A 288,358-nucleotide genomic window follows, 5' to 3' on the forward strand; every position below is an offset into this window, starting at 1 on the left:
TATGTTTTGTACAAAGTATGCCTTGTGAGATATTTGAAAAGTCATTCGGTTGCGGATTAATATCCTGTTGAAAGGTATGTATAGCTTCATTGCAGATGAAGCTATGAGATTTTTGCTACATGCTTTGAGAGTCTGGCGATGGGCCACAGCCTAGTTCCTCAGAGATAACAAAAGAGTGACCAACCCCCAGCCAGGGGACTAAAGGCCGCCGACCGCAATTCCGGGCCCAGCGGCTAATCTGGCACTGCGGATTGCAGCCCGGGGCATGACCCAGGGGTGGGCTGCTGTTTCCAGCAGGGCAGGGTGTATTTCCCATCGGTGGCTCCCGAGGCCCGGGCTCGAACACGCCGGGCCGTGCAGGGACTGAGGGCTCAGGCTGATGGCTGGGTCCTTCGCGCGTTCACCAGCGCAGCTGCGCTGAGGGACAGGGACCGCTGGCGCCCGAGCACACAAACCTCAGCCCGGAGCTCCAGGCTTTTCATCCCGCGCCTCTCAAGCCCGGAGGGGCGTGGCTATGGGAGGAGGGAGAGACACACAGGGCGGGAGGAGCCTGACTGGGCCGGGCACACACCCCGGCGCGCGTCCCCGCCCCTCGAGCGCACGCGCAGCAGAGCCGGCGGGTGCGCGCACAGGGACGCTGCAAGACTTGGGGGAAAAGGGGCGGCGGCCGCAGAGGTGAGCGGGCGGCGAGTGCGCGCCTGGGGAGGGGGCGAGGGGCTCCTGGTCCTTCACTGCCGGGGGCTGCGGCCCGCCCCCCTAGGCCGAGAGCAGCGGGCGCTCGGCGGCCCGGCGCGTCCGGGCTTGTTTACGGGAAACCTAGGCAACGGGCGGGGCAAGGCGCGCCCTCGTGCGCGCGGCGCTGCCCCTTCAGGACGCCCCGGAGGCCCAATTGCGGGGTTCCTTGTCCCCGGGCTGCGGGCATCGCCGGGAGAGACACTCCGCTGCCGAGCCCAGCGGCTGCCGGCGGGCCCGGGCTTAGCCAGGACAGTCCTCACCCCCCCCTTTCCCTGCCCCAGAACTCGGGAGTGGAACAAAAAACGGGTTCTTGTTGTTTTCCCTCTGGTTTCTGAGCCGGTAGGGTGCTCTTGCTTCAGGTGTCCAAGCGTTTCTCTGCAGCCCCAGGGGTTAGAAACGTATAAAACAAGACACAAAATGGAGCTGCTCATGTAATTGCTTGGCTGCAGGAGCTTTAAGAAAAACACCAAACCCTGAGATTTATGATGAAACCACACTAGCTGGCAGTCCTGTGAACAGTATGGATCACTGGCTAGGGCTGTCCCATGAAGTCCACAGCCAGAGAGCTTCAATATCCCTTTTGCACCTGTTCCAGAGAGATCAAAACTAACGGTGAGAGGATCTCGGTCCCTAACCCTATTTATCTTGTTACCTTTTGTTTGAGACTACTAACAAGACCGACAAAGTGGGCAAGGTAATATCTTTTATTGGACCTGCTTCTGTTGGTGAGGGAGACAAGCTTTGGAGCCACACCAGAGCTTTTCTTCAGGTCTGGGAAAGGTACCCTGAGCATCAAATGCAAGGTGGATCAGATTATTTAGCATAAGTAGTTAGCACATATTCTAAGGGACCACTAATGGACCACTCTTCCTTGAATGGTCCCTTAGAATATGTGCTAACTACTTATGCTAAACAATCTGTTCTACCTTGTGGTGGTATTTCTGTGATGTGGACACTTGTCCACAAGGAAGTGGAGATGGTTAACTTGTGAGCTTTCTACTTCCCAAGGTTTTTTTCCTACTGTAAAAGTTTATCTTTTATGTCTTTTCTGTGTGGTGGTTAAATCGTTGTAAACACATAGTATTTTTATATTGAATCAAAATATTTAATACTATTTTAAAAATCTGATTACATTAATTTGTGAATCCTAATAATGAATATGCACTAGTTTTTCCCTGTTATGATTATGAAAATCTCGTTACATTTTAAATGAAATGTTTGAGGTTCTGTGAAGATAGATGCATTTTCACTTTAAATAACAAATAGGCCCATCACCTCTGCTGGGGAGCAGAGCATGCTTGAAACTAACATCTGTTGAGTAACTGAATATAGGGACAACTTTTACTCCTGCATAATTTAGAACATACACCATGGGGCGTCGGGTTTCTGGGAATCTTGAAGTTGGGAGGTAGCCTGCCTGTAGGTGCAGAACTGTCCAGGATAGGGGAGGAAACTTCACAGAGGGGATGGTGTGTGGCATGAAGGGAGGGTTTGGAGCTATTGGGGTTACCGTAGCTGGGACCCAGAAGGATTCTTAGGGTATGGCAAAAGTTCTGGTCTGGCTAAAAATATGTAGGATGTAAGTCAGGAATGGGGAGAGTTGACACATCTAGTACAAATTGCAAATGCTAGAGTTAAGAGGGGACTAGGGGAAGCCTGAAGTGAAAAGAAAATCAGTGTTTCCAGGGAGTGAAGTTTGAAGCTAAGACAGAAGCTTAGAACTGCTTCCAGCAAAAGATAACCCTGGCAAGGGAAGACTGAAGTCAGGAGTTACTGTGGAGATGGGCATCCAGTGCAACATTGCCATAGGTCATTGATAGGGCCCTACCAAATTCATGGTCCATTTTGATCAATTTCATGACCAGAGGGTTTTTAAATTGGTCAATTTAACCTTTTCCAATGTTTACATCTGAGATTTCATGGTGTTGTGACCGTGGGGATCCCAACCCAAAAGGTACGTGGAGGTGAGTCTGATCCACACACCCCCCGTCTCCCCAGGAGCTGTGCTGGTGAAGAGGAAGTTCTGAGTGCTGTCCCTTCCCAGCCCTGTGGGGAGGGATAGCTCGGTGGTTTGAGCATTGGCCTGCTAAACCCAGGGTTTTGAGTTCAGTCCTCGAGGGGGCCATTTAGGGATCTGGGACAAAAATTGGGGATTGGTCCTGCTGTGAGCAGGGGGTTGGAATAGATGACCTCCTGAGGTCCCTTCCAACCCTGATATTCTATGATTTAGGGCCCTACCTAAATTTCACGGCCATGAAAAACATGTCACGGATTGTGAAATAAGCCCTTCCCTCACGAAATCTGATCTCCCTCATGCTAATGGGAATGCCCCAGCAAGGGGCTCATAGCTGCAAGTCCCAGCCGGGCTGGGGAGGGACAGAACTTGTTCTTCCCCTGCACAGCCACTGTTGGGGCTGCAGGAAGCTCTGGAGCTGGGCAGCAACCCTGGAGGTTCCTGCAGCTGGAGGAGGCTTGTGGAGGTGGGTCCGATCTCCCCCTTGCTGCTGGGAGCGCCCAGTCAGGGGCTTCTAGCTGCCAATTCCACAGGGCTGGGAAGGGACAGCACTCAGAACTTCCTCTTCACCAGCACAGCTCCTGGGGAGACGGAGGTGTGTGTGGCTCAGACTCACCTCCAGGTATCTTTTGGGTTGGGATCCCCACAGTCACAAATCATTGAATAAAAACTCCCAAATTGGGAGTTTTAGGTACGTACTCTGTAATTTAATTATTTTCTATATAATTACTATTATAAATAAAAATATATGGTTTTCATATAGTCTTTTTTATTTATAGTTTATTGTGAAGTCCATTGTCAAATTTGCATGGATTTGGAGGTTAAAGGAGTTGCTGCATCTCCTAGAGGGCAAGCTGAGCTGTCATCAAGGGGGAAGAAACTTAGTCAGGTATGTTTAATGGAAAGATTAATGTTTCTATTTTGATTTACAAATGTGTTTTTTATTTCACAGACCATCTTATGTTCAGGATTTTAAAATAGTGTAGTTTATGAAACCCTATTAAGATTACTGCAATATAAAAGAAAACAAGTTGAACTTGCAGGGTAATTATTGAAAGTAAATAAATTATTGTTTTGGTGAGTATGAATACAGTCTTGGATAATGGTAACCTTTAGTTTGACTGCGTCTGACCTGAACATTAATACTTTCTGAAGTATGGACTGTAGATATTTCCTTTTTTGTTTCATAAGTATTGTGCCCTTTAGGTTTATAGATTAAAAATAGTTAACTGATTATTGATTAGCATTTGCTTTTCTTCAGGCCCACATACTTCCATTTAACTTCCTTCTTGTTGCTAGGTGACCACATTAGGGGGTCCAGGACTTAGACCTATCAACTATGGCAGACTGCCTTTCTCCTACCTGACAAGATGTCTTTCTGTATTCCACTATCAGATGTGTTCTGTAATAGCATCCTCCAGCCAGTGAGAATGCTGTTTTATACCCCAATCATTCAGTAGGGGCCTCTGTGGTGTGTTGCAGAAAGGAGCATTCCTATTCTTTCCTGATCTCCCCCAGAGTTCAGAATGTAACTATTATGGTAATACTTCTGCCTTCTGTAACAGAAAACAGTAGTCATAAAACAAGATTCAAATTCTGTTCTCCAAGTTTATGTCTACAGTGCAGTTAAACACCTGTGGCTGGCCCATGTCAGCTGACTTGGGCTGTACAATTGCAGTGCAGATATTCAGGCTCTCTGGGAATTTGTGAGGGAGGAATATCCCAGAGCTCAGGCTCCAGCCCCAGACCAAACGTCTATACCAGAATTTTACAACCCTCAAAAGACAGAACTGTGTCTTTAAATAATGATTTAATTATTATACTGACATTTTTTGTAGGGATGGAAACCAAATATACAAGCAACTCATGGCCTTCGTCCAGCTGAGTAAGTCTATTCTTCCTACTTATGAACTGTCTGTTTCATTCTGCATTAAGTAACTTTGGTAAATTTCCTTATTTTATTGTCTTTATGTTGATATATAAATCAAGGAGTTAGGTGAAATTTATCACCATAGACTTGTTGGCTATGCTTTATACTTGAAGAGGAATTTAACTGTTTTCTTTAAAATGATACTTTTAAAAGTCACACTTATTTTTATAAATTTTACTTTAGTAAAGTAGGTTTTTTTGAAATGTACATTGACATAAATTGGAATCTGGTGGCGTTATTAGTGATTACTCATTAATATTTTTGCTTTCTTTCAAATATTTAAAAGTTGGATGGTTGAGTTTTACTTTTTTAGTTTCTGTCTAAGCTCATGGCAGTTATTTCTAATTGTAAACAAGCTATCTTTTATACTTTTTACCATTATGAAAGGGGATAGGAGAGAAGAATTGCTGTTCCTTACAGATATTTCATTATAAATACAAAGAAATTGTCATGAGAGAGAGTTTTAAAAAGTGATTTGAAATCTGTTTTGTATAGTACTTCCAAAATTGGGGATTCTGAGGCCTGGGAATAGTTATATTAACGTCATCTATTATCAATGCCATATTTGAGACTGAACTGCCTTATTTTAAATAATCTTTATGGTCATTTTAGCTCTCCATACCATTCTACCAGTATGTATCAAACATGACCTTGGAATGTCTGTGGCTGGATAAAGGGATAGTTCGATCTCTGTGTGTATTCAGTCATTCTCCACTGCCTGAATGGGCCTGGAGAGTCAGCATGTCTTCCGGTTCTAGAAGGGACTGTAAGAACAGAGTTTTGAAAAATGGTGGTAGCAAAGTGAGAGAAAGTATGTACTACTGATGCTCAGACTATACTTGTGTGGTTGTTGTTCGAAGGTTTACAGTGCTTGAAACTGAAATCTGGCATCTTTCACCAGTACTGTTTTTAAGTAGGTTTCAGAGTAACAGCCGTGTTAGTCTGTATTCGCAAAAAGAAAAGGAGTACTTGTGGCTCCTTAGAGACTAATGCTCAAATAAATTGGTTAGTCTCTAAGGTGCCACAAGTACTCCTTTTGTTTTTAAGTACACATTCCAAGTCTTAGTGTGACTGGTAGTTTTGTAATGTATTGATTTTAATAAAGGCTTGATTAAATTGTCTATCTTTAGCCAACACTCCTCTGTTTTGCTAAAATAGAGTTAAATACCAGCAGCCATACACAGTGGAATTTAGGGTACGTCTAAGCTGCACACCCTTTAGGGTGACCTGTAGGGTACATACATTAGCATGGGTGTAAATAGCAGTGTAAGTGGTGAGGTACTGCTTAGTTGAGTAAAGATACCCGTGAACCCTTGGAATATGTACTCTACACAGCTCAGAACATGACCCTCCCCCTCCCACTGTTTTTGACAGTGTAGTGTCTTGCTACCTCCCTACTGCCAGTCTTTCCCTGCTGCAGGGACCTGTGGGGAAAGGCTCTGGCAGGATGTGACAGCAGGAGCCTTTCCCCACTGATGCATGTGGCTATGCACCACAGTGTGAATGCAGCTCACTTTTTTCTGTGGCATTTAACTGTCCATACTCTGTATGCCACCATAAGTGGTGTGCAATATAGACATAGCCTTACTATCTGATCCAGCTCCCACTGAAAGTTAGCGGGCATTGGATTGAACCTAAAGGGCACAATCCAGAAAGATGCTGAATGCATCTTCGATAGTGCTGGGTATCTTCAACTCCAGTTTATTTTAGAGGGTGATAAGGACACTCATTATCTAGTGGGATTAGGGCTAAAATGAAGTAAAAATACAGAATTGCTTAATGTATTTCAATTGACTTTTTAATTTCTTTAAGCTGAATGAGGAGTCACTATTGGTATTTAATTGCAGTATAGTTGGGTTCCACTGTGCTAATTCCCTTCCAATTAGTTTTGAAGGGCTGCATTCAAAAAGGATTACTTTTTACTTTCCCATTGCCTCTCTTCTGGCTGATTATGGAGAAGAGAGAATTTGCCACAATACTATTGTGGCAGAGGCGTAATGAGAAATCCCTGGCTTCTGATCTTGCTGCAGCTGCTCCTAGTGAGGAGTGAAGAGGAGCCAGGATGGTCTTGATAGAACTATCTGAGGCTGGAAGTGAAGATAGGGTCTTCCAGGGGCCCTTCACAGCTGCCAGTGTCCTCTGCAACTGGCGATGAAGAAAGGCTCTGTTACCACTTCTGAGGTGAAGCGAAGGGGGTTGGTAGGGACTTTTGCCAGGTAGGCCCTCTCCAATTATAGTGAAACTGTTGACAGCGAAGATATTTTTGTGAATGGGAAAAGCACTTCATTATCAGAGAGTTCCCTTGTACTGCAATTGAAAACATGTATTGAGAATGTATTGAAGCATTACTAAGGCCATTTTTTAACTTCCTGCAGGGTGCCATGCCTTGATTTGGGCAAGTTGGGGTCTTCAGATGAAGAGGTTAGTGTTATCTGAAAAGTTTGCAGAAGTTGGTCAAAACATTTCTTTTGACTATGAAATAAGTACAAATAATATTGTTCTCTTTGTATTTTAGGATGGAGATTCTTACGTACCATACAGTAAGAGGTTTCCTCGCATTGGCCCTCCAGATTCATCTTCAACTGTTAGTTGGGGTACACCATTACAGACTCCTTATGCACAGCATCATCAGATACAACAGGTCAGTTTGCCACTACTGATATCTTAAAAATTCTGTCTTTCATGAGAATTGAAGCAAATAAAGCATGTCTAATTTTATTACACAATTTAGTTCTTTCCATTTGTGTGACTAAATTAAAAGATAGGAGAGTATTATTGGTTGAAGTGCTTTCTAATAAGAGTTTCTTTTTTTTTCTTGGAAGCTTTTCAGAAATTTCAAACTCCATTTCTTCATCACAGTAACCGTTTATTGTAGACTGTTGATTTATACTCTAATTCTTTTAATTTTGCCTACTAACAGTTTGTACACTAGTGGTCGCTATGGTTAGTAACAATTTGTGAAAGCATCTGAAAATTGTGAATTGAGGTAGCATATAACTTTGATTTCTACTTCTAAACAAATCTTAAGAAAATTGTTGTAAATCAGAAAATAATTAACCAAAATAAGAAATAGTTCTTAAACATAAGATATGAAAAATAACTTTTTGTTTACAAATAGAAGATATTTATTTTGTGGAAGAATCTGAGTTGATTTTGGCCACTCATAGACTGTCGTAGCGGAGTGCAATAACTTCATTATTAGTGTTTTTCTTCCTTTCAAAGAGAATTTCAGAGTAATATCTAGTTTGGTTGACAACATAATAGTATATATTTTTAAATAAATAGAACATCAGTATTTATTTATTCTCTTTCTGTGCTGAGTAAGAATGTAAAATTCTAAAAAAGACCAGCTAAACCTAGTTGTCATAGAGGGAAAATCAGTTATTCAGTTTTACCATACTGCTTTCTGGAAAATTACAGAGCTGTCCAAATTACTGAAATTAAGAATACGTTTGATAATGACTCTGCTGAATGTTTTTTTCAGTCAGTCATTGTTACTTGAGAGTGAGAAGAGGTGTCCTTTGAATTTTTCTGTTTTGTTTAACTTTGGAAAAATGTATTTGACAAATTTTCTTATGATTCATGCAGAATGGTTGGTGATAATTACTATTTAAAATAACATTTATTTTTCCTTTCTATTAAACAGCTGGCTAGAAAACATTGTCAGAAGAAAATGGAGGTAAAATAGCTGGAAAAATACATCCTGACAAAATAATATTATCAATTGAATAGCAGAGGATTATGATGTGTGATCTGAAAATTAAACACGTTTTAATTTCTTTGGTATGATAAGGAAATGGCTTAGTTGAGAGACTTTTAATCTCCTATTATTTTATATAGTTAGCTTTTGCATTTTGAAACTGTATCAGCTGTGATAGTTTTTTGTCATTAGAAGAAGGAAAAGGTTCAGGGGTTGCAAAGGTTAATCGTCTGAGATTCATATGTGGTCAAGAAGCGGTTTCCCAAACTTCAAACCAGTTCAGGACTTGTACAAATCTACAGGATTATTTTCTGTGGTAAGGGTGAGAGGTATATGCCAAATTTTAGTAAATTGCATTATATTTCTGTAGTTAAAGAATGGAAGGCATCCTAACCTCCCTATGTGTGTATGTCCTGCTGGAAAATTTGAAAACATCCTTTGGTAGTTCTTTTAAAAAATTAATTTTCTTTAAACCCAAAAACAATTTAATACAAAAAGTGAGTCCATAACAGCAGTCATACCATGTGAGGGCCTGAACATGAGAATATCTATGCACCTATGCAGTCCTTAAGCAAATAATCCCTTGAAGTCAAATGGGACACTTGCATGAGTAGTGGTTTGGAGGACTGGGTCCTTAGAAAGTAGCACTGTGCTGCCAGTGTAGGTTGGAACATTGTTTGGAACAATGTAAAACCTTTTTATCACCTTTCAGCAATTGTTAATAATACAGCAACTCACACTGATTAACTTAGAGCATGGTCATTCTCTGTATGAAATGACCACCTATTAGGTCACTTTTTCCCCAATTAGGACACTGCAAACCACATTCTCTCTCCGTGTGTGTATGTGTGTGTGTATGTCTCTGTGTGTGTGTGTGTCTTTCTCGGCTTGTCTAGGCTACACGTTTTTTGCCTGCATAGTTATGTTAGCAGAGCCTCCTGGTGCAGATACAGCAGGCGCCAACAGAATAAGTTCCGCGAGCATAGCTAAATCACTTCCCTGTTCGACATTGGCTAAGCTGACAGAAGCACTCTTCCTTTGCAATAGTGGCATTTACAACAGGTTTTGCTGTCATAGCTATGTCAGTTAGAGGGTGTGATATTTCCCCTCCCTTCCCACCCCCCACTCCAAATCCTGTCCAACATAGCTATACCAACAAAACTTTGTAGTGTGGACTAAGCCTGTATAGGTGTGTGTCTTTGTCTCTCTCTGGTCCTCTCTGACTAACTTAAGACAATATGCATGTTATTAATGTGAGTTGCTATGTTCTTATTAGCTGAATATTGAGATATAAATATAATCTCTTTTGCTAGAAGGCATTTTTCAGATTGATAATCAGTGAACATAAATCTGTTTTACTACTGTAAAGTTGAAATGGCTTTGACTACCTCCCAGTTTCTTCTTTTCCTCTCTTTCATTTTCTTTTACCTTCCCTCTCCCTCTTTATCCCCTTCATTATTTCCCAGATACCACAGGGATGGATGTGATATAAGAACCTAAATAGAATATATCTCCTGCTCATTCTCCCTCTTTGTTTCTATTCCATCTGAATCTACCTTGAGGAGAAAAGATAGTCAAGTGCCACTGATATATTTTAACATATTTTTCTGTGTGGCCATGATTTCTGCATTGTTTGCTTCAGATGCCTGATTGTAGCAATACTTCCACATGAAATAAAAAAAAACCTCATGCTTCCTCTGTAGGAAACTTCATAGGTGAATCTTCCCTAAGAGACTAGGTGGTAAAATAATTTAAATGTAGATTTTTTTTTTCAATTTATTTCTTGGTCATTCCCACTCAGTTCTACTGTTACTCCATGGCCTGGTCTACAATGAGATTGACCTAGCTACGTCACTGAGAGCTGTGAAAAATGTCGTGCTCCTGAGTGCCATAGTTAGGTTGACCTAGTTCCCAATGTAGATGTGGCTAGGTCAGTGGGAGAAGTCTTTCATCAACCTAGCTATCGCATCCCAGAGTTATGGATTTAACTACAGTGACAGAAAAACCTGTTTTGTTGATCTAGGAAGCAGTGCTATAGTGACTGTAGGGTAGGCATGCTCCAAGTCCTGTTTGTAGAACACTTATAAAATCATCAAGCAAAACAAGAAGAGTTTCATGAGAGCAACCTAATGTTGTTATACAACAGTATTTATGTTCTTCTAAATGTTAAGTGTGGTGTCAAGGAACATCAGTCCTTTAACTGCACAAATGTACTGGAGGAGTATAATAATCCTGCTGTTGACATTGTGTATCACAGTAGGAGGCTGTTATTTCTGATTATTTTTTGCTTTTTAGCTTTCTTTGGAGCAAAAGACAATACCAGAAAATCTGCCATCCCCAACAGACAAATACAAACTAAAATACCAGCAGTATGAAGCAGAAATGAAAGAGGGATATAAACAGTATTCTCAGAGAACTACAGAAAAGAAAAAAACCAATGCCCAGTCTCAGGAATCTTCAAGAAAAACAGCACATAAAAAGGTAACCTATTTTAAACTTGTAGATGTATTTTGGAACTCATCCTCATTAGTATCTGAACATCTCTAATGTTGAATAGGCATTAAAATAGAGGAAACCTATTTGAACCCTTTCCTCTTATGAACACTAGAAGCATAAGTCTCCAGTGGGAGAGCAAGTATATGCTTTGGGAAGGCACTTCTCCTAGCCAGATGAGCAAGATTTGCATGGGCTACGGATAATATTTCTTATTTCTTATTATTATTATATATTATTATTTATTATTTCTTTTTATTAGAAGGAAAATGCATAATTGGTGACTCCAAAAGAGGAGGGATGATTGTAAAAATGTTACATTAGAATGGTGAAGTGCTTTCAGTCCTTATTGAAATATGTATATAGAGCCATAACTTTGCATAGTTTACAAAGAACAGAAAAAAATATATTCCCACTGCCCTATAGAACTTACAGATAAATAGAAAATGAAAATTAGCAGAAAAAAGATGTTGTGGGGAAAAGGGTTAAAATAAATAAAGATAATGTGAACTATATAGATTGTAAGTCCTTTGGGGGCAGGGATAGCTTATTCCATGTGTGTATGGTGCCCAGTACAAGAGAATCCCAAACCCTGATTGGGACTTCTTGGTGCTACCACAATACAAATAATAAATAATAATTGTATTATATTACTAATGAGCAGAATTTATAAGATTATCTTTTAAAATAAGACTGGTGTAAAAGTTGAGGAGTAGACAGCAGAGGAGTGGAGATCAACAATGGAAAAACAAAATAAAAAAAGTTACCTTTCATTTTCTTTTGAAGAAGAGGGAGAGGGTGAGGATGCTCAGCACACCGGAAGAGTTAGCATTCCAGGTGTGAGGAGAAGCATGAAACAGACATGAAGGTGGGAGCAGGAGGTGAGCAAGAGGTGTGAGAAGGGGGATGGCCATTGAAGAGAGAAACTGGATGAAGCCTTGATCAAAGATGATGATGAGTTTGAATACTATGGAAAGAAAGAGGAAGCCAATGAATCACTAAAAAGCAGTGAAATGACAATGGTGAAGGATAATTTTAGCTGCTGAATATTAACAGAATGGAAAGGAAAAAGTTATGGAGGAGGGAGATTAGTGTCCCAGGCAGAGATGGCTACTGTGTATATTGCTTGATTGTCTTAAAAGGACACTGACCACTTGAAATTAAATTTGCAAATGTACTTAGCTGTGTTCGAAGTAAAACCTAAGAGAACCTATAACTGAAAGAATTGAGACAGGAAAAATATCCTTTTTTTTCTAATTGTGTTTATTTTGTTCATGTTGTAGCACCTTGTTAGTGACAGTGTTTTGTTGATGGTGAGTTTCATTTCCTCTCTCCTGCACAAGCATAACGCCACAATGTCCTGCATCTGGCTAAGAGTAACTCACTTGCAAGCTCTACTTCACCAGGCTCTGCAAGAGAGCATTTATGGGAGTAGCACAACTGAAAGGACACCAGATGGATGTTTTCGAAGAGGAGGGCAGAATAGAATAATTGGAGTCAAGTGTGTTTGGTGGAGTTGCTTTTGGGCCCACTCAAAAGATATTTCTAAACATCAGACGAGTAAAAATCCTTTTTTTTTTTTTTTTTAAAAAAAAGTAAAATAAAAAATCAGGCTATAATATTTTTAATACCTTGATTTTATCCTCAAGTGTTTAATTACTTTTTTCTTCAGTCTTCACTTAAAAAAGTTAATTGTATTTCAGATGTTCAACACAGTGAATAATAACAAGGGAGAAGGATCTCTTGTCAGAATAGCAAAAGAACAGGTTAAAGAAATACTAAAATAAGCTAGATATATTTAAGTTGGCAAAGTCTGATGAAATTCACTGTAGAATACTTGAGCTATCAAAGCAATTTCTGAACGATTAATAATTATGGAGAACAGCTGAGGTCCCAGAGGTCTGGTGATGGACAAACTTAGTACCTATCTTCAAAAAGGGGAAAAAGGAGGTTTTAGGGAATTACGAGCTGTCAACCTAGAAAGTTAATGGAACAAATGATTAAACAATCAATTTGTTGAAACCTGAGGGATAATAAGGTGAGAAGTAATAGCCAACATGGATTTGTCAAGAACAAATCGTGTCAAACCACTCTAATTTCCTTCTTTGACAGGGTTACTAGCTTAGTGGAGGGAGGAAGCAGTACATGTGGTATCTCTGGACTTTAGTAAGGTTTTTGACACTCTCCCACATAACGTTCTCATAAGTAAATTAGGGAAATATGGTCTAGATGAAATTACTATAAGGTGGTTGTATAGCTGATAACTAGTCTTTGAGTACAGTCTGTTAGTGATTCACTGTGAAACTGAGAGGGCTGCATTTGGTACTATTCACAATTTTAATTAACAACAGATAATGGAGAGTATGTTCATAAAATTTGTGGATGACATCAACCTGGGAGGGGTTGCAAGCACTTTGGAAGACAGGATTAGAATTCAGAATGATCTCAATATATTGGAGATTTGATCTGAAATCAATCAGATGAAATTCAAGAAAGACCAGTGCAAAGTACTACACTTAAGAAGGAAAAATCAAATGCACAAATGCAAAATGGATCATATTTGGTTCTGCGGTAGTGCTGTAGACACCAATCTTGTAGTTGCAGTTGATCACAAATTGAATATGAGCCAATGAGATGCAGTTGCAAAAAAAGGCTAATATTCTGCAGTGTATTAATAGGATTATTGTATGTAAGATATGGGAAGTAATTGTTCAGCTCTACCAGTCTCTGGTGAGGCCTCAGGTGGAGTACTGTTTCCAGTCCTGGGTGCCACACATTAAGAAAGATGTGGACAAATTGGAGAGGGGGTAGTGCAAAGCAACAAACATGATACAAGGTTTAGAAAACCTGACCGATAGGGAAAGGTTAAAAACAGGGCATATTTAGTCTTGAGAAAAGAATACTGAAGAGGTAACTTATTTTAGGGTTGTTATCGGATAAGAGTTCTTATACAGGACAGTGATCATTTGTTCTCCATGTCCAATGAAGGTAGGACAAGCAGTAATTGTCTTATTCTGCAGCAAGTGAGATTTAGGTTGGATATTAAGAAGATTTTTCTCACTAAAAGGAAAGGTAAACTCTGGAATAGTCTTCCAAGGGAGATTGTGAAATCCCATCTTTGGAGGTTTTTAAGAACAAGATGGACAAACACCTCTCAGGAATGGTAGGTATACTTGATCCTGCCTCAGCACAGTGGGATGGACTGTATGACCTCTCTGAATCCCTTCCAGCCCTACATTTCTATGATTCAGTGAAATACCATATGTAAAATAGCTGGTGAGTCAGTATTACTCAGAAAAGGATTTAAGGGTTATAGTGGATCATAAACTGAATATGAGTCAGTGTAATACTATGGCAAAAACGGCAAATGTTGTGGGATATATTAACAAGAGGGTCTTATATAAGATATGGAAGGTAATTGTTCCTCTCTACTCTGCACTGGTAAAGCCTCAGCTGGAGTACTGTGTGCAGTTTTGGGCACCACATGTCAAGAAAGATGTGAACAAACTGGAGAGAGTCCAGAAGAGAGCAACAAAACTGATGAGAGGTTTGGAAAACATAATATATGAGGAAAGGTTGAAAGAATTGGATGTTTTTAGTCCAAAGAAAAGAAGGCTGAGGAGGAGCATAACAACAGTTGTCAAATATGTAAAGAGGACAGTGATTGATTGATCTCCACGTCCAACAAGGGTGGGACAAGAAGTAATTGGCTTAGTTTGTAGCAAGTGAGATTAAGGTTAGATATTAGAAAAAACCTTTCTAACTGTAAGGATAATTGAGCACTAGATTTGGTTGTGGAATCCGCATTGTTGGAGGTTTTAAGAACAAGTTAGTCAACACCTGTCAGGGATGGTGTAAGCATACTTGGTCCTGTCTCAGTGTAGGGGGATGGACTAGATGACCTCTTGAGGTCCCTCCCAACCTTACATTTCTATTATTTTATGTATAGAATTTATAAAATACACAATTAGATTTTTTTAATGAGTCCCTGAGAACATAAATAATTGTTTTATGAAAACATGATCTTTGCATTCGGCATAATTAATTAAAAAAAACAACTCTGCTTCCAGTGAATTTTTCTGAAAAGTGTCTGTATTTCTTCCCGTTCATTTATAAATATATTACATTTACCCTGTCCATCCATCTCCTCTTAAGAGGATTGTTAACTTCTGTAAAACTGCAGGAGATCTCTGTTACAAGAGAAGTCTAAACCAGCAGTTCTCAAACTGTGGGTCAGCACCCCAGAGTGGGTCATGACATCATTTTAATGGGGTTGCCAGGGCTGGCATTAGACTGGCTGGGTCTGAAGCCAAAGCCTGAGCCCCACCGCATGGGGTCAAAGCCTGAGCCACCACTGCCCAGGGCTGAAGCCAAAGCCTGAGGGCTTCAGCACTGGGGGTGAGGCTCAGGTTACAGGCCTCCCACTTGGGGCTTAAGCCCTTGGGCTTTGGCTTTGGTCACCCTGCCCGGGTAGTGGGACTTGGGCTTTGGCAGAGCTTGGGTGGGCTCAGGCTTTGGTCCCCCCTCCTGGGGTCATGTAGTAATTTTTGCTGTTAGAAGGAGATTGTGGTGCAATGAAGTTTGAGAACCCCTGGTCTAAACCGAAGAAAAATAGTTTTGTTTGCTGCAACTGATTGTCCATGATGTTGTAAGTAGAATTCAGTGTATTTCTTTGTAGGATCCACAGCTTGAAGACAGGACTGATCATGATCTTACAGCTCTTGATGAGAAAGCCCTCTTGCAGCAATGCTATACAAGCAAGCCTTACACAATGCAGCACAGTATAAGGAAGTTAGAAGCTGTAAGTTTCCTGGATGGTATTAAATTGTTACATAAATATCCCTGTATATCAAGTCTTGTAGGTATAAATTTTGATATGCTGTAGAAATATAGAATGGGGTTTTCAAAAGCAGTCAGTGCACAACTTCTTCAATTGAAGTAAAAAGAAATGTAACCATTGTTTTCAATGGGAACAGAGTTAGGCTAAGTGCTGAGCACTTCTGAAAATCTCACTGATAGCAGTTTGTATATATGTGTATTTTTACATAACATTTATATTGATTAAATCATACATGGTCTAGCATTGACAAGGAAATTAACTGCGTGACCTAATAGAGTTCTCCTATTTCTTCTGTGATGTTTTGTCAGAACTGTGCAGAAAAAGCACAAGAACTCTAAACACTGAGTTTACGATTATTTTATAATGAAATTGAACTTTGGTGAGATCTTGTTTTGTGTGCTTTACTACTGAACATGAATGGTGTTTTTTTTCCTATTTGTTTTTTTGTGGACACAACTGTCTATTGAAATGGGTTAGCATAGTGACATTCTCACAAAATATGTTAAGCCATTCAAATTTTTGTGAGACTGTAAATGCAAGTAGAATAAATGGAAAGTACTATTTGCCCATCTGTTTGAATTGAAGTTTGCATCATAAACACTTAAATTATTGTAATTCCCATTGAAGTGAATGTAGATGGGGCACTACTGATAGCAGTAGTTCCTTGCATGACAGGAAAACTCTCATATCTGTTACTATCATCAGATACTTTATCTGTTTGCTTCTTTAATTAAAAAAAACAAAACAACCACCCTTAATATTAAGGGCTCAGTGCTGCAGGGATGAGGATTGTGCTAGGGCAGTTCAGAGCCACCATTTAAAATTGCTGAATGTCACCTTTTGTTAGTCACAGTCAGCTAAGGTGCAGAAAATGGAGAGGAGTGGGTGCTACTGGCTGATTGGGCTGTCAAGAACACTGTAACCAACATACTTTGAGTCATTAAGTAGCTGTTTGAAAGATGTCAAGGGAACCTTAAGAAGCATTTCTGTCAGTCTTCGGCACTCATACATATGCCCTCTCTCTTTCTAAGTGTCTCTTAAGCACAACTTCTGGTTGACTGTAGGAGTAATTGTTAGCGACTACATGTGCCATTTACATTCACTGGATTGCATTTAAGCACGTATGCATTGGCCATGCTCAGTACCCACCCATTCCCTTACCAAGACTGTAATTTCTCCACAGTATGAAAGGCTCTGCACAGTTGCTGAGCAAATGCTGAATGTTAAGAGGTAGTGCTTTGGCTCTCAGCACTACTTTCAGCAATGCTCAGCAGCCTCTAGGACTTGTCTTTTTGCTGGACTACACCAATAAAACAAAACAAAAAGGCTTGATTTATGGATCATCTGATGTATTGAACTCACTGTGTTGTGATTAAGGACAGTAGCACATAGAATATTCTATCAGAAGGTCTTGAAATAGTTGTTGAACTTGGATATCTCATATACAAAAGTACATGGCTGCTTTCACTCGTTGTGCCCAAGGCATCCTTAACTTAGAATTTCAATTTTGAGTTGATTTATGTCATATCCTTAGTGCTTTGAGAGAGATTTAATATGTTATATATAATTTGAGTTCTCATCCATACGTTTTTTCTTTTCTGAAAATATAAGCCCTATTGTCAGTTGTGCATAGTTACTTTTAAAAAGCCTTAAAGATGGTCTTAAATATCATATATGTTAACATTTCCTTTGAGTGTAACTGTTATTAATACATTTAATGTGTAGTTTTTCTGTAATTTCCTTCTGTTCATTGTTTTGCAGTATCAAAAATAGTTTAGAAGTAAGCCGTTATATTTTGTATTTATATTGAAGAGTATTTTGAGGAGATAGCAACCATGATGCAGACTTCTTTGATTGAAGGTTTGCATCCACAGCTGGTCAGTTCAGTCTGTAGTCTAGGAGTACTCTTGGATTCCTCGCTGATGCTGAGCTCTCACATCACAATGGCTGTGAGATTCTGTCCCATCCTGGCAGGTGAAGACCTGGCCTCAGTTATTCATGCATCCATTACCTTTTGGCTCGACCTACAGCAATGCAATATGCCTGGGCATGAAACTGTCAGCACTTAGGAAATGCCAACAAATACAAAACATTGTAGCATGTCTCCTCAGCAACACAGGCTACTTTGAGCACATTGCACCTGCCCTATGCTCTCTACACTGACTTCCCATAGAATTTTGAATCAAGGTCAATGTCTTGGTCCTTATCTTCAAAGCTCTCCATGGCCGGGGCCCAGGATACCTAAAAGACTGCTTAAAGCTCCTGGTTTAAAACAACTTTGCTCCTCTGACACAATAGAACCCTCAACAGTAAGAGTAAAGCTCATCTGTGTGGGAGACAGGACCTTCTCTGGGGGTTGTCACGGACTCTGGAAATAACTCCCCCAGTAACTAAGGACTATCACAAACCTCACCAGCTTCCACTCCAAGTGCAATGTGCATTTCTTTGACCTTGCCTTCTCTAACATAAAGACACATAGCAACAGGTATGTCTAAGAAAACAATAACATCCTACAAAACCAGGGCACACCATTCCCCACGCTTCTTCCTCTGGGAAGTGAATGAGAGAGCAAACAATACATAACAGATGTATGGTCACCTGGCTTAACACACTGCTGGAAGGCACTTGGATACTATGGTGACGAGTGCAATATGAAGGCTTGTATATATTTACTATGCAGAATATCTAAATGATCTATAAGAATGAGTGAAATGAGAATTCTCCTGTTTAAGGAAGACTGTGGTGACATCCTGGAGCAAATCACACAAACTGTACCAAATATTGTTAGAATTTTGCAGAAGAAGCTGTATTCCTTTTAAATAAAAAGGCTATTTTGTTCACAGTAGAGTTTCTTCTTTTTGTCCTATGACCTCTATTGAAATCAAATACTTGTCTCAATAGCTTTGTAACAGCCCTACCATGAATTTCTCTAACAGCTGAATGAAGGATGCACTTTAAAAAAAAAAAAAAAAAAAAAAAAAAGTCTTCTGGCATTGAATTGAAATTCAGATGTTGAAGTTTCACTCTCTAAAATGGGATTCTCCCTTCTCAACATGCACTGCTTGAGTCTTAGTGTGGAAATCTATGGGCATTTAGGAAATGCTCCATAGTCTACAGCTTACAGTTATCACTTTGTCCTCTAGTATATAATTACTTTTTAACCTATCCCTTGGATCAAGTAATGGGAAAAGATGTATATGTTCAATAACTTAATATAATGCACTGATGATTGTGACACCTGACTGCATCACAGATAAAAACCAAACATTAGTAATTCAGAAAGGAAAAAAGCCTGCTCAGAATAAACAGTTTGTGATGAATTTGAGTTAGCTATTCTGGCAAGTGGTAATTCATACTTACTGGATAGTGTTGGCATCCTTTCGTCTGCGAGAGATAGTGGGAATTGCAGTCTATGATGCAGATGGTTTGCAATGTCTCAGGTGACTGAATAATCCAGTCTGAGATTTACACGATCTTTGCCAGTGATTGGAAATGTATGTATCTTGGTTGGGAGCTGCTTGCTTCCTACGGGCTCTTTTATCTTCCAGCTGTAGGAGCCAGCTTCTGTCATAGACTTTGATACTCTGGTGGAGATGATGGAGCCTCTTGTTATGATCACTTGCCAAGATTTCCCATTGGTCAGGATCAATTCCAAATTCCTTCATATCTCACTTGCATGTGTCTTTATAGTGAAGCTTGGGACATCCTGCTGTTCTTGTTTCCTCTGATAGCTCCCCGTATAGCATGTCCTTGGGTATCTGTCCATCTTCCAACCTACTCAGATGGACCAGCCAGCGCGGTCGTCTCTGCTTGAGCAGGGCTGTCACAATTGTTAAATTTGCCCTTTGAATAACCTCTGCGTTGGTGACTGTATCTTGCAATTTGGTGTTGAGTATGCGGTGTAAACAATGTAGGTGGAAACTGTTTAATCTTTTCTCCTGATAAGCATATGTTGTCCATGTTTCCCCACCATACATGAGAGTGCTGAGGACACAAGCTTGGTACACTAGCATTTTGGTCTCGATGGTAAGCTTTGAGTTATTCCATGCTCTTTTAGTTAATCTGCTAAATGTGGTGGTAGCCTTTCCAATGCAAACATTTTAGTTCTTCATCCAGTGAGAAGTTGGTGGTAACTGTAAAACCTACATAGCTGATCTTTTGGATTACTTCTAGATGGTTTGCATTTAAGGTAATTGAAGGATCTTGTGGAACCCTCTGTCCTAACACAACTGTTATCTTGATGGTGAGAGCAAATGCCTGACAAGCACTTGAAAGGCGGTTCATGATTTCTTGTAGTAGATTTCCATTATGGGCTGTGAGAGCAGCATCATCAGCCAATAGAAGTTCCTTGTTTAGCACCTTTTTAATTTTGGTCTTTGGCTTAAGTCGGGAGAGGTTGAAGAGTTTCCAATCTGATGTTGTGTGGAGATACACTTCATCTTTCATGTCCTTAAACACACAATTCAAGAAGATTCGAAAGAGTGTAGGGGCAAGAACACATCCTTGCTTCACTCTGCTTTTCATCTCAAAGCTGTCCGAAGTGGACTCGCCAAACTGGACAGTTGTTGTGGAATGAATGTATAAGATTTAACAGGGTTGATGGGCATCCTATCTTTCCTAGTATTGCAAATAGACTGGCTCTGCTGACTGTGTCAAATGCTTTGATTAGGCCCACAAAGGTGATGTACAATGCTTTCTCTATGCAGAGAGCAAAACTGACTTATTGGGAGACTTGTGCATTATACCCTTTACAACTTAACCCTATAACAACTTTGGTAAAGTTAGTGATTATCCTTTAAAGTTTATCTGGTGTTTGATTGGCAACCAGTTTTTCATCCTCTTCAACTATAGTAGGACTTGGTCTGTATAGAATTTGGCTTGCACATGTAAAAATGCCTACCCAGGAAAGCTTCTCTCAGGCACAGATTGTCTCTGTATTTAGCACATTAGTGAAATAGAGTTGCACTAAGATAGAGGGAGCGACAGCAAAGATAGAGGTAGATAACTAATCACAGGTATACAGATTGGGTTGGGAGCTTACATTAAAAAAAAACACTGTACAATGTCTTCCCAAGAAAACAAACTATGTAAATGTAATGGAAATAAGGGAAAACCTAAATTCAGTAGAGAAGTTCAGAAATCTGATATATTTTAAATGATAGGGTTTTGCCAGAGAGTAAAACCCACTACTAGCAAGGAAGAATAGTTGGGATAATCTGTCCAATGAATAGGGTGAATCCTGTAAGACTCTTCCAGTTGTCATATATCCCAGGAGGAGAATATTCCAGCACATAGCTGACCTGCTTTCAAATACATAATTGAGTGGACAATCATAGAAGAATCTTTCACAACACAAAATCAAATTGGTAGAGGTAAATCTTCATTTGCTTGAAATCATAATTTTTATCTGCACTGATTCCTGTGATACATTGGATAGGGAGGGAAGTTTCTCTTATGCTTTGTCCCACTTTAAATAATACACTGAAAGTAATGTGGGAGCAAATATAAAGAAATCTGGCCCTCCGCATAAATGTTAGAGTTCTCCTTTAGGTGTAGACAATAAAATTACACAGAGCTAGTGCATATGTAAACAGTTTAACTGTATCAGAATGCATTATGTGGCTCTAATTTAACTGAACTTCATTCACCGTATAATTTTCTTGATTTTAAAAAAAAGATAAGGTAAGAGAGTGAAATGACACATTTGAAAATTCCATATTGCTTAACCGCACCCTCTGGAAATCATCTTATTTTCTGAAGTGTTTATTGTATCTCATAGGCTCTTAATGGGTTTTTCATTTCAGGAGGATGTAGCTGCAGAGAGGAGAAAGCAAACTGTAGTAGAGCAAGTGATGGTGGATCAGTTATCTAGGTAAGAGAATATACAAAGTATAATTACAAGTTAACACTGTAGAAGAATCAACTATCTGAAAGTGTGCCCTACCTTGTGAAGGAAGTATTGTTTTGTTAAAATTTGTGAACATTCTTTAAATTTAATTTTTTTGTAATACTTATGGGACGAAAATGATCAGCCTTCTAATTTTAAATGCTATAAGTATGATGTAAGTATCTCTCAGAATTAAAATTTATTAACACTTGCACCCTAATTTTAAGTAAAAACAACAAGGAGTCCTTGTGGCACCTCAGAGACTAACAGATTTATTTGGGCATAAGCTTTTGTGGGCTAGAACCCATTTCATTGGATGCATGGAGTGAAATACAGGAGCAGGTATAAATACATGAAAGGTTGGAGGGTTGCTTTACCAAGTGTGAGGTCAGTCTAATGAGTTAAATCAATTACCAGCAGGAGACCAAGGGAGGAAAAATAACGTTTGAAGTGGTAAGAGTGTGGCCCATTACAGATAGTTGACAAGAAGTTGTGACAGGTTTCAGAGTAGCAGCCGTGTTAGTCTGCTATCCACAAAAAGAACAGGAGTACTTGTGGCACTTTAGAGACTAACAAATTTATTAGACCATAAGCTTTCGTGGGCTACAGCCCATTTCATCAGATGCATGTGAAGGTGTGAGTAACAGTAGGGAGAAATTACAATTGGGGAAATTAAGTTTAGGTTTTGTAATGACCCAACCACTCCCAGTCTCTGTTCAGGCCTAATCTGATGGTATCCAGTTTGCAAATTTATTCCAGTTCTGCAGCTTCATGTTGGAGTCAGTTTGTTTTTGAAGTTTTTTTGTTGAAGAATTGCCACTTTTAGGTCTGTTATTGAGTGACCAGAGAGATTGAAGTGTTCTCCTACTAGTTTTTGAATATTATGATTCCTGTCCGATTTGTGTCCATTTTATTCTTTTGCGTAGAGACTGTGCGGTTTGGCCAATGTACATGGCAAAGGGGCATTGCTGGCACATGATGGCATATATCACATTGGTAGATGTGGCTTGGTAGATCCAATGTCATATATGCCATCATGTGCTAGCAGTGCTCCTTTGCCATGTACATTGGCCAAACCGGACAGTCTCTACTCTGAAACCTAATTTTAAGTATTTTACAGCACACTCTTGAGAGCTAATTGCATGCTTTTCTGCAAAATATATTGGTGCCTTTTGTAATACATTATACTTCTTTACTGTTTTAAAAATTTGAGATTCTCAGAAGAAAGGCACTAACGAATTAATCAGCACAACACTCCTTTGAAGTAAGACAATATTGTTCCAGTTTTACAGAGTTGGCTCTGAGAGATTGAGTTGGCCAATGTCCCACAACTAGGCAGTTAACACCCATGAGTTGGCAGGTCTTTGGAGCACTTTAGACATCATTTCAGTGCCTTGAAGGAGGAAGGGTCTTGTGCTTTTGTTTGGTGACCCTCACCCAGCAGTATAAGTAACAGCACTGACTGTCTCTGGAAAGAACCAGAGGAAAGTAATAGAGCCTTTGCAGGGACAGAGGGAATGAAAATAACTTTGTGCTGCTCCAGATTGCAAAATACATTCTAATTTTTTTTTCTTATTTAAAAGTATATGTGATGAAACACAATAAGATGTGCACTAATGGACCATTCTTGCATTTCTTTGTGCTTGAAGTAACTGATTATTAGGCTTATTTTCCTTAATATATCTTAGGTATGCACAAATAATGCCAGCCTGTGAAGTATGATTATATTACCCTAGCATTTACAAGAGTTAGAACAAAAGTGATCTACAAATTTATAAAAAGAAAGGGAGGACCTGTGGCACCTTAGAGACTAACAAATTTATTTGAGCATAAGCTTTCGTGAGCTACAGCTCACTTCATCGGATGCATTCAGTGGAAAATACAGTGGGGAGATTTATATACACAGAGAACATGAAACAATGGGTGTTACCATACACACTGTAAGGAGAGTGATCAGGTAAGGTGAGTTATACCAGCGGGGGGTGGGGGGTGGAACCTCTTGTAGTGATAATCAAGGTGGGCCATTTCCAACAGTTGACAAGAACATCTGAGGAACAGCGGCGGGGGGGGAGGAATAAACAGAGGGAAATAGTTTTACTTTGTGTAATGACCCATCCACCCCCAGTCTTTATTCAAGCGTAAGTTAATTGTATCCAGTTTGCAAATTAATTCCAATTCAGCAGTCTCTCGTTGGAGTCTGTTTTTGAAGTTTTTTTGTTGAAGAATTGCCACTTTCAGGTCTGTAATCAAGTGACCAAAGAGATTGAAGTGTTCTCCAACTGGTTTTTGAATGTTATAATTCTTGATATCTGATTTGTATCCATTTATTCTTTTACGTACAGACTGTCCAGTTTGACCATATATCACATTGGTAGATGTGCAGGTGAACGAGTCTCTAATAGTGTGGCTGATGTGATTAGACCCTATGATGGTATCCCCTGAATAGATATGTGGGCACAGTTGGCAACGGACTTTGTTGCAAGGATAGGTTCCTGGGTTAGGCCATGATCACTTTAGATAAGCTATTACCAGCAGGACAGTGGGGTGGGAGGAGGTATTTTTTCATATTCTCTGTGTATAAATAAAGTCTGCTGCAGTTTCCACGGCATGCATCCGATGAAGTGAGCTGTAGCTCACGAAAGCTCATGCTCAAATAAATTGGTTAGTCTCTAAGGTGCCACAAGTACTCCTTTTCTTTTTGGTTCTGTTGTGTGGTTGCTGGTGAATATTTGCTTCAGGTTGGGGGGCTATCTGTAGGCAAGGACTGGCATGTCTCCCAAGATCTGTGAGAGTGATGAGTCGTCCTTCAGGATAGGTTGTAGATCCTTGATGACCTACAAGTGGCAATTCTTCAACAAAAAAACTTCAAAACAGACTCCAACAAGACACTGCTGAATTGGAATTAATTTGCAAACTGGATACTATTAACTTAGGCTTGAATAAAGACTGGGAGTGGATGGGCCATTACACAAAGTAAAACTATTTCCCCATGTTTATCCCCCCTCTGTTCCTCAGATGTTCTTGTCAACTGTTGGAAATGGCCCATCTTGATTATCACTACAAAAGGTGTCCCCCCGCCCCTCCCGCTCTCCTTCTGGTAATAGCTCGCCTTAACTGATCACTCTCCTTACAGTGTGTATGGTAACACCCATTGTTTCATATTCTCTTTATATAAATCTCCCCACTGTATTTTCCACTGAATGCATCCGATGAAGTGAGCTGTAGCTCACGAAAGCTTGTGCTCAAATAAATTCGTTAGTCTCTAAGGTGCCACAAGTACTCCTTTTCTTTTTGCGGATACAGACTAACACGGCTGCTACTCTGAAACCTACAAATTTATATTTACCATAGAGCAATGGTTCTCAAACTTATTTGATTGTGCCCCACTTCTTTGTGTCTGTAGTAGTTTACAGCCCCCTCCCCCGCCCAAACACATACACCGATAAAAAATAATCAACATGCAACTCTCACTAAACATTTGGAAACAGTAAGGTATTTAGTCAAACAGAGCCAGTGATCCATTGTAATAAGAGCAAAAGCAAAACTGTGATTGTGGTCGATGCTTACAATTAAATGTGCACACCATGTTGTAGCAAACAGATTAATGTACAGATGGCAATGATTTTGTATAATACTATGCAAATTTAACAGAAATCTGTCAAAATGCACAGAACCATCTAGAGTAAAATGCACAGCACCACCTGAGGACCTGATAAGTCTGGAGGAAATTAGCTTTGCTAACTATTAATTACTGTGGGTAAAATGTGCTCAGTAGCTCCTCCCCCCCCAAGCTTCTCATGCCCCCCAGAGTACATTCTGCGTACACACACCCGGGAGAGGTGCCCCTGAGTTTGAGAACCTCTGCCATAGAGTAATGTTTTTTGTTTCCTTTTTTCGGTGAGGGCTGTAATAAGTGACCCAGAGCAAAGTACAAATATCGGTACTTACCAGAGAGATCGGACCTTTGCAGATCTTGGGACAGCACCATTGCGCTTTAGAAAAAGAACATTACATGAAACAAAGTAAGGGTTTTTTTGTTTTTTTGTGGTGGTGGTTTGGGATTTTTTTGAGCTACAGGCTTATAGCCCTAATTTCAACCAGTCGTAACTTTAGCAAAACCTGTTCCTTTCAGGCTGAAACTTTTCGTGCTTGGTCTGTCTTGTTTTCTTTCTCTTTTTTTCTTTTGCAGAGTGTAGTAAAGTTTGTTCCATCCAGTTTTAGAGGTGCAAAAACAAGATCAGTGAGTTCTTTGAGTACTGCCTGTATGATCTTCATTATGGGTACTTTGTATGCCTGGGATAAAAAAGGTTGGAACTTTCTAGATAGCAGTGTCTATTTCACACACATCTTACATGTGTCCTCGTGCTCAAAAGGGTGCACAGCTCCAACTTTTCATTTACTTCTGACTGCTGTAGGAAGTGAGCAGGAGCTCAATGCTAGCCCCATCAGCCCCACTTCATGGAAAGGTTGGGATTTTTACTTATATATGTAGTCTTGGAGGTATGATATTTAGTATTAGTTATTGCTACACTTTGACAGGTTTTTTTCTTTTTGAGTCTCTTTAGTTGGTTTTGGTTTTAGGCCTCCATTAAGCCTTCCTCATGCCATTTTATGTATTTTATCCATTACTATGGCTGAATCCAACAGCTTCAAGCCATGCCTTCCTGCAGTGGCACTGTGACTGTCACAGATAAATGTGCTTTTTCTGCCTCAGGGAATGTTGTTTTCCTGATGATTCTTTGAGTGTAAAGATTTACCAAAAGCACATGTAGAATGTGGAAGAACCATCTTAAACTTATGTGGGTATTGTCCCACAGTACAGATCTTCTAGAGCAGAGTTTCCAAAGCTTTTAAAAGCTTTTAAAAGCTGGACATCTGCCCTCTCGTCCTCCCAGACAACTGTGCAGGCTTTTAACAATCCATGGCACCTCTTAATTTACACATCTTTGTGTCTCTCCTCTCCCCTACACCCAACACACTTCAGCACTTCAGGAAGTGCTGATGTACATAGTTCCTCTCTATCCTTACATGTTTTGATGACCAGTGAAATAGCTGACATTTAAAATATTGTCACTGCTATCTGAGTTAACACCAATTGAAATGGATGGGGCAGTCCACGTTGCAGAGCTATTGTTTTAGGCTCTCTGCAAATGTAGGCAGATATTTCTGCATCAGTTGCATTCAAGTACTCAATATAATTGTAAGAGACTTACTTTCTTTTAAAAAAAAAAATGAAAGCTGTGATTTGGGGAGCAATTTTAAAGTTTTGCTCCAGCCCCCCTCGGAAAGTCTCTGTGCTCCCCACAGGGTATGCCTCTACTTGAGTAAAATTGATCTAGAGAAATTGAAACTGATGTTGACTGGACATTCTGCTACTATGGTGATGAGAACAAATAAGTTCCTAACTATATAGAGAGGTTCTGGAGTTGTTCTAAGTCAGGAATCAGCAGCCAAATGATTTCCATGCTGAAGAGCAGTTCAATAGTAAGGACTGATTTAAGTCACCCTTTCTGGTTCAGAGGCTGAGTGTTAAGCCATTCCCCAGGGGCTCTTCAATCTTAAACTTGCATATCCTGAAATCCAGCATTGTAAATCCACATTCAGCTCCAGTATTGAATGCCACTTCAGTGTTGAGATAAAGTAGAAGGTTTGTTAAGTTCTTAAGGAACTATTTTTCTGAGTATTGCTTTTCCAGCATTGGTTTTCCTCAAGAGAGAACCAAGGAAAATGAAGAAAAAGAGTCAACAGGTTTGTAACTCTTCTTAGCACATCTAAATAACTGTGATGGGATGTCCACCCCATGTAGGTCTGACGGGGTTAAGGTGGCCAGTTAACTGCCCAGGCTGCATCTGGAGGAAGAGTCAGGGTGCATAGAACTAAGTAATTGCAAGCAGGCCCACCTGTGCAGGAACAGGTGGGGCCTGTAAAGCCAGGTAGGGGGCTACAGATGACAGCTGCTGAGAAAGGGCAGTCACTCCCTGGGAAGAAGGAGGAATGTTTGGGAGCTGCTGGGCAAGGCTTCAGGAAGACAGGCAGCAGTCACTTTCTGGGAAGAAGGAGGAAGCTTTTGAGCTGGTACACCCAGAGAAAGAAGGGGAACCAGGGTGTAGGAAGCAGTCCAGGAGCAGTGAGGCCAGCGAGAGGGAGCCCAGAACTGCTGAGCTGACAGTCCCTGGACTGAAACCCGGAGAAGAGGGCAGACCCAGGTTCCCCTACCAGCTGCTGAGTGCGTGACATAGAACTGAGGCAGTGAATGAGAAGACTGCTTAAGACTGCTAATGGACTGTATCCTGGAATAGGGAATGCTGAGTGATCTAGCTGGAGGGCTAAGTCACAAAGGAGGTGCTGTGGGTCCTGGAGCGAGAGGAGCTGCAGACCAGAGTCAGAGTCACAGCATGCAAACTGTGGGCTGTGGCTTTGTCCTCCAGAGCTAATCACCAGAGTGACCAGGAGGAGGCACCAGATCTGCATTGAGTAGAGCACCCCGTGACAGTAACATTGACCCCAAAGATATCCAAACTTGCTCTCCCTGAATTCCAGCTTTTTCATCTGCTTTATGACTCAACTGGGAAGGGTAACCTGGATCAACTCATAACTAGGTTACCACAATCCAGGTTTATTGGTAGTTCTAGAAATGGTTGATATTTAATGCAAAATTTTACATTTTTGGAATATATCTGTTGATAAATGTCTTGAATTCTTTTAACAGAATAAGGACCAGATCAGCATTAACTGAAAATGTGCTTTCTAATAAGTTACGCTTTGATGGCAGAATTCTATCAAGGTAATCATAAATGTCATAGAACTCCTTTTTAAATCTGTGAGTAATGAATTATTTTCTTTTGCATATTGGAATAATTGCAATACATTACACATCTGTTGAGAAGTATGTGCTTATAATAGGTACATCAGAGTCCTGCATGGATCTAGTATAGAGACTTGCAGCGAGACTGGGATCTCGCAGGTCCCACAGAACCCGCTGCCATAATAGCAGGAGTGGGTGGGAGCGAGATTAAAAATAGTCCCATGCAGGGCTCTATTGTACATTACACAGATATGTGTAATTTTAATTTTCTTAAGGGGCTGTTATATGCTGACATAGTTTAGAACAGCCCTGAGGCTCATTTGACCCAAGAATCAGGGTTATATAAAGGACTCCTTTCAGATGTCTTTTGCTGCAGCCAGTGCTTTCAGGATGCAGCTGAGCATTCAGCCATTTGTTTCAGAGATCATGATGAACATAGCTGGTCCTAATACATGTAATCTGTTGGTTGAGTTGTGAAAACGCTGTCTGCATGTGCTGCACACCTGATTATGGAAGGCATTTTAGACAAATAGCCTAAAATTGAACTTAGATACTGGAACCACATGCTAGATTGAACAATATTTCAAATTAAGCTAAAGCAATCAAAACCAGTAATATTCTTAAAATAATGATTATAATAATATTGTAGGGCATTTGCCATTGAACTGCTGCTGAAGATGTATATTTCAAAATAGTGATATAGTCATCCCATTTCAGTTTGAAATAAATTACATTAAACACAAAACTCTAATGCTGCTTTTCAATTACCATTGTAGGAACGGGCGTGATGCTTGCAGAGAGCTGATTGGATTCTTTTTTATGTATGACACATCTCTTACTGTATATGAATATCGACAATTTGGAAAAAACAGGTAGGTTAAATAAATGTTAAAAATTCTCAAGAAAAAATTCTCCAGAATATATCCAGAGGAATTTACTTTCAAGTTTAATTATTTAAACTTATTTTAAATCATCTCACAGAACAAATGCCCTACCTTTCATTCAGAAAGGAGTTTATAGTCATCAGCATGGACAAAGAAAAGGACAACAATATGATCTTAGTGACTTTTATGTTGTAAGTATTTTTCTGTTGAAAATATATCAACTCTGCTGATGATTTGGAAATGCCACTTAGGTTGTTTGAATTCTGGCCTGAAGCAGGGACTCTAATCTAGCATTCAAGAGACTGATCCAAAGTATGCTGCAATCAGTGGAAGTCTTTCCACTAACTTCAGCTTGCTTTGGTTGAGGCCCTAAGTCTTAAGGAGTCTGCACTAGAGGTGGTCAGGAATTTTCGACTAACTTATTTTTTGTTGGAAAATGCCAATTTGACACAACCAAAACTTTTTGTGGAAACATGTCAATTTCAATGAAAGTTTATTTGCATCTGATTGCTCCGGTTAGGATGGAATGTTCAGAGAGATCGACCCCCAGAATAGCCAATAGCTCAGTGGTCAGGGCACTCAGCTGTGCTGTGGGAGACTCGGGTTTAGGTCTCTGCTCCAAATCAGGCAGAGCGGGGCTTGAACCGGGGTTTCGCATATCCCAGATGAGAGCTCTAACCAATGGGCTACTATTCTGCGATGGATGCTCTTCTTTTTTTCTTTTGCCCAAAATTGTGAAAGCTTTTTGTATTTCGTATTGTGAAACAGCAGATGCATTGAAATCTTAGATTTTTAGAGGATGGGAAAACCCTTTCCTGCCCAGTCCTAGTGTGAACCATTGTTCTATATAAAAGCACCCACTCTCTGCCAAATACTAGAGATGTCAGTGGTAGTCTCAAAACAGGCTGCGTGTTCTACTTTTTTCCACCAGCGGGCACAAAGCCGCAGCTGGGAAGGGGTTTGTAAACATATTGTTGTTACAAAAGTGCATAACGGTGGAAGGGGAGAGAGCCCTGATGGCCAAGTAGAATAAAGTTGTGAGTTAGATCACTAGGTATGTGGCAGATATGCAGATTCTGATGGGAATTCATGTTCATTCCATATAAGTACAGCTGCTAGCATAGAATCTGACTTACTGATTCTCTAACTTTTAAAATCTCATGTTTTGTGTTTTCAGTACTGAACTAGAAATGTGCCATATTCTAATTGTGTCCTAAAATAGCATTTTTTCCCGTTAAAATTTTAAAAATTCTAGTTCTTCATGAATGTCCGGTATAGTATGTTTTATAGAATATACAACTTGCTTATATATCATTCATTTATTATCACATACAGGGTGCTAACCTGACTTTTCTGAGTTGCAATCTTAGCCTTCCAGAAAGTATTAAACAGAACCCAATACTTACCCTTCGTGTCACAAATATTGATGAAGCTGCAATGGACATTCTAAAGTAAGTGCAAAAGACTAGCTTTTCTGATTAGTTTTCCTTTTTTGCAAATATCTTCCCAAATGAAGAATTTATATACAAGCTTTAAACAAATACAATTTATTGACTCTTCTAAAAGTTTCTGCATTTAGGCTCTGATTAGGAAGAACTAGACATCTGAATGAATGGTTTTGAAGTAATGTACAAAGGAGCCTTTTACTGTTGTAAAATAAAAGATTTACATTCCTTAAAGGTCTTATTCTCTGCATTTTGGTGCTGAACTTGAACTTAAAGACAAACTATCTAGATAGAAATCATATTAAAACCTTTCTGATGGTAACATCTTAGATTACTTAATTTGAAAGAATAAACCTTCTGCTTGGAGCACATCCCTCGGCCCACACCGCTTCCTGCAGCTCCCATTGGCCTGGAGTGGCGAACTGGGACCAGTGGGAGCTGCAATCGGCCGAACCTGCAGATGCGGCAGGTAAACAAACCAGCCCAGCCCGCCAGGGGGCTTATCTTGGTGGGCCACGTGCCAAAGGTAGCCGATCCCTGGAATAAGTTGTAACTGGTGCACTTCCCTAACGATAAGACACCTTTTACAGTGCCAAGTTGAGAAACCTGAAAGCCAGAGAATGTAATCTCTCTCTAGTCCTTGCATCTGACGAAGTGGTTATACACTCACGAAAGCTTATGCTTCAATACATCTGTTAATCTATAAGGTGCTACAGGACTCTTCGCCGCTTTTACAGATCCAGACAAACACGGCTACCCCTCTGATAATCTCTAGTCCCTGTCATCTTAGTCAATGCAGACTAATAAAGGTTTGACTATCTTGGCTAGATTTGGCCCTTCGCTGACTTCACCAGCATGGCTGAATGTGGCAAAGAATGACTAAGAATATCACTTAGAGGATTTTATTTTTTTTGCCACTGAGTCACTGATTTTGGAGTGTACCTAATGAGCGAGTGACTTTTCTGGTTTAGAAGATAACTTGAATAAACATCTGTAACTTTTTCATAATGAAATGTGAGTAGTCTTAATGCATTTCACTAAGAACGTAGGGCCTGATTGTGTCCCTAAGAGAAACTTTGTACATGGATCTTTCCCCTTAGCCACAGAAAGGAGATTCAGCCGCCTGGGCAACAGCATTTCCTCATCCCGAGGAGGTGCTGCTGCAGGAGGGTGGGCTGTGGATGTGTGGTAGGACTCCTCCTTTCTCTATTTGTTTCCTCTCTTCCCTATGCCCAGTGAAATCCAGGACGGAAATGTGATATAGTATATTTCTACAGTGGAAAACCTCTCTTGAAGGGGAATTCCTACATTTATTCTTTCAAAATAGGCTTTGATAAATTCACTTGTTTCATGCATTAAAATAAGGGAACTTTTAAAAAACTTATGTCACCTTTGTAACAGCTAGATGAATGGGTAATCATTGAATGTACATTATTTTTGTAAATCAGACTCTCAGCTGAATCTCTCTGCAAAAGTAAACTGTCATGTACATTTAATTCCTTCCTTTGGGTTTCTGGATTTCATTGTCAATACAGTAGTTCTTGCTACAAATAATTTTGTTTGAAGATTGATTCCATTACTGTGTGGTCTGAACCATTCTAATTCTATTAAGTGATTTTAAGATGTACTTTCATGGAATTTGTTGACTCAAATTATGGTGAGGAGTCAATGTTAGCCTATAATATATATTTAAAGATTTAAATCATCCTGTCCTATAAAAACAATAATGATGCCACGATTAAGACAGTCATTGGGTATCTAAAGACTTTATTAGAACAACTTAATTGACTATTGCTACAAATTTCATGTTGTCTATCGAAATGCCTAGCTATATAAAACCTGTTTTCAATTATAGTAATACACACTTTATGGCCCCATTGCACTGCCATGGTGTAAAGGGGCCATGCCATAAATGAGAAGCAGGCCCCTAAAATTTATAACTTATCTGCATATTGTAGTGTCCAGTAATATATATCAATATGATATTTACAGCTATTTTTCCCTTCTAATTATGGCAAGGTTTTCACAAAATGGAGGACAAGAGTTTAACTGTTAATAATACATGTAAGGCATTTTGCCTCTCATGAATATATTCGTTTTGCTGCACAGCTTCTCTCCTCATTCATCACTAATAGTAATACTTCCCACCTTCGGAATTCAGAAATGGTCTATGTTGTCCTGAAGACTTCAGGACTGAGTCTTGCCCTTCAGCTCAGGCCACTGAATTTTCTGCCTCAAGTGGCAAAGCAAGTTGGTGGTTCAGTTTCTCTCAACCATTTTGTTTTATAACTTTAAATTTTATATGATTTTTGTGCAGTAGTTACTTCATTTCAGTTTCTTTTTTTTCCCTTTTCTGAGGTGAGGAATTACTGGAGTATTGAGGCTTTAACCCCCCCCTAGCTTCTCTGGTACAACACCTCTTAAATGGCTTCCCTGTCTCTCCCACTGTGGCAGCAGAGTGCAAACATTAAGCCAAGACCAAGAGGCGCTATAGACAGTTTTTTAGGGGAGATATACCCCGCTGCCATAAGTCACTGACCCTCATACTGCCAGGGCATGGGGGCTTTTTTGTTGGATAAGTATGTAGGGCCTTGACTTCTACCCAAAACGGTGAGGCCTTGTCTACACTACCATGTTTTGTCACCAAAAGTGCCGTTTGTCAACCCAAACAGTGAGTGAGTACACACTGCGAGGCAACTTTTGCTGGGGAGAATGCCTGGTTTTTGGTGACAAAATACAGCCACCCCCACAAGAGATTTACATCTTTCTGTCCACATTTTTGTCGAGAAAGTACAAGTGTAGACACCACGCTTCATTTCATCGCTTTAATTGGCCTCCAGGAGATGTCCCACAATGCCCATCCTGACCGCTCTTGTCAGCAATTTGAACTCCACTGCCCTGCAGCCAGATAAATAACCGTCCTCCCTCCCCCTTAAAAGCCCCAGGAATTTTTGAAATTCCATTTCCTGTTTGCTCGGCGTGGAGAGGTCTCATCACACATTCCCAGGTGACCATGGCGGGTTATCGCAGCAAATGCTCTCCCGCTTGGACCACTGCAGAGCTGTTGGATCTGATCAGTATATGGGGAGAGTCCCAGCTGTGCCTGAGCTGCAGGAATTGGGATATCTACGGGCAGATTTCTCAAGGATTGTGTGAAAACGGCTATGATGGGGACATGCTGCAGTGCAGAGTGAAGATAAAGGAGCTGAGGCAGGCATACCATAAGGCGAGGGAGGCAAACCATTGCTCAGGTGTGTCACCTAAGATCTGGTGGTTCTATAAGGAGCTGAATGCTATCCTCAGTGGCGACCCCACCTCCATTGCCAAGAGCCCCATGGATACTTCGGAGGGCACGGAGGCGGCAGAAAGAGGACCAAACCCGGAGGATGAAGTTATTGATGGAGAGGCAGCATTAGATGAGGATGTGCAGCTCCCGGCAGGGTCGCCCAGTGGGGCAGGCAGCCAGGAACTGTTCTCCACTCCCAAGGTGTCTAGCCTGTCTCAGCAGTCACTCTCCGGTTAGCAAGAAGCAGGAGATGAGACTCCTGGTAAGTGTCTGGGACTTGTGTAGTGTGGAGGTGGGTTCAGGGCATAGAAATGTGTGAGGCTGGCTGTGTTTCTATGAGCTGGACATTTCCCTGTGTAGCTAATCAGTGTGGCAGAACTGGGTGTTGATGCATGCCGAGATCTCACAGGAATCCTCTAGAGCGATCTCCAGGAAAGTTTCCTGGAGGTACTCGGCAATCCTCTGCCGAAGGTTCCATGGCAGAGCAGCTTTTTTCCTTCCCCCATTGAAGGAAACTTTCCCATGCCATTCAGCAATCGCTTGTGCGGGGACCAAAGCAGCACATAGGCGAGCAGCATAGGGAGCAGGGCGGAAGCCACAAGCATGGAGTAGATGTACCCTCGTTTTCCTGCTTACCCTTAACAGTGAGATGTCTGCTAGAATTACCCCTGCCTGTGAAAAAGTGTGGGAGAATTTTAGAATTTGTTCCCTAGACCCTTGCAAAGTGTGTGCTCTTTTCCCCAGGTTGAGCACCCTCCACCCCCGCCCACCAAAACTCACCAAGCTTTGGGTGTTCGCAGAGATGTGTGTCTGGCTAGGGTCAGTGAGAAAGCGATGGCAGTGTTGCAAAAGGTGTATTTAACTGAAATGTTTCAATGCTTAATTTAACAGTACCGCTTCTGTTCTTCACCAGATGTGGCCTTCAGAAATACCCCACACACACCAGCTGAGCATGTCTTCCAGATAAGAAAACATCCAAGACGCAGCAAAGAAGACATGTTCTGGGAGGTCCTGCGGTGCTCCAACAGCTATATCCTAAGCACCATCAGAGCGGGTTATGCCATCCAGCTGCTCTCCACCCCCCCTCTCCGTCCCTCTTCAATGACCCCTCTCATGTGATACTGCTCCTCAAGCAGGTCTGCTCTGTGCTGGCAGTGGATGAGGGTCCACCAGAATTCCTGGTACTTCCCAATACCCAAATCCAAGGGAGGAGTAAGATCCATCCTCAGCCTTAGTGGACTCAACAAATATATCCAGTACATGAGGTTCTGAATGGTCATTCCATCAATTATCCTCCCTGCGTTGTCTCAGAATGACTTGTTTGCTGCTCTGACCCTTCAGGACACCTACTTTCACCTGGCGATTTTACCAAGCCACAGAAAGTTCCTTTGGTTCGTCATGGCGGAATGCCACTTTTAGTACACAGTGCTTCTGTGACAAATAGTGTGTGTGTGTGGAGGGGGATAGTTCCCTTTGATGGATGCCCAGCCAGCCAGTTAGCTGTAAAATCCCTCTTGGTAGCTGTTCTTTACTTGCCTTACCTGTAAAGGGTTAAAAAGTCCCCCAGAAAAAGAAAAGAAAAAAAAAAAGTGGACACCTGACCAAAAGAGCCAATGGGAAGGTAGAATTTTTTAGAATTTGGAAAGAAACTTTCCCATTGTCTGTTGTTCTCTGGGCTGGAGGGACAGAGCAGCCATGCTATAAGCAACTTAAGCCAGGTATGATCATAAATCATCCGATCATGCTTAGAACTATTTATCTGAACTCCAAATGTGTAAGTAGATCAGAATGTTTGGCTAGATGCGATTAGGGTTATTTCTTTTATTTCTTATTGACTTGTGGACTCCTCTATGCTAATCCCAGATGCTTTTGTTTGCTTGTAACCTTTAAGCTAACCCCCAAGAAAGCTATTTTGGGTGCTTGATTTTTGGAATTGCTATTTTAAAATCTAACAAGCGTAAGTTCCAGATGTATTTTCTTCCCTTTTGTTTTTAATAAAATTTACCTTTTTTAAGAACAGGATTGGATTTTTGGTGTCCTAAGAGATTTGTGCATGTTGTTTGATTAGCTGGTAGCCACAGTTAATTTCCTTTGTTTTCTTTCTCAGCTCTTCCCCAGAGGGGTGGTGGTGAAAGGACTTGAGAGTACCCCACAGGGAGGAATTCTCAAGTGCTCCTTCCTGGTTTTAAAGGTGTTTTTTTGCATTTGGGTGGTGGCAGCGTTTACCAAGCCAAGGTCAGATAAAAGCTGTAAGAAAAACTTGGGAGTTTAATACAAGCCTGGAGTGGCACATATTAATTTTTAAAATCCTTGCGGGTCCCACTTCTGCACTCGGAGTGACAGAGTTGGGATTCAGCCTTGAGAGCTTCCATTCGGCCCCTCTTCTTCCCCCTGTGGTTTTACCAAATGCATGGTCATTGGTACAAGGTATCTCAGGAAGGGGCTTTACATTTTCCTGTATCTGGCTGACTGGATACTGAGGGGCAGATCCAGAGAGCAAGTTCTTGCTCAAATTAGCACCACACTGCACTTACTCGACTGTCTGGGTCTCATCTAAACACCGGAAAGTCAATCTTGGCTTCCACTCAAAAAATAGAGTTCACTGGGACTCTGTTAGATTCCATGCTGTCAAGAACATTCCTGCTGACTGACCATTTTCAGACAATTAGCCATCTTTGCCTCAGTCTGCAATCTCAGCCTTCCATGACAGTTTGAATGTGTCTGCAACTCTTGGGCCACATACAGGTGGTCCAGTTTGCAAAGTTGTGCCTTCACCCCCTTCCATTGCACCTGCAGAAAACACAGGTTTCTTGAAGCAAGGACTTCTCCTTCATATGGATCTGGACAATCTACATTAACAGCTTGGGCATCAGAAAAGATGTGTAGTTCAGTGGGATTTCTCGCATTAGTCTCATCAGTACTTTTTGGTATCCAGACAGAACTCAACGAGGAAATTTCATTAATTGATCTGGTCAAATTATGTTTCTGGTGTGAGGGGAAACAGAAAACTCTTTGCGGCAGGGACTGGCTCTTTATTTGTACAATGCCCAACACAATGGGGCCCTGGTGTCCATATACTACCATAATACAAGTTATAATGATAACCACAAAATTCTGGTGATCTCAGCCACACTGGAGTTTCTCCAGGATGGTTGATTAGAGTCCTTCAACCATAGAAAAGTAGGTAATAGTTCTAGCATAGTTCTTCAGGTGGGCTCCCCATTTGAGTATCATCAGGTGTTTAATCATAGAATACCAGGGTTGGAAGGGACCTCAGGAGGTCATCTAGTCCAACCCCCTGCTCAAAGCAGGACCAATCCCCAATTAAATCATCCCAGCCAGGGCTTTGTCAAGCCTGACCTTAAAAACTTCTAAGGAAGGAGATTCCACCACCTCCCTAGGTAACGCATTCCAGTGTTTCACCACCCTTTTTTTAGTGAAAAAGTTTTTCCTAATATCCAACCTAAACCTCCCCCACTGCAACTTGAGACCATTACTCCTTGTCCTGTCCTCTTCTACCACTGAGAATAGTCTAGAACCATCCTCTCTGGAACCACCTCTCAGGTAGTTGAAAGCAGCTATCAAATCCCCCCTCATTCTTCTCTTCTGCAGACTAAACAATCCCAGTTCCCTCAGCCTCTCCTCATAAGTCATGTGTTCCAGACCCCTAATCATTTTTGTTGCCCTTCGCTGGATTCTCTCCAATTTATCCACATCCTTCTTGTAGTGTGGGGCCCAAAACTGGACACAGTACTCCAGATGAGGCCTCACCAATGTCGAATAGAGGGGAACGATCACGTCCCTCGATCTGCTCGCTATGCCCCTACTTATACATCCCAAAATGCCATTGGCCTTCTTGGCAACAAGGGCACACTGCTGACTCATATCCAGCTTCTCGTCCACTGTCACCCCTAGGTCCTTTTCCGCAGAACTGCTGCCTAGCCATTCGGTCCCTAGTCTGTAGCTGTGCATTGGGTTCTTCCGTCCTAAGTGCAGGGCCCTGCACTTATTCTTACTGAACCTCATCAGATTTCTTTTGGCCCAATCCTCCAATTTGTCTAGGTCCCTCTGTATCCTATCCCTGCCCTCCAGCATATCTACCACTCCTCCCAGTTTAGTATCATCCGCAAATTTGCTGAGAGTGCAATCCACACCATCCTCCAGATCATTTATGAAGATATTGAACAAAACCGGCCCCAGGACCGACCCCTGGTGCACTCCACTTGACACCGGCTGCCAACTAGACATGGAGCCATTGATCACTACCCGTTGAGCCCGTCAATCTAGCCAACTTTCTACCCACCTTATAGTGCATTCATCCAGCCCATACTTTAACTTGCTGACAAGAATACTGTGGGAGACATTGTCAAAAGCTTTGCTAAAGTCAAGAAACAATACATCCACTGCTTTCCCTTCATCCACAGAACCAGTAATCTCATCATAGAAGGCGATTAGATTAGTCAGGCATGACCTTCCCTTGGTGAATCCATGCTGACTATTCCTGATCACTTTCCTCTCACGTAAGTGCTTCAGGATTGATTCTTTGAGGACCTGCTCCATGATTTTTCCGGGGACTGAGGTGAGGCTGACTGGCCTGTAGTTCCCAGGATCCTCCTTCTTCCCTTTTTTAAAGATTGGCACTACATTAGCCTTTTTCCAGTCATCTGGGACTTCCCCCGTTCGCCACGAGTTTTCAAAGATAATGGCCAGTGGCTCTGCAATCACAGCCGCCAATTCCTTTAGCACTTTCGGGTGCAACTCCTCCGGCCCCATGGGCTTGTGCACGGCCAGCTTTTCTAAATAGTCCCTAACCACCTCTTTCTCCACAGAGGGCTGGCCATCTATTCCCCATGTTGTTATGCCCAGTGCAGCAGTCTGGGAGCTGACCTTGTTAGTGAAGACAGAGGCAAAAAAAGCATTGAGCACATTAGCTTTTTCCACATCCTCTGTCACTAGGTTGCCTCCCTCATTCAGTAAGGGGCCCACACTTTCCTTGGCTTTCTTCTTGTTGCCAACATACCTGAAGAAACCCTTCTTGTTATTCTTGACATCTCTGGCTAGCTGCAGCTCCAGGTGCGATTTGGCCCTCCTGATTTCATTCCTACATGCCTGAGCAATATTTTTATACTCTTCCCTGGTCATATGTCCAACCTTCCACTTCTTGTGAGCTTCTTTTTTATGTTTAAGATTCCCTAGGATTTCACCGTTAAGCCAAGCTGGTCGCCTGCCATATTTACTATTCTTTCGACACATCGGGATGGTTTGTCCCTGTAACCTCAGCAGGAATTCCTTGAAATACAGCCAGCTCTCCTGGACTCTTTCCCCCTTCATGTTAGTCGCCCAGGGGATCCTACCCATCCGTTCCCTGCGGGAGTCGAAGTCTGCTTTCCTGAAGTCCAGGGTCCGTATCCTGCTGCTTACCTTTCTTCCCTGTGTCAGGATCCTGAACTCAACCAACTCATGGTCACTGCCTCCCAGATTCCCATCCACTTTTGCTTCCCCTACTAATTCTTCCTGGTTTGTGAGCAGGAGGTCAAGAAAAGCTCCCCCCCCCAGTTGGCTCCTCTAGCACTTGCACCAGGAAATTGTCCCCTACGCTTTCCAAAAACTTCCTGGATTGTCTATGCACCGCTGTATTGCTCTCCCAGCAGATATCAGGAAAATTAAAGTCACCCATGAGAACCAGGGCGTGCGATCTAGTAGCTTCTGCGAGCTGCCGGAAGAAAGCCTCATCCACCTCATCCCCCTGGTCCGGTGGTCTATAGCAGACTCCCACCACTACATCACTCTTGCTGCTCACACTTCTAAACTTAATCCAGAGACACTCAGGTTTTTCTGCAGTTTCGTACCGGAGTTCTGAGCAGTCATACTGCTCCCTTACATACAGTGCTACTCCCCCACCTTTTCTGCCCTGCCTGTCCTTCCTGAACAGTTTATAACCATCCAACCATCTGTCATTCTGACTAATCTTGACAGGTCTGTGGCAGGACTTTCTAGTTGCCATTAGGTCCAAAAGATTGAGTTTGGAATTAGTTCCTCTGTCCATTCAAGAACAACTCAACTGTTGTTGTAGGAAAAGTTTGTTCTTTTAGCTCCGGAAGCCTTTCTGTTCTGAGTGAATTCTTCTTTCCACAATTTCTGTGAAATGATTCCTCCATCATTTTGTTGCAGTGTTTAGCACCTCTGAATGTTGAAGCATAAATGGGCATTAGGGTTACAGGGCTAACTGCACTTCTGGTCCCTTGATTTGTCTTTGTGAGCTCACCCTCTAGAGCCTTTACCCACTCCAGGGTGGAATTTTGCAATTCTCCTACTTTTAGTCAGGTTTGGGCTATGGCACCCTGTGTATCAACTGTTGTTACCCTACAACTCCAAGTGAGTTCGGGAGACTGCAGCCAGAAGTAAATAGTGACCACACAGACTTCTTAAAATAAATGTATTGTTTATTTAGCAGTAGAAACAAAGCACTGAAGGAAAAAAGGTTTTAAAGCAGCATACACATATCAATCTTGCCATCTGCTGATAGTAACCAAGGGAGACATAACTTCAGACACCCATGGCTGGTTCCTGTGTCTGCTAGATTCCCCTGAACAGCTGCCAGCTTTTTCTTGAGAGGCTGCTCCTTTAAATCCTGCCAGAGTTTTTTGTTCTGTGTTAGATGGGTCCTTGGTTGTTCCTAGTCAGAACCAAGGTTCTGTAGGTTCGCTGGAGACAGTCAATTCTAATATAATCAAAGCGAACAGTTCTGGCATTGGCCCTTAACGACTCTAACCTGTCAGTTGATGGGTGGATTGCTGTCAGGAGCCATCTCCTCCTTCTAGACTGACCCCCCCAAGTGCATTAAACCAATATAGTCATACAGAAAACATATTGCAGTAACCAGGCCTACATATAGTATCAAATTATTACAGGGCACCTCCAAATCAGTCAGATTACAGATCCCAGTTGTTCCTTGTTCATTTCATTTTATCCAAGATAGAGGCCAAGGGCCTCAAAGTTGTTGCAGGCAAGATGTTAAAATCCTGCACCTGGGGGAAACTATGTAGGGGAGTCAGGACTCCCTCAACAAGGTCTATTGTGGCATTATGGAGAAAAGTGTATGAGAGTTGTCAGAGGAAGATTTGCAAAGTAGGGTTCCATTCCACTGCAGAATGGTAGGAAGATGTTGCTGGGTTTATTCCAAAATAATTCCTTAAATGACAAAACTCTTGCTCTGTTTGGAGGGTCTTCTATTTCTGCTAATTATTTGACTCTGATAATAATTAAAATTCTGCTTATCCTGTGCCTCCTATTTCTGTGATTCATTGCTCACTGCTTCCCATTAGTGGTGAATGAGGAGAGAAGCTGTTCAGCAGAGTGAGAAATTTCTTGCCAGATAATTTTCTTTCTGTTAGCAGCTTCTCTTCTTATTCAGTCCGCCCTACCAGTCTGGTAAATGACTGTAACACAATTTGTTGTAACAAATTGAAAATTTTCTCTAAATGGAGACCTAGATGTATAATTACCTTAAGGTAATTTATATAGTCTATAAGTTTGTCATCTTAATGCTAATAATTGGTTGCTGGAGTATTTCTACAGCTTTGGGAAAACTCATCTGGTGGCCTAAACTAAAGAGAGGGGCTTAGTACTGGAGCCTCCAGCAACACCATGGCTGCTGAATTCCACAGGTGAGAAGTGTTTCTTATTAGTGATGAATGAGAGAAACTGCTAACAGAAGATTATCAGATAAGAAATTTCTCATTCCTACTGCTATCGCACAAGAACATTTTGTATGCAAGTATATATTAAAGTTCAGGCACTCAATGTGCTGATGAGTGATATAAGAAAAATGGTATTTTTTTCTGTTCAGAATATTTTTGGTCGCAATCTTTTTGTTTTGGTAATATAGTTAACTTTATCATTATGAACTGATTAATTTTAGAACTACTTCTGTGGGAATCAAGCAAGACATTACCCAGCAAGAGACTGATGAGAGCAGAGTTTTCAAGGTTGTTCAAGGTTTGTATACTTAACACAACTATGTTTAATTTTTTGTTAGTGTCTTTGCTACTCATCTAAAAGAGCTCTAACAAAGTTTTAAATAATTTCTTTTTTAAAGAAATAGACACATGCAAGATATTTGTTAGTACAATAATTACTACTACTGGCAACAGAGAAAAGGAATATATGTCTTTCACTTTCTGTTTTAGTGTATGTGTGTTCTTTGAGAATTTTCATTTTTTTTGACAAAGGAAAAGCCCAGCACAAGCTCATGTGTAGATTAGTTACAAATGTAATGTGTAAAATGTTGCTTTCAGTCATGACATCACATACAAAATAAATGTTAAGAACCCCATTCATGTGACATTGAATTTTAATATATTTTGCCCATTTGTCTCTGATACAGCATTGAGAAAATAGCTTTATGTTGGATAGCTCTTTTGGTATATTCTTAATACACTGGATGTGTTCTAGATTTCCATACATATTAAATATTTTGCTTACAAATAAAGATGTCAGTGCACATTTATTTGTGTTCACTGGAAGATTTAATTCATCTGTGCACTGCAATTGATAGACTTTCGGAGAGAAGACTTTGCTGTTTCAAATTAACATAATTCTCTTCAAACAGGACTACATTAATGCAAAGTAGGAATCTTTAAGTTCACGCTGATGGGGTCCACATGGGGGATTTAGAGTGCAGCATTTTGGTGTGCACTGCTATTCACATCTCACATTCCAAACTGCAGGGCAGTGTTGAGAGCCCTTATACTTCAAAAACAAGAGAACTTGGATGCATGGATGTGCTGTTTAACAAGCAGTGTGGTAAGTGGGAGTTTTTTGGAAAAACATCTTCATGTAAACATTGTTTCCTTTATTTCTCCTGATGCTTAGGTATACTTAAAGAGAAGCTAAGTAAAAGGGGAGTTCGTGTTGTAACAGGATTAGGAAAATACTTTCGAGAACTGGATCGGAAGAGAGATGGCGCTTTCTCTAAGGCAGTCTTTAAACAAGCTCTAACAGTATTTCATTTAGAAGTGCCTGAAAAGGTAAGTCTTGATGCAACTGTAATCAAGAGTGTGATTCCAAAGCGATTGTCTTCTAAAAGTTTATGGAGTCGCTACTTGCCTTCATTTAAATCTGCAGTTTGATAACTATATTTGCTGCTTTTTTGTGGTTTTTGGTACTTCTGCTTTCAGTCCCATATGAAACACTTTTTAAAAAAGTAACAGGCCTTATTTAAATATCATAAAGAAGCAGAAAGGGCACAACCCAATTTTGTTTCTTTTGCAGGTCTCCTTTAAAAGACTAACAATAAAAAAAAAATCCTGGGGCCTAATTGAGAGAGAGCTAGTATACTTCCAGTTGATAGGTAGGGTAGGAGAAACTTGCTTAAAAAAGGTTACTGACTGATTGATTGGTAGCTTACGATTTCTGTATCCTTCACTGAAAGTTTCTTTATTGCAGTCTAGACTATTCCATGTATTAGATTGGGTGGTAGAGTCCCATTGCCAAAATAGATTACTCCTGAGGGAATTCTGAGCTACTGTGTCTGTGCATAATTAATGAGTCCTGCATATTTTTAATTTTTTGCACAAAAAAAAGCGTCTGTGAAAATGTTGCTGGAGTTCTGCCTTTTTGCCCACCAAAGGGAGATGTGGTTCAAGAATAGCAGCAGCTCCCAGCAGAAAGTAACTTCTGCAGTTCCGCCTTTTGTCCACCAGAGGGCCCTGTGGTAATAGAACAAAGCAGCAGCTCCTCACCAGTGAGGGATGAGAAAGAGGCCCGCCTTCATTGCAGCGGGCCAGGTCAGGAGACCGGCTATGGGGAGACGGACAGTGTGGGGTACTGTGGGGGTCAGACAGAGGCTTATAAGGGATATGGAGGGAGGAGAGACTGAGGCAGGGGCTGAATGTGAGTGGAGGCACAGTAGGGAGGGAGGCGCAGGGGCCACATGGTGATAGGGGAGGGGTGCAGAGCTACATAGGGACAAGGGGTGACTGAGTGGGGGACAGAGACACATGGGGACGGGGAAGGCAGACAGGGACACCTAGGGACAGGGGGTGGCTGGGTGGGGGCACAGAGCCACATGGGGTTGGGGAGGGTGTACAGGGCCACATGGGGATGGGCAGAGTGGGTGTCTGAGTGGGTATGAGGGGCACATGGACAGGGAGTGCAAGGACACATGGGGACAAAGGCAGATGTACCTGACTGAATGGGAGAGGCTGGGGTCAGCCAGGGTCTTCATGGGGGAAGCTCTCTAACAATCCCTCCCCTGCCCCTCCAACTTGTTCCATACTTTTTCCTACCCACACCCAACAGCCCTTCAAGTTCACACCAAGGCTCCTTCCCAGCGATTTACTTCCTTCTCCCTCAGCTCCTCCATTACCCCTGACTCCCCCAAGCTTTGCACCGCTTCTGAGGGGTGCGGGAAATACAGTTTTGTATTATAGTTTAAATGTATTATTACTCAGAGTTCTGTATGAATATGCCCAGTAAGGAGTCTATTTGTCAAAAAAAACATTTCGTGAATCTTTTTTGTTGTCTGTATTGTTACAGATGTACTTGCTGACAGGTATTTTGAAATAAATTACCAAAAATAATTGAAACTGTTCTGATTATATTGTGTTGTTTTTGACAAAATATAAAAATTTTTGCAGAATTTTAAAATATTGTGCACAGAATTTTTAATTTTTGTTGCATACTTTTTTTGGGGGGGAAGGCACAGAATTCCCCTAGGAGTAATAAATGTTGACAAGCTGTTAGTTAAGGATCTCAGGAATTCTCTACTCTTACCATCCAAGAATGGCAGGGGTTAGTCATAGGTGGTGTCTCTGATTGCCATTAGTGCTCCCATGACTGTTGCTTGTGTTACTGTCCTGAATTCTTGGAAAGAGTATTGCTTCTATTGCTGCTCTTGGCTGGTTTTGTTGACGTTGAGGGGAGATGAATTTAAATGATCTTCTCTGTAAAATAAGATAATTTCTTGCAGCAGGAGGTGCTGAGTTCTGAGATTGAGTAAAGACAGTCTGGGTTTATCAAGTGGTTATTTAGTCCTGAAAAATTCTGTGGGGTGTGATTTTGCTGCATCTCTGCTACAGGAGAAGTGGGATTTATTTGCCTCCTAAATAGCAGTGGCATAGGTTTTAAAGCTTTTATGGGTTTTCAGTAAACTTTGGGAATTTCAGAGGGTTTGATATCCTCCTAGAGCAGGGGTGAGCAAACTTTTTGGCCCAAAGGCCACATCTGGGTGGGGAAATTGCACCGGCCCTGCCTACATTCATGGCCCTATGTACAAGGATATTTTGTGCCCTAGGTGAAACTTACACCTTGCACCTTCCCCCACCCTGCACATGGGATTTGCCCCTCAATGAACCAAACAAGCCTTTATAGACCCCAGAGGCCAGCTGTGCCCAGGGGCTGCTCCCCAGACCAGGTTCCCCCCTCCCCACCTCCTCAACTCCCCTGGAGGGTGCACAGCTCCCTCATGAGCCCTCCCCTTCCCACCCCACCCCAGTGGCCCCCGCCCCAAGTCCACTCACTGGCTTTGCCGGGCTTGGGCCATTGTAGCCGCTCGGCAGAGAGGAGCCGCCTTCCAGAGGCACCGGAGAGCCAGAGCGTCCTGCTTGCGGTGGTGGCGAGCCCCAGCCATTGAGGAGCTGGCGCGGCGCAGGGGGGCAGCAGTCCTGGAAAGGTGGCCGCGCCACTAGCAGGGAGCAGCCGCGCCCCCCCCACCTCTCCTGCCCAGGCTGCGGCCTAGCACCCCCCCCCCCCCCGCCCACCGGGGCTCCTGCGGGCTGCAGCGGATGCATGCGCCCCCCTTGCCTAGGATTACCATATTTCAACAATCAAAAAAGAGGACAGGGGAGAGCCCCACCCCCATCCACTCCCTCCCACTTTCCACCCCCTGACTGCCCCCCTCAGAACCCCCTATCCCTGCTCCCTGTCCCCTGACTGTCCCAACCCCTGTCCACCCCCCCACCCCCAGACAGACCCCCGGGACTCCCACACCCCATCCAACCACTCCCCGCCCCCTGACAGGACCCCCAGAACTCCTGACCCATCTAACCCTCCCCCTGCTCCCTGACTGCCCCCCGGCCCCGGGACTCCCCTTACCATGCCCATGCCGGTCAGACGCTGGCTCCACGTGGAGGCAAAACACGCTGCTGCACACACAGCCCCTCCCCTGCAGAGTGCTGAGGCTCACACGTCCGGGAGCCGCAGAACCCAAGTGCGGTGAAGGGGGGGAGGCGGGGGGCGCATGGGGGCCAGCGCCCGCATGCATCTGCTGCAGCCTGCAGGAGCCCCCAGTGGTGGGGGGGTATTGGGCTGTAGCCTGGGCAGGAGGGGTCGGGGGGGGCGCGGCTGCCTTTGCAGGGCTGCTGCCCCCCTGTGCTGCACTGGCTCTTCCATGGCTGGGGCTCGCCACCCCCGCAAGCCAAAGCTCTGGCTCTCCGGTGCCTCCGGAAGGCGGCTCCTCCTTGCCGAGCCAGGGCACCGCTTTTTGGCCTCCCCAACCACTTGGCGCCCTAGGCAACTGCCTAGTTCACCTAGTGGTTGCACCGGCCCTGAATGTAGGGTTGGGGTGTGGGAGGTGGTGCGGTGTGCAGGAAGGGGCTCAGGGCAAGGGGTGTGAAGTGCAGGAAGAGGCTCGGTGCAGGAGAGGGGTGGCAGGGGGCTCAAGGCAAGGGGTTAGGGGACTCAGGGCAGAGAGTTGGGGTGCAGGAGGGGTTCAGGGTGCAGGCTCCAGCCTGGCGCTGCTTACCTTGAGCGGCTCTGGGGTGGTAGCAGTAGGCAGTGGGGCTAAGGCAGGCTCCCTGTCTGCCCTGTCCCCATGTCGCTCCCGGAAGTGGCCAGCATGTCCAGCAGTGGCTCCTGGGGATGGGGTGGGGCAGGTGGCTCTGCCGCGCACTGCCCTCACCTGCGGGTACCACCCCCGAAGCTCCCATTGGCCACGGTTCCCCATTCCCGGCAAATGGGAGCTGCAGGGAGCAGTGCCTGCAGGTGAGGGCAGCGCACAAAGCCCTCTGCTCCTCCCTCCCCCAGGAGCTGCAGGGACGTGGTGCCAGCCACTTCCAGGAGTGGCGGGGGGCCAAGGCAGGTAGGGAGCTGCCCTGGCAATCCCACAGGCTGGATTGAAAGCCCTTACAGGCTGGATTCGGCCCACAGACTGTAGTTTGACCTCCCCTGTCCTAGAGGGTGGGATCAAGCCCTTAGTCCTTGCTTTAACTACCAATGGTCAGTCTGTCGTACATAATTGTTTGTATTTTAGTGAATGCAGTTGCAGTCTTTCCTTAATAATGTGATTCTCTTATTAATTTGTAATAGTCTATTATATATGGAGCTGACTAGCTTATGTTCAGACAGGTCTTGTAAGACGTAACTCTGGAAAGTCACTCTTTTTAAATTGCAGGATTTTGAGTCTTTGTGGCTTATTCTTGATGACAACTGTAATGATGAAGTTGATTATGGGGAGTTCACTCGCGCCATTATTGGGGAAATGAATGAGTATCGAAAAGCATTTGTTAGAAAAGTAAGTTCATTCTAAATATGGATATAACAATATAAATGAGAAAAATCTGAAATTGTTGAATGCCTGTTTTTGGTCAATAATATATTACAGTTTTTGGTTTTTTTTTTAAGTTGTGTATCTGAAATTTAGGCATCTAAGAATGTCGTGCTCGTTTGTTAAACTAATCTAAATGTAGATTTAAAGGGCTGCGTCTGCTTTGCTTGTGTGGAACTACTCAGTTTTGATTTCTGCAACTGGCACCAAAAAATTTCCATTATTTCATGAGTTATTAGTGTGCTCTCTGTACTTACCCACTCTTACAGTGCGGTCTAGTGGATAGGTCACTGGACTGGGACTCAGAAGAGCTACCTTTCATTCCCGGTTCTGCCATAATCCTGTTGGTTGATTTTGGGCAAGTCATGTCAGCTGTGTGCCTCAATTTCCCCTTCTGTCAAATGGGGATGATGACACTGACCTCTTTTATAAACCATTTGAGATCTACAATTGAAAAGCACAGTGTCAGCACAAGATATCACTTTTATTTATTTAAAGTACCATTTTGTGAGATGATGCATGTATGAAAACCGGATAGATGAAGGGATTGGTAATGTAATTTGTGGAGCCTTTCATTTTCTAGGACCCTTGTTAGAATCCACCCCATATTGTAGTGACTGGAAGTTGTTAAATACTGAGAACAATGCCCTGCTTTTTGGTATCTTTATTCCTAGACGACCTGTTTTTCCCAGTCTTGAGTCCCACACTGTGTGAGTAATGCCACTGAAATAAAGATTGAATTACTAGTGCTAGTAGTAAAGTATCAAGGGGTAGCCATGTTAGTCTGTATCCACAAAAACAACAAGAAGTCTGGTGGTACCTTAAAGACTAACAGATTTAGTTGGGCATAAGCTTTCGTAGGTAAAACACCACTTCTTCAGATGCTAGTAGTGTCAATGCAATACGGTTACTGGAAACTTAACTGAGTTCTTTTTCTGCCCCATATAACTAGTTGTCTCTGCCTTTTGCAACAACAGAAAAAGATTCTGTAATCAGTTCTTAATTGACAATACAGCTTGATTTTAGATCCTAGGTTGAATTTGTAGTATTAGTGGGGAAAAAAAGATGTTTAAATTTTATATAGAAGTCACTGAGAAAAAATAACTATAGAATCCCACAATGTTCTGAGTCCGTTTTCTGACTAAATTGCAGGCTGAGATTGGTCATGTAAAATATGTAAGTATTTCAGTGTAAGTGCAAATCTGTTATATTGGACATAAAAATATCTGATGTAATTAAATACATTCATGTAATAATTTCTGCTAACTTCTGTACCGCATTTCCTTTTTATCTTTGCTTAGGCTTATATGAAACTTGATTTCAACAAAACTGGCAGTGTACCTATGGTAGATATCAGAAAGTGTTATTGTGCCAAGAAACACTCTCGAGTGTTGTCAGGTAATTCATGTAAAAAGAAATATTTTAATTAGTTAACTGATCTTACTTGTTGGCAGAGATACAGTACCTGTGAATTGTTGCTGTTATTATAAGCTGTGTTTCCTAGTGGCTTGGACTTGAGGTTGTTAATTAGAATTATTTTGTCCTCTGGTCAAAACACCTAGACAAACACCAGTTAGGAAAGCTCTAGTCACTACTTAGTCCTGCCTTGAATGCAGGGGAGTGGACTAGATAATCTATTGAGGTCCCTATCAGTCCTACACTTCTATGATCCTCTGGTCACCTGTAATTTGTCTGTCTTATTAGATCTGACCAGGGAATTATAGACCATCAGCCTAACTTCGATACCTGGATAGATACTGGACCAAATTGTTAAACAATCAGAGTATAAGCACCCACCAGGTAATAGGATTATAAGAATTAGCATGGATTTGGTAAAAAAAAAAAAAATCATGCCAAACCAACCTAATTTCCTTCTTTGACAGGGTTAGTGGCACAGGAGATGAGGAAGAAGTAGGCATGGTGTATCTTGATTTTAGTAAAGTTTTGATACAGTCCCACATGAATTCTTGTAAGCAAACTAGGGAAATGTGGTCTATATGAAATTACTAAAAGTAGGTGCACAACTAGTTGAAAGACCGTACTCAAAGAATAGTTATCAATGGTTTACTGTTGAACTGGGAAAGGTGTATCTAGTGGGATCCTGCAAGGGTCAGTCTTGGTTCCGAAACTATTTGATATTTCCATTAATGACTTGGAGTGGAGCACGCTTATAAAGTTTGTGGATGACACTAAGCTGGGAGGTGTTGCAAGCACTTTGGAGAACAGAATTAGAATTCAAAATGACCTTGACAAATTGAAGAATTAGTCTGAAATCAGTAAGATGAAATTCAGTACATTTAAGAAGGGAAAAATCAAATGCACAACTACAAAATGGGGAATAACTGGTAGGTGGTAATACTGCTGAAAATGATCTAATGGTTATAGTGGATCATAAATTAAATGAGTCAACAATGTGATGCAGTTGTGAAAAGGCTTATATATTCTGGGGTGTATTAACAGGAGTGTCCTATTGAGTTATGGGAGGTAATTGTCCTACTCTGCTTGGTACTAATGAGACCTCAATAGGAGTACTGTGTCCCGTTCTGAGCGTCACAATTTAAGAAAGATGTGGACACATTGGAGAGAGTTTGAAGCCACAATAGATCAAAATGCACTACGGATAGTGCAAAGCAGAAGGATCCACAGGGGCACTTGGTGCATGGTAGGCTTGTGGGCAGTAGATTTATACCCTGGCTGCTGTGCACTGAATTGCCACAGACACCAGCTCTAAACGTATCCAGGATTGAAGCTACCTTCTGAGTAAACAATTAATATTTTTCTGGGGTATGGAGTTCACTAATCCCTTTATAATTTGAAGTATTTTTTACAGTGTGTAGCCCATTTTCTTTTCAGGGCTATAAAACAGAATTTACAAGGTTTAAATCTCATGTTGAAGAAAAAGGACTTTAAATCATAGAAATCCAATTTCAAGAACACACTTCCATAGAACAAATTAATATTGGATTATTTTTATCAGTAATGTTTCCTAATTTCTTGAAATATTTTGTATAGTTTATAAGACTAGCATAGTCCATCTATCTCTAAATTGTATCTAAAAACTCAGAATAAACTCCAGTCCTTGCAAAAATCAGTGGGTTTTCTATTTGTTTTTTGTAAATAACTGAGTTGTTTCCAAAATGCATAAAGCCTGGAGCATTCCCATATATTAAAGTTATTCTGTTGCCCCCTGTCATAGCACTGTTGAGTAGAATCACTCAGTCCCCTTTATGAAAGAGACAAGAAATTTTCCAAGGGATTGCTTTAGGATTTCATAGAATAGAATACATTCAAGCCGCATGAAAAAAATGTTTCAACATTTGAGGAACTTCAAGCCTGTTACTTCCAAAAGAAGTGTTCAAACAACTGTGTTCAAATTATTTCATAGTTCTAAAAAACTGGATGTATTAAAAAGGGAACTATCTAATAGCAGTCGGGAAGTATACAGCATTGGTAAACTGTCCAGTTCAGATGTCCACACTTCAAGAAAGATTCTGGAGAGAGTTCAAAAGAGGGCCACAAAAATGACTTAAGGACTGGAAAACAAGCCTTACAATGAAAGGCTTAAGGAGCTCAACATATTTATCTTATTGAGAAGATTGAGAGGTGAATTGATCACTGTGTATAAGATAGACTATATGATAGTGGGGGCTTTTCAACCTTGCTGACAAAGGCATAGCAAGATCCAGTGTTTGGAAGCTGAAGTTAAAAATTCAACCTTGAAATATGAGGCAGTTTACTAGCAGTGAGGGTATTTACACATTGGAAGAGCTTACTTGGGTGGAAGGGTGAGTGGTGGAATTCACCATTGCTTGGACTGTTTAAAACCAGTTTAGAGATCTTTCTAAAACTTATGCCTTAATCCAGCTTTTGGGACAAATTCTGTGGCCTGTGTATGCACAGTTTGGATGATCATGTGGGTGGTCCCTTCTGCCTCTGAAATCTGTGAATTTTCCTCTTTATCCACTTCCTTTATGGGCTGTGGGGAGAACAAGATTGCCTGCATTGCCCTCATCATGCTCATAACAGTGGCAGCTATGCACTAAGATAATAACTAATCAAATCTTATGCTTCAGGGCTTCAGCTGGTTGCCTGCAGGGGTTCGGAAGCAATGCTTTTCTTTGAAGCACAATTGGCCAGATGTATTCTGGGTTTTTTTTCACCTTCCTCTGAAGCAGTAGAGATTGGCCACAGCTGGAGATGGGACAGCAGATGTGGTGGAACAGTGCTCTGAAGTGATAGAAAGAATCCTCTTTCTTAAATGCCTGGCTGGTGTGTCTTGTTCACATGCTCAGGATGAAACTCCTAACCAGATTTGGAAGTAATTTTCTTCCAAGTCAGACTGGCAGTGACCTTGGGTTTGTTTTTTGTCTTCCTCTACCACAGTGGTTCTCAAAGCCGGTCTGCCGCTTGTTCAGGGAAAGCCCCTGGCGGGCCAGACTGGTTTGTTTACCAGCTGTGTCTGCAGGTTCGGCCGATCATGGCTCCCACTGCCTGCGGGTCGCTGCTCCAGGCCAATGGGGGCTGTGGGAAGCAGTGCAGGCCAAGGGACGTGGTGGTCGCCCTTCTCGCAGCCCCCATTGGCCTGAAGCGGCGACCCACGGCCAGTGGGAGCCACGATCGGCCGAACCTGCAGACACAGCAGGTAAACAAACCAGTCCGGCCAGCCAGGGGCTTTCCCTGAACAAGCGGTGGACCAGCTTTGAGAACCACTGCTTTACAGCAAGGGATGTGAATTGCCTAGTAGGGTCATCTAGGCCTGTCTCACCGAAGCAGTTCCTTTCCATTGCAGAAACCTTGGGTGGCTGCAGATTTCGGGATGGAAATAAATTTTTTTCTGCAGAAGCCTGTTGGTGGTTTCCCATGGGGAGGTTAGCAGGAACAGATCCTGCAAGGGGCTCTCCTAAGTTAGAAAGTGTCCTGGGGGAAAGTGAAGCATGCCAGAGTTTACAGTAATGGGGACAGATTCTGCACAATTTAGGGATCCAGGAGCCTGAAGTAGAGGGAGGGTCTGAGCCTCTCATATACATTCAGTTCGCCACCTGGTGTGGCAGGTTGATACACCTAAAACTAAGAGGAAAAGAACCACTCTGAAACACCCGCTGGAAGAGAAAGTGAGCCCCGCGTGAAGGCTAAAGGAATAGCTAGCCCAAGGAAGGAGGTGGTATCTTTGGAGAGAGGACTATTACTTAAGTGTAATTCTTAGTTTTTGAGATACACTTCAGTGGGCTGCCACCCATTTGCTCTCCTACAGAGTAATTTCTACTATTCAGCTTGCATACTGGAATATTTTTCCATTTAACATGATTTATTGTTGGAGTATTTTTCCTTCCTGCTCCTAAAAGGAACTAACCAAGGAAAGCTATGGGACAGTATTGGCATTGAACAGGTATCATGATAGATGTCTTATAAGATTCTCTAACTGCTAAGAACTCTGTAGTTAGGGGAATTACTGACTGGCCTCATGCTTAGACCAGGGAGACTCAGGGTGAAATCCTGGCTCCACTGAAATCATTGAAATTTCACTTCGGAGGTGGTAATCCATTCAGATTGTATCTTCAGAATTACAAATATGTTACTTCTTTTCTATGCTAAAAGTAATTTGGGATGTAATCTTGATCAAGAAGAAATCACTTTGTGTGTTATAATCCAAAAACTCATTTAGAATGCAAACTTTATTTCCTAAGCTGTTTCTAGAGCTCTGAATTTGTATTGCACTAAAACACATTCACTTAATCACAAAGATTAACCTTTTAGTAATTTAGAAGTGTGCTACATACTGCATCATTCTGTTTTGGAGTCCTTTGAAGAAGCCTCTGATCTCACTCTCCATTTAAATCTGTTTTGGACTGATGTACTGAGGAGGTGGTGGTGGTGGTGATAAATGTAACGAGATGTCCTATATTATGAAGATGAGACGGTTCTAGTAGCCTAAATCAAGTGAAAACAAATCTCCACTATTCAGATTGCATTACCCATGTATAGTAAACTAAATTCTGGTTAAAAGTAAAGACAGCAGTCATTTCTTTGGACAAATACATTTTAAAATCAAAATTTTGTAGTTTGCTAAAGGAAAAAATCTTCACAGACACAATTTAAAAAGTTTTTTTTCTGTAACTATATCATATGCTTTATATTGAGTGTTCCTGAGAATGTGTTTAATGACAAGTAATATTTTAACAGGTGATGCCACAGAGGAAGAAATTAAATCTTCATTTCTAGAAACACTAGAGGATGCCTGCAGCAATTCTGGTGAAGTGTCATATTGTGAGTTTGAAGATTACTATGAAGGATTAAGTATTGGAATCATGAATGATGAAGATTTTGTTAATATTTTAAGGAATGCTTGGGGAATTTAGAATTGAAGAATATATAGAATGTCAAAAAAAACCACCACTCCAAATGAGGAGTAAATTAAGTGAGGATTTATTTTTGATATGAGTTACTTTTTGAATGAATGTTTCAAATTTGTTTTAATAGTCTGAAAATATTTGAGAGTAAATTTTCAGAATGGTATATGTTATACATAAAGCTCCCTTTGAATATTTCTTTTATGTACATTTTGTGTTTTATTAAACTGTAAAATTTGTAATAGCTTTGTGCATTTCCATCTGGCAGCAGGATCACTTGTCTCATTAAAATACTGTAGTTTATTTTAAAAACAGTAATCTAGAATATAAACATAGGTGAAAGGATACATGCAAGAGAAAACTTACTATGCATCATAAATACCTGTTGTATTGTTGAGAAGCTTTAGATTTGACTATATATGTTATATATGAACACAGTGTTTTTTCTCTAAAATGTGTTGCTCATAAAAGAGGACGTTTGTTTTATGAAATGCGTAGGGGCAGATTCTGCTTGGCTCTTATGTTGATGAGAAGGATGCAAGTCATCCCTCTTATCTCCCCCGAGTTGGAGAGAGATGCACAATACCAAAAATGCATAGAAAATTAAGAACAGTGTATACCATCTTTTAATGTTCTAATTTTCAGAGCAAAATACAGCTTGTTCTGAATATATTTACTGATCTTCATCAGACATAGTAGATTGAACCACAGGTTCTCCAAAGATTTTAAAGAGATGCTTTTGACTAGAGTTTGGATATACTGTGCATATAGGTTGGAGAAATGTGTTCCAGGGCCTGTAATGTACTTCAGGCTTTACAACTTTTTGCTGAAATGTTTTTTCAAACAAATAATAATTTACTCTTTCTAGATTGTGACTTGCATACATTCTGCTGCTATGATCGTTATTTTTGGTGGAACCTTAATGGTAAACTCCTTAGTCCAAACTGATAGGTTAAAAAAAAGAAAAACCTTTCTAAGAAAGCAGCAATTACAACTAAAAAAATTAAATTTCTAGTCCACACCCCGCTCAAATTTTTCTTACTACTGTAAATATTTAATCAGTTGTGCCTTTTAATAAGATATGTTTTGTGAATCCTGAAAGATTCATTGTATTAAGAAATGGAAAATGCCTTACTGATTTTTTTCTAATTATATTTCATAATAGTCTTGGTGAAAGATATCTTTAACACTAGGGCCAGTTTGGAATCAGACTATATATGTTCAGTCTTGTGCTATTAAAATGTAGTTTGCTTTGTACTTGTCTGATTGCATTTTGATTTATGATCTGTCTAGTGTTCCGTGGACAGCACAAGTTTCTTCTGTCAGACAAAACTTGTTGCTCACAGGAATTTGAGGACAACCTTGAGATTTGTTGGACTTTGGTCAATCTCTTTGTCAGGCTGGTTTATTCTATCTATATAACCTTTTCCTTTGCCTATTTTTAACTCATGCCCCCTTGCTGTCTGATTGTTAGTTTCTTGTAGCCCCTGCTCATTTTGAACCCTTGCTCATTTTTAACATCTCTTCCTGCTGTATTTACTATTTTTATGTTTAACTTTCGGTTTTTATATTTTTAATGTTCTGTTTCTGATTTTTGTTTATTGTAACCATTTCCTATTTAACCATGTCTTGTGTAGCTTATGTTTACCTCTTAACTCTTATGTAATTGTCCCTCACTCCCTTTATTTCCCCTCCCTAATAAAGATGTCCCTTTTCCTTTCACATTACCCATTGTCATTCTGTGATAATTTACCCATCAATTCAGCTCCAAGTGAAGGTTTATCTCTGTTCTTTTGGTCCACCATAAACATGTATCCATGTCTGCTATTAAAGAAAGTTCCATGAATGCTTACCCTGATGTCATTCCTCTGGGGGTTGATAAAAGGTACACTTCTCCACTCCTGCTGGAATCTACCCTCCCTGGAGAGATTCTGTAGACTACCTGGGATGAAATTGTTGGTGCTGGGGAGAAGAGATGGACCTGATTCCCCTGCTGGGTGTCATGTATATCTGTCCTAGAGGTTTTACAGGAAAGCACTTGTTTATGTGCTAAAAAACACATGCATCAAAATGCCATTTTTACTGATCTTTTAAACACATCATCTGTCCCATTAAACTCATTGACTTCATTGGAGTTAACAGCAGAGATGTGTTCAACCCACTGCTTGTGTACGGGTGCCAGTGATTTGGGAACTAAATATGGGTCTACAGCTTTGAGGTAGTAAACCCAAAATGTTCTTCCTGGTAAACAGCAAAATGCTAGAAGGAAATATGGAAATTTAATATCAGCTAGCTCATAGAAAGAAACTATTTCTCAGACCGTGATTCCTATTTACCTAATTTCACCAAATTGCTAAAACATGCTGGGCCAGCCTTTGCACGTAGATTACAAAATACATTGGCAAAATTGTCTTCTCACGTTAAAAATATGGGGGAATATTTTGCGAGAAAATCTCCATGATGATGGCTTCTCTAGTCATCCTGTGCCCGCATGGGAAGGGCAGGAATAGCCCCCAGAAAGCTGCCCCCCTGCTTGATGAATTCCTGGCATGACAACTGTCTGTACAGAAGCCCTATGGCTCATGTCCCTTGCAATTTGTCTTTGCCTTGCTCTTGTTAGTGTCTGTTCTTTGTCACATAAATCTGACACTTTAAAGTTGAACATAAGTCTGTAGTTGTTTTGCTCACATTTTTGTTCTTTAGATCCTGAAGGTACATTCTCCTCGACCAAAAAGAAAAAGAGTACTTGTGGCACCTTAGAGACTAGCCAACTTATTTGATTTAATAGCCCATCCAAAGTGACAACTCTCTATTACCAGCAGGAGAGTGAATTTGTGTGTGGGGGGGTGGAGGGTGAGAAAACCTGGATTTGTGCTGGAAATGGCCCAACTTGATGATCACTTTAGCTAAGCTATTACCAGCAGGACAGTGGGGTGGGAGGAGGTATTGTTTCATATTCTCTGTGTGTATATAAAGTCTGCTGCAGTTTCCACGGTATGCATCCGATGAAGTGAGCTGTAGCTCACGAAAGCTCATGCTCAAATAAATTGGTTAGTCTCTAAAGTGCCACAAGTACTCCTTTTCTTTTTGCGAATACAGACTAACACGGCTGTTACTCTGAAACCTGTCATTCTCCTCGACCGTCATCCACAATAAATACTAAGGGCTAGATTTTTAAAAAGTATTTAGGCACCTAGTAGAATTTTCAAAAGTGCCAAGGTGCTTGGGAGTTAGGTACTTTGGCACTTTTAAAAATCTCATTCGGTGCCTATTTGAATTTTTAGGCGCCTAAATACTTCTAAAATGTGGCTCCAAGACACTGGAGATTCACATCTCCAATCAAACGATTAAGTTCTGAGGCTGAAAGACTCAAGTGTCTAATGTTTCATGCTAATGTGGTGTTTTCCAAAAATTCTATTTTGTACAAAGCTGGTAGCCTCTATCCTTCAATTAAATGAGAGCTCCAACTTGTGAATCTTTTTGCCCTTTTTCTTTTTTAGTCTCTTCTCAAATGTCCCAATGTTTTACTTGAGTGTATCCTGACTTCTTCCATTATTATTTACTTGAAAGGTAATGTGGTTAAACTGCATCTCTTGTTGCTACCAAAGTTTTGTACCATTAAAACTGCTTGGCGGTATACTTGTGAGAAATCTGGGATTCCCAAAGTCTGCCTCAAAATACATTTCAAACATATCTAGTAGATCTATGTTTGTTGTTCTTGGCATTGCCTAAATGTTCATAAATAGCCGGTGCCCTCAGTACTGGTATTCCCATTCAGTAAAGCTATTTAGCTGTATCTGTAAGGCAAGTTCTTTGCTGCAACGCAGAGCTCAACAAAACAAATCATCTTCAAGGCTGCTCTAGCTTATGCTGATTGCTAAGGCCCTAGGAGCTGTTTATAGCTGAGGATATCCAGAGTGCAGTATGCTATAGATATGTCCTGTCCCTCTCCTTGCACTCACCACCAGGAGGATGGTGTAGAGATAAGTGAATGAATCTGTTTGACTCAAATGACTATTTCAATCGTGGTGACTCTGGCCACTTAATTGAATGAATGTGCATTGATGAGTATGTTTCCCTCTAGTCTAAGGGCTGCAGTGGTAATTGAAATCTTGTGTGGTATCTAATAAAAACCACACAAACACACACAATATCCTCTCCTCCACCTCTGTCATTAAATGGAATGGTGGCATCCTGAACCGGAAATGAGAGCTCTGATAATGAAACCTTAGGAAGCACCAGTGGGATAGCTGTATCAATCTGTCCGATGCACAGATATGAAATAGCCCTTGTAAGAATTGATGCCAGGGATTCCATGTCAAAGCTTGATCGTGTCCTGAATTTTTTTGGTAGTTCAGGTCCAGGCCTATTCTTTTGGGACAAGCAAAAATACATGTTTAAAAGAATTGTGCACCTTACACACACACACACACCACCCCAGTCTAAAGGAGGGGCACAGGACTGATTACCATGGCATCATGTTTTAAGTTCCTGGGCAGAGGTGATAAACTTGGGGCTGAGGGGTTGTAGAAGAGGAGAGAACAGGACGCCAAATCCTCTCCCAAGTGTATCCCTTCTTGAAGAGCTCAGTATCCAGCGATCTTTCTTCCAGGAAAAAATAAAGCCTGCCCTCAGTCTTGTTAACATGAATGCAGACATGGGATTTTGTAGCTATGTGTTGGATTTTATGGAGGAGAAGGATTGGTTGGATTTTCTAATTCTATTTAAGTTCTTACCACAGTGACAGGCCTGGCATATCTGAATGTCCTGTTGTCAGCCTTTTTTTTTTTTTTTCCCCTCTGTCTCGGCCAGAGCCCCTACCCATGGTAGAGGATGAATCTCTTTCCCTGTCTTTGGCTATAGGCTTGAAAGGAAAGTCTTGGCTTGTACATTTTTTTTCCTGTCCTTTCTGAGGTGGAAAGGACTTGTTACTTAATCTAATGAAAGGACAAACTTTGTCCAAAGGCTCAACAAGGTTAGTACCCCCATCACCCATTTTGCAACTTTAGAGATTGAGAATTTGGAAAGCTGGTAGTTATCTCTGAGTGAGAGATTGAATTCACAGGAAATGATGTTGCTGTATCAAATGAGGCACCTGCCCTGAACAAAAAGACAAGGAATGTTTTCCTCAGGACTAGTTTGATTTGTTTATCCCTTGAATTTTCCAGACCATTTGCTCAGGTGGTGACTGCTTCAGAAGAAAGTGTGGCAAAAAGGTGCCTACATGTGTGGAGTGGTTATAGAGTTCCTGGTCCTGCACACTGAGAGGACCAGGATAGGTTGAGCAGGGAGCTTAATAAACATAGGAATTTTCTGGCTAGGGAGTTCTCTAGTGTCAGGGACCAGGGCATAGGCATTCTGGCCTAGTGATTACTGCTGGGCTGGCATCACAGAGTCAAGGGGCAGCCACGAGGGGGTGATTGGCAAGCAGGGATCAGAATAGTTGTGAGAGCCTACATCAATAGGTAAGAGTCAGGGTCAGCATCCGTCCAGGATCATAGCCCAGAAGTAACTATCAGGCTGGAGTCAGAAGCCAAAGATCTGAGAACAAGGCAAAACAAGATGAGATCTAGAGCTGCAGCAAGCCAGACGTCTGAGTGGTTGCCCAGATAACTTCCTTCAGTACTCTCCAGGGTTAAATAGTAAGCATGGGCCCATCATTCTGGTCCCTTTGGTGCCTAATTGCCACAGTGGTCCTTAGATGTGGCTCTTCATGGCCTCCTGGTGGTGATGTGAGTGCATGCTGTCCCATGTGCCACAAACCCAGGTTCCAGTCCCCACAGATCCTTATATCTAGTTGCTGCTTAAGGCATGGCTCTTTATGTTTGTCTTCACACTATGTGGTGTCAAAAGTGAGTGTATCCTTTCTAAAGAAGGATGGAAGGAGGGGAAAAAAGAGCTCCCCAGTGTGGTGAGTAAGTAAGGAAAGTGGAAAATCAGGCGGAGACCTGTGAAAGCTGCAGCAGAAAGGTGGCAGAGCCCTGTCTCACTGCAGTAATGGAACCATAGCACAAATGGCTATGTTACAGAAGTTTAATTTTGGCACTTAGGAGCTGGCCTTGGTGGATCCATAAATTCGAGCGGTTCTGGATTGCTTCTGCTTAAACAGAGAAAGCACAAAAATAGCAGGGAAATGTCCTCATATTTGCCATGGCTGATGCTGATATCCTGTACCCTACCTGTCACTGATGAGGAAAAGAAAGAATACTCCAAAGTGAAAGAGGCTTTTGATGCCCATTTCAAAAGCAGACAATATTATATACGAAAGGGCCAAATTTAATAGGAAGTGCCAGGAACAAGGGGGAAATATCTGAGACTTTCATTACTGCAGTTCATAGTCTTAATAAACATTGCAAATAAGAATGTTAAAAGAAGAAATAAAGATACCAGCACCACTCCTGTCTGAGACACAAGTTTATCAGCACAGTTTTGGTTAGACCCAGATCTCACACTAGCAAAAGCTATAGCTGAAGTGAGAATGCAAGAAACCATAAAGGAACAGCAATCTGACTTACATGCTAGCAGCATAGGGAAGACTGCATCAGACAATATTGATACAGTAAAGAGAAAAGACACAAATATGAAAAGACCAGTGAGGCCAAATTTACAACATAAGAACAGTGCACAGAGAATGGGAGAGCAAAGAACCTTAATAGGAGAGAAAAGCTCTGGAAAATATGGCAAGACACCACCACCGCTGGCAACAATGCAAAAAGAGACCAGATGTAGAAGATGCCACAAAATGGGATATTTTGCAGCAGCAAGCAGGTCACCAAGAGAAGTTGAAACAATCCAAGAGGGAGTGTTATCCTATGACAGTGAGTCCATAGGGACTGTGTCCTCAATAGAACAGACAACACTTTGGTACACAAGCATGAATCTCAACAATTGAAACTGTAAATTTTAAATTGACATTGAGGCATCAGAACATTTCCAAAAGAGAATCTCTCAGATTGTGTCAGATTTGGCTAGCAGATTTGGTATATGGCAGAGAGAAAAATGAACATGATGAGAGACTACATGCAGTTTTAAGACATTTCCAACAACCAGCCTAAACTCATTTTGGGAAATTCTTACCAAATTTAGCTCATGTAACAAAACCCTTAAGAGATCTCCGTTAATGATCAAAATATGTGCATCTGGGGTAGCCTGCAACAGAACACTTTTAATAAAATAAAAGAACTACTGACCTCCACCTGTTTTGACACAAATATTTGGCACAAAATTTGGTAAACTATTCAACCACAGTAACAACAGACGCTTCCTATGGGTTAAGAGCAGTTCACACACAAGACTGGGCAGAAGGCAACCACAGACCTATTGAATTCACCTCAAGAAGTCTCACAGAATCCAAACAGCAGGTCTGCTCAAGTGGAACAGGAAACTCTAGCAGTCACTTAAGCACAGATGAGCCATTCACAGGCCCATCTGTTTGGCTTGAATTTTAACATAGACAGACCATTAATGGCATTATTGAGTTCAAAGCCACTGGGTGACCTTCCACCTATGATTCAAAGATTTCAACTGTGGCTGATGCAGTTTTCTTTCAATTTTGAACATATCCCAGGGAAAGCACTCATAGCCGCAGACATCCTATCTGAAGTCCCAGTTGAGCAGCCGCCAACAGAAGAAGAAAAGGCTTTAGAGACAAAGTCTATGTTGACCTTGTTCTGGTGGCAATTCGTATCTGCCAGCTAACTTCAGTAAGTTGGAGATGAGCACTTTTGATGGGAGCTTCTGCACCTGCTGCCTGATGGAGGCAGAACTCCTAAGGCCTTCCTCAGCCTGGTATTTCTCTGACTTCACCAGCTCTACATCTCAACAACTGTCCCCATTTTGGCACAGGAGACATGTTAGGATTGGCAGATACACTGAAAGGAGCTAACAGCAGTTTCACTTTTCAGGGGTTTGAGAGACTTTCTCCTCAACTTTTTCCCTCCAGTTCTGTTCAGTGATGTTTCTCATCTCTGTAGTTGGGCTTTGAATTGGACTGAAACTAGTTAATTTAGGTTCAAAACTATAAACCCGGGACATTTCCATTCTTCCCTGAAAAAGCTTGGGTTCACTCCCCTTACCTTTTTGCTGTTCTCTGTTTTGGGGAAAAACACTAGCCAATCCCTCCATTTCCCCTCAACCTCTGATATCCTTTTTGGGAGGAGAGGGGATTTGGCCTGTTCCCCATGTCCTCTGCCTCTGAGAATTTTGGCTAAGAGGCCAATTCCTCTTAGGAAACTGACACTTCACTGTGATACCACAGACTGCACCACACATAGACTACGGAAACTCCAGGCCATTACAGAAGAATATGAATTAAAACAAGTGGAAGCAAGAAAAACCGGCTGAGAGACATATACAGTAGCAATATATCCTTTTGTTACGACCTCTGTTAATTAAGTGAATTTTAATGCTTTCTATAACTCACTCTAATTTTGGGATCATATTATTTTTCTTGACACAAATTTAAATCCTGCAATTAAGCTGATAAAATGATTTTTTGCTTATAAAGTCATTTCCTTTGATGACAGTGTTTGCACTGGTGGTGACATTGACTGCAGGTGGCATTCATGAATGCTGCAATTGTTTCTGCTTTTTAGACTAGTTAGAAATTATTGTATCCCACCTCTTCCTCCTCAATCTTTCAGGACCAAATGGAATAGCAACTGAGATTTGGAAGCTTAAAGTGCTGACCTAGCATGGCAGGACTTCATCCAGTGTTCTCAGGATAAGAGGATTTAAGGTACTTGAATGCCAATGCTCCAATTTCACTCTTTTTATAATAGGATGTTGGAAAGGGCCGATAAAGCAAGACAGTTTATACCAAATTATAATATGATACTGTGCTTTTCATGGGTTTAATAGACTTAAGGGACAGGGGACTATTAGTGTTACATAGTTTCAAAGTGACCTTAGGGAAATAAGCACAGAGTGAAGTTTTGGATTTTAAAAATAAAATAAAAAACACTGGAAACAGATCTTCCTATGCTGGCAATTGGCTTTCCACCCCTTTAGTGGATTTCCACTTTCATCTCTGTGCCTTTTTTCCATACTGCCTGTATTCCTGATGCCCTCTCTTAGCCCGTTCTGCTGTGCTTCCTCCCTTTTCTTCTCCAAAGCTAACTTCTTCCATAAAAACTAGGAAGTCTAGGCCTTCCCTCAGAAAATGTTATCAAAATAATAAAAACACAGAACAAACAAAAATAACTTGTAGGGATGGGTGGGTGGGAGGCCTGATAAAACCACTGCTCATTCACTTACTGATTGTTGCTTCCCATTGCTTGGCTCTGATCCATGTCCCACTGAAGTCAGTAGACTTCAGTGGGAGATGAATCAGGACCTTTGTCTCTGTGCTTTGGGCTAGATTGGCCCCAGTAGTGCACAGGTTCACTGAGTGATGATAGAGGGAGATTGCAAAGAGAGCCCCATTGCACACACTTCACAAGGGTCAGGGACAACCCAAGACCTTGTGTTCCAGGTTGCTTCTTGCTGTACCCTCGAGGAGCCAAAATCTCCCCAAATGGGGCAGGGAAGAAGTGTGAGATAGATAGCTTTATTCTTCTCCCGCTCAAAAGCCAGTAGATCTGATCAGCGACGATGAAGGGAATACACAGCAGCAATGGTGCAGCATGCATACTCCCTGCACATCAGTTGGCACAATTTCGCTCTCTTGGATGGTGTGGCTCTGCACTGCCACACAACACAGGGTAGTTTTCAAAGTACAAACTTTGGCCTTTTTTGTTCAGGTTATGGTTCTTCGTGTTTCTACTTGTTTGTAAAATACCTAGCATGCTTTTAGAACTATTATATGAATGAATAATAATCTGGTTTTGGAAACCCCAAAAGAAGGCTCAAGAATACTCTACTCTAATCCACTTTAACCGTGATCAAGCATATTTTATTTATAGGGCAAAATATGGGACAGTAAGTTCAAAGAAACCCATATTGTTAATGTATTGTACTGGATACTAAATGCAATTTGTGTTATGGTAAAGTAGACCCAATTAAAAAAAAGTGTTTAAAAACGCTGCACCAAAATATAATTAACAGGCAGGTTCTTTTATTGGGCATTATATTTGAACATGTCTGTTTTTATGGAAGAAGTTAATTTGGTATATAATATATTTGTTCAACAGACTGGTTTTATCAGATTGATTTTCTATCATATTTTATTTTTGATACATTTGATGGCATATGAATGATACTTTCTCCTTTCCTCACTGAATCATATTTCTGTGGAATTTTAATGTGAGTATTATATCCTATTACTCCATGATATGGTAAAAAGGCACATAAGCCACCTCCACTTAAGTTACCTATAGTTCTCAAAGTATGGGGCATTCCATACTGTTGCAGAATCATGTCATTCTAATAAAAAAAAACACCGAACATTGAGAAATCTGACTTCTCCTACTCTGCTTTCAAGATGCAGGATTTTTATTATTTCTTGCTGGTCTATTTTTTTCCTGCTTTGACTTTAATGAGGCTCTCTGTAGGATGGAGAGCTTCAAGAGTTCTTATTCAATAAGAGACAGCGAGAAAGCACTTGTTACAAAATGAAGATTTTCTTCCAACTCTCTGTTATACTTAAATCACTGATGGTTCCCCCACATACTTTTCCCCACAATGAATTAATATCCTATAATAATACTCCAAATTACATAGCACCTTTCATCTAGAAGGAGCAGCATACAAGGTGCTTTACATACTAGTAAGGTTCATTAACTCATTCATATTTCTTTTTGGTTTAATTCCATTTCTCTCATCAAAATAAAAGGAATTTTAAAAGAGGTCATCTCATTCATTCCTAATAATTATGAACATGAACATTTCTGCATTCCTTTTTACTTTACAGTCTTTTGATAACTTCTCATACTGACTTGCACTCTTAGATTGTACAGAATATTTGATTGAAGGTAATCATAGGTATGCCTTATGAATGCATAGTCTAGAACAGCTGACACATGGAAGTAAAAAGTTATGAGTTTAAAAAACAAACCCCACAACTAATAACAGCATTGCCACTGACAGTTGATTCTAGGATTTCTAACACCACCTAGAAACTTATAAATATAATGAGGGGGAAATATTGGGAATAATCTTGGCAGTAGAACAAAAAATTGACATGGTAGGAAATAACTTATTAATCTAAAACCATAAAGGCTCTGGTAAGGATGACAATAAAGTCTTTTTTTATTTTAATTAAGCTGTATTATATTAATACCGTATTGTGAAATTGAACTCATTGCTGACAATGCAGGATACAGTTATGCTTTCCGTCTAGGACAAGATTGTCATAAAGGACAAAAAACTTTTCGCTGTGTATTTCAGAATATAGTGGAGCTAGGGAAAGAACTTAAGTATTGAGTCTCCTAAACAATTTTTGAAAAGCCATGTTAAGAGCCTAAATCAGTACATTTTAAAATTTGTTCATTAATGAGCTTGATAAATGGTTACATTTTTTCAGAGTTTAACGTAGTATTACAATTCATTGTGGTAATGCTAAATTTTAAACTGAAGCTCTTTTCTGCATGAGGGTCAATAATTTTTTGGTAGCCTTTGCAGTAGTGAAAGCGATTGTTCAGGTTGCAACTCCACTTTCATATAATCCCAGTTTTCACTCTGTCTTCTACAAATTTTCTTCTTTTAGTCACAACCCAATTATTTTTTAAATTTTATTGTTATGTCTTATTGTAGGATCTAGGAACCTCAATCAAAAATCGGGGTCCAGTTGTGTAGACCAGGGGTGGGCAATAATTTTTGCCGGGGGGGCCACTCCAAGAATTTTGGTAAGTTGTCACAGGCTGCACTTTTCTACTATATTAATGGAGCAGGTCTGAGGTCTGGGAGGGAATTTGGGTGCAGGAGGGAGCTCTGGGCTGGTGCAGAGTGTTGGGGTGCAGGAGAGGGTGAGGAGTGTGGGCTCTGGGAGGGAGTTTGGTGCAGGAGAGGGCTCCAGCTGGGGCAGAGGCTTGGAGTGTAGGAGGAGATGCAGGGGTCTGGGAGGGAATTTGGGTGCAGGAGGGAGTTCCGGACTGGTGCAGAGTGTTGGGGTGCAGGAGAGGGTGAGGGGTGTGGGCTCTGGGAAGGAGTCTGTTGCAGGAGGGGGCTCCGGGCAGGGGATTGGGGTACAGGAGGGGATGCAGGGTCTGGGAGGAATTTTGAGTGCAGGAGTGGGTTCTGAGATGGGGTAGGGGGTTGGGGTGCGGGAGGGGGTGCCAGGTGCAGGCTGTGTCTGGGAGGTGCTTACACAGGCGGCTCCTGGCTGGCAGTGCAGCAGCGCTCCATGGCCCCAGGCCGTGGCCCCAGGCCTCTCCTGGAATCGGCTGCAGCTGGCTGCTGCTGTCACGTCTCTGCGCGCCCCATGGGGGAGGGGGAGCAGCGGGTCTCTGTGCGCTGCCAATGCCCACAAGCACCTCCTGCGCAGCTCCCATTGGTCGGTTTCTGGTCAATGAGAGCTGTGCGAATGGTGCTGGGGATGGGGGCAGTGTGCGGAGCCACTTCCTCTCCCTCATGCCCCCCCGCAAGGGGCACACAGAGACATGCCAGCAGCAGCCAGCCGCTTCTGGGAGCGGCCTGGAGCCACGGTAGGCAGGCAGCCTGCCTGTGCGCTCCGCTGTGCCATGGGACGTTTAGTGGAGATCGTGAGTTGGTAGCCAAAGAGCCCAGCTGGACGGACAGAAATGTTAGATGAGCCAGATCCAGCCGTATTTTGCCCACCCCTGTGCTAGGCATTCTACCAACTGGTAATACAGGAGATAGTCCTTGCTTCAGAAAACTGAACATCTGGGTATCAGAGAGGATGCAACAGGTGGAAGAAACAGACAAACAGGGATGGAGGATTGGTATGCTGTTAACAATGCAGCAAACAGAGGTGAGCATAAAAGCAGAAATCTCAGCTTTCCCCTTACCTAAGTAATATCAGTCAATAGTGACTGTATAATGGTATGAAAAAAACTGAGCAAATCTGGTCATTGTTGTAGACAAGACATAGAGATTTTCTAAATGAAATATCAAAATTGTTTGTTTTATGTAGTTGAGGCCTGGCCTGATATGAGTAATTAACGCCTGGAGGGAGGCATCATTTCTTGGAGGATAGAATTAGAGAGCTAGGAAGGTAAACAGATCATGAGGCTGAAAACAGAATGTTTGTACTAAATCAGGTAAGTAACTAGGTCAGTGGGCTAAAATAAAAAACAGAATGTCTGAGCCAGCTAAGATAAGAGTGAAAACTAGGGATGCCAGGCATCCAGTTTTTGACTAGAATGCATGGTCGAAAAGGGACCCTGGTGCCTCTGGTCGGCACCGCTGACTGGGCCATTAAAAGTCTGGTTGGCAGAGGAGGGAGTCTGTAGCAGCTCTCTCTGTGGAGCTCAAGGGCGGTGCGAGCCCTGGCAAGCAGGGGGTGGATCCCAGTGGAGGGGCTGGGAGAGGCACGCGGCTGCAGGCTGGGGGCAGCATGGTTTACCCCAGGCAGCAGCCGCCACGGTGGCCAGGGACTCCCTGCGGAGTGGGCATTGTGGCCTTTAGGAAGTGCCTACAGCCCCCTCCCTACCCATCCCGCTGCTCCCCGGCTGGCAGGAGCAGAGAGAGGAGCTGGCCCAGCTCCCCAGGGGCTGCATGCAGCTGGTGGCAGGGGAGGGGGCTAGAGCGAGCCGCCATCGCCTGCTCCAGGGCATAGTAGCCTGTTCCACGGGGGCTGCTGCATCAGGTTCATCTCAGAACCATGTGACCAGCACATAAGGGGCTGTGGGCTGGTTAGTCTCCTCCCAGGGATGAATGGGCTGCATGGAAGCATAGGGCTAAAGTTGGGCTGCTCTCCCTGGGAATAGGTCCAAGCAGAGTCGGGCAGCAGCTGGGCATGGAGGTTCCAGCCAGTGGTGAGGCTGGAGGGGATGAAGGAGAGGGGCCGGAGGGGGGGCATGTCACTGCAAAAGGTGGGAAGATAAGAAGGGGGCCTGCAGCAGTGGTCTCCCTAGAGCTGCTGTGATTTGGGCTATGCTGGGGGTGCAGTGAGCCAGGGGCAGAGGTGGGGGTGGGTGTCACGGGGAATTCTCTTCCCCCTCCCCCAATTCCTTCCTGCATTCCAGAGAGCAGGAAAAACTTCTGTCCTTGGTGGGCTGGCCAAGCCATGTGTCCAGGATTCATGGCAGACAGAGCAGCCTCTGAGGCCCAGGAAATGCCAGGGCAGCACTGCTATTTAAGGGGCTGCCTGAGATCAGTACTTCCTGGAGCCCCTACAAACCGTCAGAGCCACCCGGAGCCTGCACTCCAAACCCCCTCCTATGCCCCTGCCCTAGCTCAGAGCCCCCTCTTGCACCCCAACCCCCTCATCTCTGGCCTCACCCCAGAGCCCACACCCCCAGCCAGAGAGCCCTTACCCCCTCTTGCACCCCAACCCCCTGCCCCAGCCCAGCGAGGGTGGGGGAGAGCAAGCAATGGAGGAACAGGGGATGGAATGAGTGAGGGCGGGGTGTTGGGGAAAGGGCAGACGAGGGTCTTTGGTTTTCTGAAATTAGAAAGTTGGGAACCCTTGTGAGAACACCCAGGGAACCATTTACTTACAATAGACAAGATAACTTAGGAATGGGTAAAAAGTGGGTTGAGCATGGACAATGCATGGATGAAACATGCTGCACAGGGATTGGTTCCTGCAAAGTAACCAAGCCAATCCCAAAATGTGTGATGCAATGTAGTAAATGCAATGAAATGTGTAAATATATATAAACGAAGAGCTTTTCTATGTAACTTTGGATGTGTGGTATGCCCAGCCTACACCCACCAGCTACTCTTGAATCTGATCAACTTAGCATAGCTTTGCTGTATGCCAAATAAAGGAACCTGAGTGATGAAATCAGGAGTAGAACTGAGTTTTTTTGATCCCAGAGAACTAGATGAAGTTTCTACCAGACCTGGACAAGGTGTTCTGGATGGTGGAAGAGGTCTCATGTGGAATCCCAACATTTTGAAAATTGACCTTTCTGACATTTTTTGTTTTTCAGCCAAAACTATTTGCCAGATTTGACTCAAAATCACAAATAACTTCAGTGCCCTTGAAAAATGAATTTTTTAGTAAATGTACTATTCACTGAAAAAATTTCACCCAGCTCTAGTTGAAACCCATACTCCTCATTAGCCATCCTAGTGGCCTCCTAAATACATTGAACGGGTGACAGCATAGGGGGGCTATGGCACCTTGCAGAAGAGAACCCTTGGGTCAGAAGAACAATTGCCCACAACTACCCCTCTGGGTTCTCTCAAAAAAGAAATGAAGTAACTCTATCCATCACCGCTAGGGTTCACAAGAAAGTCAACAACAACAAAAAATTTGACAGTATTGTCAAATGCTTCTGAAAGTTTAAAAAGAATTAGCATGGATGATATTTTCATCCACTGCTAGGTGGAGATCAATTCATGCAACCAGTACAGTTTCAATCCTATACCCAAACCTATAATCTGATTTGACCAGAATCAAGGAAATCTGAGGACTCAAGAAAATAACTTGCCATGCCATAGCCATCTTGGTGTCCTTTCTCCATAATTACAGATAGGATACCAGTCAGTAGTTAGCCAGACTGTCACGGTCAGGAGTTGGTTTCATGAACAGTGGCCTCATAACAGTTTCTTTAAGAATCATCAGAATCCTGCAATCACATGAGGAAATAGACAATTCCAACCAACAATGGAACCAGTACTTCCCCACTATCTTTCACCAGCCAGGAAGGACAAGGGTCCATGTCACAAGTTATTGTAGGAAGCCACCCTAGCATCTCTATCCCCTCATTGAGCAATACTGAAACATAAGCAAAGACTCAGTATTTGTCTTCTTGAGAACACTGCTCTGTTTCCATGGCAGTAGACAGCTCAGTCAGAACTTGGGCAACTTTGCGAAGTAACGTGAAAAAGAAATCTGAAAGAAACACTTGACTGTAACTGAATGGAAGCAGCCAAGATTCATCAAGCTTAAATATACTCAGAACAATTCCACAATATGAGACTTTAAAGACCCTATAAAGAAATTTTTCTTTGCTTCCTGCACTGCCTTGGCATATGATCTTAAATCTGCATGTCTCAGTCAGTGAGGTTCTGCATGAGATTTCTGCCACCATACTCCACGTCTCCCCTTTTGCTTCATCTGTTGGAGGTCATCTGTAAACCATAGTTAGCTGTGAGGTTGAGAGCAAAACTGGCATGAAGGTTGTTTAGTAGCCATTATATTAATAGTAGAGAACAAAAAATTAGCGTAAAGTTTTACCTGAACATTGGTAGATTGCTCAATTCCCTCAGAGGGTGCCTGGAAGATCATTGGCACAATCAACCTCAAAAGCCAGACCATTAAAGCAGATGCCTTACCCTGTTGGGATAGATGTACCCAATCCGCAAACCAATAGAGCCAATAGATGAAAAATCTATGGGAGGCCCATAGAACTTCCTGAATCACAAAGAAGAGACAAGAAAGGAGCCTGTCCTAATCATTTGCACCTGTCTTTATGAATTTTCACAACATATTTTTGTGTATTTATGTGGGGTTATAAATATGATACAATTTGATCTTTATCCTGGAGATCCCACACCTCCTGTATTAGGTGGAACATGAAATTTGCCCCCTGATTCACGAGGACCGGAGAAAGTGGTCTAGCTCTTATGGTCTCATTGACTTCCATTTCAACTTACAGTCTCTGTGTTTTTTGCAGTGGAATGGCCCTAGGATAGTGGGTAGCCTTAGGATAGTGAGTGGCATAATCTAGTAAAACTAAAATGTAATGGTGTCCCCTTGTGCGCTTCTCAAAGGACCAAATTATGTCTAACTCAGTTTATTCAAATGGGTGTTAACCTGGTCCTGGGAAACTAAAGGTTCCTTTAAGTTTCTTTTCAGGGCCAATCATTAACACTCCATGCAGAGGGCACAGAAATTGGCTGTCTCCTTCTACACCTCTTGCTAATAAAATGAGAATAGCAGATGGTGGTGTAGGGTGTTGTTCATCCCCAGATGTCCGGCATAGGACAATTCAGGAGTTAGTCTTAATATCTCTTTTTGAGGAGATCATGGTACTAGTAACTAATAATGGACCTCCACAGTTTGGATAATTTGATCCACCCAATAGAACACATCCTTTTGTAGCTCAAAATGGTATGATGTGGTCTGAACATCTTGGGTAACAGTTGTATTCATTATGCTTTACATTGCAGTAGTGCTAGAGGACCTACATGAGATGAAGTCCTTATTATGCTGGATGCTATACAAACACATAATAAAAGACAGCTCACACCCCAAAGAGCGTCAGCTAAAATGGACAAGAGTGGACATGGTGTGGAGGGGAAACATAGGCACACGGAGAGTGCTGCGATTTGTAAATAGGGTTTCTTAAATTTTCCATCCCCTTATTGTTCATGCACCAGCTCATGGCATCTGAGCAGGGCTGAGGGTTAGTGGAGTCTTGCTAGATTCCCGGCTAGCTAGACTTACAAGACTGTTCAGAGGTCATCTCTCAGGACATGACCGTCTGGTCCAGACCTTCCCTGCTTTCCATCTCTGATCTTCAAGTTTTCTGACTGTGAGAAGGTGAGTCAAATGATCAGTCTACATTAGGAGTTATGGAAGCCTGGCACACAAGTGCTGACTCTGTGTTGGAGACACTAATTAGCTGATTTCCAAGTCCCTCAGGGTATCTCAGTTGTATTTGATTAGATCTAAGGCATATTTTTTTTATAATTCCTGCTGTGGAAATATGTGGAGCTCATGCCAAGAACTGAGTCCATACATTTATAGAACAGCACTCTTGACCTGGCCTCAAGATTGGATACTTAATTCAGGAAACCAGTACTGCATTCATTGTTTAATTAGTCTTCACCTCCTTAGGGTTGTGATTGCATGTCAGTGCCCCAGAAGTGGCACTCTGTACTGACATTACTTGAAGGAGAAAGAAATTACGGACCTTTAACTGGAGTTCAAGTAGATTGTCAGGACAGATCAAAGCTTCATTGCCACTTTTCAGAATCGGTATGGGATACTAAAAAGTGCCCAGTACTGAGGAAGCCTGGGGCTATGCCACCTTGAAATGCTTATATATAATATTCCATAGCTCTAGACAAAGTCTGCATCCCACAGATGTAGATCTTTACCGATGAAACTACTTGAAAAGTTGCAGTTACAGGTGAGTAAACTTTCTTTCCCCCATCTTGGATTACTAATGCCCCTAGCATGGGTAATGTATGCAGGGGGCTACAAGGGGGTTCTATAGAGGCGCACAGCCATTCAGAGCATCGGTTCAATTCAATGCTGTATTTGAAGCATTAGTTAGCATAAATTAGGGTTTTTTTAGGGGGGAGGGGGTCAAAAGGTATAACAGGGTGATCTGTCCCCTTTAAAGGCTAGTTTGTTCCAAGGAATAGCCTCTTTAAGAACAGGCATTCTGGGACTGGTAGTTATGGTAAGGATCACCAGACCAAGCTGGCAATGGGAGACAGGTGACTGAATTATATGACTACCTGTTGGGGTTTATACAGGAGTGCTCTTAGCTTGGTCAAAGAGAACCTGGAGAGAGACCTGGAGGGATGCTCCTCTGTGGTTGAAACTGGATGGTGGGCTGGGAAGCCTGCCAGGATTCAAGCACAGTTCTAAGGAGGGGTGTGGAGACTGTCTAGTAAGAGCAGAAGGAGCTTGATCCCAGGAACATAGGCTAGGAAAGAGTTTAGGGAGATATTTTCAGTAACGCCCAAGATCTGGAGTGGGACTGAGCTCTCCCTGCTCAAAGGGAACTGGTGACCCAAGAGAGCTGAAGCCCTAAATCAAGGGTAATTGGTAACCCCAAAGAAAGGAATGGCTTGAGCCTGAAATGGCCAAAGGATGTATGTATTTATTTTGTGAAGGCTTAATAAATCAGTCCCCAAGAGGGGTAATAATTTAAATTTTCTTGGTGACTTGACTGGAGAACCAAGAGGGAAAATGGGACAGGGTTTGCTCTGGGCCTGCATCCTGAAACAGAGAGCTAGAATTTGACTGGTAGAGTTCTGGAAAAATACGAGTGTGCAGCTCAAGAATCAAAGTTCAATAATCAGGGATTTTGTGCAAGTAAGTGCTGCATTTCAGAGTTTATGCAAAGCAAAACTGTACACACCATACTGCTGAAGCTATGTCATTTCTCACTCCCAACCTCCCAGCACATCTTTTTCTTCTGAAAAGATGAGAATTTAAATACATAAACCTGCATTAATTTTACATAACACTATTAATTTTTAAAAAGTCAGGAAATGGAAAACGTAAGGTTTAACAACCCATGTAGTGGAGTATTTTGGATGATTGGTTAGGTTAGTGTGAGTAGCAGGATGAGGACTGAGGGTTTCTGTATTCATTCTTCTGTGTCACATTACTTCTAACAACATTCTACCTTTGCTTCTTGAATTTCCCTTCTGAAAAAGTGTGTATTAATCTTTCTGGTCAAAATTTAATGTGAAAAGAGTTTCTGCATAATTCACTGACAGAAATTTTACAATGAATTAAAAATTTAAATGGGGTGGGGGGAGAATCAGATTACATGAATTGTAGAGCAATTTGCACATTTTGCATTTGTCTTATTTTTAAAGTCCAAAAATATCCACATTTTTTATTTAATCATCAGAATTCCCTATTGTTTTCCCCCCTAACTTTGCACAATTAAATCACTTTATGACTCCTAGCAGTGCAATTTTATACCTATTTGCTTAATTTTATTCTTCCTCTACTTAAAGTACATCAGTCACTCTCAGGAATGATTTTGGCCCTAAAGTTTAACTCAAAATACCTTCTGATACAATGTTAATTGTTGTGAATCTCAGTCTACAATAATAACAATATTGATTTATTGATTCATTGGTCTAATGAATTCTGCAAAATCTGTAAAAGATCAAAAGCTGTAATTGTATATAGTTTACATATATTTTCACAGAAATGATCATGAGACTTATGGAGAGGAAGAAACATTTCAAAACTTGATTGAAACTCAATGATTAAACTCGTATTTAAAATAATTAGTGGTATCCATTTCACCCTAGTTTAAATTGATTTAAGATTACATTTTTGACTACATCATGCTATTTTCAACTATTACTGTATTTTCTGTCATTCTTCCTGTTTTGCTATAGCATCTGTGAAATTGGGCAAATGCTGCTTTGCATTAGAAAATTTAGTAAAAATAAGGGTTTGTGCCTCCATGTGAAACCTTTTCTTCTTTCCATAGATCATAATTTCAGATAAGGATACTTTTTTTCTTTTCTCCTGTTTGCCCTTTCTTGTATTGATTCAGAGTTAGTAGTTCTACTGAGTCTGCATCATGATACCTAAGTTTGCAATAGGAATCCTTTTCTGTTAAGTGGAACTCTCATTTGGCTTCTGATTTCCAGCAAGCAATCTCCTCAAGTACAGTTCTATGACTTTGTCAGCTTTCTGTTTGATAATACACTATCTGCTTTCCTTTCAAAATATCTGTCCTAAGGGGAGGTTTTTTGTACTTTGCTGAGATTCATTCAGTTCCTGCAAGCTATCCTGAATTTCCAAATCTTCAACTACAGAAAAACCTTTCCAATGAATATTTAAAATGAATCCATGTTGCTGTTGGTATGAGTGGAAATATTTTTCTATTTTGACTATATTTTTGTTAAGTGTAGGGAGCCAGGGTGGCTTCCCTCTGAACCAGAGGGTAAAGAGCCACCCTCTCAGTCTGAGTGGGCAGGGCCAGATCAAGCTTACTCCAATCCCCGGAAGGGGAGGGGTGGAACAGGAAGTACAAAGGGTCGGGCCCTTATCCCAGTCAGGGCAGCACCAGGGAGGGAGACAGACACAGACTGCTGGCTGTTCCCTTCAGACCCTGCTGCCAAGCCAGGGGAGGCCCTGGACCAGGAGAAACCTGACCTGAAAGAAGGACTGGGACTACCAGGAGTGCCAGCCGCCAAGGAGCCAGACAGTAACCTGGGCCAGCGTGAGCCTGATGCAGAGTGGGAGCTGGAGCTGCCAGCAGCTGAGTACCCTGATGAGCTGGAGGGACCAGAGGGACCCGCTTGAGAGACCGGGTAGGAAGTAGCCCAGTGGCAGATCTGCACAGTGTGGTGGGTCTATTTGGTCAGTGTGGTGCAGATGGCTCCCCACTGACCCAGTGGTGGGACCCTCTCCTCCCGCCACTGTCAGGGCCCTGGGCTGGAACGCAATGGAGTTGTGTGGGCTTGTATTCCCCTACCCCAGCCAACCCGCCTCGGGTAGCAGAATCCCGACAGTGCTACAGATTCTGGCCGGTGCTCCCCCTGCCTGAGGGATGCGCCACTGACTCTGGCCGGCGCACCTCCCTCCCCTAATTCCTTAGTGACAGAAAGGTGTGACCCAGGCCTGCCAGTGAGGCAGTAGCTCCCCACCACCCCCCAGCAGTTCAGTAGACCAATTGAAACCTGTCACATTAAGAATCACTTTGGTCCCAAACTTGAAGCTGTTGTATGCCTACTCCTTAAACCCTCCCACTTCCATGGGAATTTTAAGGGTACAAAAATGCAGGATTAGGCCTCTTTCATATTCTACAGAAGAAAGTAAAATGTGATCATTTGGGGGGAAGATAAAAATAGTGTTGCCAGTCAGGAAGAAGCTGATGGTAGAATATTGCTATATTTATTCCATTATTTTGTTAAAGTGTTCCCTTCTGGGCTTTGAAATCAAATCTCTGTTATGATTTTATTCTGTATTTTGTTGTGAAATCTATCACTTGCTAAAAGTACAAGGAATGATACCAAAAGAAATTAATTTTATTATATTTAGTAACTAGTGCACTGTGGAATTGTTTTTTAGACTTGACTAAAGCTTTACATTATAATGCAGACTGATCTTTTCCCACTCTGAAATATTTTCTATTTTTCCCAAGCAATAAAACCAGTTTGTTTTTGTTTTGTTTGTTTTTTTTTAATAGGGTAATATGTCTATCTGGCAGCAAAGCCAATGGGAATGGACTGTAGGATTAGAAATCACCAAAGTTTAGTTTGTGGGATACTGTCTCTGGTTTCTATTGGAGAGATGGTTGCCTCATGAATAGACCCTGCATATGAGATTGCACACATCCTAGTTGATTAGTAGAAGCCCTGTGACTCCATGCCTGGCTCCGGCCTTGGTGCCCTAGCAGTTGGTCCCAGCTCAGTTTCCCACCATGAGGGAGGGGGGCCGGGAGCTGCAGAAATGTATTACACCTGCAAGCTGCATCCAGCAGATTAATGCAGTCTTTCCCATCTCTATTTACCATTTCAAACAAAAAAGGCTTTTTGCACTGCACTTGAGATCATGTCTGTATATTCTAGCACATGCAGGTCTGTTTTCATATGCTGTGTTCAAGAAGTCATGCCTCTTGAAAGGTCTAAAATGTAAATCTCCACCCAAAAAAGAGCAAGTATAAAACATATTGGGCTAAATTCTGTTTTCGGTTGCAACAACTAGTTTCCAGTAGCGTCACATCAGATTTACAACTAGGTGCAGAATACAGATTTTGCCTTTCAGGAATTGCAGTCAAGTAGTTGTATCTGCTGTTGGCAAGGATGTGTGGGGTCTCAGCTACTGCTACTCCAGTAGAGCTTTCATGGGGTACCCAGGTGACGACCCCCAGGCCTCTGCTGAGGTGGAAGGGAAACCCTCTATGGAGGAGGCCTCACGGGCGCCTTCTCTCACAATCCTCTGCTGCGGGCTGAAGTATCTCTGCCCCTTGACCATCCCCCAGCATGCTTGAAAACAAGGGTGTGATCACTTTGCTGGGATGATTTGTGGGGCCTCTCCCTAGGCTCCCTGCTCCAAATCCTCCCTTCACCAGCCGCATGAAAACAAGGTGCGGCTCTCCTTTCCCGGCTGCCCGAAGAGATGCAGCCGCCGCCGTGTGCGCCTGAAGGGAAGCGGAGACAGCGGGCTCCGACAGCCGCACGTGTAGGCTTGGGCTGATCTGTGAGGGCTTCCAGTGACGCGGACTGATCCAGCCCTGCTGCAGCCACTGCGCACCATGTGCCTGCTTCCTGCCGCCCCTGGAGCCAGGCTGCTGGCGCTCGGTGCCCGAGAGCCAGGGGCCCTTGGCACAGGCCAGTGGTGCCCGCTGGGTACCGCGGCTCCGCGAACTCCTCTCCGCTGTCACCTGTAGCTTGGTGCCGCTTCCCCTGCAGATAAACAACCGCTGCCAGCCCCGCTTCCTCCCTGTTGCTGTCCTTAAGGGAACGATTAAGTGTCACAGGAGCGGGGGCGGTGTTGCCTTTTTCGGCGAAAGGCGGCATTGGTCGTTGCTGCCGCCTCCCCCCAGCCCCGCACCCGCCGAGAGGGCGGTGCGCGATGGAGTTTGCTGGAGAGTGGTGCTGAAGGGACAGCTCCCACGCCACCCTCCTTAGGGGCGGGGCTGCGCTTGATAGACAAACCTGAGTTGCATTTTCACCTTCAAATGAGAGAGTCTCCCCAAGCAGCCGCTCGGATTACAGCAGCCAGCACCCAGTCCCTTAGGTGCTCTGACCAGCCATCCATGGTTTTGCTTTCTCTCTGTGATGGTTACTCTTCATTCCGATGTTGAAAGGTTGCATGTATCGTGCAAAATGAGGGAAGCGAGAGCTACTAACCGGCGGTCGGGGCTGCTTTTATTCCTTTCGCAGTTCAGCACCAAGGGTGGTGGAATAGCCACCTGAACATGGGGAGAACAACAACAAGTAGTTCTCGCCTGACAGATACACACACAGGTCGGCGGAGGATCCGCCAACAGCGGCGAAGAAAACAGCGTCTGGTATATGAAGAGGAGCCGCTCTCTCTCTTCTCATTAAGGTATTTGAGAAGCCGGGGGTAGGGGGGAACCCGTGGGAAAAATCCACGCCAGCCTGGCTGTGATGCCGTCTGGTCTTCCTAAATATGAATGTATAGGTAAAATCCGTGCGGAGGTCAGTGATTTGAGAAAGTAGCAGCCAGAGCTACACGCTAACAGCTCCTATGAGGGTGTGTCTGCTGCCTGAGCTGTTTCGAGGTTTGGTTTTGCCTCCTAGAGACCAAACCTTCCTCTTCTAAGCACCTAATACCATAAAAGATGGACAAATAGCAAATAATTTAACTGCTTGCTTTTATTCAGAGAGCTTGATCCAAGAAGCCCAGAAACAGAGAGGAAAAAGGGGTGGGGAAGGTGACTGGTCCGTATCAAGGAGAAGCAGGGTTGTTCGGGTTCTCTCTATATATTGGGGGAAGGAAGAGGTGCAGGGGAAGACTCCAGATCACTGAAGGGGGGGGGGGCATCTGAAAGCAGGGGAGGCAAAGACTGGTTTGTAGAAGGGGGTGTGGGAGCGACAGTGCTTTGAATTCGTCAAGGATACAGCGAAAGGACTACGAGGTTTGCTTCAGGGTCGTTTGCAAACCAACTTTCCAGCTGCTGGTGCGAAGAGAAGCTCTGACAGCTACTATTGTAGGAAAGCGAGGAGGGGATAGTGGGAGGTGGAGACCCTGGGATGCCAGCGGAAGGCAGGTCCTATTGGAGGGAGATTTTGGAAGCTAGAAAAGGCAGTTCTGGAGATCTGGCTCATAGTGGTGGAGGGAAAGGTGGCAAGTTGGGGAAGAGAGGAAGGGTCGATCTAGGTGGCGGGCGCAGGAGATGGGAGGAGGGTGAAGAGCAGGGAAGATGCGGGCTGCAGTGGGGCATTTTCGTGTAAGGGGGTAGGAGGTAGAAAGTGATTTCAAGAGAATCAGGCTCCCTAGCCCCCCTCCCATTTCCCATCTTTCCTCCAGTCCCTACTGGTCTCACGCTGACGGGTCTGTCTGTCTGTCCCCCCAGTCATGTCTGACCCAGAGAGATGGGAAAGCTCGAGGATAACGAGAGGGTGATCCTCAACGTGGGGGGCACCCGGCACGAGACCTACCGGAGCACGCTGAAGACCCTGCCGGGGACCCGGCTGGCCCTGCTCGCCTGCGAGTTCCAGAGCGAGTCCTCGGGCGGGGAAGAGCCGCCGCCGCCCACTGCCCCGCCACCGCCTCCCCTCACCCTGCCCCCGCGGGTGCCGGGCGGCGGCCGGGAGGCCAGCAGCGGCGGCAGCCCCCGGAACAGCGGCGGCCCCAGCGAGTTCTTCTTCGACCGGCACCCGGGGGTCTTCGCCTACGTGCTCAACTACTACCGCACGGGCAAGCTGCACTGCCCGGCCGACGTGTGCGGGCCGCTCTTCGAGGAGGAGCTCGCCTTCTGGGGCATCGACGAGACCGACGTGGAGCCCTGCTGCTGGATGACCTACCGCCAGCACCGCGACGCCGAGGAGGCGCTCGACATCTTCGAGACCCCCGACCTCATCAGCGGGGAGCCGCCGCTCGACGGCGACGACGACGACCTGGCCGCCAAGAGGCTGGGCATCGAGGACGTGGGGGCGGCGGCCGGGCCCCCCGACGGCGGGGGCGGGCGCTGGAGACGGCTGCAGCCCCGGGTGTGGGCGCTCTTCGAGGACCCCTACTCCTCCCGGGCCGCCAGGGTGAGAGAGCGACCCCGGCGCCGAGTCCCGGGGCCTGCCCCAGCCCCCCAGCCCGGGGCGCGCGTGTGTGTGTGGGGCGGGGCGGGGCGTGCCCCTGCCCCTGAGCCCTTGGGGGCGTGACCCTGCCCCAGCCCCTGAGCCGTGGGGCGGCGTGGGGGAGTGACCCTGCCTCAGCTCCTTCCCCTGTGGGGGTGACTTGACTTACCCCCCTCCCCTTGTGTGTGTTGGGGAGGGTTGTCAATTTTGCTGGGATGGATTCCTGGAGATTTCATCACATGATATAATCTTGAATTCAAGATTAATCTTTAATTCCTGGACACTCCGGGCCAATCCTGGAGGGTTGGCAACCCAAGTGGGGGAATGATCCTGACTCAGCCCTTGGTCCCCCTGCCTCAGCCCTTGGTCCCCCAGGGTGTTTGTGTATGTGGAGGAGGGGTGACCCTTGCTCAGCTTCTGGCTTCCCTGTGTGTGTGTGTGTGGGGGGAACCCCAGTTCAGGCCCTGGTCCCCTGGGGTGGGGTGTGAGTGTGTGGAACCTAACTCAGGGCCTGGTCCTCTGAGACGAAGGGGGGCACCCTGCCTCAGTCACTGGACCCCGGAGGGGTTTTGTGCAAGGGGGTACCACTGACTCCTGGTGTGTGTGTGTTGGGGTGTATGTAACCCTAAATCTGTCCCTGGTCCCCTGGAGAGATTGATGTGGGGATGAGTTGACCAAAGGCTGTCTATAGATACTCACAAGAGTAGCAGGATCTGGACCCTGCTAGGGAGTGACTCTGACTCATTCTCCTCCACCTTGCTCAGGCTTTGATTTTTGGGGTGACACTGTGTTAATAGGGAAGTGAGGGTGACTTGCTCCCTGTGATTTGTGAGGGTGTCCTTTGTTCTCTCCTTGCTTTGGTGTCTGGATCTGAGGGTGATCATAGTTTAACATGTGTGTGACAGAGGGGGATCCTGATTCACTCTAGTCTTTGGATTAGTCCTTGATTTCTGAGGGTGACCCTTATTTATTCTGTGATCCAGGACACAATTCTGAGGCAGTAAGTGATTTTACTAAGTTATCTTGATTTAGACTGGAGGTTAGGATTTTGCCACAGATTATTTTCTGTTTTTAAGTGAGACCCTGATTTTAGTCTCATATTTTTGTTTCTTATTCAATCACCATGCGGATTCACTGTCTGACCTGTGGCTTTGAGCCTAATTAAGCCTCTGGAGTTCCTTCTGGTAAGGAAATCAGGTGCAGTTTTTGAAGAAAAAGAAATGGAGGCTTTTCCAGGTTTAAACTTTTTAACCCCCCCTTCCACAACAACCTCCCCCAAACAATTTCTTCCTTTTGAGTTTGTTATAAATACAAGTGGTTTTGTTTTATGCAAGTGGAATAAGTGTTTTGCAAAACACTTATCAGGATTTCTTCTGAAGAGTTCAAACTTGGGCCTCATTCTGCAAATACTTACAACTATGTTTAACTTAACTGTGGGAGTAGTCCCATTGACTTCAATAGGATTACTCATCTTTGTAAAATTAAGCATGTAGTTAAGTATGTTGCTGAATCATATTTTAGGGCCTGATCCAGCTCCCATTAATGAAGTTAATGGGTTAATGCCTACTGACTCAAATGCGGGTAGGATTGGGTCTTTAGTGAGAGGAGAAACTAGCCACGCAGGAGGTGCATTTCTCCCAGCTGCTCTGAGGCTCCCCAGTCACTCCTGTTCTTCGCTGATTGGTAGCATTCTCCAAGGAATCAAAGCTTGTGTAGCAGTTCACTTTTCCTGTGCCACTGGCTTCAGATAATACTGAAATAAAATATAATAGAGGATTAATGATAATGGAATAAATTCCTATGGTTGCTTACTAATGGGACATACCCACACACATTATAACATTTCAGCAATATTATTTTAAAAGTAGAATGTGTTCTAGATGTCAGACTAATACCCGTCTTCATCAAAATGCCATTGGAAAACATCTTCAGAATATTCATTACCTACATTTTCCTTTTAACTATGTATTGAATCTGTAGTGGGGTTGTTTGTTTTTTTTGGAGACTTTCCAACATTCTTTGCCAGAGAGCTGACAAATATGGAGTAAAGGTTAAATGGAAGACGCCAAGAGAAACGTGGAAAGGCAAATGCTGGCTATAATTGAGCCATAGTACAAAGGTTCCTTCACATATTTTTGATTCGCTTGCATTCCTCAATCCTATCTTTCAATGCTATGGACCAGAACACTTTATCATTAGTTGTTTGGTTGATATTAGTGGATTTGTTGAGTCTTAAAAATGAACTGTGCATTTATATTGTAACATAACATTGTAATCTGCTCATATTAATGTTATAGGAGAGACTGCATTTACTTCTCTGTAGATTTAAAAACTAGTTTTGAATTTGATTTCTGACTGGCTGCTTAATACTGAAGTGAATAAGCCCATAGCTAGAGCTATAACTACATTCAAGGCTGCAACTGTTTATGGTAACCTTTCTGCTAAGAAGGTCACTTTGTGAATTGCTAGTGGCTTTCAGAGAAGAAAATAATTTTGTGTCTAAGTGCTAGTGAACACCTAATGAACACTTTCACTTAACCATCCCGCTGCCACTTTGGGCAACTCAGGCACTGGTACACCTCGGCCCTGTATATTCTCTGCCTGTGGTTCGTAATAGCCTAGTCTCCTGTGGGCTGTAATATTTTGATCTCATTTCTGTTGTGGGGTTTAGTATGTGGGTGCTGAGTGGCATTGATGGCCTGTGACATACAGGAGGTCAGACAAGATGATCTATTGGTTCCTTCTGGTCTTAAATTATGATTCTCTAGGTCAAGATTGAAAACAAAACAACAACAAAACCCACAACACTCGTGGCAGTGAGTCTCAGAGCCTGGGTGAATTAAGGCTATTGTTCACAGGGCTAATGCTATGGGCTAAAAATAGTAATGTAGAGGTTCCCACTTGGGCTGGAGCCTGGGCTTTGAAACTCAGTGAGGGGAGAAGGTATCAGAGTCCAAGCAGGATCATCTGCCCTGCTATTTTTAGCCCCCATAATGTGAGTCCGATGAGCCTGAGTCAGTTGATCTGGGCTCAGAGACTGACTGACTGCGTTGGGTTTTTTTTTTTTTTTGGCAACGTAGACATAGTGTAAGACTCTAAGTGATGGCAACCTTATTGTGGAACTGAAATGCTATTGCCAATTTAGATGCTGTCTTTCCAGAAACAAAGATAGCTTTCTGTCGCTTCTGATAAATGCAATAATAGTTTGTGTAAACTCAAATAAATGATGTGTAAAATCTATAAACATTTTGGGTGCAATCTTGGCTCCACAGTTGCAAAACTCCCATTGACTTCAGTGGGGCCAGGATTTCATACCTTGCATTGTAGTCTATTTTATTGACTCATGAACCATTTATCTCAGATTATAGAGACACTTAGTGTTAAATGTTCATAATCGCTAGTATTTTTAGGATTATTGTCCTATTTAATTTGAGTGATTTCAATTTTCTGAAATATGACAAAGAAGAAAACTGGCATTTTCTTTATTTTGATTAACAGGATAGCACTTAATATTTATGATTTGTGATTTCTAAACTGTGATCTCTAAAAATAGAAATTTATAGAAATTCGAATATAAGTTGTCATGGTAACCTGTTGTGGTGTGTGTGTGAGAGAGAGATTCTAGCAAGACCATCAAATGATGTTATGTAAATAGTGGAAATAACTAGTTTGATGATGAAAGATGCATTTGTCTCTATTTATGATTCTAAAAATCTTCAACTTTAATCATATTCAGATGGTAACTGAGATTTATTACCTATTTTTTCAATATTCTGTTAAATGACTTAAGAATGAGAAACTATTGATATATTAGCTGATGTTCCTTAAGAACTCACATGTCCAAAATGGTGGTGGTGGTGGGGTTTTGATTTTGTTTTGGTTTTTTAAAGAGATCCAGATATGTTGCAAGGTAGAGAATGATCAGTATCATTCCTGCCACTCTACAGATATAAAATGTGATAAACACATGATATCTTTTAAATGGGTTACATAAAATAACTTATTTCAAAATTTCCATATCTGTGCAACTTTTCCTACTGTGGTTCTCTTTTCGAACATTTTTCTTTCACTCCAGACATAAGTAATAGAGAAATCATTCACAAAACAGCACTTTGCAAAATACTGTCATGTACATATAAGAAGACATTATGCTAAGACACTAGCATAGAAAGGACTAGTCATTTAACACATCTGTGCCTTGGTTTCCCCATCTGTGAGATAGGTATTATCCCTATCAAGTGTATTATGAGGCCTAATTTAATTCATATTTGTAAATTACTTTACACTAATTCACATTTGTAAATAGGAGGCAATTGCTATATAAGTGTAAAGTATCAATTGCAGTCAAGAAGAGCAAATTGCAAAGATAAATCTGAAAAATTTATAAGGAAATATTTGAGTCAAAATTAAATGCTGGGTTTGAAGGAGTTCAAACAGAACCAGCCTTTGGGACCCAGGAAGCTTTTAGTTATCAGACACTCCCAGCTCCAACAGGGACTTACAAATGCCAGGGTTAGTTTCAGATTTCATGTTTAAAACCAAGTAAATTTTCAAGTCCATTTTCTTTTGAAATATAATCTTGAATATGTGGTGCTATGTAAACAGATCATTAGGGTTTTTTACTTATTTTTCAGAAACATCCTGGGTTATTCAGTCCCCACTATGGGTTTTCAGAGCTGGCCTTAGGGTCTATAAAAACTGTGGCCACATACCCCTCATTTTTTGAGAAGACCATAAGTTCATTCACAGTTGTGGGGACAGTAGCTGCAAAATGGGGTAGTTGAATAATGCCACAATCAGCATGGCCTGTTTCACTAAATATGGTACTATATGTAAGGCCCTTTACATTCTAATCCTAACCTTCTGTAGCTGTAGTCAAGTCAGATAACCCTTAGTTTCCTTATCTCTAAAATAGAGAAAATAATATTTGCCTGCTTCGCAGTGGGGAGGGTTATGACAGCTAATTAGGTAACATTTATGAAGTGCTAATAGGCACTGGTATGCAAAAACTTCTGAGGGTCCTTGCAACCTGTAGGTCCATCTGGACAACTACCCCTTGCAGAACTTTAGAAAAAAAAATTGGTATCTCTGCCAGCACTCTTGCTGAAGTGGGATGGGAGTTGTGAAGATCCCACACTTTAATATAAAATTAGTCAGTTAAACTTCAAAGACTTATCTCACTAATCCTCAAGCATTGTGATGTGACTGTACTGGGTAGGAATTAGTTACATTGAGCAAGATGGGAGAGGAGACGTGTACAGGGGCAGCAGGTTTGTATAATTTTTGGTGGGGCCCAGAATGGGTCTAAGTCCCGCCCCCCCACTGCCTTGTAAGCTGATATATATTTTAAAATAATGTAAAAATGGACTGGAAACAGTACAGTTTCCCTATATTGCACAATGTGTGAGGTATAAGGGGATGAGGGCTCTGGCTGGGGGTAAGGGCTTTGGGGTGGTGGTGGGGATGAGGGGTTTGGGGTGTGGGGGGATGAAGTCTCTGGCTGGGGATAAGTGGGTTTGGGGTGTGGAAAGGGCTCAGGGCTAGGGCAGAGGGTTGGGGTGCAGTGGTGAGGGCTGCAGGGTGGGGCCAGGGATGAGGGATTCATGGTGCAGGAGGGGGCTCAGGACTGGAGCAGAGGGTTGGGGTGCAGGGGGGTGAGGGCTCTGGCTGAGAGTGCAGGCTCTGGGGTGGGGCGGGGCTGGGGATGAGGAGTTTGAGGTCCAGGCAGGCTGCCCCAAGGCTGGGGCCAGAGGGGACTACACAGTCCCTCCAGCCCTCTCCCTGCTGGGAGCACACTCACCCGGCACCGTCACTGCACGTGCTCCTAGGGGCTGGGTCCCTCTCAGGTCCAGGAAGCCCCCTCACTTCCCCCCGTGGTGGGTGCCAGAGGGAGAGGAGGGCTGCCATTATGTGTGTGTGCCTCCTCCCGTCCTGCCTCCGCAAGTGGTGCTGCTCCCTTTTGTAGCTGGCAGCGGCCGGCAAGGGAGCGCAGCATGGAGCGGCAGGGCAGCCACCCGCTGCCCAGGGCACAGGCAGGAACGCTCCAGGGGAGGTGTGTGGGGGCAGCAGGCAGGGCTGGGCAATGCTCTGGGGGAGGCACGCGGGGTGACAGGCAGGGCCAGGGGAGAGACCTGGTCCCGAACATTGGTGGAGCCAGGCCTCCGTGCCCTGAATTTGCTGGAGCATGGGCACCACGGGCCCATATAACTCGCCACCCCTGGACAAGTATTGTTTTGTAGACTCACTTCAAAATGCTAAAGTCCACTGGCTATAAGGTATATGAGGTAGCCCTGTTATTAATGGCATCGCTGTAAGAGTATCTAGATTCTTTATTTGATGAATTGGTCTCACTTTTGGGAGGTGTCTAATCTATAATAAGGCAACTGAATACCCTTGGAAATTGTGCTAGTTATATCCTTAGGTTAGGCTGTTAATGACGTATGAAGCTTTTACAAATGTTGATTCTGGAAGTAAAATTGCTGGCCTAATCCGATTGAAACATGGTGAGAGGAGGAGTAAGGAAATATGACGGAGTAAAAAAGAAAATGTTCAACTCAGAATATTCACTTGGAAGGAAACAAAGGTTCAGAACTTATCTGTGTTCTTAAAAAGGCAGAAAAACCTTTCTAATCTCAAATTATTGATTTCTTCTGCAACTGAAACAAATATATTTTCAGATGTTACCTTCTGAGCTCTTATGAATCATATAGCCCTCTTCCATCTGGAAATGATTACAGAAGAATTCTACTGAAATAAAAAGGATCATACAGAAATTGAGAGGTTTTTTTTTTTGGTCATTCTAGTAAGGAAAATGCTAGTTTTGTTTTATTTAGTGGGAAAACAATACATTAGATTAAATTAGCTAGACCTAACCATTCTATTTGAAATATTTAGAGTGTAGGGACAGTTGGTGCTTTTAAAGCAACAGGAAGAATTGTACTTTATGCAGCAGTATTATAACAATTTACATCTAGCCAACAGATTACTGTACCCCCAAGGGCTGATTAAATCATGTTGTAGATGACTCTTACTAGTTATCTTCTGGAATACTATTACAACACTACGGCAATAGCTTGAGAATGTCTGTTAGAAGGCTTGGCTGACAATTGTTGCTTAATAAACTACCTAGCAACTGCTGATTTGGCCTACCCTAAATTTGGCTGGTATCTGTTTGTTTGTACCATCATATCAATAAGGTAAAATAAGAGTGATTTCTGCCTGCCTAACTTCTGCCTTCTTTCTACAGCTTTTCTGCCTGCTGCTGCTCTTGTTTCCATGGAAACAAGCCAGCTCCTGACTTCCTGTTTCCACTGCAAATATTCTCTCTCTCCAACTTATTCATCTTAGAAAAGCATTTTGCCTTGGTTCTGACATAAATGCCACACAGATGACCTGTCCTGTCCATTTCAGAAACAGAAGATTTTATATCTGCATGCATGTGGCCAAATTCAAGTCTCAGTTACTCTGGAATTATCTGAAGAAAATCCAGTGAGGTCAATGGATTTGTGAATTTACATTGGTTTAACTGAAAGCAGAAGTTAGCCCAAAATATGTGCACTCACCTACACAGCTGATGATAGTACAGTGTGAGATTTATTTTCACTTGGGTAATCTATTAGACAAAATTGTGTTCTGTTTTTTTTTTAGTTAATAAAAGGCTATCTCTTGTATTTAGACCTTGTAAATATTTAAATCACAGAATAATAGTTACTTTGAAGAAGAATAATCATTTAGATGGAATGGCTGAAGTAGATTAAGGCAGGAAGAAGACCCTCCCCAGTTTTGGTGGCTGTTGTGATAGGTCTCAATACTATGTGCTGGCACAGTGTTGCATCTTCATATGGTCAACAGGATGCAGCCAGGAAAAGAGAATGGGAACACAAGAAGAAATGTATCTGACAGGTGTTTGTACCCTTAAGCTGCCCCATAGCCAGCTGAAAAGAAGGTTGTGGGAGTATGTGGGTGTGCAGAATGAGGAACTCAGCAGAGGCACCTCCCTGGTGCTACCTTTTCCAATTTCTACCAGGATGGAAAATCTGTATTGATGCATGACACAGAAAAGTGAGAGGTCAGACAATTCTGAAATCCCTAATGCAGTTTCCTGCATTTAGAAGATCTTAAGATATTTTGCATAACATTTCTCTGTCCAGGGCTGTCTGTAAATTAACACTTTTGGGGGGTGACTTTCAAGACCCACCCACCCCTTGTACCTCTTTGTAATACTGAAACACACATGCAAAATTAAGGACCCACTCACCTCCTAATGTGTTATATAATTTATGGACAGCCCCAGATTCCCTTCCTTGCCCACTAAAGAGAGGAGAGGGAGCACCTGTGTGTGACCTCCTCTTCCTGCAACGTTTTCCCAGTTACATTTTTACACCAGGAAAGGGGGTGGGGAGGAGGAGTGAGAGGTCTTTTAATAATAGATCTTTATATATTCAAAGCACTGTACAGGCATTTTAGAGAAGAGGGTTACACTAGTTCTTCCTAGCTATCAAGCACTATTGCTGCTCTATCATTGGTGAAGTCAGTTGGGAGCCCCAGAGACACCAGGTCTTGCTGTTGCTCACACTTCACATTTCTTACCTCATGGAGTGGAGAAGAGGGAAAGCCCTGGGGCCAGGTCATCTTGAGGGAGGAGAGGGAATGCTCGCTCTCTCTCTGTTTAATAGATGATGGGGAGATGTGTTCCCTTGTCCTCCTCTGTATTTAACACCTCTTCATAGCACGTGTCTGGCAAGGAGATTTATATATGTGCTTTTATAGCCAATGCAGAAACTTGTTTGTTTTTCTTTCTGGCAATTTACTTTTCATTGGTAATGATGTTAGAAATACACATGTATTTAGGTTATAACTTTTCATCTAATATAGAATTACAGTATACAACTCTGGTGTTGGGGATTTATATAGCAGCATAACTCCCCCACAAAATAGTGATCAAACAGGTACAAAAAAACAATGTTAAGTGGTTCTGTTAAGTGATTTTTATCCTAATAGCTTACAGCTCAACATACCGTCCTTATTTGTACACAACACCTGTTGTCTTCAATGAGAGTTTGACCTGAGTAAGGACTGTAGCACTAAGTCCTTTCATATAGCAGATACAATTTTGAGTGATGAAAAAATAAAGCTGTGAAATATGTACAAATATGTTAATATTAATAAACTTAGTATCATGAATGTCAACAAAATAAAACAGAAATTTAAGTACAAAAGTGACTTGGGCTATTTACTTCATTACCATGAAATATGCCATAGAAGGTTGTGATAACTACAGGCTAATTCTGTTGGAAATACCTATACAAAAAGGATAACATGAAGTCACTTTTGTTTCTTACGACCAATTTGTTTAATTTAAATGTATTGCTAGTACTTGGTAACTAAAAACAATTTTAAAAGCAATACAGTACTTCACTTTGTTTCCTTCAGTTAAACTTCTGTAACAATGAAAATGTCACCTCTTACACAAAACCAAAGTTTCTGCTATTTGCATCTTGTTTTGGAGAACCCTTGACCAAAAAGATGACATTATAAGTGATAAGCAAATTATCCAGCTATATACCATTACTGCATGTTGTTTTTCTTTCTGCCTTTTAAGATGTCGGAATGCTCTGGGATGTTTCTATGCATTTGGTTTTCATGCTGGCAGTTTAATTCAGCGTCTGTTCTTATCACAGCCTTCTACAGTCAGTAGGGATTCCAGTTCAATCATACATACACTCTACTTTGCTTCTGAGAATTAACACTGGGATGTTTCTTATTTTCTAATTCTTTTTTATGAAACCTTATTCCCTGACAGAGGTAAGTTTTTCTTTCGGGGGGGGGGGGGTATATGCACATATCACATATATAAATGTGTGAAGGGGTCAGTTTACCACTGGCACCTCCTTGTGGCCCAGTGTGGCAGCTCTCTCTCCACTGAAGCCTCTCAGGGTGTATCAGGATCTGTCCCTCCTTTCCCTCAGGGAGGGGCCTTCAGGGAATGGTTGTCTGGGAAACTCCTGCCTTCAGTCAGCCCTCTTGTCAGATTCTCTTCCCTGGTCTGCCCACAAGGGAGCTGTTCTGCTCCATTTCTAAACTCCTCCTCCAGCCTGTGCACGCCTTGTAGGTGTTGCAGGGGAGTCTTGTCTGAGCCCAGAGCAGCTTCTTAACCTCTTGTTGTCCAGTGTGGGGTTTGTATACCCCAACACGTGTGAGTATATATGTATATGGCAAAATTGTATTTTTTTTTTAATTTAATGAGATCATGAGATTTGTTGCCTAATTTATAAGAGGTGATCTAAACAACCAGTGGTCAGACAGTAAGTTTAAGCTCATTTGGAATTTTTTCTACATTCAGTTTAATAGAGCTGAGACTGTTGTCATTTTAGAGCATGGCATCATTAGTACAGATTCTTCAGTACTGCTAGATGGATTGTACATAGTAGCATCTTGGCAGAGGGTTAGACTAGATGACCCTTGCGGTCTCTTCTAACCATATGGTTCTAGCTCACTGATATGCTACTGGAAAAGTTCTGTAGTCAGATGAGTAGTCTTTCTTAGTATGGTGATGAATACTGTGTACTGAATAATAACATGGTAATATTTGTTCTTAATATTGTGTACCTTACATATTTCACAATATAATTTTGCTTTAAATGAATGTAGTTTCTAAAGGGTATATTTGTGTAATTAGAGTAGTCTACAGCATATTATTTGGTGTGTCTGCTTGTTGAACAAGCTGTGGAGTGTGTCCCTTACACTTTGTGCTGCTGGTTCAGAACAGCACGACTATAATGAGGTATAGCATACTGACTGTATAAGAAATAACCTTTTCTTTTGCTATTTAGTTCATATCCTAAGGAAATAATTGTACTACAGAAACAACTGCTATCAAACTGGAATGATTGCGCTGAACAATAGTACAAGGATACGCTAAGCCTGTGAACTGGAATAAGGTGTGGGATTTAAAAAAAAACAGTAATGAGATACTGGGACTCAATGTACTGCTAAGAAAATTGTCCGTCAGAGAATTACCTTTGGGAATGTCTGACGTGGAAGTTAAGCATAGTGGGAAAAAAAAGAGGGTGAGAGAAACTCTAATCAGACATGTGTTGTTACAATAAAAGAGGCATTGACAGGGCTCCTAATAGTTCTGTAACAGAGTCTTTCTTCATCTATGGCCATCATTGCTCTGATACAGAATTTGGAGACTGGAGAAAGCATCAGGGTGATAGGTGATCTAAAATAGATGGAAGAACAATTTCCTCTAACCACACTTTGATTAGGCTGTTTAATTTCTCATAATATAAATGTCTACAAAATATATTAATCTCTTATAGGCTGTCTGGTGTAAGTTTAAGTGAAATCAAGTATGTAATAACTAGTATTTAATATGACATCTGTTAATCACAAATTTCGCCTTTAAGGAGTGATGAAAATTCTTAAGGAATATATAAAGTGCATTGTTAAGTAAACAGGCATATTAGTATGAATTAGCTTAAACTTTGATTGCTGCACAATTTAGGATAGAAGTAATTTTGAGCTTCTAGAGATTGCTAATAAAAGCTCGTGAGAAGATTTCACCATTAGACATTCTGAAGTAACATAAAAACACAATTATTTTTTTCAGGGTAGTCTTATATTTTTTGCAGAGAGACTGTGAAAGAGATTTAGAGAGAGAGGTGCTGATACACTGGGACCCTGGGAGAAAGATTTGGCAAAGACCCAGGACAGAGCAAGATAGGAAGTGGTGCAGGGAGGCAGCAAGAAGTCTGTGCAGTGAGGCCAGGGCTGCTGATTCAGGGTCCCTGGACCAGAACCCAGAGGAGAGGGAGGGTCTGGGTTCCCCTACCGGTCCACTGAGGGAGGTGAACTGGAAACTCCTTTGCAAGGGGTAACGACTATTGGAATTGGTTTAGGGATTAGTGAGTCTGGAGTTGGATTGAAGGCCAAATCTGAAGTTGATAGACTATTATTTGGTGGACTGTTGGTTTACCCTTGAAGGGGCGGGGCTACATGTGACCCAGCTGGAGGGTCAAGTCACAAGATGCAGCAGACCACAGGCAGAGCAGCTGTCAGCAGGGGATGTAAAAAGAAGAGTCTGCTACACCACAACCAGCCACAAGGGGGTGCACCAGCTAGTGAGTCAGGCTCCAACAGGACAGGCAAGGGTTTCTGTTTGATCTCCCATGCACATTTGAGAGGTGGAGTTTCCCTGTGCTTTAAGTTCAAGGGAAAAAGTCGCCTTTTGATTTTCCATCCAAATTTCATGGCATGATAGATTTCAAAGGGAATTGGGGGTTCAATCCTGAGCACCCTGGCTCTGATCCAGAAAAACACTTATGCATGTGAGTAGTTCCTTTGACTTCAATAGGGCTTCTCTTGTGCTTGAAGTTAAACATATGCTTAAGTGCTTTGGTGGATCTGAGTCTGAATGTTCAGCTCCTTGAAAGAGCAAGTCCTGTAATTCCAACTAATTTTTTTCTTTTTTTTTTTAAGTGGGAAGCTCAGTCCTCTCCTTAGTGTTATGATAATCCTTCCCTACGTTTCACGTTGGACTTTTCAACTGAAGAGTGTGTGTATATAACAGATGGACTTCAAAAGCTCTCAGCGGTGAAATCCTGACTTCAGTGGGGCCCGTATTTCATCCCTGGTGTTTAGATGCATATTCTACTAGGCACAAGCAAATGCTTAGGTTAAGTAGCTGACATTTCTGAGTGTATACATTTCAGACATCTCTCGCCCTAGATCAGTGAATTGATGGAGATCAGGCTTTGGGGAAACGCTGTATATGTTGTAGATTTGTACTGGCCTTTTGACAGCAGGAAAAAAGGTTCTTTCATATCAGCTTCTAAGGTGGCCACACATCTGTCCTGCTTGCAGAAGAAGCAGTGCTGTTTAGCATTCATTTCAGGAAAAAGCAAATGAAGCTAAGGTTGCACTGACCAACGAACATTCAACAAAGTAGGTTTGATGCATTGCAGCTACAGGACCTCTTTGAGAAGTCATTGCATATCTATGTTGATGCCTATATGATGGAACAAATGCGGGGTAGAATGAGAAAAAATGATAAATGAGAAAATTAAGCCTCAGATAGAAAATGGACAAGTCTGTGACTTTATGGCTCTAGAATGAAGAGAAAACTATTTTGGTTTGTCAAAATAAAGCTAAATCTAAAACCATTAAAATAATGTCAAGAGAAATCTTATACTGTATTGTATGAGCCTTTATCTGTTGACATTCATAGCTTTAGGGAAGATGATGCATGCACTTTTTCAAATTTTGCAGGCTCATCCATATGGGGCTATAGCTTTTATCATGCTCAACCTCACTTCCCTGACTTCTAAGTGAGAAGGCGGGTCTTTATAAAAGTACCCCTTTCTCTGTTGAATGAACTCATTGGATTTTGGAAGCAGCTAATCCAGCCTATATTCTGCAGATAACAAGCTGCAGATCTCCGCAACATGGTCTGAGTTCCAATGTCTCATTGAACATTGTAAGTGTTGCTTACAAATTGCCTCCACTGAGGCACAAAAGCCCAACCATTCTTCCTGAATCACCCCTCCCCTGCATTTCAGCATCTGGCCCAGCCGCTGAGCTGTTAAGGCCAACGGACTATATTTAATTTTTAACAATTCTGAATCACTGGTATAAAGCAAATCATTTTGTTACTGTTCAATAAGCAATAGCTATTATAAATGTCTGTGTATTGTTAATGCTACCTTTTAATTTATTAGCACTGCATTAGCAGCTTTTCTTTGTAAAGCTAATAGCACACACCAGTTATTGATAAGAAAAGCCAGTAAAATTTCAATGGCTTTGTAAACTCAAACAATTTAAAACTCGCAGGCATTCATTAGAAGAAATGTTTCCATTAGTCTCTAGAGAATGTGTGGATTTAGTCAACTTTAGCTTTGAATTTTATGAGAATTGTTCATCACTACACTAGAATCCTGACAAATTCATATGAGAGAGAATGCTGCTCTTTGAAGTAACTTCTGCTTTCCCTAAAATATGAAGGGCTAACTTTTAAGAACAGTGTGAGAGAGTATTTATCGCCTGCTTTGTGTAGATACTGATTGTACACGAACTGTATTTTGAATTAGCAATTATTGCAGGTCAACAAATATTGAAGGTTTTCTTCACATTTACTAATAATTATATTCTAAAACACAAGATAATTGTGGTAGTTTCCTCATCATCCCATGCCAAAAACCTCCAAAGCAAAACCCCACCCCCTGGGTGACAGTGAATATCTTGGCTATAGTGACAGGTTTCAGAGTAGCAGCCGTGTTAGTCTGTATTCGCAAAAAGAAAAGGAGTACTTGTGGCACCTTAGAGACTATCCAATTTATTTGAGCATAAGCTTTTGTGAGCTAGAGCTCACTTCATCGGATACATTCAGTGGAAATGAGTGGCTATAGTGGATGGTGAAATAAAATGAATCAGAGAAATTTTTCACTGTAATTCTCTTACTGTATAGCCAAGTATGTTGTTAACATGACAAGTGTGTACACCATACGAAAAGGTATGAAATGTGACAGGGTGAAACTCTGAGCCTCATTCAATTCCTAGCTGCAGTTGTGTATTTATACCTTTTTCTTAATCTGTAGATTAAGATGTTAAAGCAGGTTTCCTCTTTATCATTCTTACTTCTGGTGGTCTGTGCTATAAGCCATTAACACAAGAGGCTGTGTCCAGGACCTTAGGACTACTTGTCAGCAGAATCGACTTGTGCTTGTGTGTCTTGAGTCAAAACCCAAACATTATTTTAAGATAGAGCTTTTGTGGTTCATGTGAACACTTTGCTCTATCACTTTAATACCAGGATATTTTTCACCCAGCTGGATTAAAGTAATTTTTGTTAGACAACACTTGCTAATAAATGCAGCATTTCTTTCTTCCATGTATTGTATCTTAATAAAAATTGAAAGGAAAAATTATATGCAATTTTAAGCCCCGATTGAGGAAAGCATATCTCTTAAGGAAAGTGCTTAAGTTCATGCTTAAGTCCCATTGAAGTAAATGGTACTTGGGCACGTGTTTAAACCTAAGCAAGTACTTAAGTGCTGTCCTGAATAGGAATGGACTCAGGCATGTGCTGAAGAGCTTTCCTGAATCAGGATTCAAATAAAAGCCCTACAAAGCTCTTAAAACTCATTTTGTGTTCATATCCGCATCCCCAATACAAGAGCTGGGTAAGTGAGATTTGTCCAGCATCATTTGTGGCTGAAGAAAGGAACTCTTTCCATCATCCACAGGTCTTTGATGTGTCAGTGGAGCTGCTTCACCATGCTAGTTTAGCCTCAGAGCTATAATTGTGTAGTAGTCCCGCTGATCTGCTTTTCATATGGCCTGTAGTTTTGACAGTGGACACCCTCCCATCTGCAAACCTCCTCCATGTTACTAGGAAGCACTTGTCTGTGGCACCCAGAGTGAGCTGAGAACCCCATGTGGCTTCTCAGTCTCCCCAACTCCTGAATACTGGAACCACAGCAGCTCTGCTGTATTAAAGCCTTTCATTGCTTACAAAGGTGAAGCAGGATTTTATCCTTGGTATAATGAAAAATGCCATTAATTTAGTATAAATTTGAGAATTATTTGGTCATTTACTATCTTAATTTGAGTTTTCAGAAAATTTGACCCTGTGACATGCACCCTCGGGGAGCCCAGCAGAGAATATAATCAATTGCTGCCATACTTTCTGCTAGCTCAACAATCAGAAAAAAGAATCCTGATTTTTTTTTTTAAAAGTACAGTATACAAAGACCAGGGCTACCATTTTCTGGCTGGGATGCCTTTACCTGGGCTCTTAAATAAGTGACGCTGAGCAACTTAAATTCCTGTTAAGTTCAATGGGAGCCACAGGTGGTCAGTACATTGATTAAAGTGCCTAACTAGGCATCTTCAAGGCATATGCAGACCCTTATGTACATGGGGAGTCTCACTGACTTCAGTGGGGTCTATACAGAACAGGAGGTTGTAAATTGCAGGATCAGGACCAACATTAGAAAACTTGGGTCAAGATTTACTTTCTGATGAACCAGTATTAAATCAGGATAGGAACAATTTACCTGTTTGATAATACACTCCCACAGTTATCACTGCTGAAGTCACAACTGATGTCACTTCTGGGAGTATATTCTTATTAAACTATTCCACTAGTGCTTTTTGGTATCCACCCTTATGGAAAAGCCCTATAAAATTTAATAGTGAACAATATCCTTTCTATAGGTTTATTTCAAACCGTCCTATACATTTTAATAGAGAATTATACCCCTGCTTAGAATTCTATAGTGTGGTTTGAAATAAACCTATAGAAAGGTTATATTTCTCTGTAGTTTATTAAGAGTAATTTCTCTAGAACCCTATGAAACCCTATATCTTATTTATTTTCATTTATAATAGATACTGAAAAAGCACCTGTCCCAGGGATGCAGCTCCCACTGTTGTAACTGGTGATACACAGCAAGCACGTTCACTGGATGAAGTTCCAGCATAGAGGCCTGGCTCATAAAGTTGTTTTCTAATAAAATGAAAACTCATTGTACATACTTAAGGTGTCATAACATGCCATATCCAGGCTGCAAAACAAAGAAAGGAACAGCTCAAACCTGGCATATGCACATTTGTCTTTTGTTGTGGGAATACAGAACAGAGAAAACCACAAACACCTGAAAACCAACATTTAAACAGTACACAAAAAGGGAGAATGCAGGCATTACTTTTTGTAGTGATTTTACCACCTATCGGCAGGGGAAGGTATCTGGAAGCTGTGTTGGATGGAACAATGTCACTTTTCAGAAAGCTGGAGAGTCTGAAATGATATGTCTGTGTGAAGTTACAGGATATTTTTAAAATACACTTTCCTAGGGTAGAAATTTTGTCAGATTAATTTTTTTAGGGGAAAAAAATGAAAACATCTATTCTATTGTTAACATTTAATTCACGGTGATTTCCCCCTTCCTCCTCCTCCTCCTCTCATGATAGGCTTGTCTGGTCAAGATAGGAAATGAGATTGGAACAGGGTGCTTGCCAGAGAGGAAGAATGGTTCAGAGGTAGGTTTAGTGTGGGAGTCCAGAGAACAAGTTTAATTCCTTGCTCTGCCACAAAATTCATAATGCCTCAGTTCCTTATCCATAAAATGGGGAAACTGTAATAGTACTTCCCTAGATTGCTGGGGTGTTGTGAGGATAAAAAAATTTAAAAATGATACCCACAGTAATGAAGGGTATATAAGTACCTGAGATAAGGGAGCATGTGGGTTCAGTAGCTGACTCTAGGTCAGGGCATTTGTCAAATGAGGTACAGCATAGAGTTTCTGCCTCTGGGGGAAGGATCATGCATTCTCATGGGAGGCTGGGGGTAATATATTCATCTGTGCCTTAAGGTTTAAGAATATAAGCATGAGATGCACAGAAACTGCAACAAAAGAACATTATTATTGTTGCAAACTCAAACACTCAAAAGGTAGGAAATGATCTACCCTGGCTCCTCATTCCAGTCCCATTCTCCTTACCTTCAGATGCATCTGAAGAAGTGTGTTTTTTACCCATGAAAGCTTATGCCCAAATAAATCTGTTAGTCTTTAAGGTGCCACCGGACTCCTCATTGTTTTTGTGAATACAGACTAACATGGCTACCACTCTGATACTTGTCTCCTTACCTAGCCTCTCCCAGTCGCCACTCCTCAGATTTCTAGTCCTAGTCTCTTTTCTCAGAAAGTCCTAGTTTTACATTTCCCCATTCCCTGTCCCACTCTTCTCCTGCCCTCCTTTTCATTCCGTCTCCTTTCCAAACCATTCCTAGTTCTCCCTACCCCACAGTTCCTTGTTCCTAGTCTCTTGCCAAGCCAGTTCCGGGCCCCCTCCTCCCAGCTCCTCATCTGAGCTATTTCTCTGTCCTCCAGTCACTTCTTCCCCACCCCCATCCAAATTTCTCATCCCCAGACTCTCAGTCCACATTTCCCTCCTTGGGTTCCTCATCCAGTCTGTCCCCCGCACCCCTCCAATTAAACTAGTATATTTGTCCAGCCAATTCCAGTTCTCTCACCACATCCTGGTTCCTTGTCAGATCTATCTGCCCTTCCTCCTCCGCATCCCATTCTCCCATTGCCAATCACAATATCCTTGTCCAGCCAGCCCCAGTTTTTCCCCCAGATCCTCATCCACTCTCAATCCTGCCCCACTGGTTCCATTTCTCATCCCCTGAATTTTTCTTTAGTGGGTCCCAATTCCCTTGCTCAGCCAGTCCCAGTTTTCCTCTGATTCCCCCCACCAGGCTCCAGTCCCAGTCTTCCCTCTAGGCTCCTTGACCCAAACTACTCCCCTCGCCCTACCCCTTCCACAGGTCCAACTGCATTTGGATCAGGCAGCTTCCTCTTCCATGCGCCCTGGTCTCAGTGTGTGTCTGTGGGAGAGACATTGAGAGCATAGTAGAGACAGCCTTCCCACTTTCCATTTAAACATAGGACCAGACATAGCCCACAGTAGCCCAGAGCTGCAGTTGCAGGAAAAGTCCTGCCGAGTCCTGGGAATCTTCAGGGAATCTAGCTGGGAAAGCTGTAGCAAGTCTCTACTGAGCATGTAAAAACTGGAGTTTTTCAAAGGCTTATAGCTTGGCCAAAGTTAGGAGGATTTTCATGTGGACTGCAAAAGAAAAACTCTGATACAGAGGCCACCCCCTGCCAAATTTTAAGTCTCTGCTCCAAAGCACAGACGGCATGAGAGCTGTTCTAAGAAAAGATCACCAGAATTTCTTAACATAGGCAAGAAATTGTATTTTACTTTAGTCTCTTTCTTGGAAATGTATGAATCGTTGCAGCTGAAATTTTCCAGAAAATCTCTCACTGAGGCAGACACCCAACATGGACAATTTCAGGCCAAATGGTTCAAATTTGGCAAAGTTACAAGCAACTGAAAATTGGGTCTTATAATGTTAAAGTTGCCCAACACTTCCCAATAGGCAGTGCTACCAGCTCCACCTATAATTGATTAAGAAGATCTATATTTTCAAAAATCTCTTGTTATTGTTAGTTTGTCTTTCTGAAATCACTTTTCAGCTACAGATTCATTCTGACACTCGGTCACAGGTCACATGTGGGAATGCCATCCTTGTAATCATCTTGGAGCTTGAAGGTTATATTGGTTGTTATGACTTGTAATCTTTAAGTCATGATTTGAAGTCTTCAGTAACTCAGCCAGCGGTCAGGGGTCTATTACAGGAGTGGGTGGGTGAGGTTCTGTGGCCTGCAATGTACAGCAGATCAGACGAGATGATCATGATGGTCCCTTCTGGCCTGAAAAGTCTATGAGTCTATGAGACTTGGTACTTATACACATGCTGTTTGACTTCTCAGCTAGCCTCGAAGCTGTGATGCAGCTAATTTGAAAAAGGCACAGAGCTAGCAAGGGCTGTCCCAGGTGAAAAAAAAATAATGGTAGCAGCTGACTCTATACATCAGGAGAGTTCTGATCAATTACTGAAGGTCAGGTTGGTGACCTGACTGTGTACAGTTGTGTGCTACTTTGTAATATGTCTGTTAACGATTTTATTAGAGTATTAGAAAATTGATTTTGATTAGCTAGGTGAGAGCAGCAACTGATCTAAAATTGGGTAAGAAGCTTTTTCAAGGAGTAGGTGTCACCTACACTGCAGTTCTCAAATAATAAATATTTCACATAACAGGAAAGTAACACTCTGTGAATTGCTTAGGGGTGCAAGACTGATGCAAGCCCAGTTAAAATGCTGTTTCTGTGCTGGAAAAATATCAAACAACATTTGGCAAATATTAAATGCTTCAACTATATAAAGCACACAGCTTGTCACAACTGAGTTTGTTCCAAAAGCTGAGCAAGAGAAAGATGTTAATTAACTGAGTCTTCACTAGTCCTGTATAGGCAAAAGACTACTTCACTCAGCTCATTCCTTTGGACTCACTTAAATCCAGTTTTTGTGTCTATCTGAAAAGGACTGTACCTGTAGCCCTGCTAGAAATAAATGATAGCTTTTGAGAATTTGTTCTCATGCTTTTAAAGTTTAGACAGTTTAATCTTTAGTCTGTTTTCAGCACTTGACTGGAGGCTGCATATTTGATATATTTTGTAGACTCCATATATGTAAACTTTCTCATGATGTGAATGAAGCATGATCAAGTAATCTTCTCTCGGTTATTTGTTTTTCTCTAGGTTATACATTCAGTAGTGCAGACGGTATGACCTAGATCAGTTTCAAAAGTATCAATTTAGATTGTCACTCTGTTCTTTCCAAAGGTTACATTCTCAGCAGTCTTATGAGTTTGAAGTGTCTCTTTGGAAAATCTCTTGTGTCCTTCTTTCAGCACTTCCTATTTGTTATGACATCCTCTAAAGCAGCAAAGGATTTCCCAGAGCATATAGGGAATCCTGACAGACTGAACTACAGTAGTGAATTGACAAACTAGCACACTAGAGATGTCTAGTTCTTCTGTAAATAGCTTTAATTGGGAAACCAATCTGAAAAAATATATTAGGACCTAGAGGAAAGACATTGTTTGAGGGAAAACCTAATCAGGAACTGCTGAACAAGACTGATGCCTTTGAAATGACACCTAATTAAGAAGAAAGGCCAGGGGAGAGAAATGAAAAGGTGGCAGGGGAGGAGGAGAAGAATTTTGAAGACCAAAAAGAGGTTCAGAGAATTAGAAAATAGAATTGCCTTGAAATGTAGGTTGTGTTGATTATAGCTACTTCCTGATTTGTTTTACTCTGCTGCCTAGGGAAGAGAAAAATACATGTTAACATTTTTCTAGGGTAAAATATTTGCATTTATCATAGACCCTGGGAATTCTTGAGCTGATTAGTATAAAGCATTTAGGGGGAGAAAAAACTTTTATGCCTGTTTAATGCCTATATAGAGTTGTAAAGTCTTTTTGGACAGAATTATACACACAGAGATTTTTGAACATTGAGAAAGCATTTTTTTCTGAAAAACATCTTTGTTCAATGCACTGTGGGCCTGATCCACAAACATATAGAAGTCAACTAAAAGACTCCCATTGACTTCAGCAAGCTTTATATCATTGTCTTGTATGTGTGTTTTTTCTATCCTGGCCTCTAGTCATCCTCCCTCCTCAGTGTCCTCATTAGCTCTCAGTCAGAGTTTCCTTTCTTGGGTTCCTTAGCTAATCTCAGTGCCTGCCCTCCCTTGGCTCCTTGTCCACCCTTTTGGCCTAGCCAGTACGAGTTCTCCTCCTGCACAGTAGCTCCTCATCAAAACTGTCTGCCCTCCTCTCACACCCCCTTCCTGATTATCTGTCCTATTCTCCTTGTCCCACCAGCTCAATCCTGCACCCCAGCTCCTCATCTGGTCTCAGTCTTCCCTGCACGTACTGGCTCCCAGTCTCCTTGCCTAGCCAGTCTCAGTCTCTGCTCTGGTTGTCAGTCTCCTCCCACTGCAAAGCCCAGACCCAATTTCCCACTCCTCCCCCAGCTAGTTTCCAGTCCCAGGCTCCACCCTTCCTCCCTGCAGTGTCCTATTCCAAATCTACTCCCTTCACACTGCCTGCAAATCCAGCTCTTGTTGCTTCTCCTTTTGAATCAGGCAGCTTTCTCCTCCTCTGTGCTGCTTGGCCTCACCAGTAGCAGTCACTGAGAGCATAGGAGAGACAGTTTGCTTTCAGGTCACCATTCAGGTCTGGTGCAGTCCAGAGCTGCAATTGCCAAGAGATTTTTGCTCAGAGCTGTGCTGGAGGATATTAAATAGAAGCTATTAAAATTAGACATTTTAAAATCAGCAGTTCCAGATGACTTGCACCCAAGAGTTTAAAAAGAACTGGCTGAGAAGCTCGCTTCTCACAATGTTTCACTTCAGAGATGGCTACCTTTCAGTGGTGAATAAACTGTTGTCTCTGAATAGTTTGTGTCAATTAGGCTATGTCTACACTAGAAATGGAATTCGATCAATATTTGGTCAACTTACAGCCACCGCAGTAATTACTGCAGTGGTGTATGTTCACACTATCTTCCTTGGCTTGGTGGTGCCTGTCTGCACCAGAAGCGCTTCCACTGACCTAAGAAAGGCAGTGTGGGGAGCTGAGAGCCTGGTCTCCCAGCTCTGCCGGCTGCTGGGCTCCTGGTGGGCTGCCCCCTGGGCCCATTCTCCCCCTGTTTTCCAGCCTGGAGTGGTGTCCAGCCCCCAGCTCTCCAGGGAAGCGGGGGCAGCTGGGCTCTAGCTGCCCAGCTTTCTTGTCAATTTCATGGCTCCTGATGTGAAAGCAACAAGACGGCTAAGGGCAGCAGATGTAAGGGACGCAGTGTCTACACAGACATTGCCTTGCCATAACTACACTGACATAAGCTTTATGCCTTTCATGGAAGTGTTGTTATTATGTCGGTGTAGTAGGGCACTTACATTGATGGGACCAAGGCTGTACTGTAGATACTGACATAATTAGGTTGACATAAGCTGCCTTATGTCCAGCTAACTGCTAGTGTAGACTAGCCCCACATTAAACACTTTTGGTTGAAAAGTAATATGTGTTATTTTCTATGTACTGTTATACCTGGAAAGAGCTGGAAACGTATTGTTAATGACCTGCTGATAGTCAGTTCAGTTCAGCTGATATTCAATTTGGTTCTCAAGTTTATCTTTCTAGGGTTCACTAGCCTGTCTGGACTTGACTTTGGGCTAAGTAGGTATGTCAACCATAGCACAGTGGTTGAGATTTCAAAGCTGATCAGGAGATTTTGCCCCGCTGCTCCTATTAAAATTAAGAAGAGTTGTGAAGTGGGGTCTTCTATTTGGCTTTGAAAATCTCAGCCAGTCTACAACTTGTGTTTGCTACCCATATCCTTTTCAGTCTTTAAAAACAATCAGTTTGTCATTTATACTTCTGTAGCTGATGTCTCTTTTAGAGTGTTCCAGTGAATGACATTTCTAGTTCTTCTGGGGTCAGTGCTCTGAACACCTTAGCAGAACAGACAAAGTTGAGTTAACAAAGCCAAAGAATCCCTGATGCTCTGCAGATTACTTCCATTTTTATCACGCTTTCCTTTATTTTGGTGAGATTCCCCAAAGTTAGCTGTATCCTCTTTCTTTTCACAGGGAAATAAAATATTCCAGTAGGTCCTCTGGTTATTGTCAGAGTTCCAAAGGCTATCAACAGAGGAGTTATTTTTGTAAATCTACTAACTTGAAGTAGAGCTGTGAAGAAATGGGGTTTTTACAGTGCACAGATTAAATGGACGATAATATGATGCTGAGAAGCCCTCCTTGCTTTAATCATCTTGTGCTGCACTGTCTTCTCTACACTGCTGCTGGCTTCAAGGCAAGCTTTAGTTGCACTGGTTCCCTTTTACCTCTGCAGCATGATTCCAAGGCCAGAAGGAACCATTATAATCAGCTAGTCTGACTTTCTGTATCGCATAGGCCTTAGAATATGACTAACATATGCATCAATTTGAATGAACAATTTACTGCAATTTACCATACAGTATTGACAAAGTTACCAATGAGTATAAACTAAATTTATTTCGAAGGCTAAACACACTCTTACTATAAAGAAACAAAATGATAGGAAAAAAACCCTCTGCCTCTTGAGACTGACGGTTCATTTTCACTTTGTTTTCCTAAAGACCATCTTTGAAGCTGGAAGACAATTCTGTTTGCTTGACTGAATTTAATGGCTTCCCCATTTGAGAGGAAACAATTTTCAGAGCATCGGAGCTTGATTGATTGGTTGACTAAATGTCATAAACATGAAAACAACTTGCTTTAAATTTCAAAGCAACAGGTCATGCCAGTGGGGATCTAATCAAGGTCATGCAGTAGAAGGCTGTTTGATATAATTTCAATTTATTTGATTTGATACTAACATAATATTTTCCATCAAATAAGGAAGGATGTGAGAGGTGAAACTTCCTGCCCTGCTAGCCTGTGATTCAAATGGGGCAACTTACCTTATGTGCAGAGGCTTCTTTAATTAAATTTGTTCCTAAATCTGTAGCGTTATTGCATTTTCAATATCTGTTACTATTTAGAATTCTATTTAGCAAATAAATTAATGTTCCATGGTTTTGGCCTCTGAGGACACACAGACTTTCATGGTTCGCCTGTTGCAGAGCCTGAGTTGATTCTGGAGCCAAAATAATCTGCAGCCAGCCAGCCAGAAACACTAGCATCAAGAGGCATGAACTTCCTCATTCCTCTTAATTGACCAATATCTCTGAAACCCAATTATGACCATGTCTGTGCGAACATCTTTAACCATTAAACTGATGATCAAAATTTTATTGATTATTGTTAGATATTTGTAATTTTATCATATCGGAAACCTTGAGGTTCCATTCATTTGAAGGGCATGGTGATTAAAGCTAAAATTAAATATACAAAAAGAATAATATCCTAACAGATACTCTTTTGACTAATCAGATACTTGAGATGTTTACTAGTGCCCTTAAGAATAAAGTGGCGTTTATGTTGCTGCCAACTAAACCCTGAAGGATTCCGGTGTTGGAACTTGCAGGATTTTGTGAGATTTCTATAAAACATGGCCTCAGAGCAGCAGTAAAGGCAGTTCAATTTAATATCCTAATACAGGGATTGGCAACCTTTGGCACATGGCCCATCAGGGAAATCCACTGGTGGGCCAGGATGGTTTGTTTCCCTGCAGCATCTGCGGGTTCTGCCAATCGCAGCTCCCACTGGCTGCAGTTCACCGTTCCGGGCCGCATGCCAAAGGTTGCTGATCCCTGTCCTAATAAATAAATATTTCTGAATGACTCCCCTTGTGCCATATAATGATATCTGGCATCCCCCACTACTCTACTAAAAGTCTGGATTAAGGCAATCCAGGGCTTTAGGCATACTATGGCATTAGGCCTCCATGACTCTATCCCCACAGCTTCACCTCAACCCCACTTGGATTGGTGATGACAGAGAGCTTTTCTTCTCAGCAGAGTTCCCTTCTTTCCCCTAGGGGTAGCAGCAAAGTTCCTCCCACTCAGAACAAACATACGTTTCAACAAAAATCTTCTCTACCCTCCAGAGAAGCAGCAGTGACAGCAGGAGAGACTCCCAATGTTTACCCCAGTAGTCAGGCTATATCTTCTTGGGTGAGTAGGCTATGCCTGTTGCACTGTTCTTCTCCAGCCACACAGTGTTCTGCTGGGGTGGCGTTGGAAGAGCTTTCAGGTCAACAGGTCTTGGAGCTAACCCCCGCTTGAGATGCATGGGGAAATGCACTCCTTTCTGAGATATAATTTCTGACTGTCTTCAGACACAAGCAGACATCTCTGCATTGGTTACACTTCGGTCATGTTTCCAAGCTTTTCTCCACAACCATGAGAGAGAAAAGTCTTAAACTAAAACCAAAGCCAAAATAACCACAACAAAAACCAACCCCAAAAAACAGTGTTGCCAACTCTCTTGATAAAATCAAGAGTCTTGTGATATATGACCTTTTTTTTTGATAGCTCTGGCTTCTGGAGTCATGTGAATAAGTGTGAGTCTCAGCTTTCATTTGCAAAGAAAAGCTGGAAAGGTGAACTCTCAGGCTCAAACACCAGGAAAAAAAATCTATTGATTTGTAAAATCTAATAATTTTTAAACCAATCTCATGATTTCTGAGTGCTTGGATTTGCAACACTGGTCTGATATAGTCACATGGAACTGGGGCTCTAGGCACAGGCCGATATCTCCTATGCCTTATTCTGGCCATGTTGCCCTGTGTTTTTGCCTAAATCCTCTGCAGAAATTTGACAGCCTTTGGGAGTTCAAGTTTAAGTTGTAAGGTTTACTTTTGTAGTAGGTGAGTTATAAATTAATGAGCGTTACATTTTATGGATCACCTAATCTGAGAACTTTTCTATCTTTTTATTTTTTGTTTTTAACTGCAATATTCTTTTACAGCTGTTTTGTAAATTGGAAATAACTTAATGATGTACAGGAAATAATAAAACAGCTTTTTAGTCACAGAAATTTGAGAAAAGTACATGTACAGATGTAATATAAAAATATACTTACAGAAGCAGAGTGGGATATCTTATATTATAAGATTATAGATTAAGGATTCTCTACACATTGTCCATGTGTGGATGTTCTTATTCTAGAATAAGAGTACCTTGTTCCTGTAGAATGTAGCTACTAAGAAATACCAATTAACATAAATGATTCCATAATATATCAATTTTCTTCAGCTAAGAAAATCTGTTATAGATTGTAACTATATTGAAGTTATTTTTCATTCACATTGGTGCTGCTGTATAACCATGTTGGGTCAGATGAATTTCAGCTGATATAAAAGGTGCAATACGATAGATGAGCAAGACCCACTGTTCCAAAGAAAAGGAGTACTTGTGGCACCTTAGAGACTAGTCTCTAAGGTGCCACAAGTACTCCTTTTCTTTTTGCGAATACAGACTAACACGGCTGTTCCTCTGAAACCTGTTCCAAAGAAGTATGCGTCCCTGGGGAAGACAGAGAGTTTTTCCACCACCATATCATGGTAGATCCCAGAAACAGTGGCTCTTGATTGTAATATGAGTCAACTCCCTGACTGCTTTAGTGTGACAAATACCTGCGGAATGCCCATATTTTGTGCATTTATTACATATTTCATCTTTAGCTGGACACACATCTTGAGCTATGAAATTTTCTGCATCTTGTGCATTTAGTCTGAAATGCCTTGTAGTTAGTCTGGGATTCCTGTATGGAAATTACTTTTAGCACTCATGCTGTGTCTGTTTACAGCTTCTAAGCTAGTTTCAAGATTGTCTGGTTTGGAAAGTTTGGTTTTGTGCTTTGCTATTTGGGTAGTAGCATGTAGATTTAAAGCTGTCTTTGATTGTCATTCCTATGAAATACTTTTATCTCTAAGTCCAATGATTAGCCTGTCTCTGACATTTTTATGTTTTGCAGTTCCAAAATTACAGTTTTCAGCCAATGCATGTAGAGCTCCAATACAAGATCCAGCATTTTCTCCTTGTTGTTGAATTCTCCGATGAAAAGATGCTCTTTCATAAACCACGTTTCTCTGTGGTATAAAGTATGCATCAAATATAGCCAGAACCTTTTCATAGTCATCTTTGTGATTATCTTCATTAAAAGCAAAAGACATAAAGATATCCTCTGTCTGCTTCCCCACAGCATACATTAAAGATGACACCTGGATAACTCAATTTTCCTGGTGAAGCTTTGTAGCAATCATGCAAAATACTTCTTGGAGTCTGTCCATTGTGAAGGTCTATCAATGCTGACATTCTCTGTAGCATTGAGAGTGGCATGTTCCTGGGACTGATCCTGCAGGCTTTTTTGCTTTGTTCCTTCTGTTTGGAACCTTTGTTCCTGTTTTGCTTCTGTTTCTGTTCTCCTCTTGCACTATTTAACTTCTGAGACCATGTCATATTGCAAGGCTGCTATTAGTAGGCCAGGTTGTTATACCACTTATGGACTTGCTACAGAACATCCTCCCCAGAGAGATACACCAGATGTGTTCCCTATAAGATCCTTTAATGCACGGACAGGTATATCTATATGCACAGCTGAGGTATGTTGCACACGTCACCTAGAGGCTAAATAGTATAATATAGTGTAACAGTCTATTATAGGCTCCAAATATGGAAGGAATCCAAAAGTAAAACAATTATGTTGCTTTAAGATCTGGCCTGTAACCATGCTCTTAAGATGTAGCATGGAGGAGTGCTGGTAAAGCTGATTTTTATATCCTGGAACCAGTCACACAATGTAGGTCAGGTTTACTCTGTCACATTGCAGGATCGGTTTTAACTGACGACTGTAGCTATTGCTTTAGTCTGCATTGTAGTGAGAAGAGGAATGGCCACCTAAGCAGGGTTTTGCACAAACTAGCCCTGCACTTTGACCTTTTGACCTTGAGTAGAAGTTCCAGTTCTAGCTGGTAGAAATTTTTCATTTGAAATATTTTTCCAACAAAATGGCTTTTTCATGAAAACTCACTGTCCAGTTCTGAGAATTTTTTTATGCCCTTGTGAAATCCAAAAGCCCAAAATCTTTTTACTGATGACAAAAAACCTCAAGCTTCTGAAGAGAATTTTTGTCCAAGAGCATAAACACTTATACTCAGAATATGGGTGTAGAGTCTCTGCTGTAATCCTCTGCCCTCAACACCATCTGCTAAGAACTAGAGCAAAGACTTTGATCCCATTCAGCTGTCTGTTTAGTGTTGTAAAGCATAAACACAAATGAATATGGAAGAAGTTTGAGTTGAGAGCCCATTGTTGGACAAGAATGTCAGTGGATCCATGTGTCTATCGCATAGAGATTGTTTGGTTTTATCACTAATATTGGTATTGTTTGGTATTAATGTCACTGATTGAAGGGCTGTCAAGGTTAACTGTCTTTAACAGCTGTTTTAGTAGGAGTGTTAAATTCCTGATAGCTGAATGTTTGATCTGACAACTGCAGTGGTGTATGTTTTCCTGACATTCAAAATGTTATGGAACTCTTCCTCTGTAAAGCAAACATCTGACCTTGCTAAAGGGACAGAGAAATGATGAAATAATGCAAACATGTAACCTGGCTGTGTTAGGTGTAAAAAAAAGAAAAAAAGAGTTCCCGCATTGAAGCGGCCTATACTGAAAAAGCAAAAAACATAAACCATTTTCTTCTGTAAAGGGGATATAGTCTCGTGAGCAGAGTGACCAGGTGTGATTTCTCAGAATGTCCCAGTGTTTTGGAGGTGCCAGGTTTATCCTGGCAATTTTTACTGAAAGAGGTGTTTTAGCTTCAGTGTGTATAATCATTCAGCTGGCTGACTTCCCCCTGGCTGGCTGTTCCTGACCTGGCCCCTGCTACAACCTCTTTCCCCCACAGCACCCTTTCTATCTTCCAAATGAACTTAGGGCCAAGTTGGATCTGTGTATCACTTCCATGTAGTATCTATAATGGAGTAGACCGTGGGATGCTCCAATTTTTGACAGACTGATCTTTCTAACACTTCCAATATCATGGCATTCCAGAGCATGCACCATTCATTAGGTAGATGCTATGTCAGCAAAGTTGAACCCCAAGTTATCTTTTAAGGTATGGAGAGTACTAGTCTTTCTGCAGAGGAAGAGAGGTGGGAAGAAGACACAAAGGTCCAGACACTAGAAGGCAAATGGTAAGTCAGGAAGTGTGTGTGGGTGGTTGAAAAGTCATGATCAGACACCTCGGCTAAGATGTCCTCAACACAGCCCTTACTATGGATACCTTTCTGTTCACTCCAGCAGTGACGAGCACTTTCAACGCTTGCCCCTGAGCTGCCAAGCACTTTTGTTTGCAATAGAAACCCCCTTATAACTGTCAAACGCTCTCACAGCATCCAATGACAAGCTCACCCATGAAACCCCAACAGCTGCTAGCCTACCCCCACCTAAATACAGTGTGCTAGTTTTCTGTTTAAAATATCTGGTCATGTACCAGTGAGTAACTGGTAGGGATATAGCCAACATCAATTTAAATTATAGGCTTTATTTAGATGATAAGCTCAGGATTGGCCTGCTAAACCCAGGGTTGTGAGTTCAATCCTTGAGGGGGCCATTTGGGGTCTGGGGCAAAAATTGGGGATTGGTCCTGCTTTGAGCAGGGGGTTGGACTAGATGACCTCCTGAGGTCCCTTCCAACCCTGATATTCTATGATTCTATGACTGTCTCTTACTATGTGTACAGTCTACACAATGAGGTTCTATTTTTGGGTGTGGCCTCTAGGAAGCACTTTAGTATGAATAACAGTCTGTGCTATGGAAAAGTGGGGGAGAGGATGTGTTATGGAAGTTCTCCAGTCCAAAAGAAAACCAGGACTATCACAGCTGGAAAGTCGTAAGTAAAGAGGTTGATAACAGTGTATCAGGCAGGTTAGGTAGTTCCCTAGAATAACTGACTTTTTGACACTGAAAGGAGAACTTGAGCTGGATTTTGAACATTCACTTCTCCGCAAACATAGACTCTTGCTTATTGGGTATGGAAAGCATTCTGCCACAAAGTAAGCTTTTCAGTTTGTTTGGTTTAGTAACATGTTTGAGGGGTGTAAAGGGTGTGTATTGCGGGGGGAGGGGAGTAGGTGGGTAGGGAAGAAAGCAAAGAAGAACAGAAAACATAAACTAGTTCTATATTCACTGACTCTCTTTCTCTCTGTGTGTTTATATCTGTCAGTCTTCCTATCTATAATGTATGTGTGTATGTATAACAATTTTCTTACCCAGCTATTCAGTTACCTACTTTAAATACAAATTGGTGACTTTAAAGGAAACAGGAATTGGCAAATGACTATTCTAATCAGGGAACAGCATTTGTTAACGTCATCATATTTTTTTCTTTTGCTATAATACAATAAAGCTAGTAATCTGAATATATTTTCTATTCAATGTAGTGTGATAACTATTATAATTATCAATGCAGTGCCAGTTACTTAAGGATGGTACTCAATCTGAATAGTAGTCTTTCTTCTAAAACAATTTTCACTCCCACTGTGATAACTTCTTTTAATAACCATATGACATGAAGTTATGCCTAAGTGCACTTTAGAAAAGTATTGCTGACACTTTCAAATTAGTTTTATGTCTAATTGTCTATCATAACAGATTAGGCATGTGGGGATGTCCAATTGGATTTGTCTGTTGTATTAATTTAGATGGAATATGTGGGACTAGAGGTGTTAACATAACTCACTGTCCAACAATTAACAGTGTTAAACAAGGTCTGGGGTTTATACCAAGGACCTCAGCCTGCTTAGTACACTGACAAATGCACTATCAAAAATCTTTTAAACATTTTATTAAAGATACAGAAAAGAGGGGAAAACAGTTAAAGCATTTGAAATGTAAAGCATTAAATAAGGTTTTCATTTTAATAACACTCCTTGTTCCCATTCCCTTTCCCTGTAGCTGGAGAGTTTTAGAAGGAACCCCCCTTTCTATGACAGTCTTAGATGACATCAAAGATGGTAATAACTTTGGAGAAAGAAAAGAAGTTAGCTGAGGTGAGCTGGAGCTCTTGTTGCTGCCTTTCAAGTCCAATTACATATCATCTCAGGAGGTGTTTGGGATTCATCTGGAGCTGGTACAGATGGTGTTTTTTTTTTTATCAAGGGCCCTTTCTCTGGCCCAGCCTGGTCAGGACATCTTGTTAAAGCCAGAGTAACGAAGGCCTGGCGTCCAAGGAAATGGTAGGAGTGGCAGTCGTGATGGTGAAGCTTGCTTCAGCAGTCTCTTTTCTGTATTCTTTCCCTGAAGTCTCCTTCTTTAAGGACACATAAAGGGAGTGATGTATGGAATAGCCCATCCCCGAATTATTTTGTCCACTAATTATGCCTAGTACCTGACATATTGATTTTGGTTCATTAATTTCTGGTTGAACATCTTCTGTTTTTACCATGCATGATTTCAGCATAGTCCTGAATTATATCAATGTGGCCTATTTTTGTTTGGACTAATTTAGTTTCCCTGTCTGGTTCTCTTGCATGATAACATTCATTATAGGAAGCAACTTGACTTATTTTCCATCAACATTTGTTGTTATAGGTTATTGTATCATTTTATAAACTTTGACATAATTTTTACAATTGATCTCACAATTAGGGCAAATTTTTAGGCCCAATTGTCACAATGTGTCTTAAAGAGCAGGTGAACTGCCATTGGGGCAGAGAGACGTCATAAAGTAAATTATCGCATCCATCAATGTGATATGTTTAATGTATCACATTGAATCTTCCTTCCCTGCTGAAATGCTAAATACAGAGTTGCAGTTCAGGTCAAGATTGAACATTAATAATATGACATTTTAAGGTGACACTGATCAGACAGGATACCATGGAACTAGATGTGTTAAAGTAGGAATATTGGGTGTGTGAGGTCTGTAGGCATGGAAGAAGCTCTACATCTAAGTTCATAATAATGGTAATCTTTGAGACCTCAGCCTGCAGACTTCCACTAGGCTAGCAGGAAAATTTGATTGCCTAGATTTTGGGTAGGGTTTAAGTGTAGATCCCCCTTATGCACATTTTAAAATGACTGGCCCAGGCCTTGTGAAGCTCCCCATATCCAAACCCTGTGGTTTTTTGGCTAGATTGCAGTTTTTTGAGTGAACAATTCAGTGCTTTGGGCTAAAGGCTGGGGTTTTTATTGTTTTGCTTTTTGAATTAAAAATGATTTTTCTGTCTGGGTTGTGTTTAATTTCTTATAGGCATTACATTTTCTTTTAGGACTGAATTAGGAATTGATATAATACACCTTTTTTGAACACTTGGGGTTGGGGAGGGAACATTTTTGGGGTGAAATTTTATGTGGGCCTTACTATGCAGATATGACCTTGCGTCAATAGTGACACTGGCTGTCTTTACAAACCTCTCTAATGAATAAAGCTACCTGTACATGAGACTTTCTTTATATTAGCACTAAAGGTCATCTGTTCTTGAGGGGGAAAAATGGCAAATGCACCAATCAGAATCCATCTCCCTGGTGCCAATATTTTGTTAGATTCATAGCTGTGATTTTCAAAGCAGCCTGAAGGAGTTAAGTGCCAAAATCCTGTTGAACATCTATGGGATTTAGATACCAACACCTCTGTTAGGCTTTTTTTTGACAACTCCAGCTGATTAGTCTAAATTTAATTAAATGTATGAGCTGTGGTGTAAATTGGCACAGATCCTTTGACATTAATGGTGCTATACTGATTTACAACAGCTGAGAACCTGGCCTTTAGTTTATAATAGGTGGTTTATTTTAACTATTTTTCTCACTATCAGTAGCATGTATTAAGTAAGAAAAACCTCCATTTTGTGAATGTAAAACACCTTGTCTTTTACTTTTATTATATGCCCACACATGCTCAAGGAAGCTAAGAAAGTATCAGGTATTTACAGGTAGTTGCTTCCTTCAGCCTTTCATTGGAATATTTCCATTCCTGCTTTGTTGTACTTGGATATGGAGAACATTTTAATTCCTTGACAGAAGTTGTGTACTACTTGGCAAACTCTGGATGTGTCTTTTTTATGCTATTTTGTACTATATTGACACAAGTCTATCATTATCAGTTATAGGCAGGTGCTTGAGATGTTGACAATTGGTGTGGATTAATAGGTCAGTAAATCATCCCGAATTAATTTAATTTGGAATGGAAGCTGATCTCTAATCATGTTTAATATGACTGTGACTAACACTAAGTTTAATGTCAACCTCCCATTAAAAGTCATTGTCACAACTCATGAAGGCATCTCCTAGGCCAGTTTAGGTTACCAATTACATGTGCTTGCCTCTTAGCTTGAAACTTCCTTTTGCAATTCTGGTGTTAGAATAAATCATTTTTCAAGTTTATTTTGCTCATATTGTTTATTCTTAAGCCATGTTTCATTTTAGTCCCTTCACACACTACAGTCCTATTTTTAGATCAGACCGAGCCAAAAAGCTTGAAGGTACTTCTAACTAAGACAGAGTGAAGCCAAAGGGACTGATTTAGTTATTCAGGCTACAAGAGGAGCTGAGTTGCTCAATCTGATGATACACATACTGAAAATAAATAACATGATATATTAGGTCATGACTGCCTCCAGGGATTACTGACAAAGTCTTTCTGGCATGACTTTTCCATTTTCATGGGCACACAGCTGAGCCAGATCAGGCCTGAACTCAGCTTGAGCCCTCATTGATTTGCCTGCATCAGCTTGTTTTGAGGTTAAGACAACACAGAAAAGCATAACAATCTATTTTAAAAATATTTTTGAGGGGTCCATTTGCCCTGGTTATTAATATTGGTTTTAGACCAGCTTTCAGCAACTAAAATCAACTACAATACATATATGGTGCCATAGTGGGCTATCTTTTTTTTTTTTTTTTTTAAAGCAGAACCTCTCTTTAATTACAATGCGGGGAGGGAAGATTTTGCTTAAGGTGCTGTTCTACTCTGAAAAATGGCTTGTTGTCTTACTGTACAGATCAGCTCCCTGTGTTCCTGAGAATCCTAGCTGCTTGCTTCGTTGACTAAAATTAACATGGAACCCCACAATGCACTTTTAGAGAGTCACCTTTCTTGGCAGTAAAACTGATGCACAATACTGCCCCTTGATAATGAGGGTCTGAACAGTTGTACACTTGTGAATTTAGATTTTGAGCCTTCTGAAACTAGCAGATGGTTCTAGTTTTCAGTCTGTGGGAGGTTATTTTTGTTTGGAGGGGGGTTATTATTATTATTTTCAGGAAGGAAGAAATGCCAGCATGTAAAACATCCAGATGTTTGCTTCATATTATGAGGAAGAATTGTATTAAACTAACTGACAGTCCCAAACTGCAAAGTATCCTTTTTCTTGGTTACTATTTGTGTAGTCCTCACTGATTCATAATTACATTCTTTCTTTCTAAAAAAGTGAACTTGAAATCTCCGTTCCTTATCACAGAAGCAGATATTTGAATAAATCTATTTGTACACAGGCAGTAAAATCCCAGCTTGGATAAATCAGGAGTATTTGTGTGTACAGTTCTTGAATACTAAGGCATTTTTCTTAACATGCAGAAAACATAAATAGCATTCCAAAATGTACAAAGAGAAGAAGATCGCAACCTGGCATTACTATTTCCTGCTTTCTTATTCTCCAATATATTCTGTCTTCTTTGAAAGGTCATATTGTCTGTACGGCTTTCTCCATATGGCAACATTAATAAGTCATAACCACCAAAATATATCCATGTTACCCAGGTATGTATATAAAGAGTGGAGAAAATGAGAATTAGATGTTTAGTGGAATTTTCAACAAATGTGTTCTAATCATTTGAAGTATCCAAATTCATCTGGGAGTGTGAGGATTTATCAATAACTTCTACTAACCCTAAAAGTTTGGAACAATTCACCAAGGGTCACGGTAGATTCTCCATCACTGACAATATTTAACCATCAAGATGGGATGTTTTTCTGAAAGATATGCTTTAGAAATTATTTTGGGGAAAGTTCTATGGCCTGTGTTACATAGGAAATCAGACTACATGATCACAGTGGTTCCTTCTGGCCTTGGAATCAATGAATGAATCTAATAGGATTCGGAGACTGAGATATATGTGTCTTGAGATGACTACTGTATAGTGTACATGAATGCAGTCAGATTGTGATGACTGGAGCCATTACTGTCTGAGTTCAGCCTGTATGAAATTAACTTCTGTGGCTGCTGGCTGACAAAAAGTCTGCAGGTTTCAGCTGTGGAGGATGATTACAATTTTTTTGGCGGGGAGGGAAATCCGCTTATTCAGCAGCCATGAATATATGATTAGATATTACAGAGCAGATTCTCGGCTTCCAACCAGTCCAGTTACCAGGACTGACAATCAGGCTTTTAAAGTGCCTGCTTTTCAATTATGCCTCTCTGTCAGGACTAGAGATGGAGGCAGATCGCTTTCAAGAGCAGAGCTATAAGCAGAAAATAAGTCAAAAGTAGTTCAAAAATTTAACAAAATACTCCCCCTGTGGCCAATGTAGACAGCCTCTGTGCATGTGAATTTCTGTGTGGAAGAGAATCTTCACTTTATAAAAAAAAGTAAACCAAACTAAACACTCACTGAGTCCATCTGCTGCAATAACTTCTATTTATTGTACACCTGTATGCTGGGATGCTAAAGGAAACAAGAATCATGAGTTGTGGATGCCACAAGGAGATGAGTACATGTCTGATGGGTCCATAGCTTGTAGTATTTTTGTGGACACTGGTGACTGAGCAATGTTGCTGCTGAATAGCATGGCCTTCACTGAAGCCAGAAATGCTCATGCCTTTGACACTGAAGAGTTGACATCCATGATATGAGGATATTTTGTGCCAATTTTGGAAGTTTGTTTCGGGGCAGTTTAATGTCTAGCAACTGTAGGGGTATAATCTACTAGAATTCTTTGAGGGGAGGTCAACAAGCATGTGGACCAAGGGGATCCAGTGGATATAGTGTATTTAGATTTTCAGAAAGCTTTTGACAAGGTCCCTCACCAAAAGCTCTTATGCAAAGTAAGCTGCCACGGGATAAGAGGGAAGGTGCTCTCATTGATTGGTAACTGGTTAAAAGATAGGAAACAAAGGGTATGTATAAATGGTCAGTTTTCAGAATGGAGAGAGAGAAATAGTGGTGTCCCCCAGGGGTCTGTTCTGGGACTGGTCCTATTCAACATATTCATAAATGATCTGGAAAAAGGGGTAAACAGTGAGGTGGCAAAATTTGCAGATGATACAAAATTACTAAAGATAGTTAAGACCCAGGCAGACTGTGAAGAGCTACAAAAGGATCTCTCAAAACTGGGTGACTGGGCAACAAAATGGCAGATGAAATTTAATGTTGATAAATGCAAAGTAATGCACATTGGAAAGCATAATCCCAACTATACGTATAAAATGATGGGGTCTAAATTTGCTGTTACCACTCAAGAAAGAGATCTTGGAGTCATTGTGGATGGTTCTCTGAAAACATCCACTCAACGTGCATGGGTAGACAAAAGGCGAACAGAATGTTGGGAATAATTAAGAAAGGGATAGATAATAGGACAGAAAATATCATGTTGCCTCTATATAAATACATGGTATGCCCACATCTTGAATACTGTGTGCAGATGTGGTCACCCCATCTCAGAAAAGATATGCTGGAATTGGAAAAGGTTCAGAAAAGGGCAACAAAAATGATTAGGGGTATGGAACAGCTTCCATATGAGGAGAGATTAATAACACTGGGACTTTTCAGCTTGGAAAAGAGACTGCTAAGGGGAGATATGATTGAGTCTATAAAATCATGACTGGTGTAGAGAAAATAGATAAGGAAGTGTTGTTTACTACTTCTCATAACACGAGAACTAGGGGTCAGCAAATGAAATTAATAGGGAGCAGGTTTAAAACAAATAAAAGGAAGTATTTCTTCACACAATGCACAGTCAACCTGTGGAACTCCTTGCCAGAGGATGTTGTGAAGGCCAAGACCATAACAGGGTTCAAAAAAGAACTAGATAAATTCATGGAGGATAGATCCATCAATGGCTGTTAGCCAGGATGGGCAGGGATGGCGTCCCTAGCCTCTGTTTGCCAGAAGCTGGGAATGAGTGACCGGGGATGGATCACTTGATGATTACCTATTCAGTTCATTCCTCTGGGGCACCTGGCACTGGCCACTGTCGGAAGACAGGATACTGGGCTAGATGGACCTTTGGTCTGACCCAGTAGGGCCATTCTTATGTTCTTCTGTAGTTGTAGAAAGGAGACCATATGTTCATGTGTGGGGATTGGGGGTGGAAGTTATAGTAAAAGAATAGTAAGGAAAGCATAGAGGGGCACCCAACTGCCCATTCAGTGCATGGGATGGATGCACAAAGGGGTGGGATTAAGGTTGCACGGTCAACTGCAAATATGACAATTCCTAACTTTTGAGTGCTTGATTTTGCAATCTAAATAATGTTCTTTTATGTATTTTTTGTATGGCATATAGAATATTCTGTGCAAAATGGTATTGGAAAGAACTGGTTATATAAGGAAAATATCTCAGAATTTCTCAATTTTGACAAAAAACCCTCTCACATGTGAGAAATAGTAGCAAAGATGACTCTATCTATCTATCTATCTATCTATCTATCTATCTATCTATCTATCTATCTATCTATCTAGTGAAGAACCTTCTATTTTTGTCCCTTTGGGTAAAATACCACAATGATACAAGTCTTACTGTTCAAAAACTAAGCTTTCTGTGTCCAAATCTTTTAGGCCTTCTCCAGATTAAACAAACAAAGGAATGCAAACAAAACAAAAACATGAGCGGATACTATCAGTTAATATAGAAAATCAGCTTGACACAGCTTTAAAGTCTATCATAGGGAATATTTTTCTTAGTTCAACCTTCAGTGTTTTTGCATCAATCTTTTCAGCAATGAGTATTATCTTTTGAAAAATGCAGCATTTATACTAGGTCCTATACATACACAAAATAGTTGTTCAGTCAGTTGTATTCCTGTCAGTTATATCTATACCAAAAGCCTTTTGCAGCTTTGAGAGGGATAATTCCCCGAAGAGCTGCTGGTCTTTTTTGACAGGTTTCAGAGTAACAGCTATATTACAATAAAAAAACTTCAAATCCAGACTCCAGCGAGAAACTGTTGAATTGGAATTAATTTGCAAATTGGATACAATTAACTTAGGCTTGAATAGAGACTGGGAGTGGCTAAGTCATTATGCAAGGTAACCTATTTCCCCTTGTTTTTTCCTAACCCCCCCCCCCAGACGTTCTTGTTTAAACCCTGGATTTGTGCTGGAAATGGCCCACCTTGATTATCATACACATTGTAAGGAGAGTGGTCACTTCAGATAAGCTATTATCAGCAGGAGAGTGGGTTTGTGTGAGGGGGGGAGTGGGGAGGGTGAGAAAACCTGGATTTGTGCTGGAAATGGCCCAACTTGATTATCATACACATTGTAAGGAGAGTGATCACTTTAGATAAGCTATTACCAGCAGGAGAGTGGGGTGGGAGGAGGTATTTTTTCATGCTTTGTGTGTATATAAAAAGATCTTCTACACTTTCCACAGTATGCATCCGATGAAGTGAGCTGTAGTTCACGAAAGCTTATGCTCAAATAAATTTGTTAGTCTCTAAGGTGCCACAAGTACTCCTTGGTCTTTTTTGTAAATTCTTTCACTTGTCTGAAACTAACTAATCAATTCAACATACAATTCTTTATTTAAACTTTGGGATTATCTTTCTGCCAAATATTCCTGTTTAAAGCATAGTTTCACTCTAAAAAACGACCATGTAAAATGGAACCTTCTTACTCAACAGATCTGTTCTTCATGCATATTAAGAGACATATCTGTTTACGTTAGTGACAAAAATATTTTTTCTACCTTTCATTCACTGCACAGCTGTGAAAGTCCCTTCTTTTTTGTGCATCATCAGCAGAATTGTTTATTTATATAACCTCAGTGGGGCTTACCACTTTTTGGTGATACTAGTCAGCCTTGCCCAGCACAGCCATGGAGGCTCATGTAAACACAGTCCCCTTTGCAACAGTGACCTCAAGACAAAAACTGCCCCAAAGTGTTGTGATTGAATCATTAGTTTGGGCTCACTTTGCCATAGCAAAGAAAACCCTCTTCTTAAGAAAGTAGCCAATGGAGGCTGGCAAAGTTCTTAAAATACTACCTAATTTCCAATTACTTCACTCCTGGAAACTGGGAGCTTTCAAGTTGCCAGAGGAATAGAAGGCAAGGCGGGACTAGAATGTTTGGAGTACTTCTCTTGAACACCTGTCTAAGTTTTCCCAGGATCATCCCTATTTTTAGGTAGCTGTACTAGGAAATCTGTAAGGGTGCTTTTCAGTACACACTGCCTGCTGTCCAGTTTTATGAGCTCAGGGTCATCCTGGATGTCCTGTTTATTTGTGCCTCATAGGTGACAACCTTACCTTGAGGAGAGCAGGGGGGTTTGGGTGGTTGGGAATGAGGTTGTGTCAAGTGCTTATCTGGAGGCTAATGGAAACTGAGAGAGTTTGTGTTGTGCACAGAAATGTCCAGGGAGGCAGCTTGAGGCTATTATGTAGTTGGCGTGGGGATCAATTTGAATACCATTTGAAAAGGAGTACTTGTGGCACCTTAGAGACTAACAAATTTATTTGAGCATTGTCTCTAAGGTGCCACAAGTACTCCTTTTCTTTTTGCAAATACAGACTAACACGGCTGCTACTCTGAATACCATTAGAGTGATCAAATTATGGACAATTATACGTATTCAATGTTTTCTTAGGATAAAGACAGTAAACTGAGAAAAATACATTGGGCTTAATCCTATACTCCTTGCACACTCAAAACCCCCATTGAAGACAAGATCAAGTTTTTATAATTGTAAGCATTGCATGAAAAAAGTACTGACAGCTTTTTCTTCTGAACTTAAATTTCACTTTATGGGTGGTTTCTCTGTATGAATTTTACCTTTGTTAAGGTAATATCTTCTTAATTATATTTTAGTCTAGTCTGTAATCTGAGTGCTGCTTTTTTAGTAGTGTTGCTATATGGACTGAAAAATGAGAATATTCCCCAAATCCCTTTAGTCTGTTTCCATGTGAAATTGTATATTTTGTGAGTCTTTGGCAATAAAGCATTAAATGCATAAAACCGTGAAATACATGAAAAACCTGAAAGCATCATATAAAAAATTGAATCTCTAAATGTATAAAACTCACATTGCACATCATCCAGCTACACATTTAACAGTTTTCCCTGAGCATTAGGCAGCTAGAGCTGGAAAGATCATGAATATTTTATCCTGAGAGATGAAAAGTAACCATGTCACAAACAGAGGACCTTCTGCATTTTTTATTTTGTTTGTTCCCTTTTTTGTTTTTGTTTTTTGTCTGGATGAATCAGCCTTTTATCTTCCCAAAACTAACTCAATGGGAATCATTTTAGATGGTAAGGCTCATTGCTGAGGACAGAGCTCATCTGCAACGGGTTCCCTCAGTGATGAACTGCGCTAAGGTGCAGCTCATGACTGTCCCTAGCAGATGTTTGTTTCTTCAGTCAGTGGGGGTTCTGTGGAAAAAATGCCAGGAAAAGGGAGGACTGAAAATGTAGTGGTGAATGCCAGAAAGAAAACGTTATCTAAACCCTTAGTGCTCTCTTTAGTTGTAATGATGATCTGCTACCTTCTGAATTAGGTAAAACTACAGGAACTAGAGAGGGTCATAAATTTTGGCTTTTTGTTATTTATTATTTTGTATTACCATAGTGCCTAAGAGCTCCAGTGCTGGACCAGGACCCCATTGTGCTAGGTGCTAAACATAAAGATGGTCCCTGCCCCAAAGACGTTACAGTCTGAGTATAAAAGAAGAGACACAGAGGAATACAAGGAAACAATGAAACAATATTGGTCAGCACAATAGTGAGCTAACTGTTGTCAAATTTTTTGTAGGCAAAGGGAGTTTTAGGAACAGATTGGAAGGAGAACAGTGCAGTGGCTTTGCAGATATTTATGGGGAATACCTCCCAAGTGTGAGAGGCAACATGGGAGAAAGCATGAAGGTGCTTGTTTGAAAATTTATTAAGTGGGCGATGGAGGCTGGCGTCATGGTGAGGCAGAAGCTGACCTTCCAATACTGAGTGAGAGATGATAGGTAACATGGGGATAAGCTTTGAAAGGGAAGACAAGTAGCTTAAGTTTGATACAATGGAGAAGGGGGAGCCAGTGAAAGCATATGATGAGGACTAACTAGTTAAAGCTAAGAGAATGATCTTTGAAGCAGCATTCTGAATGGATATGAGCTGGGCAAGATTGCATGTGTGAAGGCCAGAGAAAAGGATTTTGCAGTAATGGAGACTCAAGATGATGTGTGCCTGGATGAGCATTTTTGCTATGTGGATAGATTGGAAATTTTAGAGATGTAATGCAGAAAAAATCTGCAAGACTTAGACATAGACCTCTTTTTAAGTCCTCACATTCATTCTGAGTCAGAGATGACAACCAAATAATGGGTCTGAGTGACAGCCAGAATCATGGTGGTGTCCACAATGATTGTGAAACTCTTTGACAGGCCAACATATTGAAGAGAAATTGGCCAGCCCATTGAAGATGTCCTTTCTAGTACTGTGATGGACTAGATTGTTTTGAGGAGAAATCATGCTGGTAAACTCTCAGACAACATACTTTTGTCTGATTCAGTAGGTAGACTATGGTGCAGTGCACCTTGATAATGCATTATTTTTGTCTGCAGAATTATTTCAGTGCCAAACCGGAGTTTCTTATACAGCTCAGCCACAGACCGAGATAACTCTATTGCCTCAGTTTATATTATTTAAATTTATTTTTTTAAAACAATATTTTGTGGTTTTTCTTCCTTTAGGGCTTCTTGCCCACTGTTTTGCTATCCTTTTAAAATAAAGTTAATTTTAGCTGTTTTTCACTTTTTAAGTCTGTTTAACTTACAGCCTACTCTCATTTTTCCTGTTAATCAAAGAGTTCTCTCTTTGGGGCTAGATGTCAGTGAAGTTAACTGAGCATGCCAGCACAGTCTCCCAAGATATTATTGCACTTACATAGTTGCTACAATAGGAATAAAGAAATGATCTCTCCATGTTGTAGCTCGAAGCAGTGAGGAGGAGAGCCTTCAGCAGGTGACAATATTTATTTATTATGGATGCTGAAATCAGTCAATCATGCTGAAGCTGTAGTTCTAAGGAGGCCATCTGACCTTCTGTGGGTAGAGCAGATGACTATATTTTTAGTGCATTGAACCATTGGTAACTACACTTGAAAAATGGTACTTTCAAACAAAGTATTAATGCCTCAAGATAGTGGAGAGTACCTGGGAGTAGTCATAATTGGTACACCATTCTCTAGGGAGCAGATCTTCAGCTGATGTAAATGAAGAACACAAGAATATAACAGCTACCATACTAGCTCAGATCAATAGTCCATCTAGCCCAGTATCCTGTGTCCAAGAGTGGCCAGTACCACAGCTTCAAGGAGAGTGTACAAAACAGCGCAATTCTGGAGTAATCCTCCCATCTTCTACTCCAGGCTTCTGGCAATCAGAGGTAAGGTCGCTTCAAGCATGGGATTACATCTCTGACCATTTTAGCTAATAGTCATTGATGGATCTCTCCTCCGTGAACTAGTCTCTGACTATTTTAGCTAATAGTCATTGATGGATCTCTCCTCCGTGAACTTATCTAGTTCTTCTTTTAAGCCAGTTAAACTTTTGGCCATCACAACATCCCATGATGATGAGTTCCACAGGTTGTGCATTGTGTGAAAAAAGTATTTCCTCTTGTTTGTATTAAACCTGATGCTTATTAATTTCATCAACAGACCCCCAGGTTTTTGTATTGTGGTGAAGGATACATAATACTTGCCCATTCACTTTTTCCACACCATTTATTATTTGATAGACCTCCATCATATCCCCCCTTATTAATCTCCCTTTTTTAAGATGAACAGCCCTAATCCTTTTAGTCTCTCCTTGTATGGAAGCTCTTCCATCACCTTGGTCATCTTTGTTGCCCTTTTTCAGTTCCACTACATCCAAGATTCAGGGTGTGGGTACACCATGGATTTATACAGTGGCATTCTGAAAATTTCTGTCTTATTTTCTATCCCTATCATAATAGGTCTGAACATTCCGTCAGCCTTTTTGTCTGCTGTTGTGCAGTGAGCAAAAGTTTTCTGGAGAACTATGCAGTAACTCCAAGATCTCTTTCTTGAGTGATAACAGCTAATTTAGAACCTACCACTAGATATGTATAGTTGGGATTATTTTTTTCAGTGTGCATTACTTTGATGAATGTTGAATTTCATCTGCCATTTTGTTGCACAATCACCCATTTTGTGTGATCCTCCTGTAACTCTTTGCAGTTAACTATCTTGAATAATTTTGTATAATCTGCAAACTTTGCCACTTCACTGTTCACTCCCTTTTTCAGATCATTTATGGATGTATTGAACAGCACAGGTCCCAGTACAGATTCTTGGGGGACTCCACATTGTTATGGATCCATTGACTTCAATGACAGGTTTCACCAGCTGCGGATTTTTCCCTAGCTCTTGTTCTCCATTGCTTGAGGGTGCACACTAAAATGTACAGTTACAATTTTGTTCTAAATATATCTTCCCTACCTGTCAGTACAAGGGACAAGCCATGGAACTTCAAACCACATCCACAACTTCTCATTTGAAACTTTGAAACTCAAAGAATGCCTTCTCCCCGCCCCCACCCCCTCCCCCACTGCTGTGTGCTTAAAACATCTAGGATAGATGTTTTGAATTCTGAGTTTAATAAAAATTGCAACACTGTAGATACATGGCAGCTCAAAAATTTGATCATATTTATAAGGGAGAAGATTAAGATGCCATGTTTCAACCGGAGTATAAGGAAGTCCACAGCTGGGCCACGCTAGGGAATTAGCCTGTTGAGATATGAATCACAATTATCAGTCACATAATACCCGTCCCCCAAATCACATGATTTACAAGGAAAATCAGACATAGGTAGAGCTGAGCCTGAACTCACGTTACAGGGCCAGCTCATCTTGTGCAGGTACCAAAGGAAGTAGATAGTTCACTTTCAAAGATTTAAACATGAAATCAAAATGAATACACATTATTGCTTACACCTTTTTTTTTTTTGGACTTTTCATTTATACTGAAAACCTCACTTCAAAGGAATAGATCTGAAGAGGAAGCTCTCCAATATAGCATTGCACAGAATCATTACGCGATACTCTTCACATCTCTTTCAGAATTTATACAAATCAATCCCATTTCTTTTGGTGCATAAACTTCAGAATATTGCAAAGCTTCACAAGCCTTTAGGCTTTTCTCTTATAAACATATGTTTATGCCAATAGAATATCACGAGTATTCTGCACATTATTACATTCATGCCCCCAATCAACATTGAATCAGAATGTAAAACAGATGGAATTTATTTGCTCATGAATTATGCAAAATGATAGTTCCCGCATTTTCATTGGCAAATGAGCTAATGGCTATGTGCGTTGGCTGTGTACTAATGCTGGACTATGATTGCTTTGAATCACTATCTCTGCTTTCAAGTACACCTGTTCTCCATTGTGATTTTCATCTGGAAAATCTGCCATCTGGATTGAGATCAGTTTTTTGAATAAAAAATGAATGGATATAAATTTAGGTCAGAACAATTTTCTCAGCCAAAAAAAAAAACCCCAATTCTTTTTCTGTATGGAACTTAGTGACAATTAAAAAAATTGTGTAGAAAGACAACTTACTGATATAGAGTAAATAATTTCATATTGCATTCTAATGGACCATGGAAGCTGGAAATAATGGATATATGCAAAGTGTCAGCAAACTGCTTTAAATTTTGCAGATTGCAGTTGATCAAAACACAGGGATTGGCTCAAAGTTACTGTTCATTAAAATCCTACTTTCTTCCAACTGAATGGCTAACAGTAAATTATAATGTTACTACAGTAATTGTACATGATGCAAAGAAACTATGGAAATAAATAGGGAATGATGTGAACCAGTAGATGATAGGGCATACCACCTGATCATTACCTAACTTTGCTCACATACACATTTACTGCTTCACTTACTTTACTATGTAACCTATCAAGGCTTGGGGAAGGCCTCTTTTGACTTAAAAAAATCTTCCTCTTTTTGGTTTGGAAAATTTCTCCACAACCTAATACAGTAGCAGAATAAATACAGGAATTTGTAGTAGTCTGATTTACGTACGATGGAATAGTATAAGTACACTTTATAGCTGGAAGAATGATCTTTTATCTTGTTTTGTCTCCTTTTGTGAGCAAAAACAGTTCCTGGTTCTAAATATGATTTACTGAAAGTAATCAGTACTGTGTACAGAGTAATATGAATATCCAGTATTAGGAAAATTAATGACTCTTGCTCTTCTAGGCTCTGAGGAGTGAGACTGTAAAAATGAAGATCTGAACCAAATTATGCTTATGTTTACACTTGTGCAACCCATTGCCTTTAGTGGGATTGTAGGCGTGTAACTGACACTGGAATATGGCCCATGATTTAGCACTTAACAAGCAAACTGTGTGATTAAAAATGTTTCCCTGTGTGTTAATGCTTCATTCTACTCACTGTTCGGCTGTGGTCAATATTTCATGTCATTCTTTTATTTTGCTGGGTGGTTGTATTTAGAAGTTGATTTAAATGGTTTTAAAGGAAACAAAGTGTCTTCAAGGGGGAGTGTGTTGCTGCCAATATGGAATCATGCATTAATGATGAGCCCTGCTGACAGCTGCTCATTCACATTTGTCTTCATTATGTAAAGCACCGTCTGTCAGGAATGAACACTGTCTGACTTACAGTAGAATAGTTTATTAAGTATCAACCACTGGATCTAAACTATTAATAAGTGAAAAGATTATCTGGTCACACACACACACACAAATTAGAAAACTCATGGGTTTCCCACTGATTTGAAATAAAGAAGCATCAGCACCTACCTACGGTGTTTACTGCAGTTGACTACTTTCATATGAAATCTGGTATGACCCCAATTTAGCAAAGTACATTGTTGCTTCTCTGAACTACACACACAGGTTTTGTCTATTCAGCAAGCTAGTGGGTGACAAGCCGAGCTGTGACTCTCCAGCATACTAGCTTGTCATGCTAATGTCCCATGTGGTCACTACTACGGTACAGTGAACCTCTTGCCACACTCTGGGACTTTCACCGAACAGTAGTTGTGATCACATGGGACGTTACTGCTCAGCAAGCAAGTGCACTGTAGAGTCACACACCCTGTTGTGCTGCGCACTAACCCACAGTGTGGACAAGCCTTAGATAAACATTCAGCATCAAAGCACTAGATTAGTGATATAAGTCAATAGAAAGATGCTTAGGGTATGTCTACACGGTAGTTTGGAGCTTGCAGGAGCGAGCCTCCTAGCCCAAGTTGATCGACTCAGGCTAGTGGGACTTGTGCTAGTCCTCTAAAAATGGCTATGTAGACAGTGCTTTGAAGAGTTGACTTGGGCTGAAGCTTCGGCTCTGAAGCCCTCTCCCTTCCTTAGGATTTCAGAGCCTGAGCTCCAGACTCAGCTGCAACTTCAAAGCGCAGCCCACACAGCCATTTTCAGACGTCTAGCACGAGCCCTGCTAGCCTGAGTTGATCGGCTTGGGCTAGGAGGCTCACTCCCACATGTTCCAAAATGTTGTGTAGGATACCCTCATTGACTCCAATAGGTGTAGGATCATGTTCGTTCTGAGCTATTGTATTGGTTTTGGAAACAGAGCAAAGATACCCAGATTCTTTTTTCCCAGGAATTCAGGTTGAAATTGTTCACTTCCATCATTTTGGAACCAACAAGCTCTGAAAGTAAATAATAAAGGATTAGGAAGACCAGAATAGAAAAGAAAGATAATGGCTAATTTGAAATGGAGTAATTATACTGCTTGTTGCTTTACACTAGGTATGTAATGTGGAAATATTTTCAACTAAGGAATGCAAAGTAAGTATCTTTGGCCTGAATCTGAGAGATTAATTTAGAGACAAATCCATGGAGAAATAAAATACATGGAGAAAACTAAATGCAGTGATACACTAGGGTGTTTACAACCTCAGTGTCAGCTCATATGTAACAAGAAAAAATAAAAAACTTAAGACAAATTTGCAATAGGGATTTGAACACCAGTCTTGATCCAGAAGGCTGGGATTCCATATGTGCCAACATACACTTTTGCAGTGACCTTTAATGGATACAAAAGAATGTTATTCAAATTGAGACTTGGTAAAATGAAGTAAAGAATCATGACAACTGTGGTTGTAGGAATTGTAAGGCAGGTTCATTTTACTCACTAGTTGTGAGGGTTGCTATAATGTTAAGGATTGAAAGTCTGTAAAATTCTTGATACCAAAATATGTGAAAATCCCAAATTATGCATCCTTGGGATGTTCATATAATTTACCTAATCCCAAACTAAAGTGTTACTAAGAACTATAGTATAATAACTAAGAAATAAAGACTGCATAATTGAAAATCTTTCTCATGCCTAAATATAGCTATAAATGTCTAAAAGAAGTGCTATATGCACCTAAAAAAAGTATCCTTTCAGCTATCTGATAGAAATAACATATTTCAGGATATGTTGTCTGAGCCATGCTTCTAGATATATATGATGTTACTAATAGTTCAATGTATAAATAGAGATGATAGAATGTATGTACTGTTAGTGTTTCTATGTTGACTTCTACATAATTCTACATAACCTGTTCTCTGTCACATTTAGCCATTCTAAACATAATTAGTGTATTTAGTTAAAACTTAAAAATATAAAAAGAAAATCATCACACATACTGGAATTATTTTTGTGTGTGCATTTTGTCCCTGGATTACTAAATTAGCCCATAGGAAGCATTCATGCAGTTTTCCTACTATATGTTAGCTAGTGTGTCAGTAAACCAATAAACAAACAAAAAAAGTATTTTAGAAAAGGTTCACTCCTTGAAATTTTAAGAAGCAATAAAAACTTCATCTAAGCAATTTGTGTCCGGTTGTCCCAGGTTGTAGGTCCAGGAAGAAGTCATGTTGGTTTTAATATGTTCTTTAATTTTACCTCCTCAAATATTCAGCATGTCAAAATGAGCAATAAGCGGAGTTGTGTTTTTTTTTTAATGCACTTTCCTCCAGTGCTAGGCACAGTGTTCAGGATTGTCTAAGTTGTCTGAATGCTGCAGATTTTGAACAAAGGAACATTGTATGCTGTCTTCCCCTTTCAAAGTCTTCCCCCTGTAACCAAGCTCTGCAAACCTTTCATAATAGAACACACCACCAGGTAATACCTAATTTTGTTAATAGCTAGCACTTTGAGATGTGTAAAACTGGGTCATGTTTCATTTTCCCCCTTCCCACTCCAGCAGATACCACCAACTCCTCCAACAGGCCTGGGCTCACTCTTAATCTTTTGCTGTTGATTCAGTGACTTGCTTCCCTCCTGTTGTCTCCAGAGCACATGTTGCTGACATCTTCATTTTTCCTTGGCTTTTCAGAGGCTGGCTGATTGCTCTACTTCAACTATCTAATCTGTTTCCTGAATGACAGAGAACACATTTAAGGGTTAAGGCTGCCTACATTCCCGTTCATTGGCAACAGGGACTCTATGCACTTATTGATCCTTGTGTTGGTGATGCTCACGTTCCTCTCAACCTAGGGTCTTATACAGGGGTAGCCAACCTTTGGCTCCTGAGCCACATGCAGCTCATCAGAAGTTAATATGCGGCTCCTTGTGTAGGCACTGACTCCGGGGCTGGAGCTACAGACATCAACTTTCCAATGTGTTGGGGGGTGCTCACTGCTCAACCCCTGGCTCTGCCACAGGCATTGCCCCCACTCCATCCCTTCTCGCCCCCTTCCCTGAGTCTGCCGTGCCCTCGCTCCTCCCCCCAACCCCGAGCCTCCTGCACACCACAAAACAGCTGATCAGGAGGTGCGGGGAGAGAGGGGAGGCGCTGATCGGTGGGGCTGCTGGTGCATGGGAGGCACTGGAAGTTGCGCGGGGCAGGGAGCTGATTGGGGGCTGCTGACTTATTACTGTGGCTCTTTGGTACATTGGTAAATTCTGCCTTCTTCTCAGGCTCAGGTTGGCCAGCCCTTGTCTAATACGTCTTGTAGTAGTCTACAGGGCTAGGGTCCCCGTTTATAGAATAGAGTTACAGCAGAACCTCAGTTACGAACACGTCAGGAATGGAGGTTGTTCATAGCTCTGAAATATTCCTAACTCCGAAGAAAATGTTATGTTTTCAAAAGTTTACAACTGAACATTGACTTAATACAGCTTTGTAACTTTACCATGCAGAAGAAAAATGCTGCCTTCCTTTTATTTTTTTAGTGGTTTAGGTTTACCACTGTGTTTGCTATTTTTTTTGTCGCTGAGGCTGCCTGATTGTGTACCAAGTGAGATGTGTGGATGACTGGTCAGTTTGTAACTCTGGTGTTCATAACTTTAAGGTCCTACTGTATGTGAATCCCTAGAATTGGAATTTCTAGTACCTCTCCTTCCTTGGTGAATTTTCCAGGTACTTGATGAGATGCATTGGTGCTCACTTTTTCTTTGGGATAGTCTGAGTCAAGAACCAGGATAATGGTACTTTTTCTAGTCAGAGGAATGGAAGGCAGAACCCTTTTGTTAGATCATTTTTATCCTAGCAATGTGCTACAAACAGTTCTGGTGGTGGCCACATGGTAAACTGTGTCCTGGAGCAACCTTAAACCAAAATGCACATAATAAGGAACAAGATGACTCAGAGAGTGAATATGCTAGTCATAAAGCATTCAGTGTTTCTAGCCCTTTGAGTCATCAGTTACTGTTCACAGGGGATTTAGGATAAAAAGGTGGAAGAGAACAGGATGACTGAGGCAGAAATGTAAGTCGTTTGTGAACTACTATTGTTGCTGGTTGCCTTCATTTAAGGAATGTGCAAAATACCCATCTCCCTTCACAACAAGTGATTCTATCACATTAATAGTTACTAAAGCTATTCTAGCAGCACTTCTCCATTATTCAAGATGGACTAATATGCTGTTTGTTCTCTTATAATACATCTAAAATATGAAATTTATTTTTGGTGGTGATTTCATATTTTTCACGTTTGTGTTCAGTCTCCTTTGCTTAATTTAGTGTTGCCGGACAATTTTCATCTCCAGATGCAGATACATAAAATTAGCTTAGTGTATTGACACAGATCAGCCATGGTATTCAGCGCACAAATCCTCTGGGCACATAGCTCTTTCCCATGTTGCTTTTGCTGCTGAGTTAAAATAAACAAGTGAAAAAATGGAAGAACTGCTCTGCAGAAATGAACTCTGTTGTAGCTTTGAGGTAGTGACGCTATAATTAAAGCTGAGACAGGCATTCCATTGAAATCTGCTCTTTTCGATTGTTCATACTTTCTCAGAAATTCTTTTGGGGGCTGCAATTTTTGATATTTGAGCTCATCCAACAGATGAATTTTTTTGAGGAAATTTTGAATCGAATTGTGAGCGGGGGTGGGAATGCACATTTCTGTGCAGACTTTTTGTGTGTTTATTTTTGCATTCAGCTAACTGAAAAATACTGTTTAACACACAACTTCAAATGTTGGTTCACATTCCACTTATATTACTCATATGAATAGCCCATTGAATTGGAGCAACCTTAATTCTGGAATTGTGTAATTGTAAGGTTGCAAAGTCAAGCACTCTGAAGTTCTTTGAACATAGGTTTGCTGGATGTATTTTAATATAAAATACTGGTGTCTGTTAAAAATTTCCATGCCCCCTCACTTCATTTCTTTCTGGTATGTTGTGAAACTTGTTTACCAAGCTGCTTCTCTTCCCAGTGGTGGTTATACTTCACTGGTGAAGGGTATGTCTACACAGCTAAGACAAACGTGTGGCTAGCCCACACCAGTTGACTCAAGGTCATGGGACTTGGGCTGAGGGACTGATTCATTGTGTTGTAGACTGTGTCCGGAAGTCTATGCAACAGTGAAACAGCCCTGTAGCCCGAGCCCCATGAGCCCGAGTCAGCTGGCATAGACCAGCCGAGGGTTTTTCTTTTCTGTGTAGAAATAAACATACGGGCCTTGATCTTGTAATGATCTCTGTGCCAGTAGATCCCTGCACCCATGCTGAGACCCATTGACTTCAACTGAAGTCAGCAAGGCTCTGAATGGGAACACTGAACTTGTTGCAGATTCATGTACTTAAAATTAATTATTACATGTGTAAGACTTTGAAGAATGAGGTCCCTAGTGTGTGTGAGAAGTTTTAGAATCCTTTGCAGTGAAATACTATATAACTATAAAGGCATTATTTTGAGAAAGGGAAAATGACAAATACTGTATCGATTTGTTTTTAAGGATGTAAAATGTGTAGACTGCAATAAAATCCATTTGAGGGAAAAATCTTTACCAAGTTTTCTGAAACCATAAAAAGAGTTATACAGTGAGCCTTTGTCTTTGACAATTCTTAGTACATCCCATGACTTAGTAACTAAATTAGTGTTCTTTGTTTTTGTTTGTTTATTTTTAAGCAAAAGAAAACCCAGTAAAAGTTATAACAAGGCAGAGAGAAAGAACTCTCAGGAGAAGAGAAAAAAATTGTCGCCAGATTACCAAAGCTTTTAATGTGATGATGAGAAGTTGCAGCTTGAATAAAGAATAGGTTTGGATTGTAACTAACAGCTTTCAGGACAGTGTTTGTTCATCTGCTGATCTAGAGCTAGAGGAATGATGTACTTTGCTCACCCTTTATTTCTTCTCCCAGTATCTAATTTTATTCCATATTTTAAATATTTTCTTCTGTTAAAATATTTTATTTGTCTCCTTTTCCTTTCAGAACATTATTTTTAGCTTGAAATCAACAGGAAAAATGAAAACAGAGACTACTACAAAATCTTGAATAGCTCAAAAGAGCAGTTATGAAGAAATTTCGTTAACAAGTCTGTTCCTTACTTATGCTTTAGATACATATTGTAAGAATATTCTCACCAATGCTTATCAAAGGAGATTCTTCCCACTGTGGGTGCTGTGTTGCGGGGGATGGTTTGTTTCTGTTGTCCTACTGAAATGCCACTGCTAAAGCATTTTTCTTGTGGGGAGGGTATTCACCTACTTATCCCACTGGTCTATTCCAGCATCTGGGTGAGAAACACTCATACAGAAAATGTTATAAAAATGTCAGCATTTGAAAATGGATACCACAATTAGTTCTTATGCTCTGTTTAAGAGAAACATTAGGATTTCAGATACTGCTGCATGGTAACTGTTAATAGCTCCTACACAAAGTACAGTTGGGCTATGCTTGTATTTGAGCTAGGGGTATGATTCCCTGCTTACTTAGACATACCTGCCCTAGCTCTGCTCAAGCTAGTGCACTAAGAATAGTATGGTAGTTGTGATGAGCAGCAGCCTGGGCTAACTGCCCCAGGTACATATTCACAGGTCCAGGTGGGTTTGTACTTGGGGCAGCCCATGCCACTGCTTGCCTGCTGTGATACTGTAGCCACACTACTATTTTTAGCACACTAGCTTGAACAGAGCTAGTGTGGCTATGTGTATGCGAGCTGGGAATCACACCCCTCAGGTGTCATGTAGTTGTAGCCTAAAAGAGAGGCTGTGGCCCTGCAAAGGGATCCACCAAGCCCAGAGCTCTGCCTGAGTAAGTGTAAAGGTTTGATGTTTCAGAGTGAATGAAGAAGGTGTATAGGATTTATTTTCAAGTAGCTATTTAGCTAAATTTCATATGTTTTATTGTTCCTCATTCTGTGGGCCACCCACCATCTGTTTTGTCCACCTGCTGCATCCTCTTTGTCATACAAGTGGTGAGATCTCTGGAGCAGAGACTGTTTTCTTTGTTACATGTTTGTTCAATGCCTCACACAATGGTGCACTCATCCTTGGTTGGGTTCCTAGGTGTTAGTGTAATAGTACGTGAAAGGGAGACTGCACACAGTCCATACGACATCTCCCAGCACTTTAACAATAATTTATTTAAAATATTATTTGAAAAGAAGTATTTTATTTCCACAGAAAAAAATTGCTTATTTTCAAATAAAGGGTTAAATTGTGGTCAATCTAGGAGAGTGGCGCAGGGCGTGGGCCAGCTGCCTGCATCACAGACAGCAGTGTGAGAGGGTGTGACAGACTGCTGGGAATCAGCAACTGAACCAGCGTTCTGGTCAGTGCTTAATCAGTTAGACCACCCGCACCCCTGGGAGAGCCTGATTAAGGAGATGAGTTCCTCATTACCAGATCAGATTGGGGCTGGGAAGGTAATGAGCTGATAAGTCTATTAATAAGAAGACTGAATAAAAGAGTGCAGGAAGGAAGTGGAAGGTGGGGAGGGCGAGCAGGCAGGGCCTGACAAAGACACCTTCCCCCTAGGGTGACCAGATGTCCTGATTTTATAGGGACAGTCCTGGTATTTGGGGCTTTGTCTTCTATAGGTGCTGATTTCTCCCCCCCCCCCCCATCCTGATTTTTCACACTTGCTGTCTGGTCACTCTACTTCCCTCTGCCCTCCCCCCCACATTTTTTGGGGAGAAGGGGTAGAAAAGCTGGATAACCTTGTAAATACTGGTTTCAGAGTAACAGCCGTGTTAGTCTGTATTCGCAAAAAGAAAAGGAGGACTTGTGGCACCTTAGAGACTAACCAATTTATTAGAGCATGAGCTTTCGTGAGCTACAGCTCACTTCCTCAGATGCATATCGTGGAAACTGCAGCAGGCTTTATATGCTGCAGTTTCCACGATATGCATCTGAGGAAGTGAGCTGTAGCTCACGAAAGCTCATGCTCTAATAAATTGGTTAGTCTCTAAGGTGCCACAAGTCCTCCTTTTCTTCTTGTAAATACTGTGACTGCACTAATATGTAAAAAGTGGTGGAGTGAAACACTGTAAATAAACTGCACAGTGGTGTCTACAAGGTCTCTGAGAAGTCTGTGCAAGGCAGAAAGGATGGGAGCAGAGGGACACCATCACTGGTGGGTACTTATTTGGATCCTGCCTTTATCCGTGCAGACAGAGACCCTGATGGGGGGGAGCTGGTGTGATGGTTCGACAGGCTGGGAGAAGGAGGAGATATTGCAATGACTGGTGGAATCACAGAAGGAAATGCAGAAAACCATGCAGACCTTCCTGTAGTCCCACCATTTGGAGGGACTGTCCGTGCTTGCATGGCAGGCTGAGCAGCAAAAAAGCCTGCATGAATTTATAGGGGAGTGAGACCAGGTGCAGCAACAACTACTTTAAAGTGCAGTGAGTCCTGCAGCTGGGATCAGCAATCAAACACACGGGGTAGGCCTCTGCAAATGACCCCAACATCGTTTTGGTCATATTTGAGAGAATGGCTATTGGGGCAGGATGGAATAAGAGAACCTGGGCCCTGTGGCAAGCATCCTATTTAACAAGGGAAGCTCAGGTGGCCTACATGACTATCAGTGATGAGCAGGCAAGGGATAACAAAGTGGTGAAAGTGGCCATCCTTGACTTAGTGGGCCTTTCCACCGAGAAGTATCAGTAAGAATTATGAACCATCAGTTAGACTGGGGGATTATGACCTTGGGCATTTGCCAGAAAATTGACAGACTGGGCCAAGTGTTGATTGAGACCGGATACCCAAAGTGTGGGCGATATTATGAATGTTGTCATTCTTGAACAGTTCATTCAGTCTCCCGGAGAATATCCAGGTATGGGCCAGGTGGCATCAATCCATTACCCTAGACGCAGCAGTTAAATTAACAGAAGAGTTTGTAGAGGTGGACATTCCCAGTGTGGGACAGCAGTTTAAGGGACCAGATGTGGGGAGGAAGACCAGAGAACTTGCATTCAGTAAGGGTGCCAAGACTAACAGGGAGGGACCCAGGGAACACCAACTGGATTGAAGGCTGTCATGTGTTAGCTGTGTGGGTGGCAGGAACATATACAAAGAGATTGCTGTATATGGAGTGTGGGTTTACAGAATTCTGTGGTTGGGTTGGGACTTCCAAGCAGGGAGAAAGAAGGAAGTTACCAACCATTTCTGTAATGTTGGGGAGGAGGTATTAAGGAGGTGTGATGGACACAGCCTCACACTGTTCACGAATAAGGGGGAAGTTGGTGAAACCCCATTGGATACTTCCTGGAGCAAAAGTGAGGCTTGAGTGGATACATAGGGATGAGAAACTCTGTCCCATGGCATAGGTGCCCCTTGAAGTTTGGGAGAAGATTAAAAGGAAATGAGTTTCATATTGGATGGGTTGCCGCCACCCCCAATTTAAGCACAGGCTGTAAACCCTTCCCATTAGGGAATTAAAGAGGTGTCCAGGATCCCCAAAGGGGATCCCATGGCAAAGGATATAGAAGGGTTGGAAAATATTAGACAGGAGAACACAAACCAAAGAGAAAATAAAGGGGAGTACCCCTAGAGATGAAGGGGGAGGGAAAAAAAAGACAAGGAAATAGTCTTGGGGGTAAAGCTAACCTGAGCTCATTAACAGCAGTCAAGTGGCTGTCTGAACTCCCACCTCCGGAATGCCAGGAGGAGGGTATCCAAAGAGGAGTGTGGAGGATTTGCAGGACAAGCAACCATGGGTAACCAGGAGGAGAAGGGTCACCAGCAGACCCCTGCACAAAACAGAGGGTGAGAATGTGGGGAGGGGACTCCAAGTTGCCCCTGGTGAGAGGACCTGTTGACCAAAGTGAAATTATGAGGGTGATCTTCACCCATGAAATGTGTAGGTTGTTTTTTTTTTTTTTTTTTGTGAGTGGAGAATGGGTGGATCCTAAAAGGGAATCTTAGATGATCACCCTGCAGGCAAAGAAAAGCTGAAGCTGAATAGCACCTCTGGTAAAGGCAGGAGAGCCCGGGAAAAGAAACACCTTTCTGGTAGGCAAGGGGAAGAGGTGTGTGACAACTGAACCAGCACGCTGGTCACTGTTTAACCAGTAGGCCCCTGGGGAGGGCTAGATTAAAGAGAGAAGTTCCTGATTACCAGATCAGATGAGGCTGGGAAGGCAATGCGCTAGTTAGTAATGCGCTAATGGATAAAAGAGCACAGGAAGGAAGTGTAAGGAGAGGAGCAAGAGGGTGTGGTTGAGAGCTGACTGACTGACTGGCTGGGCCTTACAAAAGGGAGCTCTGTGGGTAGAGACACCTTCCCTGCCTCCCTCTTGTTTTTTGAGAAGGGGTAGAAAAACTGGATAACATTGTAAATACTGTGACTGCACTAATATGTAAAAGGTGGTGGAGTGAAATGCTGTAAATAAACTGCATGGTGGTATCTACGAGAGAGAAGGTCACTCAGTGGTCTGTGTGAGGCAAAGAGGAGGGGAGCAGAGGGACCCCATCATAGAGGGGTTTGAAGAAAACTCCAAAGAGCCTCTCCACTGTTGTGCAGGTAGGTGAGAGGGGGTGGAGCTACCCCAACTCACCAGCCAGTATAGCTGCCCCAGTGCATGTATGTTGTGTTAGGCATAGACTCAGTGCAATTAACTCCCTTTCTAGAGCAGCGGGGGAACTAAGAGGGAGATTCTAAGGTCCAGAAGTTATGCGCATGTTACAAGAATGACTAGGTGAAAATTTGTGGTCAGTGTTATGCAGGTGGTCAGACTAGATGCAAATGGCTCTTGGGGCTATGCAATAATATACTACCTCTTCCTCTGGGCTCATCCAAAGGTCTGACTGAGCCCTTAGTTTTTAAAATACATTATTTTTCTCCTCCCTATTCAGTGAGTATACCACTGCCTCACTCACCATACATCATCCAATTGATGTGCCAAGAGCCAAATTTTCCTTTTGGTTACAATGATGTAAATCCAGGTGTTGAATTGCTCTGAATTTACTGTACTGTAATTGTGAAGAGAATTTGGTCCAGAGTGGGACAGAGAATCTCAGTATTCCTGCTTCATGCACCATGTTGTCCTGTGAATCTGTTTATGGTCAACCTGTTCACAGAAGGATAAGGGTCCTGGAAATAGTAGTATGTGATCTTGAAATGAAAAATTACACCATAATGCCTGCACATACTAATCTCTAGAGAAACCCAATACAGCTACCATGGCACTTAAAGTGGGAGTAACACAGTACAATACCAGAGCGGTGTAAAGGGGCCTTAGTGTAACTGGAAAAGCAGCCTACACTAATGGTATGCTGCTGCTTAGTCTTCGAGGCATTGCAGCAGGCATGGAGTGTTTCTCCACTCTGCTGGATGTAAATGAGGGTCAGGTACTTTCTGACTCCCTTTAGATCATTAATTGAAGAGGAGGGGGGAGGTCCTTTCCTGGCATCCTCACCTTCACAGACAGAAGGTATAAGAGCAGCCTTCCTGACCCACAGTAGTACGTGGGACAGGTCACAGCCAAGACACAAAGAAGAGGTTGGAAGTGGGAAAGGAGCAGACCTTAGGGAATTTGGGGGCAAGAGAGGCGGCATTTGAAAGGGTGGAAGTTCTTTGATGATTGGACTTCAATAGAACTTGAACCTGGAATGTAATGTGCATTAGGTGGCCTGCTTCCAGTCCCTGTGAATGAAGTCTGCAAGGTCAGATTAATGGATTATGTGAGCTAAACCCTTCAAGGTCCATTCAATTCTAATTGCTCCCACCCAATGTAGAGTGTTGACTTATGCTTGTCCCCATGAAATCAGATAGACCCAAATGAATGGCTCACAATGAATACTCAGAGTAGCTGTAGCATGCAAGTTTCCTATGAAGAGATTTAGAGTGAAGCAAAAAAGCAATGGATTTATATGATCTAAACAGCATTATAATATCTGAATGGCTTTAGGCAGAAGTGGCAATTGGAATTTGAGAGATTTGCATAAGTACTAACTTGCCTCCAGTGTTAGCTACAGCTGACTAAAGAATTAGTATGGAAATACTGTAATGTCAAATCTATGGCCACAAACTGTACGAAAATGTTTGCATATAAGTTTACGAACTGTTCTTTTTGCCCTCCTTCTGAGGCTGTTTTTCTTCCATCCTCCTTGTCTCTGCATTGCCTTGCATCGATGGGACCATTGCACTTTGAGGCTGGATTCTTTAAAATAAATCTTTGAGTCTGGAATCACTTTACAGCTGAAACAGAGAAACTTTAATGTTGGCAGTGGAAGAAAACGAGGACAAAACATTTAGGGCTTTCCCAGTCTAGAGAGAAGCCTTGTCCTCTCTGAATAACTGTATATATGTTGATACATCTGAAAGCCTATTTTAGAGAAAAAAGGAAATGGCTTATTATTACAGTGAGGAAATGGGAGTCAGATCTTTCTTTACTCCCAGCTGTGCCACAAGCCTCAGCCTCAGGCTTAATCTCTTTGTGTCTGTTTCCACATCTGTAAAAATAGGATGATAACACCACAGAGTGCTGTTGGGAGGCTTAATTCATTTGTGTGTATGAAGTGCTTTGAGAATGTTGGATGGTATTGGGTGGGCATAACCCGTAATTTAGTTCAATGTAAGAGACTACCTTATTAAAACTAGAGTGTCTGACTAGCATGACATAGTCACTGAAGTTTTACCATCAGCACTATGTATGTCATAATAATGGTCCTTTATATATAAAATGGAGAAGAGTAAGAAATAAACTTCAATCCAATCTCACCCAGCAGAAGCCAATTTTTATAGGAAGGACAGCCCCTTTGTCTGTGTTGGAATCCTGCTAATAGTGGAATCCTGTAGTGCAACTATATAATGAATGTCCCAATATTAGTAAGAGAGACAAGGTGAGTGAGGTAATCTCTTTTATTGGACCAAGTTCTGTTGGGGTGAGACAAACTTTTGAGCTTGTCTCTCTCAAGGACAGAAGCTGGTCTAATAAAAGAGATTCCCGACCCACCTTGTCTCTCTAATATCCTGGGACTGATACTGCTACAACACTGCATCCAATAACAGTAACAAATAACAGACATTGTCTAATGAATTGTAGTACATTTAGATACATAATTGTTAAAAAGCTTTTTCCTGTTAAATCTCTAAGGATGCTTGTCAAAGTTCCTTCCTCACCCCATGCTCTCTCTTATGGAGGCTTGACTTTCGTTTGTTCTTTCTTTGGTCCTCTGAATCTGACAAATTATCTGCTTGCTCTTTGTGGTATGAAAAAAATAACATTATGGATAAGATAAATTCTTCTTGTTCCTCATAACAAACACATAGCTGCTATCTAAAGCTGGTCTAAAATTTTCCAGTTACATATATTTCTGTGTGAAAATGCCATTTCATCATAATCAAAACTTTCTCTGGGAATGTGTTGAATTTGATGAAATTTTGTTTTGGAACAAAAATAGGGAAAAATTATTTTGATAAGATCAAAATGTTGAAACTGACCAGAATGGAACATTTCAATGGAACATTTTTCATTTTGAAACAACTTTTTGAAATTTTTTTTTAAACTTTTAAAAAATCTAAATCAAAGTGAAAGGTTTCAAATTCATCAAAATGTTTAGATTGACTCAATTTTAAAAAAAATTATGTTGTGGGAAATTTCAAGGGTTTTTTTGGGTCTTTATTCCAATTCGGACAAAAACATTTCAAAATGTTGGAATTTCCCATGGAACAGAAATTAAGTTTTGACCAATTCTGCTGCTGACCCTTGGTGGTACCTGATTTGTCAACACAAAGGGTATATATGTTATATGCTGCCTATTGAACTTCAGCTGAAGCCTACCTAAGTTTAACCCTGTATTTGAATATAGCTGTTCTCTTCACGTCCACACAGGTATACCACTTGGTTTCTCCATAGCTGCATTATGCTGGGTATTAATTACAGTTGATTAAACAATGGATTTTGTTTTTCCATGTAAAACTTGGACTTTTGGGCAAAAAACAAACAAAAACAAAACATAAAAAAACAAACACTGAAATATTTTGGCCAAAACCAAATATTTCAGTTTGGAAATGCTGCCACGATTTATAGATTCCAAGGCCAGAAGGGACCATTGTAATCATATAGGCTTACCTCCCATATAACACAGCGCAAAGAACTTCCCCTAAATAATTCCTATTTTAGACAAACATCCACTCATGATTTAAAAAATTGCCAGTGACGGAGAATCCACCACAACCCTTGATAAACTGTTCCAGTCGTTAATTACTCGCACTATTATTTTTTTTTACTTTTGTTTCCAGTCTGAATTTATTTAGCTTCAACTTTCAGCCATTGGATCATGCTATACCTTTGTCTGCGAGACTGAAGAGCCCAGTATCAAATATTTGTTCCCATGTAAGTGCTCATAGACTGTAATCAAGTCACCTCTTAACCTTTTCTTTGATAAGCTAAATAGATTGAACTCCTGTAACTGTAAGGTATTTTTAATGTTTTAATCATTTGCATGGCTCTTCTCTGAACCCTCTCCAATTTAACAACATCCTTTTTGCATTGTGGGCACCAGAACTGGACATTATTCCAGCAGCGGTTGCACCAGTGCCAAATACAATGCCTCATAGGAGTTGGTTTTCGATGTCTTATGCTCCCATTCTTTTCTGTACGCTGGTCTCTGTAGGTGGTTTGTATCTCCCATGAAGGACCATAGTCTCCATTCATGGTGAGGAGAGGTGCTTGGATCGTGGGTGTCCCTAGCCATGGTGTGTTATGGAAGATGTAGTCCAGCTGCGCCCATACAGGAGAATGGGGACATGAGGAAATTGAACAAAATTTCTCATGCCACATCATAGTGGGATTTCTGAAATGAAATATTTTGGGTTGGGGCATTCGGTTTTTCAATGAAAAATTTAAAATTTCCAGGGAAAGCAGATACTCTTCACACATTAGCATGCACACACAAACACCCAGAAAAAGTGTTTACCTGAAAACTCAGTTTTCCATTGAAAAACCATTTTAAAGGAAAATCTTCAACCAGCCCTAGTATTAAAATTAAATACACCAGTGTCTGAAATTTTCTTTGAATTTGCACATTTGTTAAATGTATCTTCTACATTAGCCCATGTCCCAGTGAAATGGTTAATAGCAAGTTTATGCAAATGAAACTAACAACTACAAAATATTAGGTTAGCTGTAAATTAATGGAGGGCATATTAGTTGTTGAACCTCTGGGAGGTTATCATCTTAGGAAAAGAAGGATGGAATGCTATGTATATTATCCTGGGCACTGTGTGGGAAATCTACTTCATGTCTGACCTTGCAGGAGAACAAATACAGAGGGGGAAAAAAAACCTGAAGGGAAGTCTGTTTCTACACCTAGGGAGGGATTTTCAAAAACACTCAGCATTAGTCTAGTTTTGCTCCCCTTTAATTCAATGGAAAAGCTCCTTTACTCTTCAGCTGAAGGTGGAGTTAGGCCACTGCTTTGTGTCTTCAAAAATTCTGCTCCAAACACATGACTTATTGTACGTGTTTGCTAATATTGCTGCACCCCAAAAGTTGGAAATAGAGAGTGGGTGTAAGGAGGAAGATGTTCTGGGTGGGGAGGGAGAGTCTTAATTTTTTTTTTAAATTGTGCAAGTGCCTAAGGAGCTTGATATGTGTGCATGATAACACTGCAAGTCAAAATAAATAAAGGGGTAAATAACCTGAGGGTATAGGCTTTTTGAATGCAAAATAATTGTACTGATTTCAAGGAGAGCCAGTAACCATATTTATTATAATCAGCTGCTATAAAAAGCTCTGCATGCATTTGGTAGATGAGTCTGCTCTACAAGTTCTAAGAGGTATGAAATGAATTCATACAGATAACTGACTCAGCCTCCCATTGATAGGCATGGCAGACTGTGCCAATCATTCTATTCTTTAGGAATTAAATGAAGACATGATTTTAGATGTCATGCTTTGGGTGTATAACCAATGTTCCTATTATCAATCATCCACAAATGATATTCAGATAGGTATTAATATGTCTCTGAGTAGGATCTGTGAGTTGTTGGAGGACAAATAAGCTAAAAACATGCCAAACACTTCTGGGACATTTTCCTAAACACATTTTATTAATAAAATATATTATGTTGCTTCTTGATTCATATTATGGCTGGTGTTATAGACTTTAAAATCATTTCAGTATATTGACCACGTGTTGTAAATGAACAGTAAAAGGGATTTTGTAATATATGAAGATAACTGCCATATCAGGAGCCTAAAGCTTAAGAGCTGAGTAGAACTGCAACTAAAATAGTCTTTTGAAGATTCACAGAGTAACTAGTAGTCTAAAAATGGGTGATTACATATCTGCTTGGCTTCATAAACGTACAAGAGATAAACACATCTAGAACTTTGGCCATTTGTTTTGGTTGTGTGAAGGTACACATACTAATTGGGCTACAGGACTTGCCCTCCTCCTTTTAGTTCTCTAATCCTAAATGTGCAAAAGAGGGAAATTATTTTAGGAAAAGCTTAACCTGTATTTTAATATCTTTAAAGCTAAGGATGAGAGAATTAATTTTGCCTTTTTTAGAATCAACTTGAAAATCATGGGTTCTAAATTTAGATCAGATCTCAAAACAGCTGAGGTTCAAGTGGGCTCTAACAAAATGGGAGTCTGAAGCATCTGTATGGATTTGAAATTGCATTCACCTGGTGGTCCTAGAAGGAGGGCAAGCATTACCTTTTTTGAGCAGGGTCAGCTTCTGTTAGTTAGAACTCCATGCTTTCCTAGATTGATTTTCCTTTAAACAACAACGGGGAAAATGTTTCACAAAAACTTATTTCCATGAAATCCTCAACTAAAAATAAAGTTCTAAAGGTTACATAAAATCTCCCTTGGTTTGCCTTTCCCTGTTTAGAACAGTTGATCAGCTTCCAAAAAAAGAGGGTTAGAAATAGCAAAAGTATCTGCTAGGAGCACTACAACAGGACAAAGATGCATGTGAGCATTAGCTGAAAGACAGTTTTAAATAAGCTGAACTCCTAAACAGCTGCTTTGAATTAAAGAACCTTAGAAAACTTGGAGACATTGCAAAGAATCCAATAGTGCTGAAAGATATGGGAGGAGATATTGATTTTCAGCCTTCCCACAAAGAAAAAAGAGAAAATCTGTTACTATTATAAGACAGAAAAAGAGGAGGGGAAAGTCAACCTAACAGCCAAATATTGGAAAAAGAGTGCAAGAAATCCTTATGGATGCCAGGGGAGCTGATCTTAGTAGTTTTTGCCAGGCCTGCAAAACATTTTGCTACTAACCCCATACCCCACCTTTCCCTATGCAGAAACAAAATAACTAATGCCTTTCACCCAAATAAGGATAACTGACTTTTTTCTACCATGCTCCTACCTCCATGCTCCTACCTCCCTGTGCATTAATATGAATAAACAACACAATAAACAGAGTAACCATGTGTGCCAGAGAACCAGGAATGTCCCTGTTTATGGCCAACTCCTGTTGACTTTACAGAAAACAGTATTTTGTCTTGTACCATTTCTCTCTTTTCTGTCCCCTTGCTCTCATAACCCCCATCCTAAACCACCAAGCCTTCCTGTATGCACCTCTGTCATAAAAATAAAGGGAAGGGTAAACCCCTTTGAAATCCCTCCTGGCCAGGGGAAAGCTCCTCTCACCTGTAAAGGGTTAAGAAGCTAAAGGTAACCTCGCTGGCACCTGACCAAAATGACCAATGAGGAGACAAGATACTTTCAAAAGCTGGGAGGAGGGAGAGAAACAAAGGGTCTGTGTCTGTCTGTAGTCGTCTTGGCCAGGGACAGAACAGGAATGGAGTCTTAGAACTTTTAGTAAGTAATCTAGCTAGGTATGTGTTAGATTATGATTTCTTTAATTGGCTGAGAAAAGAATTGTGCTGAATAGAATAACTATTTCTGTCTGTGTATCTTTTTTGTAACTTAAGGTTTTGCCTAGAGGGGTTCTCTATGGTTTTGAATCTAATTACCCTGTAAGATATCTACCATCCTGATTTTACAGGGGGGATTTCTTTATTTCTATTTACTTCTATTTTTTATTAAAAGTCTTCTTGTAAAACACTGAATGCTTTTTCATTGTTCTCAGATCCAAGGGTTTGGGTCTGTGGTCACCTATGCAAATTGGTGAGGCTTTTTATCCAACATTTCCCAGGAAAGGGGGGGTGCAAGTGTTGGGAGGATTGTTCATTGTTCTTAAGATCCAAGGGTCTGGGTCTGTAGTCACCTAGGCAAATTGGTGAGGCTTTTTACCAAACCTTGTCCAGGAAGTGGGGTGCAAGGTTTTGGGAAGTATTTTGGGGGGAAGGACGCGTCCAAACAGCTCTTCCCCAGTAACCAGTATTAGTTTGGTGGTGGTAGCGGCCAGTCCAAGGATAACGGGGGTAATATTTTGTACCTTGGGGAAGTTTTGACCTAAGCTGGTAAAGATAAGCTTAGGAGGTTTTTCATGCAGGTCCCCACATCTGTACCCTAGAGTTCAGAGTGGGGGAGGAACCGTGACATGGCCACGTCACGGTTCCTCCCCCACTCTGAACTCTAGGGTACAGATGTGGGGACCTGCATGAAAAACCTCCTAAGCTTATCTTTACCAGCTTAGGTCAAAACTTCCCCAAGGTACAAAATATTACCCCCGTTATCCTTGGACTGGCCGCTACCACCACCAAACTAATACTGGTTACTGGGGAAGAGCTGTTTGGACGCGTCCTTCCCCCCAAAATACTTCCCAAAACCTTGCACCCCACTTCCTGGACAAGGTTTGGTAAAAAGCCTCACCAATTTGCCTAGGTGACTACAGACCCAGACCCTTGGATCTTAAGAACAATGAACAATCCTCCCAACACTTGCACCCCCCCTTTCCTGGGAAATGTTGGATAAAAAGCCTCACCAATTTGCATAGGTGACCACAGACCCAAACCCTTGGATCTGAGAACAATGAAAAAGCATTCAGTGTTTTACAAGAAGACTTTTAATAAAAAATAGAAGTAAATAGAAATAAAGAAATCCCCCCTGTAAAATCAGGATGGTAGATATCTTACAGGGTAATTAGATTCAAAACCATAGAGAACCCCTCTAGGCAAAACCTTAAGTTACAAAAAAGATACACAGACAGAAATAGTTATTCTATTCAGCACAATTCTTTTCTCAGCCAATTAAAGAAATCATAATCTAACACATACCTAGCTAGATTACTTACTAAAAGTTCTAAGACTCCATTCCTGTTCTGTCCCTGGCCAAGACGACTACAGACAGACACAGACCCTTTGTTTCTCTCCCTCCTCCCAGCTTTTGAAAGTATCTTGTCTCCTCATTGGTCATTTTGGTCAGGTGCCAGCGAGGTTACCTTTAGCTTCTTAACCCTTTACAGGTGAGAGGAGCTTTCCCCTGGCCAGGAGGGATTTCAAAGGGGTTTACCCTTCCCTTTATTTTTATGACAACCTCTCTGACAACTGTACAACTGTACGGTAGGAACCCTCTGTCCCCATGACAAGGGTTTTCATCTTGAAAATCTTATTGCCCTATAAATAAAGTCTGGTGTTTTTTAAAAAATATGCACACTGTCTCAAACTATTAACTACTGTAAATGGTTGGGGCATCTTAAATGCAGGCAGCTCTGAGTTTCAGAGGAACGTTTCTGATTTTTTTTAATAAAAATTCAACTAGCAGACTGCTGTATTTAAGGCTTTTTGACAGTTAATGTTTCTACTTTTATCACAAATCCTGAGAGCCATCCCGACTCACTGAAGCCTTCAAATAGTTCTTGAACAGTTTACGTTTCAAACAGTTTTATTCTTCAGGAGCCAGATATGTTCAAGAAAATATGCAGCATGACAGTGCCCTGTGGGTTAATCTGAACTACTGATGCAGTCTGTTCTTAATAACTAGTAGTGATAAAGTCAATAACTCTTCAGTAGGACTCTTTTGCTCCTTTGTCAGTTCCTAATCATGAAAGTCACAATGACTATTTGTTTGCTTGGTTAGTAATTCTTTGCAAGCTCCACACTATAGCCAGACTTCGTATTTTTGGCTGGGCCTGTGAAAGAATTTTTTGTCCTTTTCCTCCAATTGTAAAAAACTCCTGCTCATCATAATAACATGGCTAAGAGTAGGTGCTGGTGTGTTAGCAAGAGGATCCCAAACGTAACTGGCTTTCCATAACTCTGCTGCTCCCTATCAACCTGCTTTTATCTTTTCTTTCATTGTCCTCTGTGCAGTCAGTTATGCCACCAGCTTTACCAAAAGAGGGAAACTATGGCTGTTTTCCTTAAGCCTAGCACTGGTAGATAATGAAGGAACTGCGGATCATGAGCAATGTTTAAAAAAAAAAAAACCACTGACCAGCTTTCATGCCTAGTGATTGGTTTACACTGTCTACATTTCCAAGGTGATCTACATAAGGAAAAAGGTTAGAAACTTACTTTTTAAACAATGAGGGCTGTAATTTATCCTTTGTTTTTAGCTCCCTGAAGTGTTGATGGCCCATAGTTGTGGGACCACAAAGGCCTACTGCGTAGGGCAATATAATTTGTATTATATGGGAACGAGAGGGGAGAATTGGAGACAATATGATTAGACTGGGTGAAGTGTAAGTGCTGATTTCAGCATACAATATATAGGATACCTTGTATCCAGAAATCAAAAGTACAGAATCAAAGAACTTGAAGATAGAAAACAGATATTAAGTCATCTAGTGCTAGTCGTCCTGCTAATGGCTTGATTTCCATTTCTGTGTACCAGGGGCCTGATTGCTTGTTATGCTATGGATCCTTTACACCACTCTGCTGGTGCAAAGGGGTCATAAATCAAACTACTGGTCTTCCAGAAACATAAGATGAATCCCAGGTGGTGCAGTGCCAGCATATTGGCTCTTTTAGCTTCCTGGAGGTGTTCTTGGTTTTAAAAGAGTGTGTGGCCAGAGTAATTGCAGTATGGGTATTCCCAGCTTCTGGAATTGCCCCCTTATACCATATGTACCAAGGCGTAACGTAGAGCAGCCGAGGAGCTAAACAGACCCCAGCTGGCTTCAGAACAAGGGAAATAAAAAGGTAGCAATATTTGCCTCCCACTTCTCTCCTCTCTCTCTCTGTCTGTGCTGAACAGAGTTTAACCAGAACAGACCCAGTCAGACCCTTAGTGTAGTCAGTTATAGCTCTGCAAAGTTAAAGTAAATTTCCACCATGTTGATTTTTACAGTGTCTTAGGCCAGGTGTACACTTCACACTTACTTTGGTATAGCTATGTTGCGCCGGGATGTGAAAAATCCACACCCCTGAGCGACATAGTTATACCAACCGTAACCCCCCATGTAGAAGCTCTCCCACCGACACAACTACCACCACCCATGGAGGTGGAGATAGCTCTCCCATGGTTCAATATCTCCAGTCAGCTTAGAGCATCTTCACCAGATGCAAGCTGCACCAATGCAAGTTTCTAGTATAGTCTCGCCCATCTATTAACTTTGCACAGGTGTGAATGCCTACAAAGGTGCAAGGCAGAGGAGATTCACTCTCATTCACGCACACCCTTCCCTGCTTTCAAACTCCATACTGATTTCTCATTCACCAGACTCTCAACTTCCCCACTTAGTTGTTCACACTCCAACTCGCCCCGTTATTCCCTAACCTGTTCAATGACTGCTCACCTTTTGATTCAGTCATGCACCACTACCCTTGACAATCAATTTCCTTCCACCCCAAATTAATCAGTTCTCTCATCTCTTCTCCTCTTCCCACCAAATTAATCAATTCTCTGACATTTCCCTTAAATATCTTTCACATCCTCCCCAGTTTATCAGTTCTGGTCCCACTTCTAGCATATCTATTGCCTCTCAGAAGCATCTCTTGAAAGCTACAACAGTTACAGCAACCGCTTTATGCCAATCTTCTTACAGCTTCAGGAGCATCCCAGGAATTCTCCCAAGCTAGCCCCCCTCCAGTTCTCTTCTGGTGCCTCACCTCTTCTCCTGGCTGCTTCTCCAATCCCTACAAAGGGGCTAGAGATCCTGCTCTACCTTTTCTTGTGCTTAGGGCGGGATGCCTAAATCTTTTAGACTCCTCTCTGAAAGGAGATAGGGAACTGAGTATCCTCTGTTCCAGTGCCTATGCTTGGAGAGGGACCATTAGAACTGGATTGTTGGAGGAGAAAACAGAGCTTTAGATTTGGTCTTACCTGGTTGGGGCTGAGACCAGTGGGCACAGACCAGGCTCAGGGGAGAGTCCAGAGGAACCACTGACCTCCACTTTCACGTGGAGGCAAGGTTGGGAGGAGTCTGGATGATTCAGCAGGCAATGCTGATCTGCTATTGGATTAAGAAGGAGTGTACCAATAAGGTAACTCCACCTACTGCTCTCATGCTGTGGCACTGGTTTACACTGAGTTCTTTCTCTAAATATTTTTCTTGGTAACAATAAAGGCTAGAAACATGTTTTAAAAATGAATGCTTAGATTCTGCAGAAGTTGAAGACAGTGGTTCGGAGGCAAGTTGGATTTTGTCTGGCTGAATAATTATTATAATAATAATTGTTGGCAAGACTGTTCTGTTGTTTTAAATCACCCTTTATAAGAAGCTGGGCTGGTATCTCAGTGTATCTAACAAATGTACACACAGTGAAAGAATTCCTCACTTACATTATTTTAGTTGTTTGATATTATTTTATTTTACTGCTTCTCCTACCTCAAAGGTTTTGTCAGTCTTTAGTTCTGTTTTTATAATACTTACTCAGGGTTTGATATTTAGCTGTATTGCAGTCACTTAAGAGATGAGACCACAGAGTGCCCTCTTAGTGGATTCCCTGAAGCAAATGCTAGTTTCATAGATTCATAGATACTAAGGTTTGAAGGGACCATTATGATCATCTAGTCTGACCTCCTGCACAACGCATGCCACAGAATCTTACCCACCCACTCCTGCGAAAAACCTCTCACCTATGTCTGAGCTATTGAAGTCCTCAAATCGTGGTTTAGAGACTTCAAGGAGTAGAGAATCCTCCAGCAAGTGACCCGTGCCCCATGCTACAGAGGAAGGCAGAAAACCTTCAGGGCCTCTTCCAGTCTGCCCTGGAGGAAAATTCCTTCCTGGCCCCAAATATGGCGATCAGCTAAACCCTGCACATATAGGCAAGATTCATCAGCCAGATACTACAGAAAATTCTTTCCTGGGTAACTCAGATCCCACCCCATCTAACATCCCATCACAGGCCATTAGGCCTATTTACCATGAACATTTAAAGATCAATTAATTATCATGTTATCCCATCATACCATTTTCTCCATAAACTTATCGAGTTTAATCTTAAAGCCAGATAGATCTTTTGCCCCCACTGCTTCCCTTGGAAGGCTATTCCAAAACTTCACTCCTCTGATGGTTAGAAACCTTTGTCTAATTTCAAGTCTAAACTTCCCAATGACCAGTTTATATCCATTTGTTCTTGTGTCCACATTGGTACTGAGCTTAAATAATTCCTCTCCCTCTCTGGTATTTATCCCTCTGATACATTTATAGAGAGCAATCATATCTCCCCTCAACCTTCTTTTGGTTAGGCTAAACAAGCCAAGCTCCTTGAGTCTCCTTTCATAAGACAAGTTTTTCATTCCTCGGATCATCCTAGTAGCCCTTCTCTGTACCTGTTCCAGTTCGAATTCATCCTTCTTAAACATGGGAGACCAGAACTGCACACAGTATTCCAGGTGAGGTCTCACCAGCGCTTTGTATAACAGTACTAAAACCTCCTTATCCCTACTGGAAATACCTCTCCTGATGCATCCCAAGACCGCATTTGCTTTTTTCACAACCATATCACATTGGCAGCTCATAGTCATCCTATGATCAACCAATACTCCAAGGTCTTTCTCCTCCTCCGTTGCCCACAGTTGATGAGGATAACAAGTCCTTTAGGGCAGTAAATGCTTGCAACCCCTGGTGTAACAAAGCTAAGTTAAGATAGACCACAAGGAAGGTAATCCTTGGCTAAAGTTATACTCAAAGTGAGACATTACATGTGAAAGTCTGAGCTTAAACAAAAAACACATGAAGTAATGGTTGTGGGTTTCAGCTAGCTAAACAATCTTTCTGATAAGAAAACAAGGATTGTCAGGATAATGCTACTTACATCAGGTATTCTGCCCTGATGCTGAGATTTGGGGTAATCATGGAAGCTGTGACTTTCATGCTCTTCCATGGACCTTAGAATCATAGGGTTAGAAAGGACTGCAAGGGTCATCTAACCCCCTGCCAAGATGCAGCATTTGTTGTGAGACAGATGGCTATCCAGCCTCTGTTTGAAAATCTCCAATGAAGAATATTCCACAACCTCCCTAGGAAAGTCTGTTCCATTGTCCTACTGTTCTTACGGTTAGGAAATTTTTTTCTGAGATTTAATCTAAATATGCTATGCTGTAATTTGAACCCATTGCCTCTTTTTCTGCCCTCTGTGGCAAGAGAGAACAATTTTTCTCCATTTTTTTTAATGGCAGCCTTTCAAGTATCTGAAGACCACTGTCATTTCCTCTCTTAATCTCTTCTTTTCCAAACTAAACATACCCAGTTCCTTCAGCCTTTGCTCATATGGCTTGCATTCCATCCCTTTGATCATCTTTGTCATTCACTCTGAATCCTTTCCAGTTTCTCTACATACTTTCTATACGTTGATGACCAAAACTGGACACAGTACGCCAGACAAGGCCTAACCAGTGCCGAGAAGAGCAGTATTATCACCTCCTGTGACTTACATGCTATGACTCTGTTAATGCAACCTAAAATTGCATTTGCAAACAGCATCGCATTCCTGACTCATGTTGAGGTTGTGATCCACCACAACTCTCAGATCTATCTCAGCAGTGCTGCTGCCAAGCCAGTTTTCTCCATTCTGTATTTGTGCATTTGTTTTTTCTCCTAAGTGTAGCACCTTACATTTGTCTTTGATGAATTTAATTTTGTTGTCTATAGCCCAGTTCTCCAATTTATCAAGATCCCTCTGAATGTTAGTTCTAGCCTCCAAATTTTTGGCAAACCCCCCCCCCCAGCTTTGTGTCATATGCAAACTTGATCAGTGTGCTCTCTATACCTACATCTCGGTCATTAATAAATATGTTAAACAACACCAGACCCAGAACAGATCCCTGTTGAACCCACATGAGACCTCCCTCCAATCCAACATCATTCCACTAATAATCACTTTTTGTTTGCTGTTGTTTAACCAATTATGTATCCACTTAATGGTAGTTCTGCTGAGCCCACATTTCTTCAGCTTACTTATTCGAATGCATGTGGCACTGTGTCAAAAACCTTGCGGAAGTTCTGGTATATTATGTCCTCTACATTCCTCCTATCCACCAAATCAATTATCCTGTTAAAGAAGGAAATCAAGATGGTTTGGCATGATTTGTTCTTAGTAAATCCATGGTGGCTGCTAGTGATCACCCCTTCATCCTTCAGGTATTCGCAAATTGAATGTTTTATACATTGCTCAGGTAGCTTCCCAGGTATCGAAGTCAGGCTGACTTTTATTAAACTAGAAATGTTTAATAAAACATTTAATAAATGGCTTAAGGTTTTTAATTTAAATGTGATGATACAGTCATGAGGCTATATATAGTATCAAGAGTTTAGTTCATCACAAGGTAATCCCATAGACTGGTTAAGATCCAGAGCAGATGTTTGTTTTTCGCGCGTTTTATACTTTGCTGTGGCGTTTAAAGGACCTGGTTAAAATATGTGAATATCAACGTTTATACTTGATTACTTTGCTGTTTCAGCACCCCAAGAAGATGCTTTTAGGCTTGAGTTGTATTCCTAAACTTTATTTGATTTGGGATTTATTAATATCCAGATCTCTACAAAAGCTCATACTCACAGAACTTTCTGAAAGATATTAGTGGATTTAGAGTGGAAGGCTAATGCTAACACCCAAGCTCTGGGATAATGCAGGAATATACACAACCAACATGGGAAGAATATGTGATGGTGGATTTTGGTAGTTAGAATCTTTGAGTGACAGTCTGACCTATGTGTCAGGTTAAGCTAAGCAATATTTTTGGTAAGAAGCATTAATGGTTGTGGCATAGGATTTCTGTGTCAAAAATGTGATCACTTACAGGTCAGAAACAAAGATGACGCATGAACAGAGAATAAATGTGGTTTGACTAATTCTGAAATATTCTAATTTGTGTTCAGTTTAGTGGGAGTGTCTCCTAACATTAGACAAAATACCATCTGTTTGGCACAAGGATGCCAAAGGTAGTGGGCATAAAGAGCCACTTTCTAATCCAGCACACCCATACAGTAACAGAACAGGCATCAAGAGGGGTCTTAATTAACATGCTTGCTACAATCCCATAGTCCCAAGTGATTTGCCAACTTCAGGCTAATGCAAGGCACCCAGCTACTCATCAAGCATGCTATGATCAGCTCCATGTGTTAGCAGTAAGTGTATGTTACTCTTCCTTAGAACAGCAGTAGAGTGTGTCTGAACACTAATAATCCTTCATCCCTAAACTCTGTTAACTTAGTGTAAAAACTGCACAAGTGCATTTCCTGTGAGGACAATCCATACGAATAAGGAAATCCGCAGTTAATGCTAACATTAATTTCCACAGCAACTTCAGTTCACATGTCTAATCATGCAAATATCTTGATACCTATATGCACACAGAGTCTTCATCTTCACAGCAGACTTGCTTTTACTTCCCATGTTCCCACATATCCAGTTCCCTCAGTACACAAGATTAATTGAACGTTTTTTCTGAAGTAGAGATAGCACAGTACATGCTTTTACAAAGAAAGCATGTCTCTTGGTAAAATACCTTAAACTCCCCAAGGCTGCAGGTAAACTTGTGCATTTGCGTGGGGTTTGGAGGAACTGAATGGATATGTGCATTGTGGCTGGATGTATGTTGGAGGGAAAGGCATTTCTGTTGTGCAGGTAAAGAGTCTGTGAATGTGTAGGGTGCTGTAATGTTTGGCAATATGGGGCATATGCAGGTATGTAGATGCAAGGAGGAGTGTGTGGGGCCATAGGGGTAAGCAAGATATAGCATGGAGAAGCAAGCAGGACTATGGGGACAGCATGGGTCTGGGGGTGAGTAGAGCTACGATGTAGGGAGGGAATAGGTTAGGGAGTGAGATTGTAGTGGAATTGGGAGAGTAAACAGATCTTAACTGGGAGCAAAGAGATTCCTTTCCCTGGTGAACCATAGCATCAGGTGAAAAACTACTTCTCTCTGGCTTCTTCTTCACCTATTCCCTGTGTTCCCCTTCCACAGACATGCTCATTCCCCCTGCCTTCATATTCCTGCTCATTCCCCATGGTTCCTCCCCCCCCCCCCAGGCTTCTGGCTAGCAATAGGTTTGCCAGCAGCAGAGCTGTCTTGATGACCATCCTAAGGATTGTGAAAGTGGCTCTCCTGCTGACAAACCACAGGAAACTTCTTGTTCCCAGATTGTGCCTCTTCCATTGTGGAGATGCAAACTGGCTTTGTCAGCCCAATTTGGCTGCTACTTTACTCTCTCTTTGTTCCTTCCCACCATTTCTTGGCACCTAATAACAAGGGAGATCAGGAAGAGGGGTGGCTTGTTGCTGAATTTTACTAACAAACCAAGCTTGAACCTCCCCTGGGCCTCCCACACAGGCACTGTGTGGATCTAATGAACCTCATGCTCTTCACTGTGCAGAACAGTTGCTTCACTAGTCTGTGGAGAGAGAGAGGTGTTGTAGCACACTTGATATTTCTCTCGGAGCACAGAGAATCCCCCCTCCTGTAAGCTAGAGCAGGTGCATCGGGTGGAGAAAGCAGGGCAGCCCTGGTGTTCCCTGATGCCACCACCTTTTTCATGTGCATACCCTCCCTCAATGCCATCCACACCAAGAATGAGAGAAAATTGCATTCTTTGCCACAGATACACTATTCCCCCATCACTTGAGCAGTAAAATCAAAGGGCAGAAAGGAAGTGACTGTTTGACAAGACCCCCTTATTGAAATGCTGTGTTTAGACATCTTCCATCTGACTGCAGAGTTTATATAAATGTTAGTACTTCTGAAATGTTAATTATAATTGCAATTGTAGTTTAAATACATAACATGATGCATTTTAGCTTGAGAAAAGTAGAGATAATTTTGTCACAAATCTATTTTTAGAGTAGAGTATTTACCAAGAAGCAAACAAAATTAAATTGGTAATGTTAGCTATTTTTGAGAAAATTATAAAGCAATGTCATTTCCATAATTTATCTCAAAACTTTCACAAAATATACACCAAGTGATATTACAGTAATTTGGATATAATCTATAAATCCATATAATCTAATCTGTTTGCACAGGTAACACATTGTATAATTACTAAGTATTATATTACAGGACCTGAACAAAAAGCCTTTTTAAATATAAGGACAACGTATAAAAAGTAAAATGAATAAAAGCATAGAAATTATTTAAACAAAAATCTTGTTACACATGCCTTTGTACTTGAATACTTGTATTGAGAGAGAGCTAAATGATAGTTTCTGAAGCTTTAAGTATTCTATCAAAGATAATTTGTAATTCTGTTTTTAAGAAATTGAGGACTGCAATATTTATGAGTCCTTTTATTGAGATCTCCTGTTTGCTTAGCAGCAGCAAAACAATGACAAACTAGCAAATTGAAAAGATGTCACTCCTAGACTCCCCCTAAAATAGCTGTAGAAATGATTTATTCAATATAACTAATGCTGTAAAATATCTCTTTAGTATTCAGTATTTTATTAGATTATCATTCCAGTAATGATACATGGGGCCTGTTCCTGATCAATCTTGATTGTCTGGAGTTTATATGTGCCCCAGAAGGTTGTATAAATCAGCTTTACACCAGGAAGGTTGGTCAGGTATACAAGTAGGAGAGCTGTACTGATTAGCCAGATGCGTAAAGGAGGGTTGGATATTGTAGGACTGCTTAGGAGCCAGGAAACTTATAAAAATGAAATCCCCACTAGCCTAAGCAGCACTGCACACTTGAAAGGTTGGTAGCAAATTGCTCCTCCATCCTCTCAGCACAACTGGGGCGCTCTGGGGCCAACTGTCTCCTCATGCTCCCCCGCACTGGTGTGATTCTGCACCATCCCCAGTGTTGGTCTGTGACTAAGCACAACTGAGCTCAGAATGTATAATTTTCCAGCTTTGCCTAGCTCATATAAAACAGGAGGAAAATCACTGAGATTGTAAAATCTCTTACAGGAGAAACTTGTGGCTGCAAAGTCTTGATAAGGAAAAAATTGGTTGATTGTTTGTCAATCTTCCCCATCTTTATATAAATTGACTGATATTATGTAAGTGTGTTGTGATTTTTCTTCAGGTGCCAAGTGTTTGGCACAAACTACTCAAACATTCCAATGGGTCCACGCCAGCTCACTGGCAGAGTTTAGGGGCACGTACATAAGGGCACGCTTCTCTTTTCAGGAGAATGTGAGGAAGCAAAAATCCTTCTGGGATTCCCACTATTCTTCCTGCCCATATTAATCTGCTTTAACAGTAAAGCTAAGTGAATGTTTATGACTCAGGGTGATTTCTGTGGAGTAGCATAGAAATGACACTCCAATTATTACTGCTGACATAAAGCTATCACTGCCTTATAACACTATGTCAAATGCATTGTTAAAGTAATATTTGAATTACCTTTGCCATTTGGGTAGAGTTTGGATTTGTCTGAGCTCATGCATAGTTTAAATGAAAAATCCTTTGCAAAGCCTGAAAAGGCATCTCTTGTGATGAGCTTTATTTATTCTGGAACATTCTTGGCAAAATTTTATTGGAGGCATTCTTTTATTCTGCTTTCTCTTATCAGCAGTTAAATAGGAGGGAGAGCAGAACCCTGCTGCTCCTTTTATAATAATGTTGCCCCTTTGGCCCTAGCAGTTAGCCACTATTTGGGACCTTGTCAGGTTGTTTCCATTAGGAGGTGAAATTGATGGTACAAATCAGGTATTTCTTTGGTGCAATCCTATTTATTTACAAAGAATGTACACACAGCCCTGTTTCCCTGAACAGAATCATACAATGGCAGGCAGTTTCCTTTCTGAGAGCCTGCCTTTCCAGCACATTTTGCGTCCAAGGAGCTCTGTCTCTCTTCTTTCTATAAGGGTCACATGTGCGACTGCTTCTCTCACTGTCTGCTGGCTTTATTCTGTAGCACACACCCACAGCTTGCTGAACCACCCCCTTATCCCCTTGCATTTACAATCAGGTAACCTCTTGGCCCACATGCTTAGCTCCTGATCAGGCCTTGTTATGCAGCCCCAGTGACTTGGGCAGTGGCTTCTATTATTTCCAGTTGTCTCACTTTATAAAAAGGCTTAATTGCTTCTTGCATTTAGCCTGAAAGAAGAGTATTTAGCACACCTATCAGCTTTAACCGGGTCTGTGATTGTCTATAGATCAAGGACCTGCTTGATGGCAGCTGTTAGCACCTTCCAGTATAACAATATCATTGCATTTTAAAATGTGTGGTGTCTTCATGAGAATGTAAGATGATCATCTGCAGGAGTCAGGAAGGAATCCTATTTCTCCCTTTCCCCAGTGTACAGTGTCTCACAGCTGTGTAAATGTATTCTGTTTTTTTTTACCTTCCTCGGAAATATCATATATTGACCTCTGCCACAGAAAGAGTTGAGTCAAACTGACTAATGCCCTGACCGTGCGTTCTTTTATGAGACTGTGCTAGCTTCTTAAGTCCTCATATATACATTTCTCTTGGTAGTAAAAAGGAAGTCAGTAACGGTAAATTGCTTTCTAGTTCATATTTGCGACCAGCATCTTTCCTGGCTTTGCTCCTGATGGATGTAAGTTTCAGAAAGCCTCATGTTAATTGAGTATTTTAGGATCTACTCCATCGTGTCACAGACCATTCTCTGAAGAGTCTATGGTTGTAGTGATTAGTGTCTTCCCTTTCATCTCATCATGCTCACGTTGTAGCTCAGTGGTTCTCAGGCTTTTGTACTGGTGACCCCTTTGCCACAGAGAGCCTCTGAGTGCGACCTCCCCCTTATACACTGAAAACACCTTTTAATATATTTAACACCATTTTAAATGCTGCAGGCAAAGCGCGGTTTGGGGTGGAGGCTGACAGCTCGCGACCCTGCTGAACTAACCTCGCAACCCCCTGAGGGGTCCCGACCCCCAGTTTGAGAACGCCTGTTATAGCTGAAACAGGGCAAATTTCAAAATGTTTGGAGATTTGGCTAAGTTTTTCTTAGCTTATCCAACCCTTATCTGAAGTTTTCTGGTCTATCAAATTCATATGGAAATTTACCAAGATTTACATTAGTTCAAGTTTCAAATCAGGCTGAAAATAACAGCAACATTTTTTAACAGTATTTCAGGATTTCTGGTCCCATTTGTAAATGGAAATGCAGAGGATAGACAATATTCTATTCTCCAGGGCTTTGGAGGGAGTGGGGAAGGTCTCCCAAAGGGGAAGGTGGGGATAGACTGACCAGTGAACTTAAACATTAGGCATAATAAGTGGAGTGGTAAAGTTCCTGATGCATTTTGACTGGAGTTTTAAAAATATTGCACATTTCCACTTTCACTGGAATTGTTCGGCATTAATACTACTGAAGATTTCAAACACAGAAGCTGTTAACCTATGAGACTGGCTCTAAGCTGGTGCATGGAATCCAGTGTTTTTTCATATTTTGCCAACCTATTCATGACAATACACTTAGTAAAATTTTGGGTTGTAATACTTTTGAAAACATTCCAATTAGCCCACAGAGCTACAACCCGCCTGCTATTAGCAAGTTTGGTAGGTTAAGCCATATAATAATGGTGCTACCTTGGGTCCCTAATGAATACTAGTTCCATTTCAAGGTCCTTGTATTAATCTTGGAGACTTTCACTGACTTGGATCTAATGTACCTTATGGACTTCATCTCTATGACCAGAAAATTCCATGACAGCTACCATCAGGAATGATGGGGTTGTCCACGGCAAGAGTTATCTGTGTGAGTTCTTGAGTCAGGACTTTCTCAGTGGCTAGCCTATGGCTATGTAACTCATTTCCTTAAGATATTAAAGTGACTCCTAATCTTCCTGCCTTCAGGTTGAAATTCAGACCAGTCTCCTTACCATTTACTTTCCAATAAAAACAGTAAATCACTAGTAACCAGTGCCAAACCCCTTTCTATACCTTTTAATTGGAGGAAGTGTTTCTTTCTTGTAAATTGCTCAGATACCATAGTGATGAGTGCAGTATAAATACGTAGACAGACATAAAGATGGGCTAAATCCCTAGCCCTGCAGTTAAACCCATATTCATATTCATTATACAAATATTTAGGACTAATTGTCATACACTCCTTATGGAAAAGTCTTATAGAATTGAATAACAGTCCACAGAATTTAGTTAAACATCATGTGGGCCTCCATTTCAAGTGCCTACTAAATTTTGGTACCCAGCATGAGAAATGGGCTTTTACCAGAGGTGCGGAACACCCAGTGCTCCCATTCATTGCAGCCACAGCTATGGGTGCTCAGCATTTCAAAATACAGGTTCTAGGTGTCTCAAGTTTGGCATCCAGAGTAGTGGATACTTTTGAAAATATAGACCATGGATTTTAATAGTAATATATTGTCTATAGATTTAATGAACGTGTGTGTGTGTGTGTGTGTATGTATGTATGTATGTATGTGTATATATATAAAAACCCAGATCCTCTGAGTGCTCGTCCAGTGCCTTAGCTCCAGCATTGACTCTTATGGAAAAGCCCTACACAATTTAAAAGAAAATAGTAGCCTTACTGACAAGTTTCAGAGTAGCAGCCGTGTTAGTCTGTATTCGCAAAAAGAAAAGGAGGACTTGTGGCACCTTAGAGACTAACCAATTTATGTGAGCGTAAGCTTTTGTGAGCGACAGCTCACTTTTATAACATATGCTAGCTTTGTATAGTAAGGCTACTATTTTCTTTCTATGTATAACTAGCATATGTTATAGTAAGGCTACTATTTTCTTTTAAATTATGTAGGACTTTTCCATAACAATCAATGCTGGAGCTAAGGTGCTGGACAAGCACTCAGAGGATCTGGGTTTAATTCCCAGCCCTGCCATTGCCATACTCTGTGATTTTAAGCAAGTCACTTCTTTATTGTTTGTGCCTCAGTTCCCCATCTGACCAATGGAGATAATACTTCACAAGGATTGCACAAAGATACATTCTTTAAAGTTTGGGGCGTTCCATCAGGTGAGGGAGACCAAATCAGTACCTGGACAGAAAGAAAAAATGTTTGCAGCATAAAGTGCTTCTGCCCTTTTTAGTTGAAGTGTGAATACTATTTTCTACATTCTGGGAGAGTAAATAGTGATACTTTAAAATATACATTGTTATCATTTGTGTGATGCAGTAGGTATATTTTCTTTAACTTGCCAAAACCGCATAGAAGGAATAACAGTCAAAGCACTAGGGCAGTGGTTCTCAACCTGTAATCTGTGGACCCCATGAAAGACTTAGTTTAATTCTGTTCAGTCAGTTTTCAATCTATGTATACAAACAATAGAAAAGGGATCTGCATCTCCATTTGAAATTTCCAAAGGGGTCTGCACTTCCAGTTGAAAATGTTTTGGGGTCCACACTTGAAAAAAGAGAACCACTGCATTACAGTGCAGGAAGCACTAATCTTTGCTACTTGTTTTAATCCCTCATATTAGGGCATGTAATTTTAAATGTAAAGCCTTTCTTTAGACATAGATATGAATATATACCTAGCTTTCAGGCTTAAATGTATTTCTGCTGTGTGTGTGCGTGCATGCATGTATATATATATATATATATATATATATTCAGTAAGACAAGATGGGAGAAAATGTCAATATAATATCATACATCAATAGAAGTGTACCTGTTACAGTTCAAAAGACCACTGAATGTCCCTGGATTTGATAAACAGAGAGATCAATCACATATTTAAACCATTTTCAAGGGGAAAAAAAAGAAATCTATTGCATTGCAGTAAAGTGGGCAGTATTCAGCCGATAAATTCTGTGAGTGAATGTTCCTGCTTTTGGGCTTTTTAATATCTATAAATCTAGACATTTTCATATTGCTATGATTGTCTAGATTTTTGATCTGTTGATAACAGGTAAAAAGAGAGAATCTGGCATACAGTTGTACTGATCTAGAAAATGACAAGCCAGCCTGTCATTCAGTTTCAGTTTGAATTAGTCAAGCACATGTCAAATCAAAATATTTAGCATATTTTCAGGATATCTTGCTACCTAAACATTTGGATTGTTTATGTGAGTGTAAATGTGAGATGTGGGGTGCTGAGAATTTTGAAACATCTGCCACCCCCCCTAATTTTTCAAAATTACCATTGAAATAAAAGTCTCTCCTTCTTTCAAAAGGACAGTCTATTGAATGTATTGTCAAATGCCAAGGGAAAAGATAGGGGGCAGGTGGGGGTGTAAACTAGTTGTGTTTTCAGCAGAGAATGTAGTGATTCCCATTGATGAAACCAGGCAGTGACACACAGGGAGAAAGCACTGTATACAAGTAAACCATTCTTGACATGTCCCTTAGGCACTTGGCTTTCTCTTGTTATTCAGTGCATTGGAATGTGCTATTATTATTTCCCACGTGATGATGTGTGTGCCTATGCTGTCACTTTCCATTGCTGGAATAAGCAGTTTGAGCTGAATTATTTGTGTTTAAATATTCCTTCTTTTCTTCCTCAATGAAAAGTTTTTCTTTTGCAATTTCAGGACTTACTGAATTTGATCAGTGAATTAAAAACACGATTCTCCCTTCTCTTCCCCCATCTCCTACTCTAAAATTAAGAATAGCCAATTACATTGTGGACTGTTTCTAACATGTATTGGGCCCTTGTAGTTAAGTATAAACTAAGATGGAGAAAATGCAGCTCTGCCTTGCAGTCCTGTTAATTTCCAAATGTAGGGCTTGCTCCTGAAGATACTGAATGTGGGCAACTACCACTGATGTCCAAAGCAATTCTGGGTGCTCATCCTCTGTCCAGATCAGACCCAAAGAAAGGTGTTGTACATGAGGCAGTCCTAACAAACATATTTTTGTTTTAAAGTAATCAAGTGGCACTTTTCCTTGTGTTTTTCAAGGATGTTCTATCTGTGGTACACACATTTCTTTTGCCTATTCATGAACATAGTAGTGTAATGCCGTTTGTCACCATTTTAAATCAGGACTAAGACCTCAAAATCCTGATCACAATCTCAACTGGCTGGTCCTGAAGGAAAAAGGTTCTTGTGTTGTTCCCCCTCCACTCCCATATTTTTTTTTGCCACTCCTATTATTCAGTACTGGCTGTGGGTTTTTTAAAGGTGGTAGGGAGGCAAAAGCATGCTCTTTAGCATCCCTGTCAGTATAAATAATGTAACCACATGCTGAACTGTTTAAAACAAATAACAGAAGTAATAATTAGAGCTGGAAGGGAAACTGTTTTCCTATCCCATGAAAATGTTCAAGATTCTGAAACTATTTCCTGTTCTGCTTTAGGATGAAACTGCAACCTTTCAAAACATTTTGTGAACAATGTGTATGAGAGAGTAGGCAAGAGAGTGTGATCAACAGTCAAGTGGTTAGGGCACTCACCTTGGATGTAGAAGACCCCAGTTGAAGCCCCTATTCTGCCTGACCTGGAATTCATAGATTTCCCCTCCGCCCCCGCCTTGTTTTGGTTTTTTTTTTTATTTATTCAACTCACAGTCAAGGATCAGATCTGTGACAACTGTCCTTTGACTGAGAGAAGTTAGATAGAGCACGCTTCAGGGTCCCCCAACAGAGCTCTTGATTTGTGCCTGATAATGCTGCCCTCAGACTGTTCCCAACTCTGAGCATTATTTTAATCGTTTATTTAAAATGTCCTTGACTTTAACAAGTTGCACATATATATTTGGCTATCAGTCAGTGAGATGCAATCACTGGTCCCAGACCTGAGAAGCTTATTTCACTGTTTTATTATCAGATCACACATATTCAGGACTATGCTGTGGCTTTGAGCCACTGTCCAAGGCTGGCAGATTGTCAGTAGGTACTTCCCTAGCAGGAGCACAATGCCTCGGAGCCAGAGAATGCAGCTCTTCCCACGTCCTCTGAAAGGATGTGGAGGTGTAATTCTTATTCTTTTGTATTATTAGTGCTTGTCTGATGTCCCCCCTTTTCCATCCTACAACAGAAAATCAATACTAACTCACTGCATTAAAATTGTATGATCCCATTTCTGAGGAAGAAAGAAAGTAATCATTTGCACGAGTAGCAGATGGAACATAACAGTACCTAACAGCTACTGGGGGAGAGTGTAGCTCCATTCAAATCAATGGCAAAGCTCCCAGTGATTTCAATTGGCCCTGGATTTTATCCAGTTTTCTTTGCCTCCTCTTCTAAGCATGGACTCCATCCTGGGGGATCTGAAGAAGGAAGTTGTATGATGCACAGAAAGAGGAAACAGTTCCAGGCTCAGTGATGACCTTATGTCAGTAGCACTGGCTAGACTTTGGTCATATTTGCATGGTTACCTCCATTCATACGTATTAAATTAAAACGATTAAACTTTTACTTCAAAATGTAAACTTTCCACTGCAAAGCTTTCTACACAGAGAGGTGCACTCCAGATGTGTGTCTTGAGTCACTGTAGCAGAGGTGTACATGGTTTGTCCAGCTCAGAGAATTAAACGAGGCAATTGTAGCATTATGCAAAGTGACAGTTTCAACACCAAACATAAAATATATCAACAGTTGTATCCAAGCTTCTGCTTTAGTTCTCTATACGTGTGGGAAATAGAGAAAAAGTTAAATAAGTGGTATATCCATAAAAGAGTCAAGCAGGGTTGAAGCAATGTAAACATGATCTGTTGTCATGAGAGAATATCTCTAGATAAAATTTCATATGTAAGCTGTGTAGTCAAAGTCAGAAAAATTTCCATATGACCTTCTGAGGCACAAAATATGGAATCCTGCCATTGGCCAGCTGTAAGTCAAATAGCCATCTCAAAGACTTATTGATAAAACTGTCCTCTAGAATAATTTGTACAGGGTCTTACTGTGAAATAGCATCACAGTGAAAAATATCCTGCAAGTGTGCAAGAATAAATGTGCATATAATTAATCATTACAACCTTTGAATTGTACAATGCTGATTTTTAAGTCATTTGTTTTACTTGCCACCCTTTTAGTAGGTGACATAAAAATAAAATGTCTGCTCAGCTAATTAACAGTAAATTACACTCAATTAACCAGAGAAAATGTCACATAAGAGTATGGTATTGTTGTCTGTTTAAAAGTTTCTTTGGTTTGTTTTCACTATGACAGATCAGGTCAGTTGCCCCCTACTGGCCACCCACCAGATTTCTGTGCGGGAGCGCCAAGCCTATGGATTCCCCAGGTGTGTTAAGCCTCTGCAGACTGAGTGGAGTCCAGCTACTGTGCCAATCTTGGTGTCTATAGGCACACTCTTGGGGTTCAGATCTGCTGAATAGCACCCCATCCTGAGAGCTGGAACCTGCTGCAATGGTTACCCTTCAGCCCTGTACTTAAACACACTTTCTCCTTGTACTCCACTCCAAGGAGTGAGCTTTGTAGTTTATACTTTCTCTCTCTCTCAGGAAACTGATGGTAGTTGTGAAGCAGATAATAAACAAACACATACACACACACTGCAATGAATTTAACACCTGAATGCTCTTATTTAATCAAATAAAGCACAAGAGAGTACAGATCATTTAGAAAACAATAAACATCTTAGCTGCAATCCCCTCACAAGCTCACCCATCCCTTGGGAGTCTTTGGGGCTCAGAAAAGCAGGCAGGGCCTCATGAAGGCCCCTACATACTTGGTTGCTGCTCTCTTCTTTTGAGCTAGAGACAAAATGTCCACAATCCCTAGATAAATCTGCTCTTCCCTTTTTGCTTTTAGCCCCCTCTCTTAGGTGATACCCTTGCCAGCTTCTCCTCACCAGCACAAACCCCTGCCAGGTGACTTCATTGCCAAGGCAACCTCTCCCTTGCTAAACCATTTCTGCTGCTTATAAGTCAGTCTGCTGTGCAGAGCTATTACATTTCAATGGCAGAACATTTTAAATCAATGGCCCTCTTTCGTTATTCTTTTGCCACCAACCTTTGGAATTTCAGCCCAACAATGAGGCAAACAGATAATAGAGGAGGTAAAAGGCTGCACGTTCAAAATGGAGTTTGCGAGTTGGCAAAGATGCATAGAGTTCATAATCTCACACAGCATCCATAAATTATAGAGACAGATTCCCAAAGTGTAACAATGACACATTGTTTCTTTTCTTTTCAGATTCAGACTATTACCCAGTTACATAGCTGGAGAATGTTTGCAGTTGTTTTCACTCCACATGCTTCACAGCCCAATTTCTTGTATTTTAGAATTCTTCCAATGATGATTGCAAAGAAAGGATTGATTTTTCCTTATAAGAAGAATTCCAGAGAAAGAATATAGTCTGATGGTCTAGAATACTTGAAAAACAACTCTATAGAAATAAAACTCAACTAGCCATGTCATGATAAATATGCTTTATAATCAGTAGCAGATTGTAGTTGTAATCCAACAGTGGTACTTTTGGTCCCACTCCATCCCGTCCCAGTTTTACCTCTGCAACTCTTCAGGTGTCTAACCTTATGCTCCCTGCTCATGATGCTCTTCATTCTCCTCCTGTCCTTTCCCTTTTCGCCCTGTTTCCCTTTCCCTTTTCCTTCTCACTGCAATGATTCCTTCCTCTCCTCCACTTTAATCCTAAATGTGTCACCAAAATAACCCCAAACTAAGTTGTTGTAACATAAATGAAACAAATTAAAAGAGATTTTCAAACTAATGTGATCTGTGCTTGCCATCACCCTATTTGTAACCTTTTCTCCCATGGCTTATATGGGGCATTTTTTTGTCTTCTTAGTTTGTCAACTCCTTTGAGCAAAGAACAGCACTTTAGAAAGAAAGAGTAAGAAACGATTTTTTTCTAGCTAATATTTTAAATGGAAATTGAACTTCCAGAAAAGCAATAACACACACAATTTTCACATAGACATTTTTTAGTAATGATTCCACACTCAGCCGTATTCAAAAACAAAACATTGGCAGGACATTTACATGGATTTCAAACATATTCACAATTAGGACACAATCTGCACAAGCCAGTGGAACCTATAAGTTCTTTGACCCAATGAGATTCACTAACAGACCCCTGTTTAAAAAAACATCTCAACAATGCCAATCCACATAAAATCATGTAAAATCACAATTTTATTTGGCACAATAAGAAATAAATGAGAGATGAAGGCTCTCTGAAAGCAGGGTGGGAAACAAAGAAAAAAATTAAAATACCAGAGGTAAGATTAATTAATTAATATTAATAGAATTTTTAAATCCTAGCAGAGAAATTTCACTGCTCTATAATTCCAAAAAATTCTTTCCCCTAATATTTCACTGCCATCGATGCAATCTCATATATGTTTTCCTTTATATATGTAAGTGTTGTAAATATTCTTGTGGCCTTTTCATATACTTCTGGATGCTACTTGAAAAGAGGACAACTGTCTTTCAAACTAATTAAAACCTCTGACAGCTCTAAAACTCTACAACACTGCAATTGATTGCGCACCATTCCCATTATACAATACAAACATAAGGACCATTTGGAAAGAGTCAGCCAAGTCTGAAGCTGTCTAAATCAAAATTGCCATTTGTAACTTGGATGGAAAATCTATCGCACAGCATTACAGAAAGGCACACTCTCTTTGCCTTTCTCTTAGTCTACTTTTGGGGCTACTCATGTGAGTAAGGATTATGGGGTAATGTCTAGCATGCGTGGCTATATATTAAGTCATTCAAGAAATTCCTATTTGTATTCCAGGTTGTATGTAAAGCACGTGTACAAGCTAGCAGAGGTAAGGTTGAGTGGTAAAGCTTAACTTCTGGAATTTCCTCACTTTGTAGTATTTTATTTCCCCTTTATTAGGGTCAGATTGTAGCCTGTTCTGTTCAATTATAAGTAAAGATGTAAGGCATCCCTTACTTTTCTGTCCTCTTATCACTCTACCCTTCACAGACCACCTTTTCACTCTGGACACCTCCACACCACTCACTTTCTGCACTCTCCACATACACTCACTACTGTCCACACTTCTGAAATTCACTTACCACTGACTCTGCTCTTCTTGAACAATATACTCTGTAGCATTCTTTCTCGGTCCCTGCTATCTCAGCCCCTCTATTCTTTGCTGCATTTCAAATTCCTACTCTCTGCTGAGTCCCCTGGCCTAGCAAACACTGTTGCATGGTTGAAAAGACCTGCCGGGGGAGATGATTAGGAAAGGGGCTCTATGGTGTGCAGGAGTTGGGGACCAGAGAAAGGCATTATGGTAAAATCCTAGATAGTGGCCCTGGAGTCTTTGTCTCCTCCTCTCCGTGGATTTGAGAGAAGAAGTGCCTGAAGCTGAAGATCATAAGAGAGGTAGCAGGGCCAACAATGGATAGATCTTCTTCTCCCTCTCCTCAGAGGGGAAAAGGACAGGGGAGGTTCAGTATGGCCTCTCTTCTGAGCCCTGCATTGCTTTGCACAGTGAAGTATAGAGTCCCTTCTGCTCCCCTGAACAGCTGTGAGCTGGCAGGAGAGGTGAAGCAGGAGGCTGTTTCAGTGCCACGTGGTTTGTGAGAGAGGTATTTGCTGCCAAAGATTATTCCTTTTGCTACCTTCTGACAACATGGGGCTAGTCAAGGGATGCCATATTCAACCACACACGTCCCAGGAAAGACTAGATTGGGAAAATTAGGTTTGTTTAGAAATGTGTTAGCCAGTCATGGACAATCCCCGTGTTAACAACCCTAATTTTCCTAGGTTAGAAGAGGCATAGTTAGCATGACCCAAGAACCCAACTCTAGCTGCAACTATGGCAAGGAGCAACAGAAGGCTTCATCTTTTCTCTTCTGGATGAGGGGCAGGTACAAGTCTCCTCAGTAGGTGGAAAAGATAAATTTGTCTGGGATGCTTCAACCATCATTTTTTAAAGCAGATGGGCCGTGAATCAGTAAAGTTTATGCATCCCGGGCAAATCTCTCTTTTTATGGACATTTATTTTAGGCCTTAACAGAGTTAAGTTAAATATTTCCTAGCTCACGAGTCAAATAAATGCCTAAGGAAGATTAAAACGTGTGCATATAACCAGGCCTGGCTGGAAAATAAGAATTTTCTTTCACAAAAGTTTCTGAGGTTTCTGCATTTTGTTTTTGTTCCAGTGTGGAATGAAACCAAGAGAGAGGTAGACTAGGGCTGTCAAGTGATTAAAAAAATAATCGTGATTAATCGTGCAATTAATCGTTCTGTTAAACAGTAAGAGAATCCAATTTATTTAAATATTTGTGGATGTTGTCTACATTTTCAAATATATTGATTTCAATTACAATACAGAATACGAAGTGTACAGTGCTCACTTTATTTTTGATTACAAATGTTTGCACTGTAAAAAACAAAAGAAACAGTATTTTTCAATTCACCTCATGCAAGTACTGTAGTGCAATATCTTTATCATGAAAGTTGAACTTACAATGTAGAATTATGTACAAAAAATAACTGCATTCAAAAATAAAACAATGTAAATCTTTAGAGCCTACAAGTCCACTCAGTCCTACTTCAGCCAATTGCTCAGACAAACAAGTTTGGTTACAATTTGCAGGAGATAATGCTGCCCGCTTCTTGTTTACAAAGTCACTTGAAAGCGAAAACAAGTGTTTTCATGGCAGTGTTTCAGCTGGCATTGCAAGATATTTATGTGCCAGATGTGCTAAAGATTCATATGTCCCTTCATGCTTCAACCACCATTCTGGAGAACATGCATCCATGCTGATGACGGGTTCTGCTCAATAATGATCGAAAGCAGAGTGGATCAACACATGTTCATTTTCATCATCTGAGTGAGATGCCACCAGCAGAAGGTTGATTTTCTTTGTTGGTGGTTTGGGTTCTGTAGTTTCTGCATGGGAATGTTGCTCTTTAAAGACTTCTGAAAGCATGCACCACACCTTGTCTCTCTCAGATTTTGGACGGCACTTCAGATTCTTAAACTTTGGGTCGAGTGCTGTAGCTGTTTTTAGAAATCTCACATTGGTACCTTTGTGTTTTGTCAAATCTGCTGTGAAAGTGTTGTTAAAACGAACATGTGGTGGGTCATTATCTAAGACTGCAATAACATGAAATGCATGGCAGAATGCAGGTAAAACAGAACAGGAGACATACAATTCTCCCCCAAGGAGTTCAGTCACAAATTTAATTAACGCATTATTTTTTTTAATGAGCATCATCAGCATGGAAACATGTCCCCTGGAATGGTGGCCGAAGCATGAAGCGGCATACGAATGTTTAGCATACCTGGCATGTAAATACCTTGCAACGCCGGCTACAAAAGTGCCATGTGAATGCCTGTTCTCATTTTCAGGTGACACTGTAAATAAGAAGCAGGCAGCCGTATCTCCTGTAAATATAAACAAACTTGTTTGCCTTTGCGATTGGCTGAACAAAAGTAGGACTGAGTGGACTTGCAGGCTCTAAAGTTTTACATTGTTTTGCTTTTGAGTGAAGTTATGTAACAAAAAAATCTACATTTGCAAATTAGACTTTCACCATAAAGAGATTGCACTACAGTACTTGTATGAGGTGAATTGAAAAATACATTTCTTTTATCATTTTTACAGTGCAAATATTAGTAATCAAAAATAAAGTGAGCACTGTTTATTTTGTATTCTGTGTTGTAATAGAAATCAATATATTTGAAAATGTAGAAAACATCCAAAAATATTTAATGCATTTTAATTGGTATTGTATTGTTTAACAGTGCAATTAATTGCAATTAATTTCTTAAATCACAATAATTTTTTTTTGAGTTAATCATGTGAGTTAACTGCTATTAATCGATAGCCCTAAGGTAGACCCTAGAATAGCCAATAGCACTCTCTGAGGATACAGGAGACTCCTTGGTCTGAAAGTAGGAGAGCTTTACCTAGACAGTCAGCTTCTTCTCAGGGAGGTCTCTTGCTCCTCAGCAATGCAAGCCCACTCCCTGTCAGGTTCCCTGGATTCCTGGGCAAACCACACAGCTGCTTTTCTTGCTGTGTATAGGCTCAAATTATAGCCAGCCGGCTTCTCTGTAGCTGCAGAGTAAGGCAGCTTTTCTTAGTCCTGTCACCAGACTTTTATCTGCCGCACATGATCAACAACCACCACACCCAATTTCCCTGCGGAGACCGAAGGAAATTCCCCAAGTGCCCTCTGTTGCAGCCCTGCAGGACAAGGATTGCTGTAGGAGTTCCTGGTCTGCAGCAGCATTCTGCGTGGGGGCTCCTTGATGTTTGGGCTCCCTTTGGCTGCAGGTTTTGCAGGAGAGTGCACCAAACCTTTATCGCTGGTGTTGTCTTCTGCCAGATCTTTCAATTATTATTCTTAAACCCAGATTGTCACTATGAAAGATGCAGACAATTAATCCCCATTAGCCATGATAAATCCAAGGGATGAAAGCCTGTTGTACCCTCAAAACGTCTGTTTGAGTAACTTTCATAGAAACCTGCCTGTCATGACTCTCAAGCTGCTTTCTAACCTTATTACATTACATGGCGCTTGGAGATGAAAGACAAGAAAACTAAAGTAACTAAGTGCTGTAAGAATCCTGAGAATTCCCGAGGCTGTACTTCATAAGTCAGACATCATTTTCCCTTGGGAGGCTCACCAACTGAATGAAATGAGAAGACAAAGTGCTATCTTCAATGGGGACTCTCTTATTTTTGAAATGATCAGTAAAGCAGTTTATCAAGAAAGTGCTGAATTTTGCTTTGGTTTTGTTTTTTCAAGGCAAGAGGGCTTTTTTGCTTTGTGCTTTGTCCTGCTGTGTGCCTGATAAGTCAATGGACAGGTTCAGTGAACATTTTAAATGAGGAAGAAAGCAACTTAGGAGCCTTTTGTTGTTTACTTCATAAATTCTTGAAGGAAGAAGTTGCCTAATGTCTTTAAAGACTTTGGTAAAATGTATGCTTTTTACTAGTATTTTGTTGGTTAAACGGTGCTAGGATTGTCCTTAATTACTAATGACAGGTTTCAGAGCAGCAGCCGTGTTAGTCTGTATTTGCAAAAAGAAAAGGAGGACTAGTGGCACCTTAGAGACTAACAAATTTATTTGAATATAAGCTTTCATGGGCTGTGCTCACGAAAGCTTATGCTCAAATAAATTTGTTATTCTCTAAAGTGCCAATAGTCCTCCTTTTCTTTTTTGGGGGAGGGATAGCTAAGTGGTTTGAGCATTGGCCTGCTAAACCCAGGGTTGTGGGTTCAATCCTTGAGGGGGCCATTTGGGTCAAAAATTGGGGATTGGTCCTGCTTTGAGCAGGGGGTTGGACTAGATGACCTCCTGAGGTCCCTTCCAACCCTGATATTCTATGATTCTATGATTCTATGTATGCCTTAAACCACACACATAAATTAATAATTATTAATTCAGAAGGTCATGAGGGGAACAAAAACTTCACATTTTAGCATATGCTGTTCTGTTATTCCTGACAGAAAGTTTTTTACATTCACACAATAATCAATCATCTGTTTTGTGTACACTGAAAGGTAGAACTTCTCTATTAATAGAATGATTTTGCTACTGCTAGTGCTACGTAAAGACCCACTTAAATACAGACAAGAAAGGGTAAGAGAGTCCACCAAGCTAAAGGTACATAACTTCATTTTAGCACATCTAGGAAATATGATTATTGTGATACATTCATAAAATATTACTAAGGGAAATGTGAATGTACTGCTAGAGAGTCTCTGTGTGTGTGGTAACTATTTATGTGTTCTCTGGCCTCAGTTCAGCAAACCATGTCAGCATGTGCTTAATTTTAAACATTGACTTCAATGGGATGTAAACATGCGCTTATGCACTTTGCTGAATTGGGGCTCCTTTGAGCATCTATATAAGCAGCCTGGGGTTAAATATAATAATAATACTTAGAACCTAGACAGCACTTTATATCTTCAAAGCGCTGTACGATCATTAATAATACAATGGAAGAGGCACAAATAAATGTAATGAAAAAATCTTAAAAGGTGACAGGTACTATGTAACCTGCATTTATCTCTGACTTCAGTGGAGTTTTGCCTGGTGCAGGTTGCAAGATTGGGCCTTGTGTTAATAGCACTAAGGAGTCACCCAAATCCTGAATTAATGTAAGTGAATTGGTTTTAGGTTATCCAGAAGGTTTGATGACAGAGCCAGGCCTTGAATTGAGCTCTTAAGAAAAATAAAATAAATGACAAGCAGAGATACTGGTGCTGATTACACATCTATGAAAGGGAAAATGGACACAGCTATCATCAGTAAGACATTGTATTCTTCTGGAAGTAAAGCCATTTGCCCTCTCTGTCTTTCTTTACTCATCTGTAAAACATGCATAACAACGAACAGCTGTGTTGTGGGGATTCACTAATGTTTATAAAGAGCTTTGATACCCTTGGAAGAAAGTTGCTGTTGAAAGCCTGATCCAAGTCTATCTAAGTTAGTGGGATTCTTTCCCAAGTGCAAGGCATTGTTTTTATTTGCATTTAGTGGCTTGTCTTGGCATGGACAGAGATAAAACTAGATCCACACTCAGAGGTTCATGGACTTATTCATTTCTACACGGAACTTCAATAGAGAGACAATCACTTGGAAAAAGGAAACTGTCTGAATCATAACCCAGAATTTAAACAAAAAACAAAAAAACCAAACAGGTTGCAAGTCAAATGTAGCATTTAAAAACTTTGGGTGGAATTTTCAAAAGTACTTAATTGATCTATGATCACAAGTCCCATTAGTTTTGTTCCTAAGTCACGTAGGCTATTTTGACGATCCCACCCTCAATGCCCGGATTTTCCAGTGTGCCTTAATTTGTGGGTGCCCAACTTGAGACTTCTTTCAGGTTTTGGAGGGAAAATTTTTCAGCACTTCTGGAAAATCAGGCTCCTTTAAGGTGTCTCAAGTCAGGCATCCAGAATTACTAGTTACTTTCGAAAATTTAGACCTTAGCTCTTTCCATATGTGTTAGTTGAGCAGTAGCATGCAAACCCAAGTGCTATGTCTTGGTGCAGTGGGAAATACTATTTGTCCTTGAAGTTAAAACTACATTTTAAATCAAATTATATAAAGACCATTTGTGTGAAACCTTTTCCTGAATATTAGTCTATAAAGCAGTATATTCCATATCTAATATGAAAATTAGGAGTCCTTGGTCACTAATATGATAATTATTACTATAGTGTAGATGTTTCACTTTGGGACTTCTATTTTGTTTCTCATTTTCTAACCCAGGTTCTGTTTCTATGTTTTAAACAGAACAGCAAACGGCCACCTGTTCAACCAAATATAACACATTTAAAGGTCAGACAACTACTGCACAATTGTTTCATGACCTAATAAAATTGCAGTGTTTTTCTTTTGATAAAATTTTGTTATGATCTGAGTTATAGTCTATTGAAGAATAAATTCTGCTGAAACCTGCCCTTCTTTTATAATTCCCTTTACTGCCTGAGTTAGTGGAAATGCAGCTTTTGCTCATTGAAGGCATAATTCTTCCCCCATTTCTGCAGCAATGTAGGACCCAAGACCCAACAAAGCTGAAGCAATGCCACTGAGCCAGGGCGGCCAGGAATATTTTTCTGCAGCCCTGTGAGCAATTCATACTTTTTATGAGCCATGAAGCCCAGATGGAAATTAGGAGGGTTTAGAGGAAATTTGAAAAGCAAGTAACCAAAGGCATTTTTAAAAAGTCTTTGCTATTTGTTCAAGAATGTCAGAACCAGGAAGTTCACAAGAGGAATAGCAGGTCTGCTGGACTACAAGGCAGTAAACTGAGCAGTTGAGGAGAATATTATAAGGACAATGCAGAGAAACTAATGATCACTAATCTAAATGTGGTATAAGATGACATTCATTGAATGTTACTTACCTGATTTTTCAGTTGATCACTCGGTTTCTTAGTTAAAGAGTAGACAGTTTTGTATTTTAAACACAACTAGATTTAATGTGCTTGTAGGGGTGGAGGTAATGGGTTTATGCTCCACATCAACCCTAAAATATTATTTAGGGTGGGTTTTTGTTTTTTGAGTTTGTAAAGAATTAATCTGAGATGTTCAATTTCAATGCTTGGGAGAGGCTTCAGGTTTTTAAGAAAGACAAAATTATAACAGATCAATTTTTCTGTTGGAAAATGCTTTTTGACAAAACTAAAACATTCCATGGGAACATTACTTTTATTAAAATTTTTGATGAAATTAGTATCAAAATAATTCATTTCTATAAGGTCTAAATATTTTATTATTGAAACATTTAGACTTTTGTTATCTAAAATAATTAAAGTCAAAGCGTTATGTCACATAATATTACAGTCACAGCGTTTTGACTACTGTATCTAGGGCTCTTCTTTTTTGTAGGTTTAGTTATTAAAAACAAAACCCCTCAAATGAGATTAATAGTTATGTAATTTGCCCTTCAAGCATCCATTTTTTGGACTTTTCCTTTGTAAATACTGTAGTGAGTAATGTATATTACATATATTACAGTAACTTTTTGATGAAATTAGTATCAAAATAATTCATTTCTATAAGGTCTAAATATTCCACTCAGCTCCATGCACTGTGGGATAGCTACCCACAGTAGTGTAGTGTAATGTAGTGAGGATATGCTCTTCGTCTCTGTCCAGGAAGTTCTATTACTCCAAGCATAACCAAACACAAAAAAACAGTTCCTTACTCTGGGCTACCACTCTTAAGGGATTTCCCCTTCCCATCTCAATGCTTCCTGCAGGAATCTTCCATGCTCTTCCCCACCCTGCCCCAGGTTTCCACTGCCTCCCCTCCTGGAGGACTCTGGCAGCCTCTCCCCTGGAGTTTCTTGGAGCGCTCTGGCTCTCTCCCTCCAGGTCCAGGTGCCCTCTTTTAAATCAAATTGGGGTCAGCTGACCAGGCACAGGTGCTTTGGCCCTGCTCTTTCTAAAGTGATGCTTCCCCCTTATAAAAGCTTTTTGAATCAAGTTCTATCCTGCATAAGTATGGAAAAATTCCCAATCAGAAAAATTTTGTGTGCATGACATTTACATTGACTGGTAAATTGGCATAGCACTGTGTGTGTGCTGTTTCAGCTGCCCTGGCCCAGCTCCTTAAAAATGTACCTCAGAACGTTTTAAATCCAGCCAAAGCTCTGTTTCTCTCCCCCCCATCCCCCATTTGGACCATAATTAAGTTAATCGTTCAAGGCAGAGTTGACACATGTAGTGATTGGTCTCAGGGTTTTTATGGTCATATGTCATATTCTTCTAAAAGGATGGTAATCATGCTGCAGTTTTACTTGGTGAATGTCCTGAGTGCAGTGACAGTACCTTATTATTCAGCATAAACTGTTTATGCGTTGATTGACTGCTGATTAAATCCATTCCGTGTGGAACACTACAGCTGAATTATGCAGACACTTTCTTTCCCAGCAGAATATTAAGAGAGGGAATATTTCACTGTGGTGCCTACAATTCCTTTCAAGGATATAGTGACTTGAATATTAATATCCCCATGTTTGCAGATGTTGACACTATATACCACAATAAAAAGTAGTTATGTTCCAGTTTGGTGTAGTTTTTGTTCACATTTTTATTACTTTTGGATGATTATGAGTTCAGCGCCGAGAAATGCAGGCACCCTGAATGCCTGAGAACTTTTTAGCAGAGTGTGGGAAAACTGTGTTTAGTGACCATTCTGATGTCATGTTGACTGATGTGTTGCTGTGCTAAAAAAAAAAAGTGACAGATAAGTAACCAAGTTTACTGATGAGAGGAGAATCTGTAATTGGGAGTTTGGCCAAGGTCAACTGGACATTAAGCAAAAAGTCATATGCAGCAAATTGGTTCAGTGATGAATGGTATAATCATCTGCAGAATGCAATCACGGACTTGAAATGAGTAATTGCTAGAATCATAGAATACCAGGGTTGGAATGGACTTCAGGAGGTCATAGAGTCCAACCCCTTGCTCAAAGCAGGACCAATCTCCAATTTTTGCCCCAGATCCCAAATGGCCCCCTCAGGATTGAACTCACAACCCTGGGTTTAGCAGGCCAATGCTCAAACCACTGAGCTATCCCTCCTCCTGAAGTGAGGATGCACAAGAGTTTGTAGAAAGACCATAAGAGATTTAATAACAGTATAGTGGAAAGATATTGGGTCAAATTCTGCTCTCAGCCATAGCAGTGTAAATCCAGAGTAAGTGACAGCCAGATCCCTGGCTTCCCACTCTATCCATTTGTACCATGGAGAGCTACTGTAACAGGACAGCTGGGAATTCTCTTTTGATGGGGAATCTCTAAGAGGCAGAAAGCCGATGTCACTTGCTCTGCTCTATCTGTTTCTGAACCCCAGGGTTAGGAGCATCCCCCTTAGGTGTACCCGGAGGAAGAGAGAGGTGGTGGCCGGAAACCCTTTGTTTTGGTGATTCTGGGCTGGCAGAACGACCCCCAGAGGGTCATTCCACCTGGTGCAAACTGGAGCAGACCTGAGAAATTGGATCATGTCTTCAGTGGAGTTACTCCAGATTTATACTGATGTAAGTAGGAACATATTTGGTTCATTGTGTAGGTCATCCTGATAAGAGTGAAACAAGATATAAACATTTAAATTGCAAGATTATTTACCTTTTGTTTAGGAAAGCTAGGAAATTAAGTATGGTGTTATAAGGGATTTGATAAAACAATATATTTAAGTGTTCTTGATAATATCTAACTCTCTATGAACTTCCAAACCATCCTAACCTGAGGAACTGACATGGCCTGTAGATAGATCAGTAGCAGTGACATACTTGCATTGTAGATATTTAGCCAATAGGGATTCTATTATGTAAACAGCATCTCTTTATCTCCTTTTGTTTTCTCTTTTGTGGGAGGGAGTTGCACTGATAGGGTGAGTAGTTCACTAATTTTGTGTTCTTCCAGAGATGTTAGGCTAAGGTCTGATTGTGGAGTCCTCTTTCAGGTATTTTCAGTATTCCAGTTAATTAGGACATCACCAATGAGCGTGTGAAAAGCTTCTGACACAGAGTGTGCATAGAGAGTGTCATCACACTTAACTTCTCATATTGGGCCAGTTCCTCAGTTCTGGTCATTTTGAGCAAGGAGCAGATCAGGGTGGGTGGTGGTTTCAGGTCATGGCAAACCATCTACTTGATCCTTGCATTATGGAATGCTACGGCAGTTTCAGGGGCCCATTGTATTAACTTGGGATTGCTGAGCACAGCAGTGCTCTGAATCATAGAATCATAGAATATCAGGGTTGGAAGGGACCTCAGGAGGTCATCTAGTCCAACTCCCTGCTCAAAGCAGGACCAATCCCCAACTCAATAATCCCAGCCAGGGCTTTGTCAAGCCTGACCTTAAAAACCTCAAAGGAAGGAGATTCCACCATCTCCCTAGGTAACCCATTCGAGTGCTTCACCACCCTCCTAGTGAAAAAGTTTTTCCTAATATCCAACCTAGACCTCCCCAACTGCAACTTGAGAGCATTTAAGTTGCTCAAGTTCCCTATCTCCCTGGGAGTGAGGAGATGGCATAGGAACCATTCTACTTTCTATTGCCAGGGAAATCCCCAGTAGACAACTGCCTCTGAGATCAGGGACTGTAAAAGTGGGTCAGTTAATTTTGCCTCCTCCCGTCTTGCACTGAGTACAACTCAGTTTGATTTGAGAGTGTGAGCTATGGAATCCAGTCTGTTGAGATTTTGGGAAATTAAGGGCGTGCACGGGGGGTGGGGGCAAGCAGGGGCACACCCCCAGTAATCAGCTGGGGCACAGAGCTCCTCCAGCCCTATGCTATGGTGGGGTCACAGAGTTTCTCCGGCCCCAGGGCTGCAGTGGGGGCACAGATCGTGCCACTCCAAAAGTGGTCAAATTTAAATTCCTGTGCACACCCCAGTAAGCTAAATTCCATACCTTTATTTCAGCACTGAGTAAGTGTGTAGTGTAGCATATGGAGGGCCCTCCCAGTGTATTCTTCTTCCTCTGTCTCCTCTTTTTGCTCAACATTTGAATAAATAAATAAATATTCAAGGTCTGAGATTTATCATCTAGCAGGTTTTCTAACCAAATCTGAGTTAGCAAGATCCAAAGAACTGGTTGTAGCTAGTAATTTTCATTAAGATTTATCATTAAGTCTGTGGGCTATAAACATAAGACTAAGAAAGTATAGAACACACAATGAAAAACAAATTAGGAAACTGAAATGGCAAGGCTGTGTAAGTAACTTGTAAAGGTGGTTTTGAATCTTTCATGTCGGAATTGGACTACTTGTTCAAATTACTCAAAGTGTCTAAAAGATAAAATGGTGGTAACAAAATATATGGTTTAACTATGGGTCTCTAAATATCTCCAGCACTGGAAGTTCTGTAAAACACTTGCAGATTGCTGAACCAGACTGAGCCATCTCTAAATGGAGCACTGGACTTACAGACTTGTTTAAACATTTAGTAAGATATTGAGCTGAAGAACATTATTTCAAATCAAGTGACAATCTGTGGACATCCAAACGTGCAAAGACATCCCAATCAAATCTGCAGTAAAAGGACAGGTAAACTGGTTTTGAGCTATCCATTTTTCAGTGCTTTGAAATTGGGTAAGTGTCTCTGTCATGTACACCATTCTAACCATGGGGATTCCTCCGGCCTTCTCGCTCTGATTTACTCAGTGCACATACTGTAAGTAGCCTGTCACAGAACTTTTGTTCTTGAATACAGCCAGAGGCTGTGAGTAAACTCCAGCCAAAAATCAAATTGTGGCATCTAATGAAATGGATGCCACTAATTCAGAAGCATCGGTACTGTCAGTTAATCCACTTGGCTACTTTCAGGATAAGAACATCAAGGGATTGAAAATGAATACATTTACTTTCTCCGTTGCATTTAGCTACCTCATTTGACCTCATTCTTATTGCTCTTCCTAGAATTTCAGTAATCAGATTAGAGAACAAGGTGTTTTTCCTGTGAAATGAGGAAAGCATTTTATGAAATATCATATTTTCATGAACTGTAGGTTGGAAACGGAATCTGATCTGTACAGTCTGCAATAAAATATTCCATCTAGTTATCTTCCAAATGACAATGTAAAAGCTTATTTGGAACTGCTTTCCATTTGTGAGACAGATGGGTAAATTCTGTTATAACAGATCTTCTAAATTACTCAAGGGCCTTACCAAGCTAGCCAGTGTAACTAGTAACTTGACCCTGAATAAGTGCAGTTTGGTACCTGAAGTTAATTTAAAGTAATTTTTTTCATGTGGTTACACCAATTTAGAGTGAAAATTTTCTCAGATGTGCTGTGGACTCAGTGATCTTTGTTTCAACCCATCTTTAGGCTAAGCCAGTACTGGGGTGTCAGTGGATGGCCCAGAAACAGAACCATACCGTGGGTCTGCATACCTGACAAGCATTTTGTTTGATTTTATTTTTTCCAGTTAACCAACTTTACACCTATTTATTTATTGTGGAGGAAGAGAAGGCAAGAAGCTCTGCTCCTTTGTTAAGCTGAACAAATAACCTGAACAAATTCTTAGAACAGATCTATAATATGTGAACCTTTGCACATTCATTCTTAAACAAGCCAAGGTGCTTAAGGTTTTTTACAACAAGCCAGATCTTTTAGCATGTAACGATGGACTTTGGGTGTTTGTTTTACTTGATTTATTAGTTTTTTTTTTAAATCTGGCATCAGGTAGCTGCTGCCAATGACTGTAGAAGTGTATCAGCAACAGTGTGTGTATGTGTCTGTGTTTTGTACCCATGCACATGCTACACAGATTCAGTGTCACATTATCAAAATCAAACTCTTTGTCACTGACTCAGCCCAGCTGTAAGCATGTGACTGGTCCCATTGGCTCTAAAAGTGTTCTACAAGGGCATGCTCAAAATTGTATACCCGTAAATTTGGACATAGTAATTTTGTAATACAAAGTTTGAGTCTACTTTTCGTGGTTGCCCCTCTGATTCTTTCAGCTTAACACCTCCAAATTTGATTCTGATCTTAATTACACAAGCATTTCCATTGCACATGGATTTCCATAGAGTTAGTCTGGACTTCCAAGTGCATAACTGTGATCAAATTGGATCATCTACAGCACTACTCTGTTGCTGAAACAAACTACGTCTCAGCTAGCTTAGCTTTTGGTGATGTGTCTTTGATATGTATTTATTTCCAACACCCTTTGCTGCAGACTGCTGCCTGCCTCATTGTCCTTGATTTTTTTTAGAGGTCAAATTTTCAAGTGGGCCTCAGCACGTGCAACTCTGTATATGCAAACCATAAGCATCCAAATCTTGCAAGTGCCATTTTTATGCAATATCGCTTCTGCACACAATCGTAGAATATTTTACTCTCATAAACAAATATTTTACTCTCTTTACTCTCATAAACAGGAGGGTTTTGCACACATTGTACATTCTTTCATTTGTGGGCAAAAACCATAGCATGTGAAAATGAATGAGCTGCAAAGCTTTAAGTATAAAAATAGAAATAATGTTCTGAAAATTTGGCCCTACAAATTGCTTTGTATTTGAGCATTCCAGAGTACCCTAGAACCCAAAAAACAAATAGTTTCAGAATCTGAATATTTCATTGTTTATCTTCCCAATAGAGGTCTCTTCTCAGTGAGCTAAAAGAGCGGCTCCTAAGTCAGTCTGGGTAGGGAACTGAGCTGGCGTGACAGATACTGCATTCTGTAAAGGACAGTGTTATAGATTCACATAAACCTTTTCTTTACAGAAGCACTCTCGAAACCTATTACATGTTGGTAGATCGTGTGCTAAAATAGTACTGATGTTTAGCTGCAGAAAACGTGCTTGTAGCAACCAATGTTCTTAGCACTTGCCCCTTACGGTCTGTTTCAAAAGTGTGATACAACGCTTTAGCCCATGACACTCATTAAATGTTAATTGGAGTTTTATGGCTAAAATCAGATGCCACTTAAAATGGATTAGTAATATACTAATAAATATTTTGCACTTCAAGAACCTTCCATCCTAGGATATCGGAGTGCTAATAAATAATTTGGATTATCAGTAGTGAAGATATTTTCTCTCATCAACTATAAAGCTAGATGAAGAAATGATAATGAATATATAAAAAGGGATGGTCCCAGGGTCGGGAGACACATCATAATAACTGTTCTAGGAGTCCTTTGTATTTGGTAACCCAGAGTAACAGAGATGTTCCTAAAACCAACGAGGAGTCCTTGTGGCACTTTCGAGACTAACAAATAATTTGTTAGTCTCTAAGGTGCCACAAGGACTCCTCGTTGGTTTTCTTGATACAGACGGGATCCCAGGCAACAGATAAAGATTGGGCCAGGAAAAGAAAGCTGTCACTGGCACAGTTGTTAATGTAAGAAATGCAGTAAGATATCACCTAATCAAAAATACACTGAATTAAAATACAGCAAAAGGAAGACTATGCAAGAAGATATGAAAGCAAAACATGATATGTGTAAACACAAATGTAAAGTTTCTGCAGAATATTTGGTGGATGAAATTCTGAGAGCATCCTAGGGTACTGTGTGTGCATACTGGCACTTCTATGATTTTAATTTTCCATAAAGTAAAATAGCATTATCAGACTCCTACATCGATATTCTGCCTACTGGGCTCCTCAGCAAACAACCCTCATTTAGAGTTTAATTCTGTAACATGCTTAGCACTTTCTGCAGTGTAATGAATATCCTATGTTCCCATGTCAGGAGGTGCTCAGCACTTCACAGGATTGAGCTCTAAACCCCCAAATAGTAGGCTCTGATTGAGCCTAGAATATTATTATTTTTTGGTAGATGCAACATTGGAGACAGCTTTTCTAAACTGAAAAACATGCCCCATCCTCATTTTGTATTTGATTTCTTTTGGAGATGGAACCCTTGTGTTCATTTTATGCATGGGCACTCAATTTATCTTAGGGCCAGTTTTTGTGCTGGATTGGCACAGGAGTATTTCCTAAACTTTCCCCCTTACTATCACGGCAGCTGCACCTGGCAAGGGGAAACCACCGACAATCTGAAAAGCACATCAGAACAATACTGTCTGCTTCTCTCTTGACAGGTTAATTAGCATGACATTCTATTTTGTGTGATTTTTTGGATGGTTTTGATACTTTTATTTTAAGTGTGGTTCCTAGCAGAGTTTGAAAAGGCTGATACATTGTCTGCCTGTCTGCCAGTTTAGCTGGTGCTTGATAAAGGAAAAAGAAAGAGAGAGCACAAAGGAGATTCTGCCATTCGAAGTTTTAAACTAGGAACCATCCAAAATAATCCTGTGTTATGAAGCCTGAGAAATTTCAGTTGGAAACCGTACAAGAGGAAAATTTAATTACATGACAGCTAAATAATAGACTGTATTCCGGTAGCTGCATTCGTTATAATCAACTGTATATCTTGTTTGATAGTGGTAAGGGGATAATATATTGGTTCCATTGCTTTAAGCATGTAAATAGTTCCACTGAAACCAAGTGTGTAAGTAGAGGTGGGTGGAGAGAGGCAATTCACTTTCATGGAAGATATTGATATTTTGAAATTTTGGTTTTGTTCTGATTTGTAAAATTTTCAAAATTCTCTGTGAAAGGGCATTAAGCCCAGCCCTGGGGCCGTCCATCTGTCAGGCTGTCATGGTGCCCGCTCCCCAGAAGCCAGATGGGGAGCTGGCAGAGAAACTTTGTTGAAATTGAATTGTCTCCGCAAAATGGTTTAGATTTTGATGAATCAGTAAATTCCAATGGAAAAATATTTGTTGGAATTTCTGTGACCAGCTGTCAGGGTTCCCTCCCCACTCTGAACTCTGGGGTACAGATGTGGGGACCCGCATGAAAGACCCCCTAAGCTTATTTCTACCAGTTTAAGTTAAAAACTTCCCCAAAGCACAAATTCTTCCTTGTCCTTGGATGGGTACTGCTGCCACCACCAAGTGAGTTAGACAAAGATTCAGGAAAAGGACCACTTGGAGTTTCCTGTTTCCCTAAAATATCCCCCCAAGCTCCTTCACCCACTTTTCTGGGGAGGCTTGAGAATAATCTACCAATCAAATAGGTAAACCAGGTGAGCACAGACCAGACCCTTGGGATTTTAGGACACTAAAAACCAATCAGATTCTTAAAAAACAGAACTTTATTATAAAGAAAAAAGTAAAGAAGCACCTCTGTAAAATCAGGATGGAAGGTAATTTTACAGGGTAATAAGATTTAAAACACAGAGGATTCCCCTCTAGGCAAAACTTCAAAGTTACAAAAAACAGGGATAAACCTCCCTCTTAGCACAGGGAAAATTCACAAGCTAAAACAAAAGATACTCTAATGCATTTCCTTGCTATTACTTTCTATTTCTGTAAGTTTAGATGTATTATTCAGTAGGAGCTGGATTACTTGCTTGGTCTCTCTCTTTGTCTCCAGAAAGAACACAAAAGCCCAAAACAAAAACCTTCCCCCACAGATTTGAAAGTATCTTCTCCCCTTATTGGTCCTTTTGGTCAGGTGCCAACCAGGTTATCTGAGCTTCTTAACCCTTTACAGGTAAAGGAGGGATTTTATGCTACCCTTAGCTGTATGTTTATGACACCAGCTCTAAATGTAAGTCTTTGCAAGTCTGTGACTTGGCTGCTAATGGATGGGAGTCTGAAAATGAGACTGATTTGTTTGATTATTAATGTTGTTTTGCTATTTTCACTTGAAATTGAGGCACTTCCTTAAGAAATCCCTAAAGATAAACATGTTGTATGAGAACAGTGAAGGAACAAAATGGATTATGTTCACATTCAATAAAACAGTATCAGCTCTCCTACATGTTTTTTCATGTAGTCAATGATTGTGAAAGTTTTTGGATTAACAGTGCAAGTTATGTAAAGCCCTTTGAGTGACCATGCAAATCTCTTCACACTACACCATGGAGTTTGAATAGCTCAGACTCCATTCCCATTCAAGTTTTAGCTTGTCTTCTGTGACTGCCAGGGCACTGCTCTGTGCCACTTTTTATGTTAGTTTAATTGATGTGGTCACTTGTCCACTAGGAACTAGATTTGGAACAGCGATTCATAAAGGATCAACCACAAACTGAACCTTTGGGCCAGCTGAAACTGTTGAACTAGGATACCCCTCCCTGCCCCCATATCCCATTCCCAATCTCTTGAGACACTCAGTGCTCCCATTAAATTGCATTACTATAGAAATTTAAGAATTAGCATGTGAATAATGGAGTGGGTTAAGTGAATTGACCAGATATTATACATTTCAAATTGAGACAATTCCAGAGGTTTCATAATGCTCCCCACCTCCTTGTGCCTAAATATTTGTTTATATTTTTGGGATGAAGAGGATTTTGTAGTTTTCAGTGCATGCCAAGGCTCTGAAAAGCCATTGCTGAAGAAGATTTTAAAAGACAAAATTCCCTCATTCATTTATGGGGACTGACCCAGACAAACCAGGATGGCATGTTACTTTGTGTCGGGCAACTACAACTGAAGAGATGTCTAAACTCTTCACAAGTGAAGATGTTCACTGAAATATGTTGTTGACCTGGAAGTGTGTGGTTTAGAAGAGCCAAGAATGGCCTGGCTAGACACAGAAGCATTGTCTGCACTTGAGCAGTTTGCTATTGTAATCCCCTCATGTCTGTAGCACACCGTGTCCCCACATGCAATGATGTGCAAGCATGCACAGTACTGTTGTAATTGGTAAGCACTGCGGCATCCACCACCATGGCATTCTGCATCATTGCATTACCCGTGTAGACAGCAAGCTCTGGCACAGAAGGTTCAATTGATCTTCCCAGCACCATTCCATACTGAAACCCTTTCAGTGGCATCTCCGCTTGAGTTTCCATGCTCTCATGCCCCGAGAACAAGTCTTTCAGAAGTCACTCAACTATTCAAAATTCCTCACAAACCTCAATTTCATAACACAAACTCTTCCACCAGCATCTACTTTTGAGATTGTTGAGTTCCAGTGTAAGCTTCTGAAGCCTTTTGTGCAACACAGTTCTCTTCTTTGTCTCAAAAGGGCATCCTGTGATCATGCAGCCATATGAATGAAGCAGATGCTGGAGGGCATGTATCAGTCTGGGGCAATTAGGAGATCTGAGTGTAGTTGAACTTGATTCTGGAGAACACTCTCATTTCTGACTGGATGTCAGAGCATTTGGATTACTATACAGGTGTTGTGTACTGAGAACAGTACTGTGAGGAAATCAGTGGCCTGAAGGACTGGGATAAAAATGTCCTCTCTGGGGCAAGGTGGGAAACCAGCCCTTTCTATTGAGAGTTAAGGAAATTTTCAGATCTTGGGGAGCCAGCAATAATACTTGACATCACAAGACACCTGAAACTGTGCTGTTGTGGACCTAGAAGGAATTGGGTGCTCTTGTCATTCTAAACCCAGGCTGACACCAGGATCAGGGAGCACATGAGCCTTTGCCAGGGTCCCAAGACCAGATTTCCTACCAAAAACTGTACAGCTGGTTCCTGAGCTAGTTTTGGAAGAAAAGGAGTCAGTAGACTGTGAGACCTTTTATCTAAGGTAGGTTGCTTTTTATTGAATTTTTATTAATTTGTGCTTTTCTGTGTGTTTGGGGATGGAAAATACATGTTCTTGATCTGCACGTGCACTATAATTCTTGTGAAATGGAGGTGTTTAGCCTTGTGTGAGGACAGAAATCCCCCTAGCTGCAGATGCTATCTCTGTAGCTGACTGGGCAGAACCTCCCCACCCAGTTCAGTGGCCGGGATGCTGCCAACTTTGACAACCCCTTCTGTGACTCCCGTGACATCCTTACCCTGCAGTAATCAGTCCCCTTGGCCATTCTTCCCCAGGAACACCCAGGAAGGTGAAACCACCCTGTTAGCCTTGCGCAGAGATTGGCTGAAGCATGTCATGTGACTGTTCTCAGATAGAGCCCATATACTGAAAAGTTTAAGAAGTCACATAGTCAGTAGTACTGGAAATTGCAAAGCTGGATATGGCCAAATGTAGCTTACACCATAGACCTAGTTTGTAAATGTTGTTTGGGTCAGTTCATGTGCTGTGGCTGGACAAAGGCAGCTCTCTAGTTGGGATTCTGCAAGAAGGAACTTTGATAGACTATGTTTATTGAATATCACCCCCCTACTCATCCCAACTCCAAAAAACAAAAGGTGAATATTTAGGTAAGGGGTGCTATTTTGGTAAGGGGTGCTATTTTGGTACTGCTACTTACCATTTTGAAACTGGGATCATACCTAGCTATCCTCTGAGACAGAAGAATGTGAAAGTTAAGATTCCTTTGAGAGGAACAGATACAATGGTTGTTATTAAGAAGTTGCTGCAAAGCAATGCAGTGTTCATTAACATCCCTGCTAAACCTTTGTTTTTCCCTTTTCACTATCACTAGGGCAGATCCCATTGCAGGACAGGGTAGTGAGCTCTCATCCAGACTCTGAAGGGACAGAGCACCTTGCAAATCTATTGTTAAAATGGAGAATCAGGGTCTACCTCGTCTAGAGTTTCAGAACAAAATCAGAAGATAGACTGACAGATCAGATGAGAGGGAGCTGAAGAGAGAGAATTTCAAGGAAGAAAAAAATCAAGATGCTTCCAAATCACCAGGACAGATACAGAGATGAAGATCCCAAACCCCTGAGGGAACATGTGATAGACTGAGAAGGCAGCAGGACTAGGCATTCCATAGGGAAGTCATGAGATAATTCTCGTTGACTGTGCTATCCATAAGTGCCTCAGCATGTCTCCACTCACACCTCTCACCCTGTATGTAGCAGGAATCTGCACCTCCCTCAGGAGCATGTCACAGAACAGCAGCACCACATTTTGGACTGCCCTGGTTTTTTCCTGTCTTCTTGCAGCTTTACCTAGTACAATCTAGTCCTGAAGATATCCGTGATCTGGAGAACATTAATCTCAAATGGACCTCATTTCCACTCCATGGAGTGCCTGCCAATGAACTATCTTATGTGTTTTGATTGCTGTCTGATATTGGTGCAGTCAGTGTGACTGGTGCAGCTGTACCCCTTTTTTTGTTGTTAAATAAAGTTTTTTTCCCCAGCATTTCTCTCAAGCTATTCTGACACTGGAAGCTGTTATACTGTCAATGAGATATAAACAAAGGAATTTATTCAAAATCATGAAGCACCAAATAAAATCTAGAATTCCCCAAGGCATAGTTCACTTTTCCATCACCACCATCAGCCACCATCTTTTATTGGACTGCCATATGCGTCCAAATACAACAAATTGTGCTTTGTTCAGTCCTCTGCTCACATTATGTAATGCTCCTTTTGCTGAGTAAGTTTGTGAAGCAACTCTAATGAGCACAGCATGCCTGATACTGACAACAGTGGCAGTATCATTCTGCAAAGGTTCTCTGGCTGCATGATCAGGAGCAAGATTTTCAGTCATGTCAAGGAACACATTTATTGAACAATTTTATGACTATGCAATTTGCTACAGACACTACCCCTGAAGAACTGTGCTCTATGTGACCTCAATTTACATTGAAAATAAATATTTGTGGCCTGCATTACTGTGAGGATAACTTTGAAAATATGAACTGAGCATATTACAATGCAGTGTTGTGTTTCTAGGTCCACAGACAGCCTGAAATGAAAGTTCTGAGAGATGAGAACTGTCCCAGGCATCTCAAATGACATGTTAACCCAGCAACATAAAGATGGTAATTTAAATGTCAGTTCTATATCACTACTGTTCATTTTAGCAAGAAGTGACCAGCAAATCCAAATGCTTATACCAACCCTAAATTAACTATCATACCTCTTCATGTACGGAACTTAAATATACTTCTTTCCTTCCCCACAAAAGCGAGCAAGCAAACAAACAAAAACTATACTGATTCCATTATTCATATCCACATTTAATTTATTAGCTTCAATTTTCCAAAATAAATAAATAATAACTATATGGGAAATAAAAGGAAACCAGAAAGTTGATGAAGATGTTTATTTCCCCATTGCCAGGTGGCTTAAGTGAGATGTAGACACTATGCTAACCATCGATACTGCTGGGAGACAATACCTTTCTCAAATAGTTTTAATGTTCATCTTAAATATGCTGAAATGGGAAGATCATTCTTGTTTGTCTCAGGAGATGTATGAAGACTGAAGACTGCACAAATAAATTATGTAATGAACTGACCGATTTGATACAGGAAGTCGTTCCTTGTCTCTCCTGAGAATACCATCGGGGTAATGTATTGGTTCCCTCCAATTGTTTGCAGGCTCTTGCCCGGCAGCAATATGCTCCTTGGACAAAGAAAGATTCAGCAAGATGATGTCTTGTGCATGACAGCACTGATATCTGTTATTACATTAATTAGTCCAATCTTGAGTATAAGGATTAGTGTCAGGCCCTTGGGCAAACTGGTGAAAAACCCTTAAGAGAAGGGCTAAGCTAAATCATGTTTTGCAATGCAGAAATAATGGGAATATATTTGAAGTGATACTGTATGGGGCTTCTTGGCTAACATTTGTAATGGTGATAGCATAGAACATAATTTATACAGCAAATATAATGTCTAATTTGAATTTTGAACTTTGGAGTATGGAGTTGTTTGCCTTTCTCTGTGTAATTACATTGCCAATTCAGCAAGAACAAGACTATTTTATCAGGGGAAAGGGTGGGGATGAGTGGATAGTAGCTATATTAGGATTTAAAAGTTGCCTATTGTCAAGGTTCCTTCCCCACTCTGAACTGTAGGGTACAGATGTGGGGACCTGCATGAAAACCCCCCTAAGCTTATTTTTACCAGCTTAGGTTAAAACTTCCCCAAAGTACAAACTATTTTACGTTTTGTCCCTGGACTTTATTGCTGCCACCCCCAAGCGTCTAAAAAATACAACAGGAAAGAACCCACTTGGAAACATCTTTCCCCCCCCAAAAATCCTCCCAAACCCTACACCCTGTTTCCTGGGGAAGGCTTGATAAAAATCCTCACCAATTTGCATAGGTGAACACAGACCCAAACCCTTGGATCTTAAGAACAATGAAAAAGCAATCAGGTTCTTAAAAGAAGAATTTTAATAGAAGAAAAAGTAAAAGAATCACCTCTGTAAAATCAGGATGGTAAATACCTTACAGGGTAATCCCATTCAAAACATAGAGAATCCCTCTAGGCAAAACCTTAAGTTACAAAAAGACACAAAAACAGGACTATACATTCCATTCAGCACAACTTATTTTATCAGCCATTTAAACAAAACAGAATCTAACACATATCTAACTAGATTGCTTATTAACCCTTTACAGGAGTTCTGACCTGCATTCCTGCTCTGGTCCCAGCAAAAACAACACACAGACTGAGAGAACCCTTTGTTTCCCCCCTTTGTTTTCCCCTCCTCCAGCTTTGAAAGTATCTTTTCTCCTCATTGGTCATTTTGGTCAGGTGAAAGGGTTTTTCCTCTGGCCAGGAGGGATTTAAAGGTGTTTACCCTTCCCTTTATATTTATGACACCTATTATAGATTTTAACCTTCTCTTTAAAGGAAAGCATGAGAACATAAGAACGGCCATACTGGGTCAGACCAATGGTTCATCTAGTCCAGTATCCTGTCTTCTGACAATGACCAATGCCAGATGCTCTGTACTATGAACAGCTGGTCAATTAATGAGTGTTATAAAGTAAAAAGGTACACCCAGCGCCTGACCCACCCACCACTGGGCGCTAGGCAAAACCCCCTTGAGTCTGTCCCCAAGGCTCCCTGCCATCCTTCTCCTGGCTGGCTCCCCCATGTGGGCACTCACTTCAGCTGCCTGTACTTGTAACAGGTCTATGACACTGTCCCTGAGATGAGTCCTGTGGGCAGAGCAGAGAGAATGGGCTGCTGGAAGCAGGACAAGTCCAGACAGGCCCCCGGGAAGGGAACTCTGGTGCAGCAAGGAGGAGCAGCACTAGCCAGCCCACTGCTCACTCAGGTTTGTCCCTGCAGCCCCTCTGGCATGAAGGGGGAGCAGGATAATTGGAGCGAGTGACATTGTGATCCAATGGATAGGGTCGTAGAGCCACTCATGTTGGGCCCCTCATGAACTGGGGCCTAGGCACACCTAAATCCTCAGCTGAAGAGGAGCTACTTTAATTTTATTAGACAGTGGATTTGTTTAATTAAGTATTGCATTCCCCCTATGAGCCAGACTCTGTACATTGGAAAAAATCCGAGTCCTATTTGATGCTAAGCAAGTCACTTTTCACAGAAGGACACTAACTGTTTGTGCATCCTTTTCTGGGTATCTGACTTGAGAACCTGGGTATGATTTGTAGAAGTGCTGAGGACTCACAGCTGCAAGTGAAGTCAATGGGAGCTTTGCTTTGAACATATAAAGCATTAATAAGAATTCGGAAAGATAGGGTCCTAGCTATCTCAAATTAGGCATCAAAAATTAGTGGACACTGTTAACCTTAATCTCTTTGTGCCTCAATTCCCCATCTGTAAAATGGGTATAATACTGTGAGCCCATCTCACATAATAATGGGGACATTACCATGCCCTCACCTCATATATAAAAATAAATGAATGTTTGTGAAGCACTCAGATACTACAGTGATGAGCATCACAGAAAATAAACATGACCAAATGAATAATTCTGACTTCAGAGCAGGGTTTGAGTAGTGTACACTAAATAAGACATGGGGTCACACATTGAACAATGAGGAGAAAACAAAATATTGAATGGCTTTTCAGTTAGTGAGCGCCATTCCTTCTGTGCACGAATGAGCCAGGGGTCCTGTGGAAAATATGTGATCATGTAATTAAAGATTTCATCAAAATACATATACAGAAGAGGGCCAAATTATGGTTGTACAGGCAACCTTAATTCCTGCACTTTCTTGCTTTGGAACCTTAATTATGTTCTTAACCCTTTGCAACCTTAATTATGTTCTTGTAATGTAGGTTTTCTTGTGTGTAATTAAATATAAATTACAAAAGCATGTGCTGAAATAATACTATTTGGTCCCTTGGTATTTGAGAGTGCCAATATTAAAATCCCACTTTCATGCATCCAGACTGGTCTTTCTAGGTAGGAAAGCATAGTCAAGTCTCCATGTCTGTTCAGTCCTTGGTATCTCTGCTAACTGCCAGAAAGGTGCCGATTAATGTAAACTGTGGTATATCTCTGTGATGTGGACACTAAGAACTAACTGAAGCCACTAGGCTATTGTTGGAGGGTGATAACTTCCAGTCAGATTTATGCTTTATTTGATCTAGAAACATACAGGTTGAAAGCTCTATACAAATCCCTTGATTTTGTCTTATCTAAACTGGTGGCCTTTGTATCAATACTTACAGTGTGAATGTCACCACGTTGTGTATGTTTGGGGTGGGGAGTAATGAGATGCAGATGAGCAACCATCCTCACAAATTCTTTTAACAAAGGCTAAGAAACATTTGGTAACTAATCCCATTGTATTACGATTACATGGAGGTTAACAGAGAGAAGGAAGGTTTCCACTGCAACCAGAGAGGGTGCCATTAAAATTCTTATCTGATGGAAAATGCCCAAGTCCCAAATGTTTTTCTTAACAAAGCCCTATATTTACTTGTCAGATTCAAAACCCAGTTTTCAGCCTCAGAACTAGAGAGAAAGAAGATACAAGTGATCTTGAGTAGCTCAAGTGATGTAGAGATGGTATGATTCAAATTATGTTTGTAACTTTCATTTTAATGACCATAAGACTTATGTACTAGACAAATAGAAACGTAGTAGAAGCCTTCTTCTCCATACATATTTCTCTCTTTACACCATGTATGCACCTGGTTGTGAAAGTTTATGAGAAATAAACATTATGCTGAACATTTGCTCCAGTTTTGATCCATTGATCCAAATAAAGTGTTGCCATAATCCATCATGTGGAGAACAATATTGTGTGTAAAATATCATAGGTTGTCAGGTCCCAGAGCCTAAACTCTGGCATACTGATCAGAAGAGAGTGTAGTCTAGGACAAGGAAATTAAGTATGCAAAAAAGCTAACAATACAGCATGTGGATTTGGGATTGGCTGAGATGGGTGGCTTCAAGTTGAAAGATAAACAGTAATTAGCTTTCTTCCTCAGACCTGCAGTGGGTTCTGTCTGACGTACTCTTCCTCAGAAGTAAGAAACCTTTGAGTCTCTAATATCAGAACTTGAAACCCAGAAGCCAGATAGAGAGAGAGAGAGAGAGAAGAACACCTCTCTTTCTTTTTCTCTCTCATCTTCTACTGTCAATGCAAAAACAGCGTGCACTGCATTTTGTGGTTGTTAGAAATGCTATTTTAGCAGAAATATGGACAGCAGTATGTAATGAATGATAATGGTTTGCTTATCAGTCCATGTAGCCATGCATACATTTTTCAATAATGTGAGGTCAAAGTGAACCTTACTACTGATACCTTTTGAAATGGTGACTGCTAGAGTGGAAATGCTAAGTCTAGCCAAACAAATAAAACCTAGTGAGTTGCCAGGTTAGCCACAGCTCAGCCAAACTACAACTAAAATAAGACCTATGGATTTAAATGAAAAGGGAAGCCGCTGAAGGCAACAGAAAATGATCAATAAAAGAGCTTTTTAATTAGAGGATCCTTAAGACCTGTGACTAGCCTCTAATTTTATGATTTAGGTAGGTTGCTACATACTTGGTTCTGTACTGGGCTAACAACGTAACTGAAGAAAGTCAGGTAATTTCAGTTTGTCTGAATGTGAAAGCACTATGAGCATTTGGAAAGCTTTCTTAAAAAAAGAATTAGATCATATTCCCATATAGGAATCAAATACAATAGATATATCAGACTGTTCTTGGCAGCAAATAAATCTTGCTTCCTCTCGCGTGATTCTGAAAGGCCCTGAAGGCAACTGGTGTGATTTTACAGTGTGGAGATGGAAAACTAAACAAAGCATCCTCATTCTTTATGCACCACAGAGCACAACATCTTGGAGGTTACTTGGATGCTAGTGCAGAAGAGTGTTTTGCTGGCAGGTGGGGGAGAGAGAAAGAGACATGGGAAAAACACCAGCATATGTGTATTTTTATAGATCTGCCAGTCAGACCCCTTTCTCATGTAGGTGTATGTAGGGGACAGCAGCTACAGTAGTAACTGCAGAGTGTTCCACTATTACTTTATGGCTTAGGAGGAATGACGTCACCCCATCTGCCATGAACCCCATCGACTTTTCTAGTACGCACTTGAGAGAGAGAGAGAGAATTCCCAGTACCTCATAAAATAGCAGCTGATCAGTGACTGAGTGAGTAGTTAGTACAGCAGCACCATAAATTCTAGCATGCTATATTACTGTGCACCCTCTCCATAGATCTCAGCTATAACACCACTAACGAGAAAATGTATCTTGTTTTTCATTTAATTTGTGTCTGTGCATAGAATGGTAACAGCAAAAGTTTTACAATTATGTTGAGTGCTAAATTATGTTTATTTTAGAGAGAGAGAGAACTCTATCAATGATTGCTAAAAGGAAGCCATTACTCACGTTATGAAAAATAGAAGTTTGGCAAGAACTCTACAAAGCCTGGTTTGACATTAATCTTGGAGCGGTAATGCAATTTCATCGGCAGGGGGCTTTGGCTTGGCTGGTGGGGGGAAAAAGTGGAGTGGCACCTTTAGGAGTTCCCCCCTCCTTTGGGGATTGGGAGGGCAGGAAACATTACCTGAGCTGGTTGTCAGGCTGGCGGCAGAGGGTGGGGCTCAGAAAAGCTATTGGCTTCTGCACACCAGACGAGGGTATACAAACAGCCACCCTTGCAACCTGAGCCTTCTCTATGCCAAAAAGTTAGGTAGCTAAATTTATATGCGGGCACCTAAACAAAAGTGGCCTGATATTCAGTCAACGTGAGCGGCCAAGTGTTTAGACTATTTGAAAATCAGGCCACTTTATTTATGTGCCTAAATATTGATTTAGGAGCCTAGATTTAGGGTTGACATTTTTGGCCAATGTGTTTACTAGCTCATTTCAATTCTTTTCCAAAGAAAGCATTTGTGAGAGTAAAGCCTTGATTGTTTCAAGTAAATACAAAAGGGGGTGTGACCAGGGCTGGAAAAAAGTAATTTCTAAATGAGTGAATACTTGCAAGAATATTTATTTATTTTGCAACATTTGCCCGGCTGCCCTGCTTACAAAGCTACTGTGTGCACTGAGGGTTCAATTCAGCAAGGGGCAGAATGCTCTTGGAAGTGCTGAGCACGTGGTGATGAGTGCCCTCCATGCTCACTGAATGAAGGAACACTCAGCACTTTGCAGGAGTGTTGAAGGGTTGGATTATAAATACGCAAATCCTATCTGTGTAAGGCAAGAATATTGGGTGTGTTATCAAGCAAACCTTAAAGAGTATTTTCTTTAAGAAACTCTTTCCCCGCCCCCTAATTTTCCTATAAGGCTACCAAGGCTGGTAAGGAAGATTTTTTAATTATTTTCATTCTAGATGTGTAGTTTTACTGCCAGATTTATGTATCATTTCAAATAATGTATAACTGAATATATTTCTTTGGAAAGAGACTTTTGTTTTCTTTTAAATCAGCACTGAGTCAGCTAGAAAACATTAAATGTTGTTTTCCAAATGTTGTTGAATATTAAAGATTCAACACCTGGCTTTTTCTGTAGTCAGTGCATCAAAGGTAAATCTTGTAAGGCCTGCAGTTGAACTAAAGTGAACTGACTGAACCTTAAGAACTTCCAGGGAGTCCTCCTGTTCGAACGTATACATTACACAGTAGGGGGATTTGCAGGAGGAAGTGATGGGAGTCAGACCCAGAGTAATTTATACGTGGGCAAAATGCAGAATTTTTTCTGGAAGGATATTGAGAAGTTGGCAAAGATTTTACCCAGCATTAAACAATCAAACAAATAAGAAAGCTGACCAGAGTTAACGGTAATATAGGGCCTCATCCAATGCCCATTGAATTCACTTTGTCCTACCCATCCTTGAAAAAACAAATAGTCTGAAGAAGTAACAAATTTCAAGGTAGTATAGAGAAGAAACATATCTTGTGAGTAGAGTATGGGACTGAGAGTCAGCAGTTTGAGGTTCAATTTCCAGCTCTGTTACTGATTTACTATGTGACCTTGGCCAAATCACTTAAGCCAAATTTTTTAAACATGGCCACTAATTTTAAAAGTGTCCAAATGAAGCACTTAGGAATTGATTTTTCACTTGAAGTCAATGGGAGTTGCAGGTACACAACACATCTCAAAATCAGACCATAGATGTCTCAAGTTGGGTAAAAAAAAATAGTGGTTTATTTTGAAAATGTTTTAAACTCTGTGAGTGTCAGTTCCCTATGTTCAAAGTGGGGATAATTACCATTACCTGCCTCTGTTGGCATCTTAACTGTTTAGGTAAGCACTTTCAGCATGTGAAGTGATATATAAATGCTAAATGTTTTTACTAATGATGTTTTAAAATGTGAGATCCTTGGGTGGAAGTGCAAAAAATTGTTGTTTTTAATAAAGTGACTTTGCCCCTGCAGATGCTCTAAATCTGTGTTCTACTTTTGGCGTTGACTTAATCAGAATTACATGGTTTATGAGCAGGATATGTGGCTATATTTTAAATCACTATTTAAGGGAAATAATCTTTGGATTGCTATAGGATCTCTCTCACTTGAAATTATCATTGACAGGGTACATCATTGTGAATCACACATTTATAATAAAAAGTGCTGCTGAGGAGCAATACTTTGTCTAAATACGTCAAAGCACTTAAGTGATAACTAAATAAACCCCATAACAACTCTGTGAGGCAGGTCAGAGGTAGCAACCAGCCACCACTGAAACATAGCACCTATTTAATAGCACAGCAGCACACAACAATTTAGGGCTGGAAACTGTGAATATTGTGTCCAATTGAAACTGCGGGGGACTTTAAGTGAGTACAATAATTATTGCATGATTTGGATTTAAGCCAGGGCAACACAGTTAAAACCTCCTTTTTATGAGCAGCGCAATGAGTATTGCTGACTGAAAATTTTCTATTGAAATTTAATGGAAAATGCCTTCTTGACCAAAGTGAAAGTGTTCATGGAAAATTAGCATTTAATTAGACATTCTGAATTTATTGACAAACAAAGAGTTAGCACAAAAAAAATTCAAAATATTTTGAAACTGTTTTGTTTCAGTAGGAACAGGCTTCTTTCTCACTTTTTAAAAACCTTTATCCCCCAGTAGAAAAAAAATATGAGTTGTGTTTTTTGTCCCCCTGGCTGAAACAAGGAGGGGGGAAAAAGGAGAGAGAGAGAGAGAGAGAGAGAATGCTTTTGAACATTTTCCAAAATCCTGTTTTGAAAAATTTTGTCAAGCTCCCCCCACAAAAGTCTAGAATCATTTTAAAAATTGAAAAAAAACCCCCAAATATAATTCTCCTTTTTCATGAATATACTTATCTTTTTTCATCAAGCTTTAGCCAGGAGATTTTACAGGTCAAGGGCCAGATGTAAAAAAATGAAGTCAATGGAGCTATGCTGATTTACCACAAGTGAGCATTTTGTCCTACAAGCAGACAGGATCTCAGCTGCATAGACCCCCCTGAAACATACTGCCTCCCTAAGATCACAAGGGAGCAATAATTCAGTAATAACTTAGATAAAAAGTGATGTCTTTACTTTCTGCATTCCTTGGATTTGTTTAGAGTAGTGAGCTACGTTAGCAATCAAGATCACAATTGAAGTACCACTATCATTTATTTGTAGGCTGGGCTACAGGTTGGTTTGCTGATCTCATCCACTACAGAAAAATGGACTAGAAACCATTTGTGCTAACTTCATCTGACACCGGATACTTACCCATGCAGAAAATGGGTGTTTCATTTTAGAGGCTCATTGACTTCAGAATGAAAACAGATGGAATTAGACAGAGCAGCAACATCACACTTGATAAGTAACTGGAGAGAGATAAGAGTGTGTGAAAATATCCTATATTTTCCAAACCAATCCCTTCCATGACAAATGTTGTAAAAAGGTTGACAGGCTCCGTTTCAGTATGTAGCCTCAGCTTACATGGTCCTTTGTTGAGGAAAAAAAGTGTTAAATATAAAATGGAAAGGAAGATTTTTCAGTGAGAATATGTTTTTTCCTGCCATGAACATAATTTTCATTTGCTGTAAAGTGGCTACCAAAAGATTCTTCTTATTATTACAATAGCACTGACAACAGCTAAAGGTCCCACCTAGAGTTGGGGCCCCATTGTGCTAGGTGCTGTACAGACACAGAGTAAATGATTCCCTGCCCCCAAAAGCTTATAGTTTAATTAAGAAAAGACATAACAAATGGGCATAGCAAACAATCAGGAGTGGGGGAGGTGGCTGAAATCACGTTCGTCCTTGCCCGGTGACATGGAGAATGCCGGGTGTGTGTGTAACTTCTGAATTTACAGTAATGTAAATGGGGGTTACAAGGTTATCTATGAACCTGTCACTAATATTAGAGACATATCACAGCTATGTCCTGTCCTCCTTTGCCGTGTGATGCTCACACAGCGGATAGCAGAACAGCGTACTCAGCCTTTTTGGAAGGTGATTTGAATGCCCCTGTCAAGGTTCCTTCCCGACTCTGAACTGTAGGGTACAGATGTGGGGACCTGCATGAAAACCCCTATAAGCTTATTTTTACCAGCTTAGGTTAAAACTTCCCCAAGGTACAAGCTATTTTACCTTTTTCCCTTGGACTTTATTGCTGCCACCTCCAAGCATCTAACAAATATATAACAGGGAAAGAGCCCGCTTGGAAACGTCTTTCCCCCCAAAAAAATCCTCCCAAACCCTACACCCCGTTTCCTAGGGAAGGCTTGATAAAAGTCCTCACCAATTTGCATAGGTGAACGCAGACCCAAACCCTTGGATCTTAAGAAGAATGAAAAAAGCAATCAGGTTCTTAAAAGAAGAATTTTAATAGAAGAAAAAGTAAAGGAATCACCTCTGTAAAATCAGGATGGTAAATACCTTACAGGGTAACCAGATTCAAAACAGAGAATCCTTCTAGGCAAAACCTTAAGTTACAAAAAGGCACAAAAATGGGAATATACATTCCATCCAGCACAACTTATTTTATCAGCCATTTAAACAAAACAGAATCTAACTAGATTGCTTATTAACCCTTTACAGGAGTTCTGACCTGCATTCCTGCTCCGGTCCCGGCAAAAGCAACACACAGACAGAGAGAACCTTTGTTTCTCCCCCCCTCCAGCTTTGAAAGTACCTTGTCTCCTCATTGGTCATTTTCGTCAGGTGCCAGTGAGGTTATCCTAGCTTCTTAACCCTTTACAGGTGAAAAGGTTTTTCCTCTGGCCAGGAGGGATTTAAAGGTGTTTACCCTTCCCTTTATATTTATCTTCTTGCATTTTCTTCTGTAGGGAAACTGTAGCTTCCTTGTGAAAACTGAAGGTACCACCTGAGTGGCTATCCCAGTCTCTGGACAAACACAAGCACATACAGACTGTGTGGCGTACCTCATAGCCTCATGACCCAAGCCATTTCCCTGATCATAGACTAGCTGTTCTCTCTGGCATCCAATGGAATTTCCAAAGGTTTATTAGTGAAAAATAATCTTGGAGGTAAACATGAACCAGAGGTGTTAAAGTTGCTAAAAAACAGGGAGGTTGTGGAAAAATTCCAAGTTCTTTCAGTATTTTGACAGTGACACTCATACTTGGGCCTTTCAGTGTGAACATATTACAAATTATAATAATAAATAGCATGCAATATATTCTTGTCTGTTACTAAACCCCCTTGTTGTCTGGCATATTATTTTTATAAAGAATCCTCATTCTTGAGCTGAAGAAAGTACTCTTACTGAAACTGGGTACTTTAGTAGGTGCTAATTTGATTACTAGTGGATGCTGATCAGTGCTGAATGCTAATTTGTTCCTTATTTTGTCACAGGGATTCTGTCTCTAAGTTCTTAACAAGCTCACTTTGGGCTAGGCTGGAAATAATTTACTGTTCTTGTCTTTTAAGAAAAAAATTGCACACCGTTGCAGTGTGTATAACAAACAGAAGTGGAGTACCTAAAATAAGGGTGCGCAAATTTTGGAGGCCCATAAAATAGAGCAGAGTAGGATAAAGATTAGGATAGCCAAGGGCAGAGTTGCAGAACTCTGGATCAAGCTTTTGGCCACCATTGGCTTAATTAGTGATACAATCCATGTCAATATTACAGAAAAGTTGTAGCAGCTGATGAGGTGAGTTCATCTGAAGAGTGCCCTTTGCTTTCAATCATCCTGGCCAGGTGGTGTTACTAGTATCATCACACATGAGTAAGGGCAATGGTGCTGGAACAATTTATATAGTGGAGGTGCTGAGAGCCATTGAACCAAACTATAAACCCTGTATATGGTGGAAACCACTTCAAGCCAGGGAGTGCAGTAGCACCTCTGGTTCCAGCATCTATGAGTAAGGGGGGTTTGTGTGTGGATGGGGGTTGATTTAAGAAGAACAATTGAGCTATAATAGGTGGTAACTTTGTAGTTAAGACAAGGACAGAAAGCCTGCCTGATAAGAATCAGGAAGGCTGTATAGGATTGTTGTGTCTTAGTTTTTCAATTAGAAGTCCAAATAGCTGATCAGTATCCATGCTGGTTCTTTAAGGTAAAGCCTCATTGTAGATCTTCAGATTCAGAGAGTTTGGTAATTGAAGGGTTGGGTGTAATAATGCAATTTAACTGATTGGGGAAATGGAGGCAATAATAATAAGCTGCAAGTCTCTGATATAAATTAACACAATGAATTGAATATAATTGTCAGGTCACATTACAAAATTAAACTAGTTTTCTAGAGTAAAATTGATTTCCCCTATTAGTCCTGCATACAGCATTTTCTCAACAGCAAAAAAAAGCTTTTCAGATTACTGAAGAAAGAGCATGTAGTTTTGCACCAGTGCAATTTGAAATTAATGATTGATTTACTAAATGAAGAAAACTGTGTTACAATGATATTAAGGTCTGGCTTAAACTAATAGGGTGGAGAGATTCCAAGTTAAGGCTAAAAGAAAAGGAGTACTTGTGGCACCTTAGCGACTAACCAATTTATTAGAGCATAAGCTTTCGTGAGCTACAGCTCACTTCATCAGATGCATATCGTGGAACCTGCAGCAGACTTTATATATACACAGAGAATATGAAACAATACCTCCTCCCACCCCACTGTCCTGCTGGTAATAGCTTATCTAAAGTGATCATCAGCCCAGTATCCTGTCTACTGACCGTGGCAAATGCCAGGTGCCCCAGAGGGAGTGAACCTAACAAGTAATGATCAAGTGATCTCTCTCCTGCCATTCATGTCCACCCTCTGACAAACAGAGGCTAGGGACACCATTCCTTGCCCATTCTGGCTAATAGCCATTAATGGACTTAACCTCCATGAATTTATCCAGTTCTCTTTTAAACCCTGTTATAGTCCTAGCCTTCACAACCTCCTCAGGCAAGGAGTTCCACAGGTTGACTGTGCACTGAGGTGAACAAGAACTTCCTTTTACTTGTTTTAAACCTGCTGCCCATTAATTTCATTTGATGACCCCTAGTTCTTATATTATGGGAACAAGTAAATAACTTTTCCTTGTTCACTTTCTCCACACCACTCATGATTTTATGTACCTCTATCATATCCCCCCCTTAGTCTCCTCTTTTCCAAGCTGAAAAGTCCTAGCCTCTTTAATCTCTCCTCATATGGGACCCGTTCCAAACCCCTAATCATTTTGGTTGCCCTTTTCTGAACCTTTTCTAATGCCAGTATATCTTTTTTTGAGATGAGGGGACCACATCTGTACGCAGTATTCAAGATGTGGGCGTACCATAGATTTATATGAGGGCAATAAGATATTCTCCATCTTATTCTCTATCCCTTTTTTAATGATTCCTAACATCCCATTTGCTTTTTTGACTGCCAATGCACACTGCGTGGACGTCTTCAGAGAACTATCCACGATGACTCCAAGATCTTTCTCCTGATTAGTTGCAGCTAAATTAGCCCCCATCATATTGTATGTATAGTTGGGGTGGGGGGGTAATGGGTGCCTATAGAAGAAAATGCTCCAAATATTGGGACTGTCCGTATAAAATAGGGACATCTGGTCACCCTAGCCAGAGTGGGGAATTAGCCTTGACAGTACCTATCTGCATCTTTATTGAAATTCTGGCCCCAGACTTCAGAAACCTACAAGCCTTCTCCAGCTTCAAAAAATCTGCCCCTCACTGTTTACTTTGGAGGAAATCCAGACTTTCTGCAAGTGTCGGCACCCAAGACTAAGAAACAAATTGCCACCATGGTTTAGGCCCTGATTCAGAAAAGCACTTAAGCACATTCCTTATTCAACGTACCATGTACCATGAAATCAAGTGCTAATATACCCCTGAAACATTAAAATTGAAAGAAACCCCAACACACCAAACAAAAAGCCTAGCCCCTTTCAACTATAACAGGGACGTCTCCAAAAAACACCTTTTCATTCTGCCCATTGCACTGGATATGATGATGATCCATTTATTTCTCCCTCTAGCTGCTTACCTCAAATTTAGTTTTCATGGGCTCCCACCCAGGGAAGCTCTACATTTTGCTTCAGTATAATGGTGGGAGAGAATCACGGCTTGAGAGACATCATACATTTAAGTCCTTAACAATCCGTGGTGAGTGTTGTGGAATCACAAAAAGATATTTAGCGGTATTTTATCTGTTCCTCTGTCTCCAGTAGTTCACTGGTATTTTGATTTCCATTTGAGGCATTTGTCTTGGATTTGTAATTTTGATAACAGGATTAGTGGCCCATGAGTGTTAAAGCTGGGTAGTACTTCTGTAAGAGGGGGTTTGTGTAATGTCTGAAAGAGCATTGTGGATTTTATACTGATGATTTTTTATTACTTTGTGCCTTTTGTGATAACAGCAAGATCATTAGCGGTCTGCAATGTGAAATAATTAAAATGCAATTCAAAAATGTGTCTAGTGCAAGAGAGACAAATTTTTATGGTTTTAAGGTATTATAAACTACAGGATTTCCTTGTAGTCTACCTATCTACTTCTACATCTTGTTTCCATCTCTATAGCATGTGGGTGCCTCCCAAGTATTTAAATAGCAATAATAACAACCACTCTCTTGTTCTTCCTTCTCAGCCTATAAGAAAAATATCTTGCTAAGTTTATAAATTTACTGTTAGCACAGAGTGAGGAGAACTGGGGTGTGACATGTTGCTAAGCTGGTAGGAAACTGCATTTTGTACTAGTTTGAGCTTTTTCAGGGCATGTAGCGTCTTTCATAGATAGGATGAGCTGCAATAATCAAGTCTAGAGGTCAAGATGGATGGATCACCATGACTAGCTCTGTGTTTGATAGAAGGGAAAAAATTCAGTTGTCTGGCTGGTCACAGTTGCAAATGTGTGTCTTTTGCTGCTATGGCTGTTGGGCATCCACTAACTCTGAGGAGATCAAAAGACCCCAAGATACAGGCTGGCAACAGACTGAGGGCAATGCCATTGACAGTGGGGGCTGTTATAGAGGAGCCAAGTACTTCAAAGAGTTTTCCGTTGCCTACCGGCATCATCTCAGTCTTGTCTGGGTTCATCCTTCGCCAGCTGTTTTTCATCCAGGGGATGATTTCAGCTGGGCATTAAGAAAAGTGGGATTTCATTCTGGTTACATTTCATGGAAAGGAGATGAATGGCTGAGGGTCAGCCATGGGTTGCTGCCCCTTTAGCCTGTGTTGGCTCACCAGCTCTCTGAAGGGTTTCACCTAAAATTGAAAAATGCAGAGGAGAAGATTGAGCATGTGACACAGCAGATGAACAACCTCCAAAGCCTTCACACAGTTGAATCTGAGAAGGAGGGGACCCAAGCTATTTCTTTTTCTCAACCTACAGTGTTTATCTGTGTGTCTGATCATTCTGATCTTTGCTGTAGTTTCAACCAATTTGCCTGGTATTGAAGTTACTGGTCTATAATTGCCAGGATTTCTTCTGGTGCCTTTTACAAAAATTGGTGTTACATTAGCTTTCCTCCAGACACCTGCTACAGAGTCTGAGTGAAGTGATAGATCACGTACCACAGGTAGGAGTTCTGCAATTTCATATTTGAGTTTCTTCAGAACTCTTGGGTGAATGCCATCTAGTCCTGATGATGTTTTATTACGGTTTGAGGTATTCAGAACAAACTGATAAATTTATCTGGGACAGTTCCCCAGATTTGTCACCTAAAAAGAATGGCTCAGGTTTGGGAATCTCTCTCACATCCTCTGCAGTGAAGACTGATACAAAGAAGTCATTTAGCTTCTCTGCAACGGCCTTGTCTTCCTTGAGTGCTCCTTTAGCATCTTGATCATCCAGTGGCCCCACTGATTGTTTGGCAGGCTTCTTGCTTCTGGTGTACTTAAAAATGTTTTGCTGTCAGTTTTTGTGTCTTTAGGTAGTTGCTCCTCAAATTCTTTCTTGTCCTGCCTGCCTTATACTTTTATTTTTGACTTTCCAGAGTTTATGCTCCTTCCTATTTTCCTCAGTTGGATTTGACTTCAAATATTTTAAAGATGTCTTTTTGTCTCTAACTGCTTCTTTTACTCTGTTGTTTAGCCATGGTGACATTTTTTTTTGTTCCTCTTACTGTTTTGTTTGTTTTTAATTTAGGATATACATTTAGTTGAGCCTCTATTATGTTGTTTTTAAATATTCTCCGTGAAGTTTTCAGGCATTTAACGTGTGTGAGTGTTCCTTTTAATTTCCATTTAACTAGTTTCCACATTTTTGTGTAGTTCCTCTTTTTGAAGTTAAATGCTACTGTGGCAGGTTTCTTTGTCATGTTTCCCCCCACAATAATGTTAAATTTAATTACATTATGGTCATTATTATTGAGTGGTTCAGATGTGACCTGTCTCAACTCAGTCTGGTGTATGATCCCACTTTTCCCTTGAGGGGTGGCCAAATAGTATGCTCTCCCCTGGTTGAAGTCTAAGTTATATCTGTCTTTTGTAGTCTTTGTTTATGCTGGCCCTTTTGGTTTTCTATATTAAGCATTCAATAAAACATGTATATATGATCTAGCATGATTTTCCTACAGTCACCACTCATTCTCTCCTTTCTGTCCCTCTTTCTGCCCCCCCCCCCTTTTCTCTGTATTTTGGTTCTAAAGATTCCCTTATCTCAGCTGGTCAAGCCCAGTCCAAGCTATAATTTAAATGAGACAGCGAGCCTGAGCAGCTGTTGTTGCTAAAAGTTCTGTGAAAATCGCTGTAGAAACCTCTATAACCACAAAATTAGGCATGCTTCAGAATAGATTGTAAACTGATTTTTTTTCTTCTGATCATACTAAACTACTTGTAAAAGATTGATCCCCTTCTACTCTCTCCTCTTTTGGTTTTAGAGTGGATAGCAAGCATAATTTCTCTTTAAAGATAATATTGGGTCCTTGCCATTTGAAATGAATGGAAATATATACTTTTAAAAATGTAACCTACAATAGAATGCACAGTCCCCACCCCCACTTTAAAAGAATGTTAAGGTTACAAAGTCAAACACTCAAGGGTTAGGGAATGTCCGAGTTAAGGCTGCCTGGGCAATTAATTTGCCTTTCTTGTGCATATACATTACAATACCATGTTTAATTACATGATCACCTAATAATTTTTCCACAAGACCATTCCCATGAACTCCCCTGGCTCTTCATCTGATCCCAATTTCTTTTACAGTTCCCATTCCCACGCCCCAACCTCCTTCCCAGTTTCCCCACCCTGCTTCCTGTCTCCTTGCCTAATCAATCGCAATATCCCCTACACCCCAGCTTCCAATCCTACTTTCTCCTCCAAGCTTCTTGTTCCAATCTACTCCCTCAGCTCCCTTTTCCCTATTGTCTCCATTGCATTCAAGTCAGGGTGTTTTCTCCTCCTCATGGCCTGGGGGCCAGAAAAGGACCATATTGAGAGTACAGGAGAGACAGCTTCTCTGCTCTCACTTTCTGGTGCATAGTGCCACAGTGGTCCACAGCAGCCAGGAGAAGCAATTGTAGGAACAGCCCTGCTCAGGCACTGCAGCCTGAGGCTGGAGCATACTCAGTATAGAGGGAATTTTTGGAAAATTCTCTGCCAAAAGCGAACAAATCTTTACTGAGCCTGTGAGAATTGATATTTTTAGAGGCTTATAACTTGGTCAAATTTGGGCAGTTTTTCACAGGTACAGCGAAAGGAACATCCCTGACACCAGGGCAATTCTCTTGCCAATTTCAAGTTTCCATTCCAAAGAATGGAGGTACTACAGGTTTTCAATGAAAAGGTTGTATGGATTTTTGTAACATGGTCTAAACAACATATTTTCCCATAATCTTGCTTTTGGAAATGGCTGAATCTTTTTTGGTGAAACTTTCCAAAAATATTCAACCCAAGGCAGATAATCAACATGGGAAATTTCAGTCTGAATGGTTAAAATTTGGCAAAGTTACAGACAAGTGAAAATAGAGTCTAACAATGGTAAGTACTGGACAATCATATCTAGAGAGAGCTATCAGCTCTCTGTATAACACATCAGAAAATTTTCTCTAATGGATGACCTGCATCGATGAATTGACTGTTTACATCTAATATTTTTGGTTCAAGAAATGTTGATGACTTCTTCAGAGGATATAGCCAGTATTCTTAGCAGCATTCTTAGCAGCCAATATTCTTAGCAGAATTTCATGAACCACAGTCTCAAACCCCCTTTGGATCAGCTCAACCTGTCAGACCTCTTTCAGAGATTGAGAACTGTGGGGGTGGAGGTATCTTTGACATTGGAACTTTGATATCCACACTCAACAGGCAGGACTCTAGTTTTCAAGGCATAATGTAACTTTTTCTTATGAATCATGGTTATCCTGATGCCCTTGATGAACAGGTCCCCCGCCACCATATTTTTGTTCATCATGCAGTGTAAGGGGTGGCTATCACTCTCCACCTCGGGGATTGCGTCAGTTTAATGTTTCATGTGTCATTGTATGTGAATCACTTTGGGGGCCTTTGTAATTAATTATGCCATACAGTGTAAAAGTACAATGTAAAATGTATGATTGATGATTGCTTATTCGGAGAGCCCTACCAAATTCATGGTCCATTTTGGTCAATTTCACGGTCACAGTAAATCTCATGATTTCAGCTATTTAAATCTGAAATTTCATGATGTTGTAATTGTAGGGGTCCTGACCCAAAAAGGAGCGTTGTGTGTGGGGGAGGAGGGTGTCACAAGGTTATTGTAGGGGGTTGTGGTACTGCTACCCTTACTTTTGTGCAGCTCCTAGTCGTGACGCTGCCTTCAAAGCTGGGCTGCTGGAGAGCCCAGCTCTGAAGGCAGAGCCACAATCAACAGCAGTAAGAAGTAGGGTGGCAATACACCATACCATGCCACCCTTACGTCTGCGCTGCTTCATACAGAGCTGGGCCTTCAGTCAGCAGCTGCCATTCTCCGGCCGCCCAGATCTGAAGGCGGCAACGCAGACGTAAGGGTGGCATGATATGGCATTGCCACCCTTACTTCTGCACTGCTGCGGGCAGGGCGCTGCCTTCAGAGCTGGGCACCTGGCCAACAGCTGCTGCTCTCTGGCCACTCAGCTCTGAAGGCAGCACACAAGTAAGGCTGGCAATACTGTGACCCCCCTAAAATAACCTTGCGACCCCCCCTGCAACTCCCTTTTGGGTCAGGACCCCCAGTTTGAGAAACTCTGGTCTCCCCTATGAAATCTGTATGGTATAGGCTAAAAGCACTCAAAAGACCAGATTTCACGGTCCATGACGCATTTTTAATAGCTATGAATTTGGTAGGGCCCTACTTATTAATATAAAGGACTTTATGGTTCTGATTTCCTTTTTCTTTCCTTTTCTTTGCAGTTCATTGCTTTTGCCTCTTTATTCTTCATCCTAGTTTCAATCACAACCTTTTGTTTGGAAACCCATGAGGCTTTCAATACTATTATAAACAAAACCGAGCATGCCATCAATGGCACAGAGGCGGTTCTACAGTATGAAATTGAGACTGATCCTGCTCTGACATACGTGGAAGGAGTCTGCGTGGTGTGGTTTACATTTGAATTTTTAGTCCGTGTTGTTTTTTCACCCAATAAACTTGAATTCGTCAAAAACCTCTTGAATATCATTGACTTTGTGGCCATCCTGCCCTTTTACTTAGAGGTGGGCCTGAGTGGGCTCTCCTCCAAAGCTGCTAAGGATGTGCTTGGCTTCCTCAGGGTGGTGAGGTTTGTGAGAATCCTGCGAATCTTCAAGCTCACCCGGCACTTTGTAGGCCTCAGAGTGCTGGGCCACACACTCCGAGCTAGCACCAATGAGTTTTTGCTGCTGATAATATTCCTGGCACTAGGCGTGTTGATATTTGCCACCATGATCTACTATGCTGAGCGAGTAGGGGCCCAGCCCAATGACCCATCTGCTAGTGAGCACACACAGTTCAAAAATATTCCCATTGGCTTCTGGTGGGCTGTGGTCACCATGACTACCCTTGGGTATGGGGACATGTATCCTCGGACTTGGTCAGGCATGTTAGTGGGTGCTCTGTGTGCTCTCGCTGGGGTGCTGACCATAGCCATGCCCGTGCCTGTCATTGTCAACAATTTCGGAATGTACTACTCCCTGGCAATGGCGAAACAGAAACTTCCAAGAAAGAGGAAGAAGCACATCCCTCCTGCTCCGCAGGTGAGCTCCCCTACCTTTTGCAAGACAGACTTGAATATGGCCTGCAATAGCACACAGGGAGATGTCTGCCTGGGCAAAGACAGCCGGCTGATGGAACACAACAGATCAGGTAGGACACAATCTCAAATGCATGTCTTCTAAATACTTTATAGACCAGTATGTTTAGTAGGTGTCAGAAAGCATTAAATCTTTCTGCAACTAAAAGATGTAGTTCCCTCCCCTCTCCCTTCACTCCAGTGTTTGCGTGTGTCAGTCTTGTAGATGGCAAAATAGTTACAATGACATTCCCAGGTCTGTGCATAGCTGGTCTATACAGTTTGCTTGCTATGTTGTGAATGCTTTTTCTGCTGATGACATCCACCATTTATTTTGCCTGTTGTTTGTTTCATTGTACTGATGTTCTTTTGTTTTCCTGCATGATTGTGACTATCTGAACAGCTACCGTGTTCCACACAATTGAACTCCATGCTGTTCTGCTTAGTGTTTGTCTCTTGTGTCAGCTTTGCCTATGCCACATAGTGGCATATTATGTAAGATGCAATACAAGAGGAAGTAATTTCAAAGAAACAGGTGCTTTACCTTGTAAAGGACAGCACTCATCGGAAGAATATCGAAAGCTGGCTTCTAGCTTTCAGATTTCTTCCCATTCAGCACTCCAATTCCCTGGCAAGAAGTACTTCCCACATCTGTATTATATGGGACATCACATTGTGTTTTTACTGTTGTGCTGATAATATGACAGATATTAAGTTGAAGTAAAGCTTCTTGGTGAAAAACTGAAAATGGCCATCATCAGCACCACTCGAGATGTCATTTCTCAGCACACATTGAATATCGTTTGAGATTAAAGAACAAAGTTAAGTAGCATTTAGTTTAATTACTATAGATTTGCAGTCACAAGTAGGACTGGTCAGAAAGCAAGAATTCCATTTTGCACAAAAGTTTGAACCCTAACCTCTGGGTTTTAGAATTAGTCTCGCTCTTTCGCGCTCTCAATCTCTCTTGTTGGAACTGTTCCACTTTGTACAAATAATTAAATATTTATTGGGAAAAAGAGAGAGCCTTGTGATTAAAGCACTCACATGGCATGCAGGAGACCCAGCTTCAAGTTCCTGATCTAAATTAGGCAGAGCAGGGTCTTGAACCAAGATCACCTATATTCTTTGCGAGTGCCCTAACTATGTGGCTATTGAGTATTCTGGAGTTGGGCTCTGTCCAGAAATTCCATCATGGACCTGAAAAACATTCCAGATGAAAGTTTAGTTGAAACCAACAAGTTTCTGAAAAAGTTTAGTTTTCAATGAATTAGCATTTTCTGGCAGGAAAAAAAATCTTAAAAAAATCCTGACCAGTTCTAGTCACAAGGCATTTTTTTTTTTCAAATCTGTTAACTCTTATGCTGAACACAGTTGTATTGCAAAGCTCTCATATAAATCATTAGGCTCCTTTTGTAAAGTAAATAAGTAATAATAATGCAAAAACATGCCTTTCAGTGTTGCAGTAGCTGGATCTTGCTCTTTAGAGGGAAGAAGCTGAAAATTGTGACTGTGAAAAGTATCTTAATTCTGTTCTGACATTATGCCACTGCTTAGTCTTAGGTTAAAAGAAGATCAATTAAAGAGAGAGTTCTCTCTTTGAGAGAGAACTCTGCGAAAGTTCTCAAGCAAAGGTAACACAGATTTTTTTAAATTCTAAAGATATCAAAAAAGGGAGAAAAACTTTCAGATGACTGTGTTGTGGGTGGAATATAGTTAGTTTTACAGTGCTGGACTGATACACATTCTCAGACAGCATCTTCAAAGTGTTAATGACAACAGCTTTTCTGTGTCATTGAGTCCTGCTAAAGGCATTCCAGAAGGGAGGAGGCTCTGTGTGACAGCACAGAGAGATAGTTTTAGTGAGTCTGCTGATTTATTTACAAGGTGTTATAATCCTTGAGGTTAGAGAAAAAAATCTTAAAGTGATCTACTTCTGGGTTTTTTTTTTTCTGTCTCTCTCTCTTGGATAGCGCCACCATTTGTGCTCCATATCTAACTTCAGTTCTTGTGTAGTTATTGGGATTGTTGTGCATAACTTCAAGGTAGAATATTGCCATTTGTGGCCCCAATTCAGGAAAACACTTAAGCACGTGGTTAAGTGCTTTCCTTAATGGGAATGGTTTCTTGAATTGGGTCCTGAAATGCTACATATTTCTTGTTTTAAAAGAGGGGGTTTTGGGAAAGCAAAAGTGGGTGATGTAGAGAGTCTATTGTGTGCTGAATCTTAACCACACTGACTAAGGACCCCATTTAGCCCTGAGCTATATATGATTAAATGTAACTCCCATTGAAATCAATGTAATTGTGCATTTCAGGGCAGGCTTTGGCCCTAAACATTTATCACTTAATTCCTGTCTCAAAAGTTCTTTTAAAAACTATTCAACAGCAAAATGGTCAACATGACTTCTTTTTTAATAAAGAAGATAGTCAAAGAGATGAACACAATATTAAAACAATTATGGCAGACTACTGTTGGAAAGGTTAGAGTCTATAAAGGCATGTAATTCAGTAGAATAGCCTTTTATCTGATGACATTTTATTTTATGTTAAGCTAGTCGAGCCTTAGGAGATATCTCAAATAGGGCTGGGATATTCAAAAGATGATTTGTTCTTGAATAAAACATTTACTTTTGCTCTTTTGCTGCATTTTGTAGTGATTAATGATGAACTGCAATCTTTTTCTTTATTCTTATCATGACATTATTACTGTTTTTTGTACTTGAGTGATGGGAATATCCAGCATTCAACATAAGCTCTTTGTGATGTCTCATTTCCTCATTCATTATTGTCTGTAAATGGGCATGGTGCTTTAACCAGTGTTATCAGGTGAAGACAGTGCAGGAAGTGAGCAGCCACTCTCACCTGGGGAAAGGCACCCACCAATCAGACGTTCTAGTACCAGAGACAAAAACAGAAGAGGGGGAACATGTTTCCTACTGACAACAGGTGATTACACGTGTGCTACTGATGGAGGGATCAGGAAAGGTATGGACTTCTTTCATTAGATCATAAAAGGTCACTCAGCAATGTACTTGTGAAAAGCAAGCTTCAAGTAAAATAAGATGTGAACAACTGCACTATTAGGAAAGATTGTACATCAGTTCAATGCTTTCTTTCTTTCTTTCTTTCTTTCTTTCTTTCTTTCTTTCTTTCTTTCTTTCTTTCTTTCTTTCTTTCTTTCTTTCTTTCTTTCTATCCTTTTCTGGTCCTTCCTTTTAGAAAACATTCTTTATTTTCCTCACTCCCCTACCCAAAAGTGCTTTGTGGTATATCTGACAGTCATTCTTCTTGTGTCTTCATTTGTCTGTACCCTACAAGAAAGACTGCAATGTAGCTCTTTCTCATTAAATCACTCATGTGCTTCTTTAAAAATCCCCTAAATCCTCCTGAAAGACAAGTGAATGATCCAAAAACAATAGTTCACATTTAATACTTTTTTAAAAGATAGTTACATTAATGCCATTTAAAGGGGCTGACAAATTGAACAAGCCCAAAGGGTTTTGTATTGAGCACAGCAAAACCTATTCAATAGAGTTTCTACCCTGCCATTTTGGAAGGTATTTGATTTGAAAGCCAAGTTTACGATGTCCCAAGGCAGTTTATCAGCATAGCAATATCACTAAAGGCTGGAAGGTTATTCAGAAATGGAATGGTCTCCACCAGCCAGAATTGTGGTGCAGTGCAGTTAGGGTCTGATCCTGCAGGGTGCTAAACACCTCCTATAAGAAACTGAACATGCTCACGTCTGATTGCTCAGCATTTTGTAGACTCTTGGGTGGGATTTTCAAAAGTGTTCCACATTGGCCTCTTTTTACTGCCATTGACTTCATAGGGAGCAGAGTTAGGCCAAAATTGGTCACTGCTGAAAATCTTGCCCTTAGGCCACATTCCAAAGCTCATACAAGTCAATTTGATTCATTGGATTGACTTCACTAGGAACTGGATTGGGCCCTTAGTGAATTGCAATAATGTGATGGTTTTCAATAACTACATAGGATGCAAATCTCTGAACTGTTATGTGCTACTGCTATCAGAATTCACCTTCTGTATGTTTGCAACTGGATCTAATTAAAAAAAAAGATTTTTGAAACTTAAAAAATTCTTTTGCTGCAAGTTTTCTACCAGTTCTTTCCACAACAAACGTATCTGTCCCAACTGCTTGTTTCATCCAACCGACGAAAAGAGTTTAGTTCTAACTTCTGTTGGTCATTCTACTAGCCACAATGGGACACTATTTTAAAAAAATCAAAAGATCTGAGATCTGAATGCAGAAATGTGAATGTAAGTGTGTACAGCTGCATTTCTGTGCATAACTACAATTGGAGAATAATATGATTATTCATTAATGGGTGCTAGTAACACGAGCAATTGGAGTGATATCATATGCAGGTGTAGGTGTTCAACTGTATATTTTTTGCTCACAGATCCTAGGCCTCTGCCCATTGAGAATTAGAATCTGTAATATGTACTAGATATTTACAATTCTTCAAGAAATTCCTATTTAAAGCCCAGTCTGGCGAGGTACTGAGGAACTCATGCAAAGTGCTCATTACCCTTAACTCCTAATTACTCTGCACCTAGCAAGTTCAAGTGTATAATTTCCATTAGACATTTCAGTGTAACAACATGACATTGGTTACTGTTAACTTGGTAAAAAACACAACTAGAACAGGTCAGAAGAACCAAACTTTTCTCTGCAATAAATTTCAAATGAAAATTCATGGTTCAAAAATTTTCATCTTAAAAATTTGGTGTTTTCTTTTGGTGTTTTCTTTCAAGCTGATGCCAACAAAAAAAAAATTGTTTTGATATAGCTTAAAATATTTTCTTCCAATTTTTTTTAAACAAAAAACCCTGAAAGAAACAACATTTTAAATTTGAAAATTAGATATAAAAATGTTTCAGAATTTCCCCAGGAAATCTGAATTATGTTATTGATATTGACATTTTCTCATGGAAAATAATTGGTTCCAATGTTCCCACCATATTCTTTGGTGGGAATATTTTCTATCTGGAAAATTTTGACTGTCTCTAGCCATAAGAAGAAAAGGAGGACTTGTGGCACCTTAGAGTCTAACAAATTTATTTGAGCATAAGCTTTTGTGAGCTCATGAGCTGTAGCTTGCGAAAGCTTATGCTCAAATAAATTTGTTAGTCTCTATGGTGCCACAAGTCCTCCTTTTCTTTTTGCAGATACAGACTAACACGGCTGCTACTCTGAAATCTAGCCATAAGCTTCACTATAAGCAAAATACTTTTAACCATTGGGCCTGAAGTTTATTCAACACAGATTGTTACTTCATAATCTGAAAGCACTCTCAGGATATCATCAAAATAATTTGAATATTTGAAATTTAATTCACACATCAAATGCCATAGTTTTGCATTTTTTTATTTTGAGTTTCAATGCTTTTTCCTTTCATTGAAGACTCTGACTGACTTCAATGGGTTTTGGATCAAACTCTTACCCCCTGCTTCCATCCATCCTGTGTATTTTTTCCCACTCTTCAGATCTCATTCTTTTTGTCATAGTATCTTTGCCTTCCCCCACCTATCAGCTCTCTTTTGCTTTTGCCATTTAAAAAAGGGGAAAGAAAACATAACAAAATATTGTCTTTCTAAGTTGAGTAAAAGACATCAACTAATTTCCTTTGAACCTCTCCATCTTCCCATATTGCCAAGAGTATGTTTTCAAGGGATTTGGACAAATATGAATAAAAATAGATTTTTTTTCTCAAGCTATCTCTTTCTAATCTGTGCAAATACCAATAGAAGCCTCTAAAATGAATTTGAAATAAACTGGAGGTTTGTGAAGCATCTCAATCCAACCTGCCCTTGCAATCTGGAGATAACACTGCACAATGTATTAGCAGACTTTGGATTATAGATTTGCTTTTAGCAAATGTTTTCAGTACAACAGTCAGGAAATGTTGAGATTGGGAAAATATTAATTATAATTTTTATTATGTATTATTTGTTTGTGTCCAATATGGTTCACAATGTACTAGGCCCTGTGCAAACACAAAAGAAGACACAGTTTCTGCCTTAAAGAACATGTATTTTGGAGAGACCCTAGCACATAAGACCAGATTTTCCTAAAACTGCTCATCTCTTCCCAAATATGATATAAATACCACCAAACTTATCCTATGTAGAAGATGAGCAAGTAACTGCTCATCTGTATTTTCATCTACGCATTTAATATTCTTCAGCAAGAATTTCATGATTTCATTGCATGTACCTTACATGCAAATGCCCCAGTCCTGCAAACTGCTTAGATATCTGCTTAGTTTTAAGTAAGTAGCATCATTGAGGTTAATAGGACTATTTGTGCTTACAGTTAACATGCACATAAGTATTCTCAGGTTTAGGGCTCACATCTTTTAGTATAAGGCAAAATTTGAAGTAGAATGTGGGAGGAATCATCCTGAAGCGTTTGCACTTTGTGGTATTCTTCTGGATCCTATCCCTGAGTGTTTCTGTACAAACCAATGGGGTTAACTCATTGCTTCATGGGTGGAATTATTCAGGTTTTATTGTCTAACATTAGTAATGTGGATTCCCTCTATTTGAGTTCTAAGACAGTGAGACAATGACGAGCAATGTTTTCCGGTGATTTAAAAGCACAGTCTCTACTAAATTCAAACAAATCTATACGCAGCATAAAGTGGGTAGACTGAGCTGGCAGTACATGTGAACAGAAATGTTTGCAAGTGCAATGTTCCATCCAAATTGTGAGAGTTTTTAGATGTGACTACCCGATTTCAGAATTAATTTTTCATCGCATTAGACTCATGAGCAGTCATGTTGTGCTTTTCATTAGAATCAGTTAAATAAGGACTGCAAATATTGTGATTTAACTTTGCAAATGAGAAAGAAATTGCAAATCTGAAAATTTAGCTATCTTATTATACTTTTATATTCGATGCAAACTCTGAGCCTTAACATTCCTGGAGATAGAGCTTCTTTACACCAACCTCATTTCATCCTCTACATGAATAACTATAAAATTACTTTATATAACTATATAGTTTTCTGTAATTTTAAGGAAAATCTGCTCATATTAGAAACTGGGTTTAACACAGATTATATCTTTCTAACACATTTTTTACAATCTGTTCTTTTAAAGATCTTGAGTATATTACCCAGATGACTCAATCTACAGCAATTGGTCAATAGTACTCTGTGAATGACCAGATCATTACTTGATTTGCACTCAGTTGAACCCTACTAAAACCAATGGAGGTGTGCTGAAAAATAGGTCTAAAAGTATGTAGCACATATGATTTGTGATGGCTTTGTTTAATCTCACTGGAAAGGACAGCTACATTAAGATCCCTTTTTTTCTTTTCTTTTTTTCCCTTTTGTCTCAGCATTGAGCTTTTTGAAGACAAAGTCCCTTGAACCCAAAATAGTACATTTGATTACATTGCATTGTATTGTTTGTCTTTGTCTATTTTTTGGCTGAATTCAACTGATGTCTGTGCATTTTCTCATAAAAGGATATGAAAAATCCCGAAGCTTAAACAACATAGCTGGCTTGGCAGGCAATGCTCTGAGACTGTCTCCAGTAACATCACCCTACAGCTCACCTTGTCCTCTAAGACGCTCTCGATCTCCCATCCCATCTATCTTGTAAACCAGATGGCATCAATCGGCTACATAGCATTAATTCAAATACTGTTTACCACATTATGGAAATAAATGTAGCATTAACTGTAGGCTTCATAAATACAGTATAAATTCTGCATGATATAAATGTCAGTAGTGAGAAATGCCACTTGGGTAGCTGACGATTCTTACCTTGGCTTTTAAGATTGTCTAAAGTAGTGCTTCTCCTTTTATCTACTATATTGTCCTACTTTACCATAGCAATAAAAGGACAGCTAGTAGACTTCATTGGCCAGTATATTCAATAAATAAGTGTATTTTCAGGGAGATATATTAAAAATAATGTGCTTCCAAATGATAATCAATCATGCCATTGGACCTTCATTACTTGTGACTCTAACCCATTCTGAAGATGTCTGGAATCTTGTCTTTGTCACACACAATGTGATTTGGGGCTGATCATTTGCATAGACCATACTGTCTCCATCACCTGACAGCAGTGTTGCAGATTACTGGGACCATAGATGGCTCTGGATGTGTGTTCTTGCATTGTACCATCCTGGTGAAATGAAAGCATTGATGAAATGGTCTGTATGTGGGATTGTTTTTTTGTTGTTTAACCTTTTTAATTTAGTTAAATTATTTGTTTTTAAATGGTTTGATTTCTTGATTAACTTTGGTACTAGATTGTTGTATCAGAGTTCTGAATGTTTCCGGTTGTTTGCACACAGATAACTGCAAAGAGGTTGTCATTACTGGTTACACGCAAGCTGAGGCCAGATCTCTTTCTTAATGGCTTGGGGAAGGCACAAAACATGAAAGAAAGGTAAACACCATCCAGGCTTGCAATCTTAAGCTAGCAAGTGCTGCTTGGTACTGTAGTCATTTTTCTACTCCAGGGTTCTTCAACATTTTCAGAGGCAGAGTGCCATGTAAAAGCAAGGAGATTATTATTTTTATCTGTACAAATATAGGAGGGCAATAGTTCTCAAAAGGGGTTTGACCAGCCTTAAATATGATTCATGAGCTTCATAAATGTCTTCAGTCAGTGTTTTGTTTTGTTTTTCTTGAGGTGCTTTGTTCTATATGTTGTTTCGTCTGTCTGTTTTGCTACGTGTCTGCTGTATTCTTCATCTGTCTCCATAAAGCACAGAAGTACCTTTAAAATGTCCCTATCTTTTAAGATAAACTGTTGAGTACATTTTCTCCTTTCCCCCCTTATTGGTACAGACTATACATTTCAAGTGTAAGTTAATATCCTTTCGCCTACTTAATGTGGGAACTCTGAAGATATTTGAAGTGTGGGATTTGGCAATGATTTTGCCATTCTAACTGGTTGTCTACTGCAGCCACATCAATCCCGCTACCTAGCAACCAACATTCATTACTGTATTCAAACTGTATCCCCTCCAGTGGCTTTTTCTTTCAATTTAAGAAGCAAGAACCTGTTTATGCAACAGTACAAGTGCAACAGTAGATTTGATATTTTTGGCTGGTGAGGAAAAAAAACACCCAACAACATAGTCTTACGGAAGAAGGGGGGAAAAAGAGCTAAACCAAGTCTTAAGAGATCCTTGAGATTGTTGAATAATCCCTGACTGTCATATGTTTTATTTTTCTTGTTAGGATGAGAAATAACTTTTATTGTTGACCATGTAACATGTTCTTCTGTATATAGCCTAGCCCTACAGCATGACCTGCATGTCAAACTTCTTGTACTATAATATCTTTATCAAAGTATACATTTCTGATATTTAGAGATGTACATTGATTTAGTTTTGGTAAAACATTGCCAATAGAGAGAGATAATTGCAAACAGCTTTTTAGCAAAGAAATTAATATAATATCTGGTGCTGCTGTTATATTGACTACAGTGTTGTACAGAATTTATCATGGATTTTTGACTGCTGAAAAAGGGACAATGGAATTTAGCCATACCAAGGACTGTACTGGAAAGAGACTACTGCTGCTGAATGGGCCATGATAAACAACTCGTGCACTGAACAGGTCTTTGCGCTGTCACACGGGAAGTAGAGATTATTATGAAGATGAAGGACTGATTTCAATTGCTGCTGCCAGTGGAAGAGGTGACTAGTCACTGTTGATGAGTCAGCTGTAAATACAATGTGTGTGCATGGAATATCAGCTTTTGCCATTTATGTCAGAGGAAGCTGAATTCAAAGTCATCAGATCTCAGACTCCATGCAAAGGCCCACATGCCTCTCTCTGTGTATTCTTCCTGGTTCCTGCAGTATGGTCGTGCTCATGCAAAGGCACACACTTATAATGATAAACGATAGTGATGTAAACTACATCTGTCTTCACTTCCCTCATAACAAAGGTATTTTTTTTGCAAAGGTCATGACCGCGGACAGAGTGGGTTTTGCTACAAATCCTTGCTTTCTCAGTTTGCCATATCTATATTTTTATGAATTCCAGTGTACTTGACAATTTTTGTTTACTTTTCACTTCGATAAGAGAAATGTGACTGCAGACAAACATCACAGACTTTGTTCACAGTACACTGTCTTTTTTCATTGTTACCTCAGACTATAAGTATTATGAGATATAAAATTCTGGCAGCAAGAATATTTGTTTTTTTTTTAATTCAAACTATCACAGAAGCAACATCAGTAAATTTAAAATATGTATTAAAATTAGATCCTAAAATGTATATTTTGCATAAGAGAGATATTCTTTGATCAATTACTTTTTGTGAGTTTTGTGGTAAATTGATCTAGTCTATTCTATGTCTTTGATGCATTGTAGTTGTTACAGTGTGTTAATTATGTTCTCCCCATCCTATTTAATGAGCTTTTCTCCAGAATCTGTTTGTCATCCTGGTATCCTGAATGTAGGGACTATCCCAGTTGTGAAACTCTGTATCGTGGAACTTTTGTGAACATGTCAAGGTGCATGTACAATCCTGGTGGAAACGAATAGAAATGTAACTAACTGAAATGGAGAATAAAAGGCAAATGATTTGGGGAGAAGCTTGGACCATACCTTATAATGTGGCTCATGCGCTTTCTTTAGGTTAATGGCTTTTGACCATTCTTATGATTCACATCATTCCCCAGACCAGTCCCCTGTGGCACATATGAAGAGCTCATTCAGAGGACTTTTGAGAACTGGGTTTGAATCAGTCTAAAAATATTTCTCTAGGAATCTTGTTTCTTTCCTGTTTGTGATCCCAGGGTTTGTGTGGAAATAAGCACTGGGCTAGTTAATTATAGATTAAATAATAGATCACTGTACCCTGGAGTGTAGTGGGACTAAAATAATATAGGGGTCATGGTTGGTAACCAACTGAACACGAGCTTCCAGTGCCATGCTGTAGATATGAGGCCAAATGTGATCTTTGGATATAAAATCAGGGGAGTATCAAGTAGGAGCAGAGAGGTGGTACTACCTCTGTATGATGTATTAGAGAGTCCTTTACTGGACTACTTTGCCCAGATCTGGTTCCCCACTTCAAAGGGATGTTGAAAAAGTAGAAAGGTTTCAGAAAAGATCTACAAGAATGATTCAAGGTCTAGAAATTTGCCTTATAATGAAAGACTAAAGAAGCTCAATCTATTTAGTTTTTCCAAAGGCTAAGAGGCGACTTGGTCTACAAGTAACTACGCAAAGAGATTTTTGACAGCAGAGGTCTGTTTAAACTAGCAGAAAAAGGCTTAATGAGAGTCAATGGTTGGAAGCAGAAGTTCGACAAATTCAGATCTGAAGTAAAGTGCAAATTTTTAACAGAAAGGGTACTTAATCATCAGAACAATTTACCTAGGGATGTGCGTTCTCCATTGCTTAAAGTCTTTAAAACAAGAATGGATGTCTTTCTAAAAGCTGCAGCTCAAACAGAAATTATGGATTTGATGCAGAAATTGCTGGGTGAGGTTCTGTGACCTGTGTTATGCAGGGAGTCAGTGTACATGACCCTAATGATCCATTCTGGCCTTAAAATCTATGATATTATGAATAAATGTCTCCATATTTTTATAAGGTTGCATTCAGCATCAGATTAACTGTGTTACTTATAAATATTATCATTGAAATATCCCTGTACCACAAGTGCACTATGCAGACTGGAGTTAGAATTCTTAAGGATCACAGTGTAAAAAGCCATGGAGCTTTTTCTATATGAGAAAAGGGTTATTGCTGATAAAGATGGCATTAGGACCCTCAGAAGGAGAAATTAAATTAAACTGTTAAAAGAATTGGGATCAGAGTGATAGCATCATGCTATATGGTTGCTGAAAAAGAAAAGAGGGAGGGAGAATAAATTTGACATGAACATAAACAGCATAATATTTTAATATGAAGATATGAATTAAAAAGTCATGAATGAACTAAATTATCTGAAAAGGAAAGACATTGATTTATCATCGGAGTAAATCAGGCAGAAAGTGAGATAAAGGAAATGGGAATGGAAAACTAATACTAGAAAGAGAAAATGAATATATTAATAGGCCTTATTACAAGTCAGTGATAGGAGTGAATACATAATAGATATTTGAAGACTAATAGAATTAGAAGAAATTCTGAAAAAGCAGTGGTTACTATTAAGTGAAAGTTATCAAAAATATTAGCATTATTCTGCAATCCATTCTTTTGTCTTTCTAATGATTTTTTAAAACGTTTAAATCTAGGAACAGACCAGTTATTTGAAATTATCTTTTAAATGAGAGGTGATTCATGACTGAATAATACTGAAAACTTGGTATATGATCTTCTGCTTTGCGTTTGTGTCCATTATGTCATGATCAACATTTTTGATCACAGGCACCTGTGTGCAGAATTGACAGGTGCACAGTTGACAGATTCACAGATGGGGAGATTCCAGCATTCAAAAAAACAGAATACTTTTTGAAAATTTGGTACCTAACCACAATAACCTGTGGTCATATTTAATCCTATTTAAAAAGAAGGGAGTATGAATTTAAAAACTGGGCCCTAAATGGATTGCATCTAATTTTACAGGGGCTGGCCACACTACAATATGTTATTGTGTGAGGGGGGAGGTGGCTCTGTGTGCTGCCCTCTCCCCCAGCACCATCCCCACAACTCCCATTGGCCAGGAACAAGCCAATGGGAGCTACGGGGGTGGCACTTGTGGGCGCAGGCAGTGAATGGAGACACGCTGTCCTGCTCCTCCTAGGGGCCACAGAGATGTGCTAGCAGCCAGTCGCTTCCAGGAGCGGCATGGGGCCATGATATGCAGGCAGCCTGCCTGAGCCCTGCTGCGCCGCTGGCTGGGAGCCACCTGTGGTAAGCACCTCCTGGCCGGAGCCTGCACCTCCCACTCTGTCCTGTAGTGCCAATCTTTAAAAAAGGGAAGAAGGAAGATCCTGGGAACTACAGGCCAGTCAGCCTCACCTCAGTCCCTGGAAAAATCATGGAGCAGGTCCTCAAAGAATCAATCCTGAAGCACTTGCATGAGAGGAAAGTGATCAGGAACAGCCAGCATGGATTCACCAAGGGAAGGTCATGCCTGACTAATCTAATCGCCTTTTATGATGAGATTACTGGTTCTGTGGATGAAGGGAAAGCAGTGGATGTATTGTTTCTTGACTTTAGCAAAGCTTTTGACACGGTCTCCCATAGTATTCTTGTCAGCAAGTTAAGGAAGTATGGGCTGGATGAATGCACTATAAGGTGGGTAGAAAGCTGGCTAAATTGTCGGGCTCAACGGGTAGTGATCAATGGCTCCATGTCTAGTTGGCAGCCGGTATCAAGTGGAGTGCCCCAAGGGTCGGTCCTGGGGCCGGTTTTATTCAATATCTTCATAAATGATCTGGAGGATGGTGTGGATTGCACTCTCAGCAAATTTGCGGATGATACTAAACTGGGAGGAGTGGTAGATACGCTGGAGGGGAGGGATAGGATACAGAAGGACCTAGACCAATTGGAAGATTGGGCCAAAAGGAATCTGATGAGGTTCAATAAGGATAAGTGCAGGGTCCTGCACTTAGGACGGAAGAACCCAATGCACAGCTACAGACTAGGGACCGAATGGCTAGGCAGCAGTTCTGCAGAAAAGGACCTAGGGGTGACAGTGGACGAGAAGCTGGATATGAGTCAGCAGTGTGCCCTTGTTGCCAAGAAGGCCAATGGCATTTTGGGATGTATAAGTAGGGGCATAGCGAGCAGATCGAGGGACGTGATCGTTCCCCTCTATTCGACATTGGTGAGGCCTCATCTGGAGTACTGTGTCCAGTTTTGGGCCCCACACTTCAAGAAGGATGTGGATAAATTGGAGAGAGTCCAGCGAAGGGCAACAAAAATGATTAGGGGACTGGAACACATGAGTTATGAGGAGAGGCTGAGGGAGCTGGGATTGTTTCGCCTGCAGAAGAGAAGAATGAGGGGGGATTTGATAGCTGCTTTCAACTACCTGAAAGGGGGTTCCAAAGAGGATGGCTCCAGACTGTTCTCAATGGTAGCAGATGACAGAACGAGGAGTAATGGTCTCAAGTTGCAGTGGGGGAGGTTTAGGTTGGATATTAGGAAAAACTTTTTCACTATGAGGGTGGTGAAACGCTGGAATGCGTTACCTAGGGAGGTGGTAGAATCTCCTTCCTTAGAGGTTTTTAAGGTCAGGCTTGACAAAGCCCTGGCTGGGATGATTTAACTGGGAATTGGTCCTGCTTTGAGCAGGGGGTTGGACTAGATGACCTTCTGGGGTCCCTTCCAACCCTGATATTCTATGATTCTATGATTCTATGATTCCTCCACCACTGTCCCAGATCACAAACTCCCTCCCAGACCCTGCATCTCCTCCTGCACCCCAATCCCCTTCCCCAGCCTCCTCCTGCCAGCCAGTTCAGAGCTGCACCAGGCTACAGATGTCAGGGACTGTTAAAATAATAATGTGGAAGTTGTTTCTTGCCTGTAGACTGCTTATTTGCAAAACCAGCAAGCTCAAGATTTTGTTGTTAAGCTTCTTCTTTAAAATGAAGCAATACAAATTTCCATCTGTCTGAATAATAAAAGACATGCCATATTATCCTATTAGGCTGATTCTAAATATAGCTGGATTCTGTTTCTTATAAGGATTTTCTTTCTTTGTGAAAAAATACAGCACCAAGGTTGTATGAAGATCTTAACAATTTCTTTTCATGGACATACATGGCTTTGAGATAATGTAATGCAGCATTTTGCATTTTGAAGGTGAACATAAACTAGTGAGTTGGCAACTCGCATTTTTCCTATATTCTGCTTGCATGAACAGAGATCAGGCAGGGCTGCTCATGACTGAATCATTCATGGGCGGTGGAGCAGATGGGAAAGACTTGAAATCATAGCTCTCTTGGCAAATCTGCTGTTCGCTTACCAATAAACTCTTAAATTGTGGATCATCCAGTCAGGTGGAAAATGTAATAATCTGAAAAGCACTCCTTCCAGTGGTGGAAAGGTTAAATTGTACAACTTTTCTTTAAGCAATGCCTTTTCATTATCTTGCTCTATTCTGTTTAGAAACTGTCCCAAACAATTTTGATTGGAGTTCACAGGCAACAGAAGGAGTTTAATAAGTACTCTTTTGAACCATTACTTAACACTTAGCAATTTTGCTTTTGATTTGTGAGGATTGGGGAGATACAGATGTTAACAATCTTAAACCCAGCAAAGCATTTAAACACATGCTTTAACTTTAAGAGTATGGGTTATCTCTGCAGTCCGTTACTGGATCAGGGTGTTAGTGAATGACTGTCCAAGGGTGAAACCCTGGCCCTACTGAAGGCAAAACTCTATTTACTTTGATAAAAGAAAGGATTTCACCCCCACACCCAGTCTTGGGAAACAACTTCCCTCCTACTCAGGCTTTTCTAAAACATTTCACCATGGCTCACAAGTACTTAAACAAATGCAAAGTGAAATCAAACAGAATGAGGCCTGAACACAGATGCTAAAATTTGAGAGAACTGGTTGTACATAAAAAAACTAGAAAGGAAACATAATTTTTGTTATTTTAAAGCTTTAAGTTAATACAGTTTGGTGAAGAGTTAACAAATAAACAGTGACTAAGGGAAAGACCATTACTTGGGAGATATAGAAATAGTAGGCAAGTCTACATTTCAAAGAGAGGCATCACAATCTTATTGCATTTGTCAATGTTTGTATATAAATGTTGTCCGTGACACAATTGTTTTTCCTGTTAGAAAAGAAGGATGCAGTGTACTAAATACCCACACTGACAAAATGACCTGATACTGGGACCTTAACAGATCTGTTTTGTAAAATATGAAGGAAAAAAGGAAAAAATTATAGTACACAAAAAATTAGGCCTTTTGCAGGGGGAGAACTTTCAATACTGAAGCCTTTACATCAGCTGCTATGAAACCGTTTGATAGCCTGTGTGAGCAGAGTATTTTTGCAAATGTTTAGCTGTTAAGATCTTTTCTGACTTAGTTGTTTTGACCAGAACAGGACAATGCAAACTTTTTTTTTTTTTTGGACAGGTCCCCAGACCTCTTTAGTTTTAGTAGGGCAAACCGTAAAGCAGGCACACAAGAAGAACAGTGCCCTTTAGAGTGTCTTTGGGAGAAGGCTTTTTTAAGTGAAGTGAACGTGAATATATAAATAAATATATATTTGTATAGATAATATTGTGCATAAAAATAAAACTCATTATTTCCAGCTTTTTGTGTGTTTTGATATGTGATGTTAGTTTCCTAAATTTTTAATCTCACTGGTCTTCACTTACCCCTCCCACAGAAATGCCATATTGATCTCTTGGCATTTCCACTGCATTCTTAAATGTAGAGGGGGCTGCTCCTAACCCCACTGGGAAGAACAGAGCCTGATCCCCCAAACCCTTCAGGTGCCCCAAGATCCATTGGCGGCATGGAGCCATTTACAAGAAAGCACAGTATTGCTGTACTCGCTCCTGGGCCTCCTATTGCTTTCCCCGCTTCCCTGGTAGTGAAATTCTATTGAAGCCTGACTGTTATGGCTTCTTGGCTGATGGCTGCTTCTGAAACGCTCCTTGGAGTGGCTTTATGCACTTGGAAAACTTTTTCACACTCTGACTTTCCTTGCTTTCCTCTATCGATATGTCTACACTGCAGTAAGAAGTGTGGCTGCAGCATGTGTAGACATATTCAAGATAGCTTTGATCTAGCTAGCTTGAGTAACAGCAGCAAATGTGGCATGCCCTGTATAAGCCCCCCCCAGGACCCTGGGTGCATATTCAAGCAGCTAGCCCATGCTGCCATGGCTTCACTGCTACTGTAACTCGAGCTAGCTAAATCAAACTAGCTCAGCTAGGTCTACACATGCAGCAATCATACATCTGATTGCAGTGTAGACGTATGCTGTGTCTTATCAGGTCCCCTGTACACACACACACACACACACAATCCCAGAACCCATCTTCCATGCTCCCATTCCATGCCACCTCCATGGCCCCTCCTCTATGCTCCTGAGGTCTCCTGCACTCATTAATCTCCCCCCCCAACATGTCCTGCCCATGTCTATCAATGTACCTCCTATTGCTGCCATCTCCCAGAATATCTATATTGTGTATATGTGCCTGGGGGAAGGAGTTATTGATAGAGAGCCACACTGAATACACAAATTTTGAATTTAGTTCTAAAAGTGGTGGAGTGCAAGGTCAACTTTTGTGGGAATGAGTTTCTTAGTCTGGGTCTAGGACTGGAAAAAATTCTGTCTTCCACTCTGACAAACCTTCCACTTGATAGTTTCATTGTGTCATTGCCTGTAGCTGTTGTGGGAGGTCATGGTTTTGGAGGGGGAAACACAAGGCAGCTAGATCTAGCTGCCTGGAGGACTTTAAATATCAGGACAGAAATTCTGAACAGGACTCTGTTCAGTGGGAAGCCAGTGAGGACAGCAGAGCACTAAGGTGATGTGTTTGCAGAGCAGATGGCCTGCTGCTTTTGTTTTTGTATTAACTAGAATTTTTTCAGGGTTTGAGGCTTCATTCTGAGACATGAGTTACAAAAGCGCTGGAGGTTACAAATGCATCGGGCATTGTGGCCAGGTCTGTGCCCAATAGCAGCGGGTGGTTTGTTTGTTTGTTTGTTTAAAATATATACATCCTATATAACCCTTCTTTCACACCTGGATTCATTCTTCAGCCTTGCTGGGAGGTAGATTTCAACAGCACCTTTCTTATGGCCACGGAAATGAGGAGCATTAAACTATTGTTCATTTAATTTTTGTAATCAAACAATGAAAGTTAAGAGTAGCACAGCTGTGGGTAGAGGGCGACGGGAACCTACTATCACGTTAGACTGGAGGAGTCTAGCAGAGGCATAGAAGAGCATTCAAAAAGCCTAAAAAGGTAACACTCAGAAATTTAATTCAGAAATCAATTCCCAAAACATATAAGTGGATGTATTAATATATCAGATATAATGATACTGCGGAGAGAGGGTAGAGTCCCAAAAGTACCGGAGTGTGACAAAAAGAATGGAAAAAAGGGCATATGGTTTTGCCTATATTATTTTTGACCAGATTGCAATATTGCGCTAACTTTGCAATTCTAAAATAAATACAACAAATTAGGTATTAGAACATTAACTAATGTCAAGGGGAAACCATTCCCCCTGGGTAACCATGATAATTTAATGTTAAGAAACATTCTGAGATGTGGATCTTGGACAAAAATAGTTTATCAACAGTTAAATCTATTTTTTTATGACTTGCAGAAGGTATTGTAATCTTCTGAACTACATTCTACTGTGTATTTTACTGGAAGATCATAGATTGTATACAGTTCACTCTCTTACTTTAATTCAACGCTCCAGTGCAATATTTGGCTATTTTTTATTTAAATCATAAATGTCTCTTATAAAAGACTGAGTCACCTACTGGGACACACATGATTCCTACTTGTATATCCCTAGAACATGTCACTTGCCTGCTACTCTCTTTGAGGCGCAGAGCTGGCGTGTGTAACAAGTGTGACAGCACTCACAATTGAATGTTGATTTGTGTGATACCTAAAAAAGGTTTCAGTAAACCAGGTGACTCTTTTGCTGTCCATACAAGAAACAATGTTATGTGATAAGCTCATCTACCACAAAGTTAGGAGGACATTTCTGCCATAGGAATTATTTATTTTCTCCTTTAATTAAGAATTAAACATATAATTTTGCTGCTATGCAGTGAATTTTACTTATATTTCTACTTTGCTTATAACAAAGAGCTCCGTTTACATAAGTTTCAGGTATCAGGACTCTATCTCTCCCCCCTATCCCCAATGCCTTGGATAATGGATTGTACCCTCACAGAAGTATTCATTTTAGAATTATATTACTTCTCTGCTTTTGCAAGGTCAAGTACACTGAATACCATAAATTGTACGCTGTCCATCAGAACACAAAGTGTGTGCATGGGAGAAAGTCTGGAGTACGTCTCATTGATGGTACTGAACTTGCGGGAGGTGGGTTGCTACTCTAAGGAAACTGTTTAGACACATGGACCTTGAAGGGACTGCATGAGGGAACATAAGGGACAGGAAATCCTCTTATTCCTGCACCCCAGCACTCTCACAAGCTCAAACGATGGCTAGGCTGACTTGTGGGATGGAACATAGTTACAGCAGGCAACAAACAAATGCTTACTGAGGCCTACATGTTGTTGCTGCTTCTTGCTCACAACTGAGGAACGAGTGAGCTCTGAAGGAGGAGAGGATAGCAAGAACCAAGAGCAGCTTAACAAAGGTAAGTCTATATTTTAAAAAATGTGTTATCCCTCATCTATCTGGGCTTTGGAGAAGGAAGGAAATTCTGGGCCAGGGACGGAACTCTGGTGTGCAAAGGGGAAGCCCATGACAGAAGTGATAGTTTGAGAAGGAGAGTTTGGATCAGAAATGTGTCTTTAAAGGAGGAAGAAGATACTTAGATGTGGGCACACAAAGGAGCCCCTGGAGTGGAAGGGGACTGTGAAAGAAGGGGGATTGGGCTCAAAAGAGTACATCAGAGAAGGGAGATTGGAGAGAAGGAAGATGAATTCATCAGGGCTATGGAGGGAGAAAGAATCTCAGGATTAGGGGGCAGGACTCTAGCTCTCAGGCTGGAGAAAGAGGTTGGTAGAATAAAGTTTCTATGTTGGAGGAAATGTCTGGAAGGGTTTTGACATTTCTTTGGGGGATAGGGGCCAATATTTTGGTGTTTCTGGTCCTTGGTCAGCGTTAAGGTACTCCTGTCACCAACACAGTTCAGACCTGCAGAAGCCCATCACCTCCCTGACATATATAAGCTTATGCAGTGTCATAGGGTAAGCCCTGTTTTTCAATACAAGGGTTGATAAATGTTAAGTTCATTTTGTTTTAAATTAGAAAAGGCAAAAGTTAAAATAATGACCCCCCCACAAAAATAGGCAAGGGCTAAAATATGAATAAGAATAAATAAAAAATAAATGGGCCAGACTCTGATACCATCCATCCCATCGAGTAGTTCATTACTCTGTGAGTCATCCCATTGACTTCACTGAGAGCAAAGGAATCAGAATCTGACCTTGAAGAAACGAGTGAATGAGAAAGAGAGGCCAGGGTTAAAATGCCAAACAAGGCACACTAGGTTAGGATTAGTTTCAGAGGAACAGCCGTGTTAGTCTGTATTCGCAAAAAGAAAAGGAGTACTTGTGGCACCTTAGAGACTAACCAATTTATTTGAGCATGAGCTTTCGTGAGCTACAGCTCACTTCATCAGATGTTTACCGTGGAAACTGCAGCAGACTTTATATACACACAGAAATCATGAAACAATACCTCCTCCCACCCCACTGTCCTGCTGGTAATAGCTTATCTAAAGTGATCAACAGGTGGGCCATTTCCAGCACAAATCCAGGTTTTCTCACCCTCCACCCCCCCACACAAATTCACTCTCCTGCTGGTGCTAGCCCATCCAAAGTGACAGCTCTTTACATAATCAAGTCGGGCTATTTCCTGCATAGATCAAGGTTTTCTCACATCCCCCCCACCCCCATACACACACAAACTCACTCTCCTGCTGGTAATAGCTCATCTAAACTGACCATTCTCCAGGTTTAAATCCAAGTTAAACCAGAACATCTGGGGGCGGGGGTAGGAAAAAACAAGAGGAAACAGGCTACCTTGCATAATGACTTAGCCACTCCCAGTCTCTATTTAAGCCTAAATTAATAGTATCCAATTTGCAAATGAATTCCAATTCAGCAGTTTCTCGCTGGAGTCTGGATTTGAAGTTTTTTTGTTTTAAGATAGCGACCTTCATGTCTGTGATTGCGTGACCAGAGAGATTGAAGTGTTCTCCGACTGGTTTATGAATGTTATAATTCTTGACATCTGATTTGTGTCCATTTATTCTTTTACGTAGAGACTGTCCAGTTTGACCAATGTACATGGCAGAGGGGCATTGCTGGCACATGATGGCATAGATCACATTGGTGGATGTGCAGGTGAACGAGCCTCTGATAGTGTGGCTGATGTTATTAGGCCCTGTGATGGTGTCCCCTGAATAGATATGTGGGCACAATTGGCAACGGGCTTTGTTGCAAGGATAAGTTCCTGGGTTAGTGGTTCTGTTGTGTGGTATGTGGTTGTTGGTGAGTATTTGCTTCAGGTTGCGGGGCTGTCTGTAGGCAAGGACTGGCCTGTCTCCCAAGACTTGTGAGAGTGTTGGGTCATCCTTTAGGATAGGTTGTAGATCCTTAATAATGCGTTGGAGGGGTTTTAGTTGGGGGCTGAAGGTGACGGCTAGTGGCGTTCTGTTATTTTCTTTGTTAGGCCTGTCCTGTAGCAGGTAACTTCTGGGAACTCTTCTGGCTCTATCAATCTGTTTCTTTACTTCTGCAGGTGGGTATTGTAGTTGTAAGAAAGCTTGACAGAGATCTTGTAGGTGTTTGTCTCTGTCTGAGGGGTTGGAGCAAATGCGGTTGTATCGCAGAGCTTGGCTGTAGACGATGGATCGTGTGGTGTGGTCAGGGTGAAAGCTGGAGGCATGCAGGTAGGAATAGCGGTCAGTAGGTTTACGGTATAGGGTGGTGTTTATGTGGCCATTGTTTATTAGCACTGTAGTGTCCAGGAAGTGGATCTCTTGTGTGGACTGGACCAGGCTGAGGTTGGTGGTGGGATGGAAATTGTTGAAATCATGGTGGAATTCCTCAAGGGCTTCTTTTCCATGGGTCCAGATGATGAAGATGTCATCAATATAGCGCAAGTAGAGTAGGGGCTTTAGGGGACGAGAGCTGAGGAAGCGTTGTTCTAAATCAGCCATAAAAATGTTGGCATACTGTGGGGCCATGCGGGTACCCATAGCAGTGCCGCTGATCTGAAGGTATACATTGTCCCCAAATGTGAAATAGTTATGGGTAAGGACAAAGTCACAAAGTTCAGCCACCAGGTTAGCCGTGACATTATCGGGGATAGTGTTCTTGACGGCTTGTAGTCCATCTTTGTGTGGAATGTTGGTGTAGAGGGCTTCTACATCCATAGTAGCCAGGATGGTGTTATCAGGAAGATCACCGATGGATTGAAGTTTCCTCAGGAAGTCAGTGGTGTCTCGAAGGTAGCTGGGAGTGCTGGTAGCGTAGGGCCTGAGGAGGGAGTCTACATAGCCAGACAATCCTGCTGTCAGGGTGCCAATGCCTGAGATGATGGGGCGCCCAGGATTTCCAGGTTTATGGATCTTGGGTAGTAGATAGAATATCCCAGGTCGGGGTTCCAGGGGTGTGTCTGTGCGGATTTGATCTTGTGCTTTTTCAGGAAGTTTCTTGAGCAAATGCTGTAGTTGCTTTTGGTAACTCTCAGTGGGATCATAGGGTAATGGCTTGTAGAAACTCGTGTTGGAGAGCTGTTACCCTATGATCCCACTGAGAGTTACCAAAAGCAACTACAGCATTTGCTCAAGAAACTTCCTGAAAAAGCACAAGATCAAATCCGCACAGACACACCCCTGGAACCCCGACCTGGGATATTCTATCTACTACCCAAGATCCATAAACCTGGAAATCCTGGGCGCCCCATCATCTCAGGCATTGGCACCCTGACAGCAGGATTGTCTGGCTATGTAGACTCCCTCCTCAGGCCCTACGCTACCAGCACTCCCAGCTACCTTCGAGACACCACTGACTTCCTGAGGAAACTTCAATCCATCGGTGATCTTCCTGATAACACCATCCTGGCTACTATGGATGTAGAAGCCCTCTACACCAACATTCCACACAAAGATGGACTACAAGCCGTCAAGAACACTATCCCCGATAATGTCACGGCTAACCTGGTGGCTGAACTTTGTGACTTTGTCCTTACCCATAACTATTTCACATTTGGGGACAATGTATACCTTCAGATCAGCGGCACTGCTATGGGTACCCGCATGGCCCCACAGTATGCCAACATTTTTATGGCTGATTTAGAACAACGCTTCCTCAGCTCTCGTCCCCTAAAGCCCCTACTCTACTTGCGCTATATTGATGACATCTTCATCATCTGGACCCATGGAAAAGAAGCCCTTGAGGAATTCCACCATGATTTCAACAATTTCCATCCCACCACCAACCTCAGCCTGGTCCAGTCCACACAAGAGATCCACTTCCTGGACACTACAGTGCTAATAAACAATGGTCACATAAACACCACCCTATACCGTAAACCTACTGACCGCTATTCCTACCTGCATGCCTCCAGCTTTCACCCTGACCACACCACACGATCCATCGTCTACAGCCAAGCTCTGCGATACAACCGCATTTGCTCCAACCCCTCAGACAGAGACAAACACCTACAAGATCTCTGTCAAGCTTTCTTACAACTACAATACCCACCTGCAGAAGTAAAGAAACAGATTGATAGAGCCAGAAGAGTTCCCAGAAGTTACCTGCTACAGGACAGGCCTAACAAAGAAAATAACAGAACGCCACTAGCCGTCACCTTCAGCCCCCAACTAAAACCCCTCCAACGCATTATTAAGGATCTACAACCTATCCTAAAGGATGACCCAACACTCTCACAAGTCTTGGGAGACAGGCCAGTCCTTGCCTACAGACAGCCCCGCAACCTGAAGCAAATACTCACCAACAACCACATACCACACAACAGAACCACTAACCCAGGAACTTATTCTTGCAACAAAGCCCGTTGCCAATTGTGCCCACATATCTATTCAGGGGACACCATCACAGGGCCTAATAACATCAGCCACACTATCAGAGGCTCGTTCACCTGCACATCCACCAATGTGATCTATGCCATCATGTGCCAGCAATGCCCCTCTGCCATGTACATTGGTCAAACTGGACAGTCTCTACGTAAAAGAATAAATGGACACAAATCAGATGTCAAGAATTATAACATTCATAAACCAGTCGGAGAACACTTCAATCTCTCTGGTCACGCAATCACAGACATGAAGGTCGCTATCTTAAAACAAAAAAACTTCAAATCCAGACTCCAGCGAGAAACTGCTGAATTGGAATTCATTTGCAAATTGGATACTATTAATTTAGGCTTAAATAGAGACTGGGAGTGGCTAAGTCATTATGCAAGGTAGCCTGTTTCCTCTTGTTTTTTCCTACCCCCCCCCCCAGATGTTCTGGTTTAACTTGGATTTAAACCTGGAGAATGGTCAGTTTAGATGAGCTATTACCAGCAGGAGAGTGAGTTTGTGTGTGTATGGGGGTGGGGGGGATGTGAGAAAACCTTGATCTATGCAGGAAATAGCCCGACTTGATTATGTAAAGAGCTGTCACTTTGGATGGGCTAGCACCAGCAGGAGAGTGAATTTGTGTGGGGGGGTGGAGGGTGAGAAAACCTGGATTTGTGCTGGAAATGGCCCACCTGTTGATCACTTTAGATAAGCTATTACCAGCAGGACAGTGGGGTGGGAGGAGGTATTGTTTCATGATTTCTGTGTGTATATAAAGTCTGCTGCAGTTTCCACGGTAAACATCTGATGAAGTGAGCTGTAGCTCACGAAAGCTCATGCTCAAATAAATTGGTTAGTCTCTAAGGTGCCACAAGTACTCCTTTTCTTTTTAGGTTAGGATTAATAACCAACAAAAACCAAGAGTGGCAGCCGCTATAGGGTCTAGGTATAAAAAGGGGGAATACATACAGTTTATTATATAAAAAAATGGAACTAACAAGACTTATGGCCTATCTGTTTGGGCCTGATTCTGTGTCCAATGCCCTTGGATTTCAGAATCACACCCTTTGCTTGTGTGTTGTAGTTTTTTCCCTCTGTCTGTTTCATCCTTTAAGAGCAGCGGCGTCCAATACGTTCGCCACTAGCCACATGTAGCTAATAGGCTACTGAATTGTGGCTAACGCATGTGGCTTTTTTATAATGTGGCTTAATGTGGCTTTTTTGTAATGTGGCTTGTCAAGGTTCCTCCCCCACTCTGAACTCTAGGGTACAGATGTGGGGACCTGCATGAAAAACCTCCTAAGCTTATCTTTACCAGCTTAGGTCAAAACTTCCCCAAGGTACAAAATATTACCCCCGTTATCCTTGGAATGTCCGCTACCACCACCAAACTAATACTGGTTACTGGGGAAGAGCTGTTTGGACGCGTCCTTCCCCCCAAAATACTTCCCAAAACCTTGCACCCCACTTCCTGGACAAGGTTTGGTAAAAAGCCTCACCAATTTGCCTAGGTGACTACAGACCCAGACCCTTGGATCTGAGAACAATGAAAAAGCATTCAGTGTTTTACAAGAAGACTTTTAATAAAAAATAGAAGTAAATAGAAATAAAGAAATCCCCCCTGTAAAATCAGGATGGTATATATCTTACAGGGTAATTAGATTCAAAAACATAGAGAACCCCTCTAGGCAAAACCTTAAGTTACAAAAAAGATACACAGACAGAAATAGTTATTCTATTCAGCACAATTCTTTTCTCAGCCATTTAAAGAAATCATAATCTAACACATACCTAGCTAGATTACTTACTAAGGGTTCTAAGACTCCATTCCTGTTCTGTCCCCGGCCAAGACGACTACAGACAGACCCTTTGTTCCTCTCCCTCCTCCCAGCTTTTGAAAGTATCTTGTCTCCTCATTGGTCATTTTGGTCAGGTGCCAGCGAGGTTACCTTTAGCTTCTTAACCCTTTACAGGTGAGAGGAGCTTTCCCCTGGCCAGGAGGGATTTCAAAGGGGTTTACCCTTCCCTTTATATTTATGACACGCCCCCCAAATCTCAGCTAGGGTGAAACACTGGCTGGGATTTCTTCCTGGAGCTCTAGGAAAAACAGAGTTAATAAGACACATGCATCTCTAAATATACTACCAAGTACATAAAGACTAACAATATTTTCCACATCTCAAGGACGATTTTAACCAGTTGATTCTGGGAAACTTTCACGGGAGAGTGCATCAGCCACTTTGTTAGAAGCTCCTGAGATGTGTTGGATGTCGAAATCAAAATCTTGGAGAGCTAAACTCCACCGAAGAAGTTTTTTGTTAGTTTCTTTGACGGTGTGAAGCCACTTTAGTGCAGCATGGTCGGTTTGCAGGTGGAAACGCCGTCCCCAAACATATGGGCGTAGCTTTTCCAGAGCGTAGACAATGGCATAACATTCTTTTTCAGTGACTGACCAGTTGCTTTCCCTCTCAGACAGTTTTTTGCTGAGAAACACTACAGGGTGGAATTCTTGATCAGGTCCTTTCTGCATTAAAACTGCTCCCACACCACGCTCGGATGCATCTGTGGTTACTAGGAACGGTTTGTCAAAGTCTGGGGCCCTTAGTACAGGGTCAGACATGAGTGTCGCTTTAAGCTTGTTAAAGGCCTTCTGACACTTTCCGGTCCACTGAACAGCATTTGGCTGTTTCTTTTTGGTTAGGTCTGTCAGTGGGGCAGCGATTTGGCTGTAGTGCGGTACAAATCGTCTGTAATAACCGGCCAAGCCTAAGAAGGATTGAACTTGTTTCTTTGACTTTGGGACAGGCCACTTTTGGATAGCATCCACTTTGGCCTGTAGGGGGCTGATAGTTCCTTGACCCACCTGGTGTCCAAGGTAAGTCACTCTGTTTAGGCCTATTTGACACTTCTTAGCCTTAACAGTTAGTCCTGCCTCCCTTATGCGCTCAAGGACTTTTTGTAGATGTTCCCGGTGGTCTCCCCAGGAATCCGAAAATATGGCCACATCGTCAAGGTAGGCGACTGCATATTCTCCTAATCCCGCTAGGAGACCATCTACAAGTCTTTGGAAAGTGGCGGGTGCATTTCGCAGCCCGAAAGGGAGTACATTAAATTCATACAGCCCGAGATGTGTGATGAAGGCTGACCTTTCCTTGGCAGATTCATCTAGCGGTACCTGCCAGTACCCCTTGGTTAAGTCCAAGGTAGAGATGAACTGGGCCCTTCCCAGTTTCTCTAATAGTTCATCTGTGCGTGGCATGGGATAGTTGTCTGGGCGAGTTACAGCATTTAGCTTACGGTAGTCCACGCAAAAACGTATTTCCCCATCTGGTTTGGGAACTAGAACCACTGGAGATGCCCATGCACTTTCAGAGGGGCGGATTACACCCATCTGTAACATATCCTGGATCTCCCGTTCTATAGCAGTTTTAGCTTGAGGAGACACCCGGTAAGGTTGGACCCTAATTGGGTGAGCATTACCTGTGTCAATGGAGTGGTATGCCCGTTCAGTCAGTCCTGGGGTGGCTGAGAACGTTGGCGCGTAGCTAGTGCACAGCTCCTGGATCTGCTGTCGCTGCATATGCCCAAGGGTCATGGAGAGGTTCACCTCTTCCACACCACCAGCACATTTCCCTTCGTAGTAGACACCTTCAGGCCACTCAGCGTCGTCTCCTCCCTGGGCTGTAAACTGACAAACCTTTAATTCTCTGGAATAAAAGGGCTTTAGAGAATTAATATGATACACCTTAGGCTTTCGGTTGGAGGTGGGGAATGCTATGAGATAATTAACAGCTCCCAGGCGCTCCTGGACCACGAATGGCCCTTCCCACGATGCTTCCATTTTATGGGCCTGGAGCGCCTTTAAGACCATGACCTGGTCTCCTACTTTGAAGGAACGCTCTCTGGCATGTTTATCATACCAGGCTTTTTGCTCTTTTTGAGCATCCTGTAAGTTTTCTCTAGCAAGGGCTAAAGAGGTTCGGAGGGTGTTTTGTAGGTTGGTTACAAAGTCCAGAATGTTAGTTCCTGGAGAAGGTGTAAATCCCTCCCATTGCTGCTTCACCAACTGCAATGGCCCCTTAACCTCACGGCCATATACAAGTTCAAATGGGGAAAACCCTAAACTGGGATGTGGTACAGCTCTGTAGGCAAAGAGCAACTGCTGCAATACTAGGTCCCAATCATTGGAGTGCTCATTTACGAATTTACATATCATGGCCCCCAAAGTTCCATTAAACTTCTCCACCATGCCATTTGTTTGATGATGGTAAGGAGTGGCAACCAAGTGATTTACCCCATGAGCTTCCCAAAGGTTTTTCATAGTTCCTGCCAGGAAATTAGTCCCTGCATCTGTGAGGATGTCGGAGGGCCAACCTACCCTGGCAAAAATGTCTGCTAGTGCCTGGCACACACTTTTAGCCCTGGTGTTGCTTAGAGCTACTGCTTCCGGCCATCGGGTGGCAAAATCCATGAAAGTCAGTATGTACTGCTTTCCTCTGGGTGTCTTTTTCGGAAAAGGACCCAGAATATCCACAGCTACTCGCTGAAATGGAACTTCAATGATGGGGAGTGGCTGGAGAGGAGCTTTGACCTGGTCTTGGGGTTTTCCCACTCTTTGGCACACCTCACAAGACTGGACATAGGTAGAAACATCCTTGCCCATTCCCTCCCAGTGGAATGACCCCCCCAAACGGTCTTTGGTCCTGTTCACCCCAGCATGGCCACTAGGGTGATCATGGGCTAAGCTCAAGAGCTTGGCCCGGTATTTAGTTGGAACTACCAACTGTCTCTGAGGATGCCAGTCTTCCTGGTGTCCCCCAGAAAGAGTTTCCTTGTATAAAAGTCCTCTTTCCACAACAAACCTGGATCGATTAGACGAGCTGAGAGGCGGTGGGTTGCTCCGTGCCGCCGTCCAAGCTCTCTGGAGGCTTTCATCTGCTTCCTGTTCGGTCTGGAACTGTTCCCTTGATGCTGGAGACATCAGTTCCTCATGGGATTGTGGACCTAGGCTTGGTCCCTCTGGAAGCGATATAGGGGATGGAGCTGTTTCTGTTGACTGTGAACCGCTCTCCGCTGGTGTACTATGTTGGGATTCAGGCTCCGGCTGAGCCTCTTGTGTAGGGTTATCGGCTGCTGCCAGTTCAGGTTCGGTGGGGCCCTCTGGTGTTGAGGTTGCAAGTACTGGATTCAGTGCTGACACGGGGTCTGGTGTTGGTTGTTCGGCTGGTTCCGGTTCTGGGACTGGTTCCGTCTGGGTCTCTGGGACTGGATCCACTACTGCTGTTGCAGACATTGCCCTGGGGTCCAGGTCCATCACCTCTGACTGGGTCCTGATAGAAGTTTCCGGAACAGAGCTAGGCCTCACGGCTTGTTTAGCCTGGCTGCGGGTGACCATTCCCACCCTCTTGGCCTGCTTCACATGATTGGCCAAGTCTTCCCCCAACAGCATGGGGATGGGATAATCATCATAGACTGCAAAAGTCCACATTCCTGACCAGCCCTTGTACTGGACAGGCAACTTGGCTGTAGGCAAATTGAAAGAGTTGGACTTGAAGGGTTGAATCGTCACTTGGATCTCTGGGTTGATTAAATTGGGGTCCACTAAGGAAGCATGGATAGCTGACACTTGTGCTCCGGTGTCCCTCCACGCGGTGACCTTCTTCCCACCCACACTCACAGTTTCCCTCCGCTCCAAGGGTATCTGGGAGGTATCTGGGCCTGTGGACCTCTGGTGTGATTCCGGTGCAATGAACTGTAATCTGTTGGGGTTCTTGGGGCAGTTGGCCTTTACATGCCCCAGCTCGTTACACTTAAAACATCGTCCAGCTGACGGGTCACTGGGGCGAGGAGGGTTGCTGGAGAACGGGGTGGTGGGACGATAAGGGGTCTGGAGGGTTCTTTGGGAGGTAGGTGGGGCTTTGGGCGGCCCCCGGTAATAGGGTGTGGTCTGGGGTGGTCCCTTCTGGTCTCCGCTCCAACTGCGACCAGTTTTCTTCTTCTCTGCCACCTCCACCCATCTGGCTCCAATCTCTCCTGCCTCAATTACAGTTTTGGGTTTCCCATCTAGGATGTATCTTTCTATTTCCTCAGGAACACCCTCTAAGAATTGTTCCATTTGCATTAGGAAGGGCAAATTTACTGGAGATTCAACACTTGCTCCTGATATCCAGGCATCCCAATGTTTTACAATGTGGTAGGCATGTCGGGTAAATGACATGTCTGGTTTCCACCTTAGGGCTCTGAACCTCCGACGAGACTGCTCGGGTGTTATCCCCATTCTGACTCTCGCCTTGGATTTAAACAGTTCATACTTGTTCATGTGTTCTTTAGGCATTTCAGCTGCCACCTCAGCTAAGGGTCCACTGAGCTGCGGCCTCAGCTCTACCATGTATTGGTCAGTAGAGATGTTGTACCCAAGGCAGGCCCTTTCGAAGTTTTCTAAGAAGGCCTCAGTATCATCACCTGCCTTGTAGGTGGGGAACTTTCTGGGATGGGAAGTGGTACCTGGAGAAGGATTGCTAGGGTTTGTTGGTATATTCTGCCGGGCCTTTATCCTCTCCACCTCCTCCACATGCTTCCTCTCTTTTTCCCTCTCCTCCTCCACATGCTTCCTTGCCTCCATTTCCCTCTTGTGGGCAGCCTCTTGGTGTTGTTCTGCCTCCCTTTCTTGTTCCTTCTTCAGCTGCATGAGTTCTATCTGTCTTTCATGTTCCCTTTGTTTTTCCTCAGCCTGAAATTTGGCTAATTCCAGCTGTAGTCGAGCTGAGGATTTGGCCATTCTAACCTCTCTGTTTTTAACTAACTTTACACCCGAGGTTTAGAAATAAACAAACAAAACTTGGCTGTAAAATTTTGCTGTGCTGGAATAGAATACCTATTCTCTGATAGTGATTGTCAGCCTACAGAAAAAGACAATTCCCTTGTCTCTGCTCTGGGCCCAAATTAAAGCAAAAACCCTCCAACTACTTGGAAACCTGCTTACCCAGCCCAAAGAAGAAAAAAATTTCTTTTCAAACCTGTGCTCCTTGTAAAACAAACAAAAAAATCAAAATCCTAAAAAAACCCTGCCACTTTTGTCTCCAGGCAAATGGGTAGAGCACACACCCCCTATTTACTTTTAGGAAGAAAAGAAAAAAAAAAAAAAACCTCTGGGTTGGAAGACTGTGAATTTCCCTGCAGGAGTTAAGTACCCTGCCTCCAGGCAAGAAAACCTGCAATTCACAAGATAATCCCCTTTTGTCTCTGCTTGGCCACAAAGCAGAGAGAAACCAAGCTGCTTTCAGTTTCAAAGCTGCCTTCTGGACTTCCTAAAAATTCCTTTTTAAAATCTGTATTTCTAGTTCAAAAAATCTCAACTGGATCTCAAAATGATTTCAGGTTAATCCCACCACTGTGCCACCATGTCAAGGTTCCTCCCCCACTCTGAACTCTAGGGTACAGATGTGGGGACCTGCATGAAAAACCTCCTAAGCTTATCTTTACCAGCTTAGGTCAAAACTTCCCCAAGGTACAAAATATTACCCCCGTTATCCTTGGAATGTCCGCTACCACCACCAAACTAATACTGGTTACTGGGGAAGAGCTGTTTGGACGCGTCCTTCCCCCCAAAATACTTCCCAAAACCTTGCACCCCACTTCCTGGACAAGGTTTGGTAAAAAGCCTCACCAATTTGCCTAGGTGACTACAGACCCAGACCCTTGGATCTGAGAACAATGAAAAAGCATTCAGTGTTTTACAAGAAGACTTTTAATAAAAAATAGAAGTAAATAGAAATAAAGAAATCCCCCCTGTAAAATCAGGATGGTATATATCTTACAGGGTAATTAGATTCAAAAACATAGAGAACCCCTCTAGGCAAAACCTTAAGTTACAAAAAAGATACACAGACAGAAATAGTTATTCTATTCAGCACAATTCTTTTCTCAGCCATTTAAAGAAATCATAATCTAACACATACCTAGCTAGATTACTTACTAAGGGTTCTAAGACTCCATTCCTGTTCTGTCCCCGGCCAAGACGACTACAGACAGACCCTTTGTTCCTCTCCCTCCTCCCAGCTTTTGAAAGTATCTTGTCTCCTCATTGGTCATTTTGGTCAGGTGCCAGCGAGGTTACCTTTAGCTTCTTAACCCTTTACAGGTGAGAGGAGCTTTCCCCTGGCCAGGAGGGATTTCAAAGGGGTTTACCCTTCCCTTTATATTTATGACATGGCTAATAAGAAAAATTCAAAACCACAAGTGTGGCTAGCACTGAATTTCTATTGGACACCGCTGTTTTAGAGTTTGATTGTACCAGCTAGGCACGGTCAACAATAAGGGGGAATGTAGAACTGAACCACCACTGGGAGCCTAAGGAGGCATTTTGCTGGTTTCTGGAATTCTTGGGTGTGGAAAGATTGCTTACCCACTACTCAAGTCCATGCAGCTGACCTCCTCCTTGCCCTCTTCGGGTCACCATGTCCCCCCAAGGGAGTAAATACAGAGTAATCTCTGTGCTTCTCCGAGTGCAGAGGATGCAATTCGGGCCCTCATGCACTCATCTTATCCCATCCCTACCATTGCACACCTAAGTAACAGCTAGGCAGAAGCTGGCCTTTTCAGTACATCTACACTGCGCAAGAGGTATGATTTGCAGCTTGTGTATCCGGGTTAGTTTTAATCTAGCTAGCTCACTAAAAATAGCAACGCAGACACAGAGATATGAGCTTCGGCATTGACTGCACAAGCCTGCCTGCCTTTCCCCAGGGGTACATACTCCCTTGTGCAGCCTGCACTGCCCTGTCTTCATTGCTATTTTTAGCAAGCTAGTTAGATTAAAGCTGGCACGGGTAAATCTACACGAGCTGTAAGTCACACCACCAGCTGCAGTGTTGACATGCACTTATTAGACTGCATGCTCTTCAGAGCAGATACTGCCATGCCTTCTATGTCTCTACAGCACTTAGCACATTTTGGAAATATTTTTCAAAAATAAAATACATACTAGATTATTTACAGTCAATATAAAAACTGGACGGGGTCTCAAGACCCTAAAGATCCTAAAGCCTGGAAAAGTTAGACTGCTTTTTGGCTCATGTGCGTCAGCCTGAGACTTCGATGTTACTGTGGGGGCTTGTGCAGAAACCACTCTTGGGGAAAAAATTAAGTTTCAGATGATAGCAGGCCCTCTCCTACCCTGATCCCCGCTATTCAGTCAAGTTTAAACATCTTCATTTGGTTCTACGTAGAGAAAGTGTATGTTTTCTTTTGAAATACTGTTTTCTTTCAAGATCAGCTTCAGCCCAAGTTGCGGCAGTTTCAAAGAGACATCAAAAGCCGCAGTAGCTAAGGCTGAAGCACACGTGCTGGTATACAGTCTAGCTGGGGCATGTTGGCTGGAGAATTAACAAGATTCCAAGGCCCTTCAAATTCATTTTATATAACTTCAAATGAATGTGCATTCCTGTTAAAAAAAACTAGGCCATTTTAAATAACACATTAATTCCCGCCCCCAAGATAGAAATAAAAAGAAAACAATTGAGCACTAAGTTCCACCATCACATCCATGCAGTTGATTTCAGATCAGGGGATTCACTGACAAAGGGTGAGTTGTTTCGTCACACATTTACGTAGAGATCCATGGGATTGCCTCTTCCTCCAAATAGTGTTTGAGGCTGTCTCCACATTTCTTCTGATTCAAGAATAATAGATCCACAGAGCAGGATGTGCTTTGGCAAAAACAAGACACTTTTAGTGTTAGGCACTTTTACACCAGAGGCTTCTGCTGTGATACTGGCTTAAACAAAAGGCTAGTTCAGGTGGAAACATTAGACCATCCTTTAGGTGGCATAAAGGCAGCAGCGTAGTGTAGTGGCTAAAAGCCCATCCCTTGGAGCTAGAATTCTAAAGGCTCTGTTTCAGCCTCTGCCATTGCTATTGTATGACCTTGGGGAAGTCGCTTCTCTGTGCCTCAGTTTTCCCATCTGTGAAAAGGGGATAATGTGACTTGTCTGCTTTTGAAAAGCATTGTGTGAAAATTCACTTCTGCACAGAGATCTCCCATCCTGCACTATTTAAGTCTTCAAAATAGGACATAAGTGGTGCCTAGATCTTGCTTGGACTTCTGAGCAGGGACGAATTTCCCCCCTCAAGATCTACATCTGAAAAGTGCTATAGATGTGCCACATATGAGTACTATAACAGATGTGCTTCACCCTCTTCAGAAGTAGATTCAAGGGAGAGATGGGTTAATATAGCCACCGTATTTTTCACACATAGATCTGCTAATGAAAAGGTCCCAGTGGAAACATCAGCACTCAAGAAGATTATAAGTAGTTGGTACACTGAGGAGAATTTTAGTCCAATGAAAACGTTGAGTTAGCCTGGCACAGAACTTAATCCTGCTTCCTAAGTGGTACATGCCTTTTGAAAGGAAATGATATCTATTTCCTTCAGATCACCATATACTGACATTTCAATAAATAGAAAGCACTTTCCAGTGTGTATGAACTGAGGAATAGATATGCAAATTAACTGGCCATTTGAGACTTCTGTATTGAAAAAAATGGTGCAGTTTTCCTTTGCTTTTCTGTAAAATGTACGTGTGAGAGGGAGAACAGAAATTGGTTATCCACAGTGAGACAGGAATTTGTGTTACATTATATACAGCTGCATAGAAATGAGAAGAATCTCACAACACATGGTTTTTCCCAGTAACAACCAAACTAGGCTTCACCACTGCGTAAGCTAGTAATGGTGTGGGGGATGTCATCACACTTATTCTTGAAAAGCAGGTCTGTATGTTCTTTTAACTTAACGACATGCCCGTCATCAGATCTTGCAATCTCTTCTCTTTTTGGAACCTCACTGCTTGGTGCTCGAAAACATGTTTTATTGAATGGAAGGTATTGCACAGGTGTTAATAACATTTTTGACCCTTTTGGGAAATTGTGCAGGATAATCCAGTAGTATAGAACCTTTTTTGATTTTTGTGTTGGGAGTCTGACCCTTGTCTTTCTCGAGCCCACAGAAACACAGTTTAGACAGTTGTTGCTGGGTAGGAAGAAATGAACTCTTCTGTTTCTGTTTGCAGCTGGGGGAAAAAGCAGCGTGAAGCAATACACATGCATCTAGTTCCACAGCAACATTTTGCAGCCTTGCTCAGTGCAGACTTGCAAACTTGAGAAAGTGTTATATTATACGAGTGACGCTATGTGAATGTATAGTCACAGCGCATGTCTAAAAATCCCAGGAAAAGTAAAATCATAATATATGGGAACAACATTCATCTAATCTAATGAATATACAATAGCAAGCTTTCTTCACTACCTTTTATAAATTTAACCATAACATTACCAACAATGACCTTTTTATATGTATTCCCCGGTGACACAGCTGGTACTTCTGTCACTATCGGAATGGGTTAAATGTTTTGGGTTTATTTGCTTTTTAAACTTTTCCCTTCTTAAGGAGAAGAAAGAGCTTCTGATTTCATTTTCTCTTTCCATACTGGCATCAGCCCTACACGGGATTACCCTATTGTATTAGTCTTCCTTCTACTACACAGCTCAGAGATTTTTATGCAACAGATACTAAAATGTAGCCCTTAATGTTCAATAAGAAGATATTAATAGAATATGTTGCCAAGTAGTAGTAACACTTTTTATGATGGGTGGCTATATTGTTTTCAAGTCCTTTTCCAGGGCAGCAGGAACTTACCAATATTGTGGTTGCCCCTGTCATATTTATGCCCACATCTCATGCCATTAAATTAATTTAAAAATCTGTTATATCAGTTTTATAAATTATAAATTTACATGGCAACCATAAGCACAATGGGTACTGCAGCTGCTTAAATAGTGTTCACTGAACTTAAGTTTCAACAAATTATTTTGGACTAGTCCCTTTAACCAAGAATTTGTACATTTGTAAGTACTTGTTGAATATTTTGAACAAATAATTGTTTCATGTTGGGTGAGCTGTTCATTTTGACTATTCAGTGGAGGGGGACATATTCACTCCTATGCAGATGACCTGCTCAAGGGCCGTGGAACTCTTAATTATTGGGTACATAATGTTAGCATTTGCTCTCTGCTCAGGGTGAATTTCATTATACAGTGAATGATTAATAGCAAATACCCCAAATGATGCACATCTGTTACAAATTTATGAAATGTGCAAATATTTCCACAGAAATCCAGTAGTCATTCAAATATTTGCAAATAAAAAATAGCGTGCCCTCTTCCCCGCAACACAATCACTATTCAGCTAGCTCTAATAGGCATACACACCTGTCTCATCTATTACTTTATTCACAGCATGCCCATGCTCTTTGAAGAACTGCATGCCTTTATAACAAATATGATCACTAATATTGTGCACACTGTTACATTTGAGTGTTCACAGTGTGTTGCTAAAAAGTCTCTTGAACATTATATGTTGTCGTGTGCATGATGTCTGCTCCCATGAAATGGGGGTACAAAAATAAATAACTGTCTAAAACCCAGATGTGTATTCTGCATGACAGAACAAAGATAAATAGCCAGCAGCTACACTAGTGCAGGTACATTTTCAACAAGCCCAACCATATGAGCTGAAAAACTGTAATTGGGAGGACCATGATAAAGTTTTGCTATTCCTAACAACCACACCGCAATGTGACCTTAATGTTAGGGAGTGCAGTGGTTCTGAACCATTTCAATACCTTAACCCCCTTGCCTTATTGGCACCACCCCGGGATCCCCCAGGCCTCTAACTAAGATCCCTCCTCCCATTTAGAAATACGGGAAGGGCAAGATAGTCGCAACTCCCCAATATCTGTTCACAACCCTCCTGAGGGTCATGATGCCCAAGCGGAGCACCACTTAGCTAGTATTAATTGGTATTCCCCAAGATTTCTAACCTTTACTTATTATATTATGGTAGTGTCCATGGGCTGCAGTGAGAATAGGACCGCTATTGTTCTGGATGCTGTTCAAACAGTTAAATGAGTTCCTTGCTGAAAACAGCTTTCATGGTATATTTATCTTAAGGTGTATTTGTGACTCTGTTGTATATTTCATTTTTTTCTTCTCTAGGGATGCTGTGTGCTGAAGGGGAGCATCTAGACTTAAAAGCAGGAGTGTTAAAAAGGGGGCGTTAGATGGAGTGAGGAGTCAAACACATCACCGGATTGATTTAGGATAAAAGTAAAACAAGTTTGTTTAATAAATAAAAGTGAGTTCCAGTATAAGAGATAAAGTTAGAAATGGTTACCAACCAATTTAAAGTGAAAAATGCTTTATATGTGACTAAGATTTAACAAAATTTCAGTCTTGGTTCAAGGTTAGATTCTTAACGAATCGTTTGCTTTCCAGTCATGGCTTTCTCTCAGGACCTTCCACAGAAGTACAAGGTTCTGATTTCCTTTGTCCTCCTAGGTGAAAGATTTTTCCCCAGGCTGATTTCTCTCCTATATTCAGTTCCCAGAAACTTCAGCCCCTTGGCTGAAGGGTTCATCTTTCTCAGCTTGCAAGAGCTCTGGCTCCAGGTCTGTCCAGTGATGGATGTCAAGATGGACTCTTTTCACGCCTTATATCTTCCCAAACTTGCTGTTTTGTCCCTAGCCTCAGGAGGACCTCTTTCTGTTTTTCCCTTCCTGTGGACTTCCCCTACCCCTGCTCACTCATATGTAAACAGGACTTTCCATTGTTTTTAGCCACATCTTCATTGGAGATAGGTCCATAGCTTCCTTCATGTCTGTCTGGCAGAAAACCTTTGAAATAAAGTATTTTTTAGAATGTCAGTAGAATTATTCACCTCAGTCTCAGCAGTTCTGACTGCAGCCTAGTCATTCAAAGTCTGACTCTGAAAAGACAAAAGATAAATGGTTTCCTTAATGTATTTGTTTTTGAAACAAATCAACAACATTTATTTCAAGAAAGAAAAGAATCCATGGTTTAATCATGACTGGATCACCACAAGTATTTGATAGGTTTCAGAGTAACAGCCATGTTAGTCTGTATTCGCAAAAAGAAAAGGAGTACTTGTGACACCTTAGAGACTAACCAATTTATTTGAGCATGAGCTTTTGTGAGCTACAGCTCACTTCATCGGATGCATACCGTGGAAACTGCAGCAGACTTTATATACACACAGAGATCATAAAACAATACCTCCTTATGCTGGAAATGGCCCACCTTGATTATCATGCACATTGTAGGGAGAGTGGTCACTTTGGATGAGCTATTACCAGCAGGATAGTGAGTTTGTGTGTGTGTTTTTTGGAGGGGGGTGAGGGGGTGAGAGAACCTGGATTTGTGCAGGAAATGGCCCACCTTGATTATCATGCACATTGTGTAGAGAGTTGTCACTTTGGATGGGCTATCACCAGCAGGAGAGTGAGTTTGTGTGTGGGGAGGGGGTGGAGGGTGAGAAAACCTGGATTTGTGCTGGAAATGGCCCAACTTGATGATCACAAGTATTTGATGTGAACTTTGAACTGAATTCAGCCCTCGATCATGGCCCCAGAACCCCTACTGAAGTCACATACAGATATTGGGCCAAATTCTGATCCCCTTACTCATTTTAGGTAGCATGTTGCTGCACAAGTAGTCCCAATGTCTTTAACGGGTCTCTCTGTGGAGTGAGGCCTAGAGTCACAAGGGTATTTAGGCTCTGAACTTCCATTGAAATCAAGGAGTGTAAATACCTTTGTGGATCTATGTCAAGGTACTATTCAATATGAGCAAGGGACATCTGGCCTATTCTATTATGACAATGTTGGTGAGGTTCCATGGGAGAAATGGAAGACATTTGGCCCTATTTCAGCTGTGTTTGATTACTTGTGATGGATCAGGCAATTCACATAGCTTTGTGTCTGTTCCCTGACTGAATAAATGCACAGGCATTTCTGGAATAAATACTGCCTTGTGCAGATTTAAAATTCCATTTCTACAAAGGCAACTTTCAAATTTGCTTTCTAGGTGAAATACATTTCTCTTTAGAGGGCCAGCACAACATCTCTCTATCACCTAAGTCCCAGGTGAACTCTATTTTGAGGACTTCAGTGGTGCATAGGCCCTATGTCGGTGTTCTGCACAGGGGGGAATTTCACCCAAATTAAACTGAGGTGCCAGTAAAATGCAATTCCATAGGTATTTACCTAAAGCAAAACACAAGAAGAGTGTGAACGTGGCTGGAGTGCATGTATTTAAAAATAAGTGACTATTTATGTCAAATGTTTTACAGCTTACACCCAGCTCTAAAGAGCAGACTCTTCTGTGTTATAAAATGGATCTAATGAAGAACCATTTTATAGAACCAAACTCACACTTTTGAAAAGAGAAGAGGCAAGTATCTGAGTGCCCACATGTATTCCCTCAACCCTAACCTCCCCACTGAAGGGATAGGATGTGTAATTTTACATTACTGCAGGACTCTGTATCACAAAGACTCCATTTGGAGCTTAATTCAACTCCCATCCCACTCCCGGGAAATCTTTACACTGACTTAACTGGGAATTGGCTTGTGCCTTAGTTACACACACAGGATTTCCAGGAGTTGTTAAACCTAGGACAGCTGTAGGTTTAGGCCCTTAAAGGTCATATTTCATTGAGTGACAGTGTCTGTCAATCAGCTTTAGAGGGACACGCCCCGTGATGTCATTCCTGGAAATATTAGCAGGAGCAGCATGTCCATGAGAGAGGTCATTCAATGTTAGTGCTATAGCACAGGGATGCAGGATACTGGATAAATTTTACCCATGTTATCAGAATTATGCCTGGAACTGTCCATCATTAGGACTAACCCTGCTTGCTTCTCTCATACAAGCAGCCCCACTGAAGTCAGGGATATTGCTTGCCTGATTAAAGACTGCCAGGTCTAGTCTTTAGTCTATGTACATATACTTTCCCCATAGTCAGTAAACACATATACTTCCCACAGTGTCATTGGTATACTATGTCAAATTCTGTGCACCTTTTAAAATTCCTTACAGCTAATAAAATCAATTAAAATTTATTTCTGATAAACATTGTCTTTGCTGATCATTCCCTCTCATACTAAACTATATCTGAAAAGTAATATACTGAAATGATTGATAACAGAACTACAGGACACAAAGAGGAATAAAAAGACTTGTATGGCTTCAGGCTGTTTAGTTACATTTAGGATTTTTTTTTTAATCAGAGCTATTTTATCGCCTATCTTTCATGTGAAAATGACACTACTGCATCCTGGTTTAAAGCCTTCCTTTTTCCTTAAAGAGCTGGATGCCAAGTGAGATCGGAAAAGGAGGATTGTGTGCCCAAGGAATTCCAAATTCTGTGACCTTTAAAAAGGAAAGACAGAGGAATCAGGGCCTCTAGAGTTTTCTTCCTGTTTCTGACTAGGGTCCATTCTTGTTTCAATACCAAGATGATAAGTACCTATATACCAAAGTGATAGGCGTCTTTTACATATAATATGAAGTAATACAGTAATGTTCAAAAACACCAGCCTACTGTAGCATTCCTGCAGGGGTTTGGACAAATATAAAAAAAATAATGTAGATTTTTGTCTTGTCTGCAGCCCCTAGAATGGTGGGGGACAGCTAGAGTTTTGTTTCCTGGGCATTTCCAGGATTATCGCTCAGGATGTCCTTCATACAGGGGATTAGATTTTCTTTATTACCTTAGCGTACATCAATAGTAAAACAGGAAAAAAAAGGGAGGTGGGGGAAAATCTCAACCCCCCCTCCCATAAAAATGGAAACATTTGAAAATTTCTCATGAACAAGTGAGAAAACAAAATTTTCAATATTTTTGCAAATACTGTTTTTCAGCCAGCTGTGTTTTAAAGTGAACTATGTCACACCAAGAATGTATTTATTAAAATATCTAACAATTGAGTTGGTAGTTGCCTTTATGCAATACATTTTTGTAGCCAGACGCTCCCTAGGCATGATCACTGATGTCCTTCAAAGGGATGGCAGAGCTCTGATACCTAGATGATAAATACTATAAGCCCTGATTCAGAAAACCACCCCTATCCAGTAAAGCATTTAAGCACATGCTCAAGTCCCACTGACTTTAAATGGATTTAAGAACTGTTGTGACTATTGGGCCTACAAAATTTAACCCTGTTGGAAGCTCAAATATAAGAAGCAAATGAAAGTTCATAAAATGTTACAATAACCCTCGAATTTTTTGCTTCCATGGAAATTATTCATGAAAAAGAGGGTGAGCGATTTTTCAATAAATGAATATGAAAAACAAATGCAAGAGAACCCGAGAAAGAAGCTGGATTAGTCCAAACAAACAGGACCTGCTGATATGATTTAAGGATTGTTGAAATCATGCTTGGTAAAAACAGAAGATGTGGAATCAGAGGCTAATAGACCAAAATTAGTGTGATGGGTATCAGACGTAATTGGTGGACAATATAATGAGGGGGGTGAACTATGCTGCCCATTTTCCCCCTTTTTGGATTTCTTAAAAAAGACTTTAAAAACAACTTTTTTGCTCAGTCTCTCTTTCTCTCTCTCTCACCGCCATTCCCACTTTGCATCCCACCTAGTCTTGTCTCATTTCATTTCCCTAGACCCCCAAGACAGAAGGAGCAAACCAGACTGAAAGACCAACTTCCAGGAGGAAAGCTGTCTGGCCTGCCTCTTGTTCAAAGAACTGTTTTTTCCCACTTGTGAGTTCTGAAAATCACCACATCATTGTGACATCCAGTCCTCAGCTCCTCAATGGGATACCTAATTATCTGCATCACAGAGACATCTAAGATCCTGTTTGTCTTCCTTCCCTGTTGTGTGTTATTTTCTATCCCTCTGTTTCTTTCCTCCTATCCTACCTCTCATTCACTCTCTCTGCTTTTCATCAAACCATGAAATCAGCTGGATTGCATCATCATAGCAAGATGTGATGATCACAATCTTGTCTTGTCTAAGGAAAAAAAGACCCAACCAGATGACATCCCTGACCAGAAAGTGAACTAGGGTTCAAGCAACAGGTGCGTGATCAACCACCTGCCAAAGCATCCATTAGTGATTTACCAGCTGTCCAGTGTTCCAAAGTCATCAACAGTCCTATTTCTCCCAACTTTTCTATCTGATCTGTCCTCCACCTTGTATTTGTCTGTTTGTTAGATACAGAAGAAGTAAATACTCTTTAGGCATCAGGACTGAAAGTAAAATTAACCCTTTCCTTTTCATTCAAGAAAGTTTTTTTTAAAAACATGAGTCATATTTTTCCTCCAAAAAGAGAGAAACTTGAAAAGTTTTGATAGTTTGTTTTGCATAACTACTCAATTTCAGTTTCAATATAAATGCTTGTTTTAATTTCTTGTTCTTTCTTATATTTGATCAATAACCTTTTAATTTTAGAATGAGTACATCTGGATGTTCACCAAGAAATCAAGTAATCTAACATCTCAGTAGAAAAAATAAAATAAAGCCCAGACCTCTTCATATTACTGTTTTTATGTTGAACAGTGAAATAATTTATTACACTTTTAACTCATTGGACCCTTGACATTAATATAACAGCACTTAATGCTTATGTACTTTGCTGAAGCAGGATTATAATCTGCCCTACAATGGAAAGCAATGCCCTTTGAAAAGGTAAAGATCTTGTAACTGCTCTTTAAAATTTCTAAAATGTTGTTTAACACTCTCTTCCCCTCCTGTCTACGTTCTTGAGGTCAGATTTACCATCTGTTCACCAGATTTAAGTCTATCTGCTGGAAACATTTTTCACTGAGGATAGGATAGTTCTGGTTCCAACTTCAGTTTGAATCTGACTTGCAAAGGTGCCTGAAATTCACCAGCTATAAAGTTAAATCTGAAAACAACAACAGTTAAAGTTGAAATGCTCTGGAAACTGTACATCATTTGGTTATTCAATAGCATAATTACATTTATCCTTCTCTGTCCAACAGCTTTTTCCCTTAAGAAATCTCAAACCTCTATGCTTCTTAATGGCAAAATCTGTCAAAACTGACATATGAAGACTTGAACATTATTCTCTGTCAAAGATAGTTTATGAGAAGCTGGATCTCAGAAGTGCCTTTCTGAAGTTTCTAATAAATCAATATTGTTAAGTACCTTAATGTAGTTGTAAGTTTCTCTCCGAAAAGGAATATTGTTTCAATGGAAAATATTTATAAAGTAACTAAAAAAAGTAGGCCCAATTCTCAACTGCTGTGCACTTGGTGTTGCTGCTTATCCCAGGGCAAAGTGGGTACCCAAAACTGTCGTTCTGATCTGGTGCAGTGTTTTATACCCCTTTTGCACTCACTTTGAATGCAAATGAGTGGACAGTGGTGAACTGGACGGTAGGACAGCTGGAAAATTTAGAAATAAGGACATTAATTTAGGATGTTGGTACAACAAGAAAAAGAACTGACGATGTTATTTCATCAAATGAAATTTATGGTATACTTACAGTCTACAATAGCATTTCTCAAAAATGTCAAGGAGAGTGACCTTATTTGATCTCAACAACTGAAGTCTGGTGAGGTTGCAAAACTCTTAGAATTGCAAAGTTAATAAGAACACCAGAGCAATGAATAGGTTTCCAGGAACAAAAATTTAAATGTGGAAAGGAAGTTAAAGGCTAAGATGGCTTGACCATATTGGGGAATGAGAAGCACCCTGTGGGGATCACAGAGTGGATACACAATCATCTGGAAAATGTGTGACTCATTTTTTGAAGGAGTAGGATCTGTCCATTGTCACACAAAAAACTCATGCTCGTGCCCTTTCTATTTCCCACCTTGATTACTGCAAACTCCTTCTTGCTGGCCTCACTTGGCTATTTGTCTGATACTTCTAGAGCTGTTCTTGTGTTTTCTTCACACAGACCCCCACATACAGAGCTCCCTTCCTCTTCTCATTCATGTATCTCCTTAAGGCCTACTCTTGCTGCAATATTTATAAAATATTAGTTGACTAAGATTTCTATTTCCAGTAGGCATAATAATAATCTTCCTCCCTTAGTCCATCATGCTGAAGACTAGCTCTCACTGCATAGACTCATAATCTTATTTATAGTACTGCTGTCCTTTCTGCCTTGCTCCTTCCTGTCTGTTTGGTTACTCACTCAGTCATATCTAATGTGGGGCCTTGATCCTGGGAACTTGCCTCTGAGATTCAGAGCAGGTGGAAGTGTCCGCCTATGCAGATCAGCTTCCAGAACTGCATTCTTAAGGCCACAACATGAAGACATAGTCAGTGGGATGATTCACAGATGTAAATTAAGCACATGTGTAGGTTTATTGCAGGATCAGGGCATTACTTTGCAAGCTCCTTGGGGCAGTAATCATGTCTTCTGTTTTTATTTTTTATTTTGGGGGGCATGGTGGGGAGTTCATAGCATGACTTTGGGCACCATTGGAAAAAAGAATAAGGAGAGAAAACATGTATGCAGAGGGAGAAAGAGTGGTTGGGTGTAAAGGGAACTAGGAATCAGGACACTCCAGATCTCTTCCCAGGTCTGTTAATCACTTGTTGTGAGATGTGGTCAACTGACCTCTCCTCAGTTTATCCATCTGGAAGATGAGTATAATACTAGCCTGCTTCATAAGAGGGGTGGAAGGTCTGAGAATTAATTGATGTTTGCAAAGTACTTTGAGATTTTTAGATGAAAGCACTTTGTAAGTGCAAAGATGATGATTGTTATTATTTAGCCCAGTCATTTCTTAATCACCACTTCCTCCCACTGCAAAGCAAACAAGCAAAAATCAAAAATAACTCTCCCCCACAAAAAAATCCAACCAAAACCAACCAACCAGATCAAAGCAAAACAAAATAAAAACACACAACAAAAAAAGGAAGATTACTTTTTCTTCAATGATTTAAAAGGTTGTTTGGGTTGCATGTTTCTTTTGTGTAAAGCAAGCTTAAGTTTATAGTAATGGACTATCAAATTATTCAACAATTCTATTACAGTAGTATCCTGATATTTCTGTTTTTCAAAGCACGTTGAGAGAGAAGCTTTTAAATAGTTACGGGTTTCTTCTAAATGATGTGTAACAAGTAATGCTGGAGTTTTTGTTGCAAATCATAACTCTGTATTTAAAAAACAATGGTACTTTTTACTATTCCCCGCTGCCCAAGGGAATAACCTAAAAAGATGTTCCCTTCCAACAAATTTCCCTCTGCAGATCTGGACAAAAGGACAATTGCCCTATATCAATAGCATGTCAATAGCAAAATGCTGTACACTATATGAGAAAACTAATCACATGTAAAATCTAAACGTTCTGTATGGCTCTCCTTGCTTTTATTAGTAGAACTGTGTAGCAGCTGAGTTCCCTCTGGCTTTATACTTGTTTCCTCAGCCTCTAGGGGAAGGTTAGAGAAATCCCAGTTGTTTCCTGTAACAGCGGGCTACAGAGCTTATCTGTTGATCAGGAGCTAGAATCCCGCTTAAGGGTGCAAAATTTTGATGACTTCTTGTGGCTAGTGCAGTTTGTTAACTTCACCAGGGTATAAAAGGTGGATTTGAGTCTCTGCCCAGAGGATACTATGCATAGAGACTGAGATGGCCTGAGGGAAGCCACAATTGGTGACAAAGCTTAGCACTTTCCCAAGAACCATCTAGTATGGCCCACTACTAGAAGAAGGTGACTAGATTTGATGAACCACTGCTCTGATCCAGTATGACAATTCCTATGTTCCTAAGATAAAAAGGCCAATACAATGTTCATACATCATACTGAATTTGCTAATCAGACTGAAATGTATTAAAAAATATCTGACACACGTATTATAGATGAAGGAACCTATTTAAACATTTTGTGAAGGCAACCTTAGTTTTAAAGCTTTAAAGAAATGATAGTTTTCTAGGAATGTGGAGAACAAATTCTCATTTCAACTATGTTGAACAGTAGTTTTGCTGATTGTGAGGTTCAGAATATACATAGTGTATCTATCTAAGCTTATTTTAAACGTTTGCATTTTTCCCTCATAAGACAAAGGTGCTTAAAGGTCCTTTCATGTGTGGTGAGCTTGGGGTTACAAGTCAAAATTCATAGGGAAGACATCTGTTGGATTTAAGGGTGGTGTGACAGGTATGGGAATTTCCTGCAATATCATTGTGAGAGCTTACTATATTATGTTTATATATAATTGTGGGCCAGGTATTGTATGTAATTCCATCGGGAGGAGGAGGACCACAGTCCTGCAGGAACCAAAAATAGTGGGGATGATTAGTGAAATTCTCTCACATTGTAAAAACCTCCAGAGAGCTATCATTACCTGGAGAGACTTGAGGATACTGTTTCAAACTGGATTCTCTGGAGAAGCAGTAGACAAAGAAAAGACTTTTGAATAAATAGCCTGAGTTTAAACTGATTCATGGGGTGCTTGCTGATCGAGCCTACGGCCAGAGTTTTTCTTGGAAGTGTTGGAAGGACTTGACCTATGCCTGGGCATGCTTCTTCTGAGCTAACAACCCTTATGAACTTGTCACCAAAGAAACCCTCCCCCCCCTTTGGTGAGGTTTAAAAGACTATTCATCTGCTGGAACCCTTGCTGGAGCGGGGTTGATCTTTGGTAAGCTTAATAGCATGTCTGTAGGTTCTTTTATAGTTTTAATATGTTTTCCCAGTAATGTTTTCACTTTAAGAATAAATGTGCTTGCCTAGACAGAGCTGTGTGGTGACATACCTGTGAGTAGTTGAGCTGTTCTTAGCCTCTGGGGACAAAGCAAAGCAGTTCTGCTTAGGCAGTCTGACTTGCTGGGGGAATTCACAGTGTATGCAGGGAACGGTGCAGCCTGGAAATTTGCTGGTCAGAAAGGAGAGAGACATGGGTCTCTTCTCAAGAGAGGTGATGGCTGAGGAGCTGGGACCCTAGAGTGGGTGCCCTTGCTGGACCACGGAGGGGGAATACAGTTGCCCTGAACGGTCACAGACGGATTTGGTGAGTGCTAGAATTGGAGACCTATAACACAGCACTTAAAAAAAATCAGTTGCCTGATTAAAAAATAAATTAAATAGTTGATAGAAACTTTGTGTACACTATAGGTCTACATTACCCGCCGGAGAGGCGGGTAGTGATCAATCTATCAGGGGTAGATTTATCATGTCTAGTGCAGATGCAATAAATCGATCCCCGATCGCTCTGCCGTCAACTCCTGTACTCCACCATGGTGAGAGGCGGAAGCGGAGTTGACGGGGGAGCGGTGCCAGTTGACCCCGTGCTGTGAGGATGCAAGGTAAGTCGACCTAAGATCAGCTATGCTATTCTTGTAGCTGAAGCTGCATATCTTAGGTCGATCCCCCGCCAGTGTAGACCAGGGCTTAGTACATGAATTCAGAGCTGATGGGTTGCAGCCCACACCCATCGTAGTGTCCTTAATGAACAATGATTGTTGATGTTCTCCACTGTTCACTCTTCCATAGAGAGCACAATTAAGGTAATCCTGGGCTCTATACACAACATGACCCTGCCACCATGCCATGGCCTCACCACTGCGCAGTGATAGGGGTCCCCTTCCCACCCAGAGTGCCACCGTGGTTTCAAGTTGATCTCCTTCTTCCCCAGTGGCAAAGATGATAATACAGAGGGGGTAGGGCAGTAGTAGGAGGGCCCCCTTCTCTTCCCAGAGATCCAAGAGTGATCATTTTTCCATCAAGAGTGGCAGTAGGTAGCCTCTCTCTCCACAGAGAGGCAGGGCAGCAGTCGGGGAGCCTCCCAATACTTAACCAGTTTTGGGCTCTATCTTTTTGGGTCGGTGTGCTCGGAATGTTACAATTGTCTCCTCCCATGACACACAAAATTGTCTATTGGGGTGCTGCTAGTGGGGTCCCCAGAGCAGTAGGTCTTGAAGTAAACATCTCCATTGATCTGAGTGGGGCAATTCACACATCCCAGAGTTATTGTTTCAGACTGTCTGCAAACTCAGGCAGATGTCTCCTCACCGGTTACATTTGAGTCATGTTTTCAAGCTATTCTTCACAACGATGAGGACTAAGAAACTTACTTTTTTTGTTTCTTGCTTTTAAAATGAAAGTAGATTTCTTCTATAATTACATGACTCCAGGAACCAGAGCTCTAGGGTTGGGCCTATAGTGCCTATATTGTAATCTGGCCTGGCTTCCATGACAATCTGTTTCCAACTGTTCTCTATCTAACAGACACACAAGAAGCTTGTGGGAGAAAAAAATGCCCACAAATAAAGGAAAAAATAAATGACTCAGCTGAAAAGCAAACAATTTGCTGAACTCTTGCACAGTTGTCAAGAGACAGCCACTCAACCTAAGGGGAGCCATTTAACTTGTCAGCTAACTATAAAAACCTCTTTACGTACTCTTGGGCCTTATAGTACAACTGTATGACCCAGGAAATCAAGTGGAACTTTATGTCTACACTGCAATCAAAGGTGTAATTGCAGCTCTGATAGGCACATCTGTACTAGCTTTACTTTAGCTAGCAGGGCTAACAATAGTAGTAGACTTCAGTGTGGGCTGTACAAACCTGCCCAAAACCCAAGGTATATACTTAATTTTACACAGAAATCACTGCCAGCCCCGGGGCATCCGGGGTCCCACTGTCAGCCTCCCCCGGCCCCGCCTTGCGGGGCTGACAGCTAGAGCCTGACTGCCCAGGGCTGACAGCGGGAGTACAGCTGCCTAGGCTGATAGTCGGAGGTGGCTGCTCCCCTGCCAGCCTAGGAAGTGGGAGAGGTGATTCCACTGCAGCCCCTGCAAGCCTGGGGAGGGTGAAGCAGAGGTGAGGCTGGGAGGGCTGAACTATGGCCTGGGGGGCTGAAGTGAGGAGAGTAGGGGCTGATAGTGGCAAGGGGGATATATTGATGGTGGGTTCTGAGAAGATGGGGGTGGTTGGATGGGGCAGGGGTCCAGGGGTGGGGTCAGGACAGAGAGGAGGGGTTGGATGGGGTGGCGGAGAGCAGTCAGGGGTGGGGGTTCTGGGGACAGTCCAGGAGCAGGGTGGGGTGGATGGGGCAGGGGTCCTGGGGCGGCAGTCAGGAATGAGAGGAGGGGTTGGATGGGGCAGCAGGGGGCAGTCAGGGGTGGGGGGGACCACTGGTGGTCAGGGGACAGAGAGTTGGGGGTTGGATAGGGCAGAAATCCTGGGGGGACATCAGGGAACGTGGGGGTTGGATGGGGCAGGAGTCCTGGTGGGGTTGTCAGGGGGCAAGAAGCAGGGGATGGTTGGATAGGGGGCAGGGGCCGGGCCACGCCTGGCTGTTTAGGGAGGCACAGCCTCCCCTAACTGGCCCTTCATACAATTTGTGAAACCTGATGCGGCCCTCAGGCCAAAAAGTTTGCCCAACCTTGGTCTAAGGTAAGGTAATATCACAAGGACCATATGGTATTCAATCTGATAACTCCATGGATAACTCATGGATGAGAGCTCCATGGTTTCAGCTCTATATTTAAACATGACAAAAAGACTTTAAACAGATGTCACAGTGTCTAGTCTTTTGACTGATGTGTCTCAGGATTCTCCATGGCCTATACTGAATGGGACAGTGAGCAACATGGTAGACAGCAGCAGCCTATAGTTGAAGTCTTGCACTTCATGGTTGTTTGAGAATTCAGACAATAGATCGGCAGTGGTGACTCCAAATTTCTTCAACTTTAAGAGTGATGACACTCTTTAAGAGAACTTTCCTACAACACTGGAAAGATCAAGATTTTCCCTGCTGTTGGAGGCAGGAGTTACCTACAGCACACCTGGGAAAAGCATGCTTAAACAACAACAAGCTGGATAAATTCTTCTTCTAGTAGTTTCTGCAACTTATAACTTAGGGATGCACTCCTTACCACAAGGCCCCTTCCCTGTCTTCTCAGGTCAGTCCCACTACTCCACCAGTTCAGAGTTCTGTTGCATCCACAACATGTCATTTGGAGGATTTTTGAGTTGAAAGCTTAAGAAAATGAAGCTCTCTATAGCCATACTTTCTCCTGTTCACCAATAGAGGATGGTAGAGTGCTCCTTGCCCTATGGGACTTCTCTTTTTGTTCACCAACAAATGGTAATAGTGACCTTCCTACCCTCTAAAACAGCAGGTCACAGGGTTTATACACATCTAGATACCCCTACTTCTATTCATTTTTCTCTTTTCTTCCAGCCTCATTTTATTTCTCAATTTTTTCTTTTTATCTCTCCCTCTTTTACCTTGTTTCTCCTTCTGATCAGTCCTTGAGTATATCTCACCATATCGCAATGAAGAATACACAATCCCATCTGTACTTGGGTTCCTTTTCTAAATGAAGACTTTGTTGTTTGGGAGGTGGCAGGAATGACACTGACTTGCATCAAGAGTAAAAGAATTCCCTCTCCTTGCTGTACTATACGTATCATGATCTGTGCAAGCTAGAGTCAGGGCCCATGTTCCCTGGAGGAACTGTTATTGATGGAGCACCAGTGAATGCGGGGAGTGAGGCTGGAAGCAGCTTAGCCACCTGGACAGAGCAGTGCACAGGGTTTAATAATGTCCCATTTGTTCAACTTAATCTGCGTTCAGCTTCACTCTTTGCGAATGAAACACTACTGGTGAATTAGGTATTCTCCTTCCAGAAGGTTTGTTAAGGAGTGAAGGAGGCAGCATCACATATTGGATTCCCCTTCCATTAACCCCAGAGGAAAGCAGCCACTGAATCAGATCAGAACCATGATCAGACCAATCATTTTATCCAGAGGTTCGACAGCTTACAGCAATTATCAACTATCTTTGAAACCTCCTAGTATATAATCTAACCCCTTCTGAGGACAAAGGGGTAGAAAGCAGAGCTGGGCAAAGAACAGATGGGTGTTTTTTGTCATTCGTTGAAAATTCTGAAAAATTGGGATCCTCAAAACTATTGAAATCGGAGAGTTCCCAGGTAGATTGAATAAAAAGACTCTAAATCAAAATGTTCAGGTTTACCACCTTCACCATACAGACAATAGCTAAGTGTCACACAGAATACTTGACATTTTCCCTTCATTTACTCACAGGCTAATTTTCCCATTGAAATCAATGAGAGTTACATGTCCATCTACTTTTGAGGATCAGGACCTTGGTGTCTTAAGAGCCAAGCATACTTAGAAAGAGAAGTTGAGCTCGCCATGCAGGTCACAGAAGGAAAGTGTGGGAGTAAGAGGAAAGTGTGGGAGTAAGTCATGGCCTACCATGTCCTCACTTCAGCCATCTAAAGAAAAGAGGGAGGGAATATTCCCATGTTTGATGGGGTAAAATGAAGCTGCCTGTGGGGATAGTGATGGAGGATGGCTGGGAAGAATATTCATGGGTTTTGTGTCTGTATGAACAACTGTAGTGCATATTCGAAAACTATTGTAAGCACGAGCCGAGGTTTGAGAATGTACTAAGCTGCAGTATTAAGGTTCAGATGGATAGGTTAGAGGGGAATATTTTCCTTAGCTATTGTTCAGACATTCACAGTGCTTATAAAATAAAATTCCAGGGGAATATCTATATATCTGGTGGAAATGTGACAGATCACTCCTGCAGTTTACTGAATGTCACAGTGCAATGTTACAGTCATACACGACATGTTAAACTTGTGCTAGACCTTTCTGTGTTTTCTGTGGATGATGTCCTGTTCATGAAGCACTGTTTAGTTGAAATGTTTATGACAATGGCAGAATGTGTCAGAGGTATGAGTTCTAACAGAGTTTTCTTACTGTAACTTTTTTCTACTGGTATTCAGTTTTTCTTTTCAAATGACTTGTACAGACTCTCCTCATACCTGCTTTATTATTCCCGTATACATTCTTAGCATAGTCTTGATTTGTAACTAAAAAGAACAATGAAAGGTTAATGTATAATATCCACACAACAGTGATGTTGTTCAAGTAATTGCAACCATTTTTTAGCCTCTAGTATTTCAGCAGCAACTTTTAGCCACTTTAGGTTATGCTTCACAGCTATCTATTATAGTAAGTGCTTCCTATTATTGAAGAGCATCATCATATTAAGTCCTAATTATTATTACTTTGAAACTCTGAAGTGTACAGAGAAGTGAAAGCAATCATAGCTATGTTTCTTTAAAAAGACAAGATGCCAACCTTGTACATTTGAACCCCCCAAGTTATTAATAGTAAATTAAATAATATTACTGAAGAACTAGAGAAAAATATAAAGCTGTTTCAGGCTATTGGGAGTCTATTGTTTTACAAGCCTTTTTTTAACCCCATCTAAAAACTGGACACACATCCTTTTCTTGTTTATACAAGACTCTAAAATATCCTTGAAGAGAAGTGCCCCTTGAAGCTTATGTTAATCACTTTGGAGATCTATTATGTTGGCAAAAAGCTTGTAAGTTCTGTACATAATTATGGTAGCCTATACAACTATATGATTGTGACATTATCCAGGGTACAATCTGGACTGATGGACAGCTGTATCCCCTCAATTCTCCAGTCTGGGGTGCCTTTTACCCTGCTTCGCTGTGAAAGCAACCATTTCTGGCCTGCTGACACACAGCCTCCAGCATGTAAATCACTCCCAGCTAAACTGTATAAATGCTATAGCCAGCCACTCATAAATTACACTGCAGAGCAATACCAGCAAATGCCCAATCCCTGACTTTCCTCCAAAACTGTGCATCTTGTACTGCCCAATCCTCTTGGACAATACAAGCTCATATAAAACTCTGTCATTTATTAATAGAAAATAATATGCACAACTCTTGTTATCCCTAATGGAGTTTCCCAAACACTTCAATCCAAACACCTGGCTCAGATAAAACCATGAAACAAATGTATTAGCTACTGAAAGATAGATTTTAAGTGACTACAAGTAATGAGGAGTAGAAGTCAGAATTGGTGACAAGGAAATGAAAGGTAAAACACAACTAACACCTAACTTAACAAGCTAAATGAATACAAAGCAAAGATCTCTCTCACCACATGTTCCAGCAGTCTTACTGGCTGAACTGCATTCAGTCAGGATCTCCTCCCTCCCAGGTCCAATGCTGCTTCCTTTGTTCTTCAGGTGTTGATGATGCTGTGGGTAGAGAGCAAGGGAGAGAGATTTGGGGCATCTGCCCTCTCTTCTTATAGTCCTTTGTTTTGCACAAGAATCATCTCCAGCTGATGTTCAGGAGACAGAAAGTCTGTGTGGTCAGGAACCTTAAACTGTTTCTTTGTCAAAATAAAGATCTTTTGCCCACATCCTCTCACCTGCTGAAGAGTGGCCACTTAATCAGTTCCCTTTGATCTCATTGACCCCTCTCTGAGGCATTGGCTAGCCTTTTGTCTCTGGGGAACTTGTTTGTGACTGGCCTCCAGAAAATGTTGAAACATGCCCCAGAAATATCACAGACTGGAATCTTATATCTTTACAAACAATGTTGCCACACATATTTTACCAGGACAATAACAATCAGCAAACCATGAGTTTTCAAATGATATCTTACACAGTTTGTACAGACTTTAACATAATCTTGTAAAACGGGTGAACATGGGGGTACAGACTGTCACAGTGATGCTGTCACTGTTGTTGCACTGTAACTCCCTTCATTTGTTTGTTACACCCATTGACTGTGTCTTGGCTTAACTTAGAGAGCAAACTCTTTGAGGCTGGAATGGTCTCTCACAAGGTGTTTGTACAGTGCCTATTCCCCTAAAACCCTGTTGGAACTCTCTCCATTGATGGGTAGATCTGGCTCTTCATATTATTCATCCAAGTCTCTAAAACTTCGCCTTGACCCTTTCTCTTCTTCCCGTTTTTCCTCCACCAATTTCCCCCCAAGATCTTGGAAGGTATATTGGATTTTGGTACTTTAACTTTCATAGGGGTGATTTTCATACAAGGCTAATCTGGCATGGTCTCTTTATGCTCATCTCATATTTCCATTATACACAGGGCAACACAATTTGATAGAAATTCTGCAAATAAAGAAATAAAAATCAACTAAATATAATCATTCTGCAATATATGCAAAATATTTTATTGATTTTGGCTGCTTCTTTCACTCCAACCATTAGAACTGTTTAAGGACATTTCAATAGCACAAGCTGAAATTTTGACCTGTAGCATGGCTCATCAAGAATTACAGTCTGTAAAGTATTGGAAATACAAACCGATAGCTGTCTTTTTTTAAGCCTTTCCTTCTAGTTACAAGCTGTACCCTACAATTTCTTCCTTCTGAAAAAGACTGTTCTCTGCTACCTCTGAGACTGATTTACAACACTTCTGTTGCAAACTCTAGCAATCTCTTCTAAATATCATATTTCAACAGCCTTTAATGTGCAGAAATTTTGCTTACATTGTTCAGTCCATCATCCCCAGTTCCTGAACTAATTAAATCCTTACAGAGTTTATTGGAACCAATTTGTGCCCTTTATTTTCAGGGTCATTTATACTTCTGTGAGTCTCCTATTGATTGATTTTCTTCCTAACTGACATATAGGCCACTTTAGTATTAAAGGTGCTATATGAAAGTAAAATTCAGCGTTGTGTGTGTGTGTGAATAGAGGTGTTTTGCAATAAAGAGAAGCAGCTTCTTCTCCAGGAATACTTTCGTTAGTTATTGTCTGGTCCTCACTAATCCATCCTGTTGCCAGTTTGCCTTCTCATAGAAACTCTTCCCAGCATCTTTTTTTGGGGGGGGAGGGGAAGTGGGGGTGCTTGGACATCTAACTGTCACAGAGACCAACACCTGGAGTTCTAAAGTGGCCATTTTGCTGATGCCTTCCAGTGGGCAGGTATTACCTCCTGTTTTTCCTTTCTTATTTCTGAGAAACTTGCACATTCACTACTATAACTATACTATAGTGACACTATGCTGTTATTGAATGGAGAGCTGCAGTTATTTGATCAAGTGTCATATACTCTTCTTGAAATACAATATGGGCCTGATTTTCCTCTCAAGCAGGGGTAAATCAGAAGTAACACCATTGAAGCCAATGGAGCTATCATGGTGTATACCTGATGTAAGAAAGAACAGAGCCCTGATAAGAGTCTTCAAATCTGTTAAGGGCTATTATAAAGATAACAGCAACAAATTGTTCTCTATGTCCACTGAAGGTATGATAAGAAGTAATGGGCTTAATCAGCAGCAACAGAGATTGAGGTTAGATATTAAGAAAAACTTTCTAACTTTAAGACTAGGTAAGCTCTGGAATTGGCTTTCAAGAGAGGTTATAGAATCTCTACTATTGGAGGTTTAAAAAACAGGTTGGACAAACACCTGTCAGGGCTGGTCTAGGTTTACTTTGTTCTACTACCGTGCAGAGGGCTGGACTTGATGACTTCTTGATGTCCCTTGCAGCCCTACATTTTTATGATTCTATTATCTGAATTAGAGCTGTGTGAATAACTGATTTTTTGGTTCATTGGCAATTCTGAAGTATTAAAGACAAAGATTGTCAAACTGGCAAATTCATTAACAGTTTTGGGCTGACCCAGAACTGCATTTTTTGGTGAATAAATAGTTGTCCAGTACCTTTTATTCAGCTGCGATCTGAATTCTATCTTCTTCCTCCCTTCCACTCAGCGAGAATGTCCTAGCGGAGTGACCTACACCACATATAGGATGACTGTAATGTTGGATCTATCCTCTAGCGTATTTTTCACCAGGGATAGTTTTTGCTCTTGATGTGCAGTGGTGCAGGATGTGCTTTGGGTTTCCTCAGTCTCCTACAGCCTGGGTGAGTACCCTAACCAGTAGGCTACTGGTATAAAACCACTATCACTTTTCATGAGGTGCCTTCCTCTGTAGCTGTGTTAGGTACCTAACTGCCTGAGAAGGGCAGGGCATAGGCTTCACCCCATTCTACCGACTAAGTGCGTCAGCTCCCCATTCATCTTGGCTTCTGAAAATCCCATTCTTTGGTGCCCAACTCTCCCCACACATTATACAGGGAGTTTGGGTGCCTAACTCAGGACTGTGAATTCCACTAGGCATCAGGGCACCTAAAAGACATTGCAACGCTTAAGCCCCTTTGTGGATCTCGTCCTTGGAATGCAAGTTTCCATCCCTTATATAAGTGAATACGTGCTAATGAATTCAGTGGGCTTACTCACTTGAGGAAAGGCTGCAGGATCATGTTCACAGCCCTTAAGCTGCAGTATTGTTCACACGTTTCTCTGGATGTTTTTGGGTGAAAATGTAACACTACAATGAGTCCGTTCCATAACAACAATAAAAACACAACACAATGTGGACTATGTTATAGGAACTACCTTAACAGATGAGACTAGTGGTCCATCTAGTCCAGTATCCTGTCTGTGATAGTGGCCAGCAGCAGATGATTTAGAGGATATTCCTTCCTCCTTCTACCCTCAAAAAATAAATAACCTTCCCAGTCATGGCACTGTACATAGATACTTCAATAAACTATTTTTACTGTTAATCCCAAATTAGAATGCTAAAGGAAAGAACACTGCTGGATGTACTTAAGATTTCTGTCTGTTTCCCTTGATGAGAGTACAGATAGATGAAATGGAGAACATCTGCATAGTACCCATACTTTGAAACGCCTTGCCTTACTTTGTTACAATATCAACTATATTCAAACATGGAGTTATTTGGTATTTAGTAACTAACATAGAAGTTATCTAATATTTATATGAATAAAAATAAAAAAAACAGAAGATGTTAAATCAGCATCAACAACCCACTAAACAAAGCTAATTAGCTAAAACACTTTTAATGAAGCTTTGATTGAAAACCAACATTAATACAAAGTTAATGCTTAATGTGCTCATGTGGCAATTAGGTTTAGTTAATTGAAACTATTTTGAGGGGAGCTTACCATTTTGGGATGCACTTTTGACCTCTTTAAATCATGCATCATAATTTGCTGCTGTAGTACTCTCAATTTTTTTACTATTGCTAAATTACGGTTCCTTTCAATCTTGAATAATTTGTATTGAAGAAGTGGAATTGCACAATGGATGGCAGAACTGTGCCTTTTTCAATGAATGGAGAGTGACAAATTCTGCCACCCTTGCTCATCTTGAACAGTAGTTTACACCTCCAGTACTGATTTCAGTGGGACAACTCAAGGAGAAAGTGCTACTCAGTGTGAATAAGGGTGGCAGATCCTATATGATCAAAACAAAGACTGAGGCTGAGAAACTTCTAAATGCAATTGCATATTTTGAATCACAGAAATTTGGAAATGGAAGACCTAATAGGTCATACAGGTCGTTCCCCTACAAATGCTGTATTGTTCTCTGTTATGTCTTCTAGTGTCTTTTTTGAGGAATGACGAAACCTGAATTGTAAAATGGGAAGGAGATTAATACCTACGAATGAGGAAAAAGACTGGGCATCCTTAACTATAGTCAATTTCAGGCACAGTCATGCACAGTTTCATGTACAGTTTCACTGGAAAACAAAATTCAAGGAACAAGAAATGTCCTAAACAAAATGGCTGAGTGCAGGACTTGACACAAAATTTGCTAAAGAATGACAAGCTGTTGGGGGCAATTTAAATACAGAGAAAAAATGGGGAGGAAATAAATAAGACAATAATGAAGATGAAAACAAAGAAAATAAGAGACAAACAGTACAGAATAAAGGGTAGAAACAGGGTTCAAACCTGCAAGGACTGAAGCTGTGGTAAAATTCCCTTTGATTTTAATGGGAGCTGGGCCTGGCCCACAGAGAAATACGTGTGAAAGACACTGGACGATAGGGGCAGTCAGGTCAAAATCAATAATATCAAAGGCAGAAGAGAAAATTGAAGGAAGCAAAACTCAACCAGACCAAAAAAAAACAACAAAAAACAAAAAACAAAACAACCCAGATCAGACAACATATGTGATAGCATCAATGTTCCTAAGTGATGATGTGCATTTTAAAACATACGGGGAAACTTATTATGAATTGTATGAAGGAGCTGACATTATTCAAGCCAAATGACCTTATAGTTCTCAACTAATCTAAATTACTTTTAAGGACCTCATAGTTCACAATTAATCTAAATTACTTTTAAACAATTATACAACTTTCTCTTCCACTACGAAAAAAATCAGAATATTACATTTTGATCAAAGGCTTTTATGATCAGAGTTTGTGGAGAGAGTAGATATGAAATGTGCAAGTAGCTAAATTCAGGTCTGAAGTTAAACCTTGAATTTCATCCAAAGATTGAAATTTAAACAGTAATTGAAGCAAACAGGCCTTCCCCTTAATGCCTTGTTCACACTTAAAACATATATAATCCTGGTTGCCATTTTCTTTTAGCAGCAAAACTGAAGCTAATATTTAGAAAGCTGACCTTTTGTTTTACTGTTTCTTTCAGCCAATTGATTTCATGACCTTTTCATTCCTCACAGAAAGAAAAAGAAAAAAAGAAGCTACTGGAAATTCTTGAAGAATTGTTTGTTGGTAGTAGATTAGTATTAGGAAAACCACTGGAATAAAAATAGTTTAGTTTGTAATATTTCTAATAATTAAACAGTGCAGCATTGAAGTGGGTGGGAGATATAAATTATTTACTGAATAATATAACTTTGCAGTTAAGATTAATTGAGAACACATTTTATGTAGTTTTTAGTATAAGCACTCCACACTGATATACATCAGAAAATGAATGTCAGATCTTTGATGTTTTGTTATAATGTCCGATACATACACAGTATGAACAGTCTATGGACTTTAGCATTGCATGTTAGCTCATTAAATGCAATCATTATGCACTTTCCTCATTGGGCATCAAATCCTTTAGCTGTAATTAAAGCATGATCTGTACAGAAAAGGGTTGTGAATATTTGATTTGAATGTGATGCAGCATAGCAATGCCCAAGTCAGGAGGAATCTTTAACTAAAAGAGGAATATATATTGCATTATTCTATGACTCATCTCTGCACCAAGAACTATCTATGGAGTTTGGTAATCTACACAGATTCTTCATCATCACTGAATTAACTAGTTATTTATGGTAGTTTGTCATCATGCTTGCTACTGATTCTCTGTGACCAGCTGGCTTCTTCACAGGAGGCAACTGATTCCTGCTACTTGAAAGTGGTGTTAGATTGTCAAAAAAGCCCCACCCCAGCCTAGCATAGTTGTTGCCTCCTGTAGCTTGTTTGGCGTCAGGACTCCTGGCGAGTTTCTATGCTAGGAAAAAGTACAAAGCATGGCAAAATGTAATCCTTATGTTTGAGACTCTGCAATAAATGGTTGCATGTTCAGGAGCAATAGAATACTCTTCTGTAGAGGATTGATATCCCATTTCTATGGCCCAGATCCTGCATCAGGATCTGCTAGTTGATATGGGCGCAAGGGTCTGAACCAGAATATTCTAATGTAGAATTGGGACCAATAACATTTCATTGGTTTTCTTGGTACTGCTAGAACATTATAGTTTCATTGAAAGCAGATTATGGGCATTCACCTTTCTCTTCAAATAAAGTCAGGTGGCCACAGCAACAACTTGTGCCAAAAAGAATGTTGCTAGGGCTTACTCTTCTCATATTTTGAGCCTTGCAGGGTCTAAAAGAAAATTATTAAGTATTCTGCAGAACACTTAGTCAAGCTTTTCAAGACCTTGGCTATGTGGGAAATATCTGGAGGCTTGCTGTGCGAAGGTTGGCATGAGGTGGCCTGAGCCTGAAGTAAAGCTCGATCATTAACAACATAACCAGAGAGGATAGAAATGGAAAGTTAGATGTGAACAGAGGCTTTTGTACTATGGTTTCCAGGCATCCAGTTTTCACCTGGTCGAAAAGGGACCCTGGCAGCTCCAGTCGGCATCACCGACCGGGCCGTTAAAAGTCCAGTCAGCGGCACAGTGGGGTCCCGGGGCTAAGGCAGGCTCCCTATCTGGCTCTGTGTGGCTCCTGGAAGCAGCTGCCAGGTCCCTGCAGCCCCTGCAGGTCCCTGCAGCATGGGCGGCCTGGGAGGCTCTGTGTGCTGCCCCCGCTCCAAGGGGCAGCTCCACAGCTCCCATTGGTTGGGAACAGCAACCGTGGGTGCGGAGCAATTGATTTCCTTCCCGGGCGGGGGCCCTACAGAAGATAATCCACATCCTGATGCTGTGGCCGCTGAATCCACCACAGAGCGCGCGCCCAGTGTCACTGAGAGCTCCTTCCCCCCGCCCCCCTTAACCCTTGAGCCTGATTGGGAGGCGCCACCATCTAGCTGCTTGCCTCCCGAAACCCAGAACCTCACCTCTGCCCCTGCCCCTGCCCCTACCCCTATCCAATTTAACTCCTGCAATGTCATTGCCGCCCCCGAGGCTGTCTCCTTCCCTTTCCAAACTGATGACCCCCAGGGAGCGGCCTTTGTGTTCTCCTGCTCCGACCCATTAGGAGCTGCTATTTTCCCTCCACCATCCCCTATTGCCCCAGAGCTTGTGGTGGGCCTAGAAGCTCCAGCCCATCAGACACCCTGTCGGGGGTCTGCATCCTGCTTGTCCATTTTAGTGGACCACAGGGCTACACCAAGGGCCCTGCCGGGGAACAACCCGGAAACTGTAACCCCAACCCCCATGAGCTGCGAGGAGAACTGCAGAAGTTTTTAGAGGATGTCCGTGGCTCCCGCAACAAGGTACAGCTTGCTCTCCAGCGATGGGGGGACTTTTTTCAAATCCTCCGGGCCACAAGGGTCCTCATGGGGGAAGGTAAAGGGATGGGGAAGCAGGATGCTGTGGTCTACTGGGAGGTCCGCATCTTCCGTGACCAATTACTCACCTACGGGACGGGTCAAGGACTGTTGAGCGGCCTGCTGGGGGATGTGAGTGTTCCTGCCAGTGAGGATACCCCCCGGCCCTTCCCAGGACACCTCTCACCATCGCAATGTTGAACACCCGGGGTTGTAGGATGGCTCTCCGCAGGTCCCAGGTGCTCTCCTTCCTTCAGGAGGGGGGATACTCTGTGGTTTTCCTGCAGGAGACCCATATGGATCCGACCGCCGAAGACAGTTGGCGGCTGGAGTGGGGGGGACAGGGTCTACTTTAGCCATTCCACAGTTCGACAGGCTGGAGTGGCGACCCTGTTCTCCCCCGACCTACAGCCCGAGGTGCTAGGGGTCGCCGAGGCCGTGCCGGTTTGCCTGCTGCATCTCCAGGTCCGTATGGAGGGGCTCGTGGTTAACCTCGTTAACGTCTATGCCCCGACATCGGGACCGGAGCGGCTGCAATTCTATCAGCAGGCGTCCGTCTTCCTCGGCACCTTAGAGTCTCATGAGTGCCTGGTCCTGGGAGGGGATTTTAATATCACCCTCGAGGAGCGGGACCACCGAGCAGAGCCCGGCCGCTGCGGACACCCTCTGGGAGATAGTCGAACATCACTCCCTAGTGGACGTCTGGTGTGACCACCACCCGGATGACACTTCCACGTTCACCTTTGTGAACCCATCAGTCGAGCCACTCCCTGTTGGATCACATTTATTTATCACGCTTCCATCTCTCACGAGCCCACTCCTCCAGCATTCGGCTGGCCCCATTTTCTGACCATCACCTAGCCACCGGGACAGCCTCCCTCTGTGCAAAGAGGCCGGGGCCGGTCTATTGGCATTTTAACAACAGCCTGTTGGAGGATGAGGGCTTCATGACATCCTTCCGGGATTTCTGGCTGGCCTGGAGAGGGCAGCGGCGTGCCTTTCCCTCGGTGCGGCGATGGTGGAACCTGGGGAAGGTGCGAGCCCGGCTTTTTTGCCGTGACTACACCCGGGGCACCAGCCGATGGAGAAATGCAGTGATAGAGCAGCTGGAACGGGAGGTCTTAGAGCTGGAGAGGCGTCTGGCTGCCAGCCCCGAGGACCCGCTCCTCTGCGGAGCATGCCGGGAGAAGCGAGAGGAGCTCCGGGTCCTCGAGGACCATTGCTTCTTCTATGCCCTGGAGAAAACGAGGGGGGCCAAGAAACACGTTACCTGCCTCCTGGCAGAGGACGGCACCCCCCCTCATGGAACCAGTGGAGATGTGCCCGAGCCTTCTATGCAAGTCTTTTCTCCCCGGATCTGACCGACCCTGGAACTTGCGGAGTGCTCTGGGAGGAGCTCCCTATGGTCAGCGCGAGTGACTGAGACCAGCTAGAGTTGCCTCTCACCCTGGCTGAGTTCTCAGAAGCCCTCCGTCATATGCCCACTAATAAGTCTCCAGGCATGGACAGGCTGACCGTGGAGTTCTACCGCGTGTTTTGGGATGTCCTCGGCCCAGACCTAGTCACAGTCTGGGCTGAGTCTCTGCAGAGCGGGGTCCTCCCTCTTTCGTGCAGGCGAGCTGTGCTCGCCTTATTGCCGAAGAAGGGGGACCTCCGCGATTTACGAAATTGGCGTCCTGTCTTGCTCCTCAGCATGGACTACAAAATCGTAGCGAAAGCAATCTTGCTGCAGCTAGGGTCTGTGCTGGCGGATGTGATCCACCCAGACCAGACCTACACCATCCCAGACCACAGTATCTTTGATAACCTATTTCTGGTTCGGGACCTTTTGGAACTTGGGCATAGAGATGGTCTGTTGTTCGCTCTCCTGTCCCTAGATCAGGAGAAAGCATTTGATAGGGTGGACCGCGGGTACCTCTTGAGCACTCTGCAGGCGTTTGGCTTCGGACCCCAGTTTGTGGGTTTTCTCCGGGTGTTGTACGATTCCGCAGAGTGTCTGGTTAAGCTCAACTGGACCCTGACCGAACCGGTCAGCTTCAGGCGAGGAGTACGGCGGGGTGCCCCCTCTCGAGCCAGCTGTACGCTCTGGCGATCGAGCCCTTCCTCTGTCTCCTCTGCAGGAGGTTGACAGGGTTGGTGCTGCAGGAGCCGGAGCTGCAGCTGGTCCTGTTGGCATATGCTGATGACGTACTCCTCGTGATCCAGGACCCGGGCGACTTGGCGCGGGTGGAGGCTTGCCAGGCCATCTATTCGGCAGCCTCCTCCGCCCAGGTCAACTGGGTCAAGAGCTCTGGCTTGGCGATGGGAGACTGGCGTCAGGCGAGCTCCCTCCCACCCGTGCTTCAGACCATCTGGGTCCGCTGCTCTATCTCGGCGTTTACCTTTCTGCCACGCATCCCTCTCCGCCGGAGAACTGGGAAAATTTAGAGGGCGGGGTGATAGAGCGGCTCCGGAAATGGACAGGACTACTCCGATGTCTCTCCCTCTGAGGGAGAGCATTGGTGCTTAATCAACTAGTCCTGTCCATGCTCTGGGACCGGCTCAACACCCTGGTCCCGGCCCCGGGTTTCCTGACCAACCTCTGGACATCGATTCTGGGGTTCTTTTGGTCAGGAAAGCACTGGGCTCCTGTAGGGGTTCTTCATCTACCCCTGAAGGAAGGAGACAGAGCCTGAAATGTCTGCACACTCAGGTCCGCGCCTTCCTCCTCCAGGCCCTACAGAAGCTCCTCTATGGTGCAGGCAGTTCGGCGTGGAGCATACTGGCACACGCCATCCTGCGCCGCATCCGAGGGCTCCGATATGACTGGCAGCTCTTTTATCTCCATCCAGGAGGTCTTCCACGAGACCTCTCCAGGCTGCCAGTCTTCTACCAGGACCTCCTCCGGACCTGGAAACTGTTTTTAATGAGCAGGTCCATGGTGGCCACCGAGGGGGCAGATCTCCTCGTGGAGCCCCTGGTACACAACCCCCAGCTCCGTGTGCAGGTGGCGGACTCCCACTCGGTGCGCCAGAGCTTGATCCTGGCAGAAGTCATGAGAATCGGAGACCTCCTGGACTATGACTGGGGAGACTGGCTGGATCCCCTGACACTCGCTCGGCGCGTGGGGCTCTCCAGACCTCGTACCCCTGCGCATACTTCAGGAGGTAAAGGCCGCTTTGCCACCCGCTGCTCGAGCTTACCTCGACCGGGTCCTGCTCGAGGGCATGCCCCGCCCACCCTCCACCCCAGGCCCGCCGAACCTCTTAATTGGACCCCTGCCCCGTAGACCCAATCGACCCCCTCACCCCTTTACTGCGAGCCGGCTGCATGAACTGCAGCCGGTATGCTTCCAAACCGCACCAAGGAAACATCTATACATGCTTGTGCTCCACTCCCTCCATGCCCTCACCCTAGTGTCCCGCCCCGACACAAAGTGGCGAGACCTTTTGCCACCTTTGGAGGGTGAACAGCCCCGGTGGGCCAGCCTATATTCCATCTTGGTTCCGAGGCCCGTGGGGGACATCAGTTGGCAGCTCCTTCATGGAGCTGTGAGCACGGGCACGTACTAGGTGCGGTTCACCCCCATCCCAGATACTTGTCCCTTTTGTGGTGTGAGGGAAACCCTGGCGCACGTATATTTGAAGTGCACCAGGCTTCAGCCCCTGTTTCGGCTCCTCATAAATCTTCTATTACGTTTTTGGTTGCATTTTTCCCCTCAACTTTTTATTTATGCACTCCCCATCCGTGGCCTCACAAAGTCGCGAGATCTCCTAGTTAACCTCCTCCTGGCCCTGGCTAAAACGGCCATCTATAAAACCAGAGAGAAGAGGTTGGCCGATGGAGTTTCCTGTGACTGTGGGGCCGTTTTCCGATCCTCGGTCCGTTCACGTATCCGGGAGGAGTTCCTCTGGGTGGCGTCCACCGACTCCCTTGATGCTTTTGAGGAGCGGTGGGTGCTGTCCGAGGTTCTCTGCTCGGTGTCCCTCTCCGGTTCCCTTTGTTTGACCCTTTGATTGGGAGAGAGAGTAAGGGACCCCAGCCCCAGCCTTTGCTGCTACGGACACCACACCCTTAGAGGGGTCCTTTCACACGTGGGTGCACGTGCTCCCACCCCACAGCCTGCCCCTCTTGTTGGGTGCTTTCAGAGGAGAGAATTGTTGGTGACACTGGGCATGGCACCAGGTAACTCGAGGGGGTGGCAGACCTTGAGAGTCGATGAAGCCCCCTCGCTCTGGGCCGCCAGGTAACTCGGAGGGGTGGAAGACCATGAGAGTTGAGGAAGCCCCCCGCTCTGGGCCCGGGCAAGCTTGAACACTTCCCTCCCCTGAAGCTAATGAGAAAACAATTGTGATTGGCTGCTGTGTTATACATTGCATATGCTGTTGTTTTTACTTTGTAAGTGTGTTATGCAAATAAAAACATCCTTTTTGCTTCCAAAAAAAAAATTACTCTCCTATAGCCATCTGGCCCAACCCTGTCACATCCTGTATCTGGTCTTTCCCCCACATTGTCATGTTCTTCATGTCATGAATTCTTACTGAAATAAAATGCTTTGATTTGAGATTATGGTAATTGATCTTGTCACTTTACCAAGTTTGTAAAATATAAATAAAGGAAAAAACTCATCTATACATTTCAGCATAATAGATTTGGAAAGATTCTGTATTACTGATTAAAATTTCATTGCCTGAAATTCTGCTTCGTGTGGTGTATTTTAAGTAGTTTTAAATAGTGAAACTCATTAAAAAATGTTGCATCTCGTCCAAGTTGATGTTAATAAAATTCTTACGATTTATATTTTTAGTTAAAGATAGGAGGAGTACTCCAAGTCTGCCAACAAAGACAAATATAAAAGTGCAGAATTTTGCAAGAGCAATCTTTTAGTCCAATAATGTACAAAAATTGGTTGATACTTAGGCACAAGTATTGAATGGTACCTTATTATTATTAATAATTATTATAATGATTTATATTATTGCAGTGCCTAGGAGCCCCAGTCATGGAGCAGAAGCCCACTGTGCTAGGTGCTGCACAAACACAGAACACACAGATAGTCCCTGCCCCAAAGAGCTTACAGTCTAAGGACATGACAACAGATGGATAAAAACAGACCCATAGAGGAGTACAAATCATGGACGCCTAGCGGCTGATCCAATGCCCATCTGTGGAAATATCTGGATGAGGTTGCTCGTTCCATGTTGCACACCAGAGTTTGAGTGTCATGATATGGGTTGTTGACTTGTTATATTGTCCACTTTTTTATACTACTCATCAATGGCAAATTTCTTACAATGCTCTGTTTTAAAACTACAGCTAATACATGTATTAATTCTTTGCAGAGATGTAATAGGACTGTGAATGTGGGAGGAAATGTATTATAAATGGTTTATGATTTCTTCTGTCTTCACTGAGTGAAGCTGAGCCACAATATGGCATCAATTTTCCTTAAATAAAGATGGAATTTTAATGGTGTCTTAATAAATGAAGGCAGCAATAGTCATGGCTAGTGTGAATGCAATAGTAAGAAGGAAAATTAGAATTTGAAAGGCAGCTCAATACAATATCGCATGCTTATGTACACTGCTGTTCCTTCCATTGGAAATGAAGGTCACCATCTCATAAGCAGTTTGGTAATTGTCTAAAGAACTGCGAAGTAAAGTTGAGTGATTCTGCCCCTAGTCTCTAATGGTGAATGACATACTTCCTCCTCCCAGGAGGAGGAATGGAACAGATTACATAAATTTACTTTGATGCATGACTTTCTAGGTGTAACTTAAAACATTGCGCCTATTTTTTTCTTTAGACAGGAATTGAGGCAGTAGCACCAGGGGAGCCAAATGTAACCATGCTTGAAGGACTCTCCTGGAACTGTTGACTCTCTGTGCTAGGAAGTACCAGTTTCTCCCCCCATTTCAAACCACCTAAGACCTCTCTATTTCCGGCCACCCCCACTGGTTCCCTGCCCCATCCTCGCTCACCTCTACCCACCCCCCCCACTTCCCTTCACCTCTACATAAGCCATCACGCTTTTAACTCAGATCCTGTCAAGTGGGAAGGAAAGGAAATGTTCCAATTCTCTGGAATACTGCATTGAGGTTGTGTTGCAGCAGATGGTTAGAGTAGCTATTTAATTGGTGAGTCAATGAGCGTTGTTTGAATTAGTGTGTTGTCATTCTGGGAAGTGATTGTCTGTAATGTTTCTAGTAGTATCATGTAGAGGATGAGATGAAGGGAGCATGGCATTGTGTTTTGTTTTTTACAATAGTAGCTTTCTATGGTCAGAGTTAAATTGGCACATTCTTTGGGGAAATGGAGGAGGAGGAATATGCATTGTAGGTAGTAGATGTGCATGAGGTAACCTGCAGAAGGTAAAAACCTCAATAGCCTGTGGCCAAGGTACCTAAAAGAGTACCTAAAGCTCCCGGATGAGGACCATGATTGACAATGCTGCTACTTTGTACAATGGAATTCTCTACCATGGGAGTAAACCTCATCTGTGATGGTGACAGAGCTTTCCGAGGGGCTGGTCCAAGATAAAGGAAATGAACCCCCAACAATATCTAAGAACCACTAAAATCTCACCACATTTCACTCCACCCCTTTGAGTTTGGCTTTGCACATATACAATAAAAAATGAGGGTACATATATTTGATTTGTTTTAAAAACCCACGAAATTTCACTCTTAGGAGAGCAAGGAAGTAAGCAAGCTACACATGACATATACTAGTCTTATTACCGAATGCATTTCTGAAAGGTTCTCAGTTCACCATCACCATGGTGATGAGGGCAGTATAGGAACTCAACTAGAATAGAATAGAAATCTTAGTTGTAGGTTGCTAGGGATGGCTTAGAATTAACAAATGATTTACTGGCTTTGTGTGTGTGTGTGTGTGTGTGTGTGTGTTGATGGTTGATGCATTTAAGCAATTCTGGTTTTTAGCACAATTTTGTTTGGGGAAATTTCCCAGAATTTTTAAGAAGTTGGGATTAATACTAAAAGTTATTCACCTGGGTAGCTATTCAAATTTATATGTATTCTCCTCCCTCCACCAACAGCACAGCCCTGCTCCCCTAGAAGTGCTCACCCACCGCTGCATTTCTTTGTGACATGGTGGAATGTTTCAATCGAGGTGATTAAATCATTGATTTAAATCAGGTTAAGGCTTTGTAAAGCTAATTTGAAAATTTGTGCTATTGCAGCTTTAGGTGAAGCGAACTACATTATAAATGATTTTTTAAAATGCTGTTACTGGTAGGAAAATGTTTTTGAATTTTACAGCAAAGCTGTCGACCAAAAATAAAATACTGAAAAATTAAGGCTCTGATGTCATAAACACTTAGGCGGGTACAGAAATGTACTCATTTCAGTGGTGCTACAGTACTTGTGCTTAAAGTTAAGGAAGTGCATACGTCCTGGTAGCATCAGGGACTTAAACTGTATTTTTTATTAAAAGCTTCAGCGGCTTAAACATTTTGTCTCTTCAGAAGAAAATTGCTTCCGTTTGACCAATTAAAAGTTATTAGACTTTCAATACAGTAGCAACACTATTGTGAACTTTTTTTATACACACAGATGAACATGTTCAAAAATAGGGTGAAGTCCTTCATCCACTGAAGTCAATGCAAGTTTTGCTGGTGACTTTAATGAAGGGAGGATTTCTCCCCGGAACCTAAGTCTTTGTAAGGGTACCTAAGAGTGGGACTTTCAAAAGCATGTAAGTGATTTAGGAGCATAACCCCATTGATCTCAGACTTCAAACCCTGATGGAGGACTATAGCCTGGTAGACGCATTCCAGCTTTCTTGACTTGGAGAAGGTCAGTATATGGGTGGAAGGTGGTGTTTCAAGCAAATACATCATGGACTGTTTGTGTTCTTGGGATTTGTTGGTCTCACAGTAAGGTTGTCACTGAAGTCATGGGCTTGTCTTGTTCAGTATAGATGAGCATTCTTAGTGTAGAAAAAAATCTCTATGTAAAATCTGAAATTAAGAAACAAGTACAAAATATACACCAGAAAATAAGACAATAAAATAGGAAGAAAGTAAAAAATCAGCAACATGTAAATAAGAGATCTGATTTAGATTTTTGAAAAATGATTTAAATTAAAAGTATTTAAATCAAAATAATTTTAATTAAAAAATTGATATTTATCCACCCTGCTTCTCCATGCAGAGCCCCATTTCACTTGCAGACCCCTGTGCACAGCCTGGATTGGCCCCTTTATTCCTCTCACACTCACACATATGCTCCTCTTACTCCCATATTGCCAGTCTTCATCTGTCTTATAGGTTGCCGCCACCTGCCATCACTATTATTATATACTTACGATGGCATAGGTTCTGGAAGTAGGGCTGGTGTGGGTGTTGCTGCACCCCCTAGCTTGAAATAGTTTCCATCAAATACAGCATTTACAGTTTGGTTCAATGGCTCTCAGCACCCCCACTATACACATTGTTCCAGCACCTCAGTATGATGGGATCGTTTTTTCCAGAAATCCATGTAATTTTAATCTAAAACTAAATCTTGCTTAATTCTTACACAGCACCTTACATCAGTAGTCCATACTCAACAGAGTAGTCCCATTGAAGTCAGTTATTTTCATGAGTATTGTAAGAGGATCAAGTCCACAGTCAAAATACTTTGACCCTGCTATATCCATCTTGCCTCTGTGTCAGTAACCTTGGATCCACCTGTGTCCAAGTTTATCAGTAAGTAACACCTGGCTCCTACTGAATGTAGGCTGAACTCTACTCATAACTAATGCCTGTTTTATCAGTCAGTTCCTTCCTTTTCCTCCTTACCGTAATTTTTTGTACAACCGTTTTATCACACGCTATTCCGTACTCCTTTGCCATTGACCATCTAGTTTCCCTCGTACTGTAGCTCATAAAAATAAATGTTCTTTTCTTCATCTTCCTACAAAGGTGATAAAAATAGCAGATGTATTTTGCAAATATAGAAATGATGCCCATTTGTAAGATTTTCATGTTGATTATAAATCTTAATCAATCTATTCATATTAGTAGGAAACAACAGGGACATGAAGGCTTTTAGCACTCTTGATAGTCAATCAATACATCTTCCTTGAGACTTTGCAGTGTATCCTGTCTTCTAGGTTTCTTCATTTTGATTCTTGTACAGGAGGGATAATGTATGTTGTGGGCACTTAACAAATTATAATACTTAGAACTTCTATCCATAAATTTCAAACGAAGGAAAGTATCATTATCCTTGTCTTACAGTAGGGAAACTGCGGAGCAGAAAAGAGGAGTGACTCCCCTGAGGTAAAGCAGGAGCTTGCTGACAGAGTTGGAATTAGAACTCGGATAGCTTGACTCCCAGGCCAGTGCCCTATGCTCCAGGCAATGCTGCCTCCCATTACTATTTTATGATGAAATAATAATCTGTGAGCGGTTTTGTGCTCATTAATGCTAATTTCTTCTACTACAATGAAAAGTCATTCAGGGAGAATGAAAACTAGGAAAGCAAGGAAGGGAGAGCACATTGTGGAAAAGAAGACAAAGATTATGTATAGGTACTAATATAATATGTTACATCTATCATAAGAAGCTATCATTTTTACCATCTTATTTCTATCGTATTTCAGAAGAGTTCTTGAACAAAGAGCTTTTAGTTATATGAATGGAGAATGAATATAAAATTAGAGAATTAGAGTTAGTTTAAGTTTGGTGAAGGAAATATGTTGTAAAGAAAGGCCATGACTAGCAAGTAAAAGAAAAGCCTTGAGAATAGTGAGTTATAAGGCCAGAAGGAATGAAGTAGGGAGGATTTCTGGTTCAAACAGTAACTAATAAGATAAAGGGAAGTTTCTAAAGAGGAGACTTCTGATCAAATGGGGTGACTGCAGATGGTTGCAAATAAGATAAGAGAGTCTGTCTTAGAAGGAGCCAGCAGGGACCTTCCTACCCCACATAGCAATGTTATCTCAAAATTTGGGCCTATGTCAATTCAGGTGCAATGGAAAACTATTGGTCAGGAAGAAGGATGGGAAGAGATAAGGAAGAAAGGCCTTGGGGAGAAATGAGGTTGTAAATCTTATCTGGAGTAAGACTGGAAATAAGGATAAATGGTTTCAAATTGGTTTTTAGCTAAAGTCAGTGATTGGCGATGACGTCATTTGTTTGTTGAAGGATATAAAAAAAGTTATGAATTTGTGGGTTCTTTGTCAGACCTGACATGCTGGAGAACATGAGGAATAAGATAGTTTCTCCTAGGTTTGTTCTATTTGTAACTATACTGGTCACATACTTATGAATATTTTGTTACTGAATTGGGTGTAGTAACTGCTTGTTTTTTATGCTGTCAGGTATGTTTAGGGCAATTGTATAAAATGCCATTTGGTCTTTGGACTTAATAAAGGAATTAATTGTTAAGGTCTCCCACATTAATAAGTCTAAATATTATTAATAATTCAAACAGTTATGCAGACAAGAACTTTGCATATACAGAATTTGTAAGACATTTTGTTCAAACAGCAATCTCAGTAGTAAATATCCTGTTGAAGGCAAAACAAACAAATATCCTGTTGGAGGCAAAAATCTTGTGTCTCAAGCTGCAGCCCAAAACAAATGCTTTTGCATGACTCAAACTGCGGGAGCCATTAGCCCTAATTGAAATGCACATCTAAACTGACATTTAAACCTAAATTTTTAGAGCCGTGTATAAGGCTGTAGGCAATACTGTCTTAGCTGGATAGCACCTTGCAGTCCAAAAGCTTCAAAAGTGTTTTATTTATTTATCACACTTAAAGGGCCTGGTTTTCGCACTTTCTGGAAATCAGGCTCCTTTAAGGGGGTCCCAGTCTGGGCACCAACTCACTAGTCAATTTGGAAAATCTTGGCCATAGTGATAAGAAAGGGCACAGAGTAAATTACAGGACTGGAAACGTATAAGCCAGTCGCACTCACACATGCCAAACTAGTTTTCTTTTCTTCCTTTCTTTTTGAAATTAGTTTGATTAATGTTATTGCCTGCTCAGTAGGGTCTGTTTGAAAACAGCCCCAGCAGAAACATCAAAGCTACATTCATTGGAAACACTAGATACTGACATTTTATTGTAGCTTAAATGTGTTGTTCCCCCCAGATATATAGTGAGATAGATGATTATATAGGAAAAGAGAGAAATATTGTTATCATCTCACACATAGCTGGATATCTACATGTACAGAAACTTAGGGTCCAATTCACAAAGGGACTTAGGTGCCCAACTGCCACTTCAAGCACCACCGGCACTCACAACCCCCCCACTTAGCGACCGCCTACCCTGTAGGTGCCTAAACCTGCTTATTTTGCAGTAAAAGTCCCCCTAGCTGCGTACATTTCTGCATCTGGACATGCACTCTGCTTCCTCACTCTAGGCACCCCATTTTATGCTTAAACACCAGCGTGATCCACAAAGCAGGGGAAGGCAGTAATGCCTAAACCCTTTTGTGAATCTGACCCTTCGTACATAGGGAACATATCGTACTAATATCTAAAAAATCACTCCAACTAACTGTGGAAGATGGCAGCTACAAAAAATATGAGTTAAATCCTGAGAAGATAACTGGAACTCCATTGCAAAAAGGTATGTTACTAGTGAGGAATGTATCCATGTTGAATGTCAATTTAGTGCTAACTTGATTTGAGAAAGAAAGTTAGCCCAGCAGCAGTTGAGAGAATGATGTTCTTTGTCAATTCTACTCTTCAGAACAACCAGAGCATTTATTTATTATGATACACTATAACTGAAATTGGGGCAACTCAGTACATAGCTCTGAGACTGCAAAACGTTTGTCATCGTTAGGTATTGGGCCAAAACAATACAACAATGTTCACTAATTGGAAAGCTTTGGATTATTTAATATCCTCATTTCTCAGTGTTCTAGGTTATTAAAGATGCCATTAGAACATGTGTATAAGGAGAGAATGCCTCCACAATCTATTTTACACCTTTTTAGTAGTATGTAATTTTGCACAGGTCTGCGTTTCCATCAACATATTTCAATAAGTCTATTCAACATGCATGCCTACTTGAATGTTGGTCAAGTACTTTCCATTGGCTTTAATAGTAGCAGGGGGTATCTAAACATTTATCGTTCTCTAGAAATTTAACTTATACATTCCAAAGGCTAGTGTCTGAGCAATTGGTATATACAATTTTAAGATTGTTCTTAAATATCTTGATCCAGATCCTCTGCTCTGGCCAAGTTTTGCTCAGCCCAAGCCCTGAGTAGGGAAGGGGGAAAGCCACAGTGCTAAGGGGCTGCTCTGCTGGGCCAGGATCACTAGAGTCCAGGATAGTCCAGCTATGCCTTTGCTGACTGCATTTAACGTGGGTGGCCACCATCTGAGCACCCCTTGTGGTCAGAAGTTACTCTACAGCACCTTGTCTCTGTTTTCCCAGTCTTCATGACTCTTTCAGAACTCACCGTACACAGGTAGTTCAAACAAGTCTCCTCTTGGGGTCCACTTTGAGTCCTCTGGTACACTCTGGTCCTCTAGGCCGCAAGCCCAGTTCAGTGTCTCTCTCCCATACCTAGGTGGAATGGGCTAGTGGAAATACAGTGCAGCTCCAAACCCTGTCAATAGCCTAGGTGGCACTTGGTACCAAGAGACATAGGCCCCTTCTCAGCGCTTGTCTAGATGAACAGTTCCTGGGCGGTAAGTGGGGCTGTAAATCTACAGTGTGCTACTGTGCCACACACTAACTGTCCCTGTGGACCCTGCAACCTCGCACTAAGAGCTCCCTAGTGCACTTTAATCTACTTCTGTTTCAAGGTGGAGTAGGTGAGCGTGCACTAGGGAGCTTTTAGTGCACGACAGCAGGATCCACACGGACAATTAGTATGTGGCACACTAGTCTGCTGTAGATTTACACCCCAGCTTGCTGCATATTAAATGTTTGTCCAGACAAGCGCTCGCTCTCTGTCTTTTTCGGAGCCTTTCTCAGATAACCCAAGTAGGAGCGATCACTAAATAGTACATAGGAGGTTGAGGTGTCCTTAGCAGTAGCAAAATGTTGCAGATATGTGTGTAAATGTGACACTGGTTTGCACAAGGTCAAGTGGCTGTCTGGTTATCACAGGTCCTTAACAATCCTGTAGTATTCCTCTGAAGCTACTCTCTTCCCTGCTCTGCCATTTTGTTGCACAGCAGGTTTCTGATAGGATCCAGTTTCAACAGCGTTTTTGGCTATTGTCATAATCCACAGCTTCTCTATGTACACTACCGCTACATGACACTCAACAGCAGGATTCTTACTTAATGCTATATCCACTCAGCGGCCCCTGTTTCACTGTCCAAATGGAAGAGGGTTCATTTTACTTTTACAGCCTTGAGGTTCACTAGCACCGGTTATAGGGTTCTCCAGCTTTCTCATTCTAAGGCCACCATGTATGAAAGAAACCCTCCCATGGACCATCTCCTATCCTTCACCCCTCTAGTCCTACTGCTTTCTTCTCAAAACATTTAGCTCTGCAGGTTACCAGAAAGGGCACTGTGGACAACTGGGTGTCCCCTGATAACAATCTGAAGGCATGGGATTAAGAGACATACATCAAATTTGGAAGACTGGCTAGGATCCTATCCTTACAATGGAACTCAATAACTGTCTTGCAAAAATAACATATCCTTATTTATACTCTAAATGTTATATTACAAATAAGGCAGTTTTCAAGGTTCTGGATTCATCCAACCAGCTGTGGCTGTGCTCCAAGCGCTAGCGAATAAAAAAATAATCTGCATGGACATTTTAGAATTTCACATCTGCTTCTGCCTGATTAGAATTGGGGGAAAAAACACTTTATATAAGAACCAGCCTGATCATTTGTTCAAAAGAGAAATCAAACCAGAGCCAAACCTTTCTCAGTAATAGTAAAGAAGTAATGGTTTCAAGTTTCAGTGGGGAAGGTTTAGGTTGGATATTAGGAAAAAATTTTTCACTAGGAAGGTGGTGAAACACTGGAATGGGTTACCTAGGGAGGTGGTGGAATCTCCTTCCTTAGAGGTTTTTAAGGTCAGGCTTGACAAAGCCCTGGCTGGGATGATTTAGTTGGGGATTGGTCCTGCTTTGAGCAGGGGGTTGGACTAGATGGCTTCCTGAGGTCCCTTCCAAACCTGTTATTCTATGATTCTAGAGCAGGGCCGGCTCCAGCAAACCAAGCAGGTGCCTGGGGCAGTAAATGTAAAAGGGCAGCAGGACGTTGGGCTTTGGGGTGGCAATCCACCCTCAGCAGCGGCGGGAATTTGGCGGCCGCTCTGTCATAGTGCGTTTCGCGCTCGGCGGCAATTCGGCTGCGGCCTGCGACTCTTCTTTGGTCGCCGGCCGCAAGTCAGCGGCTGCACCATCACTCTGCCTCCGTGTTCGGCGGCAAGGTTTGTTTTGTTGTTTTTTTTGCCACTTGGGGCAGCAAAAACGCTGGAGCGTATTCATATTCAAACTCACTGTTTAAAGTGTTGCCTCTCATTACTATGTTGGATGCATTTTATATACTATGCCAACTTGTTGACAAAAAAAAAAAGAGAGAAAAAAAGAGAGAAAACATGGGAATTTAGTACAGCTGTTTCAGTAGAAAAAGCATCAACAATACTTTAGCCTTTTTATTTTTGTCCTGTCAGTCAAAAAAATGTCCATTCTACCAAACAAATTAACATACCCTGAAAGAATGATTGTTCATGACAGGCATTTGCAACATTGTTGGACATTTTTTATTCTTTATTTTATCAGGTTATTCACTTACCTATTCATTCAAACACTGTGGAGCTCCTTTTTTAACAAAAGAGTTATTAATACAATTTAATTACCAGTAAGCAATTTGAGGTAAAATTTCAAAGAAGTTTGCTGTGGATCCACCCCTAAAATATTGCAATTTTGCACATGAATCAGAAATTACACATGAAGATGAGATAACACTGTGTTTACATGTTGGTAATTAGCAGCACAAATGCCCTCTGTGTGGATAAATACATGTTAGGTAGGCATAACATGTACAGAAGGTGTTGGGCAATCTTTTGAAAATTTGACTTTTTCAATACAGCTTCAGAGAAAAGACGATCTCTTTCTGAGAACACTGTCACATTAACCAATATCACTTTCATACCTGCTGAGAACCTATACCTCCTGTTAACTTTAATAGTATTTGTGGGTGGTCAGCACTTTTGAAAATCAGGTAATTAATTTCTTAATTTTGTAAATCCTTTTGTTTAAAATGTCTACAAGACAGTTTATTCTATGTAACCTCCATAAGGCTCTGACTTCTCTCTGCCTTTTCCCGCACTTTTTCTTTTTTAACAGTAACAGTCTTTTTGTGGTTATTCTACCCATAACATGTGTAGGGCAACACGCTTAAAGTTGTGAGAGGTTTAGCTCCATAAGACTATTAGACATGAAGTCTGAACAGCAAAAAGACATGGAAATATGACCATTACTGAGGTACATGTCAAATCTAGCTTTTACATCACTTTGTATTTCTAGTATAAAGTATAGTTCATGTTGAGTGTCTCTCATGAAAGCTTATGCTCAAATAAATTGGTTAGTCTCTAAGGTGCCACAAGTACTCCTTTTCTTCTCACATATATATTTAAAATCATTAGAAGAAATGTCTTGGCTCATGACTGCTTGAAAATAGTCATGTGATGATTCTGTGAGTGCCTGTCTCTTCACATATCAACAATACTGAGGTCTGAATCAATGCTGATCATGTACACAATTTAACAGAGCCTAATTAGATGCTTTTAGCAGGTAAATAACTGTTTTACTGGAGCTGTAATCTAGTTTCCTCTTGCTAATGTTGTTCCAAAGGAAAGAAACTGATAATTTGTGAAGTTAAATAGAATTTTGACCTTGCTTTGTGTGAATAATCCATACACTAAAATCTTATCAAAATGTATTCTCTCAATGAAAATCCATTGACCAAGACCTCTCTGGCCAGTAAATCTTGGTATCCACCTCTCCTTGATGCTCTGCAAGTTAAACACAGGACACTCTTAGGAAAAAAGAGATGGCTTGATTTGGTAAAAGTTATAATAAATTAGATAGGATGGAATAATTTATAATAATAATGAAACTCTACTGCTTATAGGTCTACACGAATTTTATAGGACCTACTAGAGTTCTGTATCCAGGACAAACTGTAATCTTATCTGTGAGAACCTCGGCCATGTTCCATTCTGCTCTAGATGGAGCAGTCACTTGGTCAATCAGTACTCATTACTGTGTCTTATAATAAAGCATAGGTAAGAACTATTGTGACTATTAAAAGAGCAGAAAGCCTGCATTGGGAGTTGCCAGTGATGCTGAAACACATTTATCTTTCCTCTACAAATCCCCTTTGGTTTGAGGAATTATTTTTTTCTTCAGTGTGCAGTGATTTCCACTGAGTTATATTTTAGGAATGTGTTTATTTCTCTTGAAATATTTTAAGCACTACGATTATGAGCAAAATGTTTGCATGAAATAACTGCTTTTAGGTGAAAATGTGTGTGCTGAACTACAGTGCCTCAAATGCCATGTACAATCTTCATGCTTAGTAAATCGCAAGATGACTACATCTGTTCCTCAAGTCAGAACTCAGAGAGACTGGAATAAAGGCAGGGCTGGAAAAAAGACATTTGCAAAGAGCCGTGTGTGCAGCTTAGTGAGACTATTCTGAAGGTTCCAGTACATTAGCACTCTGCACAACGATTCCCCGAGGTTTAGTGAAGCAAAATTTCTTTCAATATAGCTACAGTTTAATAGTCTAGCCCTTGTTCTATGAAAACAGAAATTAAATATATTAGTATTATTCTATTATATACTCAATGGATTTTCCATTTGTTTTTTTAAAGACCTGACAATCTCTTCCCATTAGTCCTAACTTTATACCCACATCCATATTTTCCAGTTCTAGGTTGAGTCACTAGCTTTTTTAGTCATAAAAGGCTAGAGAGAATTCTCTTTAGAGCTTGTCAGTGCTACCTTTAAATTAGCTAAATGTGATACAGCTACTGTCTGCATTGTGTTCTCAGCCCCTGAGAGTCTGAGGTGTGGGAGAGCAGAGCACCAATCCTGAAAAGGATTGTGTACATGCTTACTTGAAATTCAGAAAATTTTAGTCAGCTCTATTTCTTATGATGTTCACTCTGATATGATCATCTGAAAAAATCAATAGCTTTAGGGAAGTTATGAAGATGTTTACTGTACTTAGAAGAACAGCAATGAAGTGTTACTTTTTTATACCCAAACTTCTCTGTAGAGGTTTTTACATGTACTATTATGTAGGATCTATCAAACTGTGAATATCATCAATGCTATAACTGAAAACATACTGATCCTAAAATGTTTTAATGTTTTACAATTATCCAAAACTGATCTAGAAATATTGCTGTCTTCCAAAGTTCCTGGCTTGTAAAGGATCCATACTTGGATGACTGTTTGGAAATTCAGAGTGATCTGGATGTTTTTATATAATTTTCCCAGTTGTCAGGTGTGTGGGTATAAGACCTCTAAAATATTTAGGGCCAAATCCTCAGCTAATGTAGATTAGCACTAAAGCCAATAGACCCATGCCGACCAGCAAAGGATCCAGCTCTTAAAAGTTTTTTTTCTGAATAAAAGAGTTAAATTCTGTCTGAGTGGCACTATTTGAATTAGGCACCATTCTAGCCCATAATGTATTCAGTGCAGCTGTTTGTGTATGTGCGTCTTTGTACTGCAAGTGTTAGTGCCCCTCTGACCTGCTTTTATGCAATTAACAAAGAGTATCCTTTCTTTCCTTTTCTGCTGATGGCAGCAGACCACTTTTACTGAGCTCAGTGCTCTCCTTACCATTTCATTAGTTCTGAGTTTACATCATTATCGTCATGTCCTTCACTGATCACTTTCTTCACACCTTTGACAGAATGTGAGCCTGGGCAATTCACTTTATTTTCTAATAAAAAATGACATGCCTATGTTCACACTATTCGCTGTGGGGCCCAATCCAGGTGATCAATGGAAGAGTTGTCAGAGACTACCCCAGGAACTGGATCAGACACTATATTTTTATAAAATTGAAAGAAATAGTATGTTTGGTTGTAAACCTACTTAAATCAGGGCTGAAATGCTGGCCTCAGTGGGAATGTTGCCACTGATTTCAATCGAGCTTCACCCAATCTAAAAACAGAATTAAATGTTCTAATCTCATAAACGTGATAGAGACCTCTGTCTCTTTAGAAACCTTTTAATCTCCAAATTTTTAATGTACAGGTAGCGATCTCTTCACTAGTTCCAGTGAGATTTCCAGACAAGACTCCTCTCTATTACTTTAAAAGAAATATACTACTTTATGACATTTACTAGAGGAATTTAAAAACAATGGGGCTTGATCAATTGCATCAGTATGGAAGGGACTCCTCCCACAGGGATCTATTGCAAACACTGGTTAGGGAAGCAAAAGAGGGGGCAGGGGTTAGCTACCTCTATTAAGCTGTTGCCCTCCAAACATTAGCAGGAAATTAATGCAGTGTGAGGCTGTTCTCTGATTCATTCCATGTTGAGGAAACCACCCTGAGAGGGGCTCCAGAGGCAGCAGCAGCTAGGGGAAATATTGACAGCATGGCTCCTTGGCACTTGATCTTCCCCAAGAGCCAGCACAGAAGCAGAGGGCATCTGAGCAGATGGCCTTGTTTTCTCCATATTGTGGGGAAACCATGAGGGCTGGGAACAGAACTGCTTCCTGTTCCATGCAGTGAGGAGGCAAATTGCACTCTTCCCCTCCAATAGAATGGCTTGGAGAACACCCAGTGGTTTTCTTTCCCTCAGGGCCCTTCCATGAGTATTTCTCTGGGTTGATGTGTGTGCATGTGCTCAGGTGCATGTAATCCAGGCCATTCTTTTTTACTTCTTCCCTCCCTATCTCCCTCCTTTTAGCTTTTTCCATCTACCATGTCTTATGCCATCTGTAATTCAGAGATCAAGCACTTCACACCTATGAAATTTGGCCTCCTATTTGACTTAGAAAACGTACATCATTACTCCAGCACCAGTCCGGTCTTCTCTTTAAGTATTTAAACCAGGAAAGTAGTACCATGATTTTGCCCATTCAAAGCTCAAATGTCATTTCCAGATGCGTGGTGGGGGATATCTAAGGTATAATGGCTGCTAATATCTTAATGGAGACATTCTTCAAGGGTCCCTTCTTACAAGGTGCTGTGAGCCCTTGGCTCATATTGAAGTTATTGGGAATCTCACAGGAGGCACTTGGCATGGGCAGAATCAGGCCCTTAATGATGACTCATTGTTATGGGTAGTTAAAAGTGTGAATATTCATAACAGGCTGCAAAATTCAGAGAGGAATTTATGTTGTCAGTACTAAGCAGGGACACTGGCAAAAAACCCATAGATGTGTGTAATTAATTCATAAAATTGAGTATAACAGATCAAGTGGCTAATCCAATAGCTAAACAGACACAACATTAAAAAACAGGAGAAAAAGCTTAAAATAGAAAGTATGAACACATGTCAGAAAATAGCTAGACAGATGGCATATCATTAAGCAGAGCTCATGCATATGGCAAGCTAGTAGATTGAATTTGAGTGCTGTATGAGATCCCAATAGAGCACAAAAGGAATTTTTTTGACTTGGGTAGAGAATGTAAGTGTGTATCTTACTGTTCCTTTAGATGACAACATAAGCATCTTCATGCCATTGGTTTCTGACATGAGCTACAAATAATGAACAAGAAGAAGAGAAGTAAAGCACGAAGAGGCTGAAAAAGAAAGCACAAATTTATAAGCCGGAAAAGAAGTTCTGTCAGCAGGTGTTTGAATAAAGAAAAAAAGGGTGTTAGTCAATCATAAGTTTTCACCATTCACCCAAACTGTTTCTCTGAGTATTAAATGTTATTTGTCTAAGAATCAACATGTATGTTCCCATTTGCACTTTCTTCCTTTCCCTAAAGTCACACAGTCTGTTGCTGCTCAAATACCCAACTAACAGGTCATTAACTAAACATGTTTATTTCTTTTTCACTTCAGCTCTATTTTAAGAATGAAAGCAGATCAAATGGTACATTACCAAAGGGTACAACTTAGTCCAGGTGAAGGATTTTTGGGACATCAGACATTTCTGCAACACATCATGAGGACTGTCAAGGTACAGGAGATTAACAAACCAGAACAAAAACATCCATTGCCATTTGTCATTCCACAGAAGAGCCAGAGCACATAACACATACTTTTCATTTTATTCAGCAAAGGCACACTCCTTCAAGCTTCATTGTTCTAGACAGAAAGTAAAATTTTCATGAGTTTATTAACTGAAGTGGTGCTGGGAATCTGCTACTCAGACAGCAATAAGTCACATCTCAATCTGGCTATCAAACATGGTTGATTAGAGTTGGTTGAAAAATCCTATTTTATTTCTGCAGAAAATTTAGATTTTTCAATCAACAAAAATTCAAAACAAAAAATTTCATTTAATTTTGGATTGAAATTTTCATGTTGCTTTGGCTTTTCAACCGCCCCGCCCCTGCAAAAAAAAATCATTATGGTATACAATTTTTTATTTTTGTGAAACATTCTGATTTCAATAAAACAGTATTTTTAATGAAAAAATATGCTTGAAAAGTTCCAATCAAGGTGAATGACCTTGTTGAGAAAAATGTGTTTTGTTTGTTTGTTTTTGTAATAATATAAAGACAAAGAAATCCTGATAAGAAAAAATAATCAATTTAGATATCTCCTGGTTACACAGATATAAAGTGTGTATGTTTGTGTTAGATGGGAATGCCCATCTAGAAACAAGTTGCTTATATATTAATACTTTCATACTTCTGTGGAAAGCCAACATTTTGGGCTAACATTGGCAGTCCTTCCTCATCCCTGTCTCAGACAAAATTGTCTTTGATTTCAGTGCTGGGCAAAGGGCAGGGCTTGACCCCCTACTTCAAAAGAAGAATTCTTTTCTTGCTGGGAAGAAAAGTACCCAAACTATCATTCACTCATATAAACATATGAGAAGCTTAAGAAAACCATAAAACTCCAATCTGTGTTTCATTTTTATGACTTATAACAGATTGAGCCAATTAATATGAGATTGGTGTAAGACAAACCAGACCAAACCAAACCAAACCAAACTAAACTCAACAACTCCTGGACTGAAAGATGGGCTTAAATCTACACTTGCAGCTGAAATGTTGTGTTTGAATACATTTGTGATCATTTCAAAATATATGCCTGGATCCTGCAATATTATGTGTGTGCATGGATCCTACAGAGTCCTGTTGACCTCAATGATATACTTCAGCATCAGATCACGTTGCAAGAGTTTGGCCAATGTCTGCCATGGAAAGACTGTTCAATTGTTAGCTATTCCATTGCAAGGCTACTTATAGACAAATAGACAGACAGACAGACAAAAGGGTGAGATTTTCAAAGACTGCTAAGGGATTTGGACACCTAATCCCATTAATTTTAATGAATCTCAGACATAATCCTTTGCAGGAATTTCAGTTTTGTACACATATTATTTGAGATACATACCTGGTTGTACCAATGCAATCAATAACATGTTTGGAGAAAATTTGGTGAACTATGAACCTTTTCTCTCTGATGACCCTGGTCATTCTTATTCAACAGACACGGGTGAAAGATTTGATCAGTTCAAATACAGCACTTGAGCCCCCATCAACCACTTACTGACTCTTTACTGCAATGAAAATCAAAGGCTGAGTATATATATAAGATGTAAAGTTGTGAACGGATATCATGCTGGAGAGTCACACTGAACCTGCAGAATTCTTTATTTAACATTAATGCCTGTCCCATGGAATGTTACTAACTTCACTGTATACCACAACATATTTGCAAAAAGAAAAGAAGTACTTGTGGCACCTTAGAGACTAACAAATTTATTTCAGCATAAGCTTTTGTGAGTTTATGTTAGTCTCTAAGGTGCCACAAGTACGCCTTTTCTTTTTGCAAATACAGACTAACACGGCTGCTACTATGAAACACAACATATTTGACATTCTGAACATAATTGTTCCAAAGCAATTCAAAGAGATTAAAATAAGTAAGGCTATTTGCCCTTAAAAACAACAGGCTTTAATGAAAATGTTTGTGTCTGCTAATCCATAGTCATGGTTTATTTATAGCCCAGTGTATGATTAATCATTAGAGTTTCTTTCAAATTTTGGAAGAATTTTTTTCTTACATGCGGGAGTGTCTTCAGACTCCTGCAGCTGCTCCTCAGTCACTACTATTTTCAACAGCAGAAAAACTTAACATTGGCATTTTTATGCTTCTGAATTCCTTTTTGTTTTCACCATACA

The 288,358-nt window shown here is 41.3% G+C and overlaps 2 protein-coding genes across 20 annotated transcripts; both read left to right on the forward strand.

Moving 5' to 3' along the window:
• Positions 1 to 608: 608 nt before the first annotated feature.
• On the forward strand, positions 609 to 62,622 carry CAPS2 (calcyphosine 2). Of its 9 annotated transcripts, none has more exons than XM_073327744.1 (21): positions 609 to 675; positions 1,185 to 1,347; positions 3,529 to 3,638; positions 4,588 to 4,634; positions 7,055 to 7,100; positions 7,195 to 7,320; positions 8,326 to 8,358; positions 10,675 to 10,860; positions 15,551 to 15,673; positions 21,517 to 21,584; positions 25,502 to 25,621; positions 28,309 to 28,383; positions 29,181 to 29,276; positions 29,386 to 29,479; positions 30,624 to 30,739; positions 41,941 to 42,017; positions 42,894 to 43,048; positions 47,413 to 47,532; positions 48,867 to 48,963; positions 53,746 to 53,829; positions 62,555 to 62,622. In XM_073327744.1, coding segments are annotated over exons 2-21 (1,842 nt in total). In that variant the 5' UTR covers positions 609 to 675; positions 1,185 to 1,280; the 3' UTR covers positions 62,557 to 62,622. The 9 variants fall into 9 exon arrangements, with proteins under 9 accessions (XP_073183845.1, XP_073183837.1, XP_073183843.1 ...); XM_073327736.1 differs by lacking the exon at positions 62,555 to 62,622 and adding an exon at positions 55,206 to 55,748; XM_073327742.1 differs by lacking the exons at positions 25,502 to 25,621; positions 62,555 to 62,622 and adding an exon at positions 55,206 to 55,748.
• Positions 62,623 to 77,100: 14,478 nt separating this feature from the next.
• Positions 77,101 to 216,493, forward strand: KCNC2 (potassium voltage-gated channel subfamily C member 2). 11 transcript variants are annotated; one of them, XM_073327749.1, is made up of 6 exons: positions 77,102 to 77,694; positions 78,686 to 79,367; positions 205,039 to 205,966; positions 208,713 to 208,880; positions 214,238 to 214,332; positions 215,381 to 215,466. In XM_073327749.1, exons 2-5 carry the CDS (start codon positions 78,705 to 78,707, stop codon positions 214,297 to 214,299), a joined length of 1,821 nt encoding a protein of 606 aa, XP_073183850.1. In that variant the 5' UTR covers positions 77,102 to 77,694; positions 78,686 to 78,704; the 3' UTR covers positions 214,300 to 214,332; positions 215,381 to 215,466. The 11 variants fall into 11 exon arrangements, 9 of the variants coding, with proteins under 9 accessions (XP_073183851.1, XP_073183852.1, XP_073183854.1 ...); XR_012156746.1 differs by lacking the exons at positions 214,238 to 214,332; positions 215,381 to 215,466 and adding an exon at positions 207,450 to 207,526 and having other exon boundaries at positions 77,101 to 77,694; positions 208,713 to 208,799; XR_012156745.1 differs by lacking the exons at positions 214,238 to 214,332; positions 215,381 to 215,466 and adding an exon at positions 207,450 to 207,526 and having other exon boundaries at positions 77,101 to 77,694; positions 208,620 to 208,756.
• Positions 216,494 to 288,358: the final 71,865 nt, after the last annotated feature.

Source organism: Lepidochelys kempii, chromosome 1 (assembly GCF_965140265.1).
Source record: "Lepidochelys kempii isolate rLepKem1 chromosome 1, rLepKem1.hap2, whole genome shotgun sequence".
NCBI lineage: Eukaryota > Metazoa > Chordata > Testudines > Cheloniidae > Lepidochelys > Lepidochelys kempii.

Bases quoted from the DNA above. Each gene is read 5' to 3' on its own strand.
- CAPS2 (XM_073327736.1), top strand. From the start codon at position 1,281: ATGAAGTCCACAGCCAGAGAGCTTCAATATCCCTTTTGCACCTGTTCC. The intron at 8,359-10,674 runs GTAAAATAGCTG...TTTGCTTTTTAG, and splicing joins ATTGTCAGAAGAAAATGGAG to CTTTCTTTGGAGCAAAAGAC. The intron at 28,384-29,180 runs GTAATCATAAAT...TTACCATTGTAG, and splicing joins GATGGCAGAATTCTATCAAG to GAACGGGCGTGATGCTTGCA.
- KCNC2 (XM_073327746.1), top strand. From the start codon at position 78,705: ATGGGAAAGCTCGAGGATAACGAGAGGGTGATCCTCAACGTGGGGGGC. The intron at 79,368-205,038 runs GTGAGAGAGCGA...TTTTCTTTGCAG, and splicing joins ACTCCTCCCGGGCCGCCAGG to TTCATTGCTTTTGCCTCTTT. The intron at 205,967-208,712 runs GTAGGACACAAT...TGCTTTAACCAG, and splicing joins GATGGAACACAACAGATCAG to TGTTATCAGGTGAAGACAGT.